Below are 288,358 nucleotides of genomic sequence, written 5' to 3'. Positions count from 1 at the left end.
TTGTGGTCTTGGAGTAGAGTGGACAAATATAATACACACTGGGGCTAGCACTCAAGCACTGGTCTCCTTTCAGGAAAGGAGCTCAGCTGAGCATAATGAACCTTGCTTCTGATAAATAGGAGATTTACCTTGCCAAACCTGGATGTGTCACCTTAGACATGCCCTTCATCCTGGAGCACTGAGCACAGTTTCCAGGCCACACCTACCACCTGTATTTAATCACTGAAAGCAGACACTCTTCTAGTCAACAGAGGCATAGTACAAAGATAAAAGCCACCACACACACACACACACACACACACACACACAAAAAGAAAGAAAGAAAGAAAGCAATGAGTATATCCACAAATGCCGAATCACATATCAATTCAAGAAATAAGGAAGACAATATGACACCCCCAAAAGAACATAACACTTCAATACTAGATTGTGAAGATGATGAGATGGAAGAGATGCAAGAAATGGAATACAAAAAAATCAATCATAAGATTATAAAGAATTGGAAGCAAATGCATGAAATACTGAAATCCATACATGACATGAAAGAAAATTTCTCCAATGAAATTGAGATCTTAAAGAGAAATCAAAATGAAATGACGACCACTATATTCTATATTTATAGATTCAATGCAATACCAATCAAGATACCGAAGACCTTCTTCTCAGATCTGGAAAAAAATGGTGCTGAAATTTATATGGAGGCACAAGAGACCTCGAATAGCTAAAGCAATCTTGTACAACAAAAACAAAGGCGGAGGCATCACAATACCAGATTTCAGGACATACTACAGGGCAGTTGTAATCAAAACAGCATGGTACTGGTACAGAAACAGATGGATAGACCAATGGAACAGAATTGAAACACCAGAAATCAACCCAAACATCTACAGCCAACTTATATTTGATCAAGGATCTAAAACCAATTCCTGGAGCAAGGACAGTCTATTCAATAAATGGTGCTGGGAAAATTGGATTTCCACGTGCAGAATCAAGAAGCAAGACCCCTACCTTACACCTTACACAAAAATCCACTCAACATGGATTAAAGACCTAAATCTACGACCTGACACCATCAAGTTACTAGAGAACATTGGAGAAACCCTTCAAGATATTGGCACAGGCAAAGAATTTCTGGAAAAGACCTGGGAGACACAGGCAGTCAAAGCCAAAATCAACTATTGGGATTGCATCAAATTGAGAAGTTTCTGTACTGCAAAAGAAACAGGAGAGTGAAGAGACAACCGACAGAATGGGAAAAAATATTTGCAAACTATGCAACAGATAAAGGGTTAATAACCAGAATCTACAAAGAGATCAAGAAAATCCACAAAAACAAAACCGACAACCCACTTAAGAGATGGGCCAAGGACCTCAATAGACATTTTTCAAAAGAGGAAATCCAAATGGCCAACAGGCACATGAAAAAATGTTCAAGGTCATTAGCAATCAGGGAAATGCAAATCAAAACCACAATGATTTTCCACCTCACCCCGGTTAGAATGGCTCACATGCAGAAATCTACCAACAACAGATGCTGGCGAGGATGTGGGGAAAAAGGGACACTAACCCACTGTTGGTGGGAATGCAAACTGGTCAAGCCACTATGGAAGTCAGTCTGGAGATTCCTCAGAAACCTGAAGATAACCCTACCGTTCGACCCAGCCATCCCACTCCTTGGAATCTATCCAAAGGAATTTAAATTGGCAAACAAAAAAGCGGTCTGCACCCTAATGTTTATTGCAGCTCAATTCACAATAGCTAAGACCTGGAACCAACCTAAATGCCCATCAACGGTAGACTGGATAAAGCAATTATGGGATATGTACTCTTTAGAATACTATACCGCAGTAAGAAACAACGAAATCCAGTCATTTGCAACAAAATGGAGGAATCTGGAACACATCATGCTGAGTGAAATAAGCCAGTCCCAAAGGGACAAATACCATATGTTCTCCCTGATCGGTGACAACTGACTTGACACCAAAAAGGAAACCTGTTGAAGTGAAATGGACACTATGGGAAACGGTGACTTGATCAGCATAGCCCTGACTGTTAATGAACAACTTAATACATTATCCCTCTTAGTAGTTTTTTTTGTCTGTTCTACTTAATATGACTGGTTTAATTCTGTAATTAATACACAGTTATTTTAAGTGTTGAAAATTAACTGAAATGTGATCCCTGTTAAACATAAGAGTGGGAATAAGAGAGGGAAGAGATGTATAATTTGGGACATGCTCAAGCTGACTTGCCCCAAATGGTAGAGTTAGAAACATACCAGGGGATTCCAATTCAATCCCATCAAGGTGGCATGTACCAATGCCATCTCACTATTCCAAGTGATCAATTTCAGTTCACAATTGATCATAATGAAAGGACTAAGAGTCAAAGGGAGCACATAAACAAGTCTAGTACCTGCTAACACTAACCGATAGAATAAATAAAGGGGAGAGTGATCCAACATGGGAAGTGAGATACTCAGCAGACTCATAGAATGGCAGATGTCCTAAATAGCACTCTGGCCTCAGAATCAGCCCTAAAGGCATTCGGATCTGGCTGAAAAGCCCATGAGAGTATTTCAGGCATGGAAAGCCAAGACACTCTGGCAAAAGATCTCTGTGAGTGAGATCCCAGTGGAAAGAACAGGTCTTCAAAGAGGGAGGTACCTTTCTCTGAAGGGAGGAGGGAACTTTCACTTTGACTATGACCTTGTCTAAACAAGATAAGAGTCGGAGAACTCAGAGGGCTTCCATAGCCTTTAAACTCATGACTGGAGCATAGGGAGATTATTGATGCCATAGACAGGAGTGTCAATTGGTAAAGTCAACAACAGGAGTCACTGTGCACTTACTCCTCATGTAGGATCTCTGTCCTTAATGTGCTGTGCATGGAGATTTAATGCTATAACGAGTACTCAAACAATATATTTCACTTTGTGTTTCTATGGGGGTGCAAACTGTTGAAATCTTTACTTAATGCATACTAAACTGATCCTCTTTAAAAAAAAAAAAAAAAAGAAATTATCAATTCCCAACTTGACTCTCACTGGGATTAAACATGACAATAGGTCTGATCTGATTTCATCATCATTTAAAAAAAATCATGTATTATTTTTCACTTTATGTTTCTGGTTGGGAGCAAACTGTTGAAATGCTTACTTAATGTATACTAAGCTTATATTCTGTATATTAAGATAATTGAAAATGAATCTTGATGTGAATGGAAGGGGAGAGGGAGTGGGAAAGGGGAGGGTTGTGGGTGGGAGGGACGGTATGGGGGGGAAGCCATTGTAATCCATAAATCGTACTTTGGAAATTTATATTCATTAAATAAAAGTTTAAAAAAATGAAAGCTGTATTTATTAAATTTATATTTGATAAATATAAGCATTAAAAAATGAAATGACAAATAGAATAAAAAAATACATTTGGAACTCCTTAAAAACAGAATTGAACAGAAGAAAGAATATCCAATAGAAGACAAAGCACAGGAAATTATATAGTCAAACCAAAACAAGAAAAGGAAATTAGAAAACCAAGAAACACTGTTGGGAATCTACAGGATACTATCAAATGACACAACCTATGGGTTCTAGGAGTTCCTGAGGTGTGGAAAGTAAAAAAGGATTAGATAAGAAGGCCTTTTTAATGAAATAATAATAGAAAACTTTCCTAATTTTGAGAAAGAAAGGGACATTCAAGTACAGGAAGCACATAAAACTCCTAATAGACATGACCAGAATAGATCTTCACCACGATACAATGTAGTCAAATTCTCCACAGTAAAACATAAAGAAAATATTCTAAAATGTGTACAAGAGAAACACCAGATTACTTTCAGAGGCTCTCCAATTAGACTCACAGCAGACATCTCATCAGAAACCCTACTGGATAGGAGAAAATGGTGAGATATAGTCTAGGTCTTAAGAGAAAAAAAACTGTCAACCCAGAATACTGTACCATGCAAAGCTCTCATTTATGGATGGAGGTGAAAAACACCTTCCATAATAAGCAGAAATTGAAAGAATGTGTCACCACCTGTCTAGCACTACAAAAGATGCTTAAGGAAAGAAAAAAAAACAAAAACATGGACATTATTATGAAAGAAGGTAAAGGAAGAAAATCTCCCAGTAAAACTTAAAAGGAAATTCTAAGAAAAAAAATAGGAATATTTTTGGAAAAAATGGCAGGGCAAAGTGATTACTTATCAATAGTCACCTTGAATGTAAATGACCTCAACTCTCCAGTTAAAAGACACAGACTGGCTGAATAGATAAAAACAAAACAAAACTCATCTATTTGCTGCCTACAAGAAACACATCTCTCAGACAAATATGTATACAGACTGAAAGTGAAAGGATGGAAAAAGATATTCCATACCAACAGAAAGCCTAAAAAGAGCTGGTGTAGCCATCCTAATAACAGACAAAATGGACTTTAAAAAACTGTTAAAAGAGACAAAGAAGGGCACTATGTAATGATTAACAGATAAATTCAACAGGAAGATATAACTATTACAAACGTATGTACACCTAATTACAGGGCACCTGGCTTTAAAAGAAATGTTAAGGTATCTGAAGGGAGATATAGACTCAAATACAATAGTAATGCTGGATTTCAATACCCCACTTTCAGCAATGGACAGGTCAACCAGACAGAAAATCAGCCAGGAAACAGAAGAGTTAAACGAAACTATAGAACAACTGGACCTAATAGATATCTACAGAACTTTTCATCCTACAGTTGCAGCATACAAATTCTTCTCAGCAGTGCATGGAACTTTCTCTAGGATTGACCACATACTAGGCCATAAAACAAGTCTCAGCAAATTCAAAAAAACTAAAATCATGTCATGCATCTTCTTGGACCACAATGGAATGAAGCTTAAAATCAGCAACTCAGGAATCTTGAGAACATACACAAAAACATGGAGACTGAACAACATGCTCCTAAATGATGAGTGGATCAAAGAATAAAGCAAAAGAGAAAGCAAAATATTACCAAAAATAAATGAAGGTGACAATAAAGCATATCAAAATTTGTGGGATACAGAAAAAGCAGTGTTAAGAGGAAAGTTTATAGCAGTTGGTGCCTACATCAAGAAATTGGAAAGGCACCAAATAAATGAGCTATCAATGCATCTCAAGGATCTAGAAAAACAACAGCAAACCAAATACAAAATTACTAGGAGAAAAGGAATAATTAAAATCAGATAAGAACTCAACAAAATTGAATCCAAAAAATAGAAAAGATCAGCAAAATTAAGAGCTGTTTTTTGAAAAAATAAACAAAATAGAAACACTGCAAAAGAAATACTCAGGAGAGTGAAGAGGCAACTGACAGAACGTAAGAAATTATTTGCAAACTATGCAACTGATAAAGGATTAATAACCAGAATATATAAAGTGATCAAGAAATTCCATAACAAAATAACCCAGTTAAAAGATAGGCAAAGGTTAAACAGACATATTTCAATAGAGGAAATCCAAATGGCCAACAGACACATGAAAAAATGCTCAGGATCACTAATAATAATAATAGACAGAATTAAAAAGAAGAGAAATGTTCCAACAGAGAAAGTGGTCCGCACAACAGATGATAACTGCTTTAAGTAACACTCTGACCTCAGAATCAGCTCTTAAGTCTTCTTGGTCTGGCTGAAAAGCCCATGAGAGCATTTCAGGCATGGAAAGCCAAGACAATGTGGCAAAAAATGTTTTACATGAAGGGTCACTGTAAGACCCCAGCAGAAAGAAATGGCCATCAAAGAGGGATGTAATTTTCTCTAAAGGCGGGAGAGAACTTCCACTTTGCTTATGACCTTGTCTAAATATTTACGGAGTTTTTGGATTCAAAAGGCTTCCAAAGTCTAGGCAGCTCAGGTCAAGAGCCTCAAGTGGTCACAGTTGCCATACATAAGAGTGTTGTTAAATTAACAAGAGTCACTGTGCAATAACTCCCCATGCAGGACCTTTCTCCTTAATGAGTTCAATTATGAGAGTTCATTGTAAAACTAGTTCTCAGTTTGTGTGTGTGTGTGTGTGTGTGCAAATTGTTGAAATCTTTACTTAGTATAGAGTTGGTCTTCTGTTAAATAAAACCTACATAGATTAAAAAATTGCTTTCATTATTGATGCTCATCTTTGCTTTATTACAAAAATTAAATAGTAATGACCATTTTCTGTTTTTTATTTTCAAATTTTATTTAATAAATATAAATTTCCAAAGTACAATTTTTGAATTATAGCAGCTATTCCCCCCATAATCTCCCTCCCACCTGCAACCATCCCATCTCCCACACCCTCCCCCATCCCATTCTTCAGGATTCATTTTCAATTATCTTTATATACAGAAGATCAACTTAGTATACACTAAGTAAAGATTTCAACAGACTACACTCACAAAGACACACAAAGTATAGAGCACAGCTTGAGTAGTAGGTTCACCACTAATTCTCATAGTATAACACACTAAGGGCAGAGTTCCTACATGGGGAGTAAGTGCACAATGACTCCTGTTGTTGATTTAATAATTGAAACTCTTCTTTATGGTGTCAGTAATCACCCGAGTCTCTTATCATGAGCTGCCAAGACCATGGAAGCCTCCTGAGTTCACCAACTCTGATCTTATTTAGACAAGGCCATAGTCAAAGTGGAAGTTTTCTCATCCCTTCAGAGAAAGGTACTGCCTTCTTTGATGGCCCATTCTTTCCACTGGTATCTCACTCACAGAGATCTTTCATTCAGGTCATTTTTTTCCACAATGTCTTGACTTTCCATGCCTATGAAACTCCCATGGGCTTTTTAGCCAGATCTGAATGCCTAAAGTGCTGATTCTGAGGCCAAAGTGCTGTTCAGGGCTTTTGCCATTCTATGAGTCTGCTGTGTATCCCGCTTCCCATGTAGGATCATTCTCTCCTTTTTAATTCCATCAATTATTTGCAGACACTGGTCTTATTTATGTAATCCCTTTGACACAGAATCCCATCTTTTTGATCAGTTATGACTTAAACTGATCACTTTAACAAGTAAGATGGCATTGGTACATGCACCTTGATGGGACTGAATTGCAATCCCCTGGCACGTTTCTAGCTCTACCATTAGGGGAAAGTCCAAGTGAGCATGTGCTGAATTGTACATCTCCTCCCTCTTATTCCCACTCTTATATTTAACAGGGATCACTTTTCAGCTAAATTTAAATGACTATGAATAATTGTGTGTTAATTAAAGAGTTCAACCAATGGTATTAAGTAGAACAGAAAAAAAACATTAAAAGGAATAAAATAGTAAGTTGTTCATCGACAGTCAGGACAAGGGCTGATCAAGTCACTGTTTCTCATAGTGTCCTTTTCACTTCAACAGGTTTCCTTTTAAGTTCTTAGTTGTCACCGATCAGGGAGAACATATGATATTTGTCCCTTTCGGACTGGCTTATTTCACTCAGCATGATGTTTTCCAGATTCCTCCATTTTGTTGCAAATGACCGGATTTCATTTTTATTTTAGAAAGAAAGTCTGAAGAAAATACTATTCCTTCCTTTAACATATAACTATACAAACTTTTATATAAGAAATAAAAAGGCAACTTTTAAAACTCTTATCCTGTTCTCTATTAATGGTCAAATTTTATTCTGTTTCCAGTTGCTTTATATAGTGTAGTGATACCTACATAATTGCACTCCTTTACCTCTGAATAAACTGCAATACAAAAAAAAAAAAGATACATCCATATGATGGAATATTACTTGGCAGTAAAAACAAATAAGTTGTAAAGCATCAAAATACCATTGAGGGACCATAAATATATACTAAAAAGTGAAAGAAGTACATCTAAATAGACTACCTATAGTTTATAGCCTTTGTAGAAAAGACAAAGTTGTGGAGACGTTGTGGAATGTATATTCTAGAATATTCATTCAAATGGAAAAATACATAAACCTACATGACATTCTGTAAAAGGCCAAAATATGGGGACAGTAAAAGGCCAAGTGTCTACAGGGAGGAAGGGAGAAATGAATAAGTAGAGCATGGGGGATTTTGAGGACACTGAATCTGTTCTCTATGATACTCTAATGGTAGATATTTTATATGTCATCACACATTTGTCAAATACCATATAATGTACAACACAAAGGGTGAACCCCAATGCAAGCCATTAAATTTAGTTAATAAGTACTGTACCAATATTAGCTCATCAATTATAATGATTATAGCAGTATATACAATATCAATAATCAGGGAAACTGTTAGGGGAAGGAGTAAGGAGGCATATGAGAAGGCCCTGTACTTTCTGCTGCATTTTTCTATAAACCTAAAATTGCTCAAAAATAAAATGTGTTAATTTTTGATGGCCAATGCGTGGCTCACTAGGATAATCCTCTGCCTGCGGCGCTGGCAAACCAGGTTCTAGTCCCAGTTGGGGCGCCGGATTCTGTCCTGGTTGCTCCTTTTCCTTTTTTTAAAAAAATTTTTTTATTTTTATTTTTTAACTTTTATTTAATGAATATAAATTTCCAAAGTACGGCTTATGGATTACAATGGCTTCCCCTCCCCCAAACTTCCCTCCCACCTGCAGCTCTCCCCTTTCCCACTCCCTCTCCCCTTCCATTCACATCAAGATTCATTTTTGTTTCTCTTTATATACAGAAGATCAGTTTAGCATGCATTAAGTAAAGATTTCAACAGTTTGCTCCCACACAGAAACATAAAGTGAAAAAAACTGTTTGAGTACTAGTTATAGCATTAAATCTCAATGTACAACACACTAAGGACAAAGATCCTACATGAGGAGTAAGTGCACAGTGACTCCTGTTGTTGACTTAACAAATTGACACTTTTGTTTATGCCTCAGTAATCACCCTAGGCTCTTGTCATGAGCTGCCAAGGCTATGGAAGCCCCCTGAGTTCACCAACTCTGATCATATTTAGACAAGGCCATGGTCAAAGTGGAAGTTCTCTCCTCCCTTCAGAGAAAGTTACCTCCTTCTTTGATGACCCGTTCTTTCCACTGGGATCTCACTTGCAGAGATCTTTCATTTAGGTTTTTTTTTCCCCCCAGAGTGTCTCAGCTTTCCATGCCTGAAATACTCTCATGGTCTTTTCAGCCAGATCTGCATGCATTAAGGGCTGATTCTGAGGCCAGAGTGCTGTTTAGGACATCTGCCATTCTATGGGTCTGCTGTGTATCTCACTTCCCATGTTGGATCATTATCTCCCTTTTTTATTCTATCAGCTAGTATTTGAAGACACTATTCTTTTTTATGTGATCCCTTTGGTTCTTAGTCATATCATTATGATCAATTGTGAACAGAAATTGATCACTGGGACTAGTGAGATGGGCGCTGGTTTTAGTCCTGGTTGCTCCTTTTCCAGGCCAGCTCTCTGCTGTGGCCTGGGAAGGCAGTAGAGGATGGCCCAAGTGCTTGGGTCCTGCACCCACATGGTAGACCAGGAAGAAGCACCTGGCTCCTGGCTTTGGATCGGTGCAGCACGCCAGCCGCATCGCACCAGCCGTAGCGGCCATTTGGGGGGTGAACCAACAGAAGGAAGACCTTTCTCTCTGTCTCTCTCTCTCACTGTCTAACTTTGCCTGTCAAAAAAAAAAGAAATGTGTTAATTTTTTGAATTCATTAATGACTAAGTTAATGTAGAGTAAGTACTTTATTGGGCTGTAAGGATACAATGATAAATTTAGAGAATTTAAAAGAATGGTGAGCCTAATAATTGATTTTGGTGGTGAGAAAATCTGTCCTGTGTGTGTGCAGCAGCATCCCTGGCCTGCACTGATTAGATACCAGTAGCAATTCCCCCACCTCAGATGTTATATTAAAAAAAATTTCTAAACATTGCCAAATTACCCCTGGTGAGAAGGAGGGCAGATCATCAACAATTGTGAAGCTTATTCTAATGTTATCTCTCTCAAACATCTATTTATATAAAAGTCACTTTCAACAAGAGATGAGTAGCACATAACTGAAGATTCAGCTGGCTATTCAAAGGGAATAAAGCCTATGCTATTGATTAAAAGGGATTCATATGACTTAGACAACAATCAGAGCGAGCTGATATCCTGTTATCAAAAAATGTGTAAGGGAAATAGTTTATTATTGTCTGCTTGAATTCCAGTCCCTGCATCCTTCTTTATATCACAGTGAAGTTATCTGTCTCTCCTATGGCGTCTTAGTCATTTTCCAAGCTTCCTTGATCCTTACATTATAATCTAGACCAATGAATGGGCTTATGTTTTCTTCCTGAATAACATTTGCTTAGTGTTCCAAATCCGAAACAGAATAGTTACACACACTGCTGAAAATAATGACCTGTTGGATGGGTCAGTGGATTATTTTCCACTTGAATACTGGAAGACATTTTTGAAATTTGAAGGAAATTTTTGTGGAGACGCTACTCTCTTCTTTCTGAATGTAATAAGCCAAAAGACTTGCTTCCAAATACTTCCTTTATCCTTTTCCTCTCCCATAAGCAAATGCAATTTTTTATGACATAAGAAACAAAATCCTCTCCGTCCCATTGTCTTCCTCCCTCAAAACATCTTTTCTCTTCCTCCTTTCACTTACTAAAACCTTATTGAAGGAGCAAGTCACTCTACTATGTCTATCAGTTTCATTTACTCCCAACTCATTTTATCTTTCTTTTGCTCAGTTCAATGAAACTACCTCACAAATAAACCCAATCATTCATTGGCTAAAATCTTAATAGCCTATTTTTCAGGCTTAATTATTTTTAACCTCAGCTACTACTACCTTCCTTTCATCTTTGAAATTTCCTCCTTTTCTGGCTTCCAGAAAACTACCCCATCTTTTTTTTTAATTTTCTAGTTCCACAAGTATTCATGCTCTAATACCTCATTAATTCCTACTCATCTGTACACATCTTAAATACTGTCCATCAGTCTTATACTTTTGGTCACTTTTTATCTTCATGTATATGAAAATAAATTTTTAACAAAAGATTATTCTTTTCAAAATATGCAATAAACTCTTGTATAGCCATGCATCACAGACAGATGTTCTGTCTTATTGTAAAGATTAAGGCTTATCAAGGTGCATGGAACATGTGAGGGACTTACTGAATGGTATTGAGTCCATATATAAAAAAAAGTGAAGATTATTATATATAAATATGTACTATATATAAGTATATATATTTAAAATTTATATGTTTTATACTATATAAAATATATAGTATATAGTATAAAAATATATAAATATATTACATATATATGTTCCCCATATATCCTCTCAGGTATACATTTTTTAATTTAAACAATTTATGTTCAATAATTCAATAAAGAAGTCCTTCTATATGTAAGTACAAATACTCAGTTTTTGGAAAACAAAAGCCAACAAAATATAATACCAATTTTCAAAATTATTTCCATAATCTATCAAGGGAAATAAAAATTTTCAATGTCTGCAATATGAAACCTTTCTTAACATGTATCATAAAAAACATCAGTGGTTAGAGGCTACTTCCAAAAAAGTGGCATGGCCTAGGAATGAAAGTTAGAAATAATCAATATTTTATCTTAGAGATTCACAATAGCATATTAAATCAAAGTGTCTGAAACAGCATGCAGCAAGAAACTATCCTCAATTTAAAAGACAAAGTTTCCAGGCTTATTTGATGAAAATTTTTGTTTGCATTGCAACTGTTAGTATACCAGCTTCACAGATTACACTTTAAAAGTGACCAAATAGTACAAAAAAGTTATCTAAGGCAGGGGATTTCACAAAAATAGAGAAGAAAAAATAGAAGAGAGCCTGTAACTCAGCCTGATAGAGGCAGAGTGTGTGATGGTGAACAGGACCCCCCATAGTGGGAAAAGTTCCATATGAAATTTCATATGTAAAAGTACGATGAGAAAAACCAGCATCTATTAACTCTGGAAAAATGCATATGGTCATCAAGATAATAACATTTTCATGATTCCAGGTTTGTAGTCATGACTAACTCCTGGGAAAACATTGGAGACTCTGAAACTAAGAAATGTTACTTTGTATGAGGATGTGAATAGATCTAGAATTCAGTTCAGTTCTATCAAGAGCCACTTCAGTTCTGCTGTAATAACCTCCGCAGACCAAATGAACCTTCTCCCTGACTCTGAGAAGTGAACCACCATAAGCCAACAGTGGGGACTTAGACCCTGTTTTATCTCTTGTGCCTCCAAATCTACAATGGTGGCCTTCCTTGTATCCAAGAGGATTCTTACTTGTTTGAAACTGTGTGGCTGGGGCCAGCACTGTGGCTCAGCAGGTTAACGCCCCGGCCTGAGGTTCTAGTCCCAGCTGCTCCTCTTCTGATCCAGCTCTCTGCTATGGCCTGGGATAGCAGTAGAAGATGGCCCATGGCCTTGGGCCCCTGCACCCACATGGGAGACCCTGAAGAAGCTCCTGGCTTTGGATTGGCGCAGCTCCAGCCATTGTGGCCAATTGGGGAGTGAACCATTAGATGGAAAACCTCTTTCTCTCTCTCTTTCTGCCTCTCTTCTCTCTGTGTAACTCTGACTTTCAAATAAATAAATAAATAAATAGTTTTTAAATGAAACTGTGTTGCTCTCCTCTGTCCTGTCTATCCATGTTCTACTCTAAAATCTGCTGAAACAAGTCAGGTGCCAGTGGACATCTATACCTGCCTCGGTGGATATTGAATTCCCATTTACATGGAGACTCTTTCTTTGCTATTCCATTTATGGATGACACTCTGCTACTTATGGGTCTAATCCATAGAAAACCTTGTTATCTGTTGGGTTTTGTTATGAAACATCCAGGCTGAGAACAACTCAGAACCGCTAATACCCATACCCACTCTAGTTCACCTCTTTATCCCTTCAGCAGGCTCCTGAACCCAACTTGCATTCTTATTTTTTCAGAGCTATTCATACTAAATCCACCATCGTAGTTCTTTGTCCCTTTCCCAGTTTGTGAAGAGGGATATTGTCTTCTTCTTAAAAAAAAAAAAAGATTTATTTATTTGAGAAGCAGAGTTACAGAGAGAAGGAGAGACAGAGAAAGAGGTCTTCCATCCTCTGGTTCACTCCTCAAATGGTTGCAACAGCCAGAGCTGGACTGATCCAAAACCAGAACCAGGATCTTCTTCAGGGTTTCCCACATGGGTGCAGGGGCCCAAGGACTTGGGCCATCTTCCTCTGCTTTCCCAGGCTGTTAGGAGGGAGCTGGATGGGAAGTGGAGCAGCTGGGTCTCAAACCAGTGCCCATGTGGGTTGCCAGCACTACATCCCTTATGGAAGCTTAACCTACTACGCTACAGCACCAGCTCTGGGACACTGTCTTCTAAGCTTGCTTATTTTTGCTGGATTCCAAGAATACATCTTCTCTGCCTTACTAGGACTTACTGCTAATTTCTAAGAGGGAACAGATAAAACAAAGTAATAAAGAACAACTTGTGAGAGTGACAATGTTTTTAAAGGCCTTAAAAACGTGTAAAGCCATAGTTTTGACTCTTTAGATAACAATACCCCTTCGCATAGATCATTTGCACATATTCCCAGAGAATACATACTTGTCTACAGCATTTGAAACCATTTCTATTTTAACTGCTATAAACTATTTTCAATAACTAGAACAAAGGCAAAGGGGAAAAAAGGTAGAATAAAGACACTGTCAAATAAAAAATGAATTAATATTAAATCTTCCACATCAATGGAAGTTTGTAAAGTCTGAGTATTCAGAAAAACTACATGAACATCCCTTACATAAGAAGAAGGGGCAACCACTTGGCTTTGTGGTTAAAACACCATCCATATATACATCAGAGTTCCTGGACTGAAGTTCAACCTCCAGCTCCTGATTCTAATTTCCTGCTAATGCAGACCCTGGGAGGCAGTGGTAAAAAAGCTTAAGTAACTGGATTCCTGCCACCAATGTGGAAGAACTGTGTTGAATTCCCAGCTCCCATCTTCAACTTTAGTCCAGCCCCAGCCACTGCAGGCATTTCAGCAGTGAATGAGTGGAGGAGCTAACTCATTTTCTCTCTCTCAAATACATAACGTTTTTAAAGAATTTAAAAAGTTAAGCAACACTAACTTTAAAAGTGCTTAGATGGGCCGGTGCCACGGCTCACTAGGCTAATCCTCCACCTTGCAGCGCCGGCACCCGGGTTCTAGTCCCGGTCAAGGGGCCGGATTCTGTCCCGGTTGCCCCTCTTCCAAGCCAGCTTTCTGCTGTGGCCCGGGAGTGCAGTGGAGGATGGCCCAAGTGCCTGGACCCTGCACCCGCATGGGAGACCAGGAGAAGCACCTGGCTCCAGGCTTCGGATCAGCGTGATGTGCCGGCTGCAGCGCACCAGCCGCGGTGGCCACTGGAGGGTGAACCAACGGAAGACCTTTCTTTCTGTCTCTCTCTCTCACTGTCCACTCTGCTTGTCAAAAAAAAAAAAATTAAAAATTAAAAAAATTAAAAAGTGGTTAGATGTGTGTCATAAAATAGATATTTATGTATTTCTCCATCTGTGTGAGTGCATGTAACTTCTTACAAAGCAGGATTAAGATTAGTAGAATGATTTTTATTATATGTGGATCATAGTTCAGAATTTCTCTCTCTCATATTATCTACAACCAGAAAAGCCTATCCATGTTTATCTCCTGTGAGACTGGATTTTGGTAAGGGATTGAAACAACTAGAAGTTTTGGGTGTAACAAAAATCCCTTCTCTGAAAGTCATAACTGTAATATAGTAATGATTTGAAATTTCCTATTCCAGGAAAATATATTTGTCATAAGGAGGCATGACCCAGGATGCTCTCAGATTCCACTGAAATACAACCATTTGCCTTCAGGTACTTAGGGTTAAACAAGTCCATAATTGCTGACTTCCCAATACTGCCAGTTCTGAAGAGAATTAATTTATCTAGACTAGTTCTTTTTATAGAATTTATGAGCTTTCTATACCAGGCCATGAGATAGAAGAATGAATTCAGTAAGAAGTCAGCCTATAACAAAGAATTACAAAAACCAGGGTGGTCAAGAGTAAGATTGGATAGGGAAGAACATTAAGGTCATCTTGAAGGTATGGTACCTCAGAGAGAAGAGAATGTAATGGGAGGAGGGATGAGGAAGCACTGACAAGCCTCATAGTACCCAGCAATTGAAGCAACTGATGTAGTAGGAACATCTCAGGGTTTTCAAATGTGTAAATCCTGAACTGAAAGTCAGATGTGTGAACAGATTATTTAATATTGGTTAATGAAGACATTGTCAAGTTGATAAATATGTTAAAATTCTTTTGCAAATATAAACAAGTGAATGCTTCCTATTCTTCCATAGGAGGGTGTCCACACAACCACAGAAGACCTTCCTAGGACCCATGGACTCATAAGGCTCTGACCAGGGACCCGACATATGTCCAGATGGGATACAAGCTCCCTAACTATGAGGGATCCCTGTAGTTCATATGCTCTGTATTTTTGCTTTATGTATCTCAGTCCAAAATAACATGTTGCATAGAATCCAAAAGTCAGAGAATTTTTCTGTTTCCCTCAATTTGAGTATGGGAAGGAAAACACTCTAAAAAGAATACACGACAAGTTCTGAACTAATATAGACCAGTTTGATACAATTTGCTCCAGAGACTGGCTAACATAAAATAATTTGGAGAATTTAATGATGGTGGCTGGTGTTGTGGAGCAGCATGTTAATCCACAGCTTACAATGCTGTCCCATATCAGAGGGACAGTTCAAGTCCTGGCTACCTTGCTTCTGATCTATTTCCCTGTTACTGTGCCGGGGAAAGCAGCAGCAGATTGTCTGAGCACTTGGGCCCCTACCAGCCATGTAGGAGATTCAAATGGAATTTTGTGTTCCTGGCTTCAGGTTCACCCAGACCTGGCTAGTATGGCCATTTGGGGATGGGGGAATTGAACCAGTAGATAGACGTTCTCTCTTCCTCTTCTTCTGTCCCTCCCAATCCTTATCACTCTGCCACTCAAACAAATAAACAAACATTTTTTAAAAGAATTTAGTGAGGAATCCTCTACTGTACCCTTCAAGAAATTTTACTTGAAGCAATAAAAATATCTATTTATACATGTCCAAAAATCAATCCAAAAAAGTCCTATTTCTTCTTAAATTCATAACGTAATGTAAGATGTTTACTCCATGCCAAGAGATTCTATAGAGATCAAGCATTTTGGTTTGCTATCTTCTTGCATAGGAAATACTAGAAATATCACAATAACATTGTTACAGCCATTTTACAAAAATTTCTTCAGATTCATGACATTTACCTCTAAGAGGAGGGTAGAAGAAAATGCTTTGGGAATCAGCTTTGTGGCACAAAGGATTAAGTTGCCACCTGCATCGTCAGCATCCCACGTGAGTGCTGATACAAGTCCCAGCTATTCCGCTTCCTATCCAGCTTCCTACTAACGTGCCTGGGAAAGCAGTGGAACATGGGCCCAGTGCTTGGGCCCCTGCCTGCCACCTATGTGGGAGACACAGATAGAGTTCTGGGGTCCTGGTTTCAGCCTTGACCAGCCCCAGCTATTGCGGCCATTTGGGGAGTGAATCAGCAGATGGGAGATCTCTATGTCTTTCCCACTCTCTCCATAGTTTGGTCTTTCAAATAAATTTCTTTTAAAAGAAAATAAAATAGTTTAGGGAAACTAAAGTATAAAAAGAATTATTATGAATATGTCAAATAGACAAGTTTCTTAAGTTTCTTAAGACAAGTTTCTTCAATTAAGATAAACTTTTAATTCTTTAATTAAACTATACATAATAATGCTTAAAAATGAGAAAAGGTAGTTACTTTACTATCAACTAGAGTTCAGGATAGTGGAGTAGGTAGCAATATTGGTCACTATTAGCTAACAGCTATCTGGGAGAATTTCTTTCATTAACTGTGCTATTTTATGAAGGCTATTTAATGAATTAATAGTCTGTTCAACTAAGCAAACAGTAAATATTAATAATGATAATAATAAACTGGGACAGGCATTTGGCCAAGCATTTAAGATCCTGGGGCCAGCATTGTGGCTAGCAGATTAAGCTTTGCCTGTGACACCAGCATCCCACATGGGTGACAGTTCAAGTCCTGGATACTCCACTTACAATCCAGCTCCCTGCTAATGCAACTGGGAAAGCAGAGGAAGATGGCCCAAATCCTTGGGCCTCTGCACCCATGTGGGAGACCCAGAAGAAATTCTAGGCTCCTAGATTTGCTCTGGCCCAGCCCCAGCCATTGCAGGGTTTGGGAAGTGAACCAGCGGATGGAAAATGTTTCTTTCTTCCTCTGTCTTTCATCCTCTCTCTATAACTCTGCCTTTCAAATAAATAAATAAGATGCCTGCATCCTATTTGAGAGTACTTGAGTTCAAGTACTTCCTGGTAATGCAGACACTTGGAGACAGGTAACGGCTCAAACAACTGGATCTCTGCCTATGTAGGAGACCTGAAATGATTTCTCAGTCAGTCTTTGGGGGCATTGGGTGAGGAGGGGTTGGTAAACCAACAGAGGAGAGCTCTGTTATTTGTCCCTCTTTCCCTGGGTAGATGGGTGGGTGGGTAGGTGTGTATGATCTTCCTCTCTTTCTCTGTCCCTCAAATAAAATAACAATAATAAGAATAGCACTGTTAAAGGATTAAAATAAATCTCATGGGACAGTGTTGTGGTGCTTCCAGTTAAGCTGCCACTTGGGATACCCACATCCCAGATCAAAATGTCTGCACTCAAGTCCTGCTTCTGCTTCTGATTCAACTTCCAGCTGATGTGTACCCTAAAAGGCAACAGATTATGGCCAAGTTACTTGAGTTTCTGCCACCTCTGTGGGAGACCCAAATGGAGTTCCTGGGTCCTTGCGTAGGCCTGGCTCAAATCTTATTTTTGTAGCCATTTAGTGAGTGAAGCAGCAGATAGAAGATTCTCTTTCCCTCTCTTTCTCTTTATATCCCTTTTCCCTGTCATTACCTTTTAAATAAATAAATCTTTAAAAGACTTTGCACAGAAATACAGCTGGAGTTCCAGTCCATCTGTCCAACAACTCTAGACCACAAGTCCTGTGCCCCTATCACTTTTTATTCTTCGTTACTGACCCAGCAACACTCATTCATTCCTTGGCCACAGGGGCCCTCCTTCTTTACCTGACCTACTCTCAATTATCTCCTCACTGAATGAATCCTGTTTGATTTCCTTGGACAGAGGAATTGCTACTTCCTCCAAGGTCTCATAACATAGTATAATTTTTAAACCCTTGGTTAAATTTGTGCAATGATTGTCTTACCATCCTGGATTAATTCTGGCTAAAACATCTAAGCTATTTTTTCCACCTTGCTCTTTTATTTATCTTTCACATTCAATTGGATTTTTCACGAGGTCCTGCATTCAGCCAATACTTATTGACCACTGTGCCTAGATGTTCTGGCACCTGAGCTGTGCCCTGCCTTTGCAGTGAATACGCTCTGAGTGCCCTTCCTGTGCTCACTGCCTCTAAACTTCCCACTTGCTTTCCAAAAATCCACGAGTCCAGTCATCACAGTCTCTAAGTGGATTTGCTGTCATTTCATGTTTCAAAAATGTTTAGTTCTGGGGCCAGTGCTGTGACATATCAAGTAAAGCTACCACCTGCAATGCTGGCATCCTATATAGGTGCCAGTTCAAGTCCCAACTGCTCCACTTCCAATCTAACTCTCTGCTATGTCCTGGGAAAGCAGTGGAAGATGGCACGAGTCCTCGGACCCCTTCACCCATGTGGGAAACCAGGAAGAAATTCCAGGTTCCTGGCTTTGGATTGGCCTAGCTCCAGCTGTTGCAGCCATTTGGTGAGTGACCAGCAAATGGAAGACCTCTTTCTCTTTCTCTCTCTGCCTCTGTAATTCTGCCTTTCAAATAAATAAATAATTTTTTTTTCAAAAAAAGTTTAGTTCTTCGTCCTGATCAAAAAATAAATTATAATTCCTTTGCATAGCAAGAAGGTTATTTATGATTTGGCTCTTACTCTATTCAGGTTTCTATAACAAAATAACTTACAGAAGGTGGTTTACAAATGACAGAAATTGGGGCCGGCATTGTGGTATAGTAGGTGAAGCCTCTGTCTGCAGTGCCAGCATCTCATATGGGCACAAGTTCATGTCCCAGCTGCTCCTCCTCTTGTCCAGCTCCCTACTATGGCCTGGAAATGCAGTGGAAGATGGCCCAAATGGAAGATGGCTTGGAGCCCTGCACTCAGGTGGGAGACCCAAAGGAAACTCTTGGCTCCCCTGGCTTTGGATTGACCCAGCTCTGGCTATTGAGGCCATTTGGAGAGTGAAACTGTTAGTGAAATAGTGTCATCTTATCTAAAAGCACCATCTCAAGCCCCCAATGCCATCTCAGGCTCTCACTCAACCGCCAATTCGTATGCTAGGTTCGGCCTCTCCAGGACCCAGGCTGGCTAACAAGGAGTCAAGTGACCGAATGGCCCAACCATAAGCAGCAACCCCCTCCCCTACTCTAACAGGATTCGCTGTTCCCATTCAATCATTCTGCCAAGTCTATAACAAGGCGTTTTCTGACCCAGTCCCTCTTTTTTGTTCCCTCTGTTTACCCTGTCAGGTTGCCCCAGTCATTAAGCCCCTTCCATACTCTAGCATTCCATGTGTTTTATGGTGGTCTTCTAGAACCAGCAAATGGAGGATCTCTCTGTCCCCCCGTCCCTCCCTCCGTCTCTCTCTCTCTCTCTCTCTCTCTGTAGCTCTCCTCTCAAATAAAGAAAAAAAAAAAAATAACAAGTAACAAATTTATTTCTCACAGTTCTAGAGGCTAGAGGTTCAAGATCAAGGTGCCATCAAGATACAGTGGCTGACCAGGATCCACTTCCTACTTCATAAATGGGGCCTTCTAGCTATGTCTTCTGGAAAGGGGCAAGGGAACTCTCTGGAGCTTCACGTACAAAGACACCCATCCATACAAGGCTGTCATGACAAGGCAGAAAGCCCTCAAAGGAAGATTCCTGACTCCAAGCACACCCCTCATAGACAAATATAGATGTAGAGAGATGCAGATGTGTTATTATATATGTGCATATATAGTACATGGATATAATACACACACACACACACATATATATATGATAGTTCTTCAAAAAAGTTGAGGAAAAATAGAATTCAGAGATAAATCTACTTTGATGCAAAGAAATTTTTGGAATCCAGGCAGTTTCTTCATAATAGGCACTTTCCATGAACTTTTTGAATACCCTTCAGCTATGCACACAGACTCAAGATATGTAATTCAACTGCCCTAGAAAACCCACACCCAAACAATCTTGTACCTATTAATGGAACCAAGTAAGAGATGGGAGGAAGGGGGAAAGTCTTTGAACTGCAGAGCAGTCTTCTTGAATATCTAGCTCTGGTGAGTGACCAAGGAGTCCTTAACATTGCCCTCAGCCTGACTAAACTTTATACAGCATTATTCCTAATAAGAGTAAGCTTATGTGCAAAAAATTTGGAAATGCATACACAGTATTTTCATGATTCATATTTTCCATGAACTCGTTGTGGGGGGAGGGGCTTGTATTATGGCTTTCAAATTTTTTTGCGTCAAAACAAGCTTATCTTAATTCCATTTTACACAAGCTTACTGAAGTCCCCTAATATATGCCTTTGGACATCACCCCTCCTGCCCCTGTACCTTTGAAACATTTACCTGGGAAAATTGCACTTGTAAATTCCTTTTGTTCCCCCTTTGAAACAGTATCTTCTCCCAGCCTCCTGACAGTTTTATAACCCAAGAATGTCCTGTCAAGAATCTTGGAGCCATCCCTTTGAAAAGTGATCTCTTGCTCTCCATAACAGGGCTGAAGCCTAACTCCAATAAGTACCAATTAGCAACCAGATGGCATAATCATAGACACCAACCTTGCCTGTAATGTTTTCCAATCTTTTTTTAACATTTTTTCACCAGCTCAGTCGAGTACCTAAAAAGTCAGTTGACTTGAGTTCAATCTCTCTCTTCTATTGCAATAGTCTTAACCCCTATTGTGATAGTCTTGAATAGTCTTCCTGGCCTGTTTAACTTGTCCAGTGCAATTTTTCCTTGACATGACACCCTGAGCAAGCCAGTGCACTGCTGCAGCCCATTAAAGGGAAGAGAGTTTCAATGTGTCATCCTTTATCATCCTTTGATGAGAGTTAAACTGGAATGACAGGCTGTTAATGTTCACCCCCTCTATGATCCTATGGCCATATGCAAAAGATAAATAGGAATGAGGGAATCCCACTTTAGTGATTCTGGGGATTAAATTCAATTTGAGAAATAGACACCAAAAATAAATGGAAATTTGTTCTGAAGAAATTATTTGTGTTCCACTTCTCCTCTTTAACTTTCAAATTAGAGCCTAGGTGTAAGTATAATATCCATTCTTATGTTGATACTGTGATAATTGCTCAAAACAAGGTGCTTTGAGTAAAGCAAATTTTATATACTCTCAACCAGACTTCAGATTTTAGGAAAAGAAAATTGCACTATGATTTTTTCAGAGAGCATAACTTTGTGACATTTTGGCCTGTCCATATATCCACATATAAAGAAAAACACAAAACAGTCTGCAGCTGTCCTTGGCTATGTAGTGCATCCATATCCCTAAAATGTATTTTTCCAGCAATTACATTAGAATATTCTTACCTATTGGCTTCCTTGTGTAGTATATCAAACATGGAGTAAATCATAGGTAATGAGACAAGTTCTGTCAATAATAATTCCCAGCAATTCGGAGGAGTGCAGAGATAAGAGCAACAAAGAAAGGGGAGTCAAGATATATTCAGAGTGAGACTCGAGTTCACAAGACATTTTCTGTGACTCATTTTATGAAATGTATTTGACTCAGATTTACTCTCCTCTTTTAAGCCATCTTTGAACGGCTTTCCCTTTGGACATTTTAAAAATAATTTAGCTAGAAAGTCCTACATACAAAGATGACAATTTATTATTTATTGTTTATGGTGCAAAGAAGGTAAAATAAAAAATAATTTGGGGCAGGTGTTGTGGTCCTGCAGGTTAAGAAAACATACTTTCTCTAGTTTTGGAAAACAATCCACAAAAATTTCTTACACTCTTATCTGTATTTCATAGTTAAAAGAGAATTACAGATTGAATTAGTATTTTAAAATTCTAATTGTATTTCATTTGAACTGAAGTAAAGTTCTCATGATGTCTCTTATCTCCTCAGAATTAAATGGTAAGGACATATGCCAAATTCAAGTAAGTACAATTGTGAAAATTTGAATTAAAAAACATGCTGGAATAGTAATAATTGATTTTGGTTGCTGAGATAATGGGAAATTTTAAATTTATTTCTCTTTGCTAATTTTTCCTTCTAATTTTTCTCTCTTGAGGATCTATTTTACAATTAAAAAAACTCAGCCATTCAAATAAACTAGCAGAAGATTATTCATGAACAAATTTATGAACACTTTCTAAAACTTCCTCTTTAAGATTCTTTTAAATTGTCAGCTTCCATTCATTATTTTAGGTATGAATCATCTTTGTGACTGCTGCTTTTCTATACTAGATTCACAAGGTCACATTATTTTCTTCAGAAAATAAGGTTTAGGAAGTATTTGATACATGATGCTCAGACATTGTGCACCTTGAGTTGTGCAAAATGAGGCTGATTTTCAAGATACAAAATAATGACTTAGAAGTCTCTCCACTGTGTCCAAAATGAAATTAAACATTCCTTACAAGGACCAGCAGATTGTAAGCATTGGAATAAGAATGAGAATAAGAATAGGCGCTAACATTCATTGAATATCGTTTTACATGTTATGCTAAGTGCTTTGCCAGAATTAACTCATTTGGTGTTGAACACTCCCCTCCATATAGATATTACTATCCCCCTTTGTCAGGTGCAGAAGCTTCTAATGTGCTGCTATACTACTTGTCTCTCAGGGTGAGATTAATATGGTGCAATAACAATCCCTAGTCTCTCTATTATATGGTCAACTCTGGACCATGGCTACAAACAGAGGTACAAATAGGACCATATGTTTCATAGTTTCCAAATCATGATAAGTTCATTTACTCCTCACACCAACTAGTGGAGATGGGAATTAGATTACGGAGTTAGAAGCTAAAATTTACAGATTACATGAATTCCCTATGGTAATTCAACAGAAAAGTAGGAGAGCTGACATTCAAAACCATGTTCTTCTGACTCCTGCTGGGACTCTTCACTCCACTAAAATTTTTATTTCCCTGAAAGTATCTATTATCAGTCACCAAGAAACAAAAAGATTGAGTAATCCTAATATCGTTCATTAGATTGTTCTACTTGTCCAAGGTAAGCCTATAGCAACAAGCTGAAATCTCATTCAAGCAGAGGTTGCCTCCTCCAGTCTCCTGTCTATCCAAGTTCCCAAGGGGTTTAGAAAAATGGAAAAACCACACAAGTGTTCAGTGGTCAAGGAAAAGGCCAACTTTCTTGGGAAGCTCTTCCCCAAATACTGAGCCAAGCATAGTGCCCATGAAGAGGGAATTTAATTACCTTTTGATGTTATACATATTCTAAGAATAAAGGTTGTGACATCTTCAGGCTAAAACTCCAATGATGTATTTCAAGCTCAAATTGCATGCTTCCACTTTGTCTGATGGACCTGAATATTCAATCTCAAACTAAGCACCAGAGAAAGCCATTTGGGGACTTTCTGGACAGCAATGAAGCAGAGTGAGGCTAGAATGACATTTCAACAGCTCACTCACAGCAATCTTTGCATAAGGGCTTTTACTGCCTTAGGTCAAGGCCTATTCCAGATTCAGGTCACTGGAGTCTCCTAAGTGCCAGCTGAACTGAGCCCTGAGTTTTCAGAGAACAGCTTCAAGGAAGTATGATCAGAAAGAGATTTCATTCATTCTTGCCAACAATGTGCAATGCACCCAAAGAAAAATACTTATAGGCAGTGGAAGATGGAAATACAGAAATGGAGATGTAGCACATGCCCTAAAGAGTTTTAAAAGTGCCACGGAAGGAAAGCTCCCCAGCTCCTTCAGAGATCATACAAGATTTTTCTTAATCTGGATCTAATCTATTTTTCTAATCTTCTTTCCCAGCACTGCCAGATCTCCTTGCTCTAGCCAATGAATTTTTTTTGTTTCCACTTTCTTTCTTGTCACTTACTATACAATCGGTTCAACTTCAGCAATGCAAATGCATGTTATGAGTTAGCTCACTTACAAAGCTCTCATTTATGAAGCTACCACTTTCCATCTCATGCAGAGAGAATTTCCAATCTTCCTCTATGGTCTCCATTTCTCCTAGGGTGAACTTCTCTTCCATAACTGTCAGATGAAATCATTGTCAGTTGTCTACACATTTGTAAGCATTCCACTAAATGCTAAGTTCCAATAAGCAATAATACTCAGAAGATCCTCACTGGTGTCATTGCCATGTTTATAGCTCCAAGGCCCAGGACAGTGCCTGACATTGAATGGGGTTGATTAAAATACAACAAAGAATAGATAAATCACATACACACAATACCATGAATCCTTTAGTAATCAAGAGTACAGAGAAACTCTAAAACTGCTTAGGTACAACCCAGCTCTACTGCTTAGCAGCTGTCTGATCATGGACTACTTAACCCCTCTGTGCCTTAGTTTTCTCATCTCTAAAAAGGGCTATGGAATGATTTCCATGAGATAAGAAAAATGAACAGAAAATCCCATAAAACAGAGCTAAGAACACTGTAGCCCCTTAACAAATACAGGTATCATAATCACCACATTCATCTTCCCGTGACATTGCAGAGTAGTGCAGTGGCCAAGATTTTTAATTTGCAATACTACAGACTCGAATTCATATCATGCTCCTCTAGTTACTAGTTATATGACCTTGTCTCTTGAATATAAATAATAACAGATTAACTTGGAAAGCTATAATAAAATTATGCATGTAATTCACAAAGTGTCTGGCACATGGTAAATGTTCCATTAAGTAAGTTATTCCAGGGCCTGTGTTGTGGCATAGTAGATTTGCCTCTACCTGCGATGACAGCCACCCCTATGGGCACCCGCTCAAGACCCAGCTGCTCCACTTCCTATCCAGCTCCCTGCTAACGCACCTAGGAAAGCAGCAGCAGATGACCCAAGTGCTCAGGCCCCTTCACCCACATGGGAGACCTGGAAGAAGCTCTGGGCTCCTGGCTTTGTCCTGGCCCAGCCCTGGCCATTGTCAGCTGATGGAAAATCCTCTCTGTGTCCTCCTCTCTCTGTAACTCTGCCTTTATAATAAATAAAAAATAAATTGTTTTTTGAAGGTAAGCTATTCACTGCTACGTCTTTTTTAAATTAAATCTTAAATCAGTATTGGTACAGAAACATTGAGGTATTATCCCACAACAGGCACTTCCATCCAGCTGGCACTGCACTTGTGCTACATTAACCGTGGGATTGCAGAAGAAAGTCGCTGAAGAAATAGAGAATGCGGGGGCTGGCACCGTGGCACAGTAGGTTAATCCTCCGCCTGTGGTGCCAGCATCCCATATGGGTGGCGGTTCTAATCCCAGCTGCTCCTCTTCCCATCCGGCTCTCAGCTGCCGCCTGGGAAAGCAGCAGAAGATGGCCCAAGTCCTTGGGTCCCTGCACCCACATGGGAGACCTGGTAGAAGCTCCTGGCTCCTGCCTTCAGATCGGCGCAGCTCCGGCCATTGCGGCCACTGGGGAGTGAACCAATGGAAGGAAGACCTTTCTCTCTGTCTCTCCCTCTCACTGTCTGTAACTCTACCTCTCAAATAAATAAATAAAAATCTTTTAAAAAAGAAATAGAGAATGTGTCAGACTTTGGGTATAAAGCAAGATAACTGAATGCTCTGGAATACTAGTTCTCTAGGAAATAAGACATGGTAGTTGCTCTCTTGAAAAAGTTAAAACACAATTAGTTGTACCAACCCTGGTCCTGCCTGCACTGAAGTTCATTTTCAAACTTCCCTGCTATACGCTATATAACATGGGGCATGGGAAGTGCAAAACTTGCTCCTGCAAAGGAGAATTACTGGCAAGAGATTGGAGGGTGAAAAAGGGAGAAGCTAGTAATTTGTTCTCCCTCTGTCTAGGGAAGATTCTTGTGTCTTTCATGGGTCCAGTTCCCACTGAAGAGGTTCATCCTGTTCTCAGCCTCTTTTGGAACAATTATGGACCCTGGGTAGTAGGTAACTACACTATATTCCCAATCTTTGGCCTAGGGCTGTACAGTAGCTCTCTGCATTTATAGCTTTATTTTCCATGGTTTCATTTACCTGCTTTAAACTATAGGCTGAAAATACTATAAAGAATTCATATTTTAAGAAGTTTTATATGGAAAAATTTTACCATACAAAAATTTTACATATTTGTAGGGTACTATGTCATCTTTCACTGCATATATTCACTGTGTGACGTCCAACCAGCATCATAGGTTTTCAGTTGTTCACTATTGTGAGTGGCATGATGATATCTCACGCCCTCCTGCTCCTTCACATCCAGGATATGAACCGTGCAGCATATCCTATATGCTGCTACTCATTGTTAGTCACTTCGTAGCCACCTGGTCATCAAGATTAACCATCAATGGGTGGTTGTTGTGGCACAGCGGGTCAAACCACCGCTTGGGACATTCTCATACATAATGGAGTGCCAGTTCGAATCCCAGCTGCTCCACATCTGATCCACCTTCCTGATAATGCTGATGCAGGCATCTTGAATGTGAACCAGTGAGAGGAAGATATCTGTCTCTCACTCTCTTTCTGCTTTTTAGGTGCATGAAAATAAACATTTTCCCTCTTTTTTTTTTTTTTTGAAATGCCTCCTTGTATTTATTTATTTGAAAGGCAGAGTTACAGAAGGAGAAAGAGAGATCTTCCATACACTGGTTCACTCCCCAAATAGCCTCAACAGATGGAGCTGGGGCAGTCTGAAGCCAATATGCAGGAGCTTCTTATGGATCTCTCGTGTGACTGCAGGGGCCCAAACACCTGCTGCTATCCCAGGTGCATTAGCAGGAAGCTGGGTTGGATGTGGGGCAGCTGAGACTCAAACCAGTGCCCATATGGGATACCAGTGCTGCAGGTAGTGGTTTTAACCACTAAGCCACAACATTGACCCTGAAAATAAACATTTTTCAAAACGGTTAACTTTTGAGGCCAGTGCTATGGTGTAGTGGGTAAAGCTGCCACCTGAGGCAAGGCATCCCATATAGACACCAGTTAGAATCATGGTTGCTCCACTTCTGATCCATCTCCTTGCTAATGTACCTGGAAAAGCAGAGGAGGATGGCCCAGGTTTTTGGGCCCCTGTACCCATGTGGGAGTTCTAGAAGAATCTCCTGTCTCCTGGCTTTGGATCTGTCCAGCTCTGGTCACTGCAACCATTTGGGGAATGAAACAGCAGAAGAAAGCTCTCTCTTTTTCCTCTGTTTCTCCTTCTGTGTGTGTTTATAAGTCTTCCATTCAAATAAATAAATAAATCTTTAAAAAAATTAACTGTTGAGGTATCACAGTGTTTGTGTTCAAGTAACCCTTACAAGGGTACTTTTAAAAGCTCATAGAAGCTGAAATTAAGAGTTAAGTTAATTTTTATTTAAAAAGCTTTGAAAGCCATGCACATGGGGAATCTTCTAAAAGTTCATGGAAAGTACATATTATGAAAAAAATTATCCATGGATTTCAAATTTTTGTACCAAAATAACCTTATCTTTTAAAAAAAGATTTATGTATTTATGTGTAAGGCAGAGTTACAGAGAGGAAAAGGCAAAGAGAGAGGTCTTCCAACTGCTGGTTCACTTTCCAAATGGCCACAAAAGCTGGAGCCAAGCCAATCCGAAGCCAGGATCCCAGAGCTTCTGGGTCTCCCATGTGGGTGCTGGGCTGAAGGACTTGGGTCATCTTCCACTGCTTTCCCAGGCACATTATCAGGGAGCTGGATCAGAAGTAGAGCAGCAGGGAGTCAAAAAGCAGCACCCATATAGGATACTGGCACTGCAGATGGCAGCTTTTACCCACTATGCCACTGCAGTAGCCCCAAGTAAACTTATCTTTTAATTCTACTTTCCACAAACACTTTAAAGTTCCTTTCTATGTAATAGCATAACCCTGTCACAATGCTTTCTTCATTCATCACACTTAATCTCATCACATAGGCACTGTATCATCTTACTATAAGAAGGGTGAGTACAGTAGGCTATTTTGAAAGATCACATTCACATAACTTTTATTACTGCATATTTTTGTTGTTCTATTTATTAGCCATCTTTGTTAAACTGTAACTGAGCCTAAATTATAAATTAAACTCTATCATAGGTCTGTATGTATGGGATGAAACACAGTACACTAGTATATAGTGTTTACACAATCCACAGCTTCAGGCATCTGTTAAGGGTCTTGGAAAGTATCCCCCACAGTAAAGGGAAGACTACTGCAGATGTGCTAATTTCTGTGTTTCCTTGCAGTTCTTCATACTCTCAGCTCTGTGTATGATCAGTGTAGCAATGCCCTGCATTCATTCCTCTGTGGTTTCTGTTTTCCTAGTTAATCCCTGACTGACCAGGGATCTTCATCCCTTCACTCTCTGCTTTTCATGTGATGGATTTAGAAGGTATCTGATTAGCCTCCTCTCCAACAACACATGGGCATACAAACTCATATACTTCAGATGTTGTCTCTCATTTAATAAAAGAAACAAAGGCAGATTTTGGTTGGCTGGAACAAATGGGTTATGTGGTTTGATAAAGTTGATTGTTCTCTACTGAGGGATATTTTCCCCACTCTTGCCTCCAGGGGCAACATCTGAAAACATGTTTACTTGCTACAGGTGGAGGTAGAGAGTGTTGCTACTGATATCTAGTGGGTAGAGGGAAGGAATGCTGCTAAATAGCCTACCAAGCTCAAGTCAGCCCTTCCACAAAAAAAAAAAAAAAGAAGAAGAAGAAGCAAGGAGCCCAAGTGCCAATAGTGCCGCTATAGAGAAACGGCTCTCATTATATGAAGCCCAACATTTTCACACTGCTGGATGCTTGCCATAGCTACTGAGCCATTCCAGGTGACACAGATTCCTTAGGACCTAAAGCTGTGGATGGTGATGACTTTAAGATCTTGTTCCTTGTCATCAGTTGCAGTACAAAGTTTTAATTAACTGATTTGCATTAAATTGAGTGTCACTACAAATTTGTTTTGTTAATATGTATACCTTTGAGCTCCTGGGATGACAAAGAAGTAAAGTATAACAAGACACTGAATTTTCAGCAAAGGAACTTTGTGTTAAATAAATAAATCCACCCTATGCTTGGCTTCCCACCCAACAAATGACAGAATTTCCACAAGATAAGATACTTTACAAAAAAGTAATTGGATCCCATATGTTCTGCGATTATACCTCTAACACTTGCCTCTGTGAGCTGCGAACTGGAGAGTTGACTCTTGACCACATTTTCTCTTTCCGTTAAGTCATCAATTTGCATCTCTAGGATTGTGCTGCACAGAGCAGGTGCTTGGAACTGGGTTCCCCTAAACTTTCCAGTATCAGTTGTGAGGCTTCATTAACTACTTTACTAGACTACTTTCTTCATGGGTAAAATGAGAAAGTTGTTCTAGTTAAAAGTACCCTTCATGTCCTAAAACTTTATTCAATTATATACATTCAATAATAAAATAATCTGCTTATATATTGGCTCTTTTGAGAACGAAATGTATACAAATACAATAAAAGTTTATATCAACTCCTTGTTCATGGAATAGGCAGGCCTAAATAAAATGAAGTATAGCATGGAATATTGTTGGACACATAATCCATTCACCCAATCCTGTTAAAAGATACATAAGATTATCTGGAAGAGGTGAGAAAGGATAAATCTGTCATAAGCAGATCCAAATAACTGCTGCTCTCTTTCTGACATACTGAAGTGACAATGGACTTCTGCCATGCCTAGAGACTGAACTTCAAAACACAGACTTCGCAATTACCCAGGGACTTCCTCTTTCCTGTCCACTGAAAGCAAATGAAAATATATATAAATTTAGTTCCATTCATTCCTCAAAGAACAGCCAAGAGAGCCACAGAGAACTGTGCTGTCCTGCATGTAAAAAAGAGGAAGTTTTTTTTTTTTTTTTTAAGCTTTGCCTTTGAAGCCTCTGAAAACTGCTGCTTTCAAATACCCTGAATTCTCTCAGCCAAGTTCCACAGGTAACACCTGCCTTGATACTTCCACCACCTCCATTCCCTTCTTTCCATGGGTCTTGCTTGTCCACCTGAGTATCGTCTTAGAGGGCAGAGATTATACCTCAGTTCTGCTTGCCGGTGGCCTCCACTGCATCACCTGTTCTCTTTAAATGTTAAATCATAAACCAGCTAACATGCAAACCTTAATCCTTTTGAAAAGTTGCTGCAAGTCCCAGCGATTTCATTCCCAAGATTTGATTTTTGTTCCCAAATGACATTACCCTCCAGATGCATTTCTGCAAAGTTACGTAGGGAGGAGTTAGAACCAGTATCTGAACAGAGTTCCTGAGATGGTTCAAATGAGAAAAAGGGGGAAAGGTGTTAAAATTTGTGGTATGTTAATGAGATCATTTGATCTCTGTCGCCTTAAAGTCTAAGATATATTTCTCTCTGATTCCCCCCCCCCTCACCATCCTCCTCCATGTCTAAAGATGAAGGTTAATATTAAGCATCACATTAATGGTTGTCAAATCAATCATGATTTCCTCTGAGTTATGTTACACAGAAGCAACATGCTTTATCAGAAATCAAAGAAAAGACAGTGCCAAAAGTGGATGAGCTAATGTAAAATCACTTACATGGGCACTCTAGAGACGGAAACCCGTTTAATATTTAATGTAGTCATTAACCTAAGAATGAGAAGGAGAGGGTAATGGATGGTCTACTCCCTTTGCCTACAGGACAGGTTATTGAAGTGAGCTGTCCCTTCTGGGATCAGATTCACACGTATCTAAAATCCATAAAGTGGGTCACTGGTGAAGGGAATTGGAAAAGTCTCAACACTCCCAGATGTATTGTTCTAAGAGGACATTGTGCTCAGCAGCCATGCCTGAAGTTCACCGCACTGCAGGAACCAGAAGCCATGTCAATTGAATTGCTCAATTAGTTTGTTATGGCAACAGACATGCTGTCCCAAGCACATATGGTCAAACTGCAGCAAATAATCAATTATTGAAGGAAACTATCTCTAAGAAGCATGAATCCATCAGGATATTGAAAGGTTTGTTTTTGTCTCTATTTAGTTTTTGTCTCTGTTTCTATTTGCTTATCCTAGAAAGAGCTGTCTACTTTGACGAGTACCCAGATTGTCCCTAAGAGCCAGAATGTCAAAACCAATTGAGATTGAAAAGGGGGAAAAGTACAGGCAAAGTCACCAATGGCAAAGGCCACCTGAAAAAGAACTTTTCCACATATGAATGTTATAATGTTGTAGAGAATATTCTATGTATTACAAAACATGAATGCTACTATATTCCCTGTGTGTACTTTTAAACAAGTTTACCATAAAGTAATCCCATCACAATTGCTTTGTTTAATCTATAGCACCATTTCCTAATATAACACAGCATCCACTAAATCCACATTTGTTGTTTCATTTATTTTTTCTAGTATATATTGTCTTATTTGGTGTGAAATTCCAGAGTGTCCAAAAGATCAACTTCAACAAAGAAATCAGTTATGACATTTTTATCAACGTCTACCAATACAATCCATTTATTTAACTACAAGTTTTAATATAAACACTTTCACCCTGTGGCGCTTTAAAAATATTCCCTCATGAACATACGTGATCTCTGAATTTGGGCAGAAACCCCAGATAAGCTATCAAACACCTGAAAGGTAGAAAATCCTCACACAAACTGCCAGGCCAGGAACACTGGGCAAAGTGCAGTATTGCCCAGCTTTTTACATATGAAAAATCTTCTAAAATTAAAGATTTTTCTTTATATTTATTTTTATTTAATAAATATAAATTTACAAACTACAACTTTTGTATTGTTGCGGCTTTTTCCCCCATAACCTCCCTCCCACCCGCAGCCATCCCATCTCCCATTCCCTCTCCCATCCCATTGACATCGATTCATTTTCAATTATCTTTATATACAGAAGATCAACTTTTCATATAGTTTTTCAATTTAATTTATCCAAAGAACATTATACTTCATAAAAGTTAGCATGATTCAGAACACAAAACACAATAAACCACTATCATCATCATCTTTCAGTTTAAACAAGTAAATATCTTTGAAAGAGAAAAAAAGTTCTGTTCCTTCATCCAAGTCACACACGGAAGTCAGTTTGAAAGAGAATACAATTACACAGAAAGACAAGAATATCTCATTCAAATGCGGAATCTAAAAAGTTGATTTCATAGAAGCTGAGAGTAAAATGGTGGTTACCAAAGGCCTTAGTAGAGGAAAGGAGAGAATAGGGAAAGCTTAATTAATGGGTACTAAGGACAGTTAGAAGTTCTCGTGTTCTGGGGCCAGCACTGTTGTGCAGTGGGTTGGCACCCTGGCCTGAAGCGCCGGCATCCCATATGGGTGCCGGTTCAAGTCCTGGCTGCTCCTCTTTCATCCGGCTCTCTGCTGTGGCCTGGGAAAGCAGTGGAAGATGGCCCAAGTCCTTGGGCCACTGCACCCACATGGGGGACCTGGAGGAAGCTCCTGGCTTCGGATCAGCTTGGCTCTAGATGTTGTGGCCATCTGGGGAGTGAACCAGCGGATGGAAGACCTCTCTTTGTCTCTATCTCTCTCTGCAACTCTGTATTTCAAATAAATAAAATAAATCTTTAAAAAAAAAAAAAAGAAGTTCTGGTGTTCTTTCGCATGATAGGATGACTATAGATAAAGTAGTATACTGTATATTGTTATTTTTAAAATGCGAGGATGGATTTTAGATGTTTTCATCATAAATACATGATAAATTTGAAGAGATATACATTTACTCTGATTTTGATGTGGGCAATGAATATATTAATTTTTGATACAAGTTCTTATTTCACGCAGAGACAAATACCAAGCAAAGACGGATATCACATACAAATAGGAACAGGGTTTATCCAGCAGTGGGATGAATAAACGTACATTCACACCCAAGTGTGGGCCATCACACACTGAAAAACACTCAACATCAGTGTGCCAAAGAATTGCCCATAAACCAAAGAGAAGAGAAAAACCAAAAATGGTACCTATAATCCGCAGCTCGCAGCAGAGGAGCACAGAAGAGAGCAGTAGGAATGCGTTCCACCGTGGGAAGAAAGAAAATGGGAGTTCTCGGTGAATTCAGTGACGGGAAAAGCGAAAACAAGAGCAATACTCCTAAGCAGAGTCCATGGCGGAAAAAAGAACTCTCTCCACTCTCCACCTCTTTTTATAAGGAACAAGACATTACCTCAGCTGGTTATGCAGAGTGTGGTCTTAGCAGGCACCTGGATCCTGCATGCAACAGGTGCATCCTGGTAGGTGGGTGTATCAAATCGGCAGTTAAAGAGACAGCATCATTTTACAGGCGTACAACAGTATGTACAACTAAAAAAACTTTCTGCCAACTTATATAAATTTGAATATTACACAGTGCATATGTGTATTACAGTATCAGATGGCATCCCATAAATACGTGCACTTTTTATGTATCAGTTAAATTTTTTGCAAAAACGTTTACAAAGAAATGGAGAAGAAACATAGGAGAATGAATGCACAGAGCAGAAGGCCATGTAATGACAAAAAATGGACAGGACTCACACAGCAGTGAGTTACCACCACCGAGGACTGTCATGGGTCAGCAATAGAACTTAGAAGGGAGCAATGATTTCAGACTTCTAGTCTTCAGAAACATAAGCAACCACATTTCTATAATTTTAAGGTTATATAAGTAACAAAAGAGGCTACAACTGCTAAAAAAAAAAAACCTTTCCAATTATTAAAAAAAAAAGAGGAGGGGCCGGCGCTGCGGCATAGCGGGTAAAGCACTGGCTCCGCTTCGAGTCCCAAATGCACTACTTCCAATCCCTCTCTCTGCTACGGCTTGGAAAAGCAGTAGAATGTGGCCTAAGTCCTTGGATCCCAGAAGAAGCTTCTGGCTCCTAGCTCCTAGCTCCTGGCTGTTGGCTTTGAATTGGCCAGCTCAAGCTGTTGCAGCTATTTGAGGAGTGAACCAGCAAATGGAAAACTCTCTCCCTCGCTCCCTCACTCCCTCTCTGTAACTCTGACTTTCAAATACATAAATAAATCTTTAAAAAAAATGATACACTGTTAGTTCCATCAAAACTCCCTGGCAGAATTGGCAGTTGCCTGGCTTTAAGGAGGCTTCTCTAGAACAATACAGGAATGAGCCAGTAAGAACTTATTTGCCAAATGACCCCTTTAACATATGTATTAATCGAATTGCATCTATTCCTCTTTATCTCTCTTTGCACTGATCAATTCAGACCACATTCAAGACAAGAAGTAACAAGGGCATCCAACAGTGAGAGGAAAGAACTCCCTTCAGTTCATTCATTCCATTAATATAAGACTTAAATTGTTGCACAGGCTGTTGTGAGAAATAGTCAAACTGCTCCACACAAAAGATGGACTCAATCTCATACTTCTCAGGAAGTACAGCAAAAGCAAGACTTTTTTAATTATCTTGGAAGATCAGATGTCCGGGAGGTAGGTAGGCAGGCAGGCATACCCAGTGTAGTTTCATCAAGCAATCATTCAAATATGCAGGTTCCTCCCTCAGCTCCTCACAGGCTAAGTAGACAAGGTTACAGTCTTTCTGCAATTTACTTCAGCTGTTTTGGCCACTCTCAAAATCCTGCTGGCCTAAGAACTTTCCAGGTGCACTTAACCTACCTGTTATGCTAGCTAGCTACTTGTTATTTTCTATACATCTGCAAGCTGTTATGCTAGTTAGTTTACTCACAGCTAAACACCTTACTTTGAAAATGACCCAAATGTCTTTACCTCTCATAACCATGACCTAGGTTTTCTACTTCTAGGAATTTATTCTCAAGAAAAACATGAAAACACGCATAAAGTTATATAGAGAAGTGATATTTTTATAGTATTGCTTTTTTAAAAGATTTATTTATTTATTTGAAAGGCAGAGTTAGAGAGAGAGAGAGAGGGAGAGAGAGAGAGAGAGAGAGGTCTTCCATCCAATGGTTCACTTCCCAGATGGCTGAAATGGCCATAGCTGGACGGATCCAAAACCGGAGCCAGGAGCTTCCTCTGGGTCTCCCACAAGGGTTCAGGGGCCCAAGGACTTGGGCTATCTTCTGCTGTCTTCGCAGGCCATAGCAGAGAACTGGATAGGAAGTGGAGCAGCCAGGACAGGAACCGGTGCCCATATGGGATGCTGGCACTGCAAACCAGGGCTTTAACATACTGCGCCACAGAATCATGCCACAGAACTTCAGAAGGGATCAAGTCAAAGGCAGCAGTTACTCTGGCAGTAGCTACAGAATAGGTTCTAAGCCTAATTCATTGGAAGTCTACAATTAGAATCAGTCAGACCATTAGAACAGCCCACTGTTCATGTTTATGTGACTACTGTTCTGCCTACACTGCCTGAAGACAGGTGTTCTCTTGGGAGAGAGATTTTGTGTTAAAGGTATCAGACTCGGCACTGCTGAGGATACTGTACTGAATGCAAGCAGATGAAAGAAATTGATACATCAAACAGTGGGACATCTCATATAAGTTGGCAGATCATTAGAAGGTTTCTCTCTAAGCAACCCAGGAGAAAAATCACACAAATACTGACTACTTGGAGAATCATAATAAAATGTGCCATTTAGATCACTTGTCTTACAGTGACATGTACCAATTGACAAGCCCAACCTACAAAATTGTACAAATCAGATACTAAGCACTGTAATCTGTATTTTTTTCTTTTTTAAATACTTATTTTACTTATTTGAAAGAGTTACAGAGAGAGATAAAGACAGGGAGAGAGAGAGAGGTCTTCCATCAGCTGGTTCACTCCCCAAATGACCTCAATGGCTGGAGCTGGGCCAACCGAAGAAGGAGCTAGGAGTTTCATCCAGGTCTCCCACGTGGGTGCAGGAGCCCAAGGACTTGGATCATCCTCTGTTGCCTTCCCAGACACATTAGCAGGGAGCTGGATCAGAAGTGGAGCAGCTAGGACTTAAACAGGCACTCGTATGGGATGCTGGGACTGCAGGCCCAGTCTTTAACCCACTGAGCCACAGTGCCAGCCCCAGCCTCCTGCTAACATACCTCATAAAGCAGCAGAGGATGGCCCAAGTTCTTGGGCCCCTGAACCCCCAGGGGAGACCCAGAAGAAGCTCCTGGCTCCTGGCTTCATCTTGGTGCAGCCCCAGCCATTGAGGGCATTTGGAAAGTGAACCAGCAGATGGAAGACAGACTGATTCTCTCTCTCTCTCTCTCTCTCTCTCTCCCTCTCTTTCTGTGTGTATGTGTAACTCTTCTTTTCAAATAAATAAAATAAATCATTTAAAAAAAAAATAGGATTGGGGACAGTGCTGTGGAATAGTAAGTTTATGTGCTATAGAAGCGAGCACAACTGTGGCATAGTAAGTTAAGCATCCGCCTGCAGTGCCTTATCCCATATGGGCATGCCAGTTTGAGTCCCTGCCTCTCCACTTCTGATCCAGCTCCCTTCTGATGGTCTGGGAAAGCAGTAGAAGATTGCCCAAGTGCTTGGGGCCCTGCACCCATGTGGGAGACTGGGAAGAAGCTCTTGGAGGCTGGCTTCGGATTGGCACAGCTCCGGCCATTACAGCTATTTGAGGAGTAAACCAGTTGATGGAAGGCCTCTCTGTCTCTCTCTGTCTCTGTCTCTGTGTCTCTTTCTCTCTATCTCTCTGTAACTCTGCCTCTCAAGTAAATAAATATTTTTTTAAAAAATAGTATTAAGTAAAAAAAAAAACCTAACATGCAATTAAAAGCTCAAAAAACGACAAAAACTTTATTGAGTTAATATAACTCATATTAAAGTGAGTTATCAAATTCCTTGTATAGTAGGTAGAATGAAACAAAATTAAAATAAATCAGCATTTTGTATCAAAGGGGTGAAAACAAAGAGATTTATTAGTACTTCCACAGGGAGAAAAAAAATCAACTTATGTAAAAAGAATACTTATTTCCCAGTAACAAATCCAGAGGCTAGAAAGTAGTAGAGCAATACCATCAAAATTCTAATTTCTAAAACTATTCCCAATTTAAAATATAGTCTATAACCTTGCAATCATCAAGAAAATAAGAATATTTATCTGACAAATTCCTCCTGCACTTTTTCTGTAGAAACTATGTGAGGAACTGCATCAACAAAAAGAAAAAGTAAACTAACAAAGTAAGACTTAAAATTGGTCTAGCAGGAGATTCAGCACAAGGTATGAGAATGCCCAGCAAGGACAGTAGAGAAAGACCCATACATACTTGCATAGTAAGCCTACAAATAAAGCAGTCCAGACAGGAGCAAAATGTTAAAATACTCTGAAAGAATACTTCTCAGAAGGAAAAAAAGTGAGAAATTATCATCTGGTGTAATTGATGATGTTTGCAGGGAACTTCACTTCTATCTCAGAACTACGGGATAAACTGATGATACATAGAATAACAAAGCTGAGCTTTTTTTATTTGAGAGGAAATATAAAAACCTGGAAAATGTACAAAATAAGTAATATATCCAATTTTAATAAGTGACTCAATTGTAACAAAAAATATTCTTCTGGGGCTGGCACTGTGGTATAGCGGCTTAAGCTACTACCTGTAATGTCAGCATCCCATACGAGCAACATGTGGGCAATGGCTTGAGTCCTGGGTGCTCCACTTCCTACTCAGCTCCCTACTAATGTGCCTGGGAAAGCAACAAAGCATTGCCCAAGTCCTTGGGTCTCTGTTACCCAGAAGACCTGAAAGTAGCTCCTGGCACCTGGCTTCATCCTGGCCAACCACAACTGTCGCAGCCATTTAGGGAGTGAATCAGCGGACAGAAGATCTCTTTCTCTCTAACTTTGCCTTTCAAATAAATACATAAAACTTTTTTAAAAAAGTATTTTACATTGACATACTAAAATAACCATTGACTATGAATTAACAGAAGTTGTCATATACCTGTACAGGGAAAATGAAAGAGGAGAAGTGAAGGCATATATGTCAGAGAAGAGAGGCAAAAAAGGTAAAATATGTATCTACCATACTAAGAAGTTAAACCAAAAATTAAAACTAACAACATGAGCAAGTAAGCAACTAGGTAACTAAACTGAGACTAATCTGAGGGTAAATCCCAGAAGAAGCAGACAAAAATACTGGAAGTTATCACCCCTGAATCTTCTAATTTAGGGGCAGAGAATAGACAAGAAGACCATCTACTTTTTCATTCTAAATTTTGTAGAACTTTTTAAACTTTAGGTTCACTACATAAATACTGTAACTATAAATTTAACTTCATTTTGGGTATAAAAATATATTTATTCCTTCAATAACACTTATTGAGAGATAGCATGTGAGATAGCAAACATATATTGAAAGATAAGAACTACACCATGTTAGGAATGCAATGATAGTAAATTCTAGGTTTTTCCAGTGGGAAAAAAATAGGATGATTAAGCACGAAATCACTTCAAGCTCTAAAAACAATAGATTAGTAAGGAAACACAGCATGATAACAATAATTTTAATATAATTTGATCTTTGTTCCTCTGAATTACATTCTCAGCAAAGTGAGGGCAAAGAGAAGGATTTCCTTAAACCCACAGGAATTCAATTTTGTCATCCGTGAGAACAAGAATCCCAGTGAATATTGGACCCAGTGATAGCAGAACTGGATTAGAAGAATTCCAAGTTCCCTTCCAACTCTTTAAGTTTGCAAATATATTATGGGGAGACATCTGAGTAGATGTGAAACAGCTAGTTCCTTTAGTCAGTTCATTGATTTAGAAAGTCATCAATTCTATTTTACTAGCGTGTCTTTCTTTCCAAAAAAAAAAAAAAGTATTTTGAACTAACTTCCATGTAAAAGGAATAAGCTGTGCTAGACTCTCAGGAGGACACGACATAGAGACTGCCCTTGAGAACTTTACTAAGAATTATTTAAGAATTTTTATGGAAAACATAATTAGATATGAGAGTTATGAACATTTAGAGAATAACCTGGATTCTTAAATACTGTTAAACAGAAAGTGAGAAGAATGGTTGAAATAATTATCTATGTCTTGACTAGAAGCAGGGTCCAAACAAAGCACGTTTCAAATCTCTGAAATAGCTGTCACATAGTAGATACAATAAACATATGCTGAATATGCAATAGAGCACCAAACTGAGAGCAATAGGGTGGGAGGGTGATATACAAGAGAGACTTTGGCATATAATCGGAAGGAATATATAAATGTGAAAGTGGCTGTCTTGTGAAGAAACGAGAAGCATCACGTGTTCAGCAGAGCTGAGACTATTTTCAAAAGTGTTATTAAGGGAATTCTTGCTTAGGGAGTGAGGTTTCTGAGTAAATGAGCTCCAAATTTCCATCCTTCTCCAGAATTCCATTTATCTTATAGACCACAAGCACAGCCAAATTTCAAAAGAGAATTCCATCAAACGTAAAAGGAAACAACGGTATGAGTTATAGAAGGAAAATAACCAAATAAGCATGCCAGGACATATCCAAACTGTCAGGATGTTTCCTTTCACATCTGCTCATCTCAAGATTGTACTAATAGAGACATACTAAACTGTAATATTAACAAGTTGTCTTCTTACCCCAAGAAAAGTAGTCAAGAAAAGATGTGTTACCTAAGAATATTAGACTAGCATGCTAGTTAAAGATATTGAGCTGTGGAAAGATGAGCCACCTACAAAATCAATAACAGCATTTTAGTTAGGACCTGGAGGGTGTTCACTGGCCTTATTGACTGGCCAGTTCCATTCTGTTTAACCTGTGACAGCTGATGAGACTGGGCCCTGGGGTGGAATTACTACCCAATTCATCAGTGATGCTTATTGAGCAGTTACCAATGAATGAGACCTTGGGAAATTCTTTTTAATGTTAAGCTATACAGATAAAGGAATCTAATGCATATACTCTTTACATGTTCTGAACTTTTATTGTTTCCTGAGCAACACTTTTTAAAAACTGGCTCTAGAAATAGCACAGAAAGATAGAGGAACATTGAAATAAAATTACTCTATAGTCCTAAGCACTTCGTTATATTTGACCAATGAATTTGAGAAACTAGTAAGTGGAGAAAACATTATAACAATAAGCATACCTAGTTAAGATATATGGTTTGTTTCTATGTGCAAAGTGGTCTTGATTAATAAAGATATTTGTGAAATAATAATTTGAAAGTGATTAGAAAATGTAAAACTGGTGAATCATGTTAAAAGAAATGCTCAAATAAAGACAAGCTTTTAAGCAATGCTAACACTGAAATTACATATTTCACAGTTGATAGTAATACACTTGGGAGTGCAACCTGGATGAAATATCAGCTCACGGTTAGTATTAGAGAGAACTGCATGATATGACTGAACCCATGTTTGAAATTGCTGGTGGCTTTGAATACTGTTAATGCATCCAAAGTCTTCTGCTTGCTTAGCTTTCATAGTGCAAGTACTTTAGCATCTTGATCAGCTTCTGACCCATGAATCCTATAGGTAACTTATTTACAGCCTGACTCATTTACCCGTTATTATAGGAGAAACAAGGCAGTGCTGATAATGTTACTAAGCAATAGTAACATATTACAGTAGAATGAGGGCTAAGCACATTCCATTTGCCCCTTAGCACACACTGTACCTACAATCACCACACAAGTAACCTTAAACTAAACAGACCACAGCATATTATTTTTTTAATAACTGAGTTTGTCTTCCCTAGTGTTGCAGAGTGGTGTTTACATCCACACAAGTACATCCTAATTCACATAAAGAAAACTGAAGTGTAGAAGACCAAATAGTTCTACGTGCCAATGAAATGTGAGGGAAAGGAACAGTAGGAGTAGGCAGCCATCACACCCACACCCCAAATGTGTCCCTGTGAGGAATCAAGGACACTGAGGCATGATCTCTAAGCTTTGGTTTGGTGTTATGGCTCTGAGGAAAAGTCCTGCAGGCATGGAGCAAGCAAGAGAAAACGACTGTGTACACTGAGAACAAGCCTACGTCTCTATCCACATTTTGGAGGTGCTTTTCATCTAGTTTGGTATGCATATAAATGGGCTTCAATCATCTTATTGGACATTCCAGTTCCAAGAGATGACTAAGGGAGGAGATTGAACACATTTCAATGGACTCAGCCATACTAAGAAGCTGTATAAGAACTCACTGCACCATCCATAAGAAACGGTGCTGAAAAGTCTTTCTGTGCCCCTGCCAACTCTCCTCCCAGTGCTTTCCCATCTTAGGAGACTATACTGTGAAGACAAACCAACCATCCCTTGGCATCTTTGAATCATTTTTTTAAAAGAAGAGAGAGATTATAATTTGCATAGTAAATCCATAAATTAGACAAAGTATATCAACAAGCAACAGGACAACTTTTCAAACTTTAGCAAGAATGAAGGCTTAGAATCAAAATATTCAGTTTTCTTAAAAGTCATTTTTGCCTTCAAATCATTGAAGACTGCATTTACTTTTCAATTTACATTATCTGCACTGTTGTGATTCACTGCTGTGCAGATTTCTCTTAAGTCAAGGTAATCATCTATCTCATTTATCTACTGGTCTTTAAGGTGTGGTCCCTGATCTGACTTGCCTGTAATCCTATGAGTGCCAGGGGAAATATTTCACTGTTCTAAGAAGTAATTGGCACAATTCTTTACAAGATCTTTCTCTAAAGGGTAACAACTTCAGTCTCATAAAAGAATAACCCAAGAATTACTGTTAAGGAGACCAAATTCTAAAATTGCCAAGGAAGTAGTGGAAACAATTTTGACAAAACAATCAACTCTACCAGTTCATAAGGGACTGGCCCCAAATTTCCTTTCTTCTGGACACTAATAAGCCTTGTGTTAAATTATTTGTTTGAAAAAAATTTAAAAGAATCTTAATCATTTATGAAAGGAGTTAAATGAGCATTTGGTTAATGAGCTGCTCCTGACTTTTTGTTTATGTAAAGAGGACGTAGCAAGATTATTGTTGAATGAAGAAAATTTTATCCCACTCCCCCCATTTATTTTTATCACTGAACTAGAAACAAACATTTAACTTTTAAAAACTTCATCTTACTATATGTGAACATGGAAATAGTTCTTGCATTAGTAATTTGACTATAATAATACCATTTGATAACTAATTTATTATTTCCAATTGAGAAAAAATGTTCTTTCTTTTTTTAAAGATTTATTTATTTACTTGAAAGTCAAAGTTGCAGAAACAGAGAGACAGAGAAAGAAGTCTTCCATCCTCTGATTTACTTCCCAAGTGGCCACAAAGGCCAGAGCTGAGCCAGGCCAAAGCCAGGAGCCAAGAGCTTCTTTTGGGCCTCCCACAGGTTGGCAGGGTCCCAAGCACTTGGACCATCTTTTGCTGTTTTTCCCAAGCCATTAGCAGGGAGCTGAATCAGTAGTGGAGCAGCCAGAGCACAAACCGGTATGAATTATGTGATGCCAGTGTCACAGGACATGGCTTTATCTACTACAGTATAACACCAGCACCAAAAATATGTTTTTCTAGGCAAGAGGGATTAACAAAATAAGCCAAAAATTATGAAAATTCTGAATTTTAAAAAAGTGTGAAAAAAATTTAGTTTGTATTACTTTAAATATGTTTATTAAATAAAATAAAGCACGTAATTGAACTATATTTTAAAAAATGATCAATAGAGTGAAGAGATAGCCTACAGAATGAAAAAAAAAATTTTCAAGCTACCTATCAGACAAAGGATTAATATCCTGAATATATCAACCACTTAAAAATTTAACAACAACAAAAAGCCAATTCAGTTTAAAAAAAAAAAAAATGGACAAAGGAGGCCATTGCTGTGGTGCAGCAGGTTAAAGCCCTGGCCTGAAGCCCCGGCATCCCATATGGGTACTAGTTCTAGTACCAGCTGCTCCTCTTCTGATACAGCTCTCTGCTATGGCCTTGAAAAGCAGTAGAAGATGGCCTAAGTGCTTGGGCCCCTGCACCCACGTGAGAGACCTGGAAGAAGTTCCTGGCTCCTGGCTTCGGATCTGCTCAACTCTGGCCATTGAGGCCATCTGGAGTGTGAACCAGCAGATGGAGAACCTCTCTCTCTGTCTCTACCTCTCTCTGTAACTCTGTATTTCAAATAAATAAAATAAATCTTTAAAAAAATGGGCAGAGGACCTCAACACACAGTTCTCAAAAGAAGAAATACAAAGTGCCAACAAATATATATAAAAAAAAAATGCTCAACATTGCTAGCCATCAAGGAAATGCAAACCAAAACCACAATGAGATATCACCTCACCTCTGTCAAAATGGCTAAAACACAAAACACAAAACACAGAGAGTAACAAATTCTCGTGAGTATGTGGGGAGAGGGAAACACTTATATACTGTTGGTGGGAGTGTAAATTAATGCAGCCACTGCGGAAAACAATGTGGAAATTTTTTTAAAACTAGAAATAGACTTGCATATGATCCAGCAATCCCACTACTAGGTATATACTCAAAAGACATGAACACGTTGTATCAAAGAGATACCTGTACCACCATGTTTATAGCAGCACTGTTCATAATAGCTGAAATTTGAAATTAACCAAGGTGTCCATTATCAGGTTAATGGATAAAGGAAATACGTTGTGTGTATACACACACATACACACACATACAGAATGGAATATCATTTGTCTAAAATAAGATTGAAATTCTACCATTTGTAGCAAAATGAATACAACTGGAGGACATCATATTGAGTGAAATAAGCTGGAAACAGAAAGGCAAATACTGCATGCTCTCCCTTATATGTGGGAGCTAAAATTTAAAAAAAGAAATGTAGATATAAAGAAATTCCTGTGTGTTTCTGTATTGCTGCAAATATAGTTTTGTGAAACTTATGAAAGTTATACTACCATAGTTTTAGTGATCTGTTATTACTTTAAAATTTACTGTATATGGATAATTTTTCATTCAATTATTATTTATAGTTGTTTTCTATATTCCCACTAAACTAAGATCTTATAGCTTTTTACTTATTAAACTTATTTGGTGAAATATTAAGTCTTTTTACTGTAATGTAAATTTAAAATATGTTATCTAAAAAACTAAAAAAAGAAAGGGAGAAGAAAGTAGGGTAGGATGGAGGGAGGGAGAAAGAGATTATAATTATGTTCTTAGATTTTTATCTATAAACCACACTGAATCTATTAAAACCAATTAAAATTTAAAACAATAAAATGAATTAAAAATATTTAACTGAGATACTACATTTTTCACAACATCCAGGATATGAAATTATAGGAAACTTCAAGTTACACAAGCCAAACTGCTTTTAATATTGTTCAGTCTTTTGTTATAGTCTTGTTCCACACTTTATAAACAAACCAACATTGTAGAAAAAGCTCAACAACCTAATCTTTAATAACTACAGTATAAATATGCAAACTCGTTTCTCAAAGATAACAAATAGTAGTTGTGTGGTTGTTCAGTGATGATAAACAAAAAAGAGCATCTAATAATCTCATGTTTCGAGTTTTACATCACAGATTGAAAGCATAAATAATCAGGAAAGCACACCTCAAGTCATAGTTCTCATCAAGGAGAAATATGTCTATACTTTGAGAAGAATCCCTTTTTTTTTTTTTTGACAGGCAGAGTGGACAGTGAGAGAGAGAGACAGAGAGAAAGGTCTTCCTTTGTCATTGGTTCCCTTTTCTAAAAGTCGTTTGTGGATTATTTTTGCTCAAAATAAAATCCAAAGAAGAAAACAGTTTATGCTCAATGATAGCATTACCTTGTATAAAATGCTGTTTTTACTAAAATCTCAGACAGCTTTCACAGCATTCAAATCAAAGTGCAAACTAAAAAAATATTTGGGGGGATTGAAATCAAAAGTTTCAGTTACAGTGACACAATTAAACGATAAATTCAAACTCTTTCAAAGAGAAGGTATGCACTAATAATGCATTCCATCCCATGTTTAATGTATAAATTTGAACATAACCAACCACTTTCACTTGTTCATGTATTGAAATTGTTCATGACACTAACTAATCTACATGTCATGTAAAATAATGATGAAATTAACTCATCATTGCTCTGGATTTTTGGATAAGAAAGTTTATAGTCCTAAACCAGGAGGGAAGTTCTGCAAGAGAATAGAAGGTTGGGATATGGCTCTTGTCTATGAGAAGATAGTTTAACAGAAATGGAGAGAGTACAATCTCAGGGAAGAATTAGAGAGAAAATGACAGAGGAAACTCCATGAAAATTAGAGGGACACAGCAGACCTACAGGGAGGGTGAGGGCAGGCACAAATCAGGACCCCAGCAGCCAAGACCCTCTGTACCAGCTTTGGAGAGAGGTAAGACCATACTGCAGCAGCCTAAGCCACTGGTGAGAAATAGGGAGAACCTAGAGAGAACCTGCTTGGAGCCCCATGGGGAATAATGTACCTGCTAAACTAGAGGAGGAAAAAAAAGGAGGGGCACATTTCTCTCTCCCAAATTACCCTGCAATGCTATCCTGTAACAAGCTGATAGAGCAGGCACCATTTTGGACATACATAACAGCTGTGCCACCTCGTGTCCACACCCAGTGGAGAGAACTGACATGGGGCTGGGTACTTGTGACTGTAGGAGGCTTGTGTGCCAGGACCATGAAAACACTGAGACTACAGGGCTTTGAAAACACAGGCTGCACTGGAAGGCTCAGGGTGTGGCTTTTGGCAGTCACTGTGGGAGGCTCCACATGTTCAGGGCTCCCTGGTTCCCTGGTGAGGGACACTGATAGGGAACTGCTTAAACGAAGGACTCCACAGATCCTTTGTACAGTCCTTGTGGAAGTGTGGATGAATATTATACCCACTGAAGCTAGCGCCCAGGCACTGGTCTCCATTGAGGAGAGGAAATGAGCTGAGTCTCACCAACAGAACAAAAGCATCTCTTCTGATTTAAAAAAAAAAAAAAAAAAAAGAGGAGATTTACCACACCTAACCTGGGTGTCACCTTAACACTACCTTCACCCTGGATCACTGAACAAAGTTCCCTGGCCACACCCACCACATGCCTCTAGGAATTCCCTGAAAGTGGTCACTACACTAATCCACACAGACTTAGTCAATGATAAAAGCCTCCACAGGAAAAAAAAAAAAAAGAAGAAGAAACCAACCAGTATCTCCACAAATACTGAATAATAAACACACCAATTCAAGAAAGCAAGAATAAAGGAACACAACATGATGCCCACAAAGAAATAGAACACTTCACTACTAGATTGTGAAGATAAAAGTTTGAAGAAATGCAAGAAATGGAATTCAAAAAATTGATCATAAGTTTACACAAAAGTAATCAAAAGCAAATGCATAAACTAATTAAATCTGCACGTGACATGAAAGAAAATTTCTTCCATGAAACTGAGATCTTAAAGATAAAGCAAAATGAAATCTTGGAAATGAAGAATTCAATAGAACAAATAAAAATTGCAGTGGAAAGCCTTAACAACAGTATTGAAGCAGAAGAAAGAATATCTGACTTAGAAGACGAAGCACAGGAAATTATACAGTCAAACCAAAAACAAGAAAAGGAAATTAGAAAACTGAAAAAACACTTTTGGGAATCTACAGTGTACTATCAAACTACCCAGCATATGGATTCTAGGAGTTCCTGAAGGTTTGGAAACAGGGAAAGGATTTGAAGACCTTTTTAGTGAAATAATAACAGAAAACTTCCCTAATTTGGAGAAAGAATGGGACATCCAAGAACAGGAAGTACTTAGAACTCCTAATAGACATGACAGGAAAGGTCCTCACCACGACCCATTGTAAGCAAACTCTCCATAATAAAACATAAAAGATTCTAAAATGTACAGGAGATTAATGCCAGATTACTTTCAGAGGATCTCCAATTAGACTCACAGCAAACTTCTTATCAGAAAACCTACAGGCTAGGAGAGAATGGTGAGGTATAATCTAAGTCTTAAGAGAAAAAAACTGTCAACCTAGAATACTATACAATGCAAAGCTCTCATTTATGAATGGAGGTGAAATAAAGACCTTCCATAACAAACAAAAATTGAAAGAATTTGTCACCACCTGTCCAGCCTTGCAAAAGATGCTTAAGAATGTGCTGCACAGAACACAAAATCATGGTCATCACTACAAAATAAGATAAAGGAAGAAAATCACCCAGTAAAAGTACAAAAGAAATCCAAAGTTGATTTCTGTATATAAGCCATCTATTTGCTACCTACAAGAAACACATCTCACCAACAAAAATGCTTGCAGACTGAAAGTAAAAGGATAGAAAAAAATATTCCATGCTAACAGAAACAAAAAAAGAGCTGGTGTTCATTCTAATACCAGAAAAAAATAGACTTTAACACAAAAACAGTTAAAATAGACAAAGAAGGTTTGGACATGGAGAATTTGTCCTCAAAGGTAGTGAAGGAAAATTTGTTGCTGTCTGTTCATGGCTGCAAAAGGAATATAAAATAGTCAAGAGCTTTTTCACAACCCAGTAAAAGAAGCGTGAGTCAATACAGAAAGGTAAATACTGACAAAATCAGATAACAGTGTATCTTTGCAATAAATGAGGTCAATGAAGTTTTGAATGCCGAAATAAACAGAAAATATTATCTTTCTTTACACAAAGCTGTTGATTCATCCATTTTTAAACAGTTGTGTTAGTTCTCATTACCATTCTCAAAAAAGGTGTGATGGAACTATAGACTCTATCAGCAAAAGGTGAAATGAAGCATGGAAAATGGGACTGTTCTTTTTATGGATTAAAAAGTGGGAATTTTGCTGACTATCCTAACATATCGTTAGAACTTTCCAAAAAATTACACCTTCCCGTCCTATCATCCTCTTCCATTCAGAGATTCATTCATCCCCTCAGGAGGGGTGGGAAAATCCAAGTAATATAAGGGACATACTATGTCTCTAGTTGCACAACAGCAAAAGCCAGTGTCTCTTGACTCCAGTCCCTCCATCAGCTCTTCCTCCTCCAGCTTAATTGCTGATTTACCTAGATCTTGAACTTGGTCCTCCACTATTCTAACTAATTATCTTCTATTGGCAATCTCATCAATATTTATGGCTTCCAGAGGCAACCAAATGGAAATATTGACCACTTTCAGATCTACATCTGCTTCTCAGTGCCATTTTTGAGTTCCAGATCAGTCATTAAACTCTACCAAACATCTTTACTTGAGAATCCTACTCAAACACATCAAGCTCAACAAATGTAAAGCTAAAATCGTAATTTTCTTCATAAGCAAGTTCCTTCTGTGTTCTATATCTCAATTAGTTGTTCCACCATCCACCAAATCACCAATGAGTGCTTCTCTGTCATTCATATCCAATAAGAAGTAACAGTATATAGGAGACACTCTTTCCATACATTAAAATTCATCCCCACAGCAACCTCAGTGGTTAAGTTCTTCTGTAATCCTCAGCAATCAGAAGAACAAACTGAATATTGGAAAGTTTAAACAACTTGCCCAAAATTACATAACAGCAGAACCACTTTTTCAACTAACTTGCATGGCTCTATTATACTGATATAATTTTTCAAATCTACTTTCTAAGTGTCCCTTAGTTCCTTCCTATTTCCCATCGTTACCAGAGTTACATCTTAGTTAGGCAGGTATCATCTTCGCTAAATTATTGAAGAAATTTCCTAACTGGTTTCTCTATCACAAATTTTACCTCAGGGGCAGGTGCTTGGTCTAACAGTGAAGATATTACATCCCATATCAGAGTGCCTGTTCTGAATTCCTAGTTCTTCTCCCAATATCAGCTTCCTGACAATGCAGAACCTGGGAAGCAGTGGGTGGCTGAAGTAGTTGGGTCCCTGTGAATCTCATGGGAAATTTGGATCAGTTTTCTAGCTCCTCGCTTCAGCCTAACCTAGCCCTAGCTATTGCAGGCATTTGGGAAATGCACCAACAAATGGAAGCTGCTTCTCTCTATTTCACTGTCTCTCAAATAAAATAATTTTAAAAAATAGTTTTTCTAAGTTATACTTCAAAATCACATCTCTCACTGTACTTTCTAAAATAAACCTCTAAAAGCATTATTCCTCTGCTTTAAAAATCACTGCTACTACACTTAAGCTATAATAGTGATTCTAACATGTTTTTGTTTTTGTTTACTGGGTAATAGGGAGATTGAGTTTTTTAATATAAATCAGAGTAGTCACAAATTAGATTTCTAATATAGCAAGTTATTCCTGGTGTTCCACATTAGACACATCATATATTTTTATTTCCTTGGGTTTTTTCACCTGCCTTAGAAAAATACCTTCTTAGAATAATTAAGAATTATGGGGCTGGAATTATGTATGTGCTTTTGTTTGATTAATTGCTAATTATCCTAGGAACAAGGTCTTCCTTTACCCTATAGGCTGAGTAGAGGCTACTCCTCTGTGCTCCCACACATACCTACAGATTTGTCTTAGCACTTTCCTTCTTGACTATTACAGTAGCTAAAAGGATGGACTTTAGCATGAGGCCCACTGGGTTAGACTTCTGCTTCTATCATCTATCATCTTTGTGGTTTTGGTCACTCAAAATCTTAATCACAATTATTGCCACATATCATCCCACCACAACACATGTATGTCATAGTTTGCCTATCTTCCTTGCCACATTATGATCTGAGATACAGAAATATATATATTACCATCTCCAGCCCCTAGCACAATGCCTAGGCCATAGCAGATGCCCAAGTACTATTAAACTACACTGAAAATAAAACACAGTTCTGCATTAGACTCAGAATAATAAATATGCATGGCTTTTTACTAGAAGTGATGGAAGTAATTTATAAATAAATTGAATATACCTATGCATGTAAAACCTGAGAGACTACAAAAAGATCACAGTATTCATTTCATCTTGACCAGTGCCACTGGGGAAGGCAGAGCAAACTCTTTCTCAGCTCAAAGCAGAACATAATACATCTGACTTGGTATATATAGCAAATTCGGTGCTCTATCTTTGATGCTGCATGAATAACCCAGAAAGAAGTAATCAGACTAAAGGATAAATTTAGAATGGCATTGAACAATTTGGTATTTCCTTTGCAAGAGAACAGGTTATCTTGACTTCCATTTTGTATTTTGTGTCACACTATTGTTCTGAAATAACAAATATAACAGCCTTCTATTCAGGGCTGTTCTTATCGTATAACATCCTTTTCTTGTAATGGACTTTATAAATCGGTTAGGTTGTATGTAAATATTAGCAAGCCAAGTAGACATTTAGCTTTCATCTTAGGCATTTAAAACCAGAAATATAAAATTACAAATATGTTGCAAGTAGTGTACTTGATCCTATTATACTATTTTAACATAATTGGTTTAATTCTGCTTTAGAGAAAATGTTTTAAATTTATCTATGTAAGGCTTGTCCTCAAGTATTTTAATAATTATATAAGTGTTAATCAAATAAATATTGGTTTTAATTTGATACAAATATTCTAAATCTGAAATGGCTACAGGAGCTCCCAGGAAAAACTTCCTCTTTCTACTGGGATCACTAAGTTGATTAGATATAAACTTGTAGCTACGGGTGACTATTTTGCTAGTTGGCTATTTCTTGGGGGGGGTGGGGATTTTCTTTCCTGAGAATAAATTTTAACCAAGGAGACTAGAGAGAAATTTTCTGCTGTGAAAGTTGCAGAGTTGAATCTATGTTTTCTCTCAAATAAAGGATTAAACTCTTAGGGCCTAAGCCCTTCACATTTACTGAAAGAACCAATGTTTTCTCAGGAAAAAATTTTCAATTTATCTAAAGCATTGAACAGTACAATATCTCAAATTCCTTCTATATACAAACTGTTTTCAGAAGCTGTCACAACCTAGCACTTCAATCACAAAGAAACGCAAAACCCCTATAATGGGTCCATTTTGATAATCTATTTCCTAATGAATCATCCACATCTTATTTGCTCCAACACCAAGAACACAATTGTAGATACTTATTTGATTAAGATAATTTTGAGAGGACCATAAATCACAATGACCAAATTAGGAGAAGGATATTTTGGTAATTGGACTTAGATGAAGCATTGGCTTCTTAAAGAAAAAAAAAGAAGTCATTAAAAATGACCACTATCAACTTTGCCTGCTAGGAATTTTCTGTAAGTTTCTTAAGAAATGCCCCACCAATAAAGGTCCCAGAAAAATAGATTCTTAAATTATACATGGTCCTAAGTGATAAAAGTTACAAAATGAAAGGGAAAAAAAGACAAGTAGGTGAGGATTAATATCTTAACAAATGAAAGAATTTCAAATGAGCTTATTTAAAAATCTGAATGACTAAGGCATACAAGCATATGGTAGGAAACTAAACAACATTCATTTGGAGGGACAATAAATCATTCTTTGCTAATAGCGATAATATGTAAAGTTAATATAGTAAGATATTAACTCCTCAAAACACACAACTCCATCATGAAAGATGAGTGTATTTCAAATTTTATCTGTGATGTGTTTATTAAAGGTTATGACAGCTGATGGTAGAAAAGGTTTTGAGACTGAGGATAAAACATTTAACATCTATTTTGTGATAGCTTGGTGCCTTGGGCAGCTGAGTGCAAAAGAAGAAGACACCCTGATGTTAGTTAGGTGAGCACGGCTTTAGAATCGTTGAGTCTGTCTACTTATCTTCTCTATCCTTTCAGGACTCTGCCTCCTTTCTCTCCTTTGCTTCTCTCTCTTTCCATTTCTCTTTCTTTTTTTATTTTCTTTCTTGTCTTCTTTGCTTCTCACCATTCCATTCCCATTGTACTGCCTCAAAAGTACAGAAAAGTTTATTACATGTCCAAAATTACATAGGTACTAAATAGTAGAGCAAGAATTCAAACATAGACTGATTTCAAAGCTTCTATTTTTTCTACAAAGTATAAGCCAGTGGTGCAAACTTTGGAAAATCATAGTAAAATATTAAGCAGCCAATAAAACTGATGATATACTTCTCATACTAAAAATGGGAAAAATCAAATTACATAGCAATATATTTTTAACTTTTATTTAATAAATATAAATTTCCAAAGCACAACTTATGGATTATAGTGGCTTTTCCCCCCATAACCACTCTCCCACCCACAATATATTTTATAATTATGTTTTTGTATTACATTCATAGACAAATCTGGAAAGGAAATATACCAATTTTTGTTTTAAGATCTTTTTAGTTTCATTTAAGAAATATAAACTTCATGCATTTCATGTATACAAATTTGGAAATATGGTGATTCTTCCCATGCTTCCTCTCTCCTGACCATACTCCCACCCTCCCACTTCCTCCCTCTGTTATTCCCATTCTTATTTTCTACAAAGATCTATTTTCAGTTAACTTTATAAGATTAATCATACACTAAGTAAAGAGTTCAAATACTATGAAGAAAAAAGAAAAATCAAACAAACAAACAAAAAACATTGTTCCACAACAATCAAGACAAGAGCTGTTCAAATACCTTGCATCACAAAGTGTCAGATGTGATGTATAGATTACCTTTTAGATACTCTATTAGTTACCACAGATCAGAGATAACATATGGTATTTGTCTGTGACTAGCTTGTTTCACTAAGTATGATTTCCAGTTGCATATATTTTATTGTAAATGACAGCATTCTTTTTTTACACAGTGTAGTCTTCCATAGTGTATATATACCATAATTTATTTATCTAGTCTTCAGCTGATGGACATCTGGATTGATTCCATATCATAGCTTTTGTAAGTTGAGCTACAATGAACATAGGGGTACAAATAAATCTTTCATAGGCTGATTTCAATTCCTTTGGGTAAATTTCCAGGAGTGGAATAGCTGTATCCCATGGGAAGTCTATATTCAGTTTTCTGAAGTATTTACATACAGTCTTCCACTGTGACTGCACCAGTTTACGTTCCCATCAGCAATGGATTAGGGTACCTTTTTCTCCACATCCTTGCCAACATTTGTTGTTTATTGATTTCTATATGGGAGCCATTCTAATTGGGGTGAGGGGAAACTTCCTTGTGATTTTGATGGCTAGAGATCCTGAGGATTTTTTTCACGTGTCTGTCAGCCATTTGAATTTCCTCTCTTGAAAAATGTCTGTTCAGGTCCTTTGCATGTTTCTTAACTGGGTTGTTTGTTTTATTGTTGTTGAGTCTCTTGAACTCTTTATAGATTCTGGAAATCATTCCTTTATCAGTTGCATAGTTTGCAAAGTTTCTCCCATTCTGTCAGTTACATCTTCACATTGCTGAGTGTTTCATTTTCAGTGCAGCAGCTTCTTAGTTTGATGTAATCCCGTTTGTTAATTTTGGCTTTGATTGCCTGTCCTTCTGGGGTCTTATCCAAGAAGTCTTTGCCTATGCCAATGTCTTATAGGGTGTTCCCAAAGTTCTATAGTATTTTGATAGTATCACATCATAGATTTAGGTCTTTAATCCATTTTGAGTGGATTTTCATGTAAGATGTAAGGTAGGGTCTAGTTTCACAGATCTGCATGCAGAGATCCAGTTTTCCCAGCACATTTGTTGAAAGAGACTGTCTTTGCTCCATAGATTGGGGTTTTTTCTCCTTTCACAAAGATAAACTGGTTGTGCATGCATGGATTGATTTCTGGAGCTTCTGTTTCATTGGTCTACATGTCTATTTTTGTGCCAGTACCAGGCTGTTTTGATGATAATTGTCCTTTAGTATGTCTTGAGATCTGGTATTGTGATGCCTCCAGCTTTGTTTTTGCTATTTAAGATTGCTTTTTACACTTTGTGTTTCTGTGTGGGTGCAAACCGATGAAATCTTTACTTAATATATACTAAATCAATCTTCTGCATATAAAGATAATTGAAAATGAATCTTGATGTGAATGGAATGGGAGAGGGAGCGGGAGATGGGAGGGGTGTGAGTGGGAGGGAAATTATGGGGTGGGGGAGCCATTGTAATCCATAAACTGTACTTTGGAAATTTATATTTACTAAACAAAAGTTTTAAAAAAAGAAAAAAAAAACAGATTGCTTTTGCTATTTGGGTTCTCGTGTTTCCAGATGAATTTTGGAATCATTTTTTCTAGATCTGAGAAGAACGTTGTTGGTACTTTGATTGGGATTGCATTGAAACTATAAATTGCTTTTGGTAGTATGGACATTTGATTCATAGATTCTTCCAATCTATGAATATGGTAGATTTTTCCACTTTTTTATGTCTCCTTCTATTTCTTTCTTTAATGTTTTGTGATTTTCATCATAGACATCTTTGACATTTTTGGTTAAATTTACTCCAAGGAATTTAAATTTTCTGTAGCTATTGTGAATGAGATTGATCTTAGAAATTCTTTCTCAGCCATAGTATTGTCTGGGTATAGAAAGCCTATTGATTTTGTGTGTTGATTTTATGTCCTGCTACTTTACCAAACTCTTTTGTGAGTTCCAATAGTCTCTGGCGGGAGTCTTTTGGATCCCCTATAAATAGAATCATGTCATTTGCAAATAGGGATAGTTTGACTTCTTCCTTTCCAGTTTATATCCTCTTGATTTCTTTTTCTTGCCTAATGACTCTGGCTAAAATGTACAGGACTATGTTGGATAGCAATGGTAAGAGTGGGCATCCTTGTATTGTTCTGGATCTCAGAAGAAATGCCTCCAATTTTTCCACATTCAGTAAGATGCTAGCTGTTGGTTTGCCATAAATTACCTTGAAATGTTGAGGAATGTTCCTTCTATAACTAATTTTCTTAAGGTTTTCATCATTAAAGGATGTTGAGTTTTGTCAAATGCTTTCTGTGCATCTATTGAGATAATCATATGGATTTTGTTTTTCAGTTTGTTAATGTGATTTATTACATTTATTGATTTGCGGATATTGAACCATCCCTGCATACCAGGGATAAATCCCACTGGTCCAGGTGGATAATTTTTCTGATATGTAGTTGGATTCAAATGGGTATTATTCTGTTGAGGATTTTTGCATCCTTATTTATCAGGGAAATTGGTATACAGTTCTATTTTTCTGTTGTTTCTTTTTCTGGTTTAGAAATTACGGTAATACTGGATTCATAGAAGGAGTTTGGGAGGATGCCCTCCCTTTTAGTTGTGTTGAATAGCTTGAGAAGTACTGGAATTAGTTCTTCTTTAAATGTCTGGTAGAAATCAGCAGTGAAGCTGTCTGGTCCTGGGATTTTCTTGTTGGCAGGGTCTTTATTACTGATTGAATCTCCATTTTGGTTATTGGTCTGTTTAGGTACTCTATAGCTTCATATCTCAATTTTGGTAGATTTTATGTGTCTAGGAATCTATCCATTTCTTCTGGGTTTCCCAATTTGTTAGCATATAGCTCTTTGCAATAATTTTTGATGATTCTTTTTATTTCTGTGGTATCTGTTGTTACATTTACTTTTACATCTCTGATTTTAAGGATTTAAGTCTTCTTTCCTTCTTTTTTGGTTAGTTGGGCCAATGGTGTGTCAATTTTGTTTATTTTTTTCAAAAAACAAGCTCTTAATTTCATTGATTTTTATATTTTTTGTTTCAATTTTCTTTTTTTTATATCTTCTCTAATTTTTATTATTTCTGTCCTCCACTAATTTGGGATTTGGTTTGTTGTTGTTCTAGATCCTTGAGATACGTTGATAGCTCATTTATTTGGTAACTTTCCAGTTTCTTGATATAGGCACCAATTGCTATAAACTTCCCCTTTAACACTGCTTTTGCAATATCTCATATGTATTAATATGATGTATTGTCTTCATCCATTTCCAGGAATTTTTTTATTTCTCTTTTGATTTCTTCTATGACCCACCTGATCATTCAGGACCATGTTGTTCAGTGTCCATATGTTGGCATATGTTCTAGAGATTCTTGATTTGTTGATTTCCAGCTTCAAATCATTGTGATCATAGAAGATGAATGTTTTGATTTTGATTTCTTTTGAAATTGCTGAGTCTTGCTTTATCGCTTAGTAAATGATCTATGCTAGAGAAAGTTCAGTGCACTGATAAGAATAATGTGCATTCTGCAATTGTTAGGTGAAAAGTTCTGTAGATATTGGTTAGATCCATTTGTCCTACAGTTTTGATTAACTCTGTTGTTTCTTTGTTGATTTTCTGCCTAATTGATCTATTCATTGATGAAAGTAAGGTATTTAAGTCCCCCATTACTATTGCATTGGAGTCTATTTCTCTCTTTCGTTTTTTTAAGAATTTATGTTGATATGTTAGTGTTCTTTTTTAAGATTTATTTATTTATTTGAAAGGCAGAGTTACAGAGAGGCAGAGAGAGAGAGAGAGAGAGAGAATCTTCCATCTTTCCATCTGCTGGTTCACTCTGCAGAGTTGTGCCAATCCAAAGCCAGGAGCCAGGAGTTCCTTCTGAATCTCCCATGTGGGTGCAAGGGCCCAAGGACCTGGGCCATCTTCAACTGCTTTCCCAGGCCATAGCAGAGAGCTGGATCAGAAGGGAAGCAACCTGGACTCTGGTCAATGCTCTAGGGTAGGTTGAGTATGCAGGGTAACACCCAAATTAGGTGTGGTAGCTCTCCTCTGGCTAACAGAAGGGAAGGAAATGGTCACTTCTGTTGTGATCACCTCCTCACGTGCTCTCCTCTAAGCTAAGCAATGCCCAGGTGTTAGCCCCCGGTGTGTTCAACACTCATCCACCCCACCATATGAACTGCACAAATGATCTGCGCAACCACACTGTGAGCATGGTTCCCACTGCAATGAGTTGCCCTAGTCAACCAAGGAGCCCCAAGAGTTTGCAGCAGCACTCAGTGATTCCCCAGAATACACCCACTGCTACACCCTACCTCTTCTCATACAGTCACATTGTTTTCTCAGTCTCAGCATCCAGGGTTCCAACAGTCAAGGAGTACAAGAGGGTCTACTCCACCCTGCAAGCCTGTTCCATCCACAGAGACTGAGAGGTTCCCCAAGCCACTGCCCATATATGTTCTGCCCCACAGATGGAGCCTGATCCTCCCAGCCAGACTCAAAGTTAGTGGGAAATGCAAGTTTTTCCCTCTGGTAAAATCCCTGGCTCACCTATCAGCTGCAGCCCACTTGCTTCACAATTGTGCTGGTGTCCTACAAGAGTCCCTGCAGGCAGCTCTTGCCCTCTGTTTGAGTGGCTCCCTCTCCCCACCCACTGCTGACAAGGTAGAGACTGTCCCCTGCCCCTGCCGAATGAATGGAGATGGTCCCCTCTAGTTGCTGGGTGTGCATACAAGAGCTGGAGCAGCTGACACCTGCTTATGTCCAAAAATGGTGCCACCCATCCCACAGCAGGTCCCAGGTCACTGTTGTTGGGGGGAAGAAGATAGAGACAAGGAGAGAGAGATGCACAGCTTTCCATCAATGCCGTCAGATTTTTCCCCACAATCCGAGGCGCGCGGGGCGGGGGGGCAGTTGCCCTGTTCCCCTCAGGGTTCTGGGCCAGACTCAAAGACAGTGTAGTCCATTAGACTCTCCCTCTGGCTACATCAACAGTGGTGCGGGCCCATGCAGTCTGACCTCATCTTTCTCACCAGAACAATTGCTTTTTCAGGATCCAACTGCTGCATCCGTGCGTCCGTGCTCGTCGCTGCATGTCTACACCTTCCATATGGGCCCAGGCCATTTCCATTGCTCTTGCAGACCCTCCCACTGCAGTTTCCCCTGCAACATTACCCTGGGAATGTACTTTCTCCATTTTTTCTATTAATTTCACCTAGCCTAGATCAGACCACCCTATTGGTATTCTGCCATCTTGGAACTCCCCAGCAAATGTTTAACAATGATTATCTCTGAGCAGTTGAATTGTGTAAGTGATTTTTTTTCTTCATTATATATTATAATATATGGTAGTAAATTTATAATTTTATTAAAATATGTTGTCTTTATTCATTTAACAAGTATTTATTGTGTATGTTCTGTGGGTTAGGTGCAATTTGAGGAACAGGAGCTACAGAATAAGGACATAAAACAGAAAGCTGTCCCTACCTTTTTGGGACTTGACTTCTAATGATGAAGGGAGAAGCAGTAAATGATAACTAAATAAGACAAATATGTCATCTACAGGTGATGATAAATACTGTGAGATATTAAAATGTCTGTAACTCCCATTAACTCAAGTATACAGAATATTTCCAAATCCCAGATTACCAAAATCCTGTACTGTTACAAAAAATAACTCAAGGGGCCAGTGCTGTGATTCAGCAGGTTAAAGCCCTAGCCTGAAGCCAAGACACTCTGGCAAAAAAAAAAATGACCTAAATGAAAGATCTCCGCGAGTGAGATCTCAGTGGAAAGAACGGGTCATCAAAGAAGGAGGTACCTTTCTCTGAAGGGAAGAGAGAACTTCCACTCTGACTATGACCTTGTCTAAATATGATCAGAGTCGGTGAACTCAGGGGGCTTCCATAGCCTTGGCAGCTCATGACAAGAGCCTAGGGTGATTACTGATGCCATAAACAAGAGTGTCAATTTGTTAAGTCAACAACAGGAGTCACTGTGCACTTACTCCTCATGTAGGATCTCTGTCCTTAATGTGCTGTATATTGTGATTTAATGCTATAACTAGTACTCAAACAGTATTTTTCACTTTGTGTTTCTATGTGGGTGCAAACTGTTGAAATCTTTACTTAATACATGCTAAACTGATCTTCTGTATATAAAGAGAATCGAAAATGATTCTTGATGTGAATGGAATGGGAGAGGAAGCGGGAAAGGGGAGTGTTGCGGTTGGGAGGGACGTTATCGGGGGAAGCCATTGTAATCCATAAGTTGTACTTTGGAAATTTATATTCATTAAATAAAAGTTAAAAAAAAAAAGCCCTAGCCTGAAGCAACGGCATCCCATATGGCACCAGTTCTAGTCCCAGCTGTTCCACTTCTGATCCAGCTCTCTGCTATAGCCTGGGAAAGCAGTAGAAAATGGCCCAAGTCCTTGGGTCCCTGCACCCTCGTGGGAGACCTGGAAGAAGCTCCATACTCCTGACTTCAGATCGGCGCAGCTCCGGCCATTGTGACCAACTGGGGAATGAACCAGTGGATGGAAGACCTCCCTCTCTCTCTCTCTCTCTCTCTCTCTCTCTCTGCCTCTCTCTGTATAACTCTGACTTTCAAATAAATAAAGAAATAAATATTTAAAAAAAGTAACTCAAATGTTTTAAATTCATTGATTCAATGACAACTATTTTCCTATGTATCTTAAACACCAAGACTTTTCAAAGTAAAGATAAATAAAAGAATTCTCTGAAGAAGACCACAATATAGTGAATATCAAGATATATAAGTAGCAAAATTGAGAATCTTCTACAAATATCATAGGGATAGATGATTGCACCATCTTTGGCTAAAAGATGAATTCAAGTCACTCACAAAACAGTTTATTGCTATTCTATTCCTACCTCTACCCCAGCCAAAAGCATAGAACATTGACACAGCTGACAATACAAAAATACCCATAGTGCTGCACATGAAAACAACAGGAGTGTGACATTAGCACTACATTATGTATATGCCTCTCTACCAGTTTTGTCTTCACTTAAGTTTCTTATGATTATAAATTACTTCTTTTATAATAATAAGTTAGCATTCTGTTAATACTCATGGAGTACAAAGTTAAGAACTTCAGAAAAATTATTAAAAATAATAACAGTATCATCACTTTACTAACCAGGTACAATCATTAATACTTTTTTTCCTTCTGGATCAGTAGGCCAATACAAACACTGTTGATTGAAATATAAGGCTTGAATATATGGAAGACAATAGAAAATGGCAATTTTTATGAAATAATATTTAAATACTTTGGGATCACTTTTCAACTACCCAGTTTTGTTACAATAATTCTTCAAGCTCAGCATGGAACAGAAAAAATTTTATTTCAAGCCATCTTAATTTTCTTCATTCCTTAACCTCTTACCTCATTTATTTGTACCTAATCCAAAGAGGATGCTCCTATTTGGTTTAAAGCAAAACTGAAATGCTAACCAATTTCCAAAGATGTCTATCAAGAAGGTGACACCTATAATGTTGCTAGGTACGGAGTGATAACACGATTGACAAAATGTGAATACTCGTGGCACAATGTATGAAGATGACAAGCAAGTGACAACAGCAGCAGACTCTGTGGTGACCAGCACAGACCTGGCTGGGCAGCCTCTAGCAACAAAGTCAGAAAGATCAAAATAAAATCGTCAAACACAGGCAAAAGGAATAGGGGTTCAAAGACAGTAAGTGATGAATTGAGCATTAAAGTTTTCCAATGAATTCAGCACAATATCTAAGGGAACTGACAACTTGTTTGGTGTTTTGCTTTGTTTTTCTTTTATGACTTATATTCATTTCCATCTTATCAAGGTCTCAGTTCTCCCACATTTTCTCTCACTTTCCTCTTCATAGTCTCTGGATACACTTTACCAAGCTTCAAACAAGTCCATATTCCCTCTTTCCAAAAATAAAGATAATAGCAAAAAAAAAAAAAATGATGAGTTCACAAGGCAGAGTAAAGAAGCAACACATCAAAGCTTGCAACATTTGATAGTAAACAAAAAAGGCGGTTTGGCGTCCCTTCTTCCTTATTCTAGGTAACAGAAGTATAAGTTAGACAAAACACTAACTTTCTAGCTCTAGGAAAAAGGTTGTTCTATCACATAGGACAGTTGAATTTGAGAGAACTTATATTTTGTTCCTCACAATAATGGTCATATAGGTACCAAAAATGAAAAGAAGCTCGCCATTACTCTCATGCATGAATGGTTTTAGAAATTTTAATAATAAAGCTCTTTAAGTAGTTTTAAGTAGAAACCTCTGACACCTAAACATCAAGGAGCAAATCCAGCACTTGAAGGCAGTATAAAGGGTCACTTCACCACTTTTCCCTGTTTCAGTGCTTAGTGTATGTATATACATGCACACGTATGTGCAGATATTAATTATTCCTCTGACCTAGGTATTGTCCTTTTTTTGGTCCTCTTTAGCATTCAAAATAATTACCTACTCCTTGTCAGATTAATGTCCTTGTCACATTCCTTTTGTGGAACACTTACTACCAGGCTAACACAAAAGCAGAAAGATGTTCGATAGAAATCACAAGTAAAAATATTTACAGTTGGTCCTCTATATCCATGAATTCCTTATCTGTGGGGTTCAACCAAAATATTCAGAAGAAAATGTGTCTGTATTGAATATGTAGACTTTCATCTGTCATTATTTCCTGGGCAACATAACATAAACAACAACTATTTTACATGAAATTATAATGTATTATAAAATATGCAGGAGAAGGTGTTTGGGTTTAATGCACCTACTACATCATTTCACATATGGACTTGAGTGTCCACTGATTTGGGTATTTACGAAGATTCCTTGAACTAATCTCCCAAGGGACAACTGAATTCTTAGTTGACTGGGGCTATCCCTAGAAACAAACCCTCCCAAATCTCTAACTGATGTTACTGAATCTGACCATATGATAAGTATCACAAATTTCAATTTAAGTACCTTGTTTACTTGTTGAATTTGTTTATAGTATCATTGTTTTATTTGAATAGCCTCATGAGACATGAATTTACTAAAAGAAAATAATTAACTTTCCCCTTATAATGTCTGACTTTTTAACAGATTGATTACATTTGGAAAACATGTATGTTCTTTTGATTAGATAATGAACTATTTTTTAGAGGAAGGCATATCCAATTTTCAAAAAAGTGGGCAGTAGGAAAACAGAATTCAAAACTGAAATCTTTCCATATAGCCAATCTTTGAAGGGCATATCTGAATTACTTATTGCAAAGAAATAGTTTAATGTTAAAAGAAGGAAAACAGTAAAAAAAAAAAAAAGTGAATGTTTTGCCTTTAATGAAGGCAATCTTCCTTAGAAAAACAAAACTTTAACTGATGGACCACCTCTAATTTGCTTTTGTAGCATGTTGTGTATATGGAAAAGGTTGAACTATATCTGTTGTTTCCATATCAAGACCTAATACCCAGGTTTGCAATCCCACTGACAAGAGCTCAGCTCAGCAAGCCTCTTATAAGAATAGTTCTTTGTGCCATTAGCACCTAATTGGCCCAGTAGCTAACCCAGAAGAGAGCTTTCCTTCCATGGTCACCGCCCCCTGCAGTGATTTGCACCCACTGACACTAGAGCAGCTAATTCACCTTCACGACCTGTCAGCTTCCACCCAGGTCATTTTAACTTTGCCTCCTTTGTGACATGGATCTGCTTTTAAAACGGCGATAATCTGGGAAGCATTCCTCCTGAGATTCAATTGTGATTATATAATCTGTCACAGACCCAAAGGAGTTATAAATTCAGGCAGACACTGAGATTTCACCAGGGATAAGACATTGGAAGCCCTTATGTCAAATAACTATCTTACTTCCCCTTAGAAATAATTCTGTATTTTTATTCATGTACAAAAGCAGACAGTGAGGGTAGCACTGTTATCAAAAGAGAGCAAGGGAGTCTTAGCTATTAGCCCAATAATTTTCCGAGTTACCCTCTGATCTTAGGACCTGAAATCAAAAGCACACACTTAGGAGTGAATGGTAATTGGAACACCAAGTTATTTGAATGCTGATAACTGGTGTGTCATTGCCCAATATAAGTAAAAGAGAATACATAAATATGAATAATTCTGCCCTAGAATTTTGCCCTATACAAAGTACATATACATTAAGCAGTGAAGCTGCAATTTCCCTTGGGACTGGAGTCCCTGACACCACAATTACATATGTTCCCTTCAACACAGCTCCAATCTCTACTCTCATCTCACAGTTAACTGTCTCACAATATTTTAAATGTAACTCTTTTATGCCAGCAGATCTGTATATATAATTTGGTGAGGAAATAATCATCTTGGCTCAACACCAGTCACTATCTTATGCTAGACTGAAATCATAATGCTGAAGACTGATTCTCACCTTGTCACACACAGGAGCTACTGACACGAAGCATATTCATCCACACCCACCTGCACATTCACCCATGCAGTGGTATATCCTCCACGGACACATGTTTAGAACAGTACCTCCTAGGGATTAGCACTGTGTTACAGCAAGTCAAGCCACAGCTTTGAACACCCACATCCCATATCAGAATCCGGTTTGAGACCCAGTTCCTCCACTTTTGATCCAGCTTCCTGCTAACGTATCCTGGGAGGCTCAAGTGCTTGAGCTCCTGTCACCTGTGCGGTCCAGCTCCGGATGTTTCAGGCATCTAGGGACTAAACCAGAAGGTGTAAGATTCTCTCTCTCTCTCTCTCTCTCTCTCTCTCTCTCTCTCTCTTTCTCTCTCTCTCTCTCTTTCTCTTCTTCTCTCTCTCTCTTTCTCTCTCTCCCATTCAAGTAGATGAAGATAAATAAGTAAACATTTTAAAAAAGAAATAATGTCTTCTATAGCAAAGCATTTATTTCAGATAGATTTATATATGTGTGAGCACACATAGCTATATATCAACATGCAGAGTCACTCACACAAATGCGTTCACACCTGTCTTCATTCAATAGGACAAACAAACCAATTTCCCCAAGTCTCTTCAATGAAACTACTGTGCCTATGAAATATTCAAAGCCAAAGAAATGTCTTATAGACAAGATATTTTTTGATAGATATGCTAGAGCATATGGTGTTATATTTCCCACTATCTCTTGCAGGGTGGGGAACATTTCATGCAGGGGCCATTAAAACCCACCAAATCATTTGGTCTGGTCCTGCCAAGGCAACTGAAAGTGGGTCCCAGAATTGAAAACATCTGGGCCCAGTATTGTGGCATAGCGGGTGAATTTGCTGCCTGCAGTTCTGTCATACCATATGGGTGCTAGTTCGAGACCTGGCTGCTACACTTCAGATCCAGCTCTCTGGAATGGACGGGGAAAGTAATGTGAAGATGGCCCAGGTGCTTGGGCCCGCTCCTGCACCTGCACGGAAGACCAGAAGCTCTTAGCTCCTAGCTTCAAATTGGCCCAGCTCTGGCCATTGCAGCCATATGGATAGTGAACCAGCAGATGGAAAATATCTCTAACTCTGCCTCTGCTTCTCTGTAACTCTGCCTTTCAAATAAATAAATAAATCTTTAAAAAATTAAAGAACTCAAAATGGCTATAGCAGGCTAATTTTCAAGTTGATAATATTATATGGCCTGCAAATGTTATAAATATTCAAATGGCCCTTAGCAGAAAAAGTTCTCCACCCCATTAGAGTTTCTCAATGTGCATTAGCCAGCCCTTCATAAAAGAACATACTTTAATTAATATCACTCAATATTTCCTACATTTATTTATTCTTTATTCTATTGGTTCTTTTCCTGAAACATTTCAATATGTAGAAAATGCTGAATCACTGATTTTATTACCATTACATGTTGATCAGCATGTATAAGTGGAACAAAAACAAAAAGAAAGGAAATGAACATATTTCTGGCTATTAAGAAAATTTGAAATGTGGGCAGAATATCTTAAGAAAAGAAAGTATCATAAAGACAGTGCTAAATTGATTCAAACCCCATATTAAGTAATTTTAAACTATTTTTTTAAATGTGGTTCCTATAATCAAAATATCTCTGTCACAAAGTACTTTGTTTCTGGAATGATTTATTCTAAGATTTATTAGAACTCAAATTTCACTGTATAAGAACACAAAGAAAGTAAGAATGAGAATAGAAGGAAGAAAGAAAACAGTAAAATATCTTGAATAAATACCTTGCAGTAAAATATCTTTAAAAGTTGTTAGAGTTCTGCTGAAATGAAATATCAATTTTGTTTCTAGTTTCCTAAGAAATCAATGAGGCCGGCATCGTGGTTCAATAGGCTAATCCTCCGCCTGCGGTACCAGCACTCCGGGATTCTAGTCCCGGTTGGGGTGCCAGATTCTGTCCCGGTTGCTCCTCTTCCAGTCCAGCTCTCTGCTGTGGCCAGGGAGTGCAGTGGAGGATGGCCCAAGTGCTTGGGCCCTACACCCGCATGGGAGACCAGGAGGAAGCACCTGGCTCCTGGCTTCAGATCAGCGCAGTACACCAGTCGTAGCGGCCATTTGAGGGGTGAACCCACGGAAAAAGGAAGACCTTTCTCTCTGTCTCTCTCTGTCTCACTGTCTAACTCTGCCTGTCAAAAAAAGAAAAAAAAAAGAAATCAATGAAGTGAGTCTAAGAAAGACTTTACTAAAAAGGAAGAAATGTAAACTTTTTACTCATCTACACATTTGCGTATGAGCCAATGAGGGGTAAGTGAATCATAGTGAGAAGTGGAACCAAGGACATTCACAAATGTGGGCCACACATATACCCAAGGATTTTAATAAATGAGCAACAGAGAGGTAGAAACCCAAAATGTCTTTTTATGACAATATAAACGGAAGAAGGAGAGAAGTGGAAATCTTAAATAAAGGGTCAGAAACAAAGGCACAAACTACACTAAGTCTATAGTTCTCATTAACCTATTCCATAATGCACATTAGTTTTAAAACTTTTCACCATACATTCATTTTTTTTAAAGATTGATTTATTTGAGAGTCAGAGTTACACAGAGAGAGGAGAGGCAGAGAGAGAGAGAAAATACATTCATTTTTATACACTTTAATTATTTTACTTTTATTTACAAAAGCTGCACATGAGGGAAAATAGAAATTCTAGAATTCAGATTAAAATATATTTCTTATTAAATAGATGGCTCCAAACACCAGGTGTCACCTGTGGTCTCATACCCCTATCACAGATTCAGTTCTTGTAAGTTAATTTGGCAAACTTGCACACAAGCTGCAATGAAAAAGCATCACAAAGAGTATGACTACGGCATCCATGAGACATTTCTCCATGCTCTGTTGACAAGATATTGATCATAATCCTTCCACACAGACCACTGAGCCAGGGGCTCTCCACCAATAAATCATGGAATTCAGGTTTTTCTATATAGTCATGCTTTGTGTCGACAATATAATCCAAAAAGAGCTTAGTTTCTGGCCAACTCACTTAGTTTCTTTGGTTTTAATCAATACCGGCTATTACCTGAAATCTAGAGGCCTTTGTTGCCTCAGATATAACAATGTAATCTGTAGTCCGAAATGAGTCACTTCTGAATTAAAAGGGAGCCAACAAGATCCTTGGGCAATGGGTATAAAACAGGATTGTCCTGGAGAACGGGAACATAAGATGCTGATTCTTTATCCATTTCTGTCTATCTGCCTGTGATTTTACATTTAGACACAATATTTCACCCACGTCAATATTCCAATATTTTACTGAGTTTTATTTAAACTACACACATAGTCAATTTAAAGTTCAAAAGGGGCATGATAAAAAAATTCTAGCAACAAACATGTTTTCAAAAGATGTCAGAAGGTCAAAGAATGGCTCTTATTTTCTCTGCTCATGCTTTTTGAAAAAGGGAAGCAACAATGTTCTGTTTTTAGATCTATTCTGATCTCTATTCTAAAAATAAAAAATAAAAGGCACCACATTGAGAACATGTAAAGAATGAAAGAAAAATTCAGGAGACTTACACCAAAGAAACCAAGCCCAAGGCTATGATCATCCCAAGCTCTGTGGAAGCCCCTGCTGTGTTGGCAACAAATCCAAGGCATACTCTGAAGAAGCATGAGTAAAATCAGGACTGTAAGTCAATGATTTTATTTATGGGCTCTTGTTCATGGGTCAGGTGCTTGGTTCAAGGTTATGGACTTCAGATCATTCATTTTCAAAGTTCATTCCTAAGTATAGGACAATTGCCTTTATTGTGTGATTTAACATGTTCTAAAAACTTCTGCTGAAGAATACATCCCACAAAGGCTGTCACAGAATCTGGCCACCTGTGGTGCTATGATCCTCACCATCTTCCATAATAATGGTTATTATTTGCCTAGTTCACAGAACTCTTCTGATAATCTGATAAAAAGCAATGGATCTTCTTCTCCAGCACCACCACCAAAAATATGCATAAATGACATTCACTAAATATTGTGAATAATTTCCAGAACTTGATGTACTTTCCCTACCCCTCACCAAATCCATCCATAGACAAGTTAAGACTATTACACTTCTAAGACTTCAGAAGAAATGTGTTTGCCAACTTAAAGGCATAATGCTTATTGTCCAATCATTTTGGACAGTTTGGGTGATATATTTTAAACTACTACAGTATATTTTCATCTGGTAATTAGCAGGATCTTGAAGAATTAACACACAAGATCAAAAATATAAACAAAAATAAAACTGGAAAGTCAAAATTAACAGATAATTCAGTTTAAAACTTTTCTTCATGCTACCAACAATTATTAAGCACCAACTATGTTTCAGACATTGTGCTGTGACCCAGGAATAAAATGAGAGAGAAGTTAAAGACTGTAATACTAACATGTCTGTTTTAGCCTACAATACAATGTGAATGGAGAATTCACAAAAATTGTCATACACATGTACTAAAAGAATTCTTTATAACAGGGTAGATGATACAATGGATATTTTTGCTTAAAAACTGTTATACAATGAAGAGTCTGTAGCCCAGAGAGTCTGATTTGTCATGGTCATTCAGCTGGTGAAGTGACAGAGAAAGGAAATAGGCGAGGGCTATGCTACACAGACTCTGATTATACTTTTCCCTTTACCTAGATTTGCTTTTTAAAAATTGGCTCTAGATGGCAATTAGAGGGTAAATATAAGGAGGCTGAAGTTTAGGGGAGCTAGTTACAGTTATAGTCAGCTTTCTGAGATGGTGAAGGCCTAAACGAAGTTAATCTTGATAGGGTTGAAGAGGAAGAAGTGCATTTGATAAATACAGTTGGAAGAGCTGAAGAGCAAATAATAATCAATAATTCTTAAATTTCTAACTTGAGGGGCCGACACCATGGCTCATTTGGCTAATCCTCTGCCTGCAGCACTGGCATCCCATATGGGCGCTGGGTTCTAGTCCCAGCTGCTACTCTTCTAGTCCAGCTCTCTGCTGTGGCCCGGGAGGGCAGTGGAGGATTGCCCAAGTACTTGGGCCCTGCACCTGCATGGGAGACCAGGAGGAAGCACCTGGCTCCTGGCTTCTAATCGGTGTAGCTCCAGCCATAGTGGCCATTTGGGGGGTGAATCAACGGAAGGAAGACCTTTCTCTCTGTCTCTCTGTCTAACTATCTGTCAAATTAAAAAAAAAAAATCTAACTTGAATGTCTTGGAGAATGAAGTTGTCTGCCATGGAGTATGAAAGAGAAGCAGCCTAGTGAAAGACAAAAATGTCATCAGTACCCATTTCAGATTCTTGAACCAAAACAGAAAGCCATAATAGATCAAATGCAGAGATGGATAAGAATACAGTTGTCTTCTATTAAGCCAGACATGAGATATCTATAACAATGTAAAACAATGCCACTGTTCTCACCAAATTTTTGGTTTTGGAAAATATATTTTTATTAAAAATGCATTACTTATATTTTATTTAAATATTTTATTTATTTATTTATTTATTTGACAGGTAGAGTTATAGACAGTGAGAGAGAGACAGAGTGAAAGGTATCCCTTCCACTGGCTCACTCCCCAAATGGCTGCCACGGCTGGAGCTATTCCAATCCGAAGCCAGGAGCCAGGAGCCTCTTTCCCAGTCTCCCATGTGGGTGCAGGGCCCAAGCACTTGGGCCATCCTCCACTGTACTCCCAGGCCACAGCAGAGAGCTGGACTGGAAGAGGAGCAACCAGGACCAGAAACCGGCGCCCATTTGGGATGCCGGCATCACAGGTGGAGGATTAATCTACTGTGCCACCACGCCAGCCCCACATTACTTATATTAATACATAATGTTTACACTTAGAATTTATCTTTAAAAGTAATGGATTTTTCTTTTAAGTAAATTAGTAAATATTCTAGAACCTATCAGTTCCTATATTTAATTCAATAAATATAAACAGGTATAATCACATAATTAAAAGCTCCTGAGGTCCTCAATAGTTTTTAGGAATAGTTACTGAAAAAAAAATTTGAGAATCAATATTCAAAATTAATAAGGATATAATGATAATTGAAGCCTGAGGCAAAAGAAGCATATTATTTTAAGTAACATTTAGCAAGCAATTTATCAAGATTACTGTGGGTGCCGGTTCAAATCACAGCTGTTCCACTTCCAGTCCATCTCCCTGCTAATGGCCTGAGAAAAAGAACAGAAGATGGCCCAAGTTTTGGTCCCCTGGCACACACTTGGGAGACCCAGATGAAGCTCCAGGATTCTGCCTTTGGTCTTGCTGGCAATGGCCTTTGCAGCCACCTGGGGAGTGAAACAGCGTATAGATCTCTCTCAGTCTCTGTCTCTCCCTTTGCCTGAACCCCAGCTTTCAAAATAAATTATTAAATATTTTTAAATAGATATTATTACTAACCTTTATATGTCAATAATTAAGAGGAAGAAAAGGAAACTCCAGCAAACGTTTCCTTAAAGCCAGGGATACAGGTGAAAATACTACACTCCTGAAACCAACAGAAGGGATAATTGAGTGACATCGAATTCATAATGTTCTCAAAGATCAAACTTGGTTTTAATAGACATCTATCTGTGCTCAAAGCAGGAACATTCAAGACATACACCTGAATAGCTTTACCCAAGTAGCCGTATTGCAGGCCAGTTCAAAACGTCTAAGAATTGTTTTCAAAGTGTTTAGTAATCAAGAGAAAAGACTGTGATATTAATTGATAGTTGCTATGACAACTCAAAGCAAGCAACTGATAATGTGTGGATGAAACACTGGAAAATCTAACTGATAAAGAATTGAAATAGCCTCTGTGAGCAAAAGTAGAAGGACCAGGGTCATTCTTTAAGGATATTTTTTCAACATAAAGAAGAACACAGCTGATATAATTTTATTTGGAAACAATGAAAAGAAGCAGGGTACAATATTTAAAAGAGAATTGTCTAGCAAGTACAACATTGTGTTGATGCTGAAGTGCTATAGCATTTAACAGAACCCAAAGATCAAAAAAAAAAAAAAAAGAACAAACCAATATCTTAAATGTGAATATTTACCAAATCTATGGGAATCCTTATATGATATCTTTCTGACCTGTGGGTGTTGGTCTGATTTTACATTGTGGCTACTCTAGATTAGAATTTTTATAATCAATTCTAATAGTCAGAAGTAATGGAACGTAAAAAAAGTAAAGTTAGAGAAATGTCTCATTCCACAAATCTTGCTGATGAGAAATACGATAATCTACATGACCAAGATTAATACTACAGGTCTTCAATTCACTGAACTCTGGAGAAAGTATACCTGTGCTAGAGGCGGTGATCTGTAGGTCATTGTGGAGTCTTGTTTCGGGTTGTGTGTTCCTGTTCACATGTGTGGGTGCTTGTTCTCACAATGGTTTATTTGCAAGTTTGTTTATCAAATTTTAAAATATATACAAAAATCTTTTTCCTTTCCACTTTGATAAATTGAAACTCAGGAATCAACTTCTTCCCTTGCCCGCTATAGACAATCTACATTATCCATGCCAGACAGGCACCACTGCCAGGCAAGAATCCCTGAAAGAGCAGGTCATCCCATATCCTAACAGCCCAATGACACCCTCTAGTGGGTATTCTCCATGCTATAATTTTTAAGAGGAAAAAAATACAGTAAGCTTTTTCTTATTTTCCATTTCACCTCAAATGCAAAGTACAGCATTTTGAAAATTTGTATACTTAATATAAAAAAATCTTGAATAATAATTATATTCTCAGTAGAAGATTGAATCAAAATAGAAACTAAATGCCTGACAAGAAATAAAGAATCTTTTAAAATGCATAAAAGCAAACTACTCTCAGGTGACAAAATAAGGCTCTCCCTCAGCTCTAATGAACCACTCAGAGCCCCCCGAGTTGGCTTTGGTGAGCAAAAGTACACATTCCTGAAGACACATATTCAAAGTAAAAGCAAGGAAAAGACTGTGACAAGCACAATTAAGTAAAATACACCACATGAGAAAGAGAAAGGACAATTTCTATGTCATGTATCTTTGCTAGATTAAAACTCTCAGGTTTCTATGGTTAGGAGATTGGGGAAATGGACAGACAAGCTGAGAAGAAGATAATCTGTTATTCATTCTATTAGAGGATGAAGGGGTGTTTGTGAACATGAATCTACACAATTGGGAATATGACTAAGAATTAGCATAATATGCCACCATTGTAAGAGTCAACTAGGACCCAGTACTCAGTTGTCTGTAGTTGGATCCATTGCAAAAGTCAGTTTAGGGGCCAATGCTGTGGCACAGCAGGTTAAAACCCCCACCTGAAGCTCTAGCATACCATATGGGTGCCGGTTCGAATCCGGCTGCTCCACTGTGATCCAGCTCCCTGTTAATGGGCCTGGGAAAGCACGAAGGATGGCTCAAGTACTTGGGACCCTGCGCCCACATGGGAGACCCAGAAGAAACCCCTGGCTCCTGGCTTGGAATCAGCTCAGTTCCATTATCTTCCAACCGATGGATGGAAGATCTCTCTGTTTCTACCTCTCTCTGTAACTCTTTCAACTAAAATGAAATAAATCTAAAAAAAAAGAACTTAAAAAAATAAGTCAGTATCTAGATGTAGCGATATAGACCACATTCCCACATTCCCAGAACCAGAATTCCCTGGAGCACACTGTGCAAGATCCCCAAGGGCCAGCTGCAGACAAATCTCTCAGCCACAAAGGACACGTTATCAGGAGCCTCTTCCTCAGTAAAAACTGAAGTTTGATAACTGAATCCATTGCACGTTTATTTTATATGTGTATTGCTTATTTCTACTTCTTCTTAGTGAATCAAAGTTCAGATATTTTAATACAATCATTCCATAAAATGATCAAATTAGACTGTGTAGATACCTGAATGACACAAACCAAATCCAGCTCTTTGGATTCAAGCATCTGATCCCTAGGAAATCCAGGCAAGAAACCAGTTTTGCCTTTATCTCATTGAATTTCATCTTCATTTGGATGTGTTTCTTAACACATTTTATATTCTAGGTTAGTAGACAGAGGTCATTTCAATGGCATTCAGAGGTCATCTTTACTTCTTAATAGTTATCTTGAATTTTATTTGTAGTTGTTTTTTATTCAACTACTAAATATCAAAGAAGAGGGTCTTTTTTCCTAGTCATAAGTGGCAAAACATTTGTGAGGCTGGTGTAGTGATGGCACACAGAAACTTTTTTTTTTTTTTTGATAGGCAGAGTGGACAGTGAGAGAGAGAGACAGAGAGAGAAAGGTCTTCCTTTGCCATTGGTTCACCCTCCAATGGCCGCCGCTGCAGCCGGCGCACCGCGCTGATCCGATGGCAGGAGCCAGGATCCAGGTGCTTTTCCTGGTCTCCCATGGGGTGCAGGGCCCAAGTACCTGGGCCATCCTCCACTGCACTCCCTGGCCATAGCAGAGAGCTGGCCTGGAAGGGGGGCAACCGGGACAGAATCCGGCGCCCCGACCGGGACTAGAACCCGGTATGCCAGCGCCGCAAGGTGGAGGATTAGCCTATTGAGCCACGGCGCCGGCGGCACACAGAAACTTTTAAAAACGAGTGTCTTTCACTGCTAAAGCTTTCCTCTTATCCCTTTCCCCCAATAAGTTCCTGTTTTCTCAGAGACAGGACAATTTGCAGACCAGTAGCACATCTGCTACACATTATGCTAGATGTTATTTGATGCTCATGAATGCATATAAGTTGTTCAAATCTTTTTATCATGAACCAGGAAATCTTCCTTTGCTATTCCTAAACAAAAATATATTCCATATGGGCTAAAAATTATGAAATTGGATATGCATTTTTACTGGGAAATGGCTTGCATTTAAATTTTTACAAAGGAATTTATATGTATTGCTTGGCTGTTGTCTATTAGGAGTCAGCAATATCCATATGGAAAAAATTGTACCCTAGTAAAGAAGTATCCACTACAAGAGAAAGACATGTTTTTGTTGCTGTTGATTTTTTATAACCATATTTGTTCTGCAGGGATACCAGAACAAAATACCACAAACTGAGTGGCATAGAAATTTCTTCTCTCAAATTCTGAAACCAGAAGTCTGGAATCAAGTTCTGAACAAGGCTGGTTTCTACACGACTGAGGGAGAATCTGCCCCTTGCTTCTCCTCTGATTTCTGGGGTTGCTGGCAATGTCTCTTGGCTTGTGAACACACCAGTCCAACCACTGCCTCCATTTCTCCTGTATGTATCTCTGTGTTTGTTCCCAAATTTCCCTTTTCTTGGAAACACACCAGTCACACTACATTGGAGACCATCCTGATCCCAAATGACTGCTCATATCTTGATTGCATGTGCAAAATCCCTACATAAAGGCGTGACCAGGTACTAGGTCTTAAGACATAAACATATATATTTGGGGTAATATACTTCAGCACACAACATCTACCCACTCTCCCCCATACTAAATATATCTCAATTTAAATTCTTATTAAAACTATGGCTATCTTGGTTTAAAATGATTTAAAACTTTCTTTGTAAGTTAATAGCAATCATTGAGGCAGTAGCTGATTTAAAAAGAAACATCTTTCTTGAAAAAGCATTATAACTAGGAATAAATACTTTAGAATGATACTTGATAAAGCTAGGAATATTTATAGTTAATAAAATAATGTCAGTCACATTTTATGAAGGCATGGGAAAAATGAAAAATCTCCATTCCCTTCAAATGTTCACTTCAGATGCACAAGTTTGACCTCATGGGACCTGCTTTTGAGTGACAATTCTATACACTGGAGAGAAGATTTTAAAAATTAACATCAGAGTTATTAACCAAAATCCTAATTTTGGGCATTTGTTTCAATTTCCTTTCAGCAAAACTTTTTATAAGAGCTGTACAAAGTAATAAGATTGATTAAATTTTATATTCCATTTTCTTTCATTTTTCCTGGGGCAGGTTGCTAACACGAAGCGGATAGGATGTCAAAATTCAAGCAACTCATGCTCTGGATTATCAAGCACAGTAAAAACCCAGGTAAATTTGAGTAATCGAAATAGGATGGGCTTCCACTCAGAGAGAGTCAAATTCAAGTCCCTGCTTATCTTTTTATTAACTGCATAACCTTAAGTGAGTTATTTGCTTACATCAGGATATTACTTTGGAGTTTGCCAAGCAAATTAGGTGCCTGGTTAGGATCTTTCACTGACTTCTCAGTGTTAATCATTCCAAGTCTATTTTTACTTGCTTCATTTAATGAAAATCTTAGTGCCTATCAGTGCAGGCCTTAAAAAGTATTGCCTATAAAGAAAAAAAAATACAAAATGAAATTTTGCCTACAAAGAGCACCGTCTTTAATCTAATCATCATAGTTGAAGACATGAATTTTATTACCAAAAAGACATTAAATTATCTTTTTAAGGATAGGACAGAAATAATACATAGACTTAATAAGGGCAATTAGAGTCACACAATCAATCTGTGAATGCCATATAACAAAATAAAGAAGATGTTCCTAAAAAGATTATGCTGAAAAACTATAGCTTCTGAGATTGGTCTATTTCTTAACTGGGTTAGAAACACAGTGTTGAATTATCACAATTGTGTTCTCATTATTTCATCTTTTCCTCCTTCAAATCTAACTTCATTAATAGAATTGTAAGGAACTGCGCACAGCTAACCTTCCTTGGTGATCATTTTTATCTCATTACTACAATGTCCTTTTTATCAAATTACAAATGGTGCAGGCATTGTGCTGCTGCATAGGATGCCTGCATCTCATACTGGAGTGACATTTTGAGTCCTGGCTGCTCCACTTCAGATCCAGCTCCCTGCTAATGCAGCCTGGAAGGCAATGAATGATGGCCCAATTGCATGGACCTCTCCCACCTGTGCAAGAGACCCATATGGAGTTTGGACTCCTTCCTGACTTTGGCCTGGGCCAAGCCTTAGCTGTTGTGGGCATTTAGGGACTGAACAAGCACACAAGAGATTCTCTATCTCTCTCTCTCTCTTTCTCTCTCACACACACACACACACAAACACACTTTCACTATGCCTTTCAAGTAGATAAAAAACGAATAAACATTAAAACAAAGCATTTAAAAAATAAATTATAGCTAGGGTTGGCAAGTTGTATTCCATCAACCCAAACTTCTCAGTGCTAATCCAACTTAAGATCTATCCTAAGAAATCATTACTCTTGACAATCTTATATCTTTCATCCATGAGGATATTTTACATGTCATAACCTATAACTATCAGGACAGGTTAGGAAATGGAAAATAAAAGCATGGCAATAGCATAATGTAAACCCCAGTTGGCAGGGTAATAGTAATACACAGCCATAGGCACCAAAGTAAACTTCCTCCAAAAACACCCCAGAAAATCACACCTCTCCCTCCAATGTCTGCTTACAACTGTCTTCCATGGAGGCTTTCCACGGGCTTCCTTCACAGACATGCCTTCACTTCTGCCCCAGCTTCCCATCCTTGCAATACTTAGAACTTATTTCAACTATATCTGTCTTGGTAGAAAATATGCTTCCACATATCCTTCCTTGCAGGTGCTTTTCCATGCTAATTTTTCTGTCCTACTCTTATAGATTTTTCTGTACTATATTCCCCACTGTATAATGAAATAGAAATGTGTGTGTGTGAATTTTGTCTTCTATCATTTCTCAAATAAACACTAATAGCAGATTTCTAAACCACCTGTGGATCAAGAATATATCCCTCGTACTGTTTTTTATGTGTTCAAATAAATATTAGATGCCTTCCCCCAAGTAACTCATAATCTAATATGGTCAAATGTATTTCAAACAGTAGGCAGCTATCGATAGAGTCAATAAGTTTCAAGTAGCATATTCCTATGATCTAAAATAAATCTCTATAAAGAAACTTATCTAAGCAAAAGCACATAGTATTCCCTTGTTTTGTCATGTTAAAAACTGTCCAAGGTTCTTCTTTTTGAATTGCCATCCCTTCATGTTTAAGAAGAGTCGACTGTTTCGTGCTTAGCTCCATTCATTTCCTTGACATCCTTTGATTCCAGACTGGCTCCCCAGCCACCATCCTTCCTTGTCACGGAGGTCCTGCCAGTGCAGCTCATTCAGTCGCCATCATCCCAGCAACTCCAGATGGAATATGGGTGTAAACAGTTCCCCCAGGAATGCTCGCCAATGTGATGCCATCAATCAACACACAGCTGGGACTAAAGAGCATCTCTGTGACAGAATCAGACTTTCTGCCAAAAACAGTACATTTCCTAGTGCCCAGCTTCCTTCATGGTGGGGATATCAAAAATACACACCTCAGTATTAAGATATTTATGCCCCACTTCATGTAACCTAGAACAATAGTCTTCCTTTAGGTTTAATTTTTTAAAAATGTAACAGGTTTCAATTTGGTAAATGTATCCATTCTACTTTCTTCTGGAAAAGTCTTTCATTTGCTTGTCTCTCTACTAAACCACCATGCAGGAAATAAAATATTAGTTTATTTTACAAGATTAGTTGGTACATTAAATTCTTTTTATGGTTCATGTTCATCACCCAGTAAAAGATGGGAGTAGCATCTGCTAGCTAGTGATGTGCAGCTGTGGTAAGTGGTTCATTTTTGTCTACAAGTAGCAGATGAGGGTGGTCCTTCTTTAAGCCAAAATCACAATTGAGAGTGAACAGTTGGAATTCTGCAGTGCAAGGACATGGAGGCCCACACACTGCAGGATACACATCCTTCTGATGACTGCCAAGCATGCTTCCCTCCATCATAATGTGGAGAGGAAGGTAATGCTATAAGACATCATCATGGACCATGTGAACTAAAAAAAAAAAAAATCAAACACACACAAAAGACCCATTTGTAATTATAGCTCCTAATATTAAAAAATCAACCTCAAGTTATGACACATCTACTTAGTAATATTTAGATTAAGCTGATAAAAAATCATTACTTTGGAGTAGGGAACATAGTGTTTAAGAAGGACACCATTCCCCAAAATTGTATATAGCTTCCGTATTCTCTGAAACTACCTTATCCAAGATGTTGTGGATCATCCCTCTCTCACCATCCTAATTTGCACATATAATAGGAGAGTTTCCCAGAACTTTGCAGAGTCAATAAGCTGATTTCTTTTTCTTCAGTTAGATAAGAAAAAATAAGTCCACCTACAGATGAACAGTCTATTTTTACAATTTTTTTTCCATTTTTATACCACACACACACACACACATACATACCTTTCACCTAATTTCTACTTCAATGGAGCAAGAAAATTCTAAGAAAATTTAGATAGATATAATTATAATCTCATTGTTTTCATATGATTGTGTGCATGCACTACTTCAAATCAGAGATTCCATGTAGGAATAATAGCATATAAACTAAGGAAGCTGGGATTGAGTTCACTGGTGAGAAAGACAAAGGAAACAGTTTATGGGATAACTTGGCACCTGCCTAAACCAGCATCTTCATTTTACAGATGAGGAAACTGACACCCATAGATATGATATAATTTGCCTCACAAAGTCACATTGAACATGTCAAAATAGTTTGGATATTTCTAATTTATCCCACAGTCATCATTTGAAAGGAAAACATTTGGAAAATAATTTTGAAAAGCCATTCTGAAAAGACAGAACATAGCATAATTATTCATTTCTACTATAAGCACCTATTGAGTAATTAATGCATTCAGTTTTGTGTGGGTTATAAAAATGATTGAATCCCTTATGTCAAAGGAAAGACAAAAAAAAACACATAATATAAGGTAGACTACAAACACAAGATATTTGTAAATTAAACCCCACTACTTAGCCTTCCCACATCAAGGTAATAACTCATTCAATAAGGGAAACAAATTTGGGGGGTGAACCAACGGAAAAAGGAAGACCTTTGTCTCTCTCTCTCTCTCTCTCACTGTCTAACTCTGCCTGTCAAAAAAAAAAAAAAAAAGAAATATAATAAATAAAGTTGGAAAACCTCAAAAACTCTACAGTGTACAAACCACTTAGACACAGGTTAGTTAAACATTCCACACAATAACATATTCAAGCTCATTACCAATTTCCATTATAGATGCTTGGTACAATATCTAAAAATAATCTATACTAAAATGAAAATTCTAAATATTCATTTTCAAAATGAAAAAACATGTGCCTCCTAGTGGATGTTGGGTTTTTGCTTTATAAATGCCAAGGCTTTAAACTATTCATAGAATGGACTTGCCCTAGAAATTCATGCTAAAGGAAAGTGTGTGATCTGTTTAAAAAGACCTTACCCAGAGACCTATAAGTTTAAAGTTCTTCAAAAAAGTGTATGTCTTTTACTTCATCAAAATGAAAGTTTAGAAAAAGAAGGCCAGGCCTTCGTTTAGGGCATCATTTTACTAGAAGAGATCCAGCAGAAAGAATTTCCTGCTGCATAACCTTTTCCACACTCTCTGACAGAATTGCAGAAGCTTGCACTTGCCTTGCTTGCACACCCTTGTTTGGAGGTGTTTTAACACATCCAGAAGACACAAGGTTGTATTGATTCTAGTCAGCCCTAGCACTAGGCCTTGGCTAATTCAGAGCACAAGGACCTCAAAAGGTTGATATAGAGGTCAAGTGTATTAGAATTTGAGTCATTTACAGATTGAGAGGATATTTAAAGATCATCTATTTATATATCTTTTTAATATAGTGCCTCATTTTATATTCACCCACATCCTGTGAGATGTCAGACAAGTATTGAAATTTTGCCTCAACAATGAAAAAGGAAGAACTCTTTGACTATCATTCCCGAAAAAAGATTGGGGGAAAACTGGAACTCAGTTCTAGGCTTCCTGGCTGCCAGGATTTTCTTCCTTCCACATCATTCATTACACAAAAGGCAAATTTTGTTCATTATACCATGTTATAAAATTTGACAAGTTCTTAAGAATTTGTAATGTGCCAGGTTTTACATGATTATATGAAACTGGCACAAAAGTAGTATGAGTTCTCTTCTCAGCCAGGACATTTTCACTGAGGTAGGAAGCCAAGATAATTACAGAAGGAATATTTAATAAGCAAGTAAATATAGAATAAATTGTTCATTATGAAGTATATTCTGGAAATACAGTAGGTAAAAACAAGTGTAAAAGTTGAATCACAACATGAACTTGAAACACAGTTCCCACGTGAGAAGAGATTGATGGTTTGTAGTGAGCACTGGAAAACAGGAATTCCTTGACTTATTCATTGAAGGGGGAGAGGAAACAGGATTCGAAGTGGAGAAAGCTCAAGAGGCAAATACACTGCTTAGAAGCACTATTGTCGGTAGGTTTTTCGTTGCTGAAACTTTACAGACACCAGAAAAAGTGGAGCAGAAATGCAATGTAAATTATTGAAGTGGTGCTGCCATTTCCTGAAGCAGCTGGGACAGTCTGTCCATAAAACATTAACATGACATTTCAGAGTTTTGACAGGTCGTTTGGAAGAGAAACGGTAAAGAATACACAAGCCCTTTGGTGGGAATGGAGACATTTGTTTGGATAAAAACAAACAAGCGCTATGGCTGCTCTGCATGCCAGCTTCTACTAAAAAACAGGAAGAAAACATGAAAATTTAAAGCCCAACACTAAAATGGATTAAACTTGATTTGTTCAATATAATATGAACAGGCAGGGTTAGAAGCATCCAATTTTTTTTTCTCTCATTTCCTCTTTCAAGAAAGATGCTCTGTAACCTCATCTATGCTCAACATTTAATTTATGCCTCTAGTAAATAATTGAGCTATATGTCCTTTGTGTACCATAAATTAATGTATTTATTCACTGTGACCAGAGGGGGACAGAGGATAAATGTGTTAGTTTCTTTACCTGGTAAAAGGATCACTCCTTTTTTAATAATGATTTTCACAGTACTGGTGCTAAAGCAGGATCAGCCTTCCTCTCATTAGGCCATCGTGAGGGATATTGGCAAAATATCACCTGCCACAAAACAGATCCTCCACCAAATAGTCATCCCAGAAATCAGAATTACTTCTTCAGATGTAGGCACTGAGATTCAAAAAACAACAACAAAAAGCTGTTTAATCTGTTAAATGTTTAATGAGGACATACTTGTATTTGTTGCATTAATTTTTTGTTATTTATTTAAAGCAATAAATTTCATGTATTTCATATGTACAGTTTTAAAAACGTAATGATAATTTCCACTCCACCCTCCCTCCCTTTATCCTACTGTCCCTCGTCCTTACTTTCTTTTCTTTTAAATTTTTGCAATGACATACTTCTAATTTACTTTTTAATCACACACTTGATCCTCCACTAAATAAAGAATTCAACAAGTAGTAAGTAGAAAAACCATTGTTCCTTAGGAGTATAAACAAGGGCTATAAAAAATAATCAAATATCAAAGTGTCAATTTTACTCATACGCATACACATTACATTTTTTACTCTATCTATTAGTTACCACAAGTCAGAGAATATATATGATATTTAAACATTGAAGATACCACAATGCTGTGAGTGTGAATTTATTGACCTTTTGGACCATTTCTGCATAAACAATCTATACTCATATGTACAAACCCAACCATGCTAGATTTTCTAAAAGAAAAATTTAACTAATGCCAAAATACCTTTCTCTAGAATATTATCTATAAAATTACAAAAATCAGAGAATTTATAGAAAGCAACTTCATAATATGATATGTGGTGAAGTAATTTTATAAATAAATGTTTTTTTTTAACACTTACATAAAAATTACCTTCAGGGCAATGTAATTCTTCAAATTCTCCTAATTCTAAAAAATAACCCAAAAGAGAAAGTCAAATTACAAATAATCACATTAAAAATGGTTATGATAATAAATGCTTACACTCTACACAGAATTTTTTAATAATTTCCTACAAGTTCATGTAACTAAAGACATAAAATTAGTAAACTAGATTAGAGTCATGTTTCCTCCATTGTAGTACATTTTTCTGAGAGAGACGCCAAGGTAGTTTCATGGGAGATGTGATTTTCCCATATAAATCAATTCTAAAAACATCATTGATAGGCTAGTTTTCTTAAATTATTTAGTACAAACCAGAAATTACTTAGTTCGACTTTATGTGAAGTTATTTGTATTTCATATTTTCTCACCTCTTTAACAAGTACAAAAATAAGAAATACAAACTGTAGTTGTAGTTAGGCCATGTTTTTCATTCTGGGTTATGTTTTCTATTTAATTCCCAACATTCTGTACCTGCTACAATGGCACTGTAAGAGTCTGAGTCGGGGCTGTATACTGCAAAGCCACATGTTCAATCTTGTCCAAGGATTGAGAATAATTGGACTCCAAGGCAGGGATATTGTTACTGTGAAACCAACAGTTGAATCCACAGCTAATCCACCCTTCTAGTGGATTATAAGTACTTCTATAGCACAGTGGAGATAACTACTTGCTGTAAACCCGGGGGTCCAGGGATAGTTCTTTCAGCCACATTTGTCTGGAGCCCTGTCTTTCCTCTCCTCTCCTCCCTTCCCTTCATCCCCTCCCTGGTAGGTTCCGCCTCTGCAGTCTTATTTTTCAACCCCATGTCTTACAAGTCTCTGTATTCTCACTTCCAAGAGCCCTTGAAGATATGTTAAACTCACTTACCTAAAATTTCTTCTCCTATCTCCTGCTGGACCCTAAACTAACTTCTGTCCATTCTGAGAAGATTCCTCTGGTATCAGTCTTAGCCTTCTCAGATTTGGTGTTAATATTCATGTATTAGCTAAGAAAATTTATGTATGGATATCATTGACATCTTTACATTTACATGAAACTTATCTCTAATACTTAGGATTGGAATTTAATAAATGACTTTTATCCTATATATACTTTTTGAACTTTATTTCTTCCCTTTTCTTGGCTGATCAAAATAAGCAATCCTAATTCTTACTGAATCCAACTTCACATCCAGACCTTTGACACTTTACCTATACTTTTGTAGCCCTTACCCAATCCCCTTATGCTTTCTTGAGTTTTAATAATCAAAATTGCACAGAAAATCCAGGGATAGATACCCCACATCTCCATGAAAGCTTATGTTCTCTTTTATTTACAGTTTATTAGTAGGTATCAGAAAGAATTGTATCGCCATTGCCGTATGTAGCAGTACAATTATTCATCTGATAGGTATTTTCTAAGCACCTACTACATAACAAGCCTTATTCTAAACACTTAGCATATTTAGGTCATCAACACAGAGAACCCTATATTTGTAGAGTTGGTATTTTAGCAAATAGAGATAATAAACAGCAAATATAACACAAAAGAAATTAATTATAGAGTGAAAAAGTAGTAAGTAATAATCTTATTCAGTTGAGGTTGCTGTAACAGAATACCATAGACTGGTTGGCTTAAACAACAAACATTTGTTTCCCACAATTCTGGAAGCAAAGTAGGCCAAGATCTAGGTGCCAGCAAAAACAATGTCTGGTAAGCGTACTCTTTCTTACTGTGCAGATGGCAGCCTTTTCATTGTATCTTCTCATCACTGGGAGATAAAGAGCTCCAGTATCCTCTTCTTATAAGGAAGCAAATTCCATTCACGACTGTGGGTACCTCAGGATCTCCCAAAGGCTTATTTCCCAAATTCCATCACATGGGGGGTTAGGTTAAGCATGTGAATTGGGGGTGGGAGGGACACACATTTAGCTCACAGCAGTGCTTTAGAATAAAAGTGAAAGTAAAATATAAGCAGGACTGCTAGAGGATGGAGAAGAGAGCATACTAAGGGAATCAGCTGTATGAGGTGTGTTATATACATACTGGCATCTCTTGTACACATTGCCTACTCTCACAGTCATGGGTTCGTTTTGTCTAGGCATTAGTCTAGGGCAGCTATGATAGCTCCATGGTGTCACCAATACCCTATGCTCCTCTCTCTCTGTGAGCCTCATGGCAGCAACTGTACCTGTCCATCAAATCTACATTCCAGGTAGAAGCAAGTGAACAAAGAATTAGGCCATGCCCATAGACAAGGGGGGAAAGCAACACCCCTAAGGAGGGCAGATGTCCTAAAGTTTGTTTTCTGTAATGCCCAGTCCAGTTCCCCATAGGCATTTACAAGTCTGGGCACGTGTCCTAATTTCTGGTTCCTGTAAACCTCTGTTCAAGTTACCCATAGGTGAGGTCTCAAGTTCCTCATAGGTGGTCCTAAGTCAAGCAGGCTGCAATCAAACCCATCAATGCTGTAATGGTTAAGGCTTTATGCTGAACCTATAAATATTGTAAGAAATCCAAGCAATCCCACTCAGCCCATTGACATAATAAACTGCTTCTGATTCCCTACTCAGCCTCTGGTGCCTGGTTGAACTAAGGACACTTCCCCAATCCCGCTTTCTGTAACATAAAGAAGAAGGGTCACAAAGAAGACACCTATAGCTGAGTAAACCATGTTGGTAAAAATTCCTATTCAAAGGTCATTAACACCTGTACCTGAAGACAAATTGGGACTTTTTCATTTTTAGCTAGACTGACAGTCACTCACTGATGTAGATAAAGATTCTTCTCATGAAAAGAAGAAAGGGCAAGTGGATATTGGGTGGGTAACTAATGATATCTGCCACAGTCATTTTAGCATGAAATTGTAATTTTCTTAGCCTCTTCTGTCCCTAAGAGTCTCAAATTAGTAACATAAACCTTAATATTAATACTTGAGTTTTCCTTCTAATTATTACCTTAAACATAAGCATTAAGAATGTAAAGTAATTTTTTCCACTCATATGACCAATTAATTTCTTTTAAGTTAATTCCACTCACCTTACATTTTGTTCCCAGCCTTAACTAACTGCTTAACTATCATAAATTTTTTTTAACTTTTATTTAATGAATATAAATTTCCAAAGTACAGCTTATGGATTACAATGGCTTCCCCCCCATAACGTCCCTCCCAATTTGACACGTTTGGAATTTCCTTTTCAATAAAAGAAAACTATCATATTTACTATCTGCTGAATTTAATTTTTTCTTAAAGATATATTTATTTGTTTGAAAGTCAGAGTTACAGAGGGAGAGGGAGAGAGATTTTCCTTCCACTGGAAATCACTTCCATCACTTCCCTGGTGGCCAAAACAGCCAGGGCTGAACCAAGCTGAAGCCAGGAGACAGAAGCATCATCCAGACCTCCCACATGGGTGGAAGGGGCCCAAGGACTTGGACCATCTTCCGCTGCTTTTCCCACACCATTATCAGGGAGCTGGATTCAAAGAGGGGCAGCTGGGATATGAACCAGTGCCCATAGAAAATGCCAGCATCTAAGGCAGGGCTTTACCCACTATGCCACAACACCATTCTCCTGTCTACTGAATTTATAACTGATTTTTAAACAATCAGTATCACACATTGTGGAATTTTCTGAAATTTTGAACAGAAAATCTGTAAAAATGGGGCCAAGTTTCCAGTCCAGTGGCTACAGGGTATCTGAACTCTTGAATGACAGATCTTCTTAGATAGATTTTAACTAATGGGAATCAGACATCTCTTGGGTCCTCTCCTACCAGCCCAGCTGTAAAACTTTCAAATATTCTTATTAAATGTTCTGTTTTTAAATTTAACATACTGCTTGTAAGTGCCATTTTGCATGACTCATAGGATGCCCTTAGGAGAGATAACGATATAATTTTTATTTAGATGTGTAAAATCAAAATATGATAGACAATTTTCACCTTACCAACTTGAATAGAGGAGAGAGATAAAAACACAGATGAAGACATAGGAATGGAGATGGAGGTGAAACAGAGGCAGACCTGAGATCGATATCCTAACTACATAGCCCATCTATTTAAACAGGACATTGGTAAAATGAAGAGGTACTGATGGCTTTTCTCAGTTGAGAACAGTAAGCATGACATAGAATATTGTGGAAACTAAGCTATTGGATTTTTAAAAACATCTTAAATAAGGATCTTGATCTTTCATTCTACCAAGAACCAATTGCGCACACTCCAAGTGCCCCAGAATGACTGGAGAAAAAAGTGGAAGACTGAGAGAGCCATAGAACTGGTGAAGGAAAGAAAGGTTTACCAACACCAAAAGAAAGCAGAATGAGAGTGAGGGGAGACGGGAGAGAGTGAGGATGAGAAGATGCCACAAGAGAACCAGGGAATCCTAGAGTAAACTTGTTGCATTCCCACTTCCAGAAGTGGATGGTTTAATCTTTCTGCTGCCCCTTGTCATTTCTTCTAGAAGAGCCAAAGGAGAAACTGGCAGAAAAGGTGCTTCCAACTGAGCAGCAGTGACAATAGGAAGGATTCTTGGGAGGTAGAAGAAATCTGTCAAGGATTGACAACCCCCACCAAAGCTACCCATTTGTTACTACTTCGTAAGCTAGTCTATTCCTTGTCTTACCATGTTTAAAATTGCTCTATAGGAAGCTGCTTTAGAGAGGAGTGTGGCCTATGTAAGAATTCCTGGTGGGACGGTGCTGCAGCTCAACAGGCTAATCCTCCACCTAGCGGCGCCGGCACACCGGGTTCTAGTCCCGGTCGGGGCACTGGATTCTGTCCTGGTTGCCCCTCTTCCAGGCCAGCTCTCTGCTATGGCCCAGGAGTTCAGTGGAGAATGGCCCAAGTTCTTGGGCCCTGCACCCCATGGGAGACCAGGAGAAGCACCTGGCTCCTACCTTCGGCTCAGGGCAGTGCACCGGCCGCAACATGCCAGCCGCGGTGGCCATTGGAGGGTGAACCAACGGCAAAAGGAAGACCTTTCTCTCTGTCTCTCTCTCTCTCTCTCACTGTCCACTCTGCCTGTCAAAAAAAATAAATAAATAAAAATAAAAATAAAAATAAAAAATAATAATAAAAAAGAATTCCTGGTAACTGATAATTTCTTCAAGAAAACTAAAATTATAATGTGACCAACGCCCTAGTCTAAAAACCAGAGAGCAGCTGGTAGCCCTCAGCTACCTGCAAGTTACTTCACCTCCCTGAGCAAGGCTTTGAGCTAAAATAACTTACATGTTAAAAGCTCTTTAAAAGTATATAATGTAATAGCAGGTTAACAAATTAGCAATAATAAAATCATGAGACAAATACCAAGGTGGTTAAATTCAATGCCTGAGCATTGTACAAGGTCTTCAAGGCTACTAATGTAATAAAAGATAAAGCATAACATAAAAACAATCTTAGAAAAGCTTAAATAAAATTTCTTGAAAAGTAACTGATTTCTTTTAAATTTTATTAATAGAAGAGAAATTACAGAAATCATAGCTATGTAATGGATATATCAACTTTCTACATTTTATGATTGCTTTTTATTCTTGCTTGAGAGAGAAGCTCAAGTATTAATGCATATAGGAAGACATTTGCCATTTGCCACAGACTTCACAGGCACAAACAGCCAGGTAAGAAAGGATGAATTAGCATACATAAGAAGAAAATAGCCGGCATTATTAACATGCATTCTTGGTAACTGTTCATTACAACGCTGTATGACCAGGGTGTTGTAGCTTCTCTTATGAAATTAAAAAAGCATTCACCTCAAGTGTTTGACTATAATGACACCCCCTCAAAATGCTGGTAATTAGCATAGTGACTTTTGCCAAAGAATGGAGCATATGCAAGATTGTATCTGGTGTATTTATAATTATTCACATCAAAGAAAATGTAGGGTGAGTCCAGCTGAGCAGTGTGAGAGACAGCACCTGCTGGGAGGCGACAGGAGTTTGGATCCTTCTTTCTCAGGGCTAGTGAGCCCCAGTTGGTATCAGAAGGGATCCTCATTGTTATTACTTGTTCCTGCCTCCAGGACAGCTCCTTGCACAGCCCCCTATGGTGGGGCCTTCCATTCTGCAATGTGCCATCTGGAAAGAGAAGGCTGGCCGCAACTCCCTCTGGAAGTTGTTAGCTCAGTGCCACAGTTGGCTCCTGGGTCTCTGAGGAGTTGACTTCTTCACAGGCTTTCTTCCCATGTCAAGAAGCTGATTGTACCCTTATCACTACACTGTCAGCTTCTGCCGGTTCTCCAAATTATGGGACAAATCTCTAAAGCAGACATGGGTTTCCCATGGGAAATTCAGGCTACTACCTTGAGATTTCTTAACAAGCATGAGGATCTGTGGCTACATTTAATTGGGGAAAATAAACTCAACTTGTTTTCTTTGTGAAGTTTTTGAAAACAATTTAAAATTTAAAATATTTGGGAAAAAAATAATAGAATTCAAATAAATCTCTCAGTATAGTACTAAGACCATGATCTTGGGGGTTACAAAAGCTTCTGTGTTTCATGACCAAACAGCATTGTGATCTCAGGTAAGTTCCCTAACCTGCTCTTCTTCTACTTTTGTATCTATAAAAGGACTGTGTGTTTTGTGTATACCATATTTAAAGGTGCATAGAAGTACTTAGTACATAGATACATCGGAAAACTGCCTCTCTGCCACATTCATTCACAAAAAGAATTTATTTGATGTCTCTCCTAAATTACAACCCCTTGTATTAATTCCTGGGGAGAAAAAGCAAACAACACAAAAGCAAACAACACAAAAACGTTTCTTCCTCACAAAAAGATTCTTTCTATAGGGACTATCTGAGACTTTACCATTAAAAGCAGGTTGGAATGGCAATCTTTCATGATTGCTAAATTCAGGGAGTGGAAAGTGTCATAAATGACCAGCTAGTCCAATCCCTTACACTTTATTCATATTCCTTCTCTTTACAGAAGAGAAAAATTCCAGCCTCCTCCATAATAAGATAGCTCTCTAGGACAGTCTTCAGAGAAACTGCAAGCTTCAGGAGATACTAAATGATTAATGCGTTATTGGTTACCAGATTTTTTCAAATGTGAGCTATCAGAATCCTTATCAAATAACTTTTTCAAGTTTACTCACTTCAAGATGCAGCTTCCCCCCAGCTGCTTAGACCCACAGGTGAGGACCCATCTCTTTTCCCTGAATGCCATAGTGCTTCTCTTCCCTTGCCAACCATGAGACAGTAGGAGAGGTGATCACCATGGAAAAAGAAAAAATGTGATCTCTCTGTGTCAAGAAACTCAGGGGTCATGGTCTTCACTCTTCTTTTCTTCTTGCAATACAGTCCTTAGAAACGACACAGTGCTAGTTGAAATTCTGAAGCGTGCTCTCTCTTATTTTCTACCGCACTGCCCAGGGTTCGTGTAGCCCACTTCACCATGAACATACAAGCCTCTCTCTTTGCAATATAGAGAGTGCTAGAAACATCTTCCTTACCCTAGGTGCAAGGCTGGTGTACCTTTCTTGTCATGTATCCTTCCACCCCTCTTCTAGCTTTTGTGCCTTCCCAGAGACAAATCTCTTCATATTCCTCACAATACACTCTGCTCATCTCTTTGCTCTTGCCCTCCCTATCCTTGAATTATTATTTTGTTTCTCTGCTTCCCTTCCTTTAAGATTGAGTTCAGGGGTCAGCATTGTGTTGCAGCAGGTTAACACCCTGGCCTGAAGTGCCGGCATCTTATATGGGTGCTTGTTCAAGACCCGGCTGCTCCACTTCTAATCTAGCTCTCTGCTAGGGCCTGGGATAGCAGTAGAATACAGCCCAAATCCTTGGGATCCTGCACCCTCACGGGAGACCTGGAAGAAGCTTCTGGCTCCTGGCTTTGGATCGGTGCAGCTCCTGCCATTGTAGTCATCCAGGGAGTGAACCAATGGGTGGAAGATTTATCTCTCTCTCTCTCTCTCTCTCTCTCTCTCTGCCTCTCCTTCTCTGTATAACTCTGACTTTCAAATAAATAAATAAATCTTAAAAAAAAAGACCAAAGTCGTAGATATAGGGACCACAGTTTGAATAAGTGGGATTGATAGCCAAGGAGCCAGTAGGCATCAGGGGAAAACATCAGAGCGATATTGGTTAAAGTGACTTAAGATTATAGCCATAGTAGAAGATCACTGGGAGGACGGTGGAGGATTCACAACCGGGTAAGATATTGAGGATGATAAGATACCAAGCGAGAGGAGAGTTCTTTATAAAAACTGGATTTTATACAGTTTTTATACAGATTTGGATACAGTTTAGGAGCTAATTAAAGTTTGACCAAGCAGAGAATCTGTCACTCCAAAGGCATCAGTATAACCTCATCTAAGGTTTGTTCGGTACTCCCCAAACGTCCTATGTCATACCTAAAACTGTGATTATCTATGCCTCTCACCCTGATTCTAAAAGCTTAAGCTATGTCTTATTTCACATCAAAATCTCCCTGGCTGCTATAAGTCTCTTACAAATACTTGTTGAAAGAGCAAACTTACATTATTTAATCCTGTAGCTGTCATTCATTGATTCCAGTCTGATCGCTTAGAACTAGACCAAGATTCTTTTTGACATGACTCATTTATATATTTGAGGACACATATCATCACATGTCATGTCATTAACACATTCATTCATGTGTTCATTTGATCAGCAAATATTTAATTAATATCTTCTACATCTTGATATGGTGGTTGATGCTATAGAAAAGTATAGATTAGATGTAAACCCTGTCATTGAGAAAAATATAATTTCAGAGAGTTTTTTTCACTCTTATCTTCTCCATAGTAACTTCCAACCTTCCAACTCATGAATCCATATTTAAAAATTTTTTTAACTAATTTGTTTATTTGCAAGACAGAGAGAGCTCTCATCCTCTGTCTCACTCCCTAATGCCTGTGGTAGCCTGGGCTGGACTGGACCTAAGCTGGGGATTGGAACTCAATCCAAGTCTCCCAAGTGGTGGAAGAAATTCAGTTACTTGAGCCATCATAACTGCCTCCCGTGTCCACATTACCAGAAGTAAGAAGTAATCAGGGGGCCGGTGTCGCTCCCCCTCTTCGCGGAGGAACGACACAGGACCCTGCGTTGTTCTTTTATCTGCTCGGCCCTCCCCGGGTTTGCTGCTGGTTCTTCCCGGGTTGGCTACCGTCCCTTCCACCTCCGTGGAAGGGCGGTTCCCCCTGCCACTTTCCCCACTTCCGCGGAGGAGTGGCACACCACCGGCCGGCTCTCTCGGGGGCTGCTCAGGTGTTCCTTCAGATAGATGTTCCTGGTGCATGTTGTCTCTCTCCTCCTTTATAGTCCTCTTCCACCAATCCCAACTCTGCTACCCACACGCCAAGTATGCTGCTCTCCTCCAATCAGGAGCAGGTCCTACAGTTTATTGGTTGAACTGGAGGCAGCTGTGTAGAAGCTGTTTCTCCCTTCTCAGCGCCATATTGTGGGAGAGCAGATGCATAGAATAAGTCTTAATTCCAGTAACAGTCTAGTCAGAGTTGCTCCCCACAGGCCGGCGCTGTGGTGCAGCAGGTTAACGCCATGGCCTGATCCCATGCCGGCGTCCCATATGGGCACCGGTTCTAGACTCAGCTGCTCCACTTCCTATCCAGCTCTCTGCTATGGCCTGGGAAAGCAGTAGAAAAGGGCCCAAGTCCTTGGGCCCCTGACCCGCAGGGGAGACCCAGAAGAAGGTCCTGGCTCCTGGCTTCAGATCGGTGCAGTTCCGGCCATTGTGGTCAATTGGGGAGTGAACCATCAGATGGAAGAGTTCTCCCTCTCTCTCTCTCTCTCTCTGCCTTTCCTTCTCTAACTCTGACTTGCAAATATATAAATCTTAAAAAAAAATCAGTAATCAAACTTGGCATTCTGACATAGTACATGCATCTTAACTGCTCAGTCAAGCACCTATCTCTAAAAAATGGTTTTTAATTTGTAATACTTTCACGTGATGAAAACAAAATTAAATTAAGTATATTGGAAAATCTTACTCCTGCTCCTTTCCCAGTCTACTCCATTCCAGCTCTGCTTGCTATTGGTAACTACATTTTTAAGTCATTTTTGTTATTTGGGGACCTCTTTATATAAATAAAAGCAAATACAATTACATTTTCTCTTTTCCCTCACTCCAAATGAAATGACATATTGCATGTATTATTCTTCATCATCATTCTTTTACTTAACAATATATCTTGAAAACCTTTCCCAGTTAGTACACAGAGAGCTTTCTCAATTTTTCTTAATTGTAGAATATTTCATTATGAGAATATGTCATGGTTTATTTGCTTAGTACTTCAATAACGGACTCTTGCCCCACCCCAGTTTTAGACATTTCACATATCAAGTAATAGGCTTTCTTGAGCTGGAGGCCATCATCCCCAGATTCATTTAAACCTGGGTTGCACTAGCTTTAAAGTCACACTGTCACCCTGCTGGCATTTTTAAATATGTAAGCTCTATATAGGTAAAATGCCAACATTATCAGCATGAAATAGTACTAAGTTGGTCTTCTTCCATTCAGTATTTTAAATTATTTATTTTAGCATAAAGAGATAATTTTGCATTTATCATTATGAAACTTCATTTTGTTTGTTTCAATTCATCACTCTCACATTCCAACATGACCTCTTGAATCTTGGCTATTATCAATCACATTAGTTACTCCTCACAGACCGGCAGCATGCACAAATTTGATAAGTGTGTTTTCTATTTTTATCCAAGTAATTGATCTTCTTGCCCTACCAAAATAAATGTCTTTCCCAGGGATGAGATCTTCTTCCTCATTCTTCCAACTTACCATTCTTCCTGGACCTTGAATTCATCCCTTCCAAGTCCTCTGGTTCCATATTCCCTCAGCTGGTCCTGCTTATCACAACCAACTTCACTGTTCCCTTTCTATTCTTATTATTCATATCTCCCAGAATATTTTTCCTCCCTTCTCATTCTGAAGAAATTCCAGGAGTGGGCATTTGAAACAGCAGATAACATGCCATGTGGGGGAGGGTGCTGTGTCATAGCTGGTGGGGCTGCCCCCTGCAGTGCCGGCATCCCATGTGGGTGCCAGCCGGTTCAAGTCCCGGTGCAGCTCCAGACGTTGCAGCCATTTGGGAAGTGAACTACCGGATGAAGGACCTCTCTCTTTCTCTCTTCCTGGCTCTGCCTCTCTGTAGCTCTGCCTTTCAAATAAAATAATTAACCTTTTTAAAAAAAGATGCCATGTGAGATATCCACATCGTGTATTGGAGAGCCTGGCTCCCCAGGAGCACCTGGGAGGTAGCAGGTGATGGCTCAAGTACCTGTGTCCCTGCCACCTATGTGGGAGACCTGGATGGAGTTCTAGGCTCCTAACTTCAGCCCAGGGTTGGGGGCATTTCCAGAGTGAACCAGCAAATTAAAGATTCTCTCTCTCCCTCTTTTGAATAAAAAAATTATAACTATTTTAAGGAGGTTATCTTGAGGGTAAACACTTCTTTTGATGTACAAAGTTTATTTTGTTTACAAAAATGAACTCTTGAGGCAGGCATTTGGCCTAGCAGTTGTTAGTTAAAATGTCCACATCCCACATGGGGTGCCTGTGGTCAATTCCTGCTCCAGTTCCTGATCCCCTTTTCCTGCTAATGCAGATCCTGGGAAGCAGTGATAGTGGCTCAAGTGATTGGGTTCCTGCTGCCCACTTGGGAAACCTGGCTTGAGTTCTAGGCTCCTGACTTTGGTCCCAGACAAGCCATTGCAATCATTTCTTGAGTGAACCAATGAATGAGCACGTCCTCTCTGTCTATCTCTCTGTCTTTCTCTCTCTGTGTCTCCCTCTCAAATAAATATTTTAAATGCAGTCTCTCTTTTTTTCCTAAAGATTTTGGAAACAGTTATAGAGAGAGAGAGAGAGAAAGAGAGAGAGAGAGAGTTACATATATAGAGAGAGAGAAAGAGAGAGAGAGCACAAGAGAGATCTTCCATCTGCTGGTTTCCTCCCCAAATGACCGCAATGGCTGGGGCTGAGCCAGACCAAACTCAAGAACCGGGAGCTTCTTCCAGATCTCCCATGTGGGTACAGAAGCCCAAGTATTTGGGCCATCTTCCACTGTTTTCCCAAGCCATTAGCAAGGAGCTGGATTGGAAGAGGAGCAGCTGGGACATGAACCGGTGCCCATACAGGATGCCAGCATCAAAGGCAGAGGCTTTACCAGCTATGCCACAGTACCAGCCCCAAATACAGTCTCTTTACTTACCTAACTGGAATAATGGAATAAATATCCCTGGCTTCTCTAAAATCTCCTAAATTGAGGTTGGGGTTCCTTTATCTAAGAATGTACCAGTTCCAATAAGTTTTGCTGTGTTCTTTATGTCATTAAGGGAGAAAGCACTGACAAGTATATGGCCCAGCCAGGAGGTGGTTCTTATTGTCAGAAGGCCCTAGAAATACCTAGATAGACCACTAAAGCAGACATAGGAATGAAGAAAAGGCACTAAAATTGTTCCATGTGTTAACATGAACTTTTGTTGTCATTGTGAGATAGGCAATCTTGAAAAGTAGAGAATGTTTGGGAAAAAGCTTATCTGTCTTCTTATTGATTTAATATAAAGTATTGAAATGACAGCACTTACCTGCAAGTATGTTAAGGATAACCACTTTTGTTTTGCTTTATTTTGTTTGAATTTCAGTTAACCATGAACATTTGTGTTAGGTAGGGCTCTCCAGAAAAATGAAACAATAGAAGATTGATAGATATACAGATAATATTAATTATATTATATGGAGTGAGTTCGTGGAATTATGAGGCTGAAATGTTCTTTTGGTTTGTTTGTTTAAGCCAAATTTTATTTTTTTTCTTTATTTATTTTTTATTTAGTAAATATAAATTTTCAAAGTAGAGTTAATGGATTACAATGGCTTCCCCCCCAATAATTTCCCTCCCACTCACACCCCTCCCATCTCCCTCTCCCTCTCCCATTCCATTCACATCAAGATTCATTTTCAATTCTCTTTATATACAGAAGATCAGTTCAGTATATATTAAGTAAAGATTTCATCAGTTTGCACCCACACAGAAACACAAAGTGTAAAATACTGTTTGAGTACTAGTTATAGCATTACTTCACATTGGACAACACATTAAGGACAGATCCCACATGAGAAGTAAGTACACAGTGACTCCTGTTGTTGACTTAACAATTTGACACTCTTGTTTATGGCGTCAGTAATCTCCCTAGGCTCTAGTCATGAGTTGCCAAGGCTATGGAAGCCTTTTGAGTTCGCTGACTTCGATCTTATTCCCACAGGGTCATAGTCAAAGTGGAAGTTCTCTCCTCCCTTCAGAGAAAGGTACCTCCTTCTTTGATGGCCCCGTTCTTTCCACTGGGATCTCACTCACAGAGATCTTCCATTTAGGTCTTCCTTTATTTTTCCAGGGTGTCTTGGCTTTCCATGCCTAAAATACTCTCATGGGCTCTTTAGCCATATCCGAATGCCTTAAGGGCTAATTCTGAGGCCAGAATTTAGGACATTTAGGACATCTGCCATTCTATGAGTCTACGGTGTATCCCGCTTCCCATGATGGATTGTTCTCAACCTTTTTGATTCTATCAGCTAGAATTAGCAGACACTAGACTTGTTTGTGTGATCCCTTTGACTCTTAGACCTGTCAGTGTGATCAATTGTGAACTGAAATTGATCACTTGGACTAATGAGATGGCATTGGTACATGCCACCTTGATGGGATTGTATTGTTCTAAGACCTGCAGTCAGTAAATCAAAGAGCTAGAGAGTCAATGTTATAGATGCAGTAGGTGTGTGAAGTGAGAATGAGGACAACTGAGTACAGAACTCATGGTCCAAATATTGACAGGCTCTAGACCTAGGAAGAGTTGAATTTTCAGGTAAAGTCCAAGGGCAGGAAAAGATAAAGTAGTCAGATGTGAGAAGCTCTCTTACTCAGCCTATTTGTTCTAGTCAAGTCTTCAGTTGAGTGGATCAGGACAACCCACATTAGGGAGGGTAATCTGCTTTCTCAATCTATTAGTTTAAAGGTTAATCTCATCCAAAACACCCTCTCAGACTCACCCAGCATAATATTTGTCCAAACATCTGGGCACCCTGTGGCCGAGTCAACAAACATTAATAATCACAGCTTTTAAACTGATTTGCATTTTAAAATAGGGATTTTTAAATGGCTCCTCTTGACATAATTCAAATTATATGACAACACTGAAGACTAATTCCAATGTAGTAACAAAAAGATGCCAGAGAATCACCCCCTGCCCTCATGTTGTCATAACCGTGCACTCACTAGGTTTTCCTGGCTTGCTGCTTCATGTACTTGAATTTGGGCTCTGCTGATTCAAACCATTTGTCTGTAAGAACTGATGTTGATTATCAAAAGGTGTGGGGAGCACAAGAGAAGGAGTAGGTTGTGTTCCTACATTTATTACTTTAGACAATGAGGAAATCTAAGATGTATAAACACAACTTATATAATGGGGAGACCTCCAAGGAGAACTGACATTAGGGAGCACATATCCACCCCAGAGAGTTCTAAAAGACATGCAATACCAAGATCTTTTCTTGCTGTCCTTGACCATCCCAAGATCTGAGGAGTGACAAGAGTTTTTAGTTTTCCTGAAACTTCTGAGCTAGTATTCCAGATTGAATTAGCAGACTCAGAACATGTAATGTTGGAGAAAGGGGACTAGATCTCGAGCCCACATCCTGGAGTTTAGGCACTGACTGAAGCAGAAGTGATTCTGAAAGTGAATAAATACCCTAGGAGATCAGTTACTATGCACTTTTTTTAAACATTGATTTCTCAATCCTTAATTTCAGACAAATATTGGCTGTTTTGTACTGCTAGGAGGCGTAAGTGAAGATGAAGCACTGAACCAGAGAAAAGCTTTAGGCCAAAGGGAAAGAAATTCAAACTCCATTACAAAAGTGGTGAGATCCAAGTACTGAATAAATCAATGAGTGGTTTCTATGTACCTAGATGCCTGGTTCCTCTAATACTTCCTCCCACTCACTAGTCACAGTAACTTCTCAGGAGAATTTATGTAAGTTTCATTGTGAACTCTGGTAGACTCTAAACACTTTTGGGGAAAAAAAAGGCTAATCACATTCTTCTACTTCACATGCTTCTTAAAACATGATTTTCACATAATAATAGCTCAGTAAATATATTCTGGTGGAGAAAATTTTTTCTGTCAAAGGCAATTTGGATATTTATAGTATCATTCATGGACCATACAAAATTATCAACTTAAAAATTAGCCTGAGAGCCAACACTGTGGCGTAGCAGGTAAAGCCATGGCCTGCAGTACCAGCATTCTATATGGATGCCAGTTCAAGTCCTGGCTGCTCCACTTCAGATCCAGCTCTCTACCATGGACTAGGAAAGCAGTGGAAGATGGCCCAAGTCCTTAGGCCCCTGCATCCATAGGGGAGACCCGGAACAGGCTCAAGGCTCCTGGCTCCTAGCTTCAGATTAGGACAGCTCCGGCCATTGCTGACATCTGGGGAGGGAACCAGTGCATTTTTTTTTTTTTGTAAGGGACTCAAAACTTTAATGGCACACTCATCATACAGTCAGGAAGCAGAACAAGCCCTCAAGAAAACAAAAATACCAAGATATTCTCTAACCACAATTACTTTTAATCTATGAAACAGTGTTTCCTTTACAGATTATATAGTTTTCACAGTAGTTCCATTCATCATTGATGTGATGTTTAATACAACTGTAGTCAGAAGGGGATGCATGCACTGGTTTTCTCTCTCTGCCTCTGTCTCTATGTAACTCTGCCTTCCAAATAAATAAATAGATCTTTTAAAAAAATAGCCTGTAGCAGCCAGCACTGTTGTATAGTGGGTAAAGCCACAGTCTGCAGCACCAGCATTCCATTTGGGCACCGTTGGTGTCCGTCTGCTCCACTTCGGATCCAGCTCCCTGCTAACATGCCTGGGAAACCACCAAAAGATGGCCCAAGTGCGTAGGGCCCTGCACCCATTTAGGAGACCCAGAAGAAGCTCCTGGCTCCTCGCTTTGGACTGGCCCAGCTCCAAACCTTGGGGTCATTTGTGGAGTGAACCAGTGGATAGAAGATCTCTCTCTGTATCTCTCTGTCTCTCTCTCTCTCTCTCTCACACACACACACGCACACACTCTGCCTTTCAAATAAATAAATAAATCTTTAAAAAATTTAACCTGCTATAGATTTGTTGAATTTTGAGTTCCATCAGCAGTTGTCTTGGCAGGACCAGAACAAATGATTTTGTGACCCTTATATGTCCCATGGCCAGACATTCCCCAACCCTGTTAAAGCTTAAGTATATACTAAATTAATGCATTTAATTGCCTAAAATATTTTCCTCATAGTTAAATACAAAATTCAAGTTAACCAGGGAGCTGCTGAATAAAGAAAATGAAATTGTGTTACTAACATAAATTTTAAAAAAATGAAAACAACCTTCCCTGCTGTTATTTAGTCAGCATGATGAAGGTGGAAAGAGGAGGTCAATTCTCATATTTACAGATGTGCCCTCAGTCACAGGTGCATAATCCCTCTATAAACATATTGATCAAGTCTTTCAATATTAATGGACTCCTAAGTTAGTGTTTTTCCTCCACAATTAACATGTTCACCAAATTAATACTTAAAAGTAATGGTATACGTGATATTTCTCATTCATCTATGCACAAAGGTGTGGAGAAATTAGAAATTAGTGACAGAATACTCATATAATAAAAACTAATGATAAAAGACAAGATGAATAATCAGAAGGCAAAGCATCCGTAGGGTATTTCATTTTTTTTTTGTCAAAGTTGTGACACTGGTGGTTTTTGAAAAGGAAAATAATGTGATTAGAGTCTGGCACTGTGGCTTAGTCAGCTAAGTCTGCCTGGGGTGCCAGCATCCCATTTGGGTGCCAGTTCGTGTCCCAGCTGCTCCTTTTCTGATCCAGCTCTCTGCTATGGCCTGGGAAAGCAACAGAAGATGGCCCAAATGCTTGGGCCCCTGCATCCACATGGGAGACCCAAAAGAAGCTCCTGGCTTCTGGCTTCAAATTGGCCCAGTTCCAGCTGTTGTAGCCATTTGGGGAGCCAACCAGTGGATGGAAGATTTTTCTGTCTCTCCCCCTCTCTGTCTGTAACTCTCTCTCTCAAATAAATAAATAAAAATCTAAACATTGAAAAACAAACATGATGAACTGATTTGCTAGGAAGAAATAGTCTGGCAGCCTCTTCAGTCTTCCACTCTGAGGCAGGGGGACAGTGAGAGGATGCTGCTGGAATCCAGTGATCTTGGAGGCCAGCAGTGGGTTTATATGACAGCGTGGCTGGTGAGAATGAAGTCAATTGCACATGTAAGGAGTGGGACCATTGACAAGGATTCCTGCCTAACAGATGGAATGAAAGGAAAAGCAAACCTGAGTGTAGTATCGAAGTTGCTGGCCAACTGACCCAGATAATGAGGGTTCCATTGATAGAAATAAAACTGATAGAATTAGAAATAAACTTGTTCCTGGATCTACTAAGTCATAGATGAACCAAGACATAGCTCCTTTGTGTCACGTAAGTTTTCTCCTTCATACATTGGAGAAAGTAACATTTGTTTTTAAGATTTGAATGAGGACTAACTGAGATAATACAAAACACTCAGAATAGTGACTGGCATGTTATAAGCATTAAGTCTCTGGCAATATACATAAATGCAGTCATCCTTTAGCATCTGTCAGGGGGTTGGGTTCCAAGACCCTCTCCTCTTCCCAATACCAAAATCTACAGATAATCATCAAGTCCCCATGTCTGCATGAAGACAGACAGAGAAATCTCCCATCCACTGGTTCATTCGCCAAATGACTGCAATGGCCAGGGCTAGGCCACACAAAAGCCAGGAGCCAAGAGCTTCATCTATGTAACCCATGTGGGTGGCAGGGCCCCAAAAATGTGACACATCTTTTGCTGCTTTTCTCAGGCCATTAAACAGGAAACTGATTTGGAAGTGGAGCAGCTGGAAAACAAACCAGCACTCATATGGGATGCCAGCATTCCAGGCTTCATCTGCTGCACCACAATGCCAGCTCCACTAACGAATATTTTTAATGATCAATTTTTCTACCCCACATTTTGATTGAAAAAAATTTCTCTTTCCTTTTAAGGCTTACAGTATTCATTTCACTTTATTGAAACACAGTTTTACCTTTGAGTTTTTCTACTGGTAAAAAAAATGAATATAATAAAAGGAAGAAAAATCAATTTGATTGTGATCTCCATTTTTTAAAGATTTATTTATTTGAAACATGGAGTTACAGAGAGAGAGAGAGAGAGAGAGAGAGAGAGATCTTCCATCTATTGGTTCACTCCCCAAATGTCAACAACAGCCTGAGCTAGGCTGATCTGAAGCCAGGAACCAGGAGCCTCTTCCAGGTCTCCCATGTGGGTACAGGGACCCAAGCACTTGGGCCATCCTCCACTGCTTTCCAAGGTACATTAGCAGGGAGCTGGATTGGAAGTGGGGAAGCTGGGACTTTAACTGATGCCCATATGGGATCCTGGTGTCACAGGCAGTGGCTTTATCTGCTATGCCACAGAGCCAGCCCCAGTCACCATGTTTTGAAGCAAATTACTCTCACTAGCTTTAAAACAAAGAGGTGAAATGGAAATATATATATATATATATATATATATATATATATATATATATATCTGTACTAACTTCTCAGGGAAGTCAAAAAAGCAGGAGAGTGCAAAATCACAAAAAGCAGAACAAGGAAAAGAGTGAGGTCAATTTTAAACCTGTTAATTTCAAGGAAATATTTCTCTTCTTAGAGACACTGTAGACTACCCACCAAATCATTTTAAAGCAATTGTTGCTATAAAGCAACATTCCTATACAGGGTATAACTCCGATACAGAGTTAATTAGAATGTTGCAAACTTTTGGAGATCCACAGTCCACAATAGGGTCCAAGTTTCCTGGCAACAGAAGGTCTCAGAAGGCACTTTTTAAGCTGTGACCTACTGATCTGATACTTCAGAGGACAGAGATTTTAGTGGCAGTAGAGGTAGCCACTGGTAGCCAGTGGTGGCATGGCTACAGAAATTCTGTAACTGACAAAATCCTCACGTAAGAACTGAGTGAAATACTTGTTTAGGCATCAAGAGGATTCACAGTTTCATACGATTGTCAACAGTAGCCTGTCATAGCTCTCCAAACACAAAAAATAATAACCCAAAGCTTGAAATACTACATTTTTTGCAAGCACATTTAAATCTATTTCCTGAGATCATTTCATATGTGCATTATATGAAACATCTCAGAAATTTTCTAGCATTAAAAAATCTTATAATTTTTATTTTACAAAGATAGTTCTCTGTCTTCCAGATATGGGGAAATTGAGACTGATTTAAAATAATCATCCAACTCTTGGGATTTGCTTTAAGGAAGAGCTCAGCAACATAGTAGTGAGAGTAGACAATTAGAGAATCTTTTAGAACTTTCAAGATTACATAACTACAAGTCCTTTAGCTCCATTTTACCTTTATGTCCTCACTATATTGCCTTTTGTGTTATGAGAACCATAGGATTCAGGCAGAAATGCTTGGTCTGTATAAGGTTAAATTCTAAATCATCTTTAGAATGTGGGGCATAGATTTGGCTTGCCTTTTTTGTCCCCTTCTCCCAAGGGCTCAGACAACACCTGGCACATAATAAACACTCAATAAATAGTGCCTGAATAAAAATGAACGGATGGTCACTTTAGCTTGATCTATGACATTTATCTTCAGAATGGAGAGAAGAGCTAAATAGTGAATCATCCCGGGATGTGGAATGAAAATTTAGCCTTAGGGTAATTGAATAAGATTATAACAATAAATTTGTTAGACTTGAAAATTTCCTTTATGGCCACAAAGCTCCTCTTACATAACCAGCCTGTAATTTAGAATATTCTCAGTCTACTATTTGACAGAGCAATTCCTGTTCTGACATTCAAGTCTCCTCAAAATATTAACCCACAAGCTCTACAAAATGTACTAACCATAGATCATGAATTTTCATTCTTATCATGGATGCAAACTATGGCTAACCAAAGTTCTTCTCTCACCTAGTTTAGGTAAGTGAGATGTTCCATCTTCATCTTAAAGTCAGTCTGTAATGATGCCAACACCAGGTAATTTCTTCTTCGATTTCACATTAAGAGAGGGAATGGAGATAAAGCATCCTTGTAAAATTTAGCCCCAGGGGAGAATGGATTTAATACATTTGTTTTTCTTTATCCTGGAAGCAGGTAGTCTGATGAGTGATTCAGGGACTCTATTCCATGCTATTCTGCATAAAAGTTTTAAGGAAATATTCAGCAGAACTGGAATTGCACATAGATGATGAATGGATAATGTCTTCTGACCTGGTTTTCAGGCTTCATTCTTTATATTCATTCATGGTACTAGTTGCATGGATATCCAAACCAGAAGCAGAAAGTTATCCCACTTGGCCACTAGGCATCAGGTAACCTGAGTTTAAGCAAACCACATTACTATAAGTAATTTCTTAGGAAAATATTTATATTGCTGTCTACTGAGAAAATTGAGAAGCCGTAATTTTAGTTGTAGAGGTTTGCCTCTCTCCCTATTTTATTTATTAATGCAAATAACATGTACTGGTTGCCTACCTTGTGCCAGGAATTTAGCTAAGAGTTGCTCATATGTGAAGTGTGGTCATTTCCTTCAAGGTCAGGGCAACCATGTTAAATTCTGTTTGTGAATATGAACTGGAGTCAACTGAGATCGTTTAGAACCTTTGTGTGCTAGGCATTTCCATATTCATTATTCCATGTAACAGCCATATTTTAGAAACTTTTTAAAATTAAACTCAAAGTGATTAATTGGTGGGAGTTCCCAGAGTAATGGAACAGGCCTCCTCCTTCATACATCAAGTTCTCTCTACCAAACCTCACCCTATGTACATTTACTACCCTGGAACTAGTTCATCTACATTGATCTTTCCATTCCATAATATATACCAAACTTGAGGGAAAATGTGAGGCAAACAAACATATTTAATGAGGACAAAAAAAATCCCAAAATTTTCTAAAAATACTAAATTTTAAAAATAGAAATAAAGTACAGGGGCTGACGCTGTGGTGCAGTGGGTTAATGCCCTGGCCTGAAGTGCCGGCATCCCATATGGGTGCTGGTTTGAGACCCGGCTGCTCCACTTCTAATCTAGCCCTCTGCTATGGCCTGGGAAAGCAGTAGAATATGGCTGAAGTCCTTGGGTCCCTGCACCCACGTGGGAGAGCCAGAAGAAGCTCCTGGTTCCCAGCTTCGGATGGACACACCTCCGGCCATTGTGACCAATTGAGGAGTGAACCATTGGATGGAAGATCTCTCTCTCTCTCTCTCTCTCTCTCTCTCTGCCTCTCCTCTCTCTGTGTAACTCTGACTTTCAAATAAATAAATAAATTTTTTAAAAAAGGAAAGAAAGTACAGAGACCAAGTATTGTGATTTGAGAAATATGGCAAATTAAGGTAGGTGAAAATAGATTAAACATAAAACTTTTAAAATTTTCGTAAGACAAAGGGATCCCTAAGAATTAATAAAATCTCTTGGTGGACTAAAGGGATCAAAGACTTAAGATGAGGGGCCAGTGCTGTGGTGTAGTGGGTAAAGCTGCCATCTGCAGTGCTGTCATCCCATATGGGCACTGGTTTGTGTCCTGGCTGCTCCTCTTCTGATCCAGCTCTCTGCTGTGGCCTGGGAAAGCAAAGGAGGATGATCCAAGTCCCTGGACTCTGCACCCACATGGGAGACCCAGAAGAAGTTTCTGGCTTCAGATCAGCCCAGCTCTGGCTGTTGCAGCCATCTGGGGAGTGATCTAGTGGATGGAGGGTCTCTCTCTCTCTCTCTCTTTCTTTCTCTCTGTCTCTGCCTCTCTGTAACTCTGCCTTTCAAATAAATAAATCTTTTTAAAAATATGCATAAGATGTAAAAGATTATTTCATGTCCTTAGAGATAAATCACATGTTGAAAACTCTAAAAGGATTTTCTTAGAGAGAAGTATTCTGAACCTGAAACTCAGGCTACAAGCCTATATGAGTGCACCAATATTTTCTCAAGCTAGAATCAGGTCCTTGACTTAGCATACAATTCCCTTCAAAATCTAGTGTCAGTATTCTCTTCCAACTTGGATCAACACTCCAATATGATTTCAAAGTGTCTCCTGTGCCCTCATGTCTGGGTTGTAGTATTTTCTACACTACGTTTTAGTCATTCGCTTCTTACCAGTATTCCTCACAGATGACAGTCTTGGGAAACAGAGACTGAATGATTAGAGCCGGCATGTATGGAGTGCATAGCCCTGTGCCAGACACTTCTCAAAGAGGGTTTTTTTTTTTTTTTTTTTCATTTAATTCTCAAAACAAGTCTGTGACTTTGATAAAAACCCCATGTTCCTGATAAGAAAACAGGTAGATTAAGTAACAAACCTAAAGCTAAAAATTTTCAGTTCAAATTTAGAATTCAAATCCACTATGTATAATTCCAGACCCTTACTGCTTAACCATACTGACATCCTCTATTATTCATATTTTTATTCTTAAATCCTAAACCCAGTCCCTAACACAGAGCAGATGCTCAATAAGGTTGGATTAGAGATTGAATGAAAGCCCAAAGCAGTTCCACTACTAGCACTCAACCATTTCTTTGCACCTCAACTTTTACAGCAGATGTATTGCCCTAACATTAACTTAGATTGCTTTCCTTGACTACACACTGACTAACTTGTGAAAGGAGATAGCTCAGAAATACTGCAGCAAGGGGCTATCAGAGCAGAACTATATTCTCCACATATAACCCACTGCAAAGTATTTGAAAGTTGACTATATTTGATAACGCATGCTTAGATCTAAATATCTCAAGATTGTCATGAAATATTCATGACTTTATAGACATGAATCCCTCATTGTGATTTATAAATACTAACAATAGCATTTTACTAACAGCCAAAAAAAAAGCTTATAAAATTAAGTGATTTGATTTGGCAAAGATTTGTCAGTAAATCTATGGCTAAGACTAAAATAGATAAATTTTGTAGTCTCAAGTAAAGAATTGGTTTTCTCTCACTAGCTTACCATCTCTCTACTTGGCTAGAGTTTTCCTTCTTTCTAGTTCCCATTCTTTTTCTTTTCTCTGTGATCTCATTCCTATTCTCCACTAAATATAGGAAGCATGAAATAGGGCAAACAGGGCTCCAGTGAGAGTCAAAAAGCAGGATATTTCTAATTCCACAGAAAACATTCCCACTTTCCCTTTCTGCTCACCTCTTCTTTCTCCGCAACTGCTTAGTAGTGGTAAAAATGTTACTGAAAGCTTGCTCTAAAGGTAAATCAAGAGCTTGATCCAAAGGTAAAATTTTCTCTTAGTCAAGTAGTCTGAAACACTAACATATCATATATTCTCATGTATTTTACTCCCAGAAACAACAGCAACAAATATAAAATCAAACAGCCATTGACATTTTTTTCCAGCATTAGCCAGGTAGTGCTTTCCTTTTTTAAAATCTTCTATGATGACAACTGGACATGTCAATGTCAGAAAATGAAAGAGAAAATATAATTCCATCACGTATGCAGGAAAAGTACGTGAATCTCTCCAGGCCTTTTTATCATGAGAAATCTGTTTATCAGGATACAATAAACCTGAAGGACATAATTCTTTATTCAGCAGTTTGATTCATAGTCATAATATTGAACAGCTAACAAACAGTAGATCAACTGGTTTTCAGATCCACCAAACAGTGCTAATGTGATTTAGATAGACTTAATCTGTTAGCACAAAATCAATATTTGACATTTAAAAATATTTAAATTTTATGCTGAAAATACATTAATAATTTACTGAAGAAAATTTTAAAAATTATTTTAAGGCTTCAAGTTAAGTAGAATTAACACCACAAACAAAATATAATTTTCACTATTTCCTGAGATAAAATTCTAAAGCATAGTGGGAAGAAAACTGTATAATTTTTCAATGGTATAATAATAACTCTCCATGGTTAAAAAATTGAACTATGATTAATTGTCAGATTTGTGAGTAGTATGGAAAATGTTTTACTTTTTCATTAATAACAGTCCAAACACCTGTAATTTTTTAAAAGTAATTTCATAGCAATCTATTCATAATTCTTTGTTGAAAGAGTGAATAAGCAAGGAGGGAGCAAAGATACACAAAAGGCTTTTCAATGCATTTTAAATATAATTAGGCATGTCAGCAGATATTCTGTATGCCTCGAAAGAACATATGTAAAAACAGGAGTGAAATATTAGAATCTATAAATCAAAACAGTAGCACTTATGAGAGCAATATGTTATTCACTCCATTTTGGTGAGTACTCAAAATTGTTTTGATTATTAAAGTTTGATGAGACATGAACTATGTAATTTTGCATTTCTCTAAACAGAAGCCAGTATTGTAATCTATAACCTATTTCTTCATTGTAGCCCTTAGTATAGGCACTTTCAGTATCTCTTTTCTACACAGAATGAATGTTGTAGGAGAATGTTGGATTACTTTAATGTTGTTTCCTTTTTTCTGTGTATCGTAAGCTCTTTGGCAGTAATCTGGGCCCCCATCTGCTGGTCAGCTTGAGAACTCCTGAAATTAATTTCTCTGCTTTGCTTTTTGGCATTACTTTATGTTGGCAACCATTCTCATTTGCATAACATTGCATATCTCACATATTTTACAATATTTGTAATGTACAGTCACAAAATAAAATATAGAATTTTATCTTTGTTATTCTCTAAATTAAGTAGTACAGGTTTCTCGCTAAAAAAAAAAAAGAAAAAAACAATGAACTTGAGAAGACATTATTTTCACCTATATCTATTCTTCAAGATTTGCAAATAATTCTGCAAAGTGTTAAAGAAGCCATGCAGCAGTTTCATTTGATGCAAAATAAGTCTCAAATGACTAAATATCCTTTGCTTTTTACTTATTTATTTTTTGCTCCTGAGTTTAATTCCAAAAGTAAGGAAGCACTTCTCATAGTCTGACTAAATGATCTCCAAGGTCGCTATAACTACTAAAGTTCTCTGAAAATAGACTGGTAAAGATAAGGCCCAAATAATATTTTACTGCAAAATTACTTCTGCCTGACTCAGGTCCTAAAACTTATGGTTTGAACCAAGGATATTTTAAAGCCAAATAATAATATTCCTGCATTATTCATAAGCTGATTTACTAAAGAAACCTTTCTCCAAAGACTGTGATCATATATTTTCTTAAAATAGCCATGCCTCTATTTGTTTTTATCTTCCTTTTTCCCCCTTTTATTCTTTTTTATAATTATATTCTTTGCAGTGGCTCAAATGTCTTCCCCTTGAGATTTTAAAACTCAAGTTTCTTATCACCTCCCTGACAGCATTTTAGCATACTCTTAAATTGATTTCATAATTGATCTACAATGAGTCACACTGTTTCATTTTGCACAGTTAGATCTAACACTTATATTCAATAAAAACAAATAGGTATTTTACTAGGAATTACATGAATTTTTTCTCTTTTTTCCTGCTTCTCTGATCTAGACAAAACATATATTTCTAAAGAATAGCAACATACCTGCTCACAGAATATTAGCAAAGTATACCAATTTGGAGAAACAGGTTAAAAAATTCACCACAAAAATTTCCCTAAAACAAAGAAAACGATTATTCATGGAATAAGAGGTGTATCAGTTCAACATATATTTTCACTATATTCTAAGCTTAAATTCCCCTAAGGAGAAGACACTTAGTTTAAATAAGATCTATATTATAGAATCTATACAAATTCAATGAGGAAGACAGCAGATGGTTATTCTTTCAGATTTATTTGCCACAAAACATTCCTACATGATAGTATGTGATTCATTCCAACTGAAATAACTTCTGACAAACATTCTTCAAGGATTCAAACAAAATCTAGTCCCTCCTATCTTTATCTTTGTAATATTTGTTTGTTTCCACGTACTTGGAAGGCAGAATGACAAACACAGAGAGAGAGAGAGATCTACCATACACTACCACACTCCCTAAATGTTCACAACAGCCAGGGTTGGACCACGTTAATATCAGGAGCCACAAATTCTATTATGGTCTTCCTCATAGGTGGTAAGGACCCAAGTACTTGTACTATCATTCTCTGTCTCCAAGGATGCATTAACAGGAACCTGGATCAGAAGCAAAGCAGCTGGGATTCAAACCCTCAGTGTGATATAGGATACAGGCAACCCAAGTATCAGCTTAATCTTTTGTGCCACAATACATGCCCCATCCAATTTTAAGAAACACACACACACACACACACACACACCCCTCTGAATTCCATGTTTACAGTTAGTTGCTATATATGTCTCCACTCCCTTTCACAGCAGCTTATTTAGAAAAACTGTCCACGCAATAGGTATTGCTCCTATTCCCCTTGTCTCTCATGTGTATCTCTGCAATGCAACTTGTCTTTTCAGCCCACTCAGATGAAAATGTTTTTCCCAAGGACCTCCATGTTACCAAAGGCTAATGGAAACTTTCCACCTCACTTGATTTCTTAACATTCAACACAATTGGCCACTTCTTAATGATTTGTGTCTGTGATAAAAAAAAAAAAAAAAAAAAAAAAAAAAAAAAAAAAAAAAAAAAAAAAAAAACCTCTCCTGATTCCTTTTCCTGGCTGCTTCTCTTCAACTCAATTGCCCAATCATGAAGAACTGTGTGGGGAGCAGGGCCTGTCTCCCGCAACATGGCGAAATAAGTACTGAGACTACCGAGACTAGACTAGACCACTGAGACTGTTAAGACTAACTCTATGCATCTATCTCCCATCATATGGCACTGAGAGAGAGTAAACAAATCTTACACAGCTGCTTCATTAATTAGCTGATTCCTGACCCAACCCCTTAAAAGGGGGAGAGAGACAACATGTGCAACCCCCCCCCCAACCGAGAGAGTCGGTCGGAGAGCTCGCCGGTGCTGCTCCTCCGCAAAAGCAGGAGAGCGGCAGCAAATCCAGGAAGGACCAGGGAAAGAGAACAGTGCAGGGTCCCGTGTCGTTCCTCCACGAGTGGGGTAGCGACAAACTGATGCTGGGGCCTCTTTGTTCCTCATTCTACCCCCTCTCCATGAGTGGTCCTCTCCCTTTCATGTGAATTTGAACTCTCCTATTTGCCAGTGCCTCCTTATTTCTCAATTGGTTTCATACTTTACTTTTGTATTCCAGGTCCATATATTCAGCTCCTTAATCTTCATCACAGATTGGATATTTCACAACATCTTAAACTAATCACTTTTTGTTGTTCCATACAAGTTTCAGTCATCCTTGAAAGACACACAGGGTCATCCTTAATGCCTAATTGCTCCCATCTTTCACAGCCAAACAGTTGTGTAGTGCTGTCGGCACCACCTCCAAATGTCTCAAATGCTTTCATTGTTTTCTGTATTTTGTGCCATCCATTCATTTGACCAACTATAGTATGATCTCTTACCCAATTTATTCAAATTATTTCCCCACAGCCACTTTTGTCCTTATCTAAGCTATGCATTAGTGGAAATAATTTTTAAGGATTTTATTTATTTGAGAGACAGTTACAGAAAGGAAGAGAGAGAGAGAGAGAGAGAGAGCGAGCTTGCATATGTTAGTTCACTTCCCAAATGGCTGTATTGGCTACAGCTGGGCCAATTCGAAGCCAGGAACCAGGAGATTCTTCCAGGTCTCCCTCACGGGTGTGGGGGCTCAAAGCACTTGGACCATCTGCTTTCCCAGGCCATAGCAGAGAGCTAGATCAGAAGAGGAGCAGCCACCAGGAAACAAACTGGCACCCATATGGGATGCTGCACCGCAGGTGGAGGCTTAGCCTACTACACCATAGTGCTGTCCCTGAAAATAATATTTTTAAATTTCAAATTAGGTTGTATTACCAATTTAAATGTTTTCAGCATTTCAGTGTTTCAACAGTGGAATTATTTATAATTATAACCACAACTATACAACCCTCCATGACTGAATAGGACTTGCGGGGTCCAACCTAACTCATGCCCTTTCCTTCTCACTCCTACAGTCTTATCAAACTAGATTTCTCTCATTTCTTCAACTGTATCATGCCATTTGCCCTTGCAGGGTGTATGTCTTCACCATGACTACCTTTTCATTCTTCAGACTATAGATAAACATCATCTGCTTCATTTATCCCCAAGCCCTGGTTATTAGTATTTGCTATTCACTCTTATGGCAATCCCATCTTTCTCATTCATAATATTCAGTACATCCTTAATTAAGTACTTCCTAATTTTAGTTTTCCTACATGGTAGGATAGTGTTTTAAGGTATTCATTGATGTGTTTCTCAAGTATTTTCTGCTGTGCTGTCCTACATCAGGCTAGTAAAGCGTGAGGCATTCATTATCTAAAAGGAGGGTTATTACAGTCAAGAATAGCAAAACATGAGTCAAATTTTTGTCTTTAGAGTTTTAGGATCCAAAGCTTCTAAAATGCAGTCATCACTCTTTTGGTCTACTCCACTCAAACTCACACTCTAAAAAAAGTCTAAAGAGTCCAAGGGCTCAGGGAGGAATGGAGTCAAGGTGACACACAGGTTGGTAGAGCCTGTTCTGAGACACAAGGAGGGACAACGAATGGACTCCCAGTCTGAAAGCAGGAGATTCCAGATATTTCTTCTGAAGCAGTACCTTGTGAAGGAGAACTCCCTTCCACAAGGTCTGGTGTAAGGGAGAACTGCTGCTGGCTATAGGAGCATTTAGCATTATTCCTCTGGGAAGGTCTAGAAATACGTGAGACAGCTGAGGACAAGATCTCTAGCAGATGGTCACATGGACAGGAAATACATACCAGGACCAGTGCCTTAACACATCATAAGCTTGTAGGACTTGGTGAAAGAGCCCATAAACAACTGAGACTTCTTCCAATACCTGGTAGGATGAAGTTCTTAAATAAACAATCTATCAGTAACGGTGCATTTTGATCTCTAGATATAGACCACAAGTAACAGTTACTTTTGTAGCATAACACTTCTGCTTTCCTGTAGTAGAGTCCCTGGGGTCTGCAGTCCAAGGCCGGCTTGGACGCTTTCCTCTCAGGGAACCAGATCCTACTTAGAAGTGATTTCCATCTTTAAGTTTTCTTCTCAGTCTGAGTGCTAGGTCTGACACATAACAAAGAGGGAAAGACAAAAAAAATGACCATGCAGGCTCTCTGTCCCTTTCCATGGAATTTTCCTAGAAGTCCGGCTGACTTTCTTTCATGTTGCTTTGGCAACCTTGAGCTGCTAAAATGCTGGTATATTTTCCATCAGCCTCAGTCTCTCAGAAAGGTAACAGGATGCAGGTGACCTGCAGTGAGTATGTGGTATAGACAAGCTCATATTCCCTGGATTCACAGCCTTACCTCCTATATCATACAAATGAAACTTTTTATTGTAATCAGCAGAGACATTTTAATTACTTTGAAATATATAAAAATTATGTTGTGGACCCTCAAGCACTTGACTTCTGAAATAGTCAACTTTTAAAAGCCACGTTAAAAATAATCAATTTGATGTAATTACTATAACTAAACAAATTCAATCAAAATAAAGATAACAGTTCAGGTAAAATATATTTTCAAGAAAATCTTTGCCTTAATATTTTAAAGAATCCAGATTTAGAAATATTAAGTGATCCCTGTTAAATATAAGAGTGGGAATAAGAGAGGGAGGAGATGTACAGTCCGGCACATCCTCAATCGGACTTGCCCCAAACAGTAGAATTAGAAATGTGCCAGAGGATTCCAATTCAATCCCATCAAGGTGGCATGTATCAATGCCATCTCACTAGTCCAAGTGATCAATTTCTGTTCATAATTGATTATGATAGGATTAAGAGTCAAAGGGATCACATAAACAAGACTAGTGTCTGCTAATACTAACTGATAGAATTAAAAAGGAGAGAACGATCCAACATGGGAAGCAGGATGCACAGCAGACTCATAGAATGGCAGATGTCCTAAACAGCACTCTGGCCTCAGAATCAGCCCTTAAGGCATTCAGATCCAGCTAAAAAGCCCATGAGAGTATTTCAGGCATGGAAAGCCAAGACACTTTGGCAAAATAAATAAATAAATAAAAATCTCCATGAGTGAGATCCCAGTAGAAAGGGGCATCAAAGAAGGAAGTACATTTCTCTGAAGGGAGGAGAGAACTTCCACTTTGACTATAACCTTGTCTAAATAAGATCAGAGTTGGTGAACTCAAGAGGCTTCCATAGCCATGGCAACTCATGACAAGAGCTTCAGGGGATTACTGATGCCATAAACAAGAGTGTCAATTGTTAAATCAACAACAGGAGTCACTGTGCACTTACTCCCCATATAGGATCTCTGTCCTTAATGTGTTGTACAATGTAAATTAACGCTATAACAAGTACTCAAACAGTATTTTACACTTTGTGTTTCTGTGTGGGTGCAAACTGTTGAAATCTTTACTTAGTATATACTAAATTGATCTTCTGTATATAAAGATAATTGAAAATGAATCTTGATGTGAATGGAAGGGAAGAGGGAGCAGGAAAGTGGAGGGTTGCAGGTGGGAGGGAAGTTATGGGGGGAAAAATCCACTGTAATCTAGAAGTTGTACTTTGGAAATTTGTATTTATTAAATAAAAGTTTTTTAAAAAAAGAAATATTAAGAGAAAATTTAAAGAGTTGTTTTTGAATCAAGGTAAGTAACAGCAATAATGTATGATACAATTAAAGGAAGTATTTTAATTCTCTCTGTCTCTCTCTCTCTCACTATCTCTATCTCTACCTGTCAAAAAAAAAAAAAAAAAAAAAAAAAAAAAAAAAAAAAGCAAGCCCAGGCTCTAGTTATAAAAAAAAGGAAGTATTTAAAAAGCCTTCTTGCTATATATATATATATATATATATAATTAATCATGTCATATACATTCAGATGTAGTTACACAATTACATATAAAAGATTTCACTATAGAAATATGTATGTTTTTAAGAGACAAAAATTTGTAGTACCTGTAAATATAGTAATTTGGCTAATCAGTTTTATTTCCCATTTTCTGATTCCGTAATTAAATGTAAATTTTGAAAACTGGTTGAAAGCTACAGTGTCATTTTACCCTGAAATTTTGTGGACCATATAAATGAAACAACTTGGTTAATACTGAGAAGTTTTATCATTCACAAACATTATAATCAGAGCCTCTATTGTGATAATCAAAAAAACATTACAAAACAATATTTAACCTCTTGCAAGCAGTGCAGTGTTAGTTGTTTTCAACTATTTTTTCCTAACATTTGGTTTCATGAATCTACTACATAAACCTAGGTAGACACTTAAGGCATGTTTGAGATTGGTTATCTTTTCTGGAAGAGCTGATTATTTTCCAGGAGAAGAAAAAAGATGTTACTTTGAAGTCTGTTGTTTTAGGTAGCTAATGGATAAATTAACTAGCTAGTCAAGAAGAGTAATGTAAATGATTGTTCATCTTTTTCCATATAGCTTAATTTTATAACTCCTATATAGATAATGTTATTTGAATTCAGACTGAATCTAAACTTGTTAAAGGCTCTGATATACATAGTTTACATACTATTTTTATTTTGTAGTTTCTTTATGAATTTAATAAATAATTTGATACTCTACAAACATCATTTCCTTACTATAAAAAAGAAAAAATCTGAAGAACTGTCAAGGTAGTCAGTGAAAAGATGATACTATAAAAATATTGTTGGAGTCATGGATTTAAAGTAGTTATAGATTTCTCCACCAAAATTTTCAGCTTTTTTCTTTTTTTGTGGTCGGGGGTAAATACAAGAACCTGAACATTTCCAGATGAGACCACTGGCAAGTCCAATATTCACTCAGCTGTATCAACTTCATTTAATTTTTGAAGAGTGACCTTTTCAATCAGAGATCATGATATTGTAATTTGAATAAAGTACCCAAATACTCACCATTCTAGACATTTAACATGTTTTACAAAGGGACCTATATTGCCGCCAAAAAAACACTACCAGCAAGGCCTTTCATCTAGAAATCTGTGCTCAACTGGACCATGAAAAACGTGGTGGCAGGTATGGCATATGCTTGATAAGCCTTGGAATACCAGCTGGGCCCTGCTTCCTCCAGGAAGCTCCAGCTGAGTGAGAGTAAGGCATCCTTCCAAGGGCAATGGTTTACTTTAGGCCACCAGAGAGCTGAAAGAGTTTGGGTCCCTCACGGTTCACTGGCTCCATGTGGTCACCACGCAGAACATGTTGGGAGTAGAAGCTGTGAGTGGACCCAGCTTGATATTTCCCCACAGAATTGTGCTCTGACATCTGTTGAGGCCGTACATTCCCACAGCCCAGCTTGCAGATTTCTGCTCACTTTGACTATACCTTTGTTTTTTATGACAAACTATTCAGGATACATGACTATTAGGAATCCACCCTGTGCTATTTTGACCTTAGGTAATTTAAACCTAGTTCCTTCATTCCCTTCTCAAAAGGGGCTTAATGGAATTTTGGAATTTTCCTATTACAAAAATTCTTCACAATTTTTGCAAAAGAGATTTGAAACAGCACATTAAATGATGTATTCACATCCTTCACCACCACCTCCAAATAACTGAATTACATAAATAAAACATTACATAAAAAGTGCTTTGCCACAATTTATGGGAGGTAAATTTAACAAGAGCTGGCTCATTGAAGGAAAATTCAACTTATCTTTTCCTGATCCTTTTATTCTATACAGAGAGAGAAATTTATGTCAGCTTTAAAAAAAATCTATTACTGCTTCTTGTAACTGTATCCATTATTTTTCTCTATGATCCATCAGGTAAAAACAAGAATAATAGATGGCTTTGACAGAGCCTTGAACATAAATGTCCCCAAGAATCAAATGCAGTATGTTAAACAGGCTTCAAGTGGTATTAAAACAGAAAAGGATAACCTTCATTTTATATTTAAAAAATCAGCTCTTACTAAAAAATTTATTATTATTAGCTACTACAAAAGACAGATTAGACAATAGTTGAATTTTCACAATGAAATGGAAATATTTCCATTTATTTCTATATATGCCCAAATAGAACTGAGCCTGAAGAAATGAACTCCAAAAAAGGAACAATTTTCTTTTAATTTTTACTAATTGGCTATTTATAATTTGATATTTGATTGCACTAGACTAAATGACTTTAAATAAATAATTGAAGTTGGCTTAAACTCAGTAATCTGATTAAAAACGTTAGTATTAAGTTTATCTCACAAATATTTCCTACTTATAAAGGAATCAGTTGTTCTATGAGTTCTGTATCTTTAGCTTCATATGACCAATCTTAGTATAAGTTCACCCAAAAAGCCAGAATGTATATGCACGCACCTACATGTCACATATAAGTGACAAAGGAGAGATGAGATCATGCATATGAATATACATGAATCCTAATAGTTAATTCATCAAGGGGGATTTTCTCCTTAATGGATACATATGCAGCATTTAATCTCTAATTTTATTCAGATAAACTAAATCTCCTAACTTGTCTCTGAGGAAGGTGACCAGCATGGGTGGCAGACTTCCTAAGACAAAGAGTACATAGCATGCATATTATATCTATTATTGGTCCTAGAATGACCCATGTTTGCCTGAACAGAGAAATGAGAGTGATTTATATGCAAGCTAGCAAAAGAGATGTCCCACTTTTTCCTGCCAAATGTGGAACAGAGAACAAGGGTCCCCAGTTATCACTGAGAGCCATTTGTGAGGATGAGCATGAGACCAGTGCTGATGGCAGAGGTGAGAACTGGAAAGGACGTGGGTCTTCATTCATATCATCAAACTACTAATGGTATTGTACATGGACCCCTTTCTATTTCCTGTCTCCCAGTTAAGAGTTCACAAATTTATGTATTGCTAAATCTACTTGTTAGGGTTCCTATAATTTTTAAGATATGCTTTTCCCTTTTGAGGAAAATTGAAAGATAAACTCAAAATTTTCCTATTTTCTTATGGGTTTTTTCATATATGTTTCTGCAGATCAGAAAAGTGTTTGAATCTTTATTGATTTTGACATCACCTTGGAGAAGCCTTGCTGTTCACGTGGTGGAGCAGAGAATTTGAAGCACTCATTGCTTAAGAAGATGGCAATATTGCTACAAAGGTTAATGCAAATTGAAGATATGAGAAACTCTCCTGCCCCACCAGACAAAAAACTATAATTTCATAAACATATTCAGACATTATTTGCAGCCTCGAGACCTGAAATAGATCTTGACCTGAGTTTTATTCCATTTGTAAATCTAGCTTATGAACCAGAAGTATTTTTTTTTTAAAAAAAGGTACTCAAAAGTTCTACACCATCATAATCCTACTTCTCTCATTTTCCTAAACTACCTTGATACCTATTTCTTACTGTGTGGGCTATAAATATTTCTCACTTACTTCTGTACCAAACAACTCATCAGCTTTGCAACCTAATTCTTAACATTAAGAGATTAAAACTAATGTAGATGATTCTCAGATGACACATACTGAGGTATAGAAAAATTCCATCATTTCCTTCTACAAAATGAGAGAGATTTTAATTCTTTTTCTCAACAGCTGCTTCATTTTTTTACTCAAAGGAAAAATATGTGCAATTACTTCAAGTACAATCAAGTCATTTAACATGACTTTGCCATCATTGTAGTTACAGGATATTTTAAAAGAGAGAAAGAAAACCTCAAAGCACAGGTCCTGCTGTGCAGCAAAGCAATCAAATTCCTTCATAATAACAGCCTGATGGGATTCAGCAATCCGAGGAATAATGAATAACCACTCTAATCAGTAAACAGGAAAATGCAACAACAGTCACTGAGTAAAAATTGACTATTATCTGTTGATTCACTTGACCAGCATTTCAAACAATAAATAGAAGTGGAAGTAGCTCTTAAAAAGAAAAATAACTTTGTTTAGTGTGTTTGATTGATTGACTAGGCAGTGATAAAATCACATATTAGACTGTCCAGTAGTGTTGTTCACTCAATAAAATGCACACATAACCTTTTTTAGGTTACACAGCCAAAATTTACCCTATCACTTGAATATGTCAAGATAAATGATTGTGTATTTGGTTGATAAGATCGTATTCCTTGAATTGATTATTCCATTTTTTACTACTTCATTATTTGATGTTCTTCAGTGTTCAACTTATGAAGTTATTTGTATCTGAATATGAAGAGTCTGTTTCAAAATAGTCCTCAAGCTTCCAATGCAATGTCTCAAATGTCGGTCGTTCCTTTGGCTCTGCATTCCAGCACTCCAACATGATGTTGTAGAATTGCTCTGGACAGTTAGATGGTTGTGGGAGTCTATAGTTTTGACTCAACAACTGGATTACCTGAGCACCTGTCATGCCTAAAAAAATACAGAATTGAATCAAAAATAAGAAAAAAAGTTAAAGATCAAAGTCTTAAATTCATAGATTCCTATGAGTACTCTAGATTATAAAGCACATCATTTTCTTTCGCAGAGCTATGAGGTCTAATACCACCTTCCCAGGTTGCAGAGATTAAACTAAATCCTGAAGCAAGTAATGTCTATAAGACTGCAATTCAAGAGCAAAGGAGAAGGAAGCAATAAACCACCTCATTAATGCAAATTATCATCATCAAATTTTATCTTTCAGGCTCCCACAGGTACATGCTATGGTCAGCGTCATAACTCTGCCCTCTAAGTCTGGACAAAGCAGTTAAAGTCACACCTAAATAAGTGACCTGCAGCAGAAAGGCCCACTTCAGAATTAATTACTCACCACTATAAGGCATTTTGCCATAAGTAATGATTTCATAAAGAAGGATTCCAAATGACCACACATCGGACTTAATGCTGAATTTATTAGAACGAATGGCTTCAGGTGCAGTCCACTTCACCGGCAGCTTTATTTCATGTTTAGATTCATAGATATCTTCATTATCTACCTGTTAGTACATTAAGGAATCAAGCCAAGATAATGTGATGATTTTTTTTCTTGCTATTCTCATTCATTCACAACCTACTGCACATTAAAATTTAGTTCAATTGATAATTACAATAGTAAATTCTGAATCTGGCATACAATACCAAATTGATAAAATATTTGAGAGCCTACTGTGTGCTAAGAATAGCACTCACAGGAGCACTCTACAACATATGGCAGAGTTCTCACATGATAATCCTGGATTCATATCTAGTCTTTTCACAAATAAAAAAAAGGAAGCAGAGTCTGCTTTTTGATTTACCGCTGGTATTGAAGACCCTCTGACTTTGATAATTACCATGTAACCACTTGCTAATACTGAAAAGTAGAATCTAAATGATTTAAATTAATATATCAACTCACTGGTGTTCTAATTAATTTTAAAAAGATGATGAATTCATGATGATCAAAAGGGAATCATACTTGTGTTTCATGCCCCATATCCATATTTTTAGGGTACAATGTGGATTTCAAAATTAAATTCAGAGAAAAACCTCATATTGTGTCTCTCTATCAGTATGTTTTGGAAAGATATTACAAAATGGGCTGGAGAGAATGAAACAGTCTATACTTGCTTTGAGATTGTCAGCATGCATATAGCCTGGCATAAAGTGAGCCAAGGTGGATAGGGTAACTATAAAAATTGTAGTGCTTTTATAAAGAAAATAAAGGAAGACAAAGGATGGTACTAAGTGAAAACAGATCACTAATTCAACCATAAACAATAACATAATTTATAATACGGTTGCTTATGATTTCCTGTTTTCTTCTTTGTGGAAGAAATAAGGATTTTCTTAAAGAGAAATGGGAGGAGACTATGGCAGCCCATGTCATTAGTGATGTTGCCTGAGAGAGGACCTTGTGGACCACAAGCACTTTCAGTCTTCTCTGGAGCAATAGTGAGGGGCAGGGTGCCCACCTAAACCTATTATGTGAGAACACATTGCCTGCTTCCCATTCTTCTCCTCCCGTATAAGGGCTCCAGGCAAATAGCAGGGAGGAAGTGTCATTTTAAAAGATGAGTATAGGCTGCCTTGGCTTACTTACAGGTGATAGGGGACTTTATCTGAGGGATAATTCAGTGGTCTCCATTGACTTTGAGTCTGGCACAGAGGTTTGGCAGGGGGCAGAGAGCCCACTTAAGCCTGTAAGCACTTACCTCCCTCCATATCACTGATGCATGTACTCAAACTGCAAAGCAGAACACTGAAGGCATCTGGACCTGAGAAAATATCTCTCTCCAAGGACAGAGCAGCCTCATAGGGTTGAGAGTGGATTCCCTACTCCCTGTGACGGTAGGAGCCCTGTACTCTATGGCTTTAGGAGTTCTGCCACTGCACAATTGGGTGTGGAGTGTAGCTGGGTCTTTGGGTGATCTCTGTCTGGGTCCAGAGATTCAGAGTTCCCTAACTGCTGAGGTAGGCTGCTACAGAGGATTCAATGCTCACACTGAAAACCACAGAGATATTTTAAGTGTTTCTTGTGAATGCATGTGTGGGATGTGTAGCCACTGTGGGCTGGCCCTGGGCATTGATCACCTCAGCAAAGAGGAAGTGAGGCAATGATTCCAAATTTAGCATACCCTCCCCTTTACTGGCAATAAAGATCTACCATACACAACATAAATTTCAACCCGGACTTTAGAACCACCCCGAGCACTGACCAGAGCTCCCTGGCCCCACCCAGCACATGCCTCTGAAGATGCACTGAAGGAACATTCTACTGATTCACAGAACCAAAGATAAAGTCATCAGAGGAGAAAAACAAGCAGTTCCACAAATGTCTAAAAATAACAGTACAAACATGAGAAACACGAACAAGGAAGACAATATGCCTATCCCAAAGGAACACAACTCTTCAATATTAGAATGTGAAGATGAAGAGATTGGTGACATGCATCAGGTCATTTCAGGGCATGCCTGAAAAGGAACTTGGAAAACCAATCAAAATATTACTCAAAACAAGTAAGAAGCAAATTCATGACTAAAATAAATTCCAACATGACATGGAAAAAAATTTCCCATGAGATGGAGATATTGAAGAGAAATTGAATTGAAATATTAGAAATTAAGAATTCAATGTGTCAAATAAAAATACATTGGGAATCCTTAACAACAAATTTGATGAGGCAGAAAAAAGAATATCTGAGCTTGAAGACAAACCTTTGGAAATATCTCAGTCAGGCAAAGAAAAAATGAGAAAAATTGAAAACAGCACTCAAGTTTTATGTGTTAATATAAAACAATCTAACATATATGTCTTAGGAGTTCCTGAAAGGTGTAGAAAAATAGAACATATTAGAATACATATTCAGTGAAATAATAACAGAAAATACCCCTAATTTGAAGAAGAAAGGCACATCCAAATATGAAACTCACAGAACTCATAATAGACTTGATTAGAAAAGGTCTTCACCATGAAGCACTGTTTCAAGCTTTTAACAGTAAGGCATAAAGAAAAGATTCTAAAATGTGCACAAGAGTAATGCCAGATTACCTTCAGAGGATCTCCATTCAGATTGACAGCTGATTTCTCATCAGAAACCCTACAGGCTAGGAGAGAATGGCAAGATATATTCCAAGTCTTAAGAGAAAAAAAAAACTGTCAACCCAGATACTATACCCTGCAAAGCTTTCATTTATGAATGAAGGTGAAATAAAGACTCCAAAACAAATGGAAATTGAATTTGTCATGACTCATTCAGCCTTACAAATGATGCTTGAGGATGTGCTACACCCAGAAACACAGTAAGATAGTTATTAAAGAATGTGAAGGCAAAAAATATACTAATAAAAATACAAAGGAAACCCAAAGTGAATAATAGCAATATTTATGGACAAATGGCAGGGCCAAGTTGTTACTTATCAATAGTAAATTTGAATGTAAATGGCCTAAATTCTCCAATTAAAATTTATGGTGTGCAAATGAAAGATCTCTGCGAGTGAGATCCCAGTGGAAAGAACGGGCCATCAAAGAAGGAGGTACCTTTCTCTGAAGGGAGGAGAGAATTTCCACTTTGACTATGACCTTATCTAAATAAGATCAGAGTCGGCGAACTCAAAAGGCTTCCATAGTCTTGGCAACTCATGAGAAGAGCTAGGGTGATTACTGAAGCCATAAACAAGAGAGTCAATTTGTTAAGTCAACAACAGGAGTCACTGTGCACTGACTCCTCATGTAAGATCTCTGTCCTTAATGTGCTGTACATTGTGATTTAATGCTATAACTAGTACTCAAACAGTATTTTACACTTTGTGTTTCTGTGTGGGTGCAAACTGTTGAAATCTTTACTTAATATATATTAAATTGATCTTCTGTATATAAAGAGAATTGAAAATGAATCTTGATGTGAATGGAATGGGAGAGGGGAGGGTTGCAGGTAGGAGGGAGGTTATGGGGGGCGAAAAAGCCATTGTAATCCATAAGCTGTACTTTGGAACTTTATATTTATTAAATAAAAGTTAAAAAAAATTAAAAAATTTATGGTCTGGATGAATGGATTAATTTTTTTATTTGCTTCCTACAAAAAAAATCCTCACAAACACAGACGGAAAGTACAAGGATAGAAAAACATATTCCATGCTAACAGAAAGCAAAAAAGAGCAGGAGTGGTCATCCTACTACCAGACAAAGTAGACTTTGACACAAAAACTGTTAAGAGAAAAAAGGGCTTTATGTAATGATTGAGGAATCAATTTAACAGGAATATGTGACTATAGTAAATGTATATGCACCCAATGCCTGCATTGGCACCTTTTTATTTAAAAGTAATGTTAATAGATCTAAAGGGAAATATAGATTCCAGTACAATTATAGTGGGTAATGTCAACACTCCACTTTCATCAATGGTCAGATTAACTAGACAAAAAATCTAAAAAGAAACAAAAGATCTAATCTACACCACGGACCAAATGGACCTAACTGATATCTACGGAACATTTTATCCCACAGGTGCAGAATACACATTCTTTTCATCAGTGAGTGGAACTTTGTCTAAAATAGATCATCTTCTAGGCCATAAAGCAAGTTTAAATTCAAAAAAATTAAAATCATACCAGGTATCTTTTTTGACCATAGTGGATTAAAGCTGTAAATTAACAATTTAAGAAACTCCAGAACATATACAAACACATGGAGACTGAACAACACACTACTGAACAAACAGTGGGTCATAGAAGAAATCAAAAGAGAGGGAAGAGATGTGCAATTCGGGACATGCTCAAGCTGACTTACCTCAAATGGTAGAGTTAGAAACATACCAGGGATTTCAATTCAATCCCATCAAGGCGGCATGAACTAATGCCATCTCACTACTCCCAGTGATGAATTTCTGTTCACAATTGATCATAATGATAGGACTAAGAAACAAAGGGATCACATAAACAAGAATAGTGTCTGCAAATACTAGCTGATAGAATTAAAAAGGGAGAGAACGATCCAACATGGGAAGTGAGATACACAGCAGACCCATAGAATGGCAGATGTCCTAAACAGCACTCTGGCCTCAGAATCAGCCCTTAAGGCATTCGGACCCGGCTGAAAAGCCCATGAGAGTATTTCAGGCATGGAAAGACAAGACACTCTGGGGAAAAAAAAAATGACCTAAACGAAAGATCTCCGTGAGTGAGATCCCAGTGGAAAGAACAGGTCATCCAAGAAGGAGGTACCTTTCTCTGAAGGGAGGAGAGAACTTCCACTTTGACCATGGCCTTGTCTAAATATGATCAGAGTCAGTGAACTCAGGGGGCTTCCATAGCTTTGGCAGCTCATGACAAGAGCCTAGGGTGATCACTGATGCCATAAACAAGAGTGCCAATTTGTTAAGTCAACAACAGGAGTCACTGTGCACTTACTCCTCATGTAGGATCTCTGTCCTTAGTGTGCTGTACGTTGAGATTTAATGCTATAACTAGTACTCAAACAGTATTTTTCACTTTATGTTTCTGTGTGGGAGCAAACTGTTGAAATCTTTACTTAATGTATGCTAAACTGATCTTCTGTATATAAAGAGAATTGAAAATGAATCTTGATGTGAATGGAAGCGGAGAGGGAGTGGGAAAGGGGAGGGTTTTGGGTGGGAGGGACGTTATGGGGGGGAAGCCATTGTAATCCATAAGCTGTACTTTGGAAATTTATATTCATTAAATAAAAGTTAAAAATAAAAAAAGAAGAAATCAAAGGAGAAGTTTTAAAAATTCCAGGAAATGAATGAAGATGACAATACAAAATATCAAAAACAAAAAGCAGGATTAAAAGGGCTAAGTTTATAGCAATTTTGCCTACATTATTCAATTGAAAAGGTGTCAAATAAATGAGTTATCAGTGCATCTCATGGACCTAGAAAAACAATAATAAATCAAACTCAAAGTTAGTAGGAATAAAGAAGTAATTAAAATTAGAGAGGAAACAAAGAAAACGGAGACAAAAAAAAATACAAAAGGTCAGTGACATGAAGAGCTATTTTTTGAAAAAATAAACAAAATTGATACAGCATTGGTCCTACTAACCAAAACAAAGGAAGAAGACCCAAATTAATAAAATCAGAATGAAGATGGAGATGTGACAATGGACAGCACAGAAATAAAAGGAATCATCAGGAATTACTATGGAAAGCTATATGCCAACAAATTGGAGAATCTAGAAAAAATGGATAGATTCCTGGACACATACAATCTACTACAATCGAGTCATGAAAACACATAAAACCTAAATAGACCAATAATCATCACAGAGATTTAATTAGTAATATAGACCCTCCCAACAAGGAAAAGCTCAGAACTGAATCACTTCACTGGTGAATTCTACCAAACTTTTAAAGAAGAACTAATTCCAAATTCTTCTCAAGCTATTAAAAACATTTGAAATGGAGTAAATCTTCCCAAACTCCTTTCATGAGGCCAGCTTTGGTTAATTCCAAAGCCAGAAAAAGATACAACAAAGAAAGAGACCTATAGATCAATATCCCTGGTGAACACAGATTTTAAAATCCTCAACAAAATACTAGCCAATTGAATACAACATCAGAAAGACCATTCACCCTTACCAAGTGCGGTTTACCCCTGGTATCCAGGGATGGTTCAACATACGCATATCAATAAATGTAATACATCACATTAACAAACTGAGAAATAAAAACCATGTGATTATCTCTATAAATGCAAAGAAAGCATTTGATAAAATACAACATTCTTTCATGATAAAAACCTTAAGCAAATTGGGTATAGAAGAAACATTACTCAACACAATCAATGCAATAAATGACAAACCATAGCCAGCCTCGTATTGAATGGGGAAGAAATAAGGATAGCTGTTTGTAAGATCCTGGGCTACCAAACTAGTCTATACAACCCAAAACTTAAAGAAACATTGTTTTAAAAAAGCAACAGTAAATCCATTGGTATACTACTTTGTTAGGTTTCTTATCTATTACAAAACTAAGTAAAACAAAATTAAATCTACCTTAAAAACTCTTGCAAGTCCAAAATCTGCTACTTTGTAGATATTATGTTCACCAACAAGGACATTTCTGGCAGCCAGGTCTCGATGGATATAGTTCTGGGATTCCAGGTAGGCCATTCCAGAAGCAACCTGTGCTGCCATGTCTACCTGTTGATGCAGATGAATTTTTGACCCAGCATCATCTAAGCAATAAGAGAAAATAAGAGATTTGATTTGGAAAACATATGAACTATTCAAATGAACTCTAAGAATTTCGATATGAATACGTTTATAGTGAAACTAAGTGCCATGGCAATGATCTGCTGAGAAAAAAAATGTAATGAATACGACTTATTCACTTCCCTGAATAAACATACACAGAGAAAGAAGTGAGCATGAGCCAAACACAGCTACAATTATCTGAAAGAGTCTGCATATTCCCATATTTCAATAACTTACCTCTTCATGGAAATTGTTGCTTGGCTAATTCTGGATTTCTTGCAATAATTGAACAGTTTGTTTTAGACACTCAGTCTATAAAATAATCCTAATTTGCAAGGCTGAACCAATTAAAATTCTTATTCTTTCAGTATATTGTTCTTTAAAACTAGCTTACTGACAAAAAATCTATTAAAATGTACACATTAAATTTATACCCTCAAACTTGATATATTCTTCTTTTGTTTTCTTAGTCTATTATGCTTAGAACAGACCACTCATCCTTCCAGGTATACACATACCTTTACTAGACAGTTTTTTCTACTGCTAATCTACATAACTCAGTATAGGAAAGTTATGTGGTGGGATCAGTTTTACCATTAGTATACAGTGTCAGGAACTATTTTGTTGGAATATAAGTTATCTCTGGATAGTACTTAGCATCCATACTGTTAGCCCATGTCTTAAGATGGAGTACTGAAAACTCTCATATAAATCTAAATAATTATTACCTCAGTCTGAAAAAGCCATATATTATTATGCAAAGCCCATTGGACTTATGGTCAATACTCTAAGACACGAGTTTTGACTTGAGAGGTACATTAATTAAGAAGCCTTCTTTGAAGCTAGATTGCCAGACATTAGATCAAGGTTGTATATCATATTTCTTTGTGATCTTAGGCAAATTGCTGTGTAATGTGCCTCAGTTTTCTCATCTATACAGTGAAAATAGTTAAGTACTTTATGTTATTAGTGAATTAAATGAATTAATATATGTAAAGCTTTTAAAATAGTGTCTAGTACCTAGGAAGAACTCAATAGCTCCTATATGTTATTATCATCACTCCTCCTACTTGTTAAGCTAGAGATACATATGGATTTGCCATGTGGAGCTGCCTGAAAGAAGATAACATATGGGTCTAGAGCTCAAGGGGAGATAATGACACTAGAAATATAGATTTAGCAGTCAGAGTTTATGAATGGGAGTTGAAACATTAACAACAAATGAGAATGCTAGGAAGTAACAGAATCATAACAAACCTCAACATGTAAGGTGGGCAGAGGAAGATAAATCTATAGCAAATCTGAGACAAATCAATCATAGAAAGAGAGGATCCAGCAGAGTGTTATAAATAAGCCAACGGTTTTAAGAAATAGGAAATCACCATCATAATCAGATTCCACAAATAAGTTCAGTAAGATGTGCACTACAGGGTACTTATTAAATATAATAACTAGCAAGTCACTGTTGATCATGGTGGCAGGATGAGCAGTTTCACTGGAGATACCAGTAAATAGTCAATGGGAGATGAAGTGTGGAGCAAACAGAGGAGACGGTAAATTCCCAAACCCTAAGTAAAGAAGGGAAGACAACAAGGATCTGATAGAGGTAAATATAAAGAGAAAGCAGTTACCATAAAAATCACAATGCTGAGGAGTTGTGATTGATAGTACTCAGAGGGTTTCTGGGGTGCTAGCCATGTTTTAATTCTTTTTTAAAGAATTGAAATTGAAATTTTCTGCAAGGGAGGGAACACTTTTATCCACTTGTTTACTTCCTAAATGTTCACAACAGCTAAGTCGGGGCCAGGCAAAAGTGAGCAACTACATCTGGATCTCCCATATGGGTGGAAGGAACCCAAGTATATGGATCATCATCTGCTGCCTCCCAGGGGCACTGACAGGGAGCCTGGTAAGAAGCAAAGTAGCCGGGATCCAAACTGGTGTTCCAATAAAGGATAGAGGTGTCCTCAGTGGCGGCCACTGTGCCACAAAACCTGCCTCTGAATCTTGATTTAGTCAATGGACAGACATTTGCTTACTTGTTCACTTCATGTCAAACTGTACCATATTAATATGCTTTCTACACATATAACATCTTTTTCAATAAAAATAAAATAAATAGAGTCAAGGATTTTTTAAGTAGGAAGGACTGAAGTACTGTGTATGTGTGCACATAAGTATTAATTTTTTAGGCAAGCAGTATATTTAAGTAGGATGTGAGGCAAAACTAATTGCACACCAATCTTTTTGTCCTTCGTATTCTTCTTAGGTACACACAGAAGACTGCATTGCCCATATTCCCTGCAGTTAAGTTGGGCTATGTCACTCGTTTTCAGGCAATGCATTGTGCTGAAATTATATATATCACTTAAAGCCTGGCCCCGAAAATCTCCCACATCCTTGCAGCTAGACAGATGTATTTGGAAATGGTTCAGTCAAATAACAGAAATAATCTAAATCCCTGTCTCAACCTTCTTGGAAAAGCCTTTTGATCCATCTCACAAAAATGACTTTTCCACAAATAGGACTTTTTATTTGTCACTATTAATGTCTAAATTTTAAACAAACTCTTGGATTGCTGGTCTATATCCATCAGTTTATTCTACTTTAGCATCTGTCTTATCTCCAGTGGCTTTTCCAGTTCTACTACCTTCATCATGAAGCTCCATGAGTTTTTCCAATTCAAACTCAGACTTCTTCAGCATGTTTACTTTTCTAAGAAAGATATCAAAGAGAGGATAAATAGATTGGGAAGCCTTTTCTATGTCTTTTCCAACGTTGTCTGGAATCAATTTATTGACAACTTCTTTTAAGTCATTTTTTTGTACCTCCAACATCATAATTTCTAGCATCTTCTTCCAGATTTGGCAGACCAGTTGGTACTGAGCATAGGAAGTCTTTCAGATCGGATTGCCCTCCATATCTGATTAGTTTTTAGTAAAATCAACATAGAACGTACAAAGAAACTACTGGTAGTATTGACATCAACATTAGCTTCAATCGAAGTCTGCCATTTTTTGACCATGGAACACATTTTGTCACAGGTAAGATCCATGCTATGGAAGCTAGTCAGTTTATGCCCTGAAGATCCTCAGTAATCAGCTTGAATTTTCTAAATGCAACTTTATCATTCTGCAGGTCAGCAAGACTCACTTCAAAAACATGACCCTTGAGACCATCAGATACAATTTTTGTTCCGTTGAGTACACATGACTAGTGTTTTTCCAATATTCCTTATATTGAACTCAGCAGGTGCTTTTACATCATACCGATTTTTCTTAGAAAATAGACCAACAACTTTCTTCTTGGCCCCCTTTTTCCCACCTGTCACAAGGTACTTGTTTTTGCTGACTGCCATGGTGATGCTCAGAGAGCCAAAAGGGCTGAAAAATGACTACTGTTATGTAAGTCATTGAGAGTTTTAGACTGTGTGCTATAGCAGCTAACAATTATTCAGTCTAGAACAAGATACAAGCATGAAGATAAAACATAATGGCAAAGCATCCTCTATAGTGACCAAAATAGCTATGTCTTTTGATAGCAAATTCACTCAAAAAGAAATACGTAAAAATTAAGACAATGGAACTGACTTTATGGCACAGATTGAGTTATTACCTGCAATGTGGCATCCTGTCTCTAAGCACCAGCTCAAGTCCCAGCTGCCTTGTTTCTGATCCACCTCCTTGCTGAGAAAGCAGCAAAAGATGGCCCACATGAGAGACTCAGATGGAGTTTTAGGCTCCTGGCTTTGGCCTCGCTCAGACCTAGCTATTGCAGCCATTTGGAAGTGAACCAGAGGATGGGAGATTCTTTCTTCCTTCTTTCTTTTGTTTTGTTTTGTTTTCTTTTCTTTTCTTTCTTTCTTTCTCTCTTTTTCTTTCTTTCTCTTTCTTTCTTTCTTTCTTCTCTCTCTTTCTCTCTCCCCCCATTCTATAAAAAATAAATAAATAAATAAAACAAAACAAAAAAACTATTGGTAGAAAACTTCTAAAATGGATCTTAATGACCCCTACCTCTGGTATTCATGCTCTTGTGAAAGCTTGGTGACTTAGATTTAACAAATGGAATATGACAAAACTAATAAGGTATCATTTCCAAGATTAAGTTACAGAAGATGATGAGTTCATCTCACTGACATTTTCTACAATGTGGCTCTCTCACTCGCTCACTCTAATGAAGCAAGCTGCCATGATGTAATCTACATTAGGGAGAAATCCATGTAGCAAGACAGTTAAGACATTCTCCAGCAAAAACTAACAAGAAACTGTTCTCAATCCAATAGCCCCAATGAAGAACCTATTCCTGCCAACAGTCATATGACTGAGTCTGGAAGTGGAAGCATCTCCAGAGGAGCCTTCAGCTGACTGGGGAACCTGCCCACATATTGACCGCAACCTTAAGAGAGATCTTCAGTTAGAATTGCCTAGAAAGATGCACTTGGATTCCTGACTTCAGAATACAAAAACTGAGATAATAAATGCTTGCTGCTTCAAGCCACTAAATTTTGGGGTAATGTTTTGTGTGGCAATAAGAAACTAATACATGTTGATGTTAAGAAAACAGTATCAGTGTTCTGTGTACAGTGTAAAAGCATGAACTATGAAGCCAAACTTCCTCAAAAAAGATGTTTAACTTCTCCATGCCTCAATTTCTTTTACTACAAAATAGGTAGTACCTCATACACTGAACTAAGTAACATTGGTCAAGGAATTAGAGAAATGTCTTTCACATAGTAAGTCCAATAACAGTATTTTTTAATGAGCAAAATTAAACATATATGTTCCTCTGCCATTACTATCCCATATGATTAATTTATATTAAATCAACTAATTGGATACCCAGAACAAATATTTAAAGGAATATTTATTATTCTCTCCATTTCTAAGGAGGTTCCTAGGAACAATAATAACCTATAGTGTGAATACTCAAATCCAGACACACTTGAGGCTGAAATCTCATACTCTCACAAAGTATTCCATGCTGCCTCTTTAAAATATACCATATACATGACTCCTGAACATTCAAAAGTTAAAGAATATTGGGGAAACTTCTATTGATGCAAACAGCAAATCATTACGTAGTTATATTCAGTTAAAAGTTATTCCAGTAAAAGTATTCCCATATACTTCAGTCAACCTAAGCAAAGTATCCATGAGAATGATAAACAACATGCTAATGCTTGACTTATAAAAGTAGAAAACACTGGGGCTGGTGATGTGGCTTAGCGGGTAAAGCAGCCACCTGTAGTGACGGCATCCCACATGGGTGCTGGTTCAATTCCCGGCTGCTCTACTTCCGTTCCAGCTCTCTTCTATGCCCTGGGAAAGCAGTAGAAGATGGCCCAGGTCCTTGGGCCCCTGCACCCATGTGGAAAGACCTAGAGGAAGCTCCTGGCACCTGGCTTCAGATCAGCGCAGCTCTGGCCATTGCAGCCAACTGAAGAGTGAACCAGCGAATGGAAGACCTCTTTCTCTCCCTCTGCCTCTCCTCTGTCTATGTAACTCTGACTTTCAAATCAATAAATAAATCTTAAAAAAAAAAAAAAGTAGAAAATGTTTGCTACACCTTAAGGTACCTAAATGCTTGACATTCGTTAGATGTTCAATAAGCATTTACAGGGATGAGAGTGAAGCCCAACTAAACTGAAAGAAAATGCACATATTTATCTTCTGTTAATTTCAATAATAAATATCTGTCATCAATTATCCTCAGTGCTAAGGTTTTTTGACTGGCTTCTCTGATTTTGGAGAAAATTATAACAAAAAATAGAATCCAGTCAAACTTATGAAGATTGATATGTAGTAAATTAAGTAGTTATTTCAAATATCAAATACAGCACCTAATCTTACATCTTGGATGTAAAAAGGTTTTCATGAGTAGACATAATACTGAAGAAAATCAAGTAATACATGTATCTTATTAGGAACAGAATAGTGTCCTAAGAAACCTCAGCACATACTTCAAATAAAACCTCTATGTATCAAAACTGGTATAGAGATTCACAAACCTGTCACAATTTATATTTGCAGCAAGAAAATATTTTTAATTACTTCCTATTACTCAAGTCTTTCAATTTAATAACATTTATCACGATTGGCTGTGTAAGAGTGGCAGATTCCTTTTAAGGCCACTTTATTGAATTCACAACCTCTGACTGGGAAGGGATTTCTGACAGGAAGCATTTCCCTGTTACATCATCTGGGCTGTTAAATATCCTTACAAATGAAGGCCTTGATAAACTTGACCCTGATGGCCTAACCCAGAAGATGATAAAATTTGTACTCAGTCCTATGAAACCTTATCAACAAGCCACAGGAATCCTCAATGCCCCAGGAAGTTGTTGTGTACTAACTGGGTCTTTTCAAGCTGATGTCAAGAGTCTAAAAACAAGTTTGACCCCAAGATTCAATCATATTAAGGTCAAGATGATCCCAGTTTATTTATTCAATCAGTCAACACATAATTAGTACACATCTTTAGGGTCACACACTATTCTAGCACTAAAATGAAGAGGAATCTCTGCCCTCATGGAGTTATATTTAGGAGATACGAGAAATAAGCTAAATAGATAAGGAATGTAATATGTTGATTAACAGCTAAGGAGAGTAAACAAAAAGCAGATAAGAGGAATACAAAGATTCAGTAGAAGACTTAAATTTTAGAATTAATATAGTGAGGTGACCAGTGAAGGATTCACCAAGATGGAAACATCAAAGACTTTAAGGTAATGAGAAGTGAGCATATGGATAAGAAACTAGAATAATCGCAGCAGAGGAAATAGAAGTGCAAAAACTTTAAGACGAAAGCATTCCTAGAGGATAAGAAGAATAGCAAAGAGTCCTGTGCAGCTGACCAAGTGACCTAGGGGCAAGTTGTATGGGAGCTGAGGTCAGAGAGCTAATGGACAGGTAAATGATCCCGGAGGACTGAGTTAAGAAGAGATAACCAGTGACAAGCACAGAAGGTTTTCATCTAAGGAAGGACAAGCTCTGCTTTGCATTTTAACTGGATCTCCCAAGCCATCATGTTAAAAGGATGCTAAAGAGGACAATAACCAAAAGAGGTGCGCCAATGAGGAGCTTATTGCTGAATCCAAGACACAGATGATATTGGCTTGGATGTAAGAACATTGGGAAGAGGCAAAAATCCTGGATATATTTTGAAGGCAAGTCATTAGATTTGCTGATTGGTGAGATATGGGATATGAGAAGCAGAAATGACTACAAAATATTAGGCCTGAAAGTTGACATTGTCAAAGAAGGAGAGACTGCAAGAGTAGCAGTGCTGGGGAGAAGACAAGGAGATCAGTTTTGGATAAGTCATTCTGAGATATCGAATGGACATGATCAGAATTTAGGGCTGTTCACAAACATTTTTTTACAGAACTGTACTTCCTTACACCCTTTTACTTGATTTGGCCAAGTGAAGAAGGCACACGAGTTACCTCTGTCATATCTAGTCAGAAGCTTTAAGAGCCAGAATTGGATTAGTGTCATCCCCCTTCCCAGTCAGGATGATCAAAAGAATTGAGCCACCATCCAATGCATTTTGCACACATAACATGAGGAAGAATAAAATACATGTGATAAGTCCCTGAGATTTGGGGAACATTTGCTATAGTATACCTTCATTATCTGAGACTGATACAATGTTCAAATGCAGACATTAAAAGGGCAGTTGGATATATTATTTTGAGGTAAAGGGGAAACAAAATTTAAGGAATCATCAGTCATAAACAATTTTTTAAAAAGAGACTGAACAAGATGAGCAAAGGAGCTATCCAATATGGCTGCAAGACGTCCCCCCTTTCCCAATACTTACCTGCAGGTCATCATAATGTCATCACAATGAAATTATCATGCGGTCACTTCTACTCCCATCATATAGCTAACGCCATGACATTTCCAGTATTTCCAAAAACAGCCATGGAAATAGATGGTACTCAAGCCACACTCCAAATTCTACCTCCTTCTCAATATTCAAATAGGCTCCACTCCAGATATCACCCATTATACCTCTGGGTGGTATCGACCTAAGCTTGTTGAGGGTGAGGGTTGCTTTGCTGAGGGCTTTTTCAATGTTGGAGGTTTTTACAAGGTAAGGGGTTTTGCTTTGGGAACTGTTTACACTTTGTTCATTTCTCTCTCTCTCTCTCTCTCTCTCTCACTGGCCTTAGTTATTGAGTTTGTACTTTTGTTTGCTCTACATAAATCCAAATCCCCTGTATAACTTTATGCCTCCACGTTTGAATTCCTTCATGCATGGAGGAAGCCTGTAATAAGCCCTGTCAGGAGACCCACACCCCACAACAAGATGGCCTACGATCACTCCTGTATTTTGTCCTAGGAATAGGCAAAAGGGATCAGTGGTTGACATTTGCCTTTTTTTGGTGGGTAACATATTCAACTGCTATTAAATCAGAAGTCTTTATGCAAGAGAGTAAGAATATTTTTGTTTTTAACAGCATTTAACAGGCCTTACTGTGTTCTTTGTTCTTATCTTGCTTTGCAACTTATTATCAGCTTCACTAGTCACCCCAAAATCAGAGAATACTCTTATCTTTCTGAAATCTTTGTTCCATTATTCTTATCTCCTTTTACCTCTATACATTTTTTCAATCTCACTCTGACACTTCAAGAAATTATAGCAAAAGTCTCTTTCTCAAGCATGAATTATTCTCTCAGTACTTGATCTCAACTTCTTTGAACATCTCATTTTAATACTTATTATATTATTTATTAAATTATTCATTTGTAATAAACATCAAAATTTCACCATGCCCTTAAGACTTCTCTGACTACAGGAAGCTGATATAAGAATAATGCAATAATCTATATCTGCTTTTTAGTCTGAAAATTCTAATGTTGCCTGGCAGTGGAAGTATTTTAAACACAAATAAATACAATACTGTCAAACACTAGCCAAGAAAAAAGAAAAACAAAAGCCTAAGATACTTCTAGCTCTGTTTCCCCAAAAGTATTCCATGTCCCCAAATTCTGTGAAACAGAAAATATTAGCCCATGACTGATAATGTTTAGTTAGTATAGGAAAGAAAGCACAAAACATCAAATCTTCAATTCCCTACATTATATTTAAGTACTCTGATTCTACTGTGAACAATTTGCTCTTCCACTACATAAATATTTTTCCTGCCTTTGATGACACAGTACATATCCTGTTAAATAGTAGTTGAGCCACTCAGTGTTAAGACATTCATTCTCACAGCACACACAGTAAATGTCCTTTGGGTTATAGAAGATTTGCTAAATTGACATTTATAGGACTAGTCAAACTAAATTCTTCCTTTTTTCCCTTTTATTAAGTATTTAGCTTACTTTGGAGATATTCTTGCAGACTTCCATGTCTCATCAATTCTGTAATAATATAAATTGGATCTTCTAAAGTGCAAACAGCATAAAGCTGAATAAGCTTTGGATGTCTTAGGCTCTTCATTATCTGTGCCTCCCTCAGGAAGTCATTTGGATCCATTGAACCTGAAACAAGAAGAAGGGGAAATCACTTCACATTATTGAGGCATTCCTACCCTCACAGCGGCCTGGTGGGAATCACCAAGATTGCTTCCTGCCTCTCAGTAAAGTAAAAGCACAAATCTTCAGAGTTATCAAAGAAGGGAATCAGTTCAACCAGGGCAACCTAATCACTAGATGTGCTGGTATATCAGGGGTGTACGGTTTATGTGTTATGACCTGTAGGTGAAGAAAGGTTGATTCAGGCCTATATGAAAAATGATGAAAAAAGGAGAGACTGACATCCTAATTGATTAAACAAGGCAAGGACCTAAAGAACACAAAGGGAAGACATTCTGTTAACATGAATAAGGGAAGACACCAAACGTTTAATTACTGCAGCCAGAGTTTTTGTTCTAGGATTCCAGGAAGACTGATCGTTGTCCTGTCCTTGGTGCCCACGGCGGGAACAGCTGGAAAACAACCCTAAAACAATGACATTCTATCATATTTATCTCCTTAATTCTATAGGAACATAGAATGCAAGCCAAGTAGAAAACATTCAAAAGCAGTTCCCAAAAGTTATTTTTCTACCAGTTTTATATGTTCAGCTTGAAAGTGATATTCAATATTTTCTCCTGAATAATCTGTTTCTTCCATCACAGCATTAATAGCTTAGTCAAATGATAAGTGAGACAGTATTGGGGCCTGCTTGGAGGACTCATCTACAGTTAAATTGTATTTAAGTAGCTCAACTCTGAATCAGTATGCAGAGTGTCAACTGGTAAATATCAAATGGAGTTTAAGGGATGGAAGAATACATGCAGTTTACATTTCATCAGTAATTTGAAAATCTCTTATTTCCTTTAGGATGTGATATTTCAGAGACAATATTTGAAATTGTCGCTTCACATCTTAGTATTCACTACAGATAATGCAAATATCATTCCCATCGATGCTCAGAGATCGTCTCATCCATCATCCTCTCCATGTTGAACACCTCACAACCGATATTTGAACCTGGCATGGATAAGCTTTGATATTCTAAAGTCAGTATGACTTGTTTATTAATGTGAAGTTAAAAAGAGGTATATGTGACCTTCATATCATTGTACACAAAACATTCAGGCAGTGTAGTTCAGAATCCAGGACTGGTCAAACTCTGGATTCTGGACAAATCTCAGCTTTGCCACCAGTTCCCTGTGTGACCATGAGTAAGTTTCTAATCTCTCTGAATTTTAGTTTCTTCATGTGTAAAATGTGACTAATAACCCTACTTACCTCATAACTTCACTATCAGGATATACTTCACACATATGCATTCAGTGTCTCCTGACCATCATTTATATTGTTATTAATATACATACTCAGTAAAAACAAATAGACCAATTATATGTTTTTTTTTTCCAGAGGCCAAGGAGGGGAAGGGGTAAGGATTTAAAGAAGGCAAATAGGCCATTCTTTCTTGCATCTCATTTATCTGAACTATTTCAACTCCATCTCTTCCACTGATTTACTCCACATAATCAAAGAGGACTAAAATTTTGAATCCTAGTAGCAACATGGAGCTTAGAAGAGGCACCTAAACATAACAGATTTTGTTCTTGGTTATTACACAAAGTTTAGCCTCTGGTCAGATATTGATATAGTGTGATTTCCACATACACTCCCACCCATCCACCTAAAGGGATCTGGTTCAGTACTGATTATGATCATCAGTCAGACAATTCATATATACTATGTATCTCTACATTAATGCTTTGGGTGTCCATCCCCTTCATAAAATGCAAGATACTCAAATCATTTCTAGATCAGACTACCCACAGAAGCTGAAATCTCTGCATGTCAGGAACCTCTGCAGATGAGAGCTGCTCAGAGCACTCTCTCATGGCTACACTGGTTACAGCTGACCAGCTGCAGAGCAAAGGGGACCGATCTCAACTCAGCTAGTAATGCAATATTAAATATTAATTTTTGCCTGTCAAAACTACTGTGGGAGTTGATTTCAGGTTCATCTTTATTGCACAGTAGTCTGCTAAGCAATAAATAGCTGCTAAGATTGATTAATGGCCCCAGTGAAGTGAAGACATTTAACCAATCACCAAAGCAGTTTGCTGCTATTACACTGTAAATCAATAATAATTATTCCTGTAAGAAAACTACTATGGCTTTTTTATATATAAGAAATCTGATTTTTTGTTGTTGTTCTCTGTTGACCTCCAGAAGGCATTCATTGGAGTGCAAGGCTAGGAAAAAAGATGACTGTCTCTTTTTGAAAAAGAATGATTAGATTGGACAATCAAGTCTAGTCTCAATTGTTGATGAGATTAAGATTTAAAAGCATATACACATGGTGATTGGGAAAACCCAGGTGCTAGAAGATTGTCCTCACCTGGAATACTCATATGGCATCCAGCCACTTAAAAGTCCATCTCCATTGTTTCATCTGGCAGATGTAAATGCCAGGACCCAACTTTTGAGCTAGCGAATTTGCACTTCAGTGGGCCATCTGTCAGCAGCCCAATGGAAGCCAGTATTTATTAAAAACTCACTTTATGGGCCGGCGCCGCAGCTCACTAGGCTAATCCTCCGCCTAGCGGCGCCGGCACACCGGGTTCTAGTCCCGGTCGGGGCACCGGATTCTGTCCCGGTTGCCCCTCTTCCAGGCCAGCTCTCTGCTGTGGCCAGGGAGTGCAGTAGAGGATGGCCCAGGTGCTTGGGCCCTGCACCCCATGGGAGACCAGGAAAAGCACCTGGCTCCTGGCTCCTGCCATCGGATCAGCGCGGTGCGCCGGCCACAGCGCACTGGCCGCGGCGGCCATTGGAGGGTGAACCAACGGCAAAGGAAGACCTTTCTCTCTGTCTCTCTCTCTCTCTCACTGTCCACTCTGCCTGTCAAAAAAAAAAGATAAAAAATAAAAAATAAAAAAAACTCACTTTATGTACACTGATGCAATTTGTCCTCCTAAAATCCTATAAAGTAGGAACTATTATAATTTCCACTTCCAGATGAGGACATTCAGAAAAGTTAATAAGCTGACCAAAAATAAGGAGAACAGAGTCAAGACTGAATTTAGGTTTATCTTACACCAAACTTTATGTTCTTAAATGGTATACTAGATGATCCCAACATAATCTGTCCAATCTTTAGTGCTTCAGTAACTGATTTCATAACCCCTCTGACCCAGAATGAATATCTAATTGTTCTATTGATTATTTGGTTAAATACAAACAAATTGAAAAGCACTTTTCCTAACAACTTCCTACCTATTTGAAAATGTAATACAAGTAAATTGAAAGGAAAAAATACAATTTTTAATTTCATACTTAACCACAGTTTTCATTTTACCTCTTAACCATACACAATTGTATTTATGAAAACAGTTGTTCCCTGAATAGCACCAAGGTTCCATACAATTTTTAAAAAACTATTACGAAAATGTTTTTAAACCAAGATGAGGCACAACCGGGGAGAAAGGCATTGGAAGATTAAATTTTTACTCTGGAGAAGAAATCTTCTGCCAGAATTGTGTTGGAGACAATTAAAGGCAGAGTTGGTCTGGGGCATATGCTCTTCACATTTTTAAGCATGTTCACAAGTTATGGTCACCTGTACTACTGAGAACCATGATAACACCTACTTGCCACCAGCATCAGCCATTCCCTGACCACTTGGGTATTAACAGTTGCAGACTGAGCTCATAAAGATCAACATATGCCATTTAAACTTTCATACATCGCACCTGGTTTTAATGTTTTCACTGCTACTGGAGTGGTGTTGTTCCATAGGCCTTCCCACACTTCACCAAACTGACCAGATCCCAGTCGCTTCAGAAGCTGTATTGAGTTGCGGTCTATCTCCCATTGGTCCACAGTTTTATACGACAAATCAAAAGGAGTAGGAACTTGTACCTGTTTCACAGGAAATGAAAATACTTGTAAGGAAAAAGGTAGTTTTAACATTATTTTGTTGAAAATAATAGCCTGGGTACTCTTTAAAGGAAATAATGTTTTCAGGCTGGCGCCGCAGCTCACTAGGCTAATCCTCCACCTAGCGGCGCCGGCACACCGGGTTCTAGTCCCGGTCGGGGCGCCGGATTCTGTCCCGGTTGCCCCTCTTCCAGGCCAGCCCTCTGCTGTGGCCAGGGAGTGCAGTGGAGGATGGCCCAGGTGCTTGGGCCCTGCACCCCATGGGAGACCAGGAAAAGCACCTGGCTCCTGGCTCCTGCCATCGGATCAGCGCGGTGCGCCGGCCGCAGCGCGCCAGCTGCGGCGGCCATTGGAGGGTAAACCAACGGCAAAGGAAGACCTTTCTCTCTGTCTCTCTCTCTCTCTCACTGTCCACTCTGCCTGTCAAAAAATAAAAAAAAAGAAATAAAAAAAAAAGAAATAATGTTTTCAAAAGCAAAATATAGTAAACTGCATTCTAATTACTTTAAATTGGAAAACAGTTGTATGGGAATCTATACTGGTTTTTTTTTTTTTTAAGATTTATTTATTTATTTGAAAGACAGAGTTATAGAGAGAGGTAGAGCCAGAGCCAGAGAGAGGGAGAGAGAGAGAGGTCTTTCATCCGCTGGTTCACTCCCTAAATGACCACACGTCCAGAGCTGAGCTGATCTGAAGCCAGGAGCCAGGAGTATCTTCCGGGTCTCCCACACAGGTGCAGGGACCCAAGGTTTTGGGCCATTTTGTACTGCTTTCCCAAGCCATAGCAGAGAGCTGGATCGGAGTGGAGCAGCCAGGACTAGAACCGGCAACCACATGGGATGCCGGCACAGCAGGCCAGGGCTTTAACCTGCTGCACCATAGCACCGGCCACTATACTGCTGACTCTTCAAGCTGATCTTCCCCTCCACATCATGATAAGTTAGGCACCTCAACATCCACCTGTCCTAACTGGCACCCAACACCATCCTCACACAGGTCTCAAAATACTTCTCTCTGTTCTGGTCTTGCTAATTTCTCCCAATTTCTCCAAATTCAAAGTCTAACTGAAATTCCACCTGACTCACAAAACTTTCCAAAACCCTTTATTTATTTTGCATAATTGTATTGCCTTTTTGAAAACTCATTTTTCCCAATTCTTTATCTGTTCACTCACTTAATAAATAAATATAATATTAAATATCAAATAGATGCCTTTCTCTAAACAAATCAGGCAGGGCCCCTACCTTCCCAGAGCTCATGGTCTACTCTACTATCTGTAGTGCTGTTTGAAAAAAATTACAAAACTCTGGCATTATAAAATCATCCAGAAATAATTAGTAAATGAATGAGTATGTCTGTTTCAATAAAACCTAATCACAAAACAAGCATCAAACAGTATTGGCTCATGGGTGATATTTTGCCTATCCCTGCCTTATGTAATCAAATGACAATTTTTTTTCCTGAACTTACAACACATGAAAAATACTTGAACATCTGAAGGGGAAAGGTTAACTTCAAAAATAAATGGACACAGCTTGATGGCATATCACCTTTAAGCATGGTTTTCCCAGTCTGACACAGAGGCCATCGCTTGTCCTGGTATAGTGGCTTACAAACTCATTCAGTGTTGAAAAGGTTACTCTCTTGCTAAGAAAAAAGCCTCCTTCATCCAGTCTTCTGATTCTGTAGTGTTTCACAACTCCTTCATCTAAAACTGGAAAACAAAATAAATCCCGTTAATAACTTCTTGCCAAAGCTAAGCAGACTGATTTATGTTGTGGTGATATTTTCAACACATGGAATCAAATCTTCACAAAATTCTGTGTATTTCTCAATTCTGTCTCATAAAAGACTTAAGAAAGTTTACAAAAGATATGTAGTAAACACACACACACATACACAAAAAGAATTGGGAAATTATACTGAAGAAAATATAAAAAGAAAGGCAAGGCCCCTCAATATCCACCCATCCCATCCTGCACCCAATGCTGTCCTTGCACAGGTTTAGTGATATCAGCACAGACACACACACACACACACACACACACACAAATCAATGCTCTGAGGCATAATCTACTTGCTTAAAATAAGCCAAAAGATGACTCTATCATTCTAGCAATTCAAGGAATGAAACCATATCATTTTCCAGAACCACAGTGTCAATAGTAAGTGTCACAGAGAACTGGAGACATTTCTTCCATGGAATCCTATAATGGTGACACTGAAATAGAGTAAACAGTGTCTTCTTCCAATAATATGAGGAATTCCACAAGGCAGTTCCTGATACCACCCTTCAGTGCAGGTGGTAACAGAACAAAGAACAGCAGTACCCTACTTAGCACAGCTCATTAGAAGCAGTTCCACAGGGCCTAAAATGATGCAGTCCATGCATGCAGTTTTCCAGTGATACTGCTTAATCCAAGGGTAAATCCTATAGCATCTATAGGAATAAATACACTGCATCATTTTAGGTGGTCTGGCTTCCAGTGGATATTTTGCCACTATTGCCAACCACCAACCACTGTTCCTTCTGTTAACAGTGCCTCCTCTTACAGGACACTGACGTGCAATCTAAGCTGAGGAAGACACACAGAGCAATCAGGGCCAAAGAGCTTTAATTCCAGAACTTGTGGTAGGAAGGCAGGAAGAATTCTGCTGTTGTCCTTTTCATTTTCTTTTTACTACTGGGAGTTTAAATGTAGGATCCTTGTGCCGGACAGTGTGCAAGCTTTCCTGAGAACAGCCCAGTGGAAAGCACTGTGATAAGATTAACCCCTGGGGCCAGCCAAGCCTGACTTTTCATCTACAAGAGTCAATTAATTACCGTTTTGCTTAAACTAGTTTGAATCAGATTTTCTGCACTTGAATTCAAAACATTGACTTATGCAATTTACACCTATTTTTCCACTTATTGTTAAGTATTGAGCAGCAATTACCACAAATACAGCTATTCTGAGTTCCTTTTAAATACAGTCTTATGCTTCAACACTCAGTCAAGCTCAGCAAAAATGTTCTCATGAAATGAGGGAAGACTGACTAGAAGACCTCCCCATCCCAGCAAGAGGCTTCCTGAGGGCCTGCCAAGGGTTAGGACAAGATTATCCTCATGAAGTAATTGGCACACACCAAGATAGCTAAAAGAAAGCAGACAGACAAATATCAAGTGTTGACAAGGAAGTAACTTCTCTTACACTATACAAATTTACAAATAACTCACAACCACAAATAACAACATGACTAAGTCTCACAAAAATATGGTTCCACTACTAAAAAAGCGTAAAAGTCAGATAGTAATGTGTGTGTTAGTGATATTCTATTTTATTATGGGATTCTGGCTGTGAGTACAGTCACTCTGTGTACATTCATCAAATTAAACTCATGTGAATTTTACACTTTTATGTGTATCACATGTCAATTTCAAAGAATATTTTTTAAAAATAGCTTCTGTCCTAATTCATGGACAAATGGAAGATCAAGTCCCCAAACTGCAACATCATGGTAAACGTTGAATTTTTCTATCTAGAAAGTTGTTGAGGTAAAGTCATTTTCATCTTGGATATAAAATTGTCAATAATCATTTAACATCAACTTAAAAATGAATATTCTGGTATGCATTTGTGAAAAACCTTGTTACGAAATATCCTTCTAAATAACTGGGTGAGTTGACTTGTGTTGCAGAAGTATTTGCTACAAGCAAGAAAACTCCAGAGAAATATCAAACAAAAATTAAGACTTCAGTTGTAAAATGCTGAATTTCAAGATAATTCTAAACTGCATCAAAAACAATAATGTAACCAATATAGCAGACAAGTACAACTAAGAATTTAATCACACACCTTTCATTTTCTTCCCAATCCTTTTTAATTTATATTCAGTAAGGATAATGCTCCTCCACCCCTAGATGAAAGATTCAGCAAAGCTTTTCTGCTGACTTTTGGATACTAGACAGTCTTACTTTACAATCAATTCAAACTTAGAATTGAGACATTAACCAAAATGCTCTGCTACTTAATTAAATGTCAAATCGTCTCTCCTTCCACCACCCAGGTCTGCTTCCAGATGAAAGGCAGCAGTGGAAAAGGTGGTGAGAGGGCCTCCTCTGTGTTTCTCTGCCTAGAGCTACTCTGTCCCATTCCCCTTGCCACTGGGTTCTGGGCATCCAGGGTAGGAGCAGAGATGGGTAAATGATGATGGGAAGGTCGTACTTGGACGGCAACAGTATCAGGCTGCTTTGCATTCTCAGCCTGTTGGCCTCTCTTGGACATGCACGCAGATACCTTGGAGCTTTCCCATTGCTACAGGATCTCTCACTGAAGTTCCTAAACGCAGGTGTTTCCTAAACTGCCTGCACCCTGTTGCCTCTTAGCATCTGTTTTTTTGACAGTTCATGCTCCACACTTTACCTGGAGGTTTCCCCTCATCCTCTGGCAGAAGCCCCCAAGGGCAGAACCCAAATTCCCTCCTGGCCCTCCATCTACAGAACATTTGCTCACATAGTGGCCTACTTATGGTCCTGAGATAAAATTCACATATCCCCTACCCTGATAATGAATGACTGGGAGAAGCACCAAGCACCTCTATCCTACTCCACAAGCAATCTCAAACTTCTTCACCTGTGTTGGGCAACTCTGTCCTGTCTTCCCAACTGCAGAGGAGAGCTAGCAAGCTCTTGCACTGAATTTCCTAAGCTCTCAGGCACAAGGTTTGGGGTCCCACTCGTTACTCCAGGAAGAAAGAAAGGACTCACAGTGTGCTAGCAGCTTTCTCTAAAAGCATCATGTCCTCATCCAATCCTTCCTCCTTTCCATTCCCTGTATTTTTTACAGTCAGTAAGAAACTGAGAAATCCAAAAAACCATAGTCCATGTTTCTTTGTGTATGGGAACCTGGCTTTGAAATTTCACTTCTATTGTATCTTGATATCCTGTCAAAAATTCTAACATTCTACATCCATGTTCAGTGACTCAAGCACTATGCTAAATACTGTTCTAAATTTTTATCCCTATAACAGTAACATTTTTGTTACTTATAAAAGCAAGTTGTTGGTTCTGTCAGTATGCAAACTTGGGGCTTTGTGACTGTAAGATTCTCTATACCAGCAGGTTTCAGATAGTAGATCTAGTTGTCTAATAAATCTAGTTGTCCAGCTCATGATAACAAAATTCCATCACCTACTTATGGAAAAAGTTCTACTTTCAGCTCTTTATATTAAAGCAAAGATGATGAGATTATATTTAGCTCACCCAAAAAGAATATCAGTTTCTTCAGTTACAATTTAAGTATCTGGAATGCATCCTTCCACTTGCATCTGTCAAATTGCCATTCCACTGACTATGGCTCTTGGGGCAATGTTAATTGCCCTGCATAATAATCACCAAATAGAAGACTTTTATTAGGATATAGCACTTAGCTCATAATAGATTCCTGTATATGGATTAAAAAGCTAATATAAAATCAAAGAAAGCTGTAAACAAAAATGTTAGTCTTAATTCATTCCTACATAAAGTAAAAAAGAAATAATAATCAGAAAAAAAGGTGGCCAAATATGAAGTATAGCTGCAACTCATATAAATTATTGGCCTCAAAATCCAAGCCTTGCCATTTATCAAAAGGAAAAGTGTATAAATTAGAGCTGAGATGTCCAGGAAGTCAATAGGTCTATAATTAGAAATGATGAGAAGCAATAAAGAAATTCCCCTTTTTAAAACAAGACAGACCATCTTCTGTTTCCAAATTGAAGTAGACTATGTGCAAATTAAGGGCAAAGTTATGAATTCCTTTTTAATGCAACACAAAAGACCTAGTGATTTCGAAGCTAGGACTGAAGAATTAAAGTACTCCTTGTGATTTCTTAAATAAGGATGAAGAGCATAATGATTGATATAGCTTTAGAAATTGCTATTGATTATAAATAAAGCCTAAATAATTGTTTGCCACGCCTTTGTAGATAGAGGTTTATACTCTAAGCAGTTTAAACCAATAGTTGGCAATATATCTACAGTTTTCAAGCACAATAAGAGTAATTGTGCTTAACAGAAAACACAATAGACTGGAAGTTGGGAGACCCAAGTTACAATTTAACTAATACAAGGAATTTCAAAAACTTCATGGAAAATAGAATTTAAGAAACAAGTTTAGGACGGCGCCGCAGCTCACTAGGCTAATCCTCCACCTTGCGGCGCCGGCACACCGGGTTCTAGTCCCAGTCGGGGCGCCGGATTCTGTCCGGTTGCCCCTCTTCCAGGCCAGTTCTCGGCTATGGCCCGGGAGTGCAGTGGAGGATGGCCCAAGTCCTTGGGCCCTGCACCCCATGGGAGACCAGGAGAAGTACTTGGCTCCTGCCATCGGATCAGCACGGTGCGCCAGCCACAGCGCACTGGGCGCGGCGGCCATTGGAGGGTGAACCAACGGCAAAGGAAGACCTTTCTCTCTGTCTCTCTCTCTCACTGTCCACTCTACTGTCAAAAAAAAAGAAAAAAAAGAAACATTGTGGCACACCACTTGTGACGGGAAGATCCCACATCAGAGGGCCAGTTCAGATCCTAACTACTCCATTTCTAATCTGGCTTCCTGCCAATATGCTTGAAACCAGTAATGATGACTCAAGTTCTTGGGTCCCTGCTACCACATGTGAGCTGGGCTCCTGGTGTCAGCCTGGTACAGCCTTGGCTGTTGAGGGTATATGGTGAATGAACCAGTGGAAGGAAGATCTATTTCTAGCCCTGCATTTCAAGTAGATGAAAAATAACCAAACAATAAAAAAATAAATCTAAGTTTATTTTCATACAAAAAAACTTTAAAATCGATACAGGTTGTTTTTTTTGTTTTTTTTTTTTTTTTTTTTTGTAATATACACTTTCCACAAATTCTTTGAAGACTCATCATGTAAAACCAAATATCAATCTTATTGGACCCTGATTTCTTTGTAATTAAAATAAAATAGCAGGCTTCAAAAAATCTCAAGGGGTAGGCATTTGGTGCAGTGCTTAGCATGCCACCTGGTATGTCACATCCCATATTGAGTGCTGGGTTTGAATCCCTGCTCCACTTCTGATTACAGCTTTCTACTAATAATGAGCAACCTAGGAGGGAGCAGGTGATGGGTCAAGTACTTGGGTCCCTGCAACCCATATGAGAGACTCAGACGGAGCTCTAGCTTTGGTCTACCCGCAGCGGAGCTGTTGCAGGCATTTGAGGAGTGAGCTAGTGGATGGAAGATCTCTGTCTTTGTCTTTCTGCCTTTCAAATAAAATAAAATAAATTTAAAAGTACAAATTCTAAATGTTTCCACATTAGTGTTCAAACATGTCTGATGCCTGCTACATCTTTTTTTATTCTTTCTTTGAATCCTTATCTCTTTCTGTAGTCCTTGCACAAAACTTAATTCTCACTGTTGAACCTCACTTGAATCTTTTCCCACAAATCTTCTAGTAGCTAGCCCTTACCTTCAGATCTCATTTTAGCTCCTCACAGCCAGCCCTCTCTTCCCACTCCCACTCCTCCTTCCCATCCCACAACCTTGTTTCATCGTGATGATATTTATCACAGTGGAAGTGTTTCCATGAAGGCAGGGGTTCAGATGTCATAATCCAATACATAATCACGGCTTGGCACAGAATAAATATCAACATATCTGCTAAACAAATGAACTATGGTACTAACTCCTGTGTTTGAAGTGAAATACAAGTTTCTGAAATGTCTGCTTCAAAATTAAGTAGGTAATTACACAAATAACTTCAAGACGTCCTTGAAAACTTATTTTAAAAGGAAAGAAAACAGTCTCAGGATATAAACACTACTAAGGATAGTCAGCCAAGTCAATACTTAATCTCTTTATTTTTGAAACATAATGCAGAAATAATTATTCTATCTCCAACTGGCATCATGGGCATTCATAATTGGTTCATTCAAGTTTTCAATCTGAACAAGACTGAAAGACACACATAATTGAAAAGTTAGGCCACAAAAGCTACATCAAGGAAACTCAATACATTACAGTCAGGAAGAAGGCATTTTAATAATATATATATATATTTATAAATAATCAAATATACAGTATATATCTGCTTTTTAAGGAACCACAAACTTCTAAACTGTCATTCCTGATGAAGACTGAATTCACAGGTCTCAGAACTACTGAGAAATGAATTTTCTATTTCTTTTCTGATTTGTTGCAGTCTCTATTATTGAACCATACCTATTCCAAATTGTATAGACTATAAGTGAATGATAATATGTATGCTACTCTTACTGCAAATTCCTGTAAGTTCAGACTTGTTAAACATTTTAATAGTTCAACTACAAAAGAAAAAAAGGTAAGTATAAAATATAATGGAATCATCTACCAACTAAATCAGTAGCATCATGATTGAATTGGGCTAAAGAGCAGGGGTCCTGAGTTTACTTGTTTACTGTATTCTATGCTGTCTGATGGAGGGGAAAATTTTTCACCAATCAACCAACTAATCTAATAGAATTTGTCCAAGAATTAAGATATACTACAGAGATGTAAATAAGCATATACGAGTATAATAAAGGTTTATTAAATGTTGAAAGAATGTAGCTATTTCTGCACATTAACTTCTTTCTTTCTTTTTTACCTAGAAACATTTTATTTAAGGTATACAAACCACACACATTTCATAAATACAAATTGAGGGACATAGTGATTCTTGCCACCCTACCCTTCCTCCTGCCCACCCTCTCACCCTTCTTCCTCCTCCCTCTCCTGTCCCCATTCTTATTTTTACAAAGACCTATTTTCAGTTAACTTTATACTCATTAAATTAATCCTACACTAAGTAAAGAGTTCAACAAATAGTACAAAGAAAAAAAAAAAGAGAGAGAGAGAGAACAAAAACAAACAGAAAAAAAAACATTCCTCAGCTTCTATATGGACACTGCCACAGTCATCTGAATACTTAGTTACTTTCACATCCAGAAACACTGACTCTAGGGGCATGCGCATGATCTAGATAGGGAGTAATCATTTCAGTTCTGTTTTCCAGGCCCAAAAGCACTTTTATGTAGTTGATGACAGATATAGAAGCCCAGCTTTTTTCTAATGGTGAGGTCTTATTTTACATCACCTCAGGGAGTAGAAAAGGGTTTGTCTGCCTCTATAAAAGATTTTATCATATAAAGTACTTTCAAAGAACTCTGACCCAACTCTATCACAGCAGTTAACATATTATTCAGAGGATATTAAATAATTATGAAATATAAGATATTCTAAAATTAGATTTTTAAAAGAGCCTCCAGAAACTAACTCTGGAATACAAGATAGAGTTCAAAGCTGTGTTTGCAAGACACTCATCAGCTCAGTGAAAAATATCAGCATAATAAGTAGTTTGATATTTTATAGATAAACAAATGGTTGAGCAGGTTTTCATTTTTCAGCTGTTCTTCTGGCATCATCTAGGCAAGCCTTACTCCTTATTGAGTAAAACAATACAACTTCTTTGAGCAAAAGGTTGAAAATCCAGAATGCACTGCCCTAATCTAATTCTACCAGTGATTTGTTCTTTGACCTTAGGTAAGGAATTTCATTTCAGTATCCTTATCTAGAAAATGAGAATAATGATCTTATCTATACATCCCCAGAGGGACAGTTTGAGTGTCATTGTTCAGAAGGGATAATAGATAAGGTGCAATGTGTGAGTACTGTATTAGGATATCAGTATTATCAAATAGCAGTGTCAACAAAAAGAGAGGCATTGGAAAGGAACATTTTCCACTCTTTGCACAATAACTGCTACAAAACAATGGCTTCCAAACATTAAGTGAAGAAAGTGCTATTAATTCCATGTGAGAAAACTCCTGTACTTGTAAACTCTTGCTTATCTGATTTGTCTTTGAGAGGTTTATTTGAACTTTTCAAAATTGTTACAAAGACAACCATAATGATCCTCCCCATACCATTGCCTTAACTATCACACAAAGAAGGGTTCTACATCAATAAGTAAATAACATTGAGTTTTCATGGTGTATCCCTATTAAAATGAAATTCAAGACACACACTCATTTTATACAGAATTCTGTTCTACATCAAATACAGTAGCTTTGAAAGGAGAACGCCCATATATATTAAAATATTAAGGTGGCATCACGTAGAAGAGTTCTTTTTTTCAGGGAAAAAACACATCCACTAAAACCAAAGAGAACAAATTGAACTCACTCTCTATATATACAATACAACTAGTGGGCCTTGAAAAGCACATAGCTCCCAGAAAGGAATATTCACTGTGCTATTGACATTGGTCAGTAATTTAAATGAATAGAAATTAATTATAAAAATGTCTACATTAGTGACCAACAATAGTTTATTGAAAATGCTTTTTAAGAATGCATTTGATAACTGCCATGCATGTTTTCTGGGGTCTTTCACAGTTGTCACCAGTCTAAGACCCTAGCTGAGGTTACTTTTTTTTTTAATATTTCTTTGTTTGACAGGCAGAGTGACAGAGAAAAAGAGTGAGAGAGAGAGAGAGAGAGAGAGAGAGGGGTCTTCTTCACTGCTTCACTCCCTAAATGGCCATAACAGCCGGGGCTCATCCTAGTTGAAGTCGGAGCCCAGAATTCCATTCAGGTCTCCCATAAAGGGGCAGGGACCAAGCACTTCGATCACCATCTGCTGCCCTCCCATGTACATTTGAAGGGAGCTGGATCTGAAGAGGAACAGTTAGGGCCCCAACCAGAGCTTTCATATGGGCTGCAACATCCCAAGTAGCAGCTTAACCCACTGTACCACAATGTCAACACCCATGAGGTTACTTTATAACCAGAGGCAGCATAATCAGTAACCTTTACAGGTAAAATTTGACTATACTGGGGACTAGCACTGTGGCATAGTGGGTAAATTGCACTGGCATCCCATGTGGGCACAGTTGGAGTCCTGGACACTCCACTTCCCATCCAATTTCCTGCTAAGGTGCCTGAAAAAGCACCTGAGGATGGCCCAAGCACTTGGACACCTGCACCTATTTGGGAGACCTGGAAGAAGCTCCTGGTTCCAACCTGGCCCAGCCCTGGCCATTGCAGCCTTTTGGGGAGTCAACCAATGGATTGAACACCCCTTAATCTCTGTCTCTCCCTCTCTCTTTTTAACTCTGCCTTTCAAATAAATAAACTTTAAAAAAAAAAAATTGACCATCTTTTCCATATTATGTAGCATAGAAATCATGAGACTGAATCATATACCTATTCAAATGCTTCTCACTTTTATTTAAGATTTATTTTTTATTTATTTGAATGGCAGAGTTATAGAGAGAGGAGAAGAGACAGAGAGATCTTCTACCTGCTGTTTCACTCCTCAAATGGCCACAGCTGCCAGAGCTGGGCCATGACAAAGTCAAGAGCCTGGAGCTTCTTCTGGGTCTCTCATGTGGATGCAGGGTCCCAAGCATTTGGGCCACCTTCCACTGCTTTCCCAGGTGCATTATCAGGGAGCTGGATTGGAAGTGGAGCAGCTGCATCTGGAACCGGTGCCCTAATGGGTGCTGGCATTGCAGGCAGAGATTTAACCAGCAACCCAACCTCCATCAATGATGGCTCCTAGATTTTCAGTACAGAATGTCAATTGTATTATTTATATATATACTATCTAAAGCATATGAGTACTTCATTCATTAAGGTATAATTATAACATTCAATATTTTGCTATTTAATTAAAATCTGCCTACCCAAACTGCATATGATGAAACCTTTTGTAGCATCTGATATTGCAGAGAAATGCCCCGCAAAAGCAACTTGTCCCCATTCCTCTCAGGACTCTTAACTCCTCACTTGGTATTATAGCTGCAATAAATCACCAGGAATTACCATACTTGGATTATATTAACTCCATTTCCTAAAGAAAATCTTTTACTGGTTGCGATATAATGTGACATAAGAACTAGTGCTTCTACTTTTCAAAACCTACCCTAAGGTAATAATTCAAATATTTGCATGTATTTATTTAGTTAAATCTCTTCCTGGTTCCAGAAGGGTTCAAAGGCTTGCATAAATTACAAGATGCCTCAAAATGAAACAAAATTAAAATAAGTGGATGCAGGAAATGGGGCAAAAGGCAAAGGAAAGAATGAAGACTACAGAAATGAGGCTTTCATAAGTAAACTTCACCAAGGTGTCTTCAAATGACAACACTCATTTGTGAAATGTGGGCCTGAGATTTGACTCTGCCTTTCTAGCACCTCATAGTAGAGAGGAAAACATGCTAAGTTTCTGGATTTCCTGAAGAAAATATCAGCAAATTGGTACTCACACAAACACACACACACACACACACACACACACACACATACACCTATGCTGGTATTAAAATGAAAGAGAAATTTCTCATTCAGGTGCATAAAGAAAGCACAGAAAATATAATGAGAATATCACCACTAGCACTGGCATCATTCTGAATAGCAAATACACCAATGCACTGCAAAGGCCTCATTCAAATAACGCCCATTATTGTAGGCCAGTTTTCAACACGAAATTCAATAAAAGCAGCTTTATGGAAAATGAAAATAACAATGTTAACCACCCAAAAGTGGGAAAGCAATACACATTGGGATGTTCACTGCAGCCTTTTAATAGGATTAAATGAAAATGTGCAATAAACCTGAACATTGAAAGTTAATTGTAAAAATTCTATACTTGTCAAAATTATCTAGCAATAATAAAAATATATAATGTATTAAGTGAAATAAATGAGAAACACAATTAAAGGAATGTCATAATTGCAAACATGAGGATATATCTGGCAGCTCACATGTCCTCAGGTCCCTTACTGAACTAATCCTGCTGATGTCCTTGTGAAATCCATAATCACATATGGGAAAAGATGATTAAATTTGCCAACATGAAAATAAATTCAGTCAATTGGAAAATTTGTGGATGTTTTGCTCCCTCTGCGTTACAAGCCAATCATAATACATACTTCCTTTAAAATAAGAACATATACTTAATGCTTCCAGCTTTTTTAGAGAAGTAATACAAAAATTAACCACCTAAAGACAATTACACATTTTGCTCAAGACAGGCTAGTGTGATACTTGATATTCTTTGTATAAAGAACTCATGAACTCTTTTCTCTGAACGTAATACTTAAAATCATAATGCACCTCCCCTTTTGTAAGCAAGTGAGAAGCACAGTGTGCGTCCCTTTTTGCTTTATCTGCCAGAGAACCCCTCACTAAACTGATTTCTAAACCGTGATACTTATCTCCTATTAGAAGCTAATTGAGATATATTTCTCTTTTTTTCATTGATTTTGTCTTTTGTTATGATTAACTATAGTTTATGCTATGTTCAGCATTATAAAGCAACTTAAAGCATTCTGCAGAGTAAGTAAATGCATGCCCAGATGAAATGATAAATCACAGCTCATATCTATTAAATACAGAAAAGAATTATTAATGAAGTGAACTCCCCAACAATGCAACTGGCTGATCCTCAGGATTTCTGTTCATGAGACTTTAGAACCATGACATGATGAAAGATTCCTCAGAAAGGACAGTATGAGGCTAGACACTCTTTGTAATTTCTACTATTCTATTAATGAGAAGACATGGAGAAAAGAGATTATATGTAAACTGTAAAAACTGTTTAAAATTATATATATATATATTTGTTTTGTTTTTTAAAAAGATTTATTTATTTGAAAGGCAAAGTTACAAAGAGAGAGAGAGATCTTCCAACCACTGATTCATTCCCCAAATAGCTGCCAAAACCAGGGCTGGGCTAGGCCAAAGCCAGGAGCCAGGACTTCTTCTGGGTCTCCCACGTGGGTGCAGGGGCCCAAGCACCTGGGTCATCTTCTACTGCTTTCCCAGGCTCATTAGCAGGGAGCTGGATCAGAAGTGGAGCAGCCCAGTTTTAAGCCAGTGTCCACACCGGATGCCTGTGCTGCAGGCAGTGGCTTTACCCACTTCACCACAACACAAGCCCTCCTGTTTTGCTCTTACTGATAAGATAAACAAAGCCTAGGTGTTCAAAGTAAACAGTTGTTCCCAGGGCTGGACTCCCACTCTAGCCATCTAGAGTATCCTGTGAGAGCAAGAACAACAGCAACCTTTAAACACATATTTCCTGTTTCCTGCTTGAGGAGAAATGGTAATGATGTATTAATTTCTCTGTAAGATGTTATATGTCTCAAAGCTTTCTGATTGCCATCCTCCCCATAAAACCCCCACAAAGCTCCCAGAAAGCCTTCTCTATGCTGAAGGAGAAACTGGGCCTGGATTCCTCTTCTTTCCCACTCAGTTTCAGTAATTAGTAAACATGTTAAATAAAGTGAACGGAAGTCACAGAGAAATGTAACAGATGGTAACTAAAATAACTTGAAAGCAATTTTTATCTCTTTCAAAAATCAAAAGGAGTGTTGGGGGGGGTTGCTAATTTATTTTCACAGGAGAATATTGTCTCTCAATTTTTTCACCTTGTTTTTACAAAACAACTATTGGTAATTTGCTGATTATTAATTCTCATTTCCAAAAGCAGATAGTTCTCAGTCTTGAATGAGACTCACGATATAAGATGTGAAATAAGATATTTCAGACACATACTAGATGAAGATTATTATAGTGATTAACTTTATGTATCAATTTGAGTAGGCTACAGGAAGCCCACATGACCAGTAAAAATATTAGTTCTGGTTTTGTCTGTGAAGGCTACTGACAGAGACTAGCGCTGGAATCAATAAACCTGATAAAGAAGATCTGCCCTCATCAATGTGTGCCGGCATCATAAAATACATTGAGGGCCTCAATAGAACACACAGGCAGGGGCAGGCTGAAATCACGCTCTTCCCTTGAGCTGGGGCATCTATACTCTCCTTCCCTGGGACGCTGGAGTGCCTGGTTCTCAGGTCTTCACTGCCAGCGATCGTATTACTGGCTCCCCTGGTTCTCTTGCCTTCAGATTCGGGCTGAAGAATTCTAGCAATACCCATTTTCCCACATCTCTGTCTTGCAGACGATGTGTGACTTCTCAGCTCAAAATTATGTGAGCAAGACAATTCCCATAACAAATGTCTTTACACACACACACACCATATGGTTTTGTCTCTGTGGAGAATCCTGACTAATTCAATTATATGGGGTAAGCTCTGTCTATTTAGATATAGTTTCGATTGTCATAGTGTTGTGCATAGTTGACATCATAACAAGGTAAGCATTTCACATAAAGAAAAACTGTTCCTTAGTCACAGTCTGCACTTCTCAGCTTGGCCAGCCATCTTCCTGAGAACTCTTTTTTTTTTTAACTTTTATTTAATGAATATAAATTTCCAAAGTACGGCTTATGGATTACAATGGCTTCCCCCCCATAACATCCCTCCCACCCGCAACCCTCCCCTTTCCCACTCCCTCTCCCCTTCCATTCACATGAGGATTCATTTTTGATTCTCTTTATATACAGAAGATCAGTTTAGCATACATTAAGTAAAGATTTCAACAGTTTGCTCCCACACAGAAACATAAAGTGAAAAATAATGGATGATTTTTTAAATGATGATGAAATCAGATCAGACCTATTGTCATGTTTAATCCCAGTGAGAGTCAAGTTGGGAATTGATAATTTCTTCTTTTTTTTTTTTTTCAGAAGATCAGTTACTCAGCACAATCCATCTCTAGTCAGAAAAACAGTTCAGAGAACACACTGCCATACAAGGAGGGCAAACACAGCTCCACCTTTCTGTGTAAACGGTAACACTCTTTATGCATAATAATAAAGTGTATTGGATTTTTTTATTGAGCACTTACGTTAAGCAACCACTTTGCTAAGTGCTTTTTAACATAATATTTCATGTAGTCCTCATAACAACCCTGTCAGTTATGACGACTACATTTTGCAGAGGGTGAAACTGAAGTTTATGGAGAGATTAAGTAATTTGCCAGCACACAGCACAGGTAAATGTTAGTTTTATAGTTCAAAACCACGCAGTGAGACTCTGAAGCATACACTCTTAATCTCTACATTATCTCCCTCTTTTGACAACCAGTAAGTATTTGTAGGCAGCTATGATAAGGCATTGATCACAGCTCCAAGAGCAAGTAAACTTAGAAGGAGTTTTTAATGATGTGATGATGACAGTTCTGTGGATAGGATCTAATTCTGCACACCTGTTAAAGGTAAATAACAAGCATTCCATCCTTGAAAGCTTTTATTCCATCGAATACCATGATTCCCACTTGATCCTATTACTGCTTAGGCTTCCCCCATCCACTTGTACCTTCATGTTGGTTCTAACCTGGGACATTATAATTTCTCACAATACAGTCTTGGTATAACTGCAACTTTTTTCTTCCAATACTTTAGTGTATAGGTAATAATTCTTCAGTCTCTCTCTGCAATGCCACTCTCACTTATCTGCCTGTACCTCAAATGAAACTAGTCAAAAATTGTTAAACTAATTTTTCTTATTTTAATGTTTATTTTTTCATCTACTTGAAAGGCAGAGAGAGAGAGAGAGAGAGAATCTTCCATCCATCTGCTGGATCACTTCCCAAATACCCGCAACAGTAAGGGTTGAGCCAGGTCAAAGCCAGAAGTCCAGAAGGGCATTCATGTTTCCCACATGAGTGGCAGGACCCCAGGTACTCAAGCCATCATCTGCTGGCTTCCAGGATCCATTAGCAGGAAGTTGGACCAAAAGTGGAGTAGCCCGTACTCAACCCTGGCACTCTGATATGGCATGTGGGAGTCCCAAGCAGCAATTTAACCCACTGTGTCACAGTGCCCACTCTCTCAGTCAAAAACTGAATTCACATTATCTTACTCCCCAGGTTTCCTCCCAGCTTGAATTCTCTTGCAGTAAATGGCACTGCCATCCTGAAACCCAGACATTGAAGCTAGAGATTTGGAGGTTGCCCTTGACTCGTCTTTCTCCTGACTTCTTACCTCTGATTAGGCACTCTATTTTATCAATCTGTCCTTCCCACTGTCACTGCATTGCTGAATGCCCCCACAATTTCTCCGTCTTGTGTTGTTTTGGGAAGCTCATGTGTTGCCTTTCCTGCCTCCAACATCACTGTTCATCCTCCATCATTCTAGAACATAAATCTGAACTTGTTACTCTCTTTAAAATTCTTCCATGGGCTGGCGCAGCAGTTCACTAGGCTAATCCTCCACCTGCAGCGCCGGCACCCAGGGTTCTAGTTCTGGTCGAGGTGCCAGATTCTGTCCCGGTTGCTCCTCTTCCAGTCCAGCTCTCTGCTGTGGTCCGGGAAGGCAGTGGAGGATGGCCCAAGTGCTTGGGCCCTGCACCCGCATGGGAGACCAGGAGAAGCGCCTGGCTCCTGGCTTTGGATCGGCGCAGTGCACTGGCCGCAGTGGCCATTGGAGGGTGAACCAACAGAAAAAGAAAGACCTTTCTCTCTGTCTCTCTCACTAAGTCTGCCTGTCAAAAAAAAAAAAAAAAAAAAAAAAAACAACCTCTTGCAGTGTAGCCTGATTGCCTACAATTCAGATCCCCTGAGTTTCTGCTGTACCCTTTCCTCAAGGTTTAAATGCTTATTTGTTTAAATGCTATTCTGTTTCCTATATCTGTGTATTTGCACAAATTGTTAATGCCAGCCAGATTGCCTTCATATATTACAAACAAACTCATTTTTCAAGGCCCGCCTCAAGTATCTCCTCCTTTTTCAGCCTCCTAGCCAAAGCAAGCAGAGCAGCTCCCCTTTCTCTTAGTAACTCACTCTATGTCTATTTCTACTACTGAACTCACATGACAGTACTATTCCTGTACCTCTGTACAGTATTCCTATACAATGTACCTCTCCTATAACTTTGAGCCCTTTGATTGTGAAGATGGTATCATAATTTTACAATATCCTAGTATCCAGCACAAAACTGTCTTGTCGTTGTCATTCTCATCATCATCATGATCATCACTAATATTATTGAGTTCTTATTGCATATCAAACACAATGCCAAGAACTTGACACATATTATCTCAATGAATTCTACATCAGCCCTGATGTGGGAAAATGAAGTTAATATGGCTAAAATAATTTGTTCAAGGTCACTCCACTATTAAGTGACAGAGCTGATTGAAATCCAGATAATCTGATGTCTCAAGATCTGTTACTCACTGACTCAATAAGAGCTTTCATCTCATGTTTGATGAATAAGTAGATGCAGAAATGAATGCATGAATAATGATCCAAACAGGACATGGCCTAACATATGAGCTTTGATGTTTATTCCTCCTATTTTTCCCTATAATGCCAATTAAATGATTTTATCCTACTTTCCTTGCTTTCATCCAAAGAGTCAGGGGGATAACAAATCTCAGCTAGCTGTTGAATTAGACTTCAAATCACATGACAATCCCAATCTTCCTCTGGAGTTTCTAAAGTCCAATAAACACATTGGCCTACTTTTTGAAATTTATTTATTCTGATATATTAATTCGGTGATAATTTAAAGGTCTTCCTTGGAAGTTCACAGAGGATTTTTCTATCACAGATCAAGAAAGCTTAGATAATACACCCTTAAGGACGTGTGGATGGAATGCCCTTTAATGGCTGTAATGAGTTCATTCCCAGCCGTTTCTTTGAGAAGCAGCGTGGTGCAGAAAAGCATGGCCTTCACTCACAAAAGCCTTAACAGGGATCATGCCATGAGTCTAGCTTGGTACCCATGTCATAGAAAGGACCGTGAAGCCATGATAATTGCTCTGTGGGATGGAAGGGAGATAATATTGAGTTTGTTTGTTTGTTTGTTTTTTCTCTCTGAAATTTGTGGTGCAGTTTCAGCATTAGGTTCCATTTGTTTCGGTAATTTAGATCACACAAAAAATGAGAATTTGGCAAATGAATGGAGCTACTCTGAGGGATAGGAGGAAGATCCAGTGAACAGAGCAGAATCTCAATGTCAATGCACACTATTGCATGTGTAACCTCCGCATTTCCCTGGATGCACCTTTGTCACAATAATGACTCTCCAGAACTTGCAGGTTTCCTCTAAATGTTTACATTTTTGTCTCAGCTTTTTTCTGTCATAAAATGGATAACATAATTCCTCTCTACCACTTTGGAATGTTATGATTATTCTCATTTATTTCTGTAAAAGTCTCTGCTAGAATATCAGAATCAAATAACTTACAATAGGAGAAATCTCCTATTCAAAACACTTTTCATAAGTGAAGGAGCTAGAAACCAGATAGGGTAAGTTACTCGCTCATCTAAGAGAGCAACCAAGATAATCTTAGCTGAAAATTCTTTTAGGTCTCTCAAATTCCCAATGGAAGGAATCAATCCTTATTTCTACTCCAACAGATGATTATTATATATATATAAAGAATGTTTTTTCCTTGATTTTGGTGATTTGCTTTACTTTTGTAAAAATCAGAGTAATACAAAAAATAAATAGGCATGTTTCCTAAGTGAGGGTGTCTTTTCTCTGTAGTTGGCATCTCTCCTTCATTCCCAAATAGATGTATGTTTTGTGAGGCAGAGACTTCCTTGTTTGCCATTGTAACCCAGCCCTCTCATTACCTACTGGCACATAATAGGTATTAAGAACATAATTGAGGAGGTCAGGAGCCAAGATGGAGGAATAGTGAGGGTGCGCACTGATAGTCCGGGAAAAGATAGTTTAATAAAAGGGTAGTTACTGTAGTCTCAGGAAAAGGTTCAGAAAAAAAATTGCAGAGGAAACACTTCCAGATTTAGTGGATGCGACACGGAGGACCTACGGGGAGAGCAAGTATGCCCATGTCACGGAAGCCCAGGTGCGGGAGCTGAGGCGCGGAAGCCGAGCCATGGAGTCTGCACGCCAGTGCTGGAAGGGGAGGTGAGACAAAAACCTTAGTAACCCGAGACATTGGCGGGGAAAGGCAGAAAGAGCCTACAGGGAACGAAGCTTGAAGCCCCGCTGGGGAAGTTCACTAGGCTGACTGGAGGAGAGAAAAAAAAATGAATAAGGGGAACTGGCACGGACACTAGCCTCTCTCTCCACTCACCTTACAAAGCCGAGCAAGACAAAGAGCAGGCACCATTTTGGACACATGTGAAGCGGCGCCCGCCATCAGCCAAGCAGAAAAACCTGACTCTGGTGGGGACAAATAACTGGAGGTTAGGAACTAGTGAAAGTGTGGAGCTAATGAACTGAGACTGCGAAAATCTAAGGGTGGGTGAGAGAACTCACCGAGTACACAAACTGGGTAACCTTGGCAACCTGGTGAGAGACTGCTGAGAAATTTGAGACCACACTGAGGGCTGCATAAACTCTTTGTGTGGTCCTTGGAGTAGAGCAGACTAATACCCACAGGGGCCAGATTTCATACATCAACTACCCTCAATTCCACTCAGCTGTGTGGAATTACTTCCCAACTGAGTCAAAAAAAGAGAGAGAGAGAGAGTGAGAGAGAGAACAACCTGGGTGAGTCACCTTTGGCACAGCCTTAACCCTGAAGAACCAAACAGAGCTCTCTGGCCAAACCCATCATAGCCTCTAAGGATCCATCAAAAGCAGACAGTCCACTTAATCTAGAGTCATAGTATAACGAGAAAAAACACCACAGCAAAGAAACCAAAAAATATCTCCACAATGCCAAACAACAAATGCAGAAACCAAGGTAACAAGAACAAGGAAGACACTACAATGCCCCCAAATGAAATAGACAGCCCAATTCAAGATTATGAAGATGATGAGATAGAAGAAATGCAAGAAGCAGATCTCAAAAAATTGATAAGAACATTAAGAAGTTCTCAAAAACAAATTCTTGAACTACAGAAATCCTTACTGGACAGGATAGAAAATCTCTCTCGTGAAAATGAAATATTAAGGAGGAATCAAAATGAAATGAAACAACTAGTAGAACAGGAAACTGTGATAGTGAAGAGAAATCATAATGAAATGAAGAATTCAATAGATCAAATGACAAACACATTAGAGAGCCTTAAAAACAGAATGGGTAGGGCCGGCGCCGTGGCTCAATAGGCTAATCCTCCACCTTGCGGCGCCGGCACACCGGGTTCTAGTCCCGGTTGGGGCGCCGGATTCTGTCCCGGTTGCCCCTCTTCCAGGCCAGCTCTCTGCTATGGCCAGGGAGTGCAGTGGAGGATGGCCCAGGTGCTTGGGCCCTGCACCCCATGGGAGACCAGGAAAAAGCACCTGGCTCCTGGCTCCTGCCAGGATCAGCGCGGTGCGCCGGCTGCAGCGGCGGCCATTGGAGGGTGAACCAACGGCAAAAGGAAGACCTTTCTCTCTCTGTCTCTCTCTCTCACTGTCCACTCTGCCTGTCAAAAAAAAAAAAAAAAAAAAAAAAAAAAAAAAAAAAAAACAGAATGGGTGAAGCAGAAGAGAGAATATCGGACTTAGAAGACAGAGAACAGGAACGGATACAGTCAAACCAAAGAAAAGAAGAGGAAATTAGAAATCTAAAAAATATTGTCAGGAATCTACAGGATACTATTCAAAAACCAACATTCAGGTTCTAGGAGTTCCTGAAGGCATGGAGAGGGAGAAAGGATTAGAAGGCCATTTTAGTGAGATATTAGCAGAAAATTTCCCAGGTTTGGAGGACAGAGACATCCTAGTACAGGAAGCTCATAGAACCCCTAGTAAACATGACCAAAAGAGATCCTCACCACGACACGTTGTAATTAAACTCACCACAGTGAAACAGAAAGAAAAGATCCTAAAATGTGCAAGAGAGAAACGTCAGATTACTCTCAGAGGATCTCCAATTAGACTCATAGCTGACTTCTCATCAGAAACCCTACAAGCTAGGAGGGAATGGCGAGATATAGCCCAGGTACTAAGAGAGAAAAACTGCCAGCCAAGAATATTATATCCTGCAAAGCTCTCATTTGTGAATGAAGGTGAAATAAAGACCTTTCATAGCAAACAGAAATTGAAAGAATTTGTCGCCACTCGTTCAGTCCTGCAAAAAATGCTTAAAGATGTGCTACACACATAAACATGGCCATCAATATGAAAGAAGGTAAAGGAAGAAAACCTACCAGTAAAAGATCATAGGAAGCTTAAAGTATATACTAGATAATATCTTTAGGAAAATGGCAAGGCAAAGTCACTACTTATCAACAGTCACATTGAACGTTAATGGACTCAATTCTCCAGTTGAAAGGCACAGACTGGCTCAATGGATTAAGGAACAAAACCCATCTATTTGCTTCCTACAAGAAACACATCTTTCCAACAAAGATGCATGCATACTGAAAGTGAAAGGCTGCAAAAAGATATACCATGCCAACAGAAATTAAAAAAAGCAGGTGTAGCCATATTAATATCAGACAAAATAAACTTTAACACAAAAACTGTTAAGAGAGACAAAGAGGGACACTATATAATGATTAAGGGTTCAATTCAACAGGAAGATGTAACTATTATAAATGTATATGCACCTAATTACAGGGTACCAGTTTATTTAAAAGGTATGTTAAGGGACTTAAAGGGAGACTTAGCTTCCAATACAATAGTACTGGGGGACTTGAATACTCCACATTCAGAAATAGACAGATCAACAGGACAGAAGATCAACAAGGAAACAGCAGATTTAATCAACACTATTACCCAAATGGATCTAATAGATATTTACAGAACTTTCAATCCTACATTTAAAGATTTTACATTCTTCTCAGCAGTGCATGGAACCTTCTCTAGGACTGACCACATACTAGGCCATAAAGCAAGTCTCAGCAAATTTAAAAGAATTATAATCATACCATGCAGCTTCTCAGACCACAGTGGAATAAAGGTGGAAATTAGCAACTCAGGAATCCCTAGAGAGTATGCAAACACATGGAGATTGAACAACATGCTCCTGAATGAACACTGTGTCATAGAAAAAATCAAAAGAGAAATCAAAAACTTTCTGGAAGTAAATGAGGAATTCAACACAACATATCAAAACTTATGGGATATGGCAAAAGCAGTGTTGAGAGCAAAGTTCATAGCAATAGGTGCCTACATAAAGAAATTGGAAAGGTACCAAATAAATTAGCCAGGTATTTTTTTTTTTTTTGACAGGCAGAGTGGACAGTGAGAGAGAGAGACAGAGAGAAAGGTCTTCCTTTGCTGTTGGTTCACCCTCCAACGGCCGCTGCAGCCGGTGCGCTGTGGCCGGCAAACTGCGCTGATCCGATGGCAGGAGCCAGGTACTTATCCTGGTCTCCCATGGGGTGCAGGGCCCAAGGACTTGGGCCATCCTCCACTGCCTTCCCAGGCCACAGCAGAGAGCTGGCCTGGAAGAGGGGCAACCGGGACAGAATCCAGCACCCCAACCGGGACTAGAACCCGGTGTGCTGGCGCCGCAAGGTGGAGGATTAGCCTAGTGAGCCGCAGTGCCAGCTCACAGTTATTCTTAAGTGTTGATACTTAACTGAAAAAATGATCCCTGTTAAATATTAGAGTGGGAATAAAAGAGAGAAGAGATGTGCAATTTGGGACATGCTCAAGCTGACTTGCCCAAAACGGTAGAGTTAGAAACATACCAGGGGATTCCAATTCAATCCCATCAAGGTGGCATGTACCAATGCCATCTCACTAGTCCAAGTGACCAATTTCTGTTCACAATTGATCATAATGATAGGACTAAGAGTTAAAGGGATCACATAAACAAGACTAATGTCTGAAAATACTAACCTATAGAATAAAAAAGGGAGAGAACGATCCAACATGGGAAGTGAGATACACAGCAGACCCATAGAATAGCAGATGTCCTAAACAGCACTCTGGCCTCAGAATCAGCCCTTAAGGCATGCGGATCCAGCTGAAAAGCCCATGAGAGTATTTCAGGCATGCAAAGCCAAGACACTCTGGAAAAAAAAATGACCTAAATGAAAGATCTCCACGAGTGAGATCCCAGCGGAAAGAACAGGTCATCCAAGAAGGAGGTACCTTTCTCTGAAGGGAGGAGAGAACTTCCACTTTGACTAGGACCTTGTCTAAATATGATCACAGTCAGTGAACTCAAAAGGCGTCCATAGCCTTGGCAACTCATGACAAGAGCCTAGGGTGATCACTGATGCCATAAACAAGAGTGTCAATTTGTTAAGTCAACAACAGGAGTCACTGTGCACTTACTCCTCATGTAGGATCTCTGTCCTTAATGTGCTGTACATTGAGATTTAATGCTATAACTAGTACTCAAACAGTATTTTTCACTTTGTTTTTCCATGTGGGTGCAAACTGTTGAAATCTGTACTTAATATATGCTAAACTGATCTTCTGTATATAAAGAGAATTGAAAATGAATCTTGATGTGAATGGAAGGGGAGAGGGAGTGGGAAAGGGGAGGGTTATGGGTGGGAGGGAAGTTATGGGCGGGGGAGCCTCTGTAATCCATAAGCCGTACTTTGGAAATTTATATTCATTAAATAAAAGTTAAAAAAAAAAGAACATAATTGAGGGAGACAGTGCTGTAGCATAGTGGGGCTAAAGCCACTACCTGCAGTACTAGCATCCCATTTGGGCATCAGTTTAAGTCCTGGCTGCTCCATTTCTGATTCAGCTCCCTGATAATGGCCTGGGCAAGCAGGTAAGGATGGCCCAAGTCCTTGGCCCCTGCCCCCAAGTGGGAGACCTGGAAGGAGCTCCTGTCTCCTGGCTTGGATCGGCACAGCTCCGGCCGTTGTGGCCATCTGGGGAGTGTACCAGCAGATAGAAGACTTTCTCTTTCTCTCTGCCTCTGCTTCTCTGTAACTCTGCCTTTCAAATAAATAAAAAAACTTTTTAAAAAGAATATAATTTCTAAATCAAAGAATGTATGAATCACAAGAAAGATTTTTAAGGACTAGATAATCTATTCAGAATTGTATATAATGTATGTATTTATATATACATATATATTTTACACATACAGAAGATGCTGTTTACTATAGTTAACATTAAAAAGTATGATTTTTGGTTTTCCTTCTTTTATACTTTTGCTTCTTTTTATTTTGCTTTTCACAAAACATTTTTAGAAAAATCTGCAGGTGATAAGAAGACAACTCTGTCAAGAAAAGGATACTATTGAAACAATAGGAAAATAAATTTAGTCTCTATCATGCATAGGCTTTTAAGACAACAGAATACTTTCTCAGATTGTAGCCCCAGTGCCAAAACTTCTAATAAATTAATGCAAAGCATGTTTCTAAAATGCATTACAAATGACTTCATGATTGATGGGACACTGATAAATAGTTATAAATTAGCTCCTATGCATATATCATTTTAAATACATAGTTTAAATTTATAGGTGCTAACTTATTAAATTCATTTGTATTCATTTGATTAATTTTTTGCTTCATTAACACATTTTTGTATATGTAGCATCAAATAGAAACTAGATGCTTAAATCATTAAGAAAATTTAAATCTTGGTAAAGTTTTTGACATTAACAAAGTAAAACCCTGCCAGTGGATGGATTTTAATTTTTAGAAGAAGATACCAGAATATTTTTTAATTATATGCTTTCAACTAAAGTCAAATATTTTTCCCCTTCCTATAAATTAATAGATCATGAAAACTAAAAAAAAAAAAAAAAAAAAAAAAAAAAAAAAAAAAAAAAATCCTGTATTTTGTTTGCATAATGGCATGTAATTCCCTAACATGACACAAGAGGGCAAACATGTTTGAATGAAAGCTGTCCAATAATTCACACTTTAAAGAGCAGGAAGCAGAAAGTAGAAGCAGAGGTGGTAACTTGGTTTTATAATAAAGGGCACATTTATCATTCGCTTTGTAGATGATATCCTGGTTAGCACAAACTCCATATGAAATACATTATTTAGGCTTAATTTAACAGTGCTTTTTCAATAACACATTTTTGTCACTTAGAGTAACAAAAACAAATCCCTTACATACCTTGCTTGATTGAGATTCAGGCAGTTTGTGGCACAAACATTTATTTAGTTGTTATTTCCTGAAATTTAAACTGAGTTGCTTAAGGCCAGAAAGGAAGTGGAAGGTCCGTGGATCATTGGCTTTCATTTCCAGAGCCAAGATATCTTATTTTTCTATTCAATCCAAAGCTCTGCATCACACCTTCAGGAATGTTCTTCCTTTTCCTCTTTGCCTCCCTCTTTCTTCCACAGCTCAAGACTGTTAATATTTCTCCCTTTTGCTAGCCTAAGATACACTAACATATGTCAGCTGGACCCAAGAACCAGAGGAACATATTGATCTCAGTTCTGACACTGTCTTGTTATCTAAATATATAACCCATATTGAATTTATTATGACCACATTTATAATATAAACAGAAAAGTGTTTTATGAAAAAACCATGCATGAATTTTAAAAAAGTTTGCACCAAAACAAACTTACATTTTAATTCCGTTTTTCCCACTTTTTAAAGTACCCTCATACAAGTGGTAAAGAATGAACAATTTACAGATCACCATTTTATTTGTTACAGGGTTCAAAAGTGCATCACAGAAAATAATTCTCCATTTTCAATCCAAGGAACATCATCTTATTTTTCAAAGTAAGTAATGTTCTTCAAAATGGACATTTTCTGAGCAGAAAGATAAATTTGGTACGCATTATTTTCCATTTACTTTCACTCACTACTAGGTATAGTATTGATTGCTGTCTCATCTACCCTGTAACACCCAGCCTGACCAATACTTCCAGAAAGTTAGCTCTTCTCTTTTCTAGGTTCTTAAAGTACTTTGCATGTAACTTGATTACTACGTAAGTTACAGTGTAAACTGTTCGGTTGCTTTCACAATTATCCATCTAGTAAAAAAATGAAAGTTCTATGATGAAAGAGTGAATGGATGAACAAATAAATGGCTAAAAATAGTTCAGAATGTTCTTCCCAATACTTTTGAAAATTCTTCTTCAAGACAAGTTGAGGCAAAGAGAAAAAAATCAGTAGCATCACATTAATACAATTCAATCTTCATAAATTAACATTTATCAAAAATAAAGAAATTTCTACATGCAAGACATCTTGTAGTCTTGAGTACCTTGCTCAAAGAAATAAAATCAAAGATCAGAAAGAGAGAGTGCAAGGCTTAATCATGAAATAGCTGATGTACATCTTAAAGGAAGCACAGTACTATTTAAGGTAATATGTAAGAATAAGCTGGAATGGATTTCAGTTGAGGCTACAAGGGGCTGAAATATCAAGGTAAATAAGAATATGTATAGTTTGTATAGTTTGTATAGGAGAGCTCTAGAAGGCTTTTGACTCTTCTAAATATAAAACAATGAGATACAATAACCAAATACAACGCATGATCCCCTACTGTATCAAAAAAGCAAAGAGCTAGAGGGCCGGTGCCGCGGCTCACTAGGCTAATCCTCCGCCTAGCGGCGCCAGCACACGAGGTTCTAGTCCCGGTCGGGGCGCCGGATTCTGTCCCGGTTGCCCCTCTTCCAGGCCAGCTCTCTGCTGTGGCCAGGGAGTGCAGTGGAGGATGGCCCAAGTGCTTGGGCCCTGCACCCCATGGGAGACCAGGAAAAGCACCTGGCTCCTGGCTCCTGCCATCTGATCAGCGCGGTGCGCCGGCCGCAGCGCGCTGGCTGCGGCAGCCATTGGAGGGTGAACCAACGGCAAAGGAAGACCTTTCTCTCTGTCTCTCTCTCTCACTGTCCACTCTGCCTGTCAAAAAAAAAAAAAAAAAAAAAGGCAAAGAGCTAGAAAAGACATTTGGAGAAATTTGAATACGTGCACTATAATAGATACTATTGTTGTTTGGCTATGAAATTCCTGGGTTTAATAATGGTATTGTGAGGGACTGGTGCTGTGGCATGGCAGGTAAAGCTGCCGCCTACAACGTAGACATCCCATGTAAGTGCCAGTTCAAGTTCCAGCTGGTCTACTTCTGACCCAGCTCTCTTCTAATGGCCTGGGGAAAACAGTGGAAGATGGCACAAGTGCTTGGGACTCTGCAACCCACGTGGGAGTCCCAGATGAAGCTCCTTGTTCCTGACTTTGGCTTGGCTCAGCACGAGTCATTGCAGCCATCTGGGGACTGAACTCGAGGTTTGATGATCTCTCTCTGTCCCTCTCTCTCTGTAACGCTGACTTTAAAATAAATATTTAAACAAAAATAATGGTATTGTGGCACTGTAGGCAACTGCTCTTCTCATAGACATATATATTAATAGTAAAGTTTTTAGACTTGAAGTGAACATGGTATCTGCAACTTGTTCATAGATTCATACAGAATACACAAATGATGGAGGCATAGAGAAAGTAAATGTCAAAAACTGGTAACAGTGTTAGGTAAAAGTATGAAGTTATCAACTGTATCAATAAAGTTAGGCAAACAATGTATACCTTTCAACTTTAGCAATAAATTAGGGGAAAAGAAAGCCCTCATTTATATGAGTTATGCTATTTAATGGGTGGCTGAAGTGAATCGTCAGCAAGGCTGACAGTACCTGTGCCAAAGGTGCAGCCGTCTGAAGACCCTGGAAAGAAACCAGCTCCTTTAGGGGTCCTGCCCCCTCTTGCCTCCGGGACAAAGAACTACTGAGGGGCTGGCCATTTGGAATTAATGTTTCTCCAAATCCAATCAACACGAATCCCCAGAAACCATTTATAACAAGGAAAACACACAATTAATTTTCTTAGCATAGAGCTATGAAAATAAATACAAGAAACTGTATTCTAAATTAATTTCTGCATGTCATGGCAAAACCTTTGCTAATATTTATTTAATTTCCTATTAAAATTACTTTTTCATTGGATCTTCTCTGAAGGGCTTGAATATACTTGTTATCTGAATATAAATAATAATAATAATAATAATAATAATGGTGTGAAGGATTCTGGAGCCAACTCAGTTTTCACTCTTTTATGATTAGTTTATTTATTTTCCTAGATACAGAGATTTTATTTTTCTTTAATATAAAGTATTTGAAAAGATATTCTATGTATGAATCTTTTCATTTACTTTGCTTGGGACACTGAGTCTTTTCAATCTATAACCATTTTTTAAAATCTCAGAAAATTTTTCTTCTACATATTTAACTATAGTTTACATGTAATACCTTTTTTAAAGGATTATTTATTTATTTGAAAGTCAGAATTAGAGAGAAAGAGAGAGAGAGGTCTTTCATCTTCTGATTTACTCCCCAGATGGCCCCAGTGGCCAGAGCTGGGCCAGGCCAAAGCCAGGAGCCAGAAGCTTTGTCTGAGTCTCCCATGTGGGTGGCAGGGGCCCAAGCACCTGGGCCATCTTCCACTGCTTTCTGAGGTGCATTAACAGGGAGCTGGATTGCAAGTGGAGTGGCTGGGACATGCACTGGCACCCAAATGAGATGCCAGCTTCACAGACAGCAGCTTTACCTACTACGCCACAACGCTGGCCCCAAGGTTTGTTATTTTTAATCTCCCAGTCTGTGATATTTTACTATAGCAACCAAACTAAGACAGTAAAACCCAGTGGTTAGTGTTTGTTTAACCAGAAGAATGTGTAAAAAGTCAATTGCTAGAGATCAGTGCTCTTATTTTTTCTTTCTTGCTAGATCAATGTTACTTGCCAGTTTGCAGCACACTGTCATCACCTATCATCTTCTACTCTTACCACATTTGCTGTGCTGGACACTGCTATCCCATCTGGATGTGAAAAAGGGAGGGTTACACACAGCTATCTAGGGAAGGCCCAAATCACTAAATCAGTTCCACTTAAGAGGGACAGAGGTTTCCAGGTCTCCTGGTAACCGCAGGTCTCATCTCCCTGTGGCAAGGGCACACACTGAGCACAGCAGGAAGCTTTGTCCCCTCTTCTTGACTAGTAGAGATCTGGGGTGAAGATCAAAGTCTTCTCCAACCACTTACAATATCTCAGTTCACTGACATTCTCAGGGAAGCTAAGAAAATGTCTTTCAAGATTCTAACAAACCATTGATTAGGAGGTTCAGTTTACAGAGCTGTTGTGATTCCATTTCTCTCATGTTTTTGAACTGAATAGAAACTAGAGGACACTACTGTGATTGCAGTCTAGACAATATCTTAATCTGAAAATATAACGTGAGGCAAAATGTAAACGATCAATTTAGTTTGGCAGCAAACAAAATGAAAAAACAAAGGAGTGAAATATACTATGAATTACAAAAAGACAGCAAGTTTACAGACTCCCACATGACTTATCACCTTTCTACTTATTTATTTAACATCCAAAATTGATTATTATAAATTGATATGCAAAAGGCAATGATATGTATCATTTTGTTGTGCTTTCCTTCAAATAGCTCAAAATAAAAGAAAAAATGTTTTAAATAAGCAAAAGAAGACAGATGAGTTATATCAGAGGTTCACATACAAGTGAAAAGGAAAAATAAAAATCAGAAGATAAACCCAATAAAGAATACTATGGAAGTGGGAGCTTAACCTAGCAGTTAAGATACTGATTAAGATGCCCATGTCCCACATTAAAGTGTCTGGGTTCAATACCCGGCTCCAGCTCCTTACTCTAGCTTAAGCTTCCTGTTAATGTAGACCCTGGGAGGCAGCAGTGATGGCCAAGTAATTGTGACTCTCCCAACAACTTGGGACCACAATTCTATTTCTGTATGGGATATTAAGGACAATGAGGAGTGACTCAGCAGATGGGAGCTCACTCTTTCTATTTCTCAAATAAATAATATAAAATAAAATAAAAATAACAAACTTTTTAAAAAGACAGCACTCTGTCTTCTAGAAATGCTAATCATAGAATTTCAAAAATATAATTTTCCATGAGCCAGTGCCCTAGAAAAAAAGGTGCCTTGACTATACATCCGTGTGTATATACAGACACAAATTCAGATATACATACTACATAATACAATGTTAATTTAATGTCACAGAGTATTTAAAACATCTGAAATAGAACTCCTCAGTAGCAATGTTAAGAAAAGGCATCATGTATGATAATTCACAAAAAAGTCACTCGGTATTATAGGCAATGATATTTGCAATTAAGCTGAACACACTAAATTATGACTTTAATTAAAAGGCATTTTCTAAGATGGCACCAACGTGTTTAAAATTTAATACATTTTATATGAGATATTGGAGTTATTAACATAAAATTTTCTTTCTTGCAGCATGTGCACTTTTTAAAAAGCAAAACATCTTTAACCAATATCAAAATGCTCCTAGAATCCACAGAAGTTTCATTACATAATAAATTCAAGGAGCAGTTTCTTCCAGTCATTTAATAAATGCCCCTCCTTGAGATATATAATTGTATTTACATTCTTGGTTAATAGTAATAGAATTACTGACAAACTCTAGTGGCCACAACGTCCATATTAATTTTAAATGAAACACTGATGGATCAGGGACTGATAATGAAACACAGAGCCTTTCACCATTGAGCCAGAGTCCCATCAGAATGAATCAGTAGATATTGAAAGTCTGGGAGAACTAATGGTAGCTGAGTGGTCTGTGTGAAGAGAGTTTGGGTATGCACCCTATGCCCAGCAGAGACATAGCAGCACGCCAACAGGAGAGATCCTTTTCCGATTTTGTCTCTATTCCACAAAAGTCCTACTACCTGGGGGGAATAAAAACCTGACCTGCCAAGGTGTGAAACTATCGCTCCAAAGTAAGTCTGAAAAACAGCAAAGAGGAGGCTTATTTGTGATCTTAGGGGCCTCAGTGTCAGAGATTTCAGAAAGCAACAATGGCTCGCTTATCACTGCTTCATATAGACTACAGTATAAAGAGGTGAGTGTTTGAGTGCCTACTGTCTACAAAATTAGAAATGATGTATGGAACAAAAGCAATAAAATGCTTCTGCTCAGGAAGTTTATAATCTGATATACAAAGCACATTTTACCTACAATGAAAGAATTGTACACAACTAAATGATACTTTGAATACTAAAGTTCAACATGAAGTATACATACAAGGTCAACATGAGAGGATAAGGCCAACAAGAGGATACTCCCCTTCCCTGAGGAAGCTGCTGTTGTTTTTATTACTTTAAATTGCCTTCAGGATAAATTTATAAGGTATGCAGAAATATTTACAAAGTTATATCTATGGTATTACTAGGTTAATCATCCATATCATTCAGAAAGTTGCTTTAGATAATTATGACCACTTCCAAGTATCAAAGCTGCCACGAACAAACATAATTTCTCCAACTAAGGGATATCACATAAATATGACACGAAGTAACAGTCTTTCTGTAGACAAAGTTCTACCAATGATGCCATACTTTGAACAATGGTAACCAATTATTTTGAAGGGTAAGACATTTATTGGGTTGTAAAATTTATAGTACATTTATTTTAAAATTAAATTTTATCACTAAGGAGGCATATCTTATATTCTCAAGAAAGAACCTCACAGTAATCACAAATTATTACTATAAAAGTCATGTAAGGGGCCGGCGCTGTGGCACAGTGGATTGACACCCTAGCCTGAAGCGCCAGCATCCCATTTGGGCACCGGTTTGAGCCGTGGCTGCTCCACTTCCAATCCAGCTCTCTGTTGTGGCTTGGGAAAGCAGTGGAAGATGGCTCAAGTCCTTGGGCCCCTGCACCCATGTGGGAGACCCAGAAGAAGCTCCTGGCTCCTAGCTTCAGATTGGCTCAGCTCTGGCCGTTGTGGCCAGTTGGGGAGTGAACCATTGGATGGAAGAACTCTCTCTCTCTCTCTGTAACTCTGACTTTCAAATGAAAAAATAAATCTTTAAAAAAAAAAAAAAAGTCATGTATACCCCCATGGGATCTACATGTTCACTGTAAAGGAAATTTTAATTTTTTTTATTTATTTTATTTGAAAGGCAAAAAAAGAGACAGAGATCTCCCATCTACTGGCTCACATCTCAAAAGTTGGCAACAGCCAGGAAGAGCTAGGCTAAGGCCAGGAGACTGGAACCCAATCCAAGTTGGGTTCCACATGGATAGAAGGGACCCAAGTACTTGAGCCATCATCTACTGCCTCCTAGTATCATTAGTAGAAAACTGGAATCGGAATCAGAGCTGGGATTCAAACATAGGCACTCCAACATGGGATGCAGGCTTCCCAAGAATCAACTTAACTGTTGCACCAAATGCCCAACCTCACTGTAAAGAAATTTTATCATAGAAAGTACTCTGCTAAAAATCAATAGAAACAACCATAAAAGAAACTACAGCTACCTGTGTGCCTACCTACAGACATTCCTGAGGTTATTTCTCCTTATACCCTTTTCTCTCTCTTTGTAAATCATTTCCTCCTATGTATCTCCTTTGACTAAAGCCACCACTGTGTCCTAATCACTCAAGTCAGAGATCTGATAGCCATCCTAAATTCTTCATTCTCCCTTACTTTACCTCATTTCTAATCAGCCACTAATTCCTGTAGATTCTGTCTTCAAAATATTTCTCATCTCCAGCCCCTTCTATTTCACTGTAACTCTAGCACTTTCTAGACCGCATGGTCTGTCCCAGCATCATCCTCCATCCCCAGCAAGGGCCTTACCTGAACTCCACTTCCTCTTCTGAGCAGCAGGACCTGTAATTTCCCATGGCACCTGCTGCTCATAGGTTCTGAGCTATCCCAAAAAACCCTGCAAATAGTTGGTATCTAAAATAAGACTTCTAACACAAAGGCCATCTTTATATCTAATCCTAAAGCTACTCCCACACTTGCCCCATTAAAAAAGAAATGAGAGCAACAGAGGAGCCCTGTGATTTCTGGGGACTCCCTACGCTGGGGTGCAGACCTTGTACAGCCCACTGAGCTCTCTCTGAAAAACGGTAAGAACTCTGCTTACCTTGCATTCATAATTTCTGGCAGCAGCATGGAAGTACATCGTTTGCTCCTCTCATTTCTCCCCCAATTGTCACCTATAAATGTCTCACCCATTTTCCACTTGTAAGGTATGCTAAATGTCAACCACTTTTTTTTTTTTTTTTTTTTTTTTTTTTTTTTTTTTTTGACAGGCAGAGTGGACAGTGAGAGAGAGAGACAGAGAGAGAAAGGTCTTCCTTTTGCCGTTGGTTCACCCTCCAATGGCCGCCGCTGCAGCCGGCGCACCGCGCTGATCCTGGCAGGAGCCAGGAGCCAGGTGCTTTTCCTGGTCTCCCATGGGGTGCAGGGCCCAAGCACCTGGGCCATCCTCCACTGCACTCCCTGGCCATAGCAGAGAGCTGGCCTGGAAGAGGGGCAACCGGGACAGAATCCGGCGCCCCAACCGGGACTAGAACCCGGTGTGCCGGCGCCGCAAGGTGGAGGATTAGCCTATTGAGCCACGGCGCCGGCTGATGTCAACCACTTTTGCCTAGATCTTTCCTCTTAGCATAAGGTCTAAATTCCTCAGTATTATATACATACAAGGTCCTGAATATTCCAGCTCCAACTTCCCACACTCATTCTCAGTCAATCCTCCCCACTTCTATCCCTACACATACATAGACAACACACATACACACACTTTCATTATTACCCACCTTCCCCACCACTCCACAAAACACCACGTATATCCAGATCTCATTGCACTTGGCTTTTCCCACACCACCACCTTGTAACACAAATTCATGGGCAACACAAATCCTCCCTCGTTGGTGAAGACTTCCTGAACTTCCCCTTGGAGATTTGGCCCGTACCCCTTCTTGTCTCACAACGGGACAGTTATATTCGAATCCCCTGACTAGCCTGCGCTCAGGCACTTGGCCTAACTGGTTGTCTGCCTTTCACCTTGCAGAGGACCTGGCACACAGTTGCCTTTCCAAATGTTTGTTGAAGAAATAAACAAATGCATAAGTAATGACAACTCCTAGGTGAATCCTGAGTAAGCTATTCTGCCTTATGTGTTTCATGTAGTCAATGCTCAACTACCTTCAATCTATTATTACTTACTCTTTTTTTTTTTTTTTTTTGACAGGCAGAGTGGACAGTGAGAGAGAGAGACAGAGATAAAGATCTTCCTTTGCCGTTGGTTCACCCTCCAATGGCCGCCGTGGCCGGCACACTGCAGCCAGCATACTGCGCTGATCCGATGGCAGGAGCCAGGTGCTTTTCCTGGTCTCCCATGGGGTGCAGGGCCCAAGCATTTGGGCCATCCTCCACTGCACTCCCTGGCCACAGCAGAGAGCTGGCCTGGAAGAGGGGCAACCAGGACAGAATCCGGCGCCCTGACCGGGACGAGAACCCAGTGTGCCAGCGCCGCAAGGCGGAGGACCAGCCTAGTGAGCCGCGGCGCCGGCCTATTATTGCTTACTCTTAACAATTTTTGCTGGGACTGGCATTGTAGTGAAGTGGGTTAAACCACTGCTTGGGATACCAGCATCCCACATTGGCACTGATTCGTATCCTGGCTGTTCCACTTCCAATCCAGCTCCCTGCTAATGCAGCTGGGAAAGCAGTGGAAAGTGGCCCAAATCCTTGGGCCTCTGCACCCATGTCAGAACACAGATAGAGTTCCAAGCTCCTGGCGTTGGTCTGACCCAACCCTGGCTGTTAACAGCCATCTGAGGAGTGAATCGGCAGATGGAAGGTTTCTCTGTCTCTCCCTCTCACTTTAATTCTGCCTTACAAACAAATACATAAATTTTTTTTAAAAAAAGCTTTGCTGAGGATAAATTGGGAAGTCCCCTACTACCCTATAGGTTTTTATGTGTAGAGTGACCTAAAGTAAAATTACAATATGTGATGCAAAATCTCCTCTGAAAAATTAACTTGAAGCTCAGTTTTACTTCCAAGGTACATTTTCGTTAAAGTGTACTTTCTACAATAAAATATACTAACAGAACATCCAATATCAAATGAATGCTAATAAAAATAATAATTTCCTTTAAAGTAATTGATTGAGGTAAAGAAATAAGGGACAACATTGTAGTGCACTGGTTTAAGCCACTGCCTGCAATGCTGGCACCCCAGTTGGAATGCCAGCTGCTCTGCTTCTGATCTAGCTCCCTCTAACATGCCAGGGAAGGCAGCAGATTATGGTTCAGAAACTTGGGCTTCTGCCATCCATGTGGGTGACCCGGATGGAGCTCCTGGTTCCTGGTTTTCAGTTGGCTCAGCCCCAACCATTGTGGTCACTTGGGGAATGAACCAGCAGATGGAAGATCTCCCTCTCTTTCTAACTTTCAAATAAATAAATAAATCTTTAAAAAAAAGTAGTCAAACCATTTGACAGACAGAATTTCACAGTTTTCATCAGAAAAATTCACTATTAATGACAAATAACAGTAGGGCAACTAAAACTACCTGTCATGCATTTAATGAAGACAGATTCTCTGGTTACCACATGTAATATGTAATATCCAAAAATGCCACTGTAATTCACAACTAATTAGTGTCTTGCCATTATGAGAAATGTCAGGGCCCTAACTCTCTTTTCTGATCCACTCAGACCTCACCAGAGCCAAAAGTAACACAAGGATCACAACAACCCAATTAGTGGCTGCTGCAACCTTGGGCTGCTCCCCCTCAGAGCCCTCCCCAGCACCAATAAATCATGCTTTCTCATGATGTTCTTCTCCAACAGCTGCAGCCATGGTCGCCCAAGGAATAAAGACAACACTCCTAAGGAGACTTCACATGGGAAAGACAGAGATAGAAAAGGGATATTATTTGCTTTCCTTTTACAGCACAGCAGTCAGCAAAATTGAAGACCATCAATTCTGACTGATTAGGGAGACAACTGCACTAAGACATAAATCCATGAGTGGTATATCTGAAGATCCTTAATGATAATCAAGTCAGCAATTGGATTGTTTGTTTGTTTTAATGTAGATAAATCAAGGACCTTTTTCTTTCCATTTTTCTTCTGTGTAGCCTCCTCTCTGGCTAATAAGAAAATTCTCCTTTCAGTAGCATATAATGGGATGCATTTGCTTTGTCCCCCAGTGAATACACAGCAATCAGATAATTTGTTTGAAAGACTCTAAATTGTTCGACTTCATTGAAAAAGAGTCTATAATGATATGCTGTTCTCCAAGCAAGACCTACAAAGCTTCCTAAATCCATAAGCAAGCTCTAGAGTATTCACAGCACATAGCAGCCAATATCCTGGTGATTTTGTTTTAAGCCTGTAAAGCTGTTTTGTTCCATAATATTCTACTTAGAGAGTGTTTTGAGCAGTCACTGTAGCCTGAGTATTATTCAAAGATATGACTCAGGTAATTTTACTTTTAGTTTGTTTTCCTCACAGAAATATTGCTCTTCTATATTTTTAAAATTAATAAAAAACACTTAATCCAGCTTTTGGCTAAATAACTACCACCTAATTCGTTATATAAATATTGGCTGAGGCAAATAAACAAATACGGATGCATTTAAACAAGAAATTCTCTCAGAGCTCTTATTATTAAGCATAGAAATTTCAAAAAGATTCAATTTTCTTCCTCTGAAAACAATATTCTTATGAAAATCTTTAAATATTTATTTATAAGGCTATCCACTGTATAACACTTTATTACAGCAAAATAGCTGACAATAATGAAAATGTATAAAATACAAAATAAGTCAACTGTATGATAACACACCCATTCAGTGGAAAGTTATGTGGCTTTTAAAAATAACAGTGTAGAAGAACATTCAAAGAGATGCAAAAAGTTCACAGGATACTGCAAGACAAAAAAATTTTTTAAAAAAAGCTGGTATCCATATTACACATATAGGCACACACACACACACCACATATAACACATATTGGTATATACACAGCTGAATACATATTTCATTATTTATAAGATTATCTCAATTTTTTTTGTGTTTAGTGTGACTATGTGTATATTTTTAATAAATATACTTACAGGTGAAACAAGGAAATCCTGACAGGAAAGGTATTTCAATATTTAAAATCACATCTTTAGGGGCCGGCATTGTGGTGTAGTGTGTAAAGCTGCCGCCTGAGTGCTGGCAACCCATATGGGCCCTGGCTGTTCCACTTCTGATCCAGCTCCCTGCTAATGTGCCAGGGAGAGCAGCAGAGGACAGCCCAAGTGCTTGGGTCCCTGCCCAAAGATGGGAGACCTGGAGGAAGCTCCTGGATCCAGCCTAGCCCAACACCAGCCATTGAGGTCATTTGGGCAGTGAACCAGCAGAAAGAGGAGTTCTCTCTGTCTCTATCTGTCCCTTTCTCAAAAATAATACCACGTTTCAAATAAAAATAAAATAAACCTTAAAAAAAAGCATCTTCAAAAAGTGATATCCTAGACACCATTGCCCTTAATTCTTTTCAACTCCAATCCAACCTTCCTGATATTTCAGACCACCAAGTATACAAAAGAAAAATGTATGTTAAATCTACACAGCATGGCTAGAATTCAGGTTAGGTCAAATTTCCCATTATGGATTATGCATTTCACATAGTGGTTAACACACTGACACCTGGCACACACTCTTGGGACTCCCGTATCCCATATCAGATGCCTGGGTTCAGGTCTCGACTCTGCATCCAATTCCATCTTCCTGGCAATATATACCCTGCAAGGCAGCAAGTGATGGCTCAAGTACTTGAGTCCCTGCCACCCTGTAGATGACCAAGATAGAGTTCCAGGCTCTTGCCTTTGGCCTGGTCTATCCCTGGCCATTGTGGGACTCTAGGAGGTGAACCAGCATATGGAAGATCTCTCATCTGTCTCTCTCTTTCTGTGTCTCTATCTCTATGCTCATCAAATAAATAAATAAATAAATAGTAAAAAGATCTCAGTCCAGGTGGGCTCAGGACCTGCTTCAGTGTGATACCATGCAGGCTGCCCAGACATCTGGCTTAGTTAGCCACACAGTTATAAAGAGGTACACAGGCATCATGTTTAGTAAACATTTATTGCAGGACAACAGGAATAAAGAGAAGTAGTCTCTTCCCCCATAAGGTTCACAACCAGTTGGAAAAACAGAATACATGCTCAAAGGGGATGGAAACACAAATGACAGGCGTAGACAATACAGAGACCAGAACAGGGCAAGAAGAGAGTCCCACACGACTGCCGTAGTGTTTAAGAAAGACTGTTTGTAATGCTGCAATATATATTCCTAATATCAGAGATTTCTGAAAGCAAAGGCATACATGTGAGCACCTGTAACTCTTTTTATTGTTACTTTTTAATTTATTAACATATAAAGAACAGATTTTATGAATTTCATAGAATTTCCAAGAATACAATGATACTTCCCCGCACCGCCTTCCTTTCCTTTCTTCTAATATTTTTGCAATAACATACTTTCAATTTACTTTATAATCAGAGGCTCAACAATCAGAGGCTCAACACTCATCTAAACAAAGAGCTTTACAAGTAAAAGGTAGATTGACCACTGTTCCACAGGGATATAGACAAGGGTAACAGACAACAATCAAATCACAAGATATCAGTTCAGTTCAACATACATTAAGAGTTTTTTGTACTCTATCTGTTGGCTACAACCTATCATAGGAAACATATGATATTTGTCTTTTGGGGTCCGGCTTATTCTCTCAGCATATTGGTCTCCAGTTGCATCCAATTTGTTGTAAAAGACAGCACCTGTAACTCTTAAAGATGTTTCTCAGGTCCCCTGTGCTTCTTTTTTTCCAGGGCAATGTACACATGTACTTGACCTTTATCTGAAAAATGACACTTGACCAAAGTGTACAAGTCACAGGGTTAACTAAACGCACTAGCATGTTGTATTTCAACACACTTCCAATTTATCAGACAAGTGAAATGCAAAAGAAAAAAAATTGTATTGTTGCAAGATCAATCCTGACAAAACCATAGTTTTGTTTCTTGCTTCTAATCTCCCTACAAAGATCCTAGATAATACAAAAGTAAGAAAATATAGCCATATCCATATGTTTTTCATTTCATACCTAGAATGCATATAATTTAAACTGTTTATAGAGACTGCTAGTCAGAGATAGACAATTTTTGGCTAATTTTTATATTACTTCTGAGTAGTTCATTAGATCTAATTTCAGTGCTATTGTCAAGAAATAAGGCAAATTTAAAATTAGCATGCCCATGTTCACCTAACAAGTTCATGACTACAAACTCTCAAACAGCCACTTGAAACAAATGAAACAATGGCCATACCTGAAAGGGAGAATTCTCCTTTCTGACTTTCACTTTCTCTGATTAGAAAGGCACCCGTCTTATTTTCTGAATATTTTAGTTGTTTCTCTGCATCTGCTCTTTTGATTGCTCCAAAAAACCACCTAAAAAGAAAGACATGTAAACTTTAATTAACCAATCAACAGTCATTCTTTAAGAAGAAAGGAGCTTGGCAAGAAAGTATTCTAACATCAGAGAGTTTTAATAACTTTTAATGAAACATCTTAAGATGCAAATAAGCTTTTGACATTAGAAATGATTTGTAGGAATCTGAAACCCACACCAGGATACATAAAAGTAAGGTACAAGGCAGGAATCTGGCTGGTGCCCACTATCCATCCCTTCTCACCTCTGCATTCTATTTGAGAGATCTGTCCCTTCTTCATCAAAATCAAAGCCCAGGACAAGCCTGCCATATTGCAGTCTCTAAAACTTCTCATCATTACCATCACATTGTCTGCTGCCTCACCTAATACTTTCTAGGCATTAGCAGGCAAATATTCCAACCAAATAATTCGTGCATTCCACATTTAAGTGTGAATTCTTAAAATCTAGTTCTCCAGACATTAATTTCTTCTGCTGCCTCCAACACGGAGCAACCAGCATACTATGCTATGACTTTGCATGTTTAGAAGGGATTTTTTTTTCTTTATTTTTTGGACAGGCAGTTAGACAGTGAGAGAGACAGAGAGAAAGGTCTTCCTTCCATTGGTTCACTCCCCAAATGGCTGCTACAGCCAGTGTGCTGCGCCAATCCAAAGCCAGGAGCCAGGTGCTTCCTCCTGGTCTCCCATGTGGGTGCAGGGCCCAAAGATTTGGGCCATCCTCCACTTCCTTCCCGGGCCACAGCAGGGAGCTGGACTGGAAGAGGAGCCACCGGGACAGAATCCAGTGCCCCAACCAGGACTAGAACCTGGGGTGCCGGCGCCACAGGCAGAGGATTAGCCTAGTGAGCCACGGCGCCAGCCAGAAGGGATTTATTAATATAAAAAAAAAAACTGTAACCCATAAAGAGATTACATCAAAATAATAGTTCTGCCCAGGAAATATTTTTATACTACCGCCTCTACCTCTTGTCTTCATCCTGTTAACCTCACCATTCCATAAATTAACACAAAAGTTTGTGAACGTGATCAACATCAACCTAGAATTATGAATTCTCAATATCACAGCTAGTCTAAAATATGTATCAAGCAGGAACCAATGTGATCTAATAAGCAACAACTTAGAACTTCTTTTCACAAGTGATCCCTCACTCTAAGGCCATAAAAATAATCATTATCATTACAGGACTTAGGTCAAACATTGAGTTTTCAAGTATCGTCTTTAAAACTATAAACATCTTGGGGTTGGCACTGTAGTATATTGGGTTAAGCCACCACCTACAGCACCAGCATCCCATAAGGATGCCAGTTCGAGTCCCGGCTGCTCCAATTCTGATCCAGCTCCCTGCTAATGTGCCTGGGAAAGCAGCAGAATATGGTCCAAGTATTTGGGCCCCTGCATTCACATGGGAGACCTGGAAGAAACTCCTGGCTTCAGCCTGGCCAGCCCAGCCATTGAAGTCATTTGCAGATGGAAGACCTCTCTTTCTCTCTCTGTCCCTCTCTCTCTTTCTATATAATTCTGCCTTTCAAATAAATAAAATAAAGCATATATATATATATGTATATATAAACACCTCAAGAGAGAAAAATATGGGCTTGAGGGAAGAAATACAGTCTAGGAGAGGAAATACACGTTATCAAAAGTTAGCCTAAATTTGATTTATCAAAGTACACTGATTATACATCAAAATTAAAGTATTTGATCAAAATACAAATGTATAAATCTTCATAAGAATTAAAATTGGTCTAACAAGTTAATGTTCTAATTCTCATTATTCCAAGAATAAATACTATATTACATAACTTTTATGCTCATACAGATGATGGATATTGGAAAATTTGAGTGTATTAAGGCTGGCAGGAGGTTGGGGGAAAGAATTTAAATGAAAGAGATACTACAATTAAATATTGCCTTCTAAAAAATAAAAAATAATAAATATCAAACTGTAAATTATACAAATTACCTTTTTTAAAAAAGTTTACCTTGGCTGGCGCTTAAAGCCCTGGCCTGAAGCACCGGCATCCCATATGGGCACTGTTCTAGTCCTGGCTGCTCCTCTTCGGATCCAGCTCTCTGCTATTGCCTGGGAAGACAGTAGATGGCCCAAGTCCTTGGGCCCCTGCACCCATGTGGGAGACCTGGAAGAAGCTCCTGGCTCCTGGCTTTGGATTGGCGCAGCTCCGGCCGCTACGGCCATCCGGGGAGTGAACCAGTGAATGGAAGACTTCTCTCTCTGTCTCTCCCTCTCTCTGTAACTCTGTATTTCAAATAAATAAAATAAATCTTTTAAAAAAAAAGTTTACCTTTTTTTTTACTTATTTGAAAGGCAAAGTGGCAGAAAAAGGGAGAGAAAAACAGAGGGATCTTCAATCTATTAGTTCACTCCCCAAATAGCCAGGTTTAGTCCAGTCCAAAGCTAGGAGCCCAGAACTCCACCCACATCGCTCACATGGGTGGCAGTTCCAGGTATTTGGGTCATCATCCACTGCATTCCTTTGGGCATCAGCAGGAAGTTGGATCAGAACTGGAGCATCCAGGACTGAACTGGAACTCCAATATGGGATGCAGACATAACATCTTGTTGCACATAACAATAACATATACTATTAACTGTCGATTTAAGAGCATTTGAAAAAAAGTTTCTATGCACTAACAATAAACTATTAATAAAAATTAATAAAATAATAACATTTACAACAGCTATAGCTTCACTTTCATATCCACTGCAACATTATTCACAATAGCTAAGATACTGTAGGATCAGCCTAGATGTCCATTAATGGTTGAATGAACAATGAAAATGTGGTTTCTTTATACATGGAAAAATTATTTAGCCTTTAAAAAGAAAGAAATCCTGTCACTTGTGATAACTATGGGTAAACCTGGTGGGCATTACACTAAGAAAAATAAACTAGACACAGAAAGACAAACACCACATAATCTTTCTTTTAGTGGAATCTATGAACGGTAGTTACCAGAGGCTGAGTGGAGAAAGTATTGGGGAGATGGTCAAAGGATATAAAATTTCAGTTGGACAGGACAAATAATTTCAAGAGATCTAGTATATAACATGGTGAGTGTAGTTAATAAAAATGTGCTGTTCTCTTAAAAATCACTTTGAGAGTAGATTTTAAGTGTTCTCATAAAAATGTGAGATACTGTACACATTAATTAACTTGATTTAGCAATTCTACAATTTATATATGTTTCAAAATACCACGTGGTCCATAATAAGTGTACATAATTTTTTGGTAATCAAAAATAAATCAATTGAAGATACTAAGTTCTAAGCTCTGAGGACTATATATACTACAGAATTTAAGCTACGGAGGAATAAAAAGCCAAATGCTGCGTTTCTTGAGCGATACTACTTTAGGGGCCAGCATTGTGACACAGTGGGTTAAGCTGCAGCCTGCAACTCTGGCATCCCATATGGGTACCAATTTAAGTCCTGGCTGCTCCACTTCTGATCCAGTTCCCTACTAATGGCCTTGGAAAGCAATGGAAGATGGCCCAACTGCTTGGGCTCCTGCCAACCACGTGGTAGAACTGGGTGGAGCTGAGGCTCCTGTCTTCAACCTGGCCCAGCCCTGGCTTTTACAACCATTTGGTTACTGAACCAGAGATGGAAGCTCTCTCTCTCTCTCTTTCAGAAACTATTTTTTTAAAAAAGATATTAATTTATCTGACAGCTTATTACATAGGAAATATGCACTCAATTTGCAGACAGATATATTTCTCAGATTCTGACCTACTAACGTCCCCTAACTTGATGAGCCTAATTCTGGCCTATTAACAAATAAAAAACAGTACATGACATCTATATTCAAACACATTCAACATAATCTTGAACTAAATAGGGAAAGAAAGTAACGATAGTTTTCCTTTGAAATTTTCTTCTCTGTTCAACTTCCTTATCTATCATAATATAAATATCATTAATACTTAAACCCTGGATATTGCAGCTATTCTAGATTCTTAGTTTTTAGATGAGAAGGAGCATGCACTGTATACCAGATGTCACCTATATCAAAATCAGAGGATGCTGTGTGTGAAATAGAATATTTGGACTCCTTTGTGGTTAGACACATTTTTTTTCTATGAGCAGTGTGATTGGGTATCTATTGTCAAATCAAATTGTAATTCTGGACATTCTGTAACCTTTGATCCACTTGTCTTGACCGCATCATGGTGGTTTTCTACACTCATCGCTCTTCCATGGCCTCTTGGTATTATCTTCTGAAAACAATTGTTCTTAGGAGTAAAATGATACCCTTATCTCTTCTATTGAGGAACGGTGTGTTTTTTTCATCATACTATTTATTGAACTCTTTTACTTAGTGTAGGATTAACTGCACAATTACTAAGTAAGTGGAAAGTAGGTCTTTGTAAAAATTAAGAGTGGGAATGGGATAAGGAGGAAAATCAAGGGTTGGAGTGTGGGCGGGAGGGAGAGAAGTATCACCATGTTCCTGAATCTGTACAAATGAAATATGTGAAATTTGTATAACAAATACAATTTAAAAAAAATCAAAAAATAAATTAAATCCTTATTTCTGGGGAGTCTTTGTTTTCTTACCGTATATTTCACATCCTCTAAGAGAAATGTCTGATATCTTCACTCACCCACGCAGTCCTTGGGTAAGTTAGAAAGAAGCATCCCAACGGGGCTACATATGTCAAAGTACACAGCATAGAAAGCAGTCTCCTGACCAGTTTCACTGGCACAGGCCTGACCCTCTGGGTCATACAATCCGACCTAGACTGGGTATGTATCTCTTCCCTTCAGCCTGGTGGACACCACTCTGTGAACCACCCCAGCATGGGCCTGTGGGCATTACTGCCCCTCAAACTTCTGTGCTTACTGAACCCACACCTTGAACAGTAGAGATTAAGCTAGGAAAGAGATGTGCCAGGAGAAGGCCAGGCATCGGATACCACATGCAAGAGAGAGGGTAGGAGTCACATTGTTTTATGAAAAAGAGCGCCCCATCTCTTTTTTTTTTTTTTTTTTTTTTTTTGACAGGCAGAGTGGACAGTGAGAGAGAGAGAGAGACAGAGAGAAAGGTCTTCCTTTGCCGTTGGTTCACCCTCCAATGGCCGCCGCAGCCTGCGCACTGCGGCCGGCGCACGGTGCCTATCCGAAGGCAGGAGCCAGGTGCTTCTCCTGGTCTCCATGGAGTGCAGAGCCCAAGGACCTGGGCCATCCTCCACTGCACTCCCGGGCCACAGCAGAGAGCTGGCCTGGAAGAGGGGCAACTGGGACAGAATCCGGTGCCCCGACAGGGACTAGAACCCGGATTAGCCTAGTGAGCTGCGGCACCGGCCCCCTTCTCTTCTGCACAAAGCCAACGGCACCTCCACATCAACTGCACCCCACTCAAAAAAAATTAGAGGGCATCTCTGAAGGAAATTGAGTGGCTCCAAAGAAAAGACTTAAGGCTTCCATGGAACAATTATGTAAGGAAGGATCATTGATTGTGAAAACGTGAAAGTTAAAGAGGTAGAACCTTAGAGGAGGAAGGGAAGAGAGTGCTAAAAGGAAAGATCAGGGCACAGATAACTTACTTTAGGGGAAAAAAAAAGATTTATTTGTTTGAAAAGCAGAGAGAGATTGAGAGATTGAGATTGAGAGAAAGAGAGAGAGAGAGAGGGGTCTTCCATGTGCTGGTTCACTCCTCAAACAGCCACTACAGCCAGGTCTGGATCAGACCAAAGCCAAGAGCCTGAAACTTCATCTGTATCTCCCATGTGGGTGGCAGGGGCCTGTTACGTGGGCCATCTTCTGCTGCTTTCCAATGCACATTAGCAGGAAGCTGGATGGGAAGCAGAGCCAGGTGGGCTTGAAACAGTGCTATGACCGGCAATCTAATTTGCCACAAATTTGTTAAAAGTATGAAGTCCATTGATTATGGAGCAGAAAATAAAGCTCTAATTCAAAAAATGATTAAAAAACACTATACTACATAAAACAAACAATAAAGATAACTAAAATAAAAATCTTGTGTTATTTTTGAACTTTATAAAGGACACATTTTCACAAAACCAACCACTGTGTAAATCTGAATTCTTCCCTCATAAATAAGTATTGTTAAATAAACAAAAAAAAATTAAAGTATGTTGTTTGGAACAAAAAAAATAGTGAAGTAACTAAACAGGATGATTGACCTATATTTGGGAAATGAACTAAAGCTCATTCATCATGCCATTAATTAAATAGATAATGCCTTATTTTAATGAAATATGTGATGGTATGTTTATATTTTTACTAAGAACAACAGTAAGAAATGAAATATTTGAACTACTGTAGAAGTGGTTGCTGGGGCTGACGCTGTGGCATAGTGGGTAAAGCCGCTGCCTGAAGTGCCAGTATCCCATATGGGCACTGGTTTGAGTCCTGGCTGCTCCACTTCTGATCCAGCTCTTTGCTATGGCCTGGGAAAGCAGAAGATGGTCAAGTCCTTGGCCCCTGCACCCACATGGGAGACCTAGAAGATGCTCCTGGTATCAGATTGGCACAGCTCTGGTCATTGCAGCCAGCTGGGGAGTGAACCATCACATGGAAGACCTCTCTCTTTCTGCCTCTCCTTTTTTCTCTGTGTAACTCTGACTTTCAAATAAATAGATAAATCTTAAAAAGAAAAGAAGTGGTCACTTCTGGAGATGTGAACACAGACAGGAGAAATATTAGGTCACAGAATTATTAGTTGACTAATAATTGATTTAAGGAAAATTTTAAAAATACATGGATTTTAAAACAAGAAAGAAATTTTAGGGTCTCTTTGTGTAATGAATGAGGGTTGTTGTTTAATTTCCAAACCTACTTTCCTTTACTTTGCTGTTGGAAAGATCTTGAAAGACTGGTTTTCTACCTCTTATTTTCATTTTTAATTAGAATATTTAACTGAAAAACAATTTAAACATACAGATAAGTCAAGAAGCAAATACAGATACTGATATTCTCATCATCATGAGAGGAATGTGAACTTTTCTCTGTATTTGTGCAGTCTTTGTATATTATTTGATAGTGTTTTATTGAAACACGGATCTTTCATTTTTACTTGATATCGTTTTATTCAAAAGTTTGCATCTCTGTTTAAATGATTGGTCCATAGTTCTTCCTTTTAATAATACTGTCTCCATATGATTTTGCTATCAAGATTACACTAGCTTCTAAAAATAAGCTGGAGAGGGGCCAGCACCAGCATCCCATCCCATATGGGCACCATTTATAGTCTCGGCTGCTCCTCTTCCAGTCCAGTTCTCTGCTATGACCTGGGAAAGCAGTAGAAGCTGGCTCAAGTCCTTAGGCCCCTGCACCCACGTGGGAGACCTGGAAGAAGCTCCTGGTTCCTGGCTTCAGATCAGTGCGGCTCTGGCTGTTGCAGCCATCTGGGGAGTGAACCAGTGAATGGAAGACCTCTGTCTCTGTCTCTCTCTCTCTCTCTGTAACTCTGTCTTTCAAATAAATAAAATAAATCTTTAAAAAAAAGTTTACCTTTTTTTTTTTTACTTATTTGAAAGGCAAAGTGGCAGAAAAAGGGAGAGAAAAACAGAGGGATCTTCAATCTATTAGTTCACTCCCCAAATAGCCAGGTTTAGTCCAGTCCAAAGCTAGGAGCCCAGAACTCCACCCACATCGCTCACATGGGTGGCAGTTCCAGGTATTTGGGTCATCATCCACTGCATTCCTTTGGGCATCAGCAGGAAGTTGGATCAGAACTGGAGCATCCAGGACTGAACTGGAACTCCAATATGGGATGCAGACATAACAAGCATGGCTTAACTTGCTGCACCACAAGGCTGGCCTCAGATCTCTTCATCTTTATCTGACAGGATATTACAGGTCATCTTGGGACAATGAAAACTCCAAATGTCTTAGTGGTTTAAGATAACAAAGTTGTTTTTTTCACTCATCTGTGTGTCTACTAAACTCTGTTCCATGTGTGTTCACTCATGGGGTTTCTATGTTCATGTTCCATGATTGCCAAGCCAGGATTGAAAAATAGGGCAAATCACAGGCTGGTTCTAGAGATTCTATTGAAGCTTCTACTCAGAAATGAACCCATTGGCAAATAAATTGCAGTCAGGCTTAAATGCAAAGAAAGCAAGAAGTGCAAACCCACCATTTCCCAGAAGATAGAAAACTGGAAACAAATGCTTGACTACATTAATAACTACCACCCTAATGCAATACCAGGAGTCAAACGGATGTCCGTTGACTACTGTTTGTTGAAGTGAAACTATGAAAGGCATAGAAACATTCTGAAGTGACATATAATCAATACACAGGAGGAAAAGGAATGCATGTCTTCAACTGTTGCAGAAATAAGACAATAGAATAATCAGACAATAATAATAATTAAAAAAGACTAAAACTGGCTCAATCAAGCAAATTAGTGATGAAAAAATAGTGATGAAAAGATGAATTATTCAATAAATGATGATGTGGGGCTGGCAATGTGGCACATTATATTAAGCTGCTGCATCCCATATCACCAGGAAGATTCAAGTCCTGGCTGTTCCACTTCTGATCAAGCTTCCTACTAATGTGCCTGAGAAAGGGGGAAGGAGGATGATCCATGTACTTGGGTCCCTACCAAGCACATGGGAGACCTGGATGAAGTTCCTGGCTACTGGATTTAGCTCAGTTCTGCCCCAATCATTGCAGCTATTTAAGGAGTGAACAAGCAGATAGATCTCTCTCTCCCTCTCTTTCTATCTCTCTGCCTTTCACATAAATAATTTTTTTCTTTTTAATGCTGTTACCATTAAACAAATATAAACATGTAAACTTTTACAAGAATTACAAATTATCAAGAAAATTCTAGGATTATGATTATATGTCCTATTTCTCATTATTCTCAAGAATAAATACTGCATTATATAAGTTCACATACATATGTTACATTTCTCTTTTGGATAATCAAGTCTGTAAATTATGTATTTCCTCTTCCAAATCAAGTGGTTGAAGGTAAATCAATTTTATTACATTTATGTAGGAACCCTATAGTTTTTTAAAATATTTTATTTATTTACTTTAAAAGCAGATTACAGAAAGAGGAGGGAAGGAGGGAGGGAGGGAAAGAGAGAGAGAGAGAGAAAGATCTTCCAACCACTGGTTCTCTCCCCATATGGCTGCAATGGCTGGAGCTGGGCCATGACGAAGCCAGGAGCCAGGAGTTTCTTCCAGGTCTAATACACAGGTGCAGGGGCCCATGGACTTGGGCCAACTTTCACTGCTTTCCCAGGCCATAGCAGAAAGCTGGATTGGAAGTGCAGAAGCTAGATCACAAACTGGTGCCCATATGGGATGCTAGCACTGCAGTTGACTTAACCTGTTGCACCACAGCACCAGCTGTTAGGAAACTGGTGCAGTTTTATCTATGGCGCGATCTACACCCTGATTTACATCCTATGCCCTGGTTCCCACCGCCATTGCTGAAAGCCACGTGGCCACATGGCCCAACCACTGTTGTCAAGCTCCACCCCCATCCTAACGGGATTTGCTGCTCCTGCTTCCCTGCCCACCCTCAGGCAAAGTTTTAAAAAGGGCCTGCTCCTGAACAAGTGGCTCTCTTGGCTCCTCTCTCTTGGCTCCTCTCTCTTGGCTCCTCTCTCTTGGCTCTTCTCTCCTGCTCTCTTGGCTCCTCTAGTCTCTCTTCTCTCTGCTCTATCTTCTCTCCTCACTAGCTACTCTCCTCTGTCTCTCTCTCTCTTATACTCTATTTCTCTCTCTTATCCTTCTTCATCCCTCCCCACCAATCTGCTGGCTTTTCCCCCAATAAACTCTTTCCCTTACTCTGGTGTTCAATGTGCTTTGTGACGGCTAACAGAAATATATAACAGCAGTCCCTATAGTTTTTTTAATCCTTTTATGTCTCAACAATTTTGAATTTTTGCTTAATACACTGTTGAAATGATTTTACCAGGCAAATAACACCAGTCCTGAATCTATTCTAATGATGAAATGGATATAAATATTTAAAGGAATGTATCACCTCACTGAATACCTGGAATTTTAGTTGACTGAGCTCCTACCAGGAAGTGAAAATAGAAAGAAAAAGTTGTTTTCTGAACATAGAAGCATTAAAATACCATCATTCATACTCAAAGATGATGCAACTGCTATAGATTGCAATCTCTAGAGCAGGTGCTGCTGTAGACACTAATGGGTAAACAACAGCTCGTTCCACCCTTTGCACATGTGAAAATTGTTCCTTAATGTGAAGTCTGAGTTCTTGGCAATACTGTCATTGTCACCAGTTCTGCCTTTTAAGTATCCCTACTGCTCCCATTCTGCAACAGCACCAACAACCCAGGCCTATTTGTCCACCACAGCCATTTCCTTTTCTCTCTCTCTCTCTTTTAAAGACTTCATTTACTTATTTGAGAGGTAGAGCTACAGAGAGGGAGAGACAGAGAGAGAGATGGTCTTCCATCCCCTGATTGACTCCCCAGTATTTGCAAAAGCAAGGAGCCAGGAGCTTCTATTGGGTCTCCCATGTCGGGGCAGGTGCCCAAGCACTTAGGCCATTCTTCCACTGCTTTCCCAGGCCACAAGCAGAGAGGATTGGAAGTAGAACAGCCAGGACACCAACTGGAGCCCATATGGGATGGCAGTTCCACAGGGCAGAGACTTAGCCTACCACACCAATGTGCCGACATCGACCACAGCCATTTTCAAACCTGTCTTCGAATTCTTGTGTGTAGTACTGTGAATGCCAAGAAGGGATCCAGACATTCAGCTGGTACTTTGAGGATCTCTGAGCTTCATATGAGTAACATACTGCTCAGAGATCCTCAAAGTACAGTCCCTAGAGCAGCAGCATCAAAAAAAACTTCATAGAAACAGAAATTCTTGGGTCTCTCTTGACTTCCTGAAGTAGAATCTCTGGAGGGGGTGGCCCAGCAATCTGAATTGTGATAAGCCCTGAGATGAATCTGATGCACGCTGAAGTTTCAGAAATTAGAAATTTATACAAGAGAGCTGAGAATAAGTTAGCATTTAGCATTAACCAGTAAAATGACCCCAACACAAAGCACACACACATTTTATTGATATTTAGAAAAAATAATGTTTATTGCTTTGTCATATCATGTTACGAAAGACATCTTAGTTAAAAGTAACCTTGATTAAAAGTAACCAAGAAGGAGAAGAAACCCAGGGTAATCTGAGAAAAGAAATGCTTCAATTAGATGAAAACAGATCAAAAAATCTAATGCCTGTTTGGGATGAAAGAACATGTGACAAGTCTAAAATCTGCTTTGCAAATATTTATCACGTGTCTACTGTGTACAAATCCTCTGGTACTAGCACAGAACATCTCTAAGACATTGTCAGGTGAAAAAAGGTAAATTTGAGACTAATAAGAATATTATAGTTCTATTTATATTTTAATTAAAAGCCAACAAGCCAAAAATTCTACATGCTCACTTCTCTAGAGGTTAGTGAGGGATGATCAGAGTGATGACAAAGCGTTTTTCCTTTTTACTCTGAATTTTTCTCTATAATTTGTATGTTTGCAATAATATATGGTTGTAAATCACTTTAAAATTTAAGTATGAGGCCGGCGCCATGGCTCACTAGGCTAATCCTCCACCTGCAGCGCCGGCACCCAGGGTTCTAGTCCTGGTCAGGGCGCCGGATTCTGTCCCGGTTGCCCCTCTTCCAGGTCAGCTCTCTGCTGTGGCCCAGGAGTGCAGTGGAGGATGGCCCAAGTGCTTGGGCCCTGCACCCCATGGGAGACCAGGAGAAGTACCTGGCTCCTGGCTTCAGATCAGCGGGGTGTGCCTGCCACACAGCGGCCATTGGAGGGTGAACCAACGGTAAAGGAAGACCTTTCTCTCTGTCTCTCTCTCACTGTTCACTCTGCCTGTCAAAAAAAATTTAAGTATGAAACAAAAAAAATCAAGAAATATGCTATAAAAATTTACATGTTGTTTGGAAACTTTTTAAGTTAGAATTACCAGACATGAGAAAAATCCCAAAGCAACAGAAGACAAGTTATTATGGGTGAGCAGTGAAACAAAAGGAACAAGACCCAAGGCTTTCAAATCCATATGACTGAAGGGCTATGGGCCCCACAGCACATTAGCAGGTAGAGTAGAAAAACAGCTAAGAGCTATAGCACCTCCTTGGGGTTGTTTTAACCTCTCTGTGCCTCAATTTCCTCATTTGCTTTTTGGTTTCCTCACTTGTGAGAATAATAATAACTACTCTGCAGCTTTGTCTCGAGTTTAAGGAAAATAACATTTGTAAAGAGCTTGATGTCTGGGTACATTCATGCTCAATAAACAGTGTCTATTTTAAGAGAACGAATTGAAGGAAAAAATAAATTTGATTTTAGACATGATGGATTAGAAGTCACAATGAGTGAATATCTGTACATGATTTTATTTCTCTGTATTTGGATTGAAAATTTTGTCTCAAGTGACTTTCTGTTCTCCCTGCCATTCTTGATTAGGACGTGCTGCCACCAGGTGGCAGTAGGCCATTCTTCTACTCCAAAAGGCTAACAAAGGCTGTCATATGATTAACTGGAGGACAAAGTGTGCCTTTTACAAAAACAGAATTAATGCAATGTTACTGGATTTCAACATTTCAGTACTTTAAATATCAATAAGAAATCATTATGTAAATACATGTGGTACCTCCATTAACATTTTGTCTCTTTATCTTACTAGAGCTGTATTTTCCCTCAATAACTGGCACAAAGAACAACCCTAGGTCATTCATAATTCCAGTATGATGCAGATAATTTCCTCCTACACTTTTTAAATGGGCTTGATTTATTGTACGAGCATTTCTTTAAGTTATTTTTATTTATTTGAAAGGCACGCAGCTTTCCTATCTTGTTAGGTAGGAAGTTAGAAATTAGCCTATGTCTGTGAGAGGGGCCTGAAGAAACTGGTACATCTGCCAAAGCCTAGCATTTTGCATTTCAAAGTCCTGCCCAGACCCTGATAACCTTCCTGATGGCCCTGGCCTTTCCCCCAAGGAAAGTTCCCAAGAGAATCTCTCTCCTCAGGACAAATGAGTTACTTGACCTGATAACATGGGGCAATTACTTGACCTGATAACATGGGGCAATAAAACCCTCACAGTCGCCCTAGGAGAAGCCCTTCTGCCCAGCTCCACCAGGTGCCAGAAAACCTGGGGAGGAATTTGCTAATTTACTCTCCACAAACCCTTTTTTCCTGGAGGAGAAGGGGGAGGGAGTAAAGAGACTCCTTTAAAAACTGGAAGTCTAAACAAAGACTGCATGCTCAGCTCTCTGCTCTCTGCTGAGCTGCCCGCCTGGCCTGCCCAGGTGTATTCTACCCATTCAACTAAGTAACCTTGCCTTTCCCCCAGTCCGAGTGACTGGGCATTCTGAGTCTTCTGTTCTGACAGATGCCCTATCCCCAGTAAAACCTTATTTGTTCTCTGTTTCACACCTGAATTCTTTCTTGCATGAAGACAAGAACCCCACAGCTTTTCTTCAGTGACGTCATCTTCTTACTGGTTCACCACCCAAATGCCTGCAACAGCAGGTTGTCGCCAAACTGAACCCAGGACCTGAGAACTCAATCCTGCTCTCCCATGTGGGTGTCGGGGACCCAAGTATTTGACATCACCTACTGCCTCCCAGGATATGCACTAGTAGAAAGCTGGAAAGAGGAGCTGAGTTCAAGCCCAGACTCCGCTGGAACACAGGCACTCTTACACAGTATGCACGAATCCCAAGAAAGTTCTTAACCTCTATGGCAAATGCCATCCTCTCCTTCTATACCTTTTAAAGCGAAGGCCCCATGCCTAGTAACTGCAGGCTAGGGCTTCCAAAAGTCAATATATTTTTTAGTGTCTCCCTAAAAATGAAAGCAGTTGGCCTTCAACTATTGTAGACAGATTGTGAAAAACAGAAGCTCTTAAAATCAGTTCTCCAAATAAACTTGGATCCTCCCAGAAAGTGCATGGATTAACTTGGCATAATTACCCAAGGAAGAAGCAACATGAGAAGGCTCTCCCATGAGAGAGCTAGACTGGGGATGTCATTACTGTTGTCATCAAACTTACACATGCTACAATGGAAAACCAAATACCATCCTTGCCAGTGTGGCTTGAGAGGCATCAGTGGCATTCACATTTGCAAAATACCTCTAGTTTTCAGGGGACACTCATAATTACATTTATTGTGTCTAAATGAAAGGCTTGGATTCCTAGCTGCCTTGTCTATTGTTGTCCTTTATTGTTGTCCTATATGGCTCACCTACATCCATCTGTGTTTCAGCAGCATTGCCAGGAAACCCTCTGGGAAGTTCCTTTCCGCTCAGGCAATCGGGTCTCTCCCCTTCTACACATTCTTCTCAGGCTCAGTAGCTCAAAGTGAGTTAGCCCTGCCTCTCTTTTGCCACTCACTTGCCACGATAATGACCGAGGGGAAACGATGCTCACCTGTGGTTTGTTACTCTTTCCTTCCTTTCCTCTTCACCCACCATTGCCTTTGTCTAACTCATCACCACCACTTGGATTATGTGGGTATTGTACTATCTCTTCTCTTTAATATTGTTATCTTATGTTGATTGATCATGTATATGGAGCCAGACACTGTTGCCACAAGTTTTGCATGCATTTTCTCAGCCTCTCTCCCTCATTCCCATCACCCTAAATTTATTATCTAGAAATATGAAATGGTGTATCTCACCAATACATATTCATAAATATGTTATTGGTTTGGTTTTACTTATGGCATAAAACTCTTATTATTCTGGAATTTCAGACCCTTTACTATCTAGTCATTAGCCATTTCTTCAACATTTACTCCCTCAGATCAATTTTGTGCTCCAACTAAACTCACACTCCTATTGTTACTTGCAGTACATTACTTAAACTTGTCTACTCAGAATTCCTACAGTATTCACTGAATACCCTCTGGTTTGACATGTACCATACAAAAGCTGGTGCCACAATTTAAATTTTTGCATTGATTTTAGATTATTTTTGTGTTCATGTTTTGTGTTTATGCATACTTCCTCAGCACAAGGGCTAACTTTGATAACGCCATGTATCTCAGGCACAAAGCACCAGCTGTATGCCCTTTGGAGCCATTAAATAAATACCTGTTGGTGAAAAAAATTAATACATTGTATTTTGATGTAGGCATTTTTTATGGCCTTTGGTTTATAAGGAACACGGAACCTTAGATAATGCCTGTATTTTCATGTAAGCTTTTATTTGTGCTTGCCACAAACTTGCAATGTAAAGTGCTTATGGGAGAGGCCTTATCTGCTATGGACCAGTTACAGCAAGTTTCTAATCTTAATTAGTCTTAGAAGACAGATTTCAATCTGACCTCCCTCTCTTTCCCCCAATGAACATTTGCATATGAATGTAAGGATAAAAAAATGAGACTGACTCTTCTGTCCTTCAAAATACAAGCATGTCAGAACCCCACACACGTAAAAATCATGTGATAAAGTGACAACATCACTTTAGTTTACCATCTGAGGTAGGACTTGCAGTCACTTAGGAATCAGGAAGCGCCTTGCACGGGTCATTTGATAAAGCTTTTCTGTTTCTGCTGTTCACCTTTATACTCCTCATAAAGGGGGAATTTTGAAGGAACTTCTTTAGAGAGGAAGTAAGGTGAATGAAACTTGTGCTTCCTCACTGGGCCAGGTGCCAGGTTGTTAAAGAATCTGGTTACAACCTGAACCTAAAAGAATCTCATTATAAGCTAAACTCATTTCTCTGAGTCTAGTACTCAAAAGTATACAATTCCTCACACAAAAGTTTACAAAAAGTACCAGAGTTCAGATAGACATTTAATCTCAAGGCACTGTTTCATTTTCACACCATTCCTATTTGTGTAAAAGTAAGTGGAAGCTAATATTGCTTTCTCTTTTAAAATAAAAACAAAAAAGTAGACATATAAAATCACACTTCCAATCATCAAACATGAAATAAAAATGCAGAATTTAATCCACCTGCTTTGTTTTTGTACAATATTTGTAATAAGTAAGAAGATATAATTTATAGTTGATAGCATTAACCATTAAATAATTTCTATCTTTTTTTACATTCCAATAAAGTAAATGAAATTGATCTTATAATGCCTGGGGAAATACCTTACTTCGCAAAAAAACAGATGTTCATTCATGTTGTTTATATAAATAAGCTTTTGGGTGATAGTATTAGTAAGGAGTCTATGGGGCATTAATTTTTGAAATGACAATTCTACCTAGTTTCCTAAACAAACTTCCAAAATATACTTATCTTCCCTCATGAACTATTTCCTTTCTTAACAAAGAAAGAAAAACTAAAGGAACTTCTTAATTCACTTAATTTTTAAAAATATTAATTCCCTGTGTCATGAATGATATTCTCTTTTTTTAAATAAAGATTTATTTATTTGAAAGTCAAAGTTACACAGAGAGAAGAGAGGCAGAGAGAGAGAGGTCTTTCGTCCAATGGTTCACTCCCCAGATGGCCTCAACGGCCAGAGCTGCGCCAATCTGAAGTCAGGAGCCAGGAGCTTCTTCCAGGTATCCCATGTAGGTGCAGGGGCCCAAGGACTTGGAGCATCTTCCACTGCTTTCCCAGGCCATAGCAGAGAACTGGACTGGAAGAGGAGCAGCCGGGACTAGAACCGGTGCCCATATGCAATGTTGGCACTTCAGGCCAGGGCGTTAACCTGTTGCACCACAGTGCCGGCCCCATGAACGATGTTATCTCATCCCATACTAATTAAAGCATGGAAGGTGTTTTTTAATTTGACAAAATAATTTATTCTTTATTTTTGGAATGTTATGGAATAAACAAGACCAAGTGTTGAGTTTAGTCAGCTAGCAGTCATTCTATGTGCCCACTAGAAATGAGTTAATAATGTCACACTTTGGACTTGGAGACATCCTCTGCATTGCCTGGATCCAGATTTCTCTTACAAATTCAAAAAGGCAGCATCAGTTCTCTTTTTTACCTATTCCAAAGGTGATATTCAAAACATTTTATGACTAATATGATGTATGTAAGCACTGTTAGAATATACACCAACAAAAGCAAGGGCTGTGTCTAAGTTTTAGCTGCAGTACCTTTCATTTTAACACTCAGCAATGAGCTATGTCATCACTTAGCATCATTAAATGTTTTATCCCAAATAAAATATGGTAAACATTTTGAAGGCATCCTAGAAAGTAATCATTATATAGCTTTTTACATCCTTTATGGGCTGAAAAGCATCAGTAACATTATTTTTATACTAACTATATGGGCAAAAGATGATAAAACAAAAGTATATTATTTTTGTTTGAGAATATTGAATATCAAAAGAGATAAAAGACCACTTTTACTGAGTAACAAATCAAAAAGAAAGTGATGAAACAACCAAACAAAAGATCATTGAATTGCCAAAGGTATATAGTTACATAAATAAACCATAAGCTATAGAAAAGATAGAAGATTTTTTTTTTTTTTTGACAGGCAGAGTGGACAGTGAGAGAGAGAGACAGAGAGAAAGGTCTTCCTTTTGCCATTGGTTCACCCTCCAATAGCCGCCGCGGCCCGCGCACCGCGCTGATCCGATGGCAGGAGCCAGGTACTTCTCCTGGTCTCCCATGGGGTGCAGGGCCCAAGCACTTGGGCCATCCTCCACTGCCTTCCCTGGCCACAGCAGAGAGCTAGCCTGGAAGAGGGGCAACCAGGACAGAATCCGGCGCCCCAACCGGGACTAGAACCCGGTGTGCTGGCGCCGCAAGGCGGAGGATTAGCCTAGTGAGCTGCAGCGCCGGCCCAAGATTTTTTTTAAAAAAAGAAAATATTTATGGGACCGGTGCTGTGGTGTAGCAGGTAAAGACGCCACGTGCAGTGCCAGCATCCCATATGGGTGCCGGTTCGAGTCCTGGATGCTCCACTTCCGATCTAGCTCTCTGCTATGGTCTGGGAAAACAGTGGAAGATGGCCAAGTCCTTGGGCCCCTACACCTGCATGGGAAACCCAGAGGAAGCTCCTGGCTCCTGGCTTCAGATCAGCGCAGCTCCGGCCATTACAGCCATCTAGGAAGTGAACCAGCGGATGGAAGACAGACTCTCTCTCTCTGCCTCTCTTTCTCTTTGTGTGTAACTATTTCAAGTAAAATAAATAAATCTTAAAAAAAAAAGAAAATATTTATACACTTTGAATAGGACTCGAAAGAGTCCCTCCCCCCTAAAAAATAAAAAGGACAAGGGCATGTGTGTTGCAGGTGAAGAAGCCAACAAAGTATCTGTGAACAAACTGGTCTGGTGGACAACACTGGGCAGAAGGAGGATTAAATACAAGACTTTGATGTCACAGGTAATCTCAAGTGAGAATTCCTAACTTCACGAAAAATTTAGGTCATCAGCAAAATTTGAAAAATATGTTAGGAGGAGAAGATAGTCCAGATAATATTTAAGAGAATAGCAAATTTGAAGTTTGAGCTTACCAGTTAAATGGCATGAAAATGTGTCTTTTCCTTTAAAAATTTATGTAATGTACAAGTTCAAAAGATGGAGATATTGAAGGTGGAAACAAAGAAGAATCTTCTATAGGGAAAGATGAGGGAACTTGATCAGAACCGATTGGCGCAGCTCCAGCCGTTTCAGCCAATTGGGGAGTGAGCCAGCGGATGGAAGACCTCTCTCTCTCTCTCTCTCTCTCTGCCTCTCCTCGTCTCTGTGTGTAACTCTGACTTTCAAATAAATAAATAAATCTTTTAAAAAAAGAAAGAAAGAATGCCCTTAGCCTCAGTGGTTTCTATCACTGATGTGTACAGAAATGCAAAGCACCAGAAGCTACAAGTATTTCCCAGGGAGCATCATGGGAGCTATGGCTCTTTTACCAGAAAAAAAAAAAAAAAAAAAAGGAAGCATTGGGCCAGCACTGCCGCGTACTGGGCTAAGTCTAAGCCTGTGGCACTGGCAGCCCACAGGGATACCAGTTAGTGTCCTGGCTGCTCCTCTTCCAATACAGCTCTCTACTGTGGCCTGGAAAGCAGCAGAAGATGGCCCAAGTGCTTGGACCCCTGTACCTGCATGGGAGACACCAAACAAGCTCCTGGCTTGTGACTTCGAACAGGCTCAGCTCCTGCAGTTGCAGCCATTTGGGGAGTGAACCAGCAGAGAGAAGACCTCTCTCTCTGTCCCTCCCTCTCTCTTATCTGTACCTCGGCCTCTCAAATAAATAAATCTTTTTTTTTAAAGGGAGGCATCTGTTTAATGATAAGAATAACATTTTATGAAAAACAATTACATATACAATAGAAATAATATTTTATATTATAATGAGATATAAGTAAAGATTTTTTCATAATTTCTTAAATTCATATAAAAATCAAAATGTTTAAATGAAATTATCTTTCTCTGTCAAATATTGAATGCAAAGCAAAAATCTCTATCATCTAAACTTAATCCATAAATAGCATAGAGATTCACACATATATGCAGGTGTGGGTATGGATGTAGCTATAGCCATCACAGGTTTACAGATGTGCTTGAGTTCTACTACTCTTTGGGTATTTCAATGAAGCAGGTGCCCCCAAGGTAGCCAGAGAGCAAAACATAGAGTCCATTAAAGGTCCAAATGGTAAACAGGGTCTCTCTCTCTCTCTCTCTCTCTCTTTCTCTAAATAATTTGTACCTGAGTGCCAGATATTCATTAAACATGACTATTATTAATACTTACAAATAATAATGTCAGCATTAATAATTGAAAGTTGTTTATAACTAACCCATGTAAGTGCCACCCACTAGACTTTGAAATGGTAAAAACTGAACATATCCACAAAGCATCTTACTCTTGTCAAAAGGAAAGTTGGAAGCAGTGCCAAAAAGCACACCTTTTGTTTTTGGTATCAACAAGCTATTTGTCAGGAAACAAAAGGAAGGCCCTACCAGTGCTGTAGGACTTTTCTAAAATCTAAAAATTAGTTTTCTGCTTGTTTTTGCTTAGACTAAGAGGAAGTGGCAGTTGCACAGTCTATTACACCCTCATTCCTCAGCTGGTATGGGGAAAGGCAATCAGAGTAGTGGTCCCACTTCCCCATCCCTCAATACGTCTACCTAATGAGTAACTCCTTCTAGGGACTCAGGTTTCAAATTCCAGCTTGTTGCAGTGGGCATTTGGCAAAGAAATTAAGTCTTCACTGGGAATGCTGACATTCCATATCTATTGGAGGGCCAGGAATCAAGTCTTAGCTCCTCTCCTGGCTACAGCTTCCTGTTAATGCACCCCCTTGGAGGCAGCCAATGATGGCTCAAGTACTTGGGTCCCTGTCAACCACATGGGAGATGCAAATGAGAGACCTGGCCCGGTCCATGATATTGACAGCATGTGGGAAATAAAGCAGCAGATAGATTTCTTCGTATCTGTTTCTGCCTCCGTCTGCCTTTAAAATAAACAAAAATTTAAGAGGAAAGGGTCAGAGTTGGAGCTCAGGAGGCTGTAGGTTCCCAAGAGCAGCAGGGACTTTTGCCACATTTTCAAAAGCGCAGTCATGTTTTTGAAAGGAAGAAACTCTGTCTCAGTTCTGCTTCTGGGTCCTGAATCATTCTGCTATAACCCAACCCAAACCTTTGTTCTCTCTGGTCCACTTTGCTCCATATTCTCCCACACTGGACTCCACTCCCTTATGTTCAACCCATCCAAAACATTATAAATTCAATTCAAATATCATACAAGGTTTGTGAAGAACAAAGCCTTAAGTATAATTCAGAGTAGAAAGCAAGTTGAAATATGTATCAGAAATATCTGTTCATAGAAATTTAATATCCTTTCCCTTGAAGAGGGAATTTCCCAAAACCTTTTCCTCTGAGGTTCTGCCCAGTTGCTAAGGCACCTCACCTCTTCCTCTTCCTTGTCAAGCTTTTACAACAAAATTCCTCCTTGCTCTTATATGCATAGGCATAAGGTTCTCTATCGAATCTTCACTCCAAACTTGATTCTGTGTCTCCCTCTATTTACTCCAACACTCATTAAAATGGTCTGCTCAGTAAAGGCCTGTCTACTCCAGGACTTGATTCTCAGCAGAACAAACATCGAGAGCTTTGAAAATGGGATTTTTTTTTAGCACATCAACTCCGTAAGCAAAACACTTCTCACACCATTATCCATAGCATGGGATAGCAACAGAATTATGCACATTCTTGGTGTCTAGAACAATCCCACGTCCTGGGCTAAAGGTAAAGGGCTGAGTTACTTCTAGCTGTATTCTTTTATCACTCCATTTCATTACTATGACTAAGTACCTAAGACAAGCCACTTATGAAGTAAGTTTACTTTGGTCCACAGTTTTAGAGGTTCACAGTCTAAGATCTGGCAGCCCCATTGGTTGTGCATCTATCTGGTGAGGCTGGAGGTGGCAACTGCAGAATGCATGCAGAGAAAGGATCATATAGTGAACCAGGAAGCAGACATACAGGTGGCACAATTTGTCATCTAAGTCTAAGTGATCACTTCTTATAAAGCCATCATAGTTGCCTCATGGGAACCCCATACCAACAACTTTACCCAAAAAATTTCCTTCTCAAAGGCCCACCTTCAGACACCATAACTGGATTAGATTTCTACCATCCCATTAACCATTAGCAAAATTTCTAGAGGATCAAGACTTTCACACAAAGGCCTTTTGGAGACATCCAAACTAATACCCAAATCAGAGCAATTTTAAATAATGCAGTTTGTTAAATTTATGAATGTCTTTAACTAGGCTAAAATGTTTACTGTTTTACAGAATTCTGCACAAAGGGATATACTGTAATGACCCATTATGCAAATATTATTTTTGAACAATATGTATACTATTTACAAACAAATATGAGTTTTGAAGAACTGAAATATGCCCTGTGTCAATGATTGCCTCACTATTTAGCAAATTTCTATTGAATAAGAATTCATTCCATAAAAACCTTCCCAGGTGCTAGAACTCCTTGCTAACTTCTTTGGAACTAATTGGAAACCACAAAAAAAAAAAAAAACACAAAAAACAAACAAACAAACAAACAAAAAAACCCTCAATGAAAAATACAGAGTATAGTAAACTCTTGACTTCTGAGTTGTGACACAGAAAAGAAATTTTAGAATATTGATTTGAAAAGACCTGATCTTGGTCACAGCACATAAACATCCTAGAACAGGGAGCTAAGGTAGGCCCAAAGAGCAGATTTCTGAAAAAGTGAGTGATGATAGATTTATCATACAGCAGTTTCCCTCTCATTTAACTCATCATTTAGAATTACAGCTTAAAGGGTATGAGGTAGGAAAATCTTTCTTTTCAGACCAATTGAGTCTCTGATTCTTTCCTTCTTCCTATTATATTTATTAAGATCCATGAGAGTAGAAACTCCATCTTTTAGCTTATTTCTGCAATTTCCAGAGCTTAACATAACACCTCATATTAAGTACAGGAACACTATAAAAAATTTACAGAAAAATGGAATTAAAACACAAACTTATTCTGGTACCAAATTTGTTGAAATACATGCATTGTTTTTTCATAATGCACATTTCTCATGATCTTTTTGAAGATTCTTTTTTCCAGCTTTTTTATGTTAATGTGATATTAATACAATAAGAACAGATTCAGTGTAGCTCATAGATACAATTTTAAGAATACAATAATCCCTTCTCCCTCCCTCACCTTCTTTCTTTCATCTTTCTTTTTTAGTTTTTGAGGTAACATATTTTAAATTTACATTATAGTCAAAGGTTTAATGCTGCAACAAAAAGTTCAACATGTAAACAGCAAAAAGACTCATAGAAATATAGGAAAGGGTTTTATACCCTCAGTACTGTAGAATGAATACATGAGTGAATGAATAAATGATTATTTGAGGATATGAGTTACACAGTTAAAAGTTAAAGATGGGCAAATAATTTTTAAAAGTAGGACAAGAATATATAGAGAAACACCCGAAGGTTTGTTACAAACAGCAAAAGAATAAGCACCAGCCATGAGTAACTTCACAGCCAATCAAAGTATCACAGTCCTACAGGGAAGGTGATAATAATGACAGTCATTAAAAGAATAATATTCAGGTGGCTCACTAGGCTAATCTTCCACCTGCAGCGCTGGCATCCCAGGTTCTAGTCCTGGTTGGGGCGCCAGATTCTGTCCCAGTTGCTCCTCTTCCAGTCCAGCTCTCTGCTGTGGCCCAGGAGTGCAGTGGAGGATGGCCCATGTCCTTGGGCCCTACACCCCATGGGAGACCAGGAGGAAGCACCTGGCTCCTGGTTTCGGACCAGTGCAGCGTGCCGGCTGCAACACGCTGGCTGTAGCGGCCACTTAGGGGGTGAACCAACGGAAAAAAGAAGAACTTTCTCTCTGTCTCTCTCTCTCACTCTCTAACTCTGCCTGTCAAAAAAAAAAAAAAAAAAAAAAAAAAGAAGAAGAATATTCAGATCCCATTTTATAATTCACAATGCACTTGCCTATATTATGGCCTTCATTCTCATGGCAAATGTTGGGGTATAATTAATCTTAAAAAAAAAAGAAAATGATATTACAAAATCATTGTCACATAGTCAAAGAAAATGAAGTCAAATATAGGAAAAAATGGACAGTTTATAAATATTGTATTATAATGTTTGTTAGCTTCTCTAAATAATTTGTACTGATTTTTATTCTAGATAAATATCTTTTTCTAATAACACTACATTTATTTATTTGTAAGGCAGAGTTACAGAGAAGGGGGAGTCAGAAGGAAAGAAACCTTCTATCTGCTGGTTCACCCCACAAATGGCTGCAACAGCTGGGGTTGGGCCAGACTGAAGCCAGAAGCCTGGAATTTCTTCCAGGTCTCCCACAAAAGTGGCAGGAACTCAAGCACTTGGGCCATCTTCCACTGCTTTCCAGGCACATTAGCATGGAGCTGGATTGGAAGTGGAGCAGCAGGGACTCAAACTGGTGCCCGTATGGGATGCTGGTATTGCTGGTATTGCCACTGTGCCACAAAGCCAGCCTCTCTAACAACATTTTATAGACATAGCTTTGCATTCTTTTGTTAAAGAGTCCTTAAAGAGAACTATTCTACATTTCATATGCTGTAGACCCACTACATCTACCTATTTCAAGAAATATTTTTATAAACACGAAATCTCATTGACAAGACATAACTTTCCCATCTCTTTAAGATTCCATACATGTTCTCATAATAACCACTTTTAAACTCTCATGATAGAAAATTTTAAACACATTTCAAAGTTAAGAGAATAATATACTATCCAATTTGAATCAATATTAAGCTTCAATAATTATCATTTTCCTAATCTTATTCTCATCTTTATTTTTAATTGACTGAGTATAAATGGTTTCCAAAACTTGGTTGGAAAATTGGGGTTAAAAAAAAAGAAACCTTAATAAAACTTAAGTGGCTTCATACTATTTTAAAAATTTTTTATGATCAATTAGGTTTTAAAATTAGGTCCTTTGTGCTCTTTAGAAATTAAGAAGAATTATAAATGTTTTAATTAATGAGAGATATTTAAAGGAAAAAATACATAAATAGATAAATGTTATTGAGGCCTACTATGAATTGGAGAAATTAAAGAAAAGATATGTCCTTGCTGTCTTACAGGTTAACATTGTATTTATAAAAACACACAAATAGACTAGTATAAAAAGAATAAAAGCATCACCAAATACAACTATAAGCTATCTAACTATGTCATACATCATTCTGATGTCAGATAATTGGAGAAGTATATTTTAAGAGAAATGTATCATGTAAAAAGGCTTTATAATTGACATGTATGATCAATATGTCAATGGTGCAGATAAAAATTTCACATATAATGACTGATAAGGCAGAGACTTATGAGAAAAAAGGGCCTCTGTCGTACAATTACCTAAAGTATATAACTATACCCCCATCTTCAACTTCAAGTTCTATTTTTAGAATTTTGACAAGCAAGGAACAAGGATTTTCTGCCTTATGATTTCTTTGTTCTACATGTAGTCTTCAATTCTGTTGTATGTAATTAACTGAAAGTAAATTTACAGTAATGGTGATATCACTTTTTAAAAAATCTCTCTATAACAGAAATGATCATAAAATCTGTCTAACAAAATATTTTCTGAGCATTCCCTATTACAAATCTTGCTACTGCTTTTTCAAAATGGTACCAGATACTATTCTTAAAATGAAAGAAAAAAGGAACAAGTCAAATGTGGAAGACATGGAAGGAAAGAGCTAATAAAGACAATGATGAAAAATAAATGAAAACAAACAATAAAAGAATACACAGGGAAAAAATTGATTCAAACCCAAGAAATACACACACACACACACACACACACACACATAACAACCAAATAGGGATTTATTTCAGATTGATTTACATTTACATTTGAAAATCATCAGTATAGTTGACCATATCAATAAACTCAAAAGAAACACTATAAAAGCATCTCACTCTAGAAATTGAAAAACTCAATTTCTATTCATAATTAAAAACAAAAACACTAAGCCAAGTTGAGACAGAAGAAAACTGCCTCCATTTGAAAGACAGCAACAGCAAAAATCTCTCATACTTGGTTGTGAACCCAGGACAGAACAGAAATACATGTAGCTATATACCTTAAAGGAGACAAAGTTTGCACTTAGATTCTATAGAACCAGGAGAAGCTAGAACAACATACTATATTCAACCAAAAGTGTGCAGCGTGGCAAAAAACTGGAAAGTGAGACCCACATTCATGAACAAAAGCAGTAAGTAGAAACTAACTCCAAGTAGGCCCAGATGTTGAATTTAAGAATGGACAAAAGACTCGAGCAAAGACTTCAAAAAGAAGGTCCACAAGCACAGGAAAAAAGGCTCAACATAATTAGTTATCAATGACATGCAAATTAAATGACATATCATACCCAGTAGAATGTTAAAATAATTTTTAAAAACTAACAATACCAAATATTAGAGGAATGTGAAGCATCTCTCATGCTTGATTGTAACTGTTAAGGACTACAAATCCTTTGCAAAAATATCTGGCAAGATCTCATAAAGTGAAACATACATTCACCCTATGACAACAATTCCATTCTTAGGTATTTACTTAAGAAAAATGAAAAAAATATGTGTTTTTATAGACTTGACAAAAATGCTGATAGCTAACTGCTTATAATTGACAAAAATGTCAAAGGGCCCAAATGCTCCTCAACAAGAAATAAAAAAACTAATTGTGATAGTCCTATGATAAACTAGTACTCGGCACTAAAAATCAAGAACCTCTTCCAGGCCAGCTTTCTGCTGTGGCCAGGGAGTGCAGTGGAGGATGGCCCAAGTCCTTGGGCCCTGCACCCAACGGGAGACCAGGATAAGTACCTGGCTCCTGCCATCAGATCAGCGCGGTGCGCCAGCCGCAGCACGCTGGCCACGGCGGCCATTGGAGGGTGAACCAACGGCAAAAGGGAGACCTTTCTCTCCTTCTCTCTCTCTCACTGTCCACTCTGCCTGTCAAATAAAAAAAAAAAAAAAGAACCAATTATGGTTACATCAATATGGTTAACTCTCAAACCATATATGGAGACGACACAAGAAGTGAATATATATTTGTATTTATATTAAATGCCATGACAGGCAAAGCTAAGCCATGGTGACAGAAATCACAACTGTGTTTGTACAGGAGTAGGGGGTGGTGGGTGTGCCTGGAAAGACATGCCACAATTTTCTGAGGTCATGGAAATGTTCTACATCTTAGTTGTTGTATTGTTTATATGGGTGTATATATTTATCCAACTTTGCTGAAATGTAAGCTTCTGATCTGTGTATTCTACTGTGTGTAAACTATACTTCACAAAATTGATTTTTATAAACTATGTTATATAGTTTTTGTTAAAACGAGTCATTTATTTATTTGAAAGTAATAGTTACAGAGTCACAGGGAGAGACATCTTCCACTAGCTGGTTCACTCCCCAGATAGCCACAACAGCAAGGAGCTGGGCTGTGCCAAAGCTAGGAGCCAGGAGCTTCATCTGGGTCTCCCATGTGCTTGACAGGGGCCTAAGGACTTGGGCCATCTTCTGCTATTTTTCCCAGGCCATTAGCAGGGAGCTGGATCAGAATAGAGCAGCCAAAAGTCAAACCAGCACCCACAGTAATGGCTTTACCCTCTATACCACAACAATGGCCCCATGTTAGTTTTTATAAACCTGTTTATCTTGAAGTTAGACTTCAAAATAACCAGATTGGCTTTTTTCAAAAAAAAAAAAAGTTGAAAAGTTTGACCTCTGAAATCTTTTCAGAAAGTTTATACCTCTGTTGAAGTAGGGTCCTGAGAATGCCCACCCTCTACCCTATAGGACTGACCTATGTAAATATACCTGCTCTGGCTCCTGCTTCCTTAAGGTCCTGTTCTCAGCTGAAGGGAGAGTAAGTATATGGAAAGCAGAGTTGCCTAAGGATTGTATTTGTTTCACTAGTAAGATATTTACCTCTCTTTTTTTTAAAAGCTAGAGGGGTCTTTATATCAAAGAGCTGCAATAATTTCATACTCCACAAGGAAAAGAAAAATTGGACATACTGAGGTCCCAGAACATTTGTCAAATAATGCTACATAGGATGCCTCTGTTTATTCTGCTTCTTTGCTTACAGAGGTGTAGACATAGTCACAATTTTCAGAGGACTAACTGGTACTCAAAACTTGGAGTCAAGAAAGGGTCTAATCTGGAATATGTGTTATGAAAAACTCTAATTGCTGGGGATTTTAGAAAAGTAATCTAAAGACCAAGGAGTAACTGAAAATGTACTGTTTAGTTTTCCTTTTATTAGAAAAATCACTTGCTGGTGCCATGGCTCACTTGGCTAATCCTCCAACTGTGGCACCGGCATCCCATATAGGCACCGGGTTCTAGTCCCGGTTGCTCATCTTCCAGTCTAGCTTTCTGCTGTGGCCCGGGAAGGCAGTGGAGGATGGCCCAAGTGCTTGGGCCCCTGCACCCACATGGGAGACCAGGAGAAAGCACCTGGCTCCTGGCTTCAGATCAGTGTAGCGCCCACCATAGCGGCCATTTGGGGGGTGAACCAACAGAATGAAGACCTGTCTCTCTCTCTCTCACTGTCTAACTCTGTCAAATAAATTTTTTTGAAAAATCACTAAAACTTTACCTTAAAATCCATATATGGAACTTATTCTGCAACTAAAATAGTCTATTGAATTTCAGTTCTAAAAAGAAATTCTTATCATTAATGGTGAGGTTATCATAAACTAGGTGCCTGGATCATATATATATTTTCAAAGTATACAAGTCCTTTCTAGAAACAATAAGGCTTGAGGCCACATAATTATAATTTTTATCTTTTAAAAGACTGGACTTAGTAGAATACCCAAACCCCTAATGTATGTGGTTTTATCTTTCCTTGTTGTAGCGTATTTTCTTACAATGCCCTTATCTACTACTAATCTTTGTGCGTTATAATCCTCTGTAATAACATGAGTCATCTACCATTGGTTCCACAATAAAGGATGATAAATAGTGTTAAGAGAACAAGCTACAATTTTCTGTTTATAATTGAATCCAAAGTTCACCATTTATTTCCTATAAATGGGTTTCAAATGTTAACTAACCTCTGGCCTCAGTTTCCTCATCTGTAAAATGTGGGCTAAACATTGGAACATTCATCACAGGTATACTGCAAATAATATAGAATTAAATGAGAAAATACATTATACTTTTATCTCTTCGTTCTGGTAATCAACCAGTAACTAAAAAGCACAGAGAATAGGGGACCTACCTTGCCATGCTCTTCCTTCCTTTATGACAGTACCAAAGAAGAGGTACATTGTGTTTTTTTATAAAGAGCCATCAAAAACAGTTTTTAAAAGAATGACTCCAGCTAAACAGACTATGCATAATTCTCTCATCTATTTATTAATTTACATAATTTTCAACTGTGGAATCAAAATAATTGATTTTGGGGCCGGCTCTGTGGTGCAGCAGGTTAAAGCCTGGCCTGAAGCACCAGCATCTGATATGGGCACTGGCACTAGTCCCAGCTGCTCCTCTTCTGATCCAGCTCTCTGCTGTGTCCTGGGATAGCAGTGGAAAATGGCCCAAGTCCTTGGGCCCCTGCACCCAGAAGAAGCTCCTAGCTCCTGGCTTCCGGCTCCTGGCTTCAGATTGGTGCAGCTCTGGCCGTTGTGGCCATCTGGGGAGTGCACCAGCAGATGGAAGACCTCTCTCTCTGTCTCTACCTCTCTCTCTGTAACTGTCTTTCAATTAAATAAAATAAATCTTAAAAAAAATAATTAATTTCAGTTGAGACCCATGCAACAAATAATTCTCTAATAAAATTGCACCAATGTAAAAAAAAAGGAGAAAATCTTCAGGAGATAGGGCTAGATAAAGGTTTCTTAGACTTGATTACAAATGTATGATTCAAAATTGGTAAAACATGTTAAACTAAACCTCAACAAAGTTAAAAAAAAAATTTGATGCTCTTTGAAAGATTCTAAGAGTATAAAAAAGACAATCTACAGATTTGCAAACTGAGTACCTTACAAAGGACTAAGAATTCTCAACATTCAACAGCAGAAAAAAACTGAAAGAAAATGGGCAAAAGACATAAAGATACATTTCACAGAGCAGGATATACAGAGGGCAAGTACATATATGAAAAGATGTTCTAAAGTATTAATGAATCATTAGGAAAAAGCAAATTATATCAAAACAAGCATTATCACTTATGAGTAAGGCTAAAATAAAAAATAACATAATATTAAATGTTGGTGAATATGTTGAGAAACTGGATTACTCATATATAGCTAGTAGAATATAAAATGATTCAGCCAGTCTGAATAACAGATTGGCATAATTTTTATTAAACTAAACATATACTTAGGCCCAACAATTGTACTCTTGGACATTCATCATAGAGAGATGCAAACTTATGTTCACACTAAAACCTATATAAGAATGTGCATGGCAAAGATGCATGCATATTGAAAATGAAAGGATAGGAAAAGATAGTCCATGCTAACAGAAACCAAAAAAGAGCTGGTGTAACCATCCTAATGTCAGACAAAATAAACTTTAACATAAAAACAGTTAAAAGAGGCAAATAAGGGCACTATGTAATGATTAATGGATAAATTCAACAGGAAAATGTGACAAACATATATGCACCTAATCACAGGACACCTGGCTATATAAAACAAATATTAATAGATGAAAAGGGAGACATAGACTCAAACACAATAATAATGAAGGACTTCAATACCCCACTTTCAGCAATGGACAGATCAACCAGAAAGAAACTCAGCAAGGAAACAGCAAAGTTAATTGACACTGTAGACCAAATGGACCTAATGGATATCTACAGAACTTTTCATCCTACAGTTTCAGAATATACATTCTTCTCACTGGTGCATGGAACTTTCTCTAGGATAGGCCACATGCTAGGCCATACAGCAAGTCTCAGCAAATTCATTCATTTTGCTGAATGTTTCTTTTGCAGTGCATAAGCTTTTTTGGTAAAGTGGCAAGATATAAAATCAATACACAAAAATCAACAGCCTATGTATACACAGAAAATGCTATGACTGAGAAAGAACTTTTAAGATCAATCCCATTCACAATAGCTGGAAAAAAATTAACTATCTTGGAGTAAATTTAACCAAGGACATCAAATATTTCCACTATGAGAATTATAAAACTTTAAAGACAGAGATAGAAGAAGGCACAAAAAAATGGAAAAATCTTCATTTTCATGGATTGGAAGAATCAATATCATCAACAAAATGTCCATGCTATCATAAGCAATTTACAGATTATATGTGATACCAATCAAAATACCAAGGATATTCTTCTTAGATATAGAAAAAACAATGCTGAAATTCATATGGAAACACAGGAGACCTGAATAGCTAAAGTAATCTTATACAACAAAAACAAAGCCTAAGGCATCACAATACCAGATCTCAAGACATATTACAGGGAAGTTATAAGCAAAACAGCCTGGTCCTGACACACACAAAAAAAACAGATGGATAGACCAATGGAACAGAATAGAATCCACAGGAATCAACTCATGCATCTACAAATGGATAGACCAATGGAACAGAATAGAATCTATAGGAATCAACTCATGCATCTACAAACAACCAATCTTTAACAAAGGAGATAAAAATCAATCCCTGGAGCAATGACAAATGGTGCTGGGAAAACTGGATCTCTGCATGCAGAAGTATGAAGCAAGACCCCTACAATACACCTTACACAAAAATCCATTCAAAATGGATTAAAGATCTAAACATACAACCTGATATCATGAAATTATTAGAAAACATTGGGGAAACCCTGCAAGACATTGGCATAGGCAAAGACTTCTTGGAAAAGATCCAGAGGCACAGGTAATCAAAGCCAAAATAGACAAATGGGGTTACATCAAATTTAAAAGCTTATGCACTGCAAAAGAAACATTCAGCAAAGTGTAGAGGCAACCAACAGAATGGGAGAAATTATTTACAAACTATGCAACTGATAAAGGATTAATAACCAGAATATATGAAGAGATCAAGAAACTCAACAACAAAACAGACAACCCAGTTAAGAAATAGGCAAAGATTTAAAAAGCCATTTTTCAAGAGAGGAAAGTAAAATAGCCAACAGACATATGAAAAAATGTTCAGGATCACTAGCCATCAGGGAAATGCGAATCAAAACCACAATGAGTTTTCACCTTACCCCTGTTAGAATAGCTATCATACAGCAATCAACAAGCAACAAATGCTAGTGAGGATGTGGATAAAAAGGTACCCTTATTCACTTTTGGTGGGAATGCAAACTGGTACAGCCATTGTGGAAGACAGTATGGCAATACCTCAAAAATCTGAATATAGACCTACCATATGACCCAACCGTCCACTCCTGGGAATTTACCCAAGGGAAATGAAATCAGGATATGAAAGAGTTATCTCTACTCCAATGTATATTGCAGCTCAATTTATAATATCTAAAATATGGAATCAACCCAAATGTCAATTTTAGACTAGCTGAAATTATGGGATACATACAGCATAGAATACAACATAATGGTTAAAAAAATGAAAAATCCTGTCATTTGTAACAAAATGGATGTAACTGGAAAACATTATACTTAGTCAAATAAGCCAGTTCCAAAAGGACAAATACCATTTATTCTCCCATATCTATGGTAACTAATAGTCTCTAAAACGTAATCTATGGAAGTGAAATTGACACTTTGAGATGCGATGACTTTGAACAGCCTTGTCTCAACTGTTGAGGAACAGGTTTTTTTTTTTTTTACACTATTTCTTGAACTCTTTACTTAGTAAAGAGTTAATCCTATGTACATAAAGTTCATCAAAAATATATCTAAGGGAAAAATAAGAACGTGAATAGAAGAGGGAGGAGGAAGGAGGATGGGAGTGCAGGTGGGAGGGCAGCTAGTGTGGAAAGAATCACTATGTTCCTAAGGTTGTATTTATGAAACACATGAAATTCATATACCTTAAATAAAATGTTTCCAGGTTTTTTTAAGAAAAAAAAAGGTCAAAACAATGTTCATATTATCTTCTTACTTGATATCAAAACTGAAAACAATTCAGATGTACTTCAATAAGTTTGGTTAAATGACCTGTGTGAATCCATACCACAGAATACTATACAACAATAAAAAAGAACAAAACTACTGATACATGCAAAAACCTGGATGAATTATACAAACTGAAATTATACTGTGTTAAAAAGCTGGTCCCCAAACATATGATTCCATTTATGTAATATTCTTGAGATAAAATTGAAGGAATAGTTATCAGAGGCTGACAGAGGTCAGGGCTGGGGGCTAGAGGTAGGGAAAGAGGAGGGAGACAGAAGAACCAGAAGCTGGGCAGTGATGATTATAATGTGCAAGACGAGGATCTATGTGCTAAGGAAACAGTCTGAATCTTGATTGTAACACTATCAGTACCCTGGTTGTGATGCTGTGGGATAATTTTGAAAGATATCACCATAAAGAAAAACAGGATAAAGGTACAGCAAATCTTTCATTTATTTCTATCATCTGTACATGAATTTACAATTATCTCCAAATAGAAAGTTTAATTAAATAAAACCACTGTGGGGCCAGCATGAGGTACAGTAAGTTAACTCAGTGCTCAAGATGTTGGCATCCCACATTGGAGTCCCAATTTGAGTCCTGGCTGTTCCACTTCTAATCCAGTCTGCTGCTAATGTCCCTGAGAAGGTAATAGGTGGTGGCCAAAGTAGTTGATCCTCTGCCACCCATGTGGGAAACTCAGATGGAGTTTCTGATACCTGGCTTCATACTGTCCCAACTCTGTCTGTAGTAGATATTTGGGGAATGAATCAGTGGATAGACTACCTCTCTCTCTCTCTCTCTCTCTGCGTGTGTGTGTGTGTGTATGTCTCCTTCTCTCTCTGTAACTCAAACAAATAAATAAATCTTTTTTTAAAATGTCTTAAAACCCACTGTGTACAAATTACACTTCTTAAAAATCAGCAGGAAAGCAGTTTTGTAACTTGTTTACATTTTAATGCGCTTGCTTGTTTGAGAAATTAAAGTGCTAGAAGAAGCTGAGGTTTATCTTATCTACACTATATGCAATAACAGCAATTTCAAATTACTACTGCAAAAAAAATCCAAAATGTTGATTATATCATGTATTCAAAAGTATGAAAACATGAGCGGTTATTGAGTTCCTGCTACCCTCAAGGAATAGAATCCGAATAGAGCAAAAGTAACATATATTGATAAAGTAGAAAAAGAAAGAGAAGAACAAAGAAGAGATAAACACTTAGTTCCAAAGAGATGGTAGAAAAAAAATCCCCAGAGCACCAATCCCTGTGGTCCAGTTTTCCAGTACAATGTTTAATTGCAATGATACAGTGAATAAGATAGGCTGATTAGTAAGGGATTCTAAGTGATTGAAGAAGAGATGAGCCCAGAGTAATTCTGTACTCAGAAATTTTTGTTGTTACTGTTGTTATTAGCCCCCACATCCATGGCCAGAGCATAATGGGTATGATCAGAGGCCAAAGTAGATCATACAACAACTACATGTATATATATGAGAAATCTACTCATAAGCACAACTCTGCAAACAGGTTAAAAAACAATTGGATAATACATTTGAAATAGTTGAACTGTATGTTAGGTGAATTATAGCCCAACAAATTTATTTTTACAAAACTAAAACAAAATACAAACATCCCTGTATAAGCACACGTGTACAAACATGCACACAAACAAATATACATGTACAGACTATTTTGTTGTTTTTACTGATGAAAAAAAAGTCAGGAAACTGGAAAGGCATTCCCTCAAAGAAACAAGTTATTTGGATTTCAAGTTAGATAGAACCATCTCCTTTGACCATAAGCATGATCAAGAAAGAAAAGATCTGAGAAGCCAGTAAGTGACTTATTAGAGGGATAATCCTATAATTGATTTAAGAAAGAAAGTGCAACTATCAGTGAGTGATGATGTGACTTAGGACCCAGACGAATGGTAAACTGAATATCAAAACTGGGCAGACTAAAGATTAGAGAAAGAATGTGTCAAAATGCACAAGAAATCAGAATATAGCATAGGAAAGAAATGCTAAGAAGGTCATAATAACATCACATTTGAGTTCCACAAAAGTTAATACACTCCTCTAGAACTGGGCCTTAAGAAGGATCAGTGGACCATCTTAAATTGTTACATGGGATATGAAAGACACGTTAGATGTGTTGGAAAACTCTTAGATGCACTGAAGATAATAATTAACTACTTTACAAAGTGATTCCAAGATTATACCTAAATCATCTGGCTGTGGTCAAACACTACTATTTTAAAAAATGAAACAATTTCTTCATAACATACAAAAAAAAAAAAAAAAAAAACAGTCCCAAGCAAAGTGCCTCCACAGAAAGGAGATAAGAGCACAATTTTCTTAATGTGTCACATAGAGTGACAGATGATAAAACTTATGATACTGAACATAAATGGCCCACTTGCCCCCATGGAGTCACAGAAACTGAGTGGCTGAAAAAAATCCAATCTAAAACCATATTTCTTATCAGAGTACCAAAGGTAGTAAGATACAGTATTGATCAAAAATATGTTAAATATTTACCAATTTAACAACAACAAAACTGGAAAGGACAATATAATTTTAGAAGAAGTGGCTGGGTTGAAGATTTTCAAAAAAGCATTCAAGTAAAAAAGGTCATTATATTGAAAACAGCCATAATTAATCACTAAAATATTATTATGTATAAAATAAAGTAGGACTCTATTTATTGAAATTAAAATGAAAAACAGGAGATTTTAATTCAGTAATCAGGTCTACAACAAATTCAATAAACACATTTTTAAAGGACTCAAAGAGGAAAATGAATATGATTTTTAAAATTAGCATAAAAGACAGTAGAAAACTTCAAAATGAAACAAAGTATTCTGAGTTGTCTTTTTGTTTTGTTTTTGTTTTACTGTGATGTACAGGAGTGGAGAGGGCAGTTAGAGATGCTGATCCAAATGGAAGTGAGAACTTGTTCAGGTAAGAACAGCATTCTAGCCAGAATCTACAGAAATTCACCGAAATATTCATGAGTGTCTGTATGGTAGGTAAAGACAAACATTATTTTCTCCTACTACAACAGTTAACACTCAACACTTCATCTCTAACACCAGATGTCTGTGGAGTTTTTCCCACACACCAAGAACTTCTCTAACAGACTCCAACTGGATGTCCTAAAATTTAACTCAGTTGTAACACTCACCAGAGATAGCTCAGACTCTGCATTTCAAGAGCTTAGTCCCTCATGACAGCCTCACACTTCAGCTGCCAATTCTAATTCTAAGTCTAATTCAGATGTCAATCCTAAGATAGGTCATGACCTATCTTTCTGACCAACTATTAACTTCAAGAGATACGTGATTCTCTCATCAGGTTCAATTAATTTGCTAGAGCAGCTCACAGAACTCGGGAAAACACTTTCTTTCTTTCTTTCTTTTTTTTTTTTTTTTTTTTTTTTTTTTGACAGGCAGAGTGGACAGTGAGAGAGACAGAGAGAAAGGTCTTCCTTTTGCCATTGGTTTACCCTCCAATGGCCGCCACGGCTGGCACGCTGCGGCCGGCGCACCGCGCTGATCCGAAGCCAGGAGCAGGTACTTATCCTGGTCTCCCATGGGGTGCAGGGCCCAAGCACTTGGGCCATCCTCCACTGCCTTCCCGGGCCACAGCAGAGAGCTGGCCTGGAAGAGGGGCAACCGGGACAGAATCCAGCGCCCCGACCGGGACTAGAACCTGGTATGCCGGCGCCGCAAGGTGGAGGATTAGCCTATTGAGCCGCGGCGCCGGCCATGAAAACACTTTCTTATGTTTACCAGTTTATTACAAAGGATATGACAAAGGATGCGGATGAACGTCCAGATGGAAGAGATGCATAGGTAAGGTATGGAGGAGGGGGAGGAGAGCTTCCATGCCTCTCTGAAGATGCTACCTGCCAGACACAGCCATGGATTTGGGGGTTTTTGTGGAGGCTTCATCACACAGTCATGATCAACTATTAACTCAGTCTCCAGCTCCTCTCTCCTCCCCAGAGGATCAGAATAGGGGTTTGATAGGGGTTAAACTGCAGGGTGACTTAGCTCATTATCTCAAATTCTGTACTACTAAGAGGGCCAAGAAAACACCCATTTCAGATACCAACTCTACACCATGCAAAGCTGGGTTACATCCTCTTTTTTAAAGATTTATTTTATTTATTTGACAGGCAGAGGAAGAAGGAGATGGAGACAGGGAGAGGAGAGAGAGAGAGAGAGAGAGAGAGAGAGAGAGAGAGATCTTACATCGGCTTGCTGTCTCAGCTGGTTCACTCCCCCAAATAGTCACGAATAGCTGGGACAGGCCAAAGCCAGGAGTCCAGAACTTTATCTGGGTCTCCAACATGGGTGGCAGGGACCTAAGCACTTGGGCCATCTTGCTTTCCCAGCTGCTTTTGCTGGGAACTGGGTCAGAAGTGGAGGCACTGAGACTAGAACCAGTGCTCACACGGGATCCCGGTGTTGCAGGCGGCCCATTGGATTACACCCTCTTATCAAAGGTCCATAGCTTATAAATAAACATTGACCATCATAGTCCACTAAGAAATTCAGTCAATTTACATTAAGAATTTACATAATATTTGTTGAGACAACCTGAAAACAAAGCTTAGAATCAACAAAATAAAACCAAAACAAGCAACGAAATTACAAAATAATTAGAAAATAAAAGGTTGTCCTAAGAGAAGTTAAAAAGTACTCAGGATATAGTATTTTGACTTCTAAATAGATGACAGCAAAGGAAAGAACCCTCAGAGATCTGAAGAGCAACTAAGGGATCTGGAGTTGCATCCAGCCCCACAGCTTGCTGCCTGAGTGCTCTGAGAAAAGGCTCTAACTTCTGTTTCTTTGTCTAAAAAGTGTAGATAACAGTGCTTTTCTCTGGGCCACAGCACTCAGCGGGTTAAGTCAAAACCTGCAGTGCCAGCGTCCCATATGGACACAGGTTCAAGTTCCAGCTACTCCACTTCCAATCCAGCTCCCTACTAATGGCCTAGAAGACCTGTGGAAGCTGGTCAAGTGCTTGGGCTCCTGCACCAGTGTGGGAAATGAAGCTCCTGACTTTGGCCTGGCCCAGCCCTGGACTTTACAGCCATTTAGGGAATGAACCAAAGGATGGAAGATTCTCTCTATCTCTCCTGCCCTCCTCTCCCTGGCTCTATAACTCTGCCTTTCAAATATATATATATAAAAAAAACTCTTAAAAAAAGTACTCTTCTCACAGGGTTATTCTGTAGAATAGATGAATAATGAATATAAATAACTAACACAGTACCTGGCTTTACCTTATGCAACAGAACCCTAAAAGTGATACTAGACCCATAAAAGCGATACTCAGAAGTAATCCCTTGACTTTGGAGGCTTTTATTCTAAAAAGCAGAAGACAGAATAAATAAATAAAAGTGAGCTTGGTATGAGTCATTGCTGTGTGTACAGACAGTACCTAAATAAATATTTATAAAGCAAATAAGAGAATATTGAACTTAAACTTTAACACTATCATATCTCATAGCACTTAGTTCACTGCATCATAACTCTTTGTTTATTCCTTATATATTTACTGAGCATGGTTTCCACCTTATATATTTACTGAGCCATGGGATACAACAAGGAACAAAACAGACAAGAACACCTGTTCTCAAGTAGTTTGTATTCCAGATAAGAGGCAAACAATAAATAAAATAAGTGGCAGACTATATTAGAAGGTAAGAAGAAATTTTGAGAAAATTAGATGAAAAGTATCCCCATTTTAAGTGATATAGTCAGAGAAGGGGTGGTGACATTGAGCAGAAACTGAAGAAAGGGAGGGAGCAAGCCTCAGACATCTCATGAAAGCAAAAAGTGCCTGCTATACCCAGGAATCCAGCAGACACTGGCACAGATAGAACCAAGTGAGTGAAACAGAATGAGTAAGGTTCCGTATCTAATCTTCCTGCTCTGGGAGGGCAGGAATAGGATCTTCCATCTCTGTTCCCAACGATTAGTATGAGGCTTAGCAGGGTAGGAATCATTACATAAATGTTCTCTGACTAAGCACATTGATAAGGGAATTATTGAAAGTTCTGAGTTGAATTATGTCCCTCTCTAAATCTCTTAAAGTCATTACTGCCATCCCTCAGAAGGTGACTTAACTGGAAATAGGATCATTGCAGATATAAGGAGTTAAGATGAGGTCATACTGGCGCAGCATGGGCCACTAATGCAGTATGACTGGGGTACTTATAAAAACAGGAAATTTGGTCACTCAGACACACACAGATGGAGGATGCCTGTGAACATGAAGGCAGAGATTAGGGTAACACATCTGCAAGCCACGGGATGCCAAAGACTGAGAGAAACTATCAGAAGCCAGGAGAGTGGCTACGAACACATCTCCCTTACAAATCTCAGAAGGAACCAACCTGCCAACATGTTGACTGCAAACTGATAGCCTTGGCTGCTGTCAAGACAGTAAATTTCAGTGAAGCTATCACTTTTGTATCTTTTGCTACCTCAAACCTAGTCAAATAATACACTGAATAAGTGTTTTCTTTTGACAATGTGATTTAAGGGAAAAATATACAATTTCTAAATGGACAAAAGACTAAATTTTAATAGGGGAACATGCATTTATAAAGAAGACATGGGGAAAATTCAAACTTATTAGTATAGAAAAAATTGAAAAAGAAATCATGATTTCCTGTTGTTAGAAAAAATAATGACACTGAGTAGTATTTTTTGGAAATATAATCCCCTCTATTGTTTCAGTAGAATGCTTTTGTTTCAAAAAATGGCATTAAGAATTAATAACCTTAAATTGTTCAAACTTTCAGCTCAGTAATTCAGATTCTGGGAATCTATAATAAAGAAAAGCCTTACAAAAAAAGATGAGCATTCGGCACAGCAGTTAAGATGTTAACTGGGTGCCCACATCCCATATCAGGTTGCAGAGGTTCAAGTCCTGTATCCACTTATGATTCCATTTTCCTCTTAATGCACTCCTTGGGAAGCAACATGTGATGATGGTCAAGTGCTTGGGTCCCTGCCACCAATGTAGGAGACCCAGACTATTTCTGGCTCTGTTGTAGGCATTTGTTGAGTGGATTAGCAGATGGAAGTTCTCTCTCAATCTGCCTCTCTGTCTCTCTGCCATTGAAAGAAAGGAAAAGAAGGGGAGGGAGGGGAGGGAGGGGAGGGGAGGAGAGGGGAGGAGAGGGGAGGGGAAGGGAGGGGAGGGAATCATATAAACCTGGAAAAATACAGAAAGATAATTTTCTAATACTATTCAAAACACATGAGATGAGAGCATTTCAGGCATGGAAAGCCAAGACACCGTGGCAAAAACGGTTCTGCATGAAAGATCTCTGTGCGTGAGATCCAAGTGAAAGAAGGGACTATCAAAGAAGGATGTACTTTTTTCTGAAGGAAGGAGAGAACTTCCACTTTGCATATGGCCCTATCTAAAAACTGATGGAGTTTGTGGACTCAAAAGGCTTCCATAGCCTTGGCAACTCATGTCAAGAACTTTGGGTGGTCACTGACATCAAAAATTAGAGTGTCAATTGTTAAACTGTCAACAGGAGTCACTGTACACTTATTCCACATGTTGGACCTCTTTCCTTAATGAGGTGTACTATGAGAATTCATGGTAAAACTTGTCTTCAGACTGTTCTTTATACTTTGTATGTCTGTGTGGGTGAAAATAGTTGAAATCTCTACTTAGTATAGAGTTGGTCTTCTGTATATAAAGTCAATTAAAAACAAATCTTAATGGAAAATGGAATTGGAGAGAAGTAGGAGGTGGGATGGGAGTGGAGATGGGAAGGCGGGAATGGGGGGAAGAAACAGTGTATCCCTAAAAGCTGTACATATGAGATTTGTATTCATTAAACAAAAACCTTAAAAAAAAACACCACTTGAGAAATAAAAAGTGCCAGAAAACCCAAGTGCTGGCTATTCAAAAAAGGATTAAATAAAGATTCATTCACTTACAGGAATATTATAGAAATCAGAAAAATTAAAATTATGACCATGCATATATGAAATGCATAAAATTAAGACCATGCATATATGAAATGTATAAAGTTTGCGTAAATTAAATAAAAGTTTCTAAGAAAAAAGTAAGATCATGCAGTATCTGAAAATGTATAGAAGTACAAAAGTAGAATGTGCTTTACTGTACACTGGTGACTTTCATGTAGAAGATATGCACATGGAGGGGCCGCACTGTGGCCTAGTGGGTAAAGCTGCCACTTTCAGTGCCGGCATCCATATGGACACTGGTTCAAGTCCCTACTGCTCCACTTCTAATCCAGCTCTCTGCTATAGACTGGGAGAGCAGTAGAATATGGTCCAAGTCCTTGGGCCCCTGCACCCACATGGGAGACCCAGAAGTTCCTGGCTCCTGGCTTTGGATTGGTGCAGCTCCGGCCGTTGCGGCCATTTGGGGAGTGATCCAGGGGATGGAAGACTTCGCTCTATGCCTCTGCCTCTGCCTCTTTGTGACTCTTCGTTTCGACTAAATAAATAAATCTTTTCTTAAAAAAGATATGTACATGGAAACAAATATATATTTTGATTGATATTTGTCCATGGGGATCTTCAAAAATTTCATGGAAATGGATACTATAAAAAAAAACTAAGCATAGATTTCAAACTCTTTTGCACCAAAATAAACTTGTCTTTTAACTCCATTTTCCATAAACTTTTTGAGGTATCCTTGTATTTGGTATATGTTCATATATATCACAGCAAGTACACTTAAGTGAATTTAAGAGAAGAGGAAAGTCACATCCAACACTAGGGGTTGAGGCGGGAGATGTAACGTAGCAAGTTGAACTTAAATTGTACTTTTATTTTTTTAAAAAGGTCTCTCAATCTCTCTCTCTCTCTCTCTCTCACTCTGTCTCTTCCTCCTTTTCTGACACTCTTCCAAATAACGTCCAAACTCAGATATTTTATATCACTGAATGATGATTACTGGTGCTTCTAATAAACTAATACATCAGTCTAACCAAGTAGACAATTGAGCTCTCTCAGATTTACCAATCTTTCCCATTCTTTCCATATTCATAAACAACAATGTATCATTACTGATTTTAATAAAGTTTCAGAATAATTCAGAAATTATGAGATTAAAATATAAGACATGCACAAGAGAAATTAATAAATTCAAAAATAAGGTTCATTCCTAGTAAAATGAATCCCTCAATACATTCTAAGGTTTATGGGGTCAGGAGCTCATATTTTTTCTCATCCACAATGATAAGTCCATGACAGACAACAAATTCCTTTCTGAGAAATTAACACAGGAAAAAATAAAAATGTAAAAGTCTGACAGATAACATTATATAAAAATGTAAAATTTTTTATAGTGAAAAACACCATAATGAAAACCTAAAGACAAACCACAACTGCATAACATTATTTGCAATATACATATATATACATATATGAGAAAGTCATTTCACAATGTTCCCTTATATGTGAATAAGCAAAGAAAAGAGAAAAGGAGGAAAAACATTTGCATGCAAATTTATAAAAGGAAACTGAAACGATCAATTAACATACCAAATATGTTAAATCTACAGACCCCTGTTGTGGTGTAGAGGGTTAGGACACTAATTACTAAGCCAACTCCCCAAATCAGAGTGCCAATTCAAGTCTCAGCTACTCCACTTCCAATCCAGCTTTCTACTAATGGGCTTAGGAAGGAAGTAGAAGATGGCCCAAGTACTTGGACCCCTTCGAGCCACATAGGAAACTAAGTTGGAGTTCCTGGCTTTGGCCTGGCCGAGATCTGATTATTTCAGCCATTTAGGGAGTGAACCAGAGTACAGAAGATTTCTCTCTGTTGCTCTGGCTTTCAAATAAATAAAAAAAATCCTTAAGCATGTTCAATCTAATAATTTTTAAATGGGAACTAATATAATGATACTAGTGGTTCACCTAATAGAAATACCAAGGTGAAAAGGGAAAATAACATTAAGTTCTTACGCAAGTATGAGGTAAAGTTTCATATGGCATGTATAATAGACTTAATATTTCTTTTTTTGTGTGTGTATGACAGGCAGAGTGGACAGTGAGAGAGTGACAGAGAAAGGTCTTCCTTTGCCGTTGGTTCACCCCTCAATGGCCGCTGCGGTCAGCACGCTGCAGCCAGTGCACCATGCCATCCTCCACTGCACTCCCGGGCCACAGCAGAGAGCTGGACTGGAAGAGGAGCAACCAGGAGAGAATCCGGTGCCCCGACCAGGACTAGAACCCAGTGTGCCGGCACCGCAAGGCGGAGGATTAGCCTAGTGAGCCACGAAAAGCGTACACACACCAATGCATACATATATAAAATTTCCACATAATATATATAATTCCTACACAATATATATGGACACAAATGTCTAAAAGAATGCTAAGTAAGAAAACAAGAATTCCTAAAAGAAGACATACATTAAAAATGTAAATAGCTGTTATCTCTGATGTTCAATTGAATTGAAAGGGAAATTTTCTCCGTATTTTTCCGCATTATCTGAAACATTTTATAGTGAATACTTATTAGTTTCATAATAATAAAAAACTAAACTTATGTAATCAAAAAATACAATATTAGCATAACCAAACTCAAAAACAGAAGACAGCTTTACTTCTTTACTTCTGGAACCACATCTGCAATCAACCTCTTGTTCTGAGGTGGCACCTGCCAACTTGGACAATTTTAGGTATCTGTGCCCTACACCATACTATGGAAGGGAAGGAGAGATAACTACTGAAAGACTACAGCAGAAACATACAGATTCATGACATAGACTTAATAAACAATAATACAGCATTCAAAGAGAAATCTTTAATAAACATTGAGTCCTATTGATGAATGTGCATAATCTATTCAGCATTGTTACTATATTCCATGATTAAGCAACTTTACACTGTTCATAAATGTTGGTTAATATTAAAGTCCTGTTCATTACAATTGAATGTCAAGTAGCATTACAGAAAACACAGTTTTATTATATTTCATTGATGTGTTTAATTTCTTAGGGGAGGGAGCAACACCTTTGAGTCACAGAGGGTAATTTTATGTGATGGCACTGCAGAAGCGACACATTTTTCTGTGTCTAAAGCTACTTTTAGGTGTGTATATAGTGTACTGACTTCATTGACAAAAAATTTTAAAGATATAAACAAGAGAAAAAATGTAATCAGTGTTTTGAAATGCCTATAACTAAAATCTAGATATTTGTTTATTAATAACAAGCATTTTGTTTTCATTGTTAAGAAAAACAGACTACTTTCTTCAACTCTCAGATTTTCACTTCTTGCACTCAGCATCCTTAAGTGAAAAAGACTGTGTTCTCAAATTTGTACGATGGAACCCAGGCAGTCATTAGCTATGAAGAATCAGTTTGAAAAGCCAGACACAAATAAAACATCAGCACAAGCTAATTAAAAGGCCATGATTCAATTTAAAAATCCAAGTGAGAATAATGTTTCCTCCTACAATATCAACATACTTTCAAATTGGCTATGTTTGCCAATATACATAGGATATATATATATATATATATATACACTAACAAAGACATTTACCCACTCAATATCAAAGTTAATTATTTTGGGATAATTTGACTTAATCCTATAGCTAATCAATTCAGAATATACTTTAGCAAAGTATGAGCGGATTTATAAAACTTCATGGAAAATAAATAAAAGATAAGTTTGGTACAAAAAGTTTTGAAATCCAGGCACAGTTTGTTCATAATGCAATCTTCCATGAACTTTTTGAAGACCCCAATATATCCCATGAAACCATCTGCAATGTCCTTCAGCTTTAAATTCTGAAGTTATTTTTATCCCTGTTTTTTACATATTACTGAGCAACTACATGCAAATTCTAGGCTCTAAACAAAATTCTACATGATGATTTTTCAACTAGGCCTCCACCCCCACACCCACGCTAATGTCCTGTGGCAGAAATGGAACAAGCCAATAGGGAAGGAGTAAAGAATGGAGTCTGAGAGGTAATGGAGGAAATGAGGGGTTCATATGCCTTGTATGTCACTACAAGGAGACTCCAGAGTTCACTCTGCATAAGATAGGAAGCTGTTGGAGAATACTGAACAGAAAAGTAATTTTAGTGTTTTGGCATTTTAACAGGGTCACTATGTCTGCCTGGTTGAGCACAGACTGTTTTTAGAGTAAGGCCTAGTTAGGAGATGATCACATTGAGCCAGATGGAAACATCAAGGGGGAGTTGCCCCAAATGGTGGCAGGGGCTGATGAGAGATGGTTGGCTTGTGGACATATGGTGAAGGAAGAAGAAAAGTGATGCATTCATTCACCGGAATTGAAGTATGGAGGAAAACTGGGCGTGAGAATGAATCCAAGATATTTGGCCTGAGCAGATGGATGATACTTGTTATGGGCAGAGGTAGAGACAAATTTGTGGTAAAGGTTCATGGGAAGCATGTAGAAGTTCAGTTGTGTAAGTATTAGAAATGTCTGAAACTTGGAAATTTCCATTTGGATATGTGATATTAGGTAGGTCATTACTACTTGTCTTAAGATGTATATGAGATAACCAAGAAAATGAGGGCAGATAAAGAAGAAGATGAAGGTTAGAATTCTGGGTCACTCTGACATTCAATGGTCAGGGGGAAGAGAAGAAACCAGTGAAACTTGTAGGAGCCTACTGATATAGGAGGAGAACAGGTGAGTGACTATCCTGGAAATAGGTTAAAGAAGTATACTAAGGATGATGCAATTATTAAGTGTGTTAAATATGGTTTGGTAAGTTAACTAGATGAGGACCAAGAACTGACCGATAGGTTTTGCAATAGGGAGATTCCTTGATAATCTTAGATAAGGGCAGTTATTCAGAATGGGAAGAGTAAAAGTCTAACTACACTGAACTCAAGAGAAACTACATCAGCAAATTCAGATAGTGCTAAACACTACAGGCAAAGAAAATAAACTGCAGAGAAAGAACAGAGGGGAGATCCATATTAAAAGAGATTTAAAAAGACTAATTAACTAAATGAAACTAACAGACTTTATTTGAATTCAAAAACAAATTCACAAAACATTGGATTCAAGTAAACAAACTATAAGACTAGGGATAAGTTTCATGATGATTGGATAGTTAATGATATTAGGATTATTTTACGTTTTAAGGGAGAATATTGTATTAGAATTATGTTTATTTATTAAGAGTATTCCACTGGGCCTGTGCTGTGGCACAAGATAAGCTGCTACCTGCAGCACAAGCATCCCATATGGATGCCAAAGAGAGAGAGAGGGAGAGAGAGACATCTTCCATCTACTGGTTCACTGCTAGATGGCTGCAATAGCCAGGTCTGGGTCATGGCAAAATCAGCAGCCAGATGCTTCATTCGGGTCTGCCACGGGTGTGGCAGGGACCCAAACACTTCAGCTGTCCACCACTGCTTTCCCAAGATCATTAGCAAGGAGCTGTATCTAAAGTAGAGCAGTGGGACTTGAACTGGTGCCCATATGGGATGCCAGCATTGCAGGCGGCAGCTTTACCCGCAACATCAGTCCTGAAAATACTATTTTCTGTGCTTGAGAATTGTTTTAAATTTCCCATAGTAAAATTAAAGATGAGACAGAGAAGAAAGAAATAGGGTTCCAAATACAATTTTTTATAGTTTGCTAAATGGGAGAAAAGATTAATGTGCAATAGCCAAAGGGGAAGTAGAGTTGAGTTGTTTTTAAGAGTTAAAATGTTGATTTTATTTGCTTGCTGCTGTGTGGCCTTGCAAGAAGAAATTAGTTCTGAAAAATAATTTAATTTTTTACTAGCTATAGTTTAAATTATAGTGGTGAACTTAAGAGAGGTCAAGAATTTTATAAGAAATCAATACTCGCATTTCATTTCAGTTCAGGTTACCAGATGCTTAAGAATCATGTACGTCCTACACCCATTAACATTCTCATTCCTTTCTAATATAACCACAACCATGATTCATGTCTGTCCATCCATCAAACTTCCAGAAATCTCCCTCATAACATTGGTTGACATTTCTGTTTCAAAGTCATAATCTGCTAATATACTGGACTAGCAAAGCATTGTGCATGATATCTAGCAGATCTGGATTAAATATGACAAATGCCTGAATCTAAATAACAAGCAAGGAAAGTTGTCATAGTTACTCCTTAAAATCGAACTTTACAACACACTGTCCTCTTAATAGTTATTATTAAAATATTTCTTTTAATCATTCCCAAAACAGAGTTTTTTCAGGATTGATGACTAACAGGTACAGGATTTTTTGTGCTGCTACAACTACCCACAAATAAATAGTGAGCAGGTGAATGTCTGTTTCTATGGTTTCTGTTTATAGTAGAGAAGAACATTCACAGAGATTGTTTGACACTTGCTGTTTTCTATTATAATAGAAATTTAAATATTGTTTTTCTACCATACTCCTTTCTTTATTCTTCTCCATCTTGTCCATCTATTTTATTTGTCTTTATCAGATATTCTTTCTAAATCACCATTCCCTCTAATTTCCATTAAATGTGATTACATTTCACTTTTCCATTGCAGGAAAAGTGGACAGAAAAGGAACAGACAGGAACAGAGCTGTCTGTTGTTTTTTAACTAAGTTTGAGCAAATATTTTGTTTCTGAAAATACATCAGCAATTTAAAAAGAAACAAAAATGTTCCCTTCTTCAAACCTCTCTCCATGACAAATCTCAGAGTCATAGTGATGGTTTGTTCCATTCTTTCAGCAGTGGCTGAGATCCATTAAAGTAAGCTCCTAGAATGCATTGAGCCAATTACTCATTACCCTCAGCAAAGACAGTTTCTGCTAGATCACACTATATCATTCATTATGTATACTATTTCTTTATAGTAATTCAAAATTACCTCAACCAAAAGTTGCTAAAGTGTATCAAATAGTTAACTAAAAATATATACTTGAAAAATCATAAAGGATTATTTTTCTTATAAAGAAGAATATACAAAACTAAATCACTAAGTACATTTAACAATCTATTAGTAAACAACAATGTAGTCAGAAGTGTTAAAACAGAATGCTTTTTGAAATATCTTCTCAGAACTGTAAGATTCCTAAGATATTCTTCCTTTGCATATGAGAAAAATTGGCTTCTGTGAAGTTTCTTTCAAAGTAAAAAACTTTAAAAAGGAAAAAATATATTTTCATTTAATAATTGAGAAAAATTTTATAAGATAAATGTCAGTCTAATAAACTGTAAATATAAACGTACAAACAGGTTAAATGAAGTAAGTGAGCTTTGTCCTAAAAGTCAACATTGGAATGATGCAGAATCTTCTAGAAATTTCTCTGATCCATGTTAAACTATCTATTTCTTTACTCAAAAAGCAATTTCACATTCTACATGTGACCACGCTAGCAGAATTAAAGTTGCTCTGGTTATTATTAACATAGTATTTTTGTTGACCAATAAATCAGTGAGTAACATACATTGCAGGTTTGCCCTAATACAGAGTGTCAGACTCACTGGAATGTATCAGTGCTTTCTTTGTGAGACTCTGAATCAGTAGGAGCCAAGTAAACCTATTAACTTACTCTAATTCCCTACAGAAGTCTTTTGTTTTACCATCTTGCCTAAACAGCCAATTTTCCATTAGCAGAAAGACTTCTTATATCACCATTAAGTTGCTTTAACCTGATTTGCCCGTGATAATATGAGGTCAATGCATTTTTAGGTCCCTGAAGTCTCTTACTTGATTCTATTTTCTGTATACCAGGTATATATATTTTTCTGGGTTGTTTTCTTTTTACATTGTGAAAGATAGCCAATACCAGAGTATAAGAGATGATTTGGATGATATAATTAATGTAGAATGAGAGAAGAAATGGGTTTAGCTCAATGTCAGTGACAGTATTTACCATTATATTTTCTTCACTATAAACCTAGCAGTAAAGCATAAATTGCAAGCTGCATTAGGTGATAGTCTCTTTATATAAATGCTTACATAATACAAATACAGAAGATCAAGGAATGTGTTTTTGAGTATAGTTAAAATAATATAAGCATAGCATCGTGAACCTCCCTGCATGCCCACATTGGCCTGACTTATTTCCACACCTAGTACAGTATCCTCATCTGTTTTCCTCAATTACAAACAAATGCATGCTATTATCTGTTGGCTCATCAATCCCTTTACTCATTCTCTTATTTCTCACACTCTGACTTCATTTGCCTTAAACATTAGCTTATTTTCTTTTATTTTTGCTTATGATATCATCTTATTTTTCTTTTTTTTCTGATGTTTATGGACATTTTATTTGCCTTTTTTTAACCTACACCCTAAACCATCATGTCCCTTCCTGCCCTTTGTCTCTATCATTTTCTCCATACCTGTGCTTCTACTCTAATGTATCTGGGTCTCATTCTGGGTCAAATGCTCTAATGAGGGCATCTTCCTGCCTCACTGTATGGATGAAGAGATGACCAGAATGAATCCTACAAATACACAAGCACACAAACAAGGATAACAAATACACGGGGAGTTTGTGTCAAATTTGCCAGCAGACAAATATGTGCTCAGTTGAAATTGTAAAGGAATGAAATAATCAAGAGGCAGAGGAAACAGCACAAACCACCAGGACAGACAAGTGAGGATGTAGCAGTTTTTGGCCAATTGTCATTAATTGTGATTCTACAAAACAACTTGTAATGTATGCTTTAGAATTAGGCTCCCAACAAAGCTCAGAAAGACAATGTTTAAAAATGCATTAATGGGCTGGCGCCTTGGCTCAATAGGCTAATCCTCCACCTAGCGGCACCGGCACACCAGGTTCTAGTCCCGGTCGGGGCGCCGGAATCTGTCCCGGTTGCCCCTCTTCCAGGCCAGCTCTCTGCTGTGGCCCGGGAAGGCAGTGGAGGATGGCCCAAGTGCTTGGGCCCTGCACCCCATGGGAGACCAGGAGAAGCACCTGGCTCCTGCCTTTGGATCAGCGCGGTGCGCCAGCCGCAGCGCACCAGCCGTGGGGGCCATTGGAGGGTGAACCAATGGCAAAAGGAAGACCTTTCTCTCTGTCTCTCTCTCTCACTATCCACTCTGCCTGTCAAAAAATGCATTAATTAGTATATAGATTAAGATATAAAATTCTTGTTTGCAATTTAAGGTAATAAAATGTGAAACATATTTGAGCTGGCACTGTGGCATAGTAAGCTAAGACTCTGCCTGCAGTGCCAGAATCCCATATGTCCCGGCTACTCCTCTTTAGATCCAGCTCTCTGCTATGGCCTGGAAAAACAATGGAAGATGGCCCAAGTGCCTGGGGCTCCAACCCATGTGGGAGACCAGTAGAATCTCCTGGCTCCTGGATTCAGTTCAGTTTAGCTCAGCTCCAGCCATTGCAACCCTTTGGGGAGTGAACCAGCAAGATGCAAGACCTTTCTCTCTGTCTCTCTTCCTCTCTCTCTCTCTCTCTCTCTGTAACTCTACCTCTCAAAATAAATAAACTTTTTTTAAACAGCACTCTGGCCTCAGAATCAGCCCTTAAGGCATGCGGATCCGGCTGAAAAGCCCATGAGAGTATTTCAGGCATGGAAAGCCAAGACACTCTGGGGGAAAAAAAAAACCTAAATGAAAGATCTCTGCAAGTGAGATCCCAGTGGAAAGAACGGGTCATCAAAGAAAGAGGTACCTTTCTCTGAAGGGAGGAGAGAACTTCCACTTTGACCATGGCCTTGTCTAAATATGATCAGAGTCCGTGAACTCAGGGGGCTTCCATAGCCTTGGCAGCTCATGATGAGCCTAGGGTGATTACTGTGGCCATAAACAAGAGTGTCAATTTGTTAAGTCAACAACAGGAGTCACTGTGCACTTACTCCTCATGTAGGATCTTTGTCCTTAGTGTGCTGTACATTGAGATTTAATGCTATAACTAGTACTCAGACAGTATTTTTCACTTTATGTTTCTGTGTGGGAGCAAACTGTTGAAATCTTTACTTAATGTATGCTAAACTGATCTTCTGTATATAAAGAGAATCGAAAATGAATCTTGATGTGAATGGAAGGGGAGAGGGAGTGGGAAAGGGGAGGGTTGTGGGTGGGAGGGACGTTATGGGGGGAAGCCATTGTAATCCATAAGCTGTACTTTGGAAATTTATATTCATTAAATAAAAGTTTAAAAAATGAAACATGTTTATATAAATAATTTTTCATATATTAAAGTAGATTAGATTAGCAGACCCCTATAAAATTTGGTCTATGTTGTATGTAATAAGAATAAAGAAAGGATTTTTAAAAAGAAAGTATATTAAAGAAGGAAGAAAATAAGCTAGACTTAAGGTCAAATATGGTTACTATGAGTCAGGCATTTAACTGGACTGTGAGCTTCCTGGCAACCAAGAACAAAGAAAACTGTGATGTGTAATAAATTCTTGCTATGTGCCATAAGGAAGCAAATCAATTTCTCAAGAGGAACAAACCTTAAACTTTTCTCTGTTATAATCAAAACAGCCTGGTACTGGTATAAAAACATAATATAAATTCCAGAAATCAATCCCTGCATCTACAACCAACTCGTCTTTGACAAAGGAGTTAAAATCAATCCTTGGAGCAAGGACAGTCTCTTTAACAAATCGTTCTGGCAAAACTGTATGTCCACATGCAGATGTATGAAACAAGACCCCTACCTTACACCTTACACAAAAATCCACTCAAAATGGATCAAATCCATGATCACCTTAATCTAAGACCTGATACCCTCAAATTATTAGAGAACATTGGGGAAACTCTGCCAGACATTAGAATAGGCAAAGACTGCTTGGAAAAGACCCCCGAAGCACAGACAAACAAAGCCAAAATGAACAAATGGATTAAATCAAATTGAGAAGCTTCTGCACTGCAAAACAAACACTTAGCTAAGTGAAGAGGCAACTGACAGAATGGGAGAAAATATTTGCAAACTATACAATGAACAATGGGTTAGTATCTAGAATCTATAAAGAGCTAAAGAAGTTCAAAACAAAACAATCCAATAACAAAATACACAAAGGACTTGAACAGGCATTTTTAAGAGAGGAAATTCAAATGGCCAACAGAAACTTGAAAAAAACACTCAGTATCACTAGTCATCAGGGAAATGCAAACCAAAACCACAATGAGTTTTCATCCCACCCCAGTTAGAATGGTTCTCATAGAGAAGTCAACAAATGACAAATGCTAGTGAGGATGGAGGGGAAAAGGCACCCTAATGCACTGTTGATGGGAATGTAAATTGGTCTAATCTCTGTGAAAGACAGTATGGAGATGCCTCAGAAACCTGAATACAGACCTACAATATGATCCAATCATCCCACTCCTGGGAATTTACCAAAACCAAAGGATATCAGCATATTAAAATTAACTGTATTCCCATGTTCATTGCAGCACAATTCACAACAGCTAAGTTATGTAATAAACCCAGATGTCCATAAACAGCTGACTGGATAAAGAAATTATGGTATAAATGCACTGTGGAGTACTACTCAGCAGTAAAAAAAAAAAATGAAACCTTGTCTTTTGCAACAAAATGGATGCAACTTGAAACAATTATATTTACTGAAATAAGCCAGTCCCAAAAAGACAAATACCATATGTTATCTCTAATCTGTGGCAACTAATGGAGTAACTAAAATGTAATATATAGGAATGAAATGGACATTTTCAGATTCAATGATTATTTACAGCCCTTTTCTCTTCTGGGGAATAGTGTTATGTCCTTCATACTATTTGTTGAACTTTTTACTTAGTGTAGGATTAATCTTATAAGTATTAAGCAAACTGAAAATAGATCTTTGCCAAAATTAAGAGTGGAAATAAGAGAGGGTACAGGAAGGAGGACTGGAGCAAGGGTTTGAGGGAGGCTAGGATGGGAATTATCACTATGTTCCTGATTCTATATATATATAATTGATGAAATTTCTATAACTTAAATAAAATTTTAAAAATACTTTTGCCTATAATGATTTGAGAACACAGATACTTATACATTTTAAACATAATTTCTTTTAAATCATTATAAATCCTATAATTCCTTATCCTAAAGACATCACATGAATTTTATATATGATTGCAGAGGGCTCATGGACTATTTTAATTCTACATCTGGAACTTAAGAAAGTCCATAACATACAGGCTGTCATTTGTCATTGGAATGGGAATAGGGAGGTCTTAAAAGCCATAGTGGATAATGACAAAAACAATTGCAAAAGTGATAATTAAGGGCTAATTCACTGAAAATAATATTGTGAGGAATGCAGAGTCATGAACTTTGTACACTGTATCACGGTATCTGTATGTGACTTTATGACCAGGATACTTACTACCTTTTACTTTTTCATTATATAAGTGATTTCTAATAATTTCTTTAAATTATCTACAAAAATATAAACTTTACAATTGTCAAAAGAGTAGGTCAGACACGAATTTATTTATCACTTTCTTTTTATAATTTACTAACATACATGCTCAAGCAACATATTTGGTTTTCCTCATGGATTCAAAAAAAATAGAATTACATGTAGTAACTTGAAATTTTTTCATTCAATATTATGCTCTCCAAATTCATCCATGGTATTATTACATGTCATTCAATCCATTATTTTCACTATTCTATAATGTTTCATTGAATAAATAAACCACAAATTAAAGTCCTCCCAGTAGTGCACATTAGGATTGATTCCAATCTTTTGCTACTAGAATTTGAGTTGCTCTCAACATTTTCTGGAATAAAAGTTTTACTTTGAGGATACTTTCAAGAAAGGAATTTGCAGGTCCAGTATAAGAAATAATAGCCTGAGTCTTAAGTTAGCTGGTTATATGAATATTATTTAATCATGATGCCTTAAAACTTATTCAACAATTACAACTAATCTTTTGGGTTTTTTAATCAAGTAGTTTTTAAAGCATAAAATGTAAAACTGTCAATGGTAAACTAGAATATTTTATAATACTAACAATCTTGGAAAATGGGGGGGTAAGGTAAGATATCAGTTGGAATGCCCATATCCCATATCATATCACCTGTGTTCAAGACCTGGTTCCCCTCTTGATTCTAGCTTCCTATAATGTTTACCATGGAAGGCAACAGCATTGGCTCAAGAAGTTGGGTCTTTGCAACTTACACAGGAGACAGATTAAGTACCCAGCTCCCAGCTTTAGCCTGGCCTAATACCAGCCATTGTAACATTTAAGGAATGAACCACTGGATGGGAGTTCCCTATCTGTCTCTCTGCCTCTCAAATAAATAAATATTATTTTCAAACATAGTAGGAATTTCATTAAGCACAAAAATTTCCAAAAGTGAAAAATCATAAAGTGGGAATCTTTGATATCCATTAAATTATCATACAACTATTTTGCTTTTGATCATTGTACAAAGACTTACTAAGTCAATAGCCTGACTTTCCATCTTATTAAACTGTTCCCCTAAGTGAGACTTTTGATAAGAAACAGCTCAGAGTTCATAGTGATTTAGCATCAAAACCAGAATCTGACAATGTTACCATAAACTAGTACATAGCACAAATTACTGAGTCTTTTTTGTATTGTTTTATCAAAAACATCACTGTCTTTGCTGTGTTAGACTAGCCTGAAACTAAACAAAGGAATTCCCTATCACTATAGAACACCAGGCTTATTTAACCCACTCCCTATCTGTCTTCCAGGAGAATTCAGAAGATCATATATTGCTCCTATAAGTAAAAGATTCCTAAAATAAGAAGACCTGAGTGGCTTCATTTTTATTTCATAAATGTCACTACAGTATGCCACAGAAAAGAAGTATCAAAAATGTAGTTTAGGGGCTGGCACTGAAGTGTAGCAGTAAAGCCACTGCCTGTAGGGCTGGCATCCAATATGAGCGCTATTTTTTGTCTCAGTTGTTCCACTTCCAATCCAGCCCTCTGTTGTGGCCTGGGAAAGCAGTGGAAGATGGCCCAAGTTCCTGCAGCTACATAGGAGACCAGAATAAGCTCCTGGCTCCTGACTTCAGATGAGTACACCTCTGGCCATTGCAGCCATCTAGGGAGTGAACCAGTGGATGGAAGACCTCTTTCTCTCTCTTTCTCTCTCTCTGCCTCTGCCTCTCTGTAACTCTGCCTTTCAAATAAAATAAATAAATATTTTTTTAAATGTAGTTTAATGAACAGCACTCTGGCCTCAGAATCAGCCCTTAAGGCACTCAGATCTGGATAAAAAGCCCATGAGAGTTTCACAGGCATGGAAAGCCAAAACACCGTGGCAAAAAAAAATGACCTAAATGAAAGATCTCTGTGAGTGAGATCCCAGTGGAAAGAACGGGCCATCAAAGAAGGAGGTACCTTTCTCTGAAGGGAGGAGAGAACTTCCACTTTGACTATGGCCTTGTCTAAATAAGATCAGAGCTGGTGAACTCAAGAGGCTTCCATAGCCTTGGCAACTCATGACAAGAGCCTAGGGTGACTACTGACGCCATAAACAAGAGTGTCAATTGTTAAATCAACAACAGGAGTCACTGTGCACTTAGCATGTAAGATCTCTGTGTTTAATGTGTTGTACTATGTGAATTAACAGTATAACTAGTACTCAAACAGTACTTTATACTTTGTGTTTCTGTGTGGGTGCAAACTGTTGAAATCTTTACTTAGTATATACTAAATTGATCTTCTGTATATAAAGATAATTGAAAATGAATCTTGATGTGAATGGGATGGGAGAGGGAGCGGGAGATGGGATGGTTGCAGATGGGAGGGAGGTTATGGGGGGAAAAAGCCGCTATAATCCAAAAGTTGTACTTTGGAAATTTATATTTATTAAATAAAAGCTTAAAATGTAGTTTAATGATACATAATTAAATACTCAAGTATTTTCAAGTACATGTTGATCTTGATACCTCCTTAGTCTACCGTCCTACATCTGTACTGTGAAATTTCCTTCACAAACTTCTTTTAAATTTACACTTATTTGCTGCCTCTCCCTTAACATCTAGAATTTTTACCTCAAATGTCCCACAACATGGTCTCAGAATCTAGCAGCACTGCACCCAAGAGAAAAACTGATGGATTTTTCTAACAGCTTAGGGAACATCATATTGATGGAGCTAAAGATGATCTATTTTCACTCTACTCCAACTGCCAAATGCCAAATAATCAACCTATCAGAAGAAGCTGAATACCTACTAACTTTGATACCCTGGAGAGAGTGAGACATTTGTAAACCCCAGACAGACACAATTCTTTAGGACCCCATAGACTCTGCTCAGAGATGGAAGCAGCTGAGCTATCCTGGCTCTTTTCCTTGTGCTTTCCCTTGGGTCTGATTGCCAGGATAAAACCTGAGACCTGGCATGGTTCCCTACTAAACAGCGTTTTTTCTGTGGCTTAACCACCCCAAACCTTAGAGGGGAGAGTCCTAGACAGAGCAGGCAGTTCCCCTGTAAAACTCTGTCTCCTCTTTACATGACATCACCTACTTCACAAAACTGTCATCAAAATCCTCCAGGAAATCTGATCCTTAACTCTGATCCTTACTTGACCTCTTTCTACCATTTGATACAACACCTCCATCTTGACATTGTACTTCTTTGCCTTAAAAATGATGGTCTTTGGAGTTAGCAATGTGGCACCGTGGGTTAAGCCACTACCTGTGATACCTGCATCTCATACGAGCACTGGTAGAGTTCCAGCTGCTCCTCTTCTGATCTCGCTCTCCACTAATGCACCAGGGAAAGCAGCAAATATGGCCCAAGTACTTGGGCCCCTGCCACCCATGTAGGAGACCCAATGGTGTTCTAGGCTCCTGGCTTCAGCCTGGCCCAGCCATGGGTATCATGGCTATTTGGGGAGTGAAGCAGTGGATAGATTTCTCAATATCTTTCTCTCTCTCTCTCTCTCTCTCTCTCTCTCTCTCTCTCACACACACACACACACACACACACTGCCTTTCAAATGAATAAAATAAATCTATTTTAAAAAAATATGGTCTTTGCTTTGCTTTTATGTTTATGAATTACTCATTGTTTTCTTCAGTGGTTCTTCTTCCCTGTATGAGTTAGGTTTGGCTTCATAGTAACTACTTATTGGGCATATCAATCTAAAGGTTAGCAAGTTGAGGTGGGGTCCCCTGATCTCAGCTGTGTTGACCATGGGTCTCCAGGTAGCCGATGAACCAGTCAGAACCACTCGCATCACTCTTCACATGGTCTCTTATCCTTCTGGAAGTTACCCTGGGATTTTCATAGTGATTTTTTCATGCTGAATGCTGGGAGCACTAAGAAAGCAAGCCCCATTATGCAAGTACTTTTCAAGTCACTGCTTTTTTAACATTTGATACTGTCCCATTGGTAAACACAAGTCATGTGACCAAGCTGTGAGTCAGTGTGGGAGCAGCCTATCCTACAGGATAGATATGAAGGAGGCATGGCCACACAGGGCACTTACTAATGCACACACACCAACACTCTCCTAAACTATAGATATATTTCCAAAGATCTGATCTTTTCTCTCCCTCTCTTATTTCTTAGACTCTCATTCTGTCGTTGTTATAACCCTTATGAAGTCTACAATACTCTATGGTTCTTATATTCCTGTAATATCTATAACCTCTGTGTGACTCACTTCACAAAATTCATCTTTCTAGAATAGACTTGTCTCTTTATCTTGACTTTTTTGTTCCTAATATTGAGATGCCCTAATAGCATCTCAAGTTTGACATGCCTAAAATTGAATATATTATCTTCTTTTCTGCTTCAACTATCCTCCCATAAAAATTACAGTATAATATATATATATCCATTAATGTTTCACATGGTCCCAAATCTTATTTTTAATTCTAGTCTCCCTTTTCCTACATCTAATTTGTATTTTTTCTTCAATTATGATTTATGATTTATATTAGTTTCAATGTATAATCCTAAAAATAATAAGAAAACTTGCATTATAGAGATATAACAAGCATTAAATTAGTTTTGCGTGCCTTGCACACAAAGGTACTCAGAAATGTTAAGCTATTTTCCTCCCCCTCAGTCTTCTTAGCCTTCATTTGTGAAATTGTTCACCTCCCTACTCTTCTTTTTTATTAGGGCTGCAAATGAAAATTAAGCCTTTACAGCTTTGTGCTGAGCCTTTGTAACAACTTCTCTACCCCTTCCAATGCTCAGCTTGTCCCTTCTCTAATCCACGCCACATCATCATCTTCTTCTTAAAGCTCTGCTTTCCATCTATTTCCTATCAGATACAATCCAAACTTGTAACCTGGAATATACGCTGTTTTCCAAAAGGTTTGTCCTAGCATATCTTTCCAGATTTCGGTTCTTCCCTATAAATGTGTCACCTAAACTACACAAATTCTAATTCCCTGAATATACTTCTATTTTGCTTCTATTGTGGTTCCACAACTTGTATTGAGCTGTTCCATCACTTTAGACCTTTAGAAATTTGTCTCTGTAAATACTGTGTAAAGCTGATTAAGACAGTGTTTCTGTTCCAAGGAATTTACAATCTTGGGTGGAAACAGACAGGCTTAGCTCCTGAGATTTTAAATTCTCTGGAACAAAAATAGTATTATACAGTTATCTAGGCACTACAACAGAAGGACAAGTATCCTGCCCTCACAGACTTTACACTCTCATGCAAGAAACAGAAGTTTTGTAACTAGCTACTACATGATACAAATACAGGTTCTGGAGACAGGCTGGAGGCAGGCAAATTTCAGTTCCATCATTTATTAGCACTGGGTGACTTGAGTAGTTTACTCATCTGCAAATGGGATAATAAAAGCATAAGATATAAAACAATGCAAGTGAAGTTATTTGTGTAGTGGATAACACAATGGTAAGTCTTCAATGAATGTCAATTATCACTAAATATTGCTCTACCAACAATAAATTCAAAACTATAGGAAGAACAAATTATAAATTCTTTACATGAAAGTTAAAAAGCACTTCTAGAAAGAAGAGCATCTGTCTTGAACCTTGAAAGAAAGCAATGATTTTCCCCAAATCAGTATTGACGTCTTCTACTTCCAGGCCCATTAATCTATGTATTCACTTCTTCATTCATGCATTATACAACTGTTTTTTTTAAGCATATCCTAAATGAAGGACTGTTTGTACTACTCTCAAGCTATTTATCAACATTGTTCTATGCTAACAGAGGAAGTGAAAAGCCAACTCCTGATACCTCAGAGCTGACCTGGCATTTATAACTAGATTTTTGTGTTCCCCTGTTGGACATGAACAATCTCATGGAACATAAACATCATACAAGGCTACTCTGTCACCGTGAGGTACCAAAACAACAACAAGAGCAGATCATTCTGTAATCCTGTCTGAACATCCACAAAAACATGGACACTGTTCAACCACAAAACTGGCTGAACATTTGCCTATCTTGGCTAACCTGAGTTACTGCTGTTTCTTTATCAATCACAGTTTTAGTCTCCAACTTACCTGCCTTCCTTCTCAACAACACTTATGACGCTACCCATGCATGCATTTACTTCCACTTCCTGGCAACATTCAATCCAGAAAAAAAACTCTGCTCCCCTAAACTCTTCCAAAAACTGGGCCTGGCATTGTGACGTAGCAGGTTAAGTCTCTGCCTGTGATGCTGGCATCCCAAGTGAGTGCCGGTTCGAGACCTGGCTGCTCTGCTTCTGACCCAACTCCCTGCTAATGTGCCTGGGAAAGCAGTAGAGGATGGTCCAAATGTTTGGGCCTCTGTACCCACATGGGAGACCAGGAAGAAGCTCCAGGCTTAAAATACTTTAGAGAATATGTCTTGAACTAAGCTTCACAGAAGTTTAACAAGCATCCTCCAGATATGAATCTCAGGCAGTGACTTTACAGGCAGCAAAATGACAAGGCCTGCAGGATGGTGTCTTGGACATAATGATTAGCATGCAGAAATGACAAATTTATAAGTGTGAGATCAGAATAGCATTACAGTGACCTTGAATCCACCAACAGTACTGTCCCTTCAGAAGAATCATATAGGATCCTTCTGAAACATCAAAATCAAACTGCCATTGTGGTATGCAACATCTGCGTTAATGAAAATACTTGTTTTACTATAAGATTCCAAGCACCTTTCTAATTAGATACATACTTCAAAAGTTCCTATTATGGTTCGGTATTGTCGCACAGTATGTTAAGCTGCACTTGGGGATGCCCACATCCCATATCAGAGTGCCTGGTTTGAGTTCCAGCTAACCTGCTCCCAATCTTTCTGTTAAGGTGATCCTTGGGGGCAGCAGGTGATTTCTCAAGTATCTGGGTCCCTGCCACCCACCTGGGGGCCCTGGCTGTTGTTCCAGCCCTGGACTTTATAAGCATGTAAGGAGTCAATCAGCAGATGGAAGATCTCTCTCTCTCTTTTTCACTCTCACTCTCTCTCTCTCTGTCTCTCCATCATTCTGACTTTCAAATAGATAAATAAAATCAATTCATTAAAATTTCTAAAATGTTAAAAAGTGAAATGTGGATATTTAAATAAAGCTTCTAGCAAGCACATTTGTTGACTGGATTTTTCATTTTTCTATTAAAAAGGCACAGGAATCATGAAAAGAAAGTCTTAAATTTGTTTACTTAATTATTTTCATTTTATCTGAAAGGCAGAGACAAAAGAGAGAAAGAGAGAAAAAGTGAAAGGGAGAAAAAGAGAAACATCTTCCATCTGCTGGTTGACTTGCCAAAAGGTCTCAATAGCTAGGGCTGGGTCAGGCTGAAACCAGGAGCTGGAAACTTAATCTGGGTCTTTGATGTGGGTGGCAGGGACCCAAGTACTTGAATCATCACTTGCTACCTCCCAGGGTTATACATTAGAAAGAATGCTGGAATTGGAAGTGGAACAGGTACTCTTCCATGGGGGATACAAGTGTCTTAAAAAGCCAAACACCCATCTCCCCCTAAAAAAATCTTTAATTGAGAAATTCAGTCTAAATTTGAAGGTATTATAAAATATGCAATATGAATTTCAAAAGACATAAATAAAAACATTAAAGAATCTGACATGCAAATTAATTCAATTTTTTTTGTTTTTTTTATTTAGTAAATATAAATTTCCAAGGTACAGTTTATGGATTACAATGGCTCCCCCCCCCATAATTCAACTTTTAAAAACAAAAGCATCTAACTAAAAAACTTTGTAGAAAAAACTGACATCATGACAGAAGAGTCTTACACAAGGGATAATCTATTAAAGCATCTGAATTTAGTGAAATAAGCAAAAAGGAGAGTAATATAGATCACATGACCTATATTTGCATCTATACAGTTTAGCAAAATTCTTCTGTTACATTAATCTTCAAAGAAACAGCCACATAAACTAATACTAAAGTTGCAGGCTTTAAGAAAATAGCTGTAAGGAGGCCTGAAATACCATTAAAGCTGTTATTAATCTGCATAACTACTTTCCCTGGAGACACTGGTCCAACCTGTTCAGTGCTAAGGACTCATAGAATGCCGCAGAGAAATTAGCAGTTAATTAATAAAAAGAAGATGAAATTATCTTGCTTGGCAATGTTTTAAAAAGCAACAATGAAAATCTATTAACATTCAGTAAAGAGTCAAACTTTGAGCATACATCAGCTGGAATATCTTATACACATAATAATTTGAAATTATGTATGTTGATCATAAAAACTGAAATTACAAGTCTGTCCCCACCCCATTAATTTTGTAAATTAGGCTTTGGTTTGCTGTCCATGTAAAAGCTCTGGCCAGTAATTCTTTTACTTTAAATGTAACCATGGTAGAGAATAACATGTGTATATGTGATTTTTAGATGCCATTTCAATGAGCTTTACAGTTGTTCCTGGCTTTATATTCATTCCACATGACAAAAATATTCAGATCAGTCCATGACCCCCTAATTATTTTCTCTCCAGGGGTAGATTAGAGCAGCTAGTTTCTGGGAGCCTGGAAATTATACTGCTATGACTATGAGTGTAACCAAAAATTAAAGTATGAATAATACATTGAGAAAAGAATGCAAAACAGCTTATGCCTTCTAATTTAAGTTTTTCTGGTTGGTAAAGAAGTAAATCAGGAACAGTTGAAGAAAAGAGGTGTCCCTCTCAGTTGCTCATTAAAATATCTGAGAATATATATTAAACATAATATATATTATATAATATATAATCTAATATAATTATATATTATAATATACAGCATCACCCTAAGCTCTGGCTGAGGCACTGAGTCCCCTTCCCACCACCCCACATCCACAGCTTATAGTCTTACAAAAAGATAAATCTGCAATAATGATTAAAAAGGCTCTGTGCAGGAAAACTAATGTAATCTAGAATGTCAGGAAAGACTTGGAGAGGGAGGAATGGGCCTGAAGGATGAGTTAGAGTTGGTCTGGAAGAAGAGAGGAAGGAGAGCATTGCAGGCATATGAAAGAGCCCCTGGGAAGACAGACCTGCAGGTGAGGAAGAGGATGGGACTGTCCGAGACTGAAGGATACTCCACGCGGGGGAAATCTGTTACAGCGGAAGATTACTGTGATCTTGGACTACTTGGGGGGTGTACAAAGTAAACTGCATTTAGATAGAAGTAAAGGAGGAGCTGTCAACTAAATAACACATAGTAGTAAGAGTAATAAAAACTGTTAAGACTTTACATTGTGCCAGGATCTCTTCAGAGCACCCTTTCTGTACAGAGTCTCCTATGTGTCACATGGCAATCCTGTGATCGTTGTCAGTATCATTCCTATGTGACAGACACTGAGGTAAAGGGTCAATAATTTGCTCAAGGCCACACAGCTAAGACATGAAACAGCTGATTCATCAAGATCATTTGAGCCCATATGCAATATCCGTAAGTATACCACAACTAGTATAGCATTTACTTTAATTAAAACCCTCCGGCACTAATGGTGGGACCTAGCAAAAATACCTATGGGAATAGTTGCTCTGATTTTTACTTGCCATACAGATTCTCACCATGATATTGGTAGTTGGAAAATCTGAAGTAAATTTTCTGTGCTAACAACTAGACACAGTTGATGAAGGGAAAGTATTTTTTATTCGTTCTTTGCTTATTTTTCCTGTCCTGGGAACCTCAAGGCCAATTAAAATGCACACTACTTAGTAGTACCTAACAAAAGTTCACCAACTTTATAGAAAGCTTCACCTACTTTGGCAGTGTCAGTTTGCTGAGATGTTTAACTTTTTTTTTTTTTAAGATTTATTTGTATTTATTTGAAAGGCACTGTTACAGAGAAAGAGATGGAGAGACAGTGAGAGAACTTTCATCCACTGGTTCACTCCCTCAATGCTTAACAGCTAGGGCTGGGCCAAGCCAAAATCAGGAACCAAGAGCTTCTTCTGGGTCTCCTGGAAGAACGGAAGTACTTGGGCCATCTTCCTCTGCTTTCCCAAGCCATTAGCAAGGAGCTGGATCAGAAGTGGAACTGGGACTCCTACCCAGAGCCCCACGGGATGCCAGCATCACAGGCTATGCCACAATGCCAATCCCAAGATGCTTAATTGGTATTTATAGAAAAAGAACACTATAATGTATCTTCAGAGACAAATCAAGTATTTAAATGAATTCACTTTAACAAAAACAAACTAATTTGAACCCAATAGAACCTTTTTTTTTTTTTTCAAAGAATGAATTCAAATCAAGTAGGAATTTAGGTTCTAATCTTTATGACTGAGTTTGGAAGTTTAAGATTTATTTCACTCACATAAAATTCTTTCCATTGTTACCAATTTGTTGAAAGCTTGGAAAGAAAAAAAAATGATCAAGACGTTTATTAAAGAAAGGGTGGTTCTGAATGACACTGCAATTGAAATTTTTCAAAGTATTCTCCACTTCATTATTTTGCCTTAAAAGATGACTCCTGACTCATGTTAATGATTCCATATTGCTTTTTATTGCTTCTCAAAAGTATTTTGATGTTCATGCAATCAAGTTTTACTGCTATTAGTTATTTTAAACCACTATGAATGAAATTCTATCTGTGATTCCAATATTGTTTGATCGGTTTCTCTTCTCTCCACATCTATCTTTTCCTGTTTTTCTCATAAAATCTGTTTTAATTTAATAGTGAATTATCATTTTCCTTAAATGCAGAGACATTTTCAGTGGGCATTTAGCCTAGTGAGTTAAGATGTCATCATCCTACATCAGATGTCTAGGTTTGATTCCCAGGTCTGGCTCCTAACTCTAGCTTCCTGCTAATTCAGACCCTGCCTGGGAGGGAACAGTGATGGCTTAAGTAATTTGCATTCTCATCACCCACATGAAGACCTGGATTGTGTTCCTGGCTCCCAATTTTGGCTATGCACAGCCCCATGCTTTGCAGTCATTTGGGGAGGGAACCTGGGCTGAGAGTACTCTCGCTCCTTCTCACTCTCTCCGTCTACCTCTTAAATTTAAAAAAGGGGGTGGGGGACAATTTATATAAAAATTCACTGTATAAAAATTGATATATATATAGAGAGAGATTTATATAAACATAGTATAGTTACATTAACAAAAATTCTAATATTATACCTAACATGAAAGTTTTTGACAAATTATGTTATCAACTTATTTGTCATACTATTATTTAACCTCATGATAAATAGTATATAATAACAAATAATTCAAAGAACAAGGAGAGTAAAATACACCATAATTCCATTGGTAATACATGAAAATCATTTAACAACAGATTTTCCTAATCTCATGGCATCTAAATGTGCTTTTGGTTGATTCAGATTATTTGTCATAAAATTCTTATCTTGGATTTATCCAAAACACTTGACTTGATAGACAACCATAAGTAAACTTACAATGTATTTTACTTATATATATATAAATTTCATTTCAGTTAACTTTTATAACTAAAGTATACAAATACACTTTGTCTTAGTGGAGAGAAACTAAAAAGGCATTATTTTAATTCTGTGAATTTAGTCTTCTTTAAAAACTAGCATAAAGTGGGGCTGCTGCTGTGGCACAGAGGGTTAAGTCACTTCTTGCAGCACAGACATCCCATATGGGCACCAGTTCGAGTTCCAGCTGCTTCTCTTCCAATCCAGCTCCCTGCTAACCTGCCTGGGAAAGCAGTGGAGGATGTCCCAAGTAGGTGGGCTCCTGCACCCACATGGAAGACCCAGATGAAGCTCCCGGCGTCTGTCTTCAACCTGGCCCAGCTCTGGCTTTTGCAGCCATTTGCAGAATGACAGAAGATAGAAGATCTCTCTCTCTCTCTCTCTTTGCCTCTCCCTCTCTATATATAATTCTGCCTTTCAAATAAATAGTAAATACATTTAAAAGAAGAAAGAAAGAAATACATAACTTGGATAAAGAATTCTACGGATCACCCATAAGTGACTTTCTAGTGATTTAAACAACACAAAAGGGACAAAATCTATCATGTCATATTGATTTATTCCTTTGTCTTTATTTATTAACATCAATTTTCACTTTCAACTGCATTATTTATCTTTCTTAAATAATTTAAGATTAAAAGGCTGACCTCCTCTTCCAGCTGACAAAGAAATCTACTGACATTTAGGTGGAAAATGACTAAGATCATTGTGTATACTTTAAATTTAATAATTATTTTTAAGAAAGAACAAGAAAAAAAAAGTGGCTAGCTAGCACTGGTTCAAGTCTGGGTCCATTTCTGATCCAGTTACCTGCCAATGTGGCTGGGAAAGCAGCAAAAGATGACCCAAGTGCTTGGGCCCTGCCACCCACGTGGGAGAGCTGGATACATTTCCTGGCTCCTGAGTTCTGCCTGACCTAGCCATGACTGGTACAGGAGTGAACCAGTGGTTGGAAGATATCTGCCCCCCACCCCTGCTTTCTTCCCCTCTCTCCTGCTCTCTTGCTCTCTCTATTTCTAGCTGCCTTTCAAATAAAATAAATAAATCTTTTTAAAAATATATAATCATCAGTTTCAGCAGTATTCAAATCACCAAGTAGTAGAACCTCACTCTGTTCTTTTTAAAATCAATTTAACATTTACTGCTTTTAAAAAAAAAAAAAAACAGGTAAATGTTTGTCTTTTTAATTTATTAATTTTAATTTCAATTTTTGAAAGATTTATTTATTTGAAAGAATGACAGAGAGAGAGAGAAAGAGAGAGATCTTCCATCTGCAGGTTCATTCCCTAAATGCTCCCACATCTAGTGCTGGGCTAGACGGAAGTCAGGAGTCAGGAACTCCTTCTGGATCTCCCTCACTGGTTGCAGGAAACCAAGTACTTGAGTCATCATCTGCTGCCTCCCAGGCACATCAGCAGGGAACTGGATCAGAAGCAGAGTACCCCGGATTCAAACTGGCATTCCTATATGGGATACAGACAACACAAGAGGTACTTAACCCACTGTATCACAACACCTGCCCCTCAATCATTTTAAAATTTTTTCTCTCACTCTGTCCTAAAATGGTGATGTAAGAATCTTTCCTAGAATATGCCACTAGAAATAAACAATATGACTTTCTTTAAATCAGACAATGAGGTACAATTAGATAAAATCTTTTTTTTTTTTTTTTTTTTTTTTTGACAGGCAGAGTGGACAGTGAGAGAGAGAGAGACAGAGAGAAAGGTCTTCCTTTTTGCCGTTGGTTTACCCTCCAATGGCCACCACGGCCGGCGCACCGCACTGATCTGAAGGCAGGAGCCAGGTGCTTCTCTCGGTCTCCCATGGAGTGCAGGGCCCAAGCACTTGGGCCATCCTCCACTGCCTTCCCGGGGCACAGCAGAGAGCTGGCCTGGAAGAGGGGCAACCGGGAAAGAATCCAGCGTCCCGACCGGGACTAGAACCTGGTGTGCCTGCACCGTTATGTGGAGGATTAGTCTAGTGAGCCGCAGCGCCGGCCTAGATAAAATCTTGAAAGAATTCTAGTCTGACAAATTAAAGTGGAAAACAAACAGGAAAATGTGCCCTAAATAGACGGAAAGAAACTGCATTACTTTTATATTTTATAACATTCTAACATTTTTATCCCACAAGCATAAACAACAAAATTACAAGTTTCAAATATTTATTCCTGTATTCTGTTTTCTAAACAAGCCCTAAAATGGTGAGGAGTTAGAAATAATTTACCTTTACAAGGTAATAAGAGTACTTAAAGCTCTCCACAAAATACTTTTCTTTCTCTCCTGTTTAACATGCCAACAAGAGATGGAAACATTTCATTGTAGATCAGTATAGTGACTCCTCCAGCCCTCCTATACAGAAAGTGTGCCATGTTTAAGTTTAAGAGACAAAAAAAAAAAAAAAAAAAAAAAAAAAAAAAAAAAAACACTTTATGGAAATGTTTCTCAACATAAAGCCAAATCATACATGCAGTGAAGCAGATACTATCTCCTCTGGCTTTGCTGAGTCATCCACCTAACACCACACCAGGCTTGCAGAATGGACTCCAAACAAAATTACTGATTCTCACGCAAGAACACACACAAGAATACAACACAGAAAAATGTAGTGCTTAATAAAAAAAAGAAAATCCAGAGATCATTCTAGTGATCTAAGTTTTCTTCTGCTTTTAATTATTTTTTGTTTATTTAAGAGACAGAGAGATAGAAAGAAATTTCCTTTTCTGTTGGTTCATTCTCTATATCCCTGCAAAAGCCGGGGCTGAGTCAGGGCCACAGCAAAAAGCCAGGAACACAATCCAGACCTCCCATGAAATGAGACAGGAACGCAATTTCTTGCCTTCTAGAATATACACTGCTGGGAAGCTGGAGTCTGGAGCTGGAGCTTTGGAGTTAAAACCAGGCTCTCCAATGTGGGGTTCAGGCATCTTAACAGTTAGTCTATATGCCTATTCCCTGACTTTTCTTGATAGAACCTTAATTTATGCCTTTGAGAAGTTAATGGAGTCAGAATTTCAGCAATGTGTTTCATTTTTGTTACCATAACTTAAGAATCTTTGCATGGGATGAGCATTGGCACAGTTGGTTAGAAGACCACTTGGGACTCCAGTACCCCATATCAGAGTAACTGGGTTCAAGTTCCAGCTCCACTTCTGATTCCTATTTCCTGATAATGTGCACACTGAGAGGCAGCAAGTAATTGCTCAAGTACTTGGGTCTCTGGCACCCATGTGGGAGACCTAAATTGAGTTCCTGGCTCCTGGTGTTGATCTGGCCCAGTCACAGCTGTTGCAGGCCTATGGGGAGTGAACCAATGATGATCTCTGTCTCTGTCTCTATCTCTATCTCTATCTCTATCTCTATCTCTATCTCTACCTCTATCTCTACCTCTACCTCTATATCTTATCTCTATCTCCATCTGTTCTTGTCTACCTTTCAAATAAGGAAGGAAGGGAGAAAAAAAGGGAAGGAAGAAGGGAAGAAGGAAAGGAAGAAGGAAATAAGGAAGCTCAAAAAAGGTGAGGACTATAAAAAATAATAATAATACTGTTCTACATGCAAAGGGAAATCAAAAGTCAACTAGGTTGTCCTAACTGCTACTTCTGGCCTGTACAGTCAGGAGATTTTAGAAAGAAATCATCAGTTGCTGGCTTACATGGTTATTTTCACCCTACTCCCCTCCCACCAATCTCCTCTCCCAGAGACTGAACTGATCCCATTTCTGACCATACTTCAGTTTAACATAAAAATGCATGGACAACACCTAGGGCACACTTAAACAGTTATGCAGATAACTTATTATAAATTCTTTGTAGATAAATGATGTAGCTAAATTACACAACTACTAGTCATTTTGCTTTTCACAATATTTTAAAATACTTTCATCTTTTAATAATAAAAGAAAGATGTAAATCCAGTATTGTTGATTATAACAGTCATATGTAATTTCCATGTCATTTCTGGATGAACTTTAACCGTATCTTGAAAAAACTGCAAATAAAACATAAGGGTACTTTAAAAACTTTATGGGAAATCTGTATTATTATAAAACTATGCATGGATCTCACAGTATTTAAAAGAGAATTCTGAGTAATAAGACTAAAAACACAAATTTTTTAAGGAATTCATATTGAAAATGTGGGCAAAATTGCAATCATACAACCACATAGGATATAGGAATAAAATTGAAGATAAATGCAATGTCTTCATAAGACAGATCTTTAAGGCTACTACATATCATTTAATGTAAGCTACTCAGAAAACTAAAACATTTCTAAGTGAAATAATAATCAATCAGTAAACTGGTTTCTTTAAACAAAATTCTGGTTCTTTTCCAACATCTTCACTCCCAAATATTAAAAAAGCAAACAAACAAATCAAAATCTAAAACCTTCTCCTGATTTGTTCTGATACTATTAATTCCAATATTTTTATTAATGCAAGTCAAGAACAAAGACATAACCAGATGAATATTAAGATATATTGCCTCAAATTGGTCTAATTAGGAAATAGATGACTAACTTTCATCAGTTTCCCATTGCCTACCCACCTCACAAATGTGAATATAAACAATAACCTTTCTTTAATTCTGTTTACTGAGGTCATTGTAAAATAAGCCATATTAACTTTCATGGTATTGATAAGGAAAAAAGCGTAAGTTTGAGAAAACCCATTGAAGGAAAAGAGTAAAAGACACTGCTTTGTATAATTCCTTGGGTATTAAGGTGCCTATGACCTGCTCAGACACCCTCATTCAGAAGATTGGTAAGTCAAAATCATTTGTGTTTGAAGTGGAGTATAATTCTAGAGACTGTAACTACTTGTACTAAAAGAATTGCAGCAATTTAACTGAACAGTGGCAATAACATTCAGAAGTCACCTGGGTTCAGAGGTAAAGCCCACGGTGTATACTTAAAAGGAAACAAGCAGGCTGTCTGGACCAGGAGGCTGAGTGGCTGCATCTTCTGGGCATCCTTTACTCTAGTGTATATAAAGATCCCAAGGGAACCTCACTCAGCGATCTAGGAGGGTAGTGACAGATGGGAACACTGCCGAGAACCAAGTCCAGGAGGAAAGGTCAGGAATTATATGAAGAGGAAAAAGTATTCTTGGCTACAGATGGCCCCTGAGAATCAAAAAATAACCACAATACTTTAGAAGCATTATTTTGTGTTTGCAGGCAAAGAAAATCTAAATTAGTAAGGACAGTACAGTCAAGTCTCCATCCAAAAAGTGATCATCTTTGGGCTGCTTATCTTGTTTCAGCACACTGTTTTCTTCAGCATTTATAATTCTATGCACTATGATTGTAGCTGAACCAGTGCATATGAAACATGAGAGTGTGTATTCCCAGATAACCAAAAAATCCAGGGGCTTCAGCAACCTTGGAGACGTTATAGATGAGGAAACAGAGCCCCTAAGCAGGATACAATTAAAACTAGTAGATTACAAAGTCAAGGCATCAGAAGTTAATATTATAGTATTTAGTCTAATAATATACCTGTTACATTGCATATACATCATACATATTACTATATATTTCACAGAAATCATGCAACAATGAAAACATGTAGGTGCACATATGAAATCATTCAGTGAATAAGTAAAGCTAGATTATCACACAAAACAAATATTCACATAGGTGATTTCCTCATTTGAGAATGAATTCATCCCATTCATCAAAAGTGAAAATTACTATTTCTATCTACCTATAAATTAAGACCCTGCTTAATACTTCTAGGCTCTTGGCATTGGAAAGAATCTCAGAAATGACCATGTGAGTTTGGAAATCAACAGCAATCTTTAATGGCCATTCCTTATTTTATAACTTAGGAGCATAAGGAATGTCAAAGCTCACCAAAAAAAAGATGAAGAAGAAACACTTATATGAGGACATGAGTGAGTTCCCAATGATTCCTCCATTAAGGAAACATTCTATAAAATGACTACATTTCCTAAGAGACATTTCCAGTCCTGTGTTTCATTGAGATCAGGAGGCAACAGGGTTGGGGCCAAAAACAGCCTCCACCTGCTTCCCAACTCACCAGACAGCAAGTATCCATTGAAAAGACCACCTTTTTCCATATTTCAACCCATTATCATGAACTGCTCCCTCCCCAAGTCGCCAGGCCTATTACTGTGCCTGGCACTAAGATGGATGAATGGTGAGAGGGCAGAACAGAGGGTGAAAGCGAAAGAAGGAGGAATGCTTGTAGGGATGCAATATGTCAGCGCATAGAACTCTCCTCTTTTGTTCTACTATAATTCACAGGATTATTTAAATACCAAGATAAAGTCTTTATTTCCTCTTCTGGGAGATTATTGTATCATTTTAGTTGTTAAACTTTCTAAATGTACGCAGCTGGCCAGTTTCTAATCATAATAGGGGGTAAAAAGCGTAATTTGGGGAACATACCTCAAGATTTATGAATTCAAAGAAAAATGTCCAAGATGATTCCACTGGAAAATCAGCATTGTCTAAATGCCATTGTATATGTCAGTTAGCCATGTGTGTGCCTTTCAGATTGAAAGGGATTAGGTTTAGCATTAGGGGTAGAGTTGATGTATTACCCTGGAATTCTTCAAAAGTTACAAAAAAAAAACTATAAAGCTCGACTTTAGATTTAAAAGTGTGGTTTACGGAATTCCTATGCTTTATCTGCAAATTAAATGCAGTTGTGTTGTGAAACTGAGGTATGAGTTATTTTACAGCCAAACAAGAGGCAGAGTACTAAAAGGGCCTTTTGTTTACCTTGATTAAAATCACCCAGAGCCTGCGGGTATGAATACTATAATTGAAGTCATTTCAACAACAATTACCTGCCAGTTGCAAGCATTTATCCTGGGAGTTGTGTTTGAATTAGTAAATTCTTACAAATACCTCCTCATACTTTCTAAGTAATTCACTTTAAATAGGGGACTGTAGATAGGTGGGAAGGAAAAATCGTGCCCGTCACCATCTGAGAGTTGAGAAACAAAGTGTGGGCTTGTATTACTCACGGCTCTGCCTGCAGGCTCCTGTCCTCTGCCACATAGTTAGAAGGAATATATCCCTGCAGTTGCTGACCGAAGCCATCTCCCCGTTTTTCCAAATGTCTGGCCAACCACCAGCCCTCATGAGAAGTGTCCAAGACTTGGAGCTTGTCGCCCGCGCGAAAGCTGAGGTCTTCTGCAGTTCGAGCTTGGTAATCAAACAACGCCACAAAGTATGGGCCCTGGCTTCTCTCAGGCTCCTGCCTCTGTAACTGAGGGACTTCAGGGGAGCAACGGGCTCCTGGATTCTCAATCACCACGGGTTTGTCTGCTTCCTGGGACAAGCAAGGGAGACATGGCTCCAAATATGCCCAGAGCCTTAGAAGTACGTTGCCCATTGTGCCCTGGTGGAGAGAAGGGGAGAGGGTCTTCTCCCCCTCCTCAGTCTAGGCAATTCTTTCTGTTCTTCCACTAGGCAGCTTTGACATCAGCACCACCTTACCATACTTTGAGAGTGTGCAAAGTTCTTTTTCAACAAAGTCCAGCAGACCTGGCTGCGTGAAGCCTTGCCTGGAAAGACTCACCGGCCGGCCAACGCTTGGTTTCTGAGGCAGTGGCCGCTGCCCCCTAGCAAAACAGTGGGAGCTGGGCGGCTGCTCTGTGGGAAGATGCCTTTACTTCTTGTCTGCTTAGAAATCCCGCAACAAAAATAAAGTAAAATTAAGAAGGCTTTGTCTAGGAAAACATCTGAGAACAGAAAAGAGCCATCTTGCCTTTCATCCTGATGAAAAGTTAACAAGACACTAACAGATAAAATCTCCACACCTTGTCTTTGCTGGGTGCTCTCTCTCTGCTTCCAGTCTGCTCCTGTTGTTTGACCAGTCCTAATCCTCACTGCTCCTTCCTTTTTGCTAATGAATAACCAACCAGCACAGGCTATTGCCTTTAACATGCTGAACTATGTGCAGGCTGTAATAATCGCCCTTTACTTCCTGGTTTCTTTTTGTCTGTGATCTAAATGGGATTCCAGTTCTCTCTACCCCTCCCTTTTCCCACACCCAAGATAGACCAGCCCCCTTAAAGGGAAGCCAAACTGTTAAAGTTGCTTTCAAAACCCACAACCCTTTCACTTCATGCTGGAGAAACAGGCCAGCCCAGGTAGCTGTCTTACAAATGTTCTGAACACCAAAATTCAGTGCAGAGATATGTCCACTTCCTCCCAACACACACAAATATGCATATGCGTAGGATTGCTTTGCCACCACTACAGGAAATGCAAAGGACAAATACAAGTATTTAGGTGTTTGTTGCTAGACACAGGGCAATTGAGAAGGCACCACTGAGTCCCTGCTTTTTTTTTTTTTTTATCACTAGGAATAGATTTTAATAGTCTCAAAGTATATCCTGAAAAAGTAAGAGAGCAGCTGATGAAAACCATGAGAACCTAAAACACTGCCTTTTCCCACAGATGCTTATTTCCCATCCTTTAAGTACTATTTCTCTCTCTCTCTCTCTCTCTCTCATACACACACACTCACACACACACACACACAACCAATAGAAAAAAAAGAGTAGAAGAAGGGGTCTTTGTGTGCTGCTGTAGAGGCTCTTTCTGTTCAACTGCGACCTCCAGGTCTATGCTAGTTCTTACTTGTTGTTGGCAGCAGTTCTGGAATTAATGAGGTTGGGATCAGGACAGTCATCCAGAGACAAAATGGGGATTTTGCTCTCCTTTGCCTAATTTGGGACTGCTGTCTCACAAGCCTGGGCCCTGGATCACAAGAGCAACAGCACAGTAAGTCTGGACAGATGATAGCACTGCCGTTTGGAGTAGTAGAGAGCATTGCAAAATTCTTTCTGATTTGCCACTTTTTTTGTATAAGGCATTATTTTAAAATTTCTGTCTTGGAAGGGTGCTTGTGCTTGGGTGTTTTGTGCTTCCTGATAGCTGTGTTGCTCTCTGGTAAAGTTGTGGAGTTGGTGACCAAGACCTCTGGTCTGGGATAAACCACATTCTTGGTGGGAGCGGAGCCTGAGTCAATGGCCTGTCTGGTGCTAGCAGTTGGACTGACCGTGGCCAATGCCAGATTTGCAGGCTGTAAGGTTTTACAAGAGAAGAAGTATATAGAGCCTCCAGTAAAACAAGTTTTTCCAAGTCTACCAAAGTCTGCTTTCAGTGGTGACTACTACAGAACAAGATGACAAAAGAGAAGCAGTATCAACACCAGATGTAAACCCTACTGCTCAAAAAGGAAAAACAAGAGATGCTTATTATGCCCTTAAATCACCCAGACCAAGGAGGATCTTACAGAGCAATCAAAATCAGTGAAGTTAAAGACTTACTAGATGGTTTAGCTAAAAAAGTGAAGTAAACGAATTGACATTTTAGGATCTGATTATTGTTTATAGCTCTTGTCTATAATCCTGAGAAACAGTGATTTTTCTATTTGTTGAATTCTTTATTTAGTGGAGTATTAAGCTTGTGATTATATAGTAAATTGAAAGTATGTCACTGCAAAAATGAAAAGAAAAATAAGAAAGGAAGGAGGAAGGGTTATAGGGAGGGAAGGAGGGAAGGTAGGGTGGGAAGTATCATTGTGCTATTAAAACTGTATATATGAAATTTGTCGCTTTTATATAAATTCAAAAAGTGGAAAAATAAAACGTATTATGTGTTTTCAGTTCATATTAGTTTATGTGAATACCAACTTTCTATAATAAAATGCCTCAGAGCTACACAACAAAACTAAACAAAAGCTTCTCTCTTACAGTCTAAGTGTTTTCAGAACCTTGAACCTAACTAATCCAGCCTTAGTACAATCTCAAAACCCCTGTTTTTGTCAAATAAAAGGCATTTTTAGTAACCAGAAGAACCAAACTCAAGAAAAAGAAAGAAAACAGAGCAGCATGGTCTCAGCCCCACTTGCTGTTTGTAACCTTTTGTTAGAAGCAAGTACAATTGGTGGGCAGATTATTTGGGTAGAATCAGCTCTGTGTCACCCTCCCAGGCTTCTCCAATTGTAGTCAGAGCAAAACTAACAACATGGCAGCATTAGAAAACCCAAAAATTTAGCTTTTTGTTGTTGTTGTTTTATAGTGGCATGGGACCTAAAACACAATGTATATATAATTCCATATTTTAGGCAAAAGTAAATAGTAATTGCATAATATTGTCAGATCATAAAGAATATGTTGTTCCAAATGCACTATTAATTGTAAAGGCCTGGGCTTCTACCAGTGCCCCTAAACAGAGGTACAGATGCTAAAGTCTTTCTGAAACATCTACAAGATGTAAGGTCCAAATTTGTGGGGCTGGCACTGTGGTGTAGTTGGGTAAAGCTGCCACCCATGATGCCAGCATCCTATATCAGCACCAATTTGTGTCTTGGCTATTCCACTTCTGATCCAGCTCTCTGCTACTGTGTCTGGGAAAGGAGTAGAGGACAGCTGAAGTCCTTGGAGCCCTGCACCCATGTGGGAGACCCAGATTAAACTCCTGGTTCCTGGCTTCAGCAGAGCCCAGCCCAGGTCTTTGTGGCCATTTGGGGAGTGAATCAGTAGATGGAGGATCTCTTTATAACTAATCCAGCCTTAGTACAATCTTTATAACTCTCTCTTTATAACTCGCTTTCAAAATAAATACATAAATCTTTTTTAAAAGAATCTAAAATCTTTAAAAACAAAAAATATCCACATTTGTAACCAACCAGAGAGATGTATTCAAACCCAATTTGTGAGTAGGGTTTGAGACTTCAAAATTCTGAAGGTTGCAACTTCAAATATGCCTTCACTATGGTTGTGACAAGGGACTCTGGAAAAAGACAAAGCAGCAAACCTGCACAGTACAGTCACCGAGCAAGCGAATGAAATTGAAAAAGCGGCCAACCGTCCAAAGATGTCAGGAGAGCAATGGCCTAAGAAACAAAGCGAAGGGGTGGGGAAGGTGAGGGATTCCTGGGGTCGATAGCTCCGGAATCTTCAGTCACCCAAGCTTGAAGCCTTGCAGTCGTCTTTTCCTCGCTCCCGGGTTTCTTTGAGCTAATCAATCACTAAATTCCGCTCAGCCTTCCTTTTCATTTATTCCACAAACTATTTTTTAATCCCTTCTGAATGACAGCTGTGCTTTATAGAGAAAATAGAATATTCCTTCCTGGATTCTTCAAGAGACTTCCTAACTGGTCTCCCATCCTCAACCTTATACCCATTATGACTCATCTTGCACATCAAGATGAATGAGTTTATAATAGTTTATAAAGTGGCTTTTATAATTGCAGCCATGATGGAGGTGATATGACTACTAGTAAGAATAGCTATCAGTTCTGGAGGACACTTTGCTAAGAACGCTAAAAGTGATACATCATTCAATTCACACAAAATAAAAAATAATACCTGTGAAAAACATATTTTTAAATTTAGAAAAGAAGAAACTAAGGCTAGAGAGGTTACACAACTCACTCAAGTTTACAAAGCCAAGCAAGCAGCTGAATTATGAATAATACCTTGGATTCAATCTGACTCCAGAGTCTTGAGACTGCAAATCCTCAATTTTGCTGACTATGAAAAAAAATCTAATATGATCTGCCTATGTAAAATCCTTCAGGAACCTCCCATGCATCCGGAATAAAATCTAAACTCTTTAGCATGATACACAAAGCTTGGTTAATTCCTCCAACTTCACAGTTTCTCAGTTCTGCTCCTTTGCCATGGAACAAAGAACAGCCACCTGAGGACCAAGACCTCTGCCCATTGCATCTGTTCATCCTCCTCTCCCCTAAGGACCCTACTGTCATTTTTCCAGGTTAGGTTCAAGTGTCACCTCTGCTGCAACACATTAGAGATTGCTACTCAGTGCTTCTCAATGCCTTCCTTTCCTCCCTTACTGTTCCCTGAATGTTGGGTTCCTTTGCCAGCCTCCTAAACCAGTTTTCTTGCTTGCAGTCACTCTCCTTCTCATCCACATAGAAAACTGCCACCACATTAATCTTCTTAATCACTCTCTTGCAAAATAGCCTTCAACAGATCCTCATTGCCTAGAAGATACTGCAGCTTGGAATTCAAGGCTAAAGAATTTGTACTTTATCCACTCCTTATCAGATATGCCCTTTCAACATCCCCCTCTACAGACTTACATTCCCCCTTCCACTGAGCCAAATTGGTATGCTGGGTCTTCCAATAGGCCTTATTTGTTCCCGTATCTGACTTTGTCTCCTTTGACCTTCTTTGGCTTAGTAGTTCTTCCCCTCCTAGCAGACTCCTGCCTACATTTCAAAATCTCAACAAAAATCCCATACCTCCTCCAGGTCCTCTATCATTCCCACTAAAAGTAATTTCTGTCTTCCTGAAACTTTTCTAGCTCCCTCAATCCCTGACCTCAATGTACACAACACTGAAAGAATTTAACCCTACTCCTCTCTCTGGTTTGCTGAACACTGATACAGAAAATCCCACAGCTACTCAGTTTCATAGCAAAACAAATTAGTGACCTCCTACTCCTGGTGGCCCTCAGCATTGCTCAGCATTCTTTTATACGCCAGTCTGGTCAGCTGCAGTTCTCTTCAATTTCTCATAACATTATTCCAAATCGTCTACCATTATTCTCAGGGTCTCTGTGGATACCCCTTGTCTCCAATGACCTTGTCATTGACATTCACAGGAATTCCAGAACTATTTGACTTTAATTCAATTTCCTTTTCTTAAATCAAAAAAATGTATCTACATTTGCAAATACTTTCTTTCATCCTAGAAAAGAAATTTTACATGCTTGCTCAATGCCCATTTTTTTTCTTCCTTATGATAGAAACTTATTTTTACAAATCTAAGAAGTCACTGGGTAAGGTTTCAGGAAAATCCACAAGGGAGGCAGACTCAGCTGGGAGACCTACTCTTATTCACTCCTGATTTTCTCTTTCCTCCTTCATAGAACTCAGTTGAAATGATTAGACCTGGAACAGCTATCTTGGACCATAAGATGACCTTAAAAATGGAAAAAATGAAAACATAAAAGCATCTTGTAGGCTGGCGCCACGGCTCAATAGGCTAATCCTCCGCCTGCAGCGCCAGCACACGAGGTTCTAGTCCCGGTCGGGGCGCCGGATTCTGTCCCGGTTGCCCCTCTTCCAGGCCAGCTCTCTGCTGTGGCCCGAGAGTGCAGTGGAGGATGGCCCAAGTCCTTGGGCCCTGCACCCCATGGGAGACCAGGATAAGTACCTGGCTCCTGCCTTCAGATCAGCGCGGTGCACCAGCCGCAGCGTGCTGGCCGCAGCGACCACTGCGGGATGAACCAACGGAAAAGGAAGACCTTTCTCTCTGTCTCTCTCTCTCACTGTCCACTCTGCCTGTCAAAAAAAAAAAAAAAAAAAAAAAAAGCAACTTGTATCCCTAAGGCCCAGGAATACCTTCCTTCATAATTGTTTGCTGTTTGGAAGACAAATTGTTTTCTGTCTAATTAAGATATGATTATTTTGGTTTTTTGCTACATTTAGCTAAAACTAGCCATAACCGATATGCTTTCAATAACAGAAGACAGTGAAATTGCATGCCTAAACTCTAGTATTGCCTCCTTGTGGGGTCTGATTACATCAATTAGCTCTATTGTTTCCTTTCTTTGTAAGTGCCTTTCTCAAAGTGCTTTCCTCATAAGGATGTGGTCATGTTCAAATCTCTCAAGCATTAAAAAGAAAACAATAAAATATAAAAAAGAAGGAAAGAAAACAGAAAAAAAAACCTCTTAAATATTTTATCCCCCTATAGCCACCAACCTCTCTCTCCTTCTTTCTTTAATCATACTTCTCAGAGAAATAATGAATATTTCCTTTTTAAGTTTTTCTCTTTCATAAACTACTATCTAACTTCATCCCATGCCACTGAGGTTGGTCCACCAGAGGTCATCAATTGACCTTTTGCCCTTTTGCCAACTTAAATCATTCTTTTTCCAGTCTTATTTCACTTGACCTCTTTCCTTTGACAAAGATAGGTAGATATTCTATGTCATAATACTGTCCTCTTAGTTTATTCCATTAGCCGATAATCCTCGGCATTCTGAAGACTGGTTTTCCTCTACCAACATCATTCCTCAGAGTTGACGCTGATTAGGAATTCTAGCTGGAATTTTTGGGTGGATTCTTTTATTCCTCTGCTCATACTACTTGGTGGCCAGACCCTCTGCATCCATAGCTTCAACTGCTAGTAAGTTCCAGTCTTACATATCCCAACCCATATAGTATGGCATCGTGGACATATCTTCCAGAAAATCCCAAGCCATCTCAACTTCAAATTCAACAGGTCCCAAAACATTCATATGATTCTCTCAAAAACTCTCATTTTTATGTATTCTCTGCCTAGGTGAAAATCATGTCAGGGCACAGTGAGTAAAGCCACTGCCTGAGATGCTGCCTTCCCATATGAGCACTAGTTTGAGTCACAGTTGCTCTACTTCTGATTCAGTTCCCAAGTAATGTACTGGGAAATCACTGGAAGACTGCCCGAGTGCTTGGGATCCTGTCACCCACATAGAAGACCTGGAGGCCAGCGCCGCGGCTCAATAGGCTAATCCTCTGCCTTGCGGCGCCAGCACACCGGGTTCTAGTCCCAGTCTGGACGCCGGATTCTGTCCCGGTTGCCCCTCTTCCAGGCCAGCTCTCTGCTGTGGCCCGAGAGTGCAGTGGAGGATGGCCCAAGTCCTTGGGCCCTGCACCCGCAAGGGAGACCAGGAGAAGCCCCTGGCTCCTGGCTTCAGATCAGCGCAGTGTGCCGGCTGCAGCGTGTTGGCCACAGCTGCCATTGAGTGAACCAACGGAAAAGGAAGACCTTTCTCTCTGTCTCTCTCTCTCACTGTCCACTCTGCCTGTCAAAAAAAGAAGACTTGGGAAGAGTTCCTGGCTCCTGGCTTCTGCCTGACCCAGCCTCAGCTGTCGTGGCCATCTGGGGAGTGAATCAGTGGATAGAAAATCTCTCTTTTCTCTCAATCTCTCCCTCTTTCTTCTGCAACTCTCTTTCAAATAAACAAATAACTCCTCTAAAAGATCATGTCAAACTAGAAAATTGGAAACAACCTAAAATCCTCTTTTTTCTTTACTGCCCTATAACTGGTCAATAACTAAATTTTATGATTTTTGAATTGTTTAACATCTATTCTCTTCATTTGCTTTCTACCCTATTGATGCTGTCTGTATAAGACTGATTTTTTTTTTTTTTTTTGGTTACTCTATATGAAGTGCCTGGTAACTTCAAAAGGAAAGGAGGCTTATTCTGGCTCTTAGTTCTGGAGATCTGAGGTCAAGAAGACACATCTGCTGGATGGCTGTCTTGAAGACAGTCCTGAGGCTGCACAAAGCATCACATGCAAGAGACAAGGAGTGCTCTCAAAAAAGCATGCCTTTTCTGGTCTCTCTTCCTCTCCTTATAAAACCACTGGGGTTCAATCACAGCCTTATCACTCCTAATTATCTTCAAAAGACCCCACCTCTCAAAAAATCAGTTCAGTTTCTATTGACTTACTACTTCACAATGGGGATTAAATTTTAGTACATGAAACCTTGGGTACACACTAAAATCACATCCCAATCAGAGACTGGGCCTTAATTCTTGGCCTCTTTGGCTCTTTCCTCAACTTTTTAATAATTTCCAACTTGATAATTATTTCTCTCCAGTCCCACACCCCTCCCACCAACCTCTATTTCATAGGTAAAGTGATTTTTTAAAAGATTTTTACTTATTTATTTGAGAGGCAGAGTTACAGAGAGAAAGAGGGAGAGAGAGAGAGAGAAAGGTCTTCCATCTGCTGGTTCATTCCCCAGATGGCCTCAAAGGCTGGAGCTGTGTCAATCCGAAACCAGGAGCCAGGAGCTTCTCCTGGGTGTTCCATACGGGTGCAGGGACCCAAGCACTTGGGCCCTCTTCCACTGTTGTCCCAGGCCATAGCAGAGAGATGGATCAGAAGAAGAACAGCCAGTACTGGAACCAGCACCCATATAGAATAACCACACCACCACAGGCAGAGTCTTAGCCTACTGTACCACAGTGCCACGCCCAGTAAAGTGATCTTAAAAGGATATACAACTGCCTTACTATATCCTTTTAGAGTGCTTTAATGAAAAGAAGAAAATGTAAGCAATCAGTCCACCTAATATTAAACACGCAGCTATAATAATAAATACTAATCCTAAAATTAATAGGCACATATAGATCAATGGACTCAAATATAGAACCCAGAAATACATCAACAAAAATACACCTAACTGAATGATTCTTGACAAAGGCAGAAACAAATTCAATCAAGGAAAGATATAGCCTTTTCAGCAAATGATGCTGGATATCCAGAGACTAAAAATGAAACTACACAGAACAAAAACAATAAACTTCAACTTCAACCTAAGACTCATATTTTAAACAAAATTGAACTCAAACAGATCATAGACTTGAATGTAAAAGGTATAACCATAAAAATTTTTAGAAAAAATTTAAGAGAAATCTTCAAGATCTAAGACTAAGCTAAATTGATAAACAAGACTTCATCAAAATAAAACTTTATTCTGCAAGAGGACCTGTTTGGAGTATGAAAGGGCAATGGGAGAAATATATAAAGTATTTACAAACCTCATATCTAAAACGTACAAATCTGAAGAATCCTCAAAAGTCAACAATAAAAACCCAAATAATCCAGTCTGAAAATGAGCAAAAGAAATGGATATAGATTTCACTAAACAAGCAACAAACAAGCAAACAAAAAGATGTTTAACCTCATTAATCATCAGGAAAAAAATAAAGCCATCAAATATCACTACATACCTGTCAAAATAAATAAAATTAAAAATAATAAATCACTGAAATTAGGATGGTAATGATGCTGAGAAACTGGATCTACTGTCAGTGCATAGTGCTATCTTCCCATTCATACATTGCTATTGGGAATGTAAAATGGTGCAGTCACTCTAGATAACAGTATGCAATTTTTAAAGTAAAACTAAATTTTATAAGTAAAACATATAAAGTAAATCTAAATAGGTAGCCACTATTTATAACAGTAATTACACTACTGGACACTTATTCCTGAGAAATCAAAAGTTATGTTCATACAGTACCTTTTGCACAAGTGTTTATAGCAGTTTTATTTATAATATATCAAGCTATGACCAACCCAACAATGGATTATACTTGAACAAACTGCAGTACATACTAAAGTAAACTGTTCAGTAATAAAAGGGATGACTGATATAAACAACAACCTGGATAAATCTACTGGAAATCACATTGAAAAAAAAAGATGATCCCCAAATATTAAATATTGTATTATTCCATTTATATAACAATATCCTTACTTGTTTATCTTTTAAGACCCAGAACAGGCCAGCGCCACAGCTCACTTGGCTAATCCTCCACCTGAGGCGCTGGCACACTGGCTTCTAGTCCCGGTCGGGGCGCCAGATTCTGTCCCGGTTGCTCCTCTTCCAGTCCAGCTCTCTGCTGTGGCCCAGGAGTGGAGTGGAGGATGGCCCAAGTGCTTGGGCCCTGCACCCGCAAGGGAGACCAGGAGGAAGCGCCTGGCTCCTGGCTTCGGATCAGCAGCCATAGCAGCCATTTGGGGGGTGAACCAACGGAAAGAAGACTTTTCTGTCTCTCTCTCTCTCTCTCACTGTCTAACTCTGCCTGTCAAAAAAAAAAAAAAAAGACCCAGAATAACATATTTCCGTCTTTATCAATTTTTTCCTAACCTCTGTATTAGATAGAATTGACTATTCCTTCATTTGTGCTGCCCCACACCCTATACCCATTTCTGTCATTTATTTCATGTCTGTGCCACTATAACTTCTTTAAATACTTATTATTGTCTTCTTTTGTTTTCAGTATTGACACAGTGCTGAATACTTAACTGAGGACTCAATAAATAAACGTCAAACGAAAACTAATTATTCATCTCCTAGAATATAATATGTAATACTCATATATCATGTAGTCTGTATAATTGTGCTGTTTCCAAAGCATACATCTGTATCCTTAAAGTTAGGTCTATGTTTTATATTTCTTGTATCCTCAGAAGAACTCAGGGTGCAGCTCCATTCATACATAACACGTCTCCATGCTTACACACTTGCTCTACCTCAATCTATTCTCCAAACAGCAGCAAAGTCAATCTTTGTAAAATATCAGTACGATCTGTGTTTTCAATACCTTTCCTGTATACTTAAAATAAATTCCAAATTCTACATCTTTGGTAACAAAGCCCTGCTCAAGCTAGTTCCAGCCTAGTCTTCCCTCTGGCTCTCCATGGTCCAGCCAGCATGATGCCCCTTCCAAGGCATCAGTCATAGTCTTCTTCTGATCACAGATTTTTACTCACTATTCTCCCAGACAATAACATTCTTGTTCAGACCTTTCATGAGGGTGGCTCCTTCAGTCCTCAGCCTAGTAATATGTCATTAAAGAGGTTTCCCCTAAGCACCTTGTCTAAAGTAGCAAAACTATCCAACTTAACTTTACTCTTGTATATCTTATAAATTGATTGTATCCTCTGAAAAAGATACACTGAATTCCTAACCCTTATTTAAAACCAGGTCATTAGGGTAGACCCTAATTCAATACAACAGGTGTCCTCATAAAGAGGAGAAATTTGATCACAAGCACGCACAGAAACAAAGTCATGTGAAGATACACAGGAATAAGATAGCCATTGACTGGAATGATGCATAGACAAGCCAAATAATTTCAAGAATTTCCAGCAAATACAAAATCTAGAAGAGGGGCCTGCACTGTGGCATACCAGGTAAAGCCACCATCTGCAGTGCCGGCATCCCATATCGGCGCCAGTTCGAGTCTTGGCTGCTCCACTTCCAATCCAGCTCTCTGCTATGGCCTGGAAAAGCAGTGGAAGATGGCCCAACTCCTTGGGCCTCTATACCTAAGTGGGAGACCTGGAGGAAACTCTTGGCTCCTGGCTTTGGATCAGCACAGCTCCAGTTGTTGTGGCCATCTGGGGAGTGAACCAGCAGATGGAAGACCTCTCTCTCTCTGCCTCTCCTTCTCTCTGTATAATTCTTCCAAACAAACAAACTAGGAGAGGTTAGCAAGAGAGAGAGGATGGTACTATGATACCTTGATTTCAGTCTTCTAGCCTCTGGAATTGTGAAACATACAATTCTGTTATTTTAGGCCATCCAGTTTTTGGTATTTTATTACAGCAGCCCCAGGGAACTAATATACCATACACTGTATTTGTGATTTTTGCCAGCACTCATCACAATCTGAGTATGTGTTATTTCTTTGTTTGCCTATTTAGTATGTCTCTCCTACAGCAAAATATTTCCAGTGACTTGAGGGCCTCATTCACCCTCTTTACTTTCCATGCCTCCAGAGCTTATTTTGTAATTGATGATCTTTCAATAATTGTTATTTAATACCTGTTATCAGAATGAAATTTATTGATAAAATTGTACAAATGCAATAGATACAAAGATACTGCTGTTTCATTGGGAAAATATTTCTAGAAGACAATTTGAGATCACTTATCTTAATTGTAAGATCAGTTGTGTTTCACTATTATAGAAAAAAATGAAAATATTCCTTTTCTTATACTTTTTTATTTTAATTTTTAATTAGTCTTTAACAGATACAATTCTAAGAACATAATGATATTCCCTTCCTCCCCCTGGAAATATTCCTTTTTGAAGATTATTTTATACCAAAGGCTGAATGAGATGTCTGGTTATTACTGCAGAGAAGCTGATAACTGGATTTACAGCATTCTTAAGTTTAATGGAAATTTATTTAGGCTTCAGCTGTCCTGCCCAATGACATTAAATAAACTGACCAAAAATATCTCATCCTAATCTTTGGACTTGAGTCTTGATATCATTCACCAGATTACTCTCTAATTTCTCCTCAAGACAACATTCAGTTACTTTCTTTGGCTATTATACAGACTAATACCTTGGAATCCTTCATATGTTTCATCTTAGCCTCCATTAATCCCTCATTTAGTTACCTCTTATGGGCCCAGACACTAGCTTGACACTAGAAGAAATGACAAGAAGCCGTTAGATTGAGTCAAAGAATATCAAGTATGTTCTGGAAAGTTTAAGTTATATTCAGAGCAGAATTACAATAATAATGATTGTGATGATAATGATGATGATGGAAGAATAACCTCAGTATTTGAGCAGATGGTAACAACATAATTCTAAATTTATCTCAGTTTTCTTGGCCGTAGAGTATAATCTCCAGACTGAAAATAGAAGACCAGATGTATCTGCATGAGATTTGGAACTTAAGGGAAAGCAATGATTATTGGGAGCTAATGTTGGCTCAAAAACGAAAAAAATATGCCAAATTAAAAATTTCATTTTTCATATAGAATTTCTATTATGAAGGAAAGCATTCCTACTTAGGAGATATGAAAGCCAAATGCTATGTTTTACTACAAATGGTTTTATCTAATCTGCTGAAATTGTTGGAGGACGTAATGTTTAAGTAGCCTTGGCATGCCAGATCCCTACTGTCCACAGCTATAACGTCTTCCCTGACCAAGGACAACAGACTACATAAAACATCAGCAAACACTGAATACTGCACTCAATCCATCCTATGCAGAAGATATGTTTCCAGTGCTGAAGGAGCATAACTATGAAACGTCAATTCTAACCCATAAGAACTCATGACTTTTCCCCATGGGAAGTACTCAGTGAACTTCTTTACAGATGTGATTTCCATTGCTTGCAAATAAAATAGTTCAGTTTAAAAATATTTATTAGAGATTTGGTTTTTTTCTTTAACACTGTCCAAAACATGAATTAGGCAGAGTATATCTTGATTTTAGTAAGATAATGAAAAAGTGTTCTAAAGATATCTGCAAGTAAGCTTACACAGAGAATTTGCTTTCCCAAGGGACTGAAAATTCTTGTATGTACAATCTCCTAGAAGCAGGTGATGAAGCTTTCCTAAAACAGAGAGGTGTTCATGGTTCACCCAGGTGATTTTTTTTTCTTGTCCATTAAACAAATACTTCATCAGTCAAGGTTCACAACTACTAAGCCACAAAGTTATTTCAGTATACCAAGGAGTCACTCCAGTCCTTTTGTTCCTCTCTAGAACCATCACAGATCCCCTGAATCAGAGAAAATGGAAGAACCTGGAAATCTCTGGTCTCTTTATTTTAAGCTTTTTTCTTCTGATATTTTAAACAAGCTTGAGATAGAAAATTGTGACTGGGCAAAGTGAATGTGAGCATATGTAGGATGACAGTGTGTTTCTTGCTATTAATCATTCATGTTTCTTGGCTCATTCCAAGTGCTATGTGCAAAGTAAGATTAGCAGAGCTGTGCCTCTTTTGAGGGTTTAACTCCTGTCAAAGGATTCATTCTTAACCAGTACTGTCTGTGGAAAAGATTTTTAAATGTATATTAGAGAACAGTAAAATCATAATCACAACTGCATGAAGAAATGCATGCAATAGCATGGCCCTGAAATTGGTGTTCCTGGAAGGGGATTTCCCAGGCACCGCCACAGGGAGGTAGGATGATTTGTGGATAAGAATGCCTGTTTGGAGAAGTTATTGACTGCTCAGTCTCAGATTCTTACCTGTAAAATGCTAACAACTCCTTGATGATAGCATGGACCTCATAAAATAGTTGTGAGACTTAAATGAGAAAATGCACTAAAATATCTCTCTCCCTGTCTACGGTCTGGTTGTGCCCAATAATATTAGCTATTATTGGAAAAATATGTAACCAGTCTGCCTGGGTACTCCTGACCTCTTCTTTAACCACTGAGTACAGTTTTAGAAAATAACCTCATTCCCAGCTCATTTCCTCCCCCCCCCAAACAAAAGCAAAATGTATACCACATATCCAGCTCAAAAATTATTTTAGTAATACAGTATTTAGCTAAAACTATGGTTCCATGCATACATGAAAGAGACTGTACATTGCAATCTGAACAGGAAAACATCTTGACAAAAGCCTTTTAAACATTTCTTTTTCCCAGGGTTTCTTGCCATATGATAACTATTTCATCTATCATTTCATAGTCCTCAGCCTCTCCAGCTACATCCCTCTACCCATCCATCTTCTTATATATTTTCTCAGCAAATTATCAATTTAAAATTTCACATGAGGGACTGGCTTTATGGTGTAATGGGTTAAACAACCACCTTCAATGCTAGCATCCCACATAAGCACCAGTTCGAGTCACAGATGCCTACTTCTGATGTAGCTCCTAGGTAATGCACCTGGGAAAGCAGCAGAGGATGGACCAAGTTCTTGGGCCCCTGCACCCATATGGAAAACCAGGATGAAGTTACTGTGTCCTGGCTATGGTCTGGCGAAGCCCTGGCTGTTGCAGCCATTTGGAGAGTGAACCAAAGGATGGAAGATCTCTGTCTCTCCCTCTGTCTCTCTCTAACTCTACTGTTCAAATAAGTAAAATAAATCTTTTAAAAAAACTCATTTGAACAAAAGTAAAAATTATACCTGTACCACTACCAGTAGATCAATAATGAATGTTTTAAACCTTTGATACTTAATGTTGAGATTTGGTGTCAAAATAGTCCAAAACTGCAAAATGCATTAAAAAGTTCCAATAGATAAAATAATTTTATATAATGAGATGAGGTAATGGTCCCTTGGAGAACAATAACTGGTCAAAATTTGTTACAGCCCTTCTGATAACTTAATTTTAGATGAGCTTTTCAAATACCCATCTACTTTGGTATTCTCATAGATATGAATGGAAGTATTCTAACAATGTAATACTTTATCCATTTTAGTATTTTCTCTTTGCTTTGTTCTAGTACTATTGGTTGAACTCTGTGATTAACACACAATTATTCTTAGGTGTTTAAATTTTAACTGAAAAGTGATCCCTGTTAAATATAAGAGTGGGAATAAGAGAGGGAGGAGAGGTACAATTTGGGACATGCTTAATCGGACTTGCCCCAAATGGTGGAGTTAGAATCGTGCCAGGGGATTCCAATACAATCCCATCAAGGTGGCATGTACCAATGCCATCTCACTAGTCCAAGTGATTAATTTCAGTTCACAATTGATCACACTGATAGGTCTAAGAGTCAAAGGGATCACACAAACAAGTCTAGTGTCTGCTAATACTAGCTGATAGAATCAAAAAGGGAGAGAACGATCCATCATGGGAAGCAGGATACACAGTAGACTCATAGAATGGCAGATGTCCTAAATAGCACTCTGGCCTCAGAATCAGCCTTAAGGCATTCGGATATGGCTGAAGAGCCCATGAGAGTGTTTTAGGCATGGAAAGCCAAGACACCCTGGGGAAAAAAAAAAAAAAGAAGACCTAAATGGAAGATCTGTGAGTGAGATCCCAGTGGAAAGAATGGGGCCATCAAAGAAGGAGGTACTTTTCTCTGAAGGGAAGAGAGAACTTCCACTTTGACTATGACCCTGTCAGAATAAGATCGAAGTCGGCGAACTCAAAAGGCTTCCATAGCCTTGGCAGCTCATGACTAGAGCCTAGGGAGATTACTGACGCCATACACAAAAGTGTCAAATTGTTAAGTCAACAACAGGAGTCACTGTGTACTTACTTCTCATGTGGGATCTGTCCTTAGTGTGTTGTCCAATGTGAAGTAATGCTGTAACTAGTACTGAAACAGTATTTTATACTTTGTGTTTCTGTGTGGGTGCAAACTGATGAAATCTTTACTTAATATATACTGAATTGATCTTCTGTATATAAAGATAATTGAAAATGAATCTTGATGTGAATGGAAAGGGAGAGGGAGAGGGAGATGGGAGGGGTGTGAGTGGGAGGGAAATTATGGAGGGGGGGAAGCCATTGTAATCCATTAACTGTACTTTGAAAATTTATATTTAAAAAATAAAAAAATAAAAATAAATAAAAATAAATATTTTGGATAAATTCAGTTAAATGCCTATAGTAAACTTTTTTTGAGAGGCAGAGTTAGACAGTGAGATAGTAAACTTTCAAAACTAATAAAAGTTCCTTTATATGGTTAGATATTTTTAAGTGGCTTCCATTTTAACAACTAAGTTCCTAACAATAATTATTCTCCTTTTCAAGTACATAACAGAATTGTACTTTCCTAGTCTCTTGGAAATAACATAGCCACACAATTTGCTGTGACCAAGGAAATGTTTTTAGGATTGATGAATATCACTTCCAGGTAAATGACTTTAAATATGAAGTATGCATTTACATGTGTCCACTTCCTCTGCTGTAACAACAATGTTCCAATGAAGGGTCATCAATTAGTATACAACCCAGGCTAGGCAAAACATGAGATCCTTCACTGACCAGATAAGAACATATAACCTAACCGAGAAACAACCAATGTTTTCTGTCTCAGAGATTTAGGGGTTGTTTCTGTAAATTTAATCTAACCCACATAGACTGATAATCTAGATAAAGATAGATATTTGTGGAAAGTACAATGGGGGGAAAATCTGAGAAAAATATTCATTTACTGGTAGGATTATGTATTTCCTAAATCTCAGCAAAACACTTGGGGTGTTCCATGAAAAAGGCCATATCCCTTGAAAGGGATTCCAGAAAATATGCTTGTTATGGGGACATTCATTATGTAATTATAAAAGGATTTTGTGTGTATGTGACTGATAAAAATTATTGAAAGAATGGCAAAGAAGAGAATGTATCAATGTAACACTACTGTATTCTGATTTAAATGCTCTTTTGATTTTAGAAAAATGTTTATTATTTATTTGAGAAATAGAGTTCCTATCTTCTGGTTCTCTCCCCAAATGCACAGGGTTGAGGTGAGATGCAGCAAAGTCAGAAGCTGGGAACTCAGTCACTCCAGATTTTCCACGTGGGTGGTAAGGACCCAATCTCTTGAGCCATTATGGCTTCCTCCCTGAGTCTGCATTAGCAGGACGCTGGAGTCAGGAACCAGAGCTCCATATCAAACCCAGGTACTCCAATATAGGACACATATATCTTAACTACTATGCTAAACATTCATCCCTTTATAAACTTTTAGAAGGCCCCTCATACTAGAGTGAGATTACTATCTTCTTGGTAAAAACAAATTTCCTTTTACAGATTCTGTATTTACTAAGGAACTTTTTGCTCTGTTTTGGATTTCTAAATGTATCTTACTAGTTCTGCCAAGAATACTTGTTAATAGGAATTAATAATTTGACATTGTACTTGATAAATCATTCTCTTATGAATTTAATTAGAATATATTTATAATTTTGATAATTTATGGGTAATCTGATTTTACAAAAAAAACCATATCCTGCATCAGTGTTGATTGTACTAAGGTACCCAAGATATCCAATCTGAAATGACTGTCAATTCTTTTGCGGCACAACATTTAGTGATGGCAGGCAACATTCTATACCTTGTCAGTGTCTTAACTAAAATAGCAGCTCTGGCGGGCAAGACTTATGTAGGTTATTATTATAATAATCTTGAGTTTAAAAATAGACATGATACAAAAGGTAAACTGTTAAATATTAAATTGTTAAAATGATTGACACCTTTATACTATAACAAAATCTTTCTGAACAGTACTATTTTTTGAATTTTCACGTATTTATTTCTTACCCTTTAAAAAATTATTGTTATGACTATTTTGAGGATTATCACTAATAGGTTCCATGTTTTATTATTAAAAGGATATCATTCCTCTGTTTTGTAAACTTAACCAATACTTAGATATAATTTTATTATATTTTAAATCCAATTTCCTTTCAATCAAATGTTCAAATTTTATATTGTTACATTCAAAAGTGGTGCAAAATTCATGTTATAAAATTTCATTTACAATGAACTTGACTGAAAAAGTATCTATTCTTTTAAGCAATAGGTCTCAATACTTATTCTTAAGTAATGACAAATGTCCCTAGTATTCTAAACAAATTTCAATGGAGGAAAATCACAGTCAATAATTTACAAATTTTAACTGGAAACAGATACATTGAACTTGAACTTGAACTTAACAAGAAACAAAATGCATCAGTACATAACAATAAAAAATAAATTTAGCAGAAATCATTGTTGAAAACATTAAATAACAATAGCACTAAACTTGTTAAAGATAAAAGAGAAAGCATCAGATAACTGATCACCATTTAAAATTGTTCCAAGAAGACTACAGTGCATTGTTTATTTTCCTTGTGCATAATATTATGTAGGAAACAATTTTTCAGTTCATGCAATAATATTTATACTGCACTTTTCCACTTAAATGTGTTCATAAATATTAATCAATTCCCACAACAGCAGTGCAAGATAGCTAAGAATTATCCAGAGTTGACAGACTGAGAGCTTAAAATGATGTTTAGCTATGATGCCAAGGACTGCTGAGGGAATTAATAAGAGCGCTGACACCAGAGTCCAGAATCCTGGCTGCTGGCTGCCGCTGGGGCAAAAGAAGCTGTCAGAGAGTGTACTGCCCTGTCCACTGTCCTCCACACTGTCATAAAGGATCCAAGAGCACCTGCTCCTACTTTACCTCTGCATGGTCAGCCAAGCTATTGCAGATACTTCATCTATCCTGGTTCTTGGTGTTTCGTACACTTAGATAATCTTACTCCTCCTTAAAAATGATTAATTTCCAAACCCATACTTTAGTTCAAGCATTTTTCTGAAAGACTTCTAGGGGCCAGCGCTATGGCGTAGCGGGTAAAGCCGCTGCCTGTAGTGCCAGCATCCCATATGGGCACTGGGCTGCTCCACTTGCTATCTAGCTCTCTGCTGTGGCCTGGGAAAGCAGTAGAAGATAGCCCAAGTCCTTGGGCAGCTGCACCCATGTGGGAAGACTCAGAGGAAGGTCCTGGCTCCTGGCTTTGGATCAGCGCAGCTCTGGCCGTTGAGGCCATCTGGGGAGTGAACCAGCGAATGGAAGAACTCTGTCTCTCTCCGCCTCTGCTTCTTTCTCTGTGTAACTCTGACTTTCAAATAAATAAATCTTTAAAAAAATGAAAGAAGGAAACAAAGAAGTCTAGGTAGACTTTAAGAAGTAACAACCTTGCATTCTGTAAAGTGAACACCAGAGACAAGAGCTCACTTATCTTGCTCTCTGATCTCTGGAGGGTTTTTTTTTTTTTTGAGTATAATTCTCATTTTATTTTATTCCAGAGGATAGTTTTTCCTCAGTTATTAATGAGTCAGTTTCTTACATGGGTTTTGGTGGAGGTTGTAGGGTAGCACAAGCAGTTCTAAATCCAACAGGGCTTGGGACTGTCCAGGCATCCCCTGAATGATTCCTGACTACCTGACTGTGAATGGCAGAGCTCACTCAGTACCACTGCTTCACATACAACTTGGGAAGTAGAGAGGCATCTATGGCACTCAATTTGGAAAATTTCCTGAAGCCTGCAGTCTCTGCTATGATCTGAATGACCAACGTTTTGCCCTTGGGTATGTATCAGCTCAGTTTATGCAGGAAGTAGGCTATCCTTTTTGGCATGGCTATGTTCCTCCTTTTCTTTGCCATCTTTGTCACTCACCTTTATTATAAAATAGAAAACTGATGATAAGAAACATTAAGTAATTTATCTGAAGTCACATAGTAAGGGCCAAGCAATAATTAGTTCTCATGGCTGTAATGCCAAAAGCCTTCATTCCTTGAAGGTACTGTTGGAGGAGTATCTCCCGAAGGACTCACTGTGCCAGTGAAAATGCACCCTAGGGCTGCATCCCTTCCACAGCCTGCAGTGCCCAGTAATATTTTTCTTTACACAAAGATTACTACACTTCAGTCAGCTCTTCAGGTCCCACCACTTCCCGCCCAACTCATTAAAATTCATAAATTGATCCTTATATCCTCCTGTGTTCACAGTGCTGAGTCAGTATGACTTGAAATTATGGCCTCTCTTTCCTCTCATATATTTAAACTGTAATTACCCCTTAACTTCTTTCCTGGTCCTTATATGCATATATACATTCCCTTACTCATTGAACAAACAGTTCTTTGAATAATTCCTAAATGCCATGGACTATGCTAAGCACTGGGGAAACCTGCACTTCTTTCCTTTGGAGAAGATGAGGAATCTTCCATGTTTGGTTACAGATCTTGATGCAACCACTGCCTATGACCAGATGCCTTCATTTGTTCCAACCCTGCCATATTAACTCATATGCACTGCAGTTACATTCAGCTAGATGTTGGTATGTCTTTTATTTAAAAGATTTATTTATTTGAAAGCACAGTTACAGAGAGAGAGAGAGAGAGAGAGAATCGGATCTTTTATCTGCTGATTCACTCCCCAAATGGCCACAATGACTACGGCTGGGCTGGACTGAAACCAGGAGCTTGTTCATAGTCTCTTGTGTGGGTGCAGGGCCTAAGGACTTAGGCCAACTTCCACTGCTTTCCCAGGTGCATTAGCAGAGAGCTGGATTAGAAATGGAATAGCCAGGACTCAAACTGGCTCCCAAATGGGATGCTGGCATTGCAGGCAACAGCTTTACCCTCTGCACACACCACCGTCCCCAGACTTTGGTATGTCTTATAAGACGATGCACATTGAACAATGGAAACTTCAGCAAAATGGCTTTTTGAAGCACGAATGGAGTGCCCCATCTTCTAGACAGCAATTATGAACATGGCATCCAAGGATTTGTTAAAGACATTTAACTTATTGTGTAATACTGTTATCTATCCCTAGGACCAAAGAAAATAAAACACTTTCTTAGGAACCATGTCGCCTTGATTCTAACACCTTTCAACTAAATTGCAAAGTTAAGTTTAACTAGTCTGGAGTAAGCACTCCAGTTATTAGACATATGTGGTCCTAAAATGTTTGGAACAGACTGAGATTCCTAACAAGTAAAGTTTGTTGAGGGAGTTTTATGGTGCCAGGTTGCATGATGGTTGTTTTAATCTCCATTTTTTTTTTTTAAGATTTTACTTATTTATTTAAGAGGTAGAGTTACAGACAGAGAGAGGGAGAAACAGAGAGAAAGGACTTTCAGCCACTGGTTCACTCCCCAAATGGCAGCAACAGCAGGAGCTGGGCTGATCCAAAGCCAAGAGCCAGGAGCCAGGAGCTTCTTCTGGGTCTCCCACATGGGTGCAGGGGCCCAAGGACTTGGCCCATCTTCTACTGCTTTCCCAGGCCATAGCAGAGAGCTGGATCAGAAAAGGAGCAGCCAGGACTCAAACTGGTGCCCACATGGGACTGGCACCACGGGTGGAGAATTAATCCACTGCACCACAGCGCCAGCCCCAGTTGTTTTAATCTTACAGCACCCATGTGACAAATACATTATTTTGTAAGCCTGCAAAGTTTTGGAATATAAAAACATGTAGAAATATGCATAAAATCTAAGTGTACAGCTTTGCAAAAGTTGTAAAATGAACATTCATGCAACCTCTACCCAGATAAAGAAATAGAAAGTTATCAATGTACTAACAGTCCCCTCTAGGACTTTTCTGGATCATGGCCCTTTCAACCCTCCAAATGCCAAACATTTTCCTGACTTTTACAGAATTCAATTTCCTTATCGTTTCATAACAAAATTAGCCATCCCTAAAAATACGGCTTGATTTTGCGTATTTTCTGGTTCATCCAGTAAGTATTTTGTTGTGCTTGGCCTCTTTTGCTTAACATTATGTCATTAAGATTATTCTGGTTTGTAACAGTTTCATATCAAAAGTCCATAACATTGTGTGATCTATAATAACCTTGTATTCTACTGGGATTTCCTAGTTTGGGGTAATTTGGAATGATGCTATGAACTTACATGTCTCCTGTTACACAAGTGTTCATATTTCTTTCTCTCATAGTGAAATCCCTAGGTTTTAGATCTGGGTATCCTTATCTGCACTAGATATTACCAAAGAAGTTGTACTAGTTATATTTCCAATATTGATTCAAGAGTTTCTTTTTTCCACATCCTCACTTTACTTGTATTATTGCCAATCTGAGAAGAGTGGTAATATCATACTAAGGGTTTTTTTGACAAGCAGAGTTAGACAGTGAGAGAGAGAGAGACAGAGAGAGAGAAAGATCTTCCTTTTTCCCATGGTTCACCCCCCAAGTTGCCACAACGGATGGTGCATTGCGGCCGGAGCGCTGGAGCCAAGTGCTTCCTCCTGGTCTCCCATGCAGGTGCAGGGCCAAAGGACATGGGCCATCCTCCACTGCACTCCTGGGCCACGGCAGAGAGCTGGACTGGAAGAGGAGCAACCGGGACAGAATCTGACGCCCCAACCGGGACTAGAACCCGGGATGCCGGAGCCACAGGCGGAGGATTAGCCTAGTGAGCCATGGCGCCGGCCATACTAGGGTTTTAATCGTTACTTTTCTAATATCTGATGATATTGCACATTTTTATTTATATTCCATTTAAATGTCGTCTTTTATGAAGTGTCTACTTAGGCCCTTTGTCTATTTTTGCACTGGGTTTTTCTATTGTTTTCCTTGATTTATGGTTCCTTCTAGATGAAAATTCTTTATTATTTATGCATATTGAAAATACATCTTCCTTCTCTGAAGCTTGCTTATTCATTATCTTAATGGTGTCTGTTGATAAACAGAAACAATTTCACCATATATATAAATTTTAAAATTATTTATTTTATAGATAATATTTTTCCATATTGTCTAATAAATTGTTTCTTATGCTGACATTATGAAAATGATATCCTATGCTACTTTTACTCTGTCTCAGCTCAGATTTAATTGAGAGGAAAACAAAGTCTACTAAATAAAGGGTATTGGCACAATTAGCTATTGGTTAAAAATAATAATAAATGCAGACATGTGGTTTTTATAATAAATAAAATATTTAAGCTACATTAAAAGAATAATGCAAAAATACCATAACATATTAGAATAAAATATAAGGTAACTTTTTTAAATATAGGTTTGGAAAATATCTTTCTAAGCATGAAACCCAGAAGCCTTGAAATAAATGTTTGACAGCTTCATCTATATAAAAAATGTAAACTTCTGTAACACAGAAGATACTGCAAGAAAGGTTACAACACAAAAGAGAAAGTAACTGCCACCTGGAAAACAAATAATAGATATGTATTTATACTACTTAAAGACCTCCTACACATTAGAGAAAAAAAATAATACAAAATAAAACTGGCAGGAGATGTGAACAGATAATTCACAGGCAAAGAAATACAGATGGCCGGTGCTGGCGCTGTGGCACAGCAGGTTAATGCCCAGGCCTGAGGCACCGGCATCCCATATGGGCACCTGTTAGAGACCTGGCTGCTCCACTTTCAATCCAGCTCTCTGCTGTGGCCTAGGAAAGCAGTGGAGGATGGCCCAAGTCCTTGGGCCCTGCACTCACATGGGAGACCTGGAGGAAGCTCCTGGCTCCTGGCTTCAGATCGGCCCAGCTCTGGCCATTGCGGCCACTTGGGGAATGAACCATTGGATGGAAGACCTCTCTCTCTCTGCCTCTCCTCTCTCTGTGTAACTTTGACTTTTGAATAAATAAATAAATCTTTATATAAAAAAAGAAATACAGAAGTCCTTCTAAGCATATAACATATACCCGAAGTTATTGAGAAAATATGCAAATTAAAACAATAATAAGGGGGCAGCTTTTGGCCTAGCAGTTAAGTGCTATTTAAGTTGTATACTCAGGGCCAGCATCATGGAACAGCAGGTTAAAATCCCGGTCTGCAGTGCTGGCATCCCATATGGGCGCTGCTTTGAGTCCCGGCTACTCCACTTCTGATACAGCTCCCTGCTAATGTGTTTGGGAAAGCAGCAGAGGATGGCCCAGCCCTTGGGCCCCTTACCCAAGAGAGGAAGTGTGGGAGACCAAGAAACTGCTCCTGGCTTTGGATGGACTCAGCTCCGGCTATTGCAGCCATTTGGGAAGTGAACCAGAGGATGGAAGACCTCTCTGTCTGTCTGTCTGTCTGTCTCTCTTTCTCTCTCCCTCTCTCTCCCTTTCAATGTCTTTACCTCTCTCTGTAAATCTCTTTCAAATAAATAAAATAAATCTTTAAAAAAAAATGGATACTCCACATTGACATACACTGGTCTAGGAGCTGAAACTTCAGCATAGACACATACACACACACACACACACACACACAGACAAAGATCTCTGTCCTCATGGAGAGTTCTATTACAATGGAAGAAGGAAGAATCAGAATAAAAAATAAACATGATAAAGTAATAACATGCTTTATTATAAGGTGATAAGTACTGGAAACAGGTAGTGGGAGATTTGAAATCTAACCCATCACCCTTGGAGAAATCATTTAAACAAAAACATAAAGAGCTACACAAATATCTGGGAAAATAGCACTCCCAGCAGAGTGCCAAGGCGGTGCCAGAACTTGAATGAGAGCACACTTAGAGCGCTTGAGGAATGGAAAGAGGCTGGTTTGACCATAGTAGGATGAGAGCAAGGATAGAGTAATAAGACATGAGAAAGGTTAACAGAAACCATACAGTACAGACTTTTCAGACTACCATGATGGCTTAGACTTGACCCCGAATGAGGCTGGAAGACATTGGAAGGACCCAAACAGTAGAAAGGCCAATGTGTTGTATGCATAAAGATCTTCTTTTTCAGCTATGTTGAAAATAGAATGGGTGTTGAGGTTAAAAGCAAGAATAGAAGCAAGATGATGAATTAGGAAGTTTTTGTGGAGATGGTTGTGACTTGGAGCATGGTGGTAGCAGCAAAGGTGGTTGGTAATGGTATGGTTCTGAATATATTTTTAAATTGAAGGTGTAGCATTTGATAATGAATTAGGTGTGAGATATAGCAGCAAGAAAAAAAATCAAGAATAGTTCCAAGTATTTTTGCCTGAGGAACTGGAAAAACAGAGCTTTCATTAGTAGCATAGGAAAGATCGCACAACAGATGTTGAAGAGTAGGAGGTCATCTTTAGACAAGCTGAGTGTAAGATGTCTGTTATGTCTGCAAATGGAGATGTCAAGTGAACAACATGATCTATAAAGCTGAACTTCAGAGAAGTCAAGGTTATAAATATAAGTATAGGATTTTTCAAAGTGAAGGTATATTTTTTTATTTTTTAAGTATTTATTTAGTCATTTATTTAAAAGGCAGATAGACATAGAAAGACAGAGAGAGACAAAGAGAGAGAGAGAGCAGTATCGCCCCCCTACTGCTTCACTGCCCATATTACCACAACTGCTAGGACTGAGGCTGAAGCCAGGATACAGGAACTCCATCCAGGTCTCCTATGTGGGTAGCAGGAACCCAATCACTCAAGTTACCATTGCTAGGGCTGGTGCCATGGTGTAGCAGGTAAATCTGCCACCTGCAGTGTTGGCATCCCATAAGGGCACCAGTTGGTGTCCCAGCTGCTCCACTTCTGATCCAGCTCCCTGATAATGAGCCTAGGAAAGCAGTGGAGGTACTTGGGCTCCTGAATCCACATGAGAAATCTGGAAGAAGCTCCTGGCTCCTGGCTTCTGATCAGCCCAGCTCTGGCCATTGTGTCCAGTGAACCAGTAGATGGAAGATCTCTCTCTCTTTCTCTCTGCCTCTCTCTCTGTAACTCCGCCTTTCAAATACAATAAAAGAATGTTTAAAAAATCTTATCATTGCTGCCTCTTGAGATCTGCATTAGCAGGAAGCTGGAATCATATGCCAGAACTGGAAATTGTGCCCAGTTACTCTAATCTGGGAGTGGGGCATCTGAATTGCTGGGTTAAATATCTGCCTTTATATATTTTTTAAAGATTTATTTTTATTTATTTGAAAGATGGAGTTACAGAGAGAGGTAGAGAGAAAAAGATAGATCTTTTAGCAGGGAGCTGAATTGGAAGTAAAGCATCCAGGACTCGAACTGGCACCCATATGGGATGCCAGTGCTTCAGACTGGGGCTTTAACGTACTGCACCATAGTGCCAGCCAGCCCCAATGCCTGCCTTTAGATATATTTTTTAAATCATGGAAGAAGCTAAGGAATTCAAAATTTAAGACATAGGAAGATGAGAAGGACACAGCAGGGAGATTAAGAAGGAGCAGCCAAAGCATAAAAAGTAGGACTTCTAGGCTAATCCTCCGCCTTGCGGCGCTGGCACACCGGGTTCTAGTCCCGGTAGGGGCGCCGGATTCTGTCCCAGTTGCCCCTCTTCCAGGCCAGCTCTCTGCTGTAGCCAGGGAGTGCATTGGAGGATGGCCCAAGTATTTGGGCCCTGCACCCCATGGGAAACCAGGATAAGTACCTGGCTCCTGCCTTCGGATCAGCGCGGTGTGCCGCCACAGCACGCCAGCCGCGGCAGCCATTGGAGTTTGAACCAATGGCAAAGGAAGACCTTTCTCTCTGTCTGTCTCTCTCTCTCACTGTCCACTCTGCCTGTCAAAAAAAAAAAAAAAAAAAAAAAAAAAAGTAGGACTCCTAAGGGCCAAGTTAAATGAGTGTTTATTAAGGAGGTAGTCATCTACTGGGACAAACAACACTCACAGGTAAAATAAAATGAGGACTGTAGAAAAACCACCAGATTTAGCAAATGAATAACACTAGTATCCTTAGAGGTTTGGTGTAGTGTTAGGGAAAAAGTTTATCATTGTGTACTTAAAACCATGGGAGAATAGGGATTATAGATAGGGAGATATACAACTGTTTCAGTTTTCATCAATAGGCACAGATAAACAACTTGAAGCCTAAAGCCTAAAAATATTTTGTTTAAAGGTGAGAAAAATAACAGCATGTTTGTATGATGTTCAGAATGATTTTGTAGAAATGGAAAATGTTGATAGAAAAAAATTTTGAGAGAATGTAGTTTGATGCTCAAGTGGAGGATTGGCATTAAATATAAATACAGATAATCTATATCAGTATGCATCAGACTCACCTGGAGATTTTGTTAAACTATAGATTGCTGGACCCCAGCCTCAGATTTTCTGATTCAGCAATCCTCAGGTGGGACCAAAGGATTCCAATTTCTGTTTCTACCTAGTCCTGGGTACTACAGCTGGTTTAGAAACTACAACATAAGAACTACTGTCTAGGGTAACACACTTAGGTAAAGAACCTAAATATGGATGCTATTAGGTAAATTAGCACAGTTTGTAGGAGCTTAAGGAATTATTTTTTTATTGCTTCAATTTTCCCAGAATAAAAGGAACTTGATCAATATTGAGAGTGAAGATGAGGGTGGAGGTGGGAGCAGTTTGACGACAGGGAAAGTATGTCATAATGGTCTAGGACAGTAGAACAAGTAAAGTATACACCAGAGCAACAAAGTATGATTTTCCAGCAGCACCAACTTATCATTGAAATTCATAACCAATGGTCGTTTGTATTTTCTTTAAACAAGATTGGTTGCTCTTGTGTAAATTCCCAGAACAGAGTCAAAGCTGTATATCTGTTAACTAAAATGAAATAATCTATTTGTGTGCTAGCTCTTGCCACTTGACAAGTAACCCCAAAACTCAGTGGCTTGAAATAACATTTGCTCTTATTCAACTATGGTCATCAGGATAATCACATTGATCTGGACTTGACCTGGCTGATCACAGTTGGGCTCACTTGTGGCCTGTGGTCAGTTCAGAGATCCCTGGTGACTGACTGGTTTCTGAGGGCCCCTTCACCCGTTTGGCAGTTCAATGACTAGAGGCTACAATGACTAGAGAAACTTGGATAATGTCTCATTACCCAGCAGGCTAGCCCAGACTTAATGATGTGACAGTAGCAAGATTCCCCTAGTGTAGAATCCTTCAAGGTCCCTTGTGCCTCAGGCTCAAAACTAGCAAAATCTCACATCCCATGTTGCTGGCCAAACAAGTTACAAGGCTAAACCACACTCAAAGAGTGAAAAAAAAAAGTTTCATACTTTGATAATAAGGGTTGCAGAGTCATATTGTAAGGGAATGGATATAAGGAGAACAATGGCTATTTTTGAAATCCCACTACAAAAGCTATGATTTTTCCTAAGAGAATGAAGAGGTGACAGAGAGCTATAGGAATTAAGGGTGTATGAATTAAATTATGATAATCATTCTCAATGAACACTCATAGTTTGAAAAAAATGAAAACATCATGACAGTGAAAAAAGGTGAGAGGCATTAGCTTGTAGGTAACAATGGCCTCAAAGGAGTTTCAGAGCTGGATTTGAGGAAATAGGTGGAAAAACAGAAAGGGGTAATAAGAGAGTGATGTGCTTGCTTTTGAGATTTTAGAGGAAGTGAGAGTAGGTGACTGAGGGTAGTGGAGTTGACAAGAACATCATAGAATAAGAGTAAAAGGAATTGAGATGGTGGGTTATTAGAATCATTAAAAATTAAGAAGGAAGTAGCGCCGGCGCCGTGACTCAATAGGCTAATCCTCCACCTGCAGCGCCGGCACACCGGGTTCTAGTCCCGGTAGGGGCGCCGGATTCTGTCCCGGTTGCCCCTCTTCCAGGCCAGCCCTCTGCTGTGGCCAGGGAGTGCAGTGGACGATGGCCTAAGTGCTTGGGCCCTGCACCCCATGGGAGACCAGGATATGCACCTGGCTCCTACCTTCAGATCAGCGCAGTGAGCTGGCTGCAGCGCGCTGGCCGTGCCAGCCATTGGAGGGTGAACCAATGGCAAACGAAGACCTTTCTCTCTGTCTCTCTCTCTCTCTCTCTCACTGTCTACTCTGCCTGTCAAAAAATAAAAAAATAAAAAAAAAAAGAAGGAAGTAGCATGGGAACAAATCACAATGAGCTAGGGGTTACAAAATCTTCAAGGAATGGGGAATACGGAAAATGGGAAACTGGGTTAGGTTGATATATAGATTTATATAATGCACATATACATTTTGTATACTGGAATATGTTTGTAAAAATATTCAGGGGCTGATACTGTGGTGTAGTGGGTTAAACATCTGGCTAAGGCAACCACATCCCATAAGGGCTCCAGTTCAGTCCTGGCTGCTCCACTTCTGATCCAGCTTCCTGTTAATGGCCTGGGAAAGCAGTGGAGGATGGCCCAAGAGCATGGGCCCCTGCACCCATGTGGGAGACCCAGAAGTTCCTGGCTCCTGGCTTTGGAATGACCCAGCTCTGGTTGTTGCAGCCATTTGGGGAGTCAACCAACGGATGGAAGACCTCTCTCTGTCTGTAACTATGCCTCTCAAATAAATAAATCTTAAAAAAAAAAAAACATTCATTCAAATTATATCAGCAGTTACTTCAGGAAAGATGAATGATAAATGTGTGAAGGCAATTTTCATTTTCATTTCATCACCTCCTTTTTTGTTGTTTTACAAAATACATGTATATTTTGTGTTATGGGTTGAGTATGATTTGTCTCCCTAAAACTCATACAGCTGTTTAAACTCTGATGTCTTAATAGTTGATGAGTTAATGGTGGAGACTTGATCTAGCAATGGTGTCTGAGAATTGAGGCTGGTGGGAGGTCTTTGGGTCATGGTGGTTCTTGCAAGAGGTTTTGATTACTGAATTCAAATTTGACTAGGTTCTTTCTCTCTGCTTCCTTCCTCACAATGAGATTCTGCCTTTACATCCACTATTAAGCAGCCTCCACCAGAAGCCAGGCTGCGAGGCTACCCAATCTGTAACTTCAAATTGTAAGCTGAAATAAACCTTTTCTTTTTCAAAGGCTCTTCCCAGGAATTCTTGATAAAGTAATGAAAAGTGTACTAATAAATAATGCATAAAAACTTTAAAGTTCAAATAGGTGAAATTTAGAACTTTTAAGAAAACAAAAATGGACTTCTTGTCACACAGGTCAGAATTTGAATGTCATCTGTGAATTGAGTATGCTTTTAGCTAATACAATTGTGGTAACAACCGAGGTCACTATCAAATGTGCTTATGAAGTTTATTTATTATCTGAAAGGAATAGCAACAAAGAGAAAAATTTTCAATCTGCTGGTCCATTCTCCTGGGCTAGGCCAGGCCAAAACCAGAAGCCAGGAGCTCCAGCTGGGCCTCCCACATGGGTCCCTGGGACCCATGTACTTTAGCCATCATCTATTCTCTCCTGCGGTGCACATTAGCAGGAAAATAGATCAAAAGTGGAGGCAGGACTCAATCCTAGGCACTCTAATATGGGATCCAGGTAACCCAAGTGGCTGCTAAATCGCCATGCCCTACAAATGTTCTTAATATGAAAGTACCTCAAAAAGCTTTTGGAAAAATGGAATTAAAAGAAAAGTTTACTTTGGTGCAAAAAAAAATTGAAGTCCAGACATAGTATTTTCAAAAATGCCCACTGTCCATGAACTTTTTGAAGATCCTTCAAACAATGTCTGGTACAGAGAAGGAGCTCAGTAATGTTTGTTCATTCTCCACTCCCTGGCAAGCTCTCCCTCCACTCACATGCAGTGTGTGTGTGTGTGTGTGTGTGTGTGTGTGTGGAGAGAGAGACAAAGACAGAGATGAAAAAAAGAGGACACAGATAATCATTTTGGGAGATGAAAAGTAATAAAGAAAAAAGGAGACAATGGCCATGTTGTTGTTTATATTCTTTACTGGCTAGATTCCAGAAGACACTAATAATAATAATAAATTATGCATATGTTGACATTTCCACTATAAGCTAAAAGCAGCATTTATTCAGTCACATTCATTAAGAAGTGTTTGCATATCCAAATGACACTTTTAAAACATAGCTTTAAGAACACTAATAAATTGCACAGGATAAAGAATACCATTTTCTAAGAGCCAACAGTCACAAGGACGAGAATTTACTAGACAGCATTATCTCAATATAGGCAAAACCTATTCATAGAAACTAGAACTCTGTTAGACTCATGATAAGCCACATACACTGAAGTTCCTAAAATAACTATTTTCCCATGTGATGTACCACTTGGACAGTAAGTGTTGCTGAGGAAGTTCTTCTTAGGTTCCTATAGTATTAGCTTAGGCCATCTTACCCTGTAATTATTTATATAGCCTGCATGTTAGCTCTTGGTGTGGACAGTGAAGAGTCTGCCAAAGGTCAAATTAATAGCTAGTAGCTAATGCACTTATACTACTGCTTGACAACTAAAAATTAATGGTTGTCAGAATACTGCCAAAAATTGTGACTCCAAGCATGAAAATCTTTATTATAATTCGGTGGAATGTGCCTCCTGATTAATTGATCACTGAGAACATGGGATTCAGAGTTTCAGTGAAATAGGGCCTTCTGTGTCTAACAGCTTCCTTATAGCCATTCAAAACTTCACAATGGTTAAGTTGGAAATTAAGAAGTGGAAATTCATCCATCCATTCATTCAATGGACATTATGTGTCAGGTTATATCTAAGTACTGAGATACAAAAATGAAAAAGATAAGGTTCCCAGTCTGTAATGACTTAGAGCCCGTGGAAAAGGCTGACACAACAGCAGATGATAATGCAACAACAGGGCAGTAAACCTTCAGGTATCTGCAGTTTGGTAAAATCCTTTAATGTTATTTCCAAGAGTGATATGGGAGAAAGCCTGCTTGGGAATGGAAGTCAGGGAACAAAGCAGGGCAGAATGTTTTCAGCAGAAAATGTGATACAAACAGAAGACGTTTTGCCTGACCAGCTTACCCTCCTCTCCATTTTATGTAGTTTGTTTTTTATTGTAGTTCTCAGATCACGCACCATGGCTTTCTCTAAACAAACTTCAGGCTCCTCCAGGGAAAGCACCATTTTGTCTGCTTCTGCATTCTGGTAGTTATCATACTTCCCAGCACACAGTAAATTCTTACCAAACATTGCTAAACTGAACTCAGAAGGGAAAGGCCAAGAATGTATTACCATTTAAACTTTTTTGCTTAGAAAGCTGATTCAATAGAGTATTTCAACCAATGTTGCCAAGAACATACTCAGCTATTTTTATGGCAAGGTGTTGGCCAGTTCTATCCTGCGGGCCTTAGAGAAAGCCCAGAGCTCCATGAACCCAAGGCTGCCACACCTGGGTGGGCCAGCCTTTTCTGTTAGTTTGCCCCAGTATGCTAAATACACATTACCTTCTATGTGAGCCAGGACATGAACACAGTTGGAAAGCACTTTCCTAAAACATCTGTGGTAGTTTCAAGGTTTATTACTTTGCAGTAGGGGAGAGAAAACGGAGAGTAGATCACAGATGGAACAGAAAGAGAAGATGCAGGATGAACAGTGGGTTGGGGGCAGACAGACCAACAGAAATATCATGCCCAGATAAATTCTCAAAGTAGGATACATTTTACAGACTACACAGAAGTGAATATGCTTTTACAAGAATGCCTGCTGCAGTGGATATCACTCGTGTCCTATATTACATTCCCTTACCCCCCTCTGATCTCAGCCCTAACGTACACATGGCCATTTTCATGTGAGTGCAGTTTCTCAGCACTGCCCCACCTCAGATAAAGAGCTCTGAGAGGTCTCTCTCCTTTGTGCCTGAGAGCCTTCGGTGGGTTCACAGAATCTCAACATCAGGCACAGCAGCACACTCAGCAGGTGAGTAACCCTCCACCACTTGGACAGTTCTAGGAGGGACAACTTAGTGGAAATGAACCAGCACCACAGTTTACAACAGTGACCTTGATGCTGCCCTTTTGTATTGTTATTCTCTCTCTCCTCCCTAATATGCTGCAGATTTCTGGAATCAACTCCAAGTACACCACCTTTGCTCAAGTCTTATCTCAGGCTCCAGTTTAAGGACAACCCATTCATGAGAAAGGTATGGTATGGTATTTAAAGTAACTTTTGAGTAATTATAAATTTCTGCAAACTGCAAAAAGTAAACAGATATGAGAAGGGAACACCTCAGTGCACAATAATAATCACAAAACTACACAACCAACTGAATCCGGAAGAAGAGAATGATTGATCCAAAAGCAGTCTCTTACGATAACAAAAACTTTCTAGTAATTCCTAAGGACAAATAAGTTGGAAATAAATATAATATCATAATAACATTTCTACTCTGCCACTTGTGTTCATGACTATAATAGTACACCACATAGTGGGTGATAGGGATTATGTCATCTTCAGTTAAAATGTTTGGCAGTTTCTTAAAGTCCCTAGTTCAAAGTTTTCTCTTAAGTATTGTCAAAGTTCAGTTTCCCTACTTTAGCTAATATTGTAGATGGAATTCCACAGCTCAGAGTAAGCAAAGCCTGGGACAATATCCCAAATTCAAAAAAAATTTTTAAACAAGTAATTAATTGGTTCTTTAGTATGATTAGCTCTCCTGAGGTGCCTTCAATCACTGAAGTCATGGAAGTATTTAACCAAGAGGTCTGAAGATGGAAATTATAAATGCTAAACCTGAACCATAGGGAACTGCACCTTGAAGGGGTCATACTTTGTAATGGGTTCCTGAAGTATGTCCATATTTAGATGCGTTTGAAGAACCAAAATTTTACCACCCCTAAATATTTGAAAATTTGAAATCAAGACATAAATGAGAAAAGAGGAAAGGACGGCCAGGACTTAAGAACAATTTCAGTCTGCTCACATACTGTTTGCTGCTGTTACCCACCAAATGCTATCCAGACTCCAAAACCATCCAACAAATTTCCCATAATCCTCAGCTTGAATGTTTATTTTTTTTTAAGGTTTTATTTATTTATTTGAGAGGTAGATTTACAGACAAGGAGAGGAAGAGACAGAAAGAGAAGAGAGGTCTCCCATCTGATGGTTCACTCCCCAGATGGCCTCTCCGGCCGGAGCTACACCAATCCGAAGCCAGGAGCCAGGAGCTTCTTCCCAGTCTCCCATGCGGGTGCAGGGGCCCAAGCACTTGGGCAATCTTCTACTGCTTTCCCAGGCCATAGCAGAGAGCTGGATTGGAAGAGGAGCAGCTGGGACTAGAACTGGCGCCCATATGGCATGCCAGCGCCACAGGCAGAGGATTAACCTACTGTGCCACAGCGCCAGCCCTGAATGTTTCTATTATATCTTTTTTTATACATTTTGTCCATATCAGTTTAATAAAATATTCACTAAGGTTTCTAGGCTTCAAATTTTCATTCAGAAGACAGGATTCTTTTTCCCTCAGTCCAGCCCTCAAGGGCAGAAAAGAGAGACAGTCCTAGGATAGGTATTCTAGAACGGACTGCAGGCCCTTGTAGTAGAGAAATAGTCATGAATGCTATGTTAGTTTGCTGTTTGCTCAGACTGCCATAAAAAATACAAGACTGGGAGGCTTAAAGAACAGAAATTTATTACTCACAGTTCTGGAGGTTGGTGTCAGCAGGAGTGGTTTCTTTATGAGTCCAAATTTCCTTTTTTTTTTTTTTTTTTTTTTTTGACAGGCAGAGTGGACAGTGAGAGAGAGAAAGGTCTTCCTTTGCCGTTGGTTCACCCTCCAATGGCCGCTGCGGCTGGCGTGCTGTGGCCGGCACATCACGCTGATCCGAAGCCAGGAGCCAGGTGCTTCTCCTGGTCTCCCATGGAGTGCAGGGCCCAAGCACTTGGGCCATCCTCCACTGTACTCCCTGGCCACAACAGAGAGCTGGCCTGGAAGAGGGGCAACCCGGACAGAATCCAGCACCCCGACCGGGACTAGAACCTGGTGTGCCGGCGCTGCAGGCGGAGGATTAGCCTAGTGAGCCGCGGCACCAGCTTAAATTTCCTCTTCTTAAAAGGACCAGTCATATAGGATTTGGGCCCACCCCAAAATCTTGTTTCAACTTTATCACCTCTTCAAAAGCCCTACTTCCAAGTACAGTCACCTTTTGAAATGCTGATCATCAGATATACGAATTTTGGGGGGACACAGTTCAGCCTATAACCAAACATCAAAAGCACAAAGTTGTTTTTAAGTTCTGGAATTTCTGAAAAAAAAATTACAAAAACTTTCCCAAAACCTTCATCCTGAAATGAATGCACAGCACATGTCTCAGACTGTGTTGTTACATTTGGCAAGCAGAGACAGAGGAAGTCCATTTAAATCTGAATTTCAGATATACACAGGTAACTTTTGGTATTGGTGTGTCCCATGGAATATTTAGGATATTTCAGTTTACTTGGACAATTTGTATTTTGTCTAGCAGTGTTAGTCTCAGGGAAACAGGATAGAGAACATGTATAATAAACCATTTTTACAGTTCCTATGCTTTGTCCCATTTTAAGATTGAATCCTCTTTCTGTTTTTTGTTTTGTTTTGTTTTGTTTTTTGTTTTGTTTTTGGTTTTGTTTTTTGACAGGCAGAGTGGACAGTGAGAGAGAGAGAGACAGAGAGAAAGGTCTTCCTTCCAGGTAAGCTTGATGATCCAAAATAGAGAGAACTGGGTCCTGACTTACACCTGGAATTCTGAGAGAAAATAACTTTGCACAGTGTCCTGCGACACGTGGGGCAGTGACTAACATAGGAACGACGGTGGGTCACATCTAGTAAGGCAGCTACTCCTTTCTCCCCTCCACAACTTACACCTTCTTCTGTGAGACCAAAGGCAAACGTTTGTAATGACTGTGCAAAAGGTGCATGAGCCGGCCAAGTGTGCACTGGGAAGCCTGAAATGGTTTCATGCTTTATGTCAAAACTAAGCATTTTGTGAAAACAGTTTGTCAGACTTCTATAACAGCAGTAATGGTTACTGACAGTGTAGCCAGTGGCAACCACAGGTGGCCAGAGGTAATCTAATTCAGGAAAATACATGTACAAGGATGCCATTAATCAAGGACCAAAATCCTCTCCTCAACAGTATGCTAACCTTTTTGAAGTTTAGAAGCCCCATACCCCAAAAGGACACCCCAAGGCAAAAGAAAGTATTGTGAAGTGACTGTCAATCAAAGACATATTCAGTTAAATACAACCACCAGAGCTTACCTTGAATTTATCCACATTTCTAATTTAATTGCGGGTAAAATAAGATTCTTCACTATGTACTTAAAAAGTTGCTATTTGAACCTAAAAGAAAAGTTAACATTTATGCAAGTTAAATTTCAATCCATTCCACCATCATCTGAGATCTTTTTGAACATCAACTATACAATTTAATATTTTAGCTCCCTCTCCATAAAATGCTCATCCTACACTTTAAGTATTAGATTCTTTACCCATATGCAAGATTTGTAAGTGTCCTACCCAAGGACTTTGTCCTACCATACCCTCCTTTTTTCCACCGTCAAAATTACATACGCAGGCCGGCGCTGTGGTGTAGCTGGTAAAGCTACTACCTGCAGTGCCGGCATCCCATATGGGTGCCGGTTCAAGTCCTGGCTGCTCCACTTCTTATCCAGTTCTCAGCTATGGCCTGGGAAAGCAGTGGAAGATGGCTCAAGTGGTTGGGCCCCTGCACCCGTGTGGGAGACCTGACTCCTGGCTTCAGATGCAGCCACCTGGGGAATCAACCAGCAGATGGAAGATCTCTCTCTCTCTCTCTCTTTCTCTCTCTCTGCTTCTGCCTCTCTGTAACTTTGCCTTTCAAATAAATCTTTTTTAAAAATTACATATGTATAAAAAACAGTAATTTCTAATAAGTTTATCCTCATGTCAAGAGTAGATAGGAAGAACAGAAAATAAGGTATTTTTTAATTAAGAAATTCAAAGTTCTTATGATTAATATTGAAATGAAAATACTCCTTATGTGGAACTACTGCCATCTGATGGCCTTATGCAGTACTACAAATCAGTTTGGTGTTCCACTTAGCTAAAAGGCTATTAAAGTGCTGTAGAGATGAATTTTTAAACATTTGAATATTTAACTGTGCTTTTAAAAATTACTAAATAAACTTTATTGTTACATCTTAAACAAATGATATGGACCACAGAATACATGTACAGTGGCTTAGGTTATATAACAAGCTGAAAATTCCAATGTTTACTTTGGGGTACTTAGAAAAGTGCATTTCAGAGGCCAGGTTTGTGGCACAGCAGATAAAGCCGCCAGCTGCAATGCCAGCATTCCTTACGGATGCCAGTCCCAACTACTCCACTTCCGATCTAGCTCCCTGTTAACAGCCTGGGAAGGCAGTGGAAGACAGCCAAAGTACTTGGCCCCTGCCACCCCTATCAAGATTGGTATGAAACTCCTGCCTTGTGGCTTCAGCCTGGTCCACCTCTGGCCATTGTAGCCACCCGGGGAGTGAATCAGCAGATGGAAGATTCTTTATCTCTCACTCTTTCTCTGTAACTCTGCTTTTCACATATTAAATAAATCTCTTTTTAAAAAAAGGAAAAAAGAAAGAAAAGCACATTTCAGATTAATGAAAAAACAAACAGGCCACTCCTTTCCCTCTCCATAAAAACAGTTTGGCAAATAATATTTACAATGTAAATGTTAAAATATACTATTATAAATCTACAAACAATCATTCAGTGACTTATTCTGGAGTCTAAAGCTTAAGCTAACTGGTTACAAAGTTGTTATTTAGGTAAATAAAGAATAACAGACTAAGTAAAAGTCACAAATAAGATTAATGTTGCTAAACTATTGTATTATATTTAAAGATCAATTATAACAATAAAATTCAATTCTACAAAATTAGCAATATCAAAACTTCTTATTTCTGAGTTTTTCTAAATTATTACATAACTCTCTAGTTATAACAAAACAACTTTCCAGTTCATGGAATATTTTTAAAATATGGTAAAATTTCACACCATGGCATTTGGCATAGCAGTTATGAGATACCCACATCATTTACCAGACTGCCCAAGTTCATCTCCCAGCTCAGCTGCATGCTAATGTATATCCTAGGAGGCAGCAGGTGGTGGGTCCCTGCCACCTAGGTGTGTGACCTGAACTGGGTTCCTGACTCCAGGTTGTGAACTGGCCTAGCCCTTTCTCCCTATCAAAACAGGGGCAAAGAACTGTGGTGCAGTGGGTTAAGCCACCCTCTTAGGATACCAGCATGTGATATCAGAGTGCTTCAGATCAAGTCCACTTTTGATCCAGTTTCCTGCTAATGTACACCTTGTGAGGCAACAGATGATGGCTCAAGTACTTGGGCCTCTGCTACCCTGTGGGAGGCCTGGATGGCATCCCTGACTCCTGGCTTTGGCCAGGCCCAGTCTCAACTGTCATAGGCCTTTGGGCGAATAAACCAGTTGATGGGAGATCCTCTCTCTCTCTCTCTCTCTCTCTCTCTCTCTCTGCGTGTGTGTGTGTATGTGTGTATGTTGCTCTGCCTTTCAAAGAAGCAAAAATTAATAACTAAGCTTTTAAAATTAATGAATTTGTTTTAAAAACTTCACATCATGGTATTGACATTCTGCATAAGTAAAAGAATCTAAAAAGCCAACAAATAACATAAGCCAAAGTTCATGACCTTCATAGATCTCTCAAATAACAAGTATTCTTTGTTACATTTAACAGAATACCCACTATTCTTAGAGTCAAATTTTGTTATTGATCATCTTAGTAGGCTCAGGTTGCCTTAAAATAATACCACAGATGGGTGACTTAAGTAACAGAACATTTTCTCACAAATTTGTAGATTGGAAGTCCAAGCTCAAAGTCTCATCAGGGTTAGTTTCTGGTGAGGCTTCTGTCCTGAGCTTGCCAACAGCTGTCTTTGTGTTGTGGTCTCACATGGCCCTTTTTCTGAACTTGCAAACTGGTGTCTCTTCCTCTTTGTATAGGATATCAATTCTATCAGGGATTAGGGTTTCAACATATGAACCAATGGGGAGGCACAATTCACTTCATACTATTGACATATTTAATCTACCACAGAGATATTAATTGATACCTGAGTAAAAGATTGAACTTTAACTCTAGCATTTTATCAAAGTGTGATGAAAGTTTACTCTGCAGGGGAAATGAAATGTCTTCATTTGAAAATAAGCCTTATAAAACAACTAAAGTGAATGCATTTAAGCCCAAGATTTTACGGGAATGGGGAAGAAGGTTCCCTCTGGGAGGGAACCACCTGATATGCAATTGGAGGAGTTAGACTGAGGGTTGAGTTGGTGGACAGGAAAGGAATGGGGCTCCAGGATGGCAGGACTGGATAATTTGCAAAATTCTCCTACAGAGTGAGAAATGATACGGACTCTCTGGCACAAGGACTCTAGATGGACATGAGGAATGTAAGCCTCACGGTTGTTATTCTGCAAGTAGACAGGACTATTGATGGGCATGTTTGGACACCAGCTCCAGCCCCAGGGCCACCTGGTTACAGACTGGCCAAGGGGATCTTCCCTCTTTCTTACAGAGGGTCCCACCCTCTCCCCCAAGGGTAGAGTGTGCTCGGATCCACAGACTCAGAGGAGATTATAAGGGGGAAGTCCTCAAGAAACTGTCCTTGTACACTCTTCCCTCTGGCAATGGGTATACTAGTACACTTTTCTAAGGGAATTCCTGAGGTGCTTCCCATGGTAAACCAATTTATCTTCCAAGGAGACTTTGGCCTTTAATGGTAGTCTCCTGAACTTTGTGCTAGGTACTGTATTGCTGGGGGCAATGAAGAATGCTCCCTGTTCCCTGGCCAACAAATTCACGAAAGTGAAGGAGGGGCAAGCA

General features: G+C 38.5%; 1 protein-coding gene and 2 pseudogenes across 2 annotated transcripts; 1 reads left to right on the top strand and 2 right to left on the bottom strand.

Annotated features, from left to right (window-relative positions):
- Nucleotides 1-115,223: 115,223 nt before the first annotated feature.
- On the bottom strand, nt 115,224-284,794 carry FRK (fyn related Src family tyrosine kinase). 2 transcript variants are annotated; one of them, XM_089333765.1, is made up of 8 exons: nt 284,719-284,794; nt 176,627-176,748; nt 138,273-138,436; nt 136,536-136,704; nt 132,661-132,819; nt 123,125-123,306; nt 116,462-116,627; nt 115,224-116,064 (listed from the first exon to the last, which is right to left on the bottom strand). In XM_089333765.1, exons 1-8 carry the CDS (start codon nt 284,733-284,735, stop codon nt 115,853-115,855), a joined length of 1,191 nt encoding a protein of 396 aa, XP_089189891.1. In that variant the 5' UTR covers nt 284,736-284,794; the 3' UTR covers nt 115,224-115,852. The 2 variants fall into 2 exon arrangements, with proteins under 2 accessions (XP_089189891.1, XP_051710347.1); XM_051854387.3 differs by lacking the exon at nt 284,719-284,794 and adding an exon at nt 248,105-249,415.
- Nucleotides 125,749-126,825, bottom strand: LOC138849605 (small ribosomal subunit protein eS1 pseudogene; annotated as a pseudogene).
- Nucleotides 250,028-250,449, top strand: LOC100356885 (mitochondrial import inner membrane translocase subunit TIM14 pseudogene; annotated as a pseudogene).
- Nucleotides 284,795-288,358: the final 3,564 nt, after the last annotated feature.

The sequence above is a fragment of the Oryctolagus cuniculus genome, chromosome 5 (assembly GCF_051225735.1).
Source record: "Oryctolagus cuniculus isolate XC-2025 breed Fujian yellow rabbit chromosome 5, ASM5122573v1, whole genome shotgun sequence".
NCBI lineage: Eukaryota > Metazoa > Chordata > Mammalia > Lagomorpha > Leporidae > Oryctolagus > Oryctolagus cuniculus.
This window is presented reverse-complemented; position numbering and strand designations above follow the sequence as displayed.

Excerpts from the sequence above, each read along its gene's own strand:
- FRK (XM_051854387.3), bottom strand. The coding sequence starts at position 248,475 with ATGGGCAACGTACTTCTAAGGCTCTGGGCATATTTGGAGCCATGTCTC. Across the intron at positions 132,820-136,535 it reads AGTGAAAACATTAAAACCAG|GTTCAATGGATCCAAATGAC; the intron begins GTGCGATGTATG and ends TTCTTGTTTCAG. Across the intron at positions 116,628-123,124 it reads GACTTGCAAGAGTTTTTAAG|GTAGATAATGAAGATATCTA; the intron begins GTAGATTTAATT and ends ATGTACTAACAG.